The 264,532-nt window shown below is 40.7% G+C and overlaps 3 protein-coding genes across 9 annotated transcripts; 1 reads left to right on the top strand and 2 right to left on the bottom strand.

Annotated features, from left to right (window-relative positions):
- Nucleotides 1–32,042: 32,042 nt before the first annotated feature.
- Nucleotides 32,043–151,958, bottom strand: magi1b (membrane associated guanylate kinase, WW and PDZ domain containing 1b). Of its 6 annotated transcripts, none has more exons than XM_026306907.1 (24): nt 151,134–151,958; nt 97,672–97,788; nt 80,731–80,850; nt 76,143–76,385; nt 73,199–73,424; nt 72,478–72,560; nt 71,795–71,830; nt 68,644–68,701; nt 67,611–67,744; nt 66,286–66,405; nt 63,874–64,059; nt 63,041–63,700; nt 53,750–53,781; nt 53,240–53,284; nt 51,270–51,516; nt 47,715–47,806; nt 46,779–46,971; nt 44,878–45,243; nt 42,800–42,967; nt 39,751–39,844; nt 39,516–39,603; nt 38,514–38,657; nt 36,242–36,380; nt 32,043–33,463 (listed from the first exon to the last, which is right to left on the bottom strand). In XM_026306907.1, exons 1-24 carry the CDS (start codon nt 151,429–151,431, stop codon nt 32,229–32,231), a joined length of 5,124 nt encoding a protein of 1,707 aa, XP_026162692.1. In that variant the 5' UTR covers nt 151,432–151,958; the 3' UTR covers nt 32,043–32,228. The 6 variants fall into 6 exon arrangements, with proteins under 6 accessions (XP_026162692.1, XP_026162693.1, XP_026162694.1 ...); XM_026306908.1 differs by having other exon boundaries at nt 51,276–51,516; XM_026306909.1 differs by having other exon boundaries at nt 67,629–67,744.
- A 27,688-nt stretch (nt 151,959–179,646) lies between these two features.
- On the top strand, nt 179,647–227,223 carry slc25a26 (solute carrier family 25 member 26). 2 transcript variants are annotated; one of them, XM_026307839.1, is made up of 10 exons: nt 179,647–179,776; nt 182,001–182,157; nt 183,467–183,585; nt 189,979–190,083; nt 190,765–190,812; nt 210,735–210,779; nt 214,185–214,254; nt 217,730–217,794; nt 220,651–220,724; nt 226,777–227,223. In XM_026307839.1, exons 1-10 carry the CDS (start codon nt 179,738–179,740, stop codon nt 226,835–226,837), a joined length of 783 nt encoding a protein of 260 aa, XP_026163624.1. In that variant the 5' UTR covers nt 179,647–179,737; the 3' UTR covers nt 226,838–227,223. The 2 variants fall into 2 exon arrangements, with proteins under 2 accessions (XP_026163624.1, XP_026163623.1); XM_026307838.1 differs by having other exon boundaries at nt 226,766–227,223.
- Nucleotides 227,224–229,172: 1,949 nt separating this feature from the next.
- lrig1 (leucine-rich repeats and immunoglobulin-like domains 1) lies at nt 229,173–264,152 on the bottom strand. Its single transcript, XM_026306833.2, has 18 exons — nt 263,179–264,152; nt 252,612–252,683; nt 251,539–251,613; nt 245,087–245,224; nt 244,678–244,821; nt 243,925–244,068; nt 243,286–243,429; nt 241,455–241,598; nt 239,268–239,348; nt 237,400–237,471; nt 236,833–236,904; nt 236,419–236,582; nt 235,661–236,014; nt 234,521–234,802; nt 232,682–233,113; nt 232,098–232,232; nt 231,660–231,947; nt 229,173–231,113 (listed from the first exon to the last, which is right to left on the bottom strand). Exons 1-18 carry the CDS (start codon nt 263,379–263,381, stop codon nt 230,911–230,913), a joined length of 3,147 nt encoding a protein of 1,048 aa, XP_026162618.1. The 5' UTR covers nt 263,382–264,152; the 3' UTR covers nt 229,173–230,910.
- Nucleotides 264,153–264,532: the final 380 nt, after the last annotated feature.

The following is a 264,532-nucleotide window of genomic DNA, read 5'->3' as shown; positions in this document are numbered from 1 at the left end:
GGTGAAACATATTTTAAAGTGTTAGAACTGCTCTGTTGTCATAGTCTACCTCACAAGATTTACTTTTAAATGTATTAAAATTAATTATTTGAATTTCCCATAAGATTCTCAAAACAATTTTGCACAAAGCAGGTTGTTTCAAAAATTGTCTTCAAGTGTGTGTCAGTGAGCCCCAAAAGAAACTCAGATCTCACCCACAAAAATGTCAAAACTGGAATTAGAGGACTCTGACCTTTTTCACTGCATAAACATCACCAGCCTTTCTGTCCTGAGTTGTACTTAATTGGCCTCCATGTCGTCACTGCACTCAAGGCCATATCACTGCAGAGATCTGCGGATGTTTTCCGCCCCACAAGACCTTATGTGGTGATAAATGCTAACAGCTGGCAGCTCATTTGTTGTGTACATTCGACACACACTGCCATTAAAGATACTAACTTGGATTTGGATGCACACACTTAAAACTAAAGCCTCATATGAAATGCCTAAAAGGAGGATGATGTCTGCCCACAGGGTCCTTACTGAACAAAAACTGTCACTTCTGTCATTATGTTCACTACAGTTTCAAAAAATTTTACATCAACTCTCATAAACATGACTTTGGCTTTTGCAAAACTCGCATCATTTACTAAACATTCCTGGGCCACCCTGTACTTTGCAGCAGGTAGTACTTATTTTCCAGTATGCTGGAACAAATTAGGTATGATCTTACGGGTCAGAGAAGTATTAGCATTTGAGATCACTGGTTATAATGAGTTACAAACACTTTCATGTACTAGAAATAGCCCACGTAATCACTTACAATTCCTGAATCTGCTAATCTTTGCATAGAAGCAGGTTTTCTTCCTTTGTTTTTGTCATGTAATTTGGAAATTCTCATTTGAACTACACACTGAAACTACAACATGTGTAGCTGTAGGTCACAAGCCTCTTTCAATACAACCTTTTCATTCACTCACAGCTCTTTCTAAAACATTTTCTTCAATACAGCGATCAAAGGTAGGTACAGTTGAAGTTGTAGCAGTCTGAGTTTTGAGCTGCACTGAATAGGGCTTACTACTACTACACATTTCAAATTAATTTATTTTCAAGTAGTTCAGATTTCTCAGTGAATGACAGTTCATGAAGTCAGTGTCAGCCTATTGGCATGAGAATGCATTACAAAGCTACATCTCCAGCTTAATCCCCTGTGTGTGGCCATCATCTTCAGTGAAATGACCTTTCTTCGTGTTTCTCAATGGAACAGTCACTACAGCTGTGGGTGTGTGTATGTGTGTGTTCTCAATTGAGGTCACTGGAGTCACCCTTCCTGAGTTGTGCGCAGGCAGCATCATTCAGAGCAGCTATCAGCAGTGTAAACTTCACTTCCCCTTCACATCAGATAATACACCAACAGGCAGCTGAAAACTTGAATGAAGTAGCCAGGGCTGGCCTGGGATTTCAGAGAGATAGCCTGCACTTTAATTGTGGAGCTTTCAAAGTCTTGTTTTACTCTGGATCTCCCTCTGCCCCCGCCCTGACAAACTCTTTTGACCCAGTGAATTTGTCTTCATTACATGGATTGAAATGGAAAGAAAGCAGGTATTTTATAATGTAAAGACACTTGAAGCCATTTGTGCTTTGGTTATGTACAACATATAATAAATGATTGACATGATGAGAGAAAAATTTAATTCAATGAAGTGAAAACCAAAAGTCTCCTAATACATAATTGAAACAAGACGTATTTTAATAGCAAACAAGGGAGTACGTCTTTCTAAGAGGTAGCCTACAAGCTCTGTGAGTTTGTCTGAAGATACAGCAGTCCTTTGAGATAAATGATAATGCCAGTATGCTAACATGCTGAGCAGGTTTAATGACATTTTAGTTCAGTTTGTTATCATACAAACATTTTCTAATCAGCACAGTCCAACTCAGGAATATTGTCAGTTTTGACAGTTTTTGGTTATAAAGCACAGTGAACTTACTAGATGAAATTTCAACCTGATGATGGTCATGGGACAATTCATGCACTACATTTCATAGCAAGAAAGCCAATACCTGTTGAACCATTTCATACAAAACCACAAATCTAAATGAACATCATGGTGACCCATGGCTAAACCAAGAATCCCAGGATCATCAACATCAGTAGGACGCATTGTCCTCAGACTTTGGGTATCTGCAACATTTCATGGGGTATCAATTCATTTGCTGTTTTATTTTAGTCAGGACTGAAGTGGTGGCTCAACAGACTGACGTTATTTTAATTCTACTATGCCATGTGTTTTTCTTCACAAGCCATCCAAATTTCTGTCAACACAATGTTTTCTAGCATTAAAGATACATTTTGGCTTTCTGAATCTTTATTTCATGGGTATCGGCAACTTTTGTTTCTGATTTCTGAAAAGGGTTAAACCATCGTCTATTTGTTTTTAGTATAGGCAGAAGTTAAACAGCTGTCTGCTTTTTAATACTGTACAGTGATCAAGATTGTTTTATAATGTTCAGTCAGTGCTATTGGGGGAATCCTCATTTGTTGCCAAATGCTTCAGATGCTTGTGTCATTGTATCAAGTGAGCCCTGCAGCAAATGTTTCACTGGGAGACAAAGTAGATTTCTGTGGCTGCACACTTATTACGGCTTTCAGCATAGAACCACTTGGACTTCAAGCAGTAATTGTGTAAACATCCAGAAACACATGGCTGCCTAAGACCTACAGGCATACACGTCCAACCATACACCAACACATACAAAATGGCACAATGTTCAAACAGTATTTTCACACCCCCTCACTCTATAAGCTGTTGAAGCAGGCACTGAGAGTTTTACCTGGTTGGGCCAGGGGATGATTCTTTGGGATGGTCCTCGGCAAGTTTATGTTGGGTAAGAGCTGAGCGAAAACATTGCTTGACATCTGAGGTGCAATTAGGGGTCTGGGGGGAGCTTTCACAGACCACAAGATAGGAGTCTGGACTGTGCCCAAATAGTACAGCAGCTGTCAGCGGGTCCCTCCAAAATCAGGATGCTTCCCAGATTCTCTAGCTCTGTGTGGAATGGCAACAAAAGACTTCATGCTAGAGACAAAATTAATCAGACCCCAGTAAAAAGAGTGGAGGAGGTAGAAGTCAACATAGGTGTAATGCAGCATAGCCTTGGTACCATTGTGACAAGTCTTTTGTTTACAGAAGAGCAGGCTAAGTATGTCACGTTCCCTTCACTAAAACCTAATGGAAGAGCATGTGTTCTACCCTAACATTATGACATGGTGTGCACTCGGTGAAGGGCAGGGGCTGCAACTGATGGGGTAAGATCACACGTTGTACTGGTGTTTCTCTAAAGGTGTGTAGCCCACCGCTCCCAGATTGACTCACCAGGATAATGTTATTGTGAAATAATGATCTTGTTCCTCTGCCTCCTGATGGCATCAGTTTGCAGTTTCCAACCACAGCATGTTCCCCTGTCAGCTCACTCAGCATCCTGTGCTGAGCAAAAGGACAGCATGATGACCTAACCACATAGCTGCAAGAGAAAGTGAATAAAGATCAAAAGATATTATGATACCCTTTAGCCACCTGATTTTTTTTTTTGTAAGGACACAGCACAGCTGGGGGACAGAGTAGAACAAAAGGAGGAAAAGGGGGCTGCAAAGGGAGGAGTTAGATTATAAATTTCCCTCTGCTGAAAACACACATTTACTGTAATTAAAATTCCTCTTTAAATACAGCAGGCGTTATCCCTCGGTTCTTTCTCTCCAGCTGTTTCATAAAGAACCAAAAGGACGTTTAATAAGGTCAAGGGTAGTGTACGCATACAAGAGCACAGATCAATCCAAGGCACACTGATTTTTAAGCAGGTTTTAGGTTCCTTGTTTGAACATGAACATTTCTGACATATGTGAAAGTGACATTGTCTCTTACTGAATTAAGTCATAAGGTGAGAAGTAAAAAGTTTTAAAAATTTCATTGCCTATTAATACCCCCACACCCCTTTTTTTGTGGGGAAAAAACATTACAGCCTGACAGACACCTGATCTGAACACTGTAGGCACTGTGCCATAGTTTTAGTTCCACAGCTGGAATCTTTACATCCTCAACCCACACATCGCTGTACTGTATGACCTGTCTCTCCTCTGCTCCAACTAACCCTTTGTTATATTGGATATAGTTTAGTGTTCTGGGTCAAGGACTCTATTTTGTAGCTGTCAGGGATTGTAGAATAGGCTGGCCCGGGTCCTGCTGGCAGGGCCGCAGTGTAAATGGGTTGTCTGGGACCAAGAGGAGCCAGCGAGCTCACTATAGCTGACAGGCACACAGCAGTGTGCACCAGGATCCCAGCTGGATGTGGGGTGGGGGGATCTTTACTCCTGAGAAGACCTGCAGTAACACAAAAATGCTATGAATGAAAAAGGGAAAAAAGTGTTTTTTCTTATAGATTTCAATAAGGTCTGTCTCAGTCTAATCTTTCAGAAGCCACAGGGTTATAAATTAACAAAGCATTTATTTGTAACCAAATCAGATTTTATGAATCCATAATCGTATTATGGTTTTAATACAACAAGGTGAATGGCACCAAGTAACAGCTCTAAAGGCTTTGACTGACAGCATAGAGTGTGTGCTATGGAAAAATATTAAATATGTAGACACACACGTGCATGATTTAGATTCTCTGAAGTTGTCCCTTATACTAATGTAGGAAAATGAGAAATTAATGAATCTGGTGACCGGACCACCTATTTTAAACAATATGGAAGAACCACCAGTGCCTTGCTCTGAAGTTGCATGCAACACTGTAAATGATGAAACCCAGCCAAATGCCCAATAAAAATGCATATATAATCAAGAAATGCAGACTTTCAAATGTTGAATGTCAGTTAAGCATAAATATAAATATGAAGCAAGCACTTTGATGTTCGTTTTGTCTAGCCTCATCTTACTGACTCCATAAGCACATGCTCCTGTCAGTCACCTCCATAATCATTTCAGGCTTTTCTCAAATAGAGTTAAAAGCATATTTGCTAGATATCTACTAGCCTTCCATTATTGGAACAAAGTCATCAAAAACTATACTGTAATATATATGAATGTGCACAGATTATATATAAAATTTTATAAAATTTTACACAAATCATACGGTATTTCAGTTGAAGAGGTGTAATAGAGCTGTCATGTGTTAAATAGTGACCGATTTCTCATTGTGTACTGTGATTGTTTCAGAGCTCTCACACTTTTTTAAGATTTCATCTTCATTTTTTTTGTTTCCAAATTCCAAGCATGATTTTTTTAGCTGAATTGCAGTTGTTATCTATGCCATGCTATAATAAACAAGGATAAATCTCTTTATATGCTGCAACATTAACTTTGACAGTGAATCATTTTTAGCTGTATCAGGCCCCATTTTGTTTATATCCTGTTCTTACTGTTTGTACGGAATTGTGCTGAAAAAACTGTCAAGATAAGAGAAATGTGTCACACACTCCTTGCTGTTCATGAGCCTTTGGCAATTCAAACCATACCATGCTTCTTCTTCTGTGTACATTTTTGTTTAGGAATGGATGGTTTCAGAGTTACAGGAAATAACGCATGTCAGATGGCCAGGATTCCTTTAGATTACATCCCGAGGAAATAGTCATTCCTCAGTCAGATACAAAAGTAAAAACACCAGTCTATGAAGGAAATTAGGTGAGGTAGGTCGGATTGCTCTGCTGTAAGGATGTATGGAAGAAAGATAAGAAATTATTGATATATTTAAAATAACAATAAGTCAATATTTATTTTTACAGTGCCTTTTGATTGGTCAGTAGAGCTATTACTAGAAAATGACACCCATCAAATTTTGCAAAGAAATATATCATTGTATTTGTTTAATCTTTGATTTGGCCTGTGTAAGGCTGATGTCTATGCAGTTTAAGGAAAATGTCCATGCTCTGGCAATGATATCACTGAAGTTTCATGCTTCTTATTGCATGAGCCTGCAGGCACACAGAGGAAGGCAAGCAAACCAAAGAGATCAGCTTTACTCTGTCATGTTTTTCACATTTACTCCCACTTGGGTCACCCTGAGGTTCAGTTTCAATCCAGATTAAGCGTTGGTGTCCCATGGCTAAGGTCACATCATTACACATTAGTCTGAAGTTGGTTCTCACCTTATTTAAGTAGCCTGTGAGACTTTGAATCTCAGTCACACCTCAAGTCAAGTGTCTACTAGAGTAAAATCGATTCTAGACATTTTGAAATTGTGTGATTTCCACTTTGACTTCTATGCAGTATATTCACCCATGATGACATGAATTTGAACAAGAAATAAATCATCCTGATTTAACTCACCATGGGTCAAATTACAACATGTCAGACTTTAAAGGCTCCTAACACAAAAGCTAGCAGAGCATAGCATTTGGATCTTCATACATTAGAAGCAGCGAGTCCAAATGTACCATCACAACCCTTCCCTCTTGTGGCACCTCATTGTTAATCACATCCCACATCAAGCCAGGGCTGGAAAATAGCTGTACAGTAATGTTTTAATATTAGAGGAATGCCAACTTTGACATAAATGCAATGCTAAAAGTTAAAAGCAGCATGAGTTTCTGCTGAGTTAAGAGAGGCAGAAAGCTGCATTGCTGCCTGTGTGGGAGGAGAAGGGCTCTGTTTTTGCCATTAGTAAATGGCAATGGCAAATGACAGTGAAAGAGTTGAAATGAGTGCACAATGCATCACATGGGTTGGCTTTTAATCAGTGGGGAATGACAAGTCAACTAGTTGCACAGCTGGACTTTCACAATGTCCTGCTCACAGAAAGAAACAACTGGACTGGGTTGCTGGCAAAGCATGAGCAGTAATTTTGAGCCTACACAGTGTAATACAGATTTCACATGCAGCATTGCTGACAGAAACCAATTCATGGACAATTTAATGTGAATCCCTCTGAGAACAGAGGCATTTCAGATAGGCCTCCATAAAGACATAAGTTCAAAGAACCTGCGTGTTGACAGGAACCAGTTCACAAGTTAAAGTAAATTTGGTAAGTGAAAGATGAAGATACTCTGCCTGCCTTCACAAGCCAAAATGGCCATGTGCCCTACCTTTCATTTGTCTCAGAGGGTGAAGGATTTCAGCACTTGTCATTAACACTGTGCTTGTACTTAGCAGCTAATGGACCCTGTTCTCCTAACACAATACAGCATTTGATTTAAAACAGCTGACTGATCTATTATCAAAACTCATATCACATCAAATCAAGAGTGTCAACTTTGCCAATTGACAGGATAATTGAATTAGCTACTGTAAGATTGTATTCATGAATGCTGGCCTATTAATGCTAACGTCATAAGTTAGGTAAAACGCTGTTTCCCACTGACTCATTCAAATGGAATATACAGTATATCATATAAACATACATAAAAAATTCTAATTGCATTGACATAGCATCAAAACTAATACTGTACCTGTTAGTTAACCGTACCATAAAGTAGTAGGGCATTATCACGAATTAAAATGTTATTGCAAGGTCAACTATTCCTCTTTGCATAAAGAACTTTTAAAGCAGAAATGATTGGCGTTCGTAAAACAAATATATTATTTTCAATGATTCCCATTCATTATAGAGGAAGACTCAGCAGAAAGTGTGCCCCTCTCCTTCACATGTTGATTTCTGTACTGCTCTCTCCTCTGCCTGCTTGCAGTCTGTTGGACATCCTGCTGACACTATTTTAGCCCCTTTCACAAGGGTGTGCTGACCGCAGCCTAGCTTTGTAGTTTGTATACTAAATGCACAGCAGAGAGGGAGCTCTTTTGGGCCCGTGGTTTCCTGAAACAAGCCATCTGCAAATACTCCACTCACTACATGGCCTGAGGAAAGAGGACAGGCACATGGTAAAGTGGATTCATAAATGGTATGGCCCTCAACAAAGACTTCATTTGTTTTGTCACCGTGCTGTGGACAGTCAAGGCAGTTAATATCGCTGTTTTATGTCTAGGGAAATTCTTTTTCTTTTAAAGTCAGGATCTGTGTTTTTTTTTTTTTTGAAGGTATGGCATCTGAATTTGCTTCTCTTCACTCCTAATGAGCCATCATGGAGGGTTATGGGTGCTGATCCTGAGGGAATATGATAAGTATTTAATGTCAAGGAAGCTTCAATAGCAGCACCAGCTCTTAAGATTCAATTATCAAATGCTTCAGTAACTTACTGCCTGGATGCTGATGAGCTGCAGGACAATAGCCAACAAGGACATTCCTAATAAAGTGGTAGGAGGAGAAAGAGAGTAGAAGAAATCTGGCAGGAAATTTCTCTCCATTGATTTTAAACACAACAGAAATCCATCTTAAGACGTCAGCCCAGACTGCAACAACATAACAAATCTTTGCTTATACCTGGAAGAGTGGAGAAGAGATAATATTCACCAATAACTGCTAAATGTAAAGCCTGACCACTTGAAACAATAATATATAAAAATGCGTTAGTTAAAGTTTCCTCCATCTGTGCGACTGGCTCGGGCAGAAGCCCCAGGCAATGGCAATACTGTATCTACCGGCCAATTTATGTACATGCTTTACCATGACTCTTCCTCCTATTATTTTTAATGCATGACCATAAACATTTATAGCTTAAAGTTAATCATGGAAAAAATGAAAGGAAAATGCTACAGTAGTCCATGTTAAAGTAGAGTTTATGTGTTTTGTGTTGAACAAGAGCCCCACACAGCGAGGTATAAAATGTAGCCTCAGAACAGTTGTTGACACTGTTTTCTAACTAACCCATTAGGTTAAGGGGCATTTTGTTTATCATCTTCCCTGCATTGGCCCACAATTGTATTATGCATACATGTCTTAAACAGGCTAATGCTGTTTATGCTTCAAAAAATACACTCTCTAGTCCATTCATAAAAGTACATTTATTCTGGCAGAGTAGACAGCTGCTATGTGTCAATGAACCCTGGTGAACACTGAGAATTGACAGGAGCGTTTCAAAAAACAGCAGTCAACTTATCTACAGACCTGTCGCCACCCTCTATATAGCTGTCATAACAATTACATTACAACAGCAAAAGTAGAAACATGCAATCTCTTGTTCTACAGTTGGCTTTATATGAAGCCACTTTCATTAAAATATGCTATATGTTATTATTTCTGCTTTACTTGCCAAGTCAGGGGGTCTGGAAGAGTTTTGTTCTGAGGAGAAAACACACTGCTGTTAAATGTTATAGAGGACTCCAGTGTTTGTTCTGTCATTATCCTAAAGGTAACAGCTGTAATTCAAAGCCAAATAACAAACAATGAAGGTGACATAACATTAGTTTAAATTTGACACTGTAGCCCAGTCTGTTCCAGCATTTCCCCTCGCGCCAATGTCCACAAACTCCATTGCATACACCCCACAGAGCCCAGGAGGCCACAGGAGGACTGGCCATCAAATGAACAGCAGATGAACCCACTTACATAATTTCCATCTCATTAGTTTAAAGCCTAAACCTGATGATTCCTTTTTTTGTTTTTATCTGATAAGGCATCCACTGAGTGCCCTGCAGGGTAAAGGGCAGTTACAAACCAGCCCCGACATCCTCCCCTTAGATTACCCAGCTTGCCATGCTTCCCTTGGATATGAAGGCATCTGAAAAGAGCCAGTTAAATGAGCTTTTACGGATTTATTCTGATTTCATGTTTTATTGTCATAGCCTGAGTCAATCTGCTTGAGTTCTGCACAGAACAACACTTTGTATCATGAAACTGCTGTTACCACAGATAATGGTCTAATTACAGATTTCAAGTGTTCTTTTAAGGGCTCTTTCACAGATTTTCCCACACTTTTAATGGACCAGCTCTGGGACAGCTCTTATTGCGTGCTTTAAGTGGAGCCATCAAAAAAACATATGTTTTACTGCAAGTCTGTCTCTGTAGGAATTAATTCACTGTGGTTATCTTACAGAATGAAAAAAGTCTTATAAATGGCTTTTCATTTCTATTCTTTGATTACTGCACATACAATTTTTCACCTGGTAACAGCACAATCATTGTGTTTTTTTCCACTGATCTAACATTGCAAATATGAAAATCAATCATTAATTTTAAACAGGGAAATAATAGAAACCTAACTTTGCCAGAGGAAACCACACATCTGATACTTGTGTTACTGTGTGCCATAATGAGATCAGTGAAGCAGACCAAGTGTTTTTCACGGAGGCTCATGTGGGGTTGGAGATCCTGACACTGGTGTCCTTTTTTCCCCTCTATCTGGTTGTAATAAAACTGCTGAAAGCAACACAGCTTTGCGTCTCAGTTTCCTCACAAACAAAGAGACTTGGCATAGACATAGAATGAGAAGATAACAGTTTTGTTTCATTTTAGCTAAATGAAAAATGTATATAATCTCACATCAGAGCTAAAAACAGATTTATAAAGTGAAAATCAATCTATATTTTTTGGTTTAATTTCAAGTTAGGCTTCTCTTCCATGGCAATACTCCATCCAGCTGGGCCTTGTCAGTATGAGCTTTTAGCCAGGCAGCCATTTACAGTGCTTTAATCAGTGTTTATAAGAGAGTCTGCCTGACCCTGATATGGATTGGATATGGTAGCTCAGGGGAGCAGGCACCAGCACCCTCCCATCCTGACCACTAACTGGGAATCAAATGAGAGATAATATCTTCAAACACAACCAAGTATCATACTGCTAGATACCCAGATCCTAATGCCAGAGAAACTGTATACTCATATCATTTCACAGGAATCATCCACTGTCCCTCTCCCCCTACCCCAAAACCACCATCGCCACTCTGCTCACTTGCTGGTGAACAAATCATTTTCAGTTCAGGTCACATTTAGGATTTTTAATCAGAGGTAAGCCCAGATGTAATCATGAAAACCCTCTTGTCTTAGCATCTCTAGAAACAAAATTCAATAGGACTACATCTTGAACAAATGAACAAAACAGAAAGTGTGTAGACCTGCAGTCATACAAGAAGGTGATACTGTGTGTATTGCGTCACAGGATTTATTTTATCCTTGGAGTTGTACTCTCATGTGCTAAATGCCCTTTATAATTGCCCTTGATATTCTACAGATAACAGAACATCACTTCGACAGAAAGCCCTGCAAAAAGGCAAAATCAGTGTAGTAAAAACACTAAAGCAAACCATACCTATACTTAACCATATATAATATCACCCAATGTGGCTAAAAAGTTATTTTGTAAGTCTTCTAAAAGCAATAATACAAATCACTAATATGGTTTCCTGGGCTGTTATTTTGAGGGAGGTATTGTGTCTGTGTGTAAATAGGAGGGAAGTGTGTAAGTGAGAGAGAGAAGAAAGTACAAAATAAATAATCCCATGGCAGTGTTTCTAGGAAAGCTGTGAGTGGACCTAAGATGAGCTCATAAGTGGAGAAGAGCTGAGCCATGTGGTGTGAGACACTAAAACGAAATATCAGAGCCATTTAAAGTAACCAGGGGAATACAACTGTGCTAATACAGTAAGATGCACAATTTTTCATTATGATATACAGCTGACTCAGTATTTACAAGAATAGCAATACAATCACCAGTTTTTATTTTGGCTTTTCATCCAGTGCCATCATCACATAAGGTTTTTAAAGGGTCCAATAATTTCGTTTATGTCCAAACGCCTCCAAAACTAATGTCACTCCCACTTTTTGTGTCTAGCGATAATTAACAAATGTTAGCATGATAACATGCAGAACTATAATACCATGTTAGGATTGTCACTGTGAACATGTTGCTGTCATGGATGGATTATAAGACAATGAGCCCCTGGCCACAGAAATGTTAAAGGGCCCTCATCTCTGTAGGAGTAAGAATCATACATTAAGCAACCACATGATTTGTAATCAGCTTGTGTAGTCTTGTGGTTGTGTTGCATCTGTTTTTAGCCAATTTGGGTCCATTTTTCTTTCTTTGTAACACTTGGCATTGATCTAGCAGTTGTTTTTACTTGTTTTGTCTTTTTTTCAGTTGCTTTGTATCCAATTTTCTGTGGCTTTCCATAGTTGTTTTGTAGTATTTTGATTGACTTCCCATAGAAAGGTTAATTGCACATAATTTTCTAGTCTAGGAGCTCCCTGACCCCTTAGCCCCCTGGGCCTGTGCCCAGCCTTTTCAGTAATCTATCCAATGCTATGTTGGTGTTTAACTCAAAGCACTGCTGAGCCTAAGTACTGCCTCACAGAGCTGCAAACATGGTTGTGGATTTACAATCTACTGGTACTTGTCTGTGAATTTATTTGTAGTGTTTCTCTGTGAGTTCAAAGTCCTGTGGGCAAAACAATAGAAAACTCACTCTGCTCCTCTGACTTGCAGGAGAAACTCTACAGAAAACATAACCTGCAACTCAACTGTAGGTTTGTGCAATCCTGCACCAACTGATATACAATACACGGATTTACTGTGCAATTCCTTGACTTATTTACTGTGGCTTTTTGATGTATTTTGACTATGAAGATTTATGACAGCATATTGCTTATTTGTCTAAAACTGTTTATATGCAACTGCCTTCTTGTATTCCACTGGTTTGGATCTCAGTATAGTTGATGTGCCCAAAAGTTTGGGTTGCTGTACATATGTAAATATAATAAATAAGTTCAGTTGACAAGGAAATGGAGAAAATAGGCAGGAAATGGAAAGGATGGCAAACAGGAGGCAATTAAAGAAAATAAGAGGAAGACCAGGGAAATTTAAGAAAATAATTACACTCCACTGGTCCTTAGAAAGGAAATCGGGATGGATATGTGGGATATGACAGATGTCAGCATCAGTTTGGGGCAAACTCCAAATACATGATTCTCAAATGTGGGCCACATCTTTGCACCAACAGCTGAAGAGACAACATAGATGCATGCCATCTTAGATTTCTTACCGTACAGAGGTGCAAACAGAATTATTTTCTATGTGGAAGCATTTTTTGTTTAAAATCATATGAGGCCAGACAACAATGTTTAAAAAGATTTTATTCCAAAAAGCTGCCAAGGCAATAAAATCCTACAACACCCATGATCCATTATATGCAAACACACTGTAGTTACATTTAATGCTGCTGATCATTGACAACACTGTAGTCATCATGGTGCCCAAGTTGTAGTTTACACTTGAATTTCCCCTTTCTTCCATCATCAGTTAATTTTGATCACCTGTCTGCTATTGAACAAGGCTGATGGGTAACACTAGGCTTCTGTGTTCAGCATTGTCTTTATTCACACAGGATTTTTGTTTTGACCTGATTAGGCAAAACTTAAACGAAACCACTACACAAACACACACATATAATGTCTATAATACAATCCTTTAGCCAGTGCTGCCAGTAATGCTGTGGTTTCTGCAGCAGTGCTCAGTGTTATCAGTAAGTCCTTGGGAAGTTATGGAATAGACTAAATAGTCTACTTCTGTTTGATATACACTGGTGCTTCTTTTCCTGTTTCCCTTCCATTTGATATGTCTGGTCAATGGCCTCATGGCCAGGTGGACGATGAGACTACATGCTAATATTCATCTCTGCATCTGCCCTCATTTATCCAACCACAACTCCCCACACAATCTTGTAAAGTTACATGGAAACATTGCACATTATAGATTTACAGCTCTGGAAATAATCAGTTAAATACTATAATGAAGACAGTCTTGGAACAAGCTCAGTAAAATCTCCACCAATCACAACAGAAAGATGAATGCAAAGTGCTGAATGGGCATCATGGAGGAATCATGACTATGTTTGTCATCGCCTGGTACCAATCGACAGTCAACGTCTCAGACTGTGTAAACACAGTATAGTTTCTTTGGTACATGTGAGACATTTCATGGAGCTTTATGCATTTGCAACCTAAAATGACCTGCTATTCTGCATTAGCAAAGCATCTGTCAATCCTAAAAGTAACAGAGAAGTACAACTTCCACACAAATACTTCAATTCAAATTTGATCCAGGCATTGTTGAGACTGATTGTTGCGTGCATATATGATCAAAACCACAAGAAAGGTTCAAACGCTATTTCTCAAAATTCTCAGGAACTTGTGTTATGGGCTTGCTGACTGATTTAGAACGAACACTTTCAGGACAGTCATTAGTGCCAACAATTGTCCTCATGGGGAGGGGTTGTGTTGAACTCCATCATGTTTTCCGCAACTTCAGGACGGCTGCATCTAGTTTTGTAGTGAAGTTGTTTTAATTAGCCCTATCCTTTCATGTTTGGAGGAAACATGACCACAGTTGAGCCTTTCTCTGTACAAGCACAGAGGAGATACAGGATTTAAATCATGCCAGAGATGCTGTGGTTGGCCAACCACAAACCAGTGAAGCATTATATCTGTATCTCCAAAACTCAGCAGGGACATCCTCAGTAAGAACAAAAGGCAAAGCCAAACAAGGGCTTATCAACCTTTTCTTTGCCAGCATGTTTAAACATTACAGTAGCTTCAATTCTAGGATAACCTTAATTTACTGGCCTTTGTTGGTGGGCCATGTGAACAAATATGTCTGCATTTAGTGAGCCAGAGTGTGTAGAAAAGCACTTGAAGTCCTCTGACTGGAGTTGATAAATTAACCTGACTTAATTGAATAAACGGATGTGTTATGTGTAACGATATGACAAACTGGGCTGGGGCCTTTGTGTGGAGGATATGTTGCTAATTCTTCCTTCCTGGCCTCCTTTGGGGCTGCTGCATTGTGCTACAGCAATTTCCATCAGCAGAACCTATCATAGGTGGTGGCATATAACACACGCCTGAACTGAAGTTCAAGGTCAACCATGGAGGCTTGTGAAAGCCTGTATACTGGCCTCATTGTAAGGAAAAAGACCTTCATACATTTCATACAAACTACATCTAACCCTCCTTAGACAGCCATCACAGATATTTACTGTCTCCTTCACCAGGTCACTGTAGAGCAGAGGGAAGATAATGATTTGACATCCTTGACCATACATCCTTCATCATTACTCTAATAAATAATAACTTAAGTTGACTTTGAGGAACAAGCACAAGAATAACTGTACAAGCAATAAAACTGTCAGGGCTTGTTTTCAGAACACTATAAATATGGACATGACCGCAGAAAAAATAAATCAAGATTTCATTGTACTGTAAAATGAAACAGAGGGCGATGCATTACATTCACAAGCTGTCTCTCACTGCAGTCTCGTTACTGGGATTGTTCAATGTTCAGAGTGGTGAGGACTTCAATAATTCTGTAGTTTTTAAATTTATATTCACAAGTTCATGAGCCCTGCTCCCAACATTTCAACCCTACCTTTCAAACTTGTAGCGTACACCTTAAATATGTTGCACCTGTAGAGTTGCGTTAATGATCTGATGCCTACGTCTTATCTTTACCTCAGTTCATCTCAGTGATATTTGAGACTTTATTCTCCAAGTCTGTTGACAACTTGTCAGACAAATCAGCAACAAGGGGAGAAAAAAGTGTTCCTCTAGCAAGAGCTGGAATGAGGAGGGGGAAAAGATGGATAGAAGTGTGAGGGAGAGTAGACAGAGTAGGTTTATTTACAGCTTTGCTGGAGAGATGATGAGCTCACAGACCAGCTGCATATTGTGGGGAGTGTTAGAACAGGAGTAGAAATGAGGCAGGAGGGAGGGGAAAACAGAGGAGAGCTCATCTTTTGTTCCTCAGATTCAGCTTCAAAGTCCTGCAGAGGCAGCAGGGAGGTAAAGCCACAAATATAGCCTCAAAGCCACAGACAAACAACATGAATTTCTTCATGCATCTGCATGTACACACACATACACACGTGCTGATGCACACTCAAAACACTGTGAACATACAGACGCAGGTTGAGGACACAGACAGAAACAAACTGGACCTGCTGACTGTGAAATGAGCAGTGTGGGGAAGGACGTGAGGAGCGTGGAGAGACCGGGGTGAAGAGGAAGTCACTATCTAGGAGACTGTTTGTGTTATTAACTGATACACACTCAGACAAGCAGTAATTATCCTGCATTTCTGAATCTGTGAGAAAGTACCTGATGACAGCTCAGGTCTAACCATGCTGTGTTTCATCAATGACGTATTAAGCAGACATGGCTGACTGAAGTATAGTGACGAGAAGAGTGTGTCTTGTAATAGTACTACAAGTGTTTAACAGAGTGGGGTGTGAACAGAATATTTTATCAGGAGAAGGAACTGAGCCTTGGAATATATTGTACACACATTTTTAATGTTGAAAAGTGGCTCTACTGATCCCACCTGTCATCATACCTCCTTTCTCTACAAAACCTGATGACCAAAAAAGAAAAAGAAAAAAAAAAAAAAATCAGCAGTTCTCAACACTGGCAGGAAGCACACTGCAAAGCTCTTATTTCTAAACAGTCCTCCTCCTTTCTCAGCCCCCATGTAATATTCCCACAGTGCATTGTTGTTATTTCACATTCCACAAAGGTATTGTCCCATTTTTGTGCCGAGGTATACACCAGAGGTTTCCCAGTAAGTGGTGTAATGAGCAGGGGTTGACAGGGGTTGACAGAGGAGAATTAGTGCCTGCGGAGTGCCTCAGTCGGGGATAGATGAGGGCCAAAGCTGAGACCTTTTGTCTCCACCAGCAGGTCCCAATGACCGGTTCTAAGCACTAAGGCGAGCTTTTAAGTCCCAAACATCATCTGTACGCTCTGGGTTGCAGCGCCAGTGAAAAAGCCCCATTGATTCTCCCCTGTTCTCCTCACAAAGCCTGGTTTTAAATCCTTAGATTAGCCTTGTTTAAAATCTGGATCTCATCACTAAACATTTCCTTCTGAAACCCAGTGGGGAGTGTGAGCAAAATACCTGGGCTATCCTTGACCCTTTGTACAAACACAAACACACTGACAATATCCAAAAAGATGTGGAAATTTTTGTCAGGTAATTTGAGTTTTTCTGATCTTATAAAATAATTGCTTGAGGGTTGCAGTTAGAAATAACTATGAAGAAAATTGACCAAAACCTCAAACAACCTAAATATTCCAATATCAGATCATGTGACCAAATAACTACATCTAACCTCCACTCTCAGACATTGTTTTCAACCCAGATCTAAATGTCCACCCACAAAGATGAAAGATTATTTCACTAAACAGCATCATCCCCAGGGTGGGAGGCTAAACGAGAACCTGGTGGCATAGTAGAGGACCAGCGTGGCAGATGAAAAGCTCTGTAGGCTGATAAGGAAGCCAGGCAGACTGGATGATGAGACACCAGAAACCTGGCCTGTAATGGGGAATTGGCAATTTACTGGGTCTGTCTGTGTTCGACTGGTTGTGGTTGACAAGACAAGGCCACCTAGAGAGAGAAGAAGGAAGGGGACAGAGTCAGATGGTAGGGGATGTCTAGATAAGTCAGAACCTAAAAGACCTGCAGTTTGACCAAACTACTGTCTAATACAGTGTCTTCAAAACCATAACGTTAAAGAAATGGTCTACATTGCAAATAAAGCACATTCCCCAAAACTCTGAAAAATTCCTTAGAAATCCTTTTTGAAAATGGTACTGAAAACATATTTTATGGCCTTTTCCAAACAACTTGCACATCTTTGGGGAGTAACACCTGAGAGCCACTAGCCCATCCTATGACTGAACAGAATATAGACAAATCTAACACACTTTCAAGTTTCTCAGTAAGTGTTCACACAATATACCTGAGAAAAACAGCAAAGACAAAATGTAGTAGCAATTCTGATCCTGGAGAAACTATAATTCAGAAATACTGACATGCAGTTACATACACAGGAACACTGGGGAGAGAAATGAGAAGAAGGGGAGAAACTAAAAGAGAAAATAATCATGTTGTGGTGTATTTGCTGCAAATTCACCCAGAGTTCTAACTCTGATCACGGCTCTACCTTCCCCCTGCCGCTTCACTGCGCCTCTGTCTTCAATCTCACACGACTTCAAATCCCCCCACTCGCCCCCTGCAGCTCGTGCTCCTGGCCCCTTTTCACAAAACTGATAACTTCAACATTCAGGGAATGTGCCTTCATCAAAACACTCTCCCACCTCATGAACAGCCCAACAGCTGGATGGAAGAAAAAGGATGAGATTGTCTCTACACACTGAACTTCTATTATTTTTTAACAAATTCAACTTTTACACACACACATACACACAACAGAATTTACTGTCCACTACCAAAATTACATATGTGGCAACAAAGCAAAATTTATAGAAAATATATTGAAGCTGTGAATTGAATTCATAAAAGTTGCATTCGGGAGGAGATTAATACTAAAATTAAATACAATTTTAAAAAGTTTGGTTGATCGTTTGTGAAAATCCTTCTCTGGGGAGTTTACAACCTCAGTACTTTTAAAATCCTGTCTACAGCTCTGCCTCAGGCACAGGCAACTGGTATAAAACTGAAATATAGGAACCACTGCTGGGCAGGGGTAAAATTTAACACAGCTCCAAACAAAAGAAAATTCATTTTAATGGCAAGATCCAATCTCTGAGAGAGCCATATACTTTGAGTTTTTATGGCTTTAGGCTGGTCATGTTCAGGCCATAATTAGGTCATGTAATAAGAACTGATTCACCTCCATGACAACTGACTGAGCTCAGCTTGCAGATAAAGGATAATTTGGTAAATATCATTTGAAGAATATCTTAACTCAAGGGCTTCTTAGCTTTTTTGCCCCCTAAACTTTCATATTTGTCTCACAGCCTTCCTCAGCAGACACAGTTTCCTTATAATTGTATAACTTTATCATTTGAATATTTCTTGAAATACGACTTCTAGTTTCAGGACATAACAACTGTCCCATTCCTTCATTACAAAATGCATTTATTCCTTTTTTTTTTCACTGTCCATATGGGCCAATCCTTTTCAAAGTTATGATAAGCCATAATGCAAGATGGGAAAATCTGTTTATTGACACCTAATAGAGAAAAACTGAGCTTGTGGTGGGATAAGAAGATATGAATGAGAGCACGTAGTACCTTCACTGCTTCTGTACAGCTATAAGGGAAAAAACCCTTAAGGCTGTGCTTTTACTGTGTTTCTTTGATGTGTAAACTTTTCTCCAATGTTGTTCAATATCTTTCCAAATGAAATAATGCAGGATGAAGTATAATGCTGAAAAGGGAGAGCAAAAGACCTATAAATCCACTCTGCTTTTTTAGTGAAATGATATGTCCTAAACTTCAGAGACCCTGAGAAGCATAAACTTTCCCAAACCATACCACACTCATCCCCATAAGCTTTCTACATGTTTACCAAAACATCTGAGGACTCCTGGAAAATATCACTCTGCAGAGGCCTAGCTTAATGAAGTTACAGACCATTAAGGTCAAAGGTCAAATGTAAAAACCTTGTAGAGTATAAAGACTCCTATAGACTCACTGTGCGCGCACACACACATACAAATATCTGGGGTTAAGTCTAGAGACACTGAATCTGGAGCTCTGCTAGCGCTTCAGAGTGACTTCATCCCCCGTGTGTGTGTGTAAAGGGGGCTGCTGAGTCAGTTTGGAGTGGCTTATTTGATCACAGTCAGTCTGATGGGAGCGTTTAAACACTCAAGGCCCCAAAACTGCTCTGACAGCTGATTGTGATAAGCCCTCAGTGTCTGACATCATCACTGCCAGACAGAGGTCAGGCACAGGGGAGACTAACCCGAATATACAAAGCCAAGATGGATGTGTGTGTGCCAGTATGTGTGTGTGTATAGGAAACAATGGACTTTGACTGTGTTTGTCTGGTCACAGTTCCCAGGTTACTGCATGTTGTAGGGTTGGTCAGGATCATCAATTTGTGTTTAGTTTAGTTTACAGTGTGAATGACTGGGAAAAAATCTACAACTACATTAAAATCCTAAAATTTAAAAGATACAAGATACACAAGATACACAGTAGCTCCATGACCTAGCTAGTGGAAATGCAGTGGCATCTCACCGATGCTGCTGTTGTCTCAGACTCTGTACCAGAGGTAAAACCCAGATCACAGTCGTAAACTCCAGAGCTTGTCGTACGTCACAGAACTTAAGTGCCAGAGAGCCTTCGCAGGGCTGTTACGTCAGCAGGGCGAAGTAGCGGGAAGAGAAACCCTGAGTACATACAGTTTTGAGCACGTCTGTGGGTGAGCAGTGCAAATCTGGGATGCGTCAGTAAGAGTTTATATCCCTCCGTACAGAACTGTCTGAATGTTTGGTGCACACAGAGACACAGCACTGAACATAACGTATAAGCAACATTATTTACAGGTATTCATAGTTGTTACAAGAAAAGCTGCAACCAAGCATCTACATAGTCATGCCCTCAAAAAATGCTATTCAACACAATAAATTATGTATTTGACATTTGTAGAGAAAGGACTGTAGCTTTCACATAAAAAAAACTGTGTGAGAAAAGACAGAGAAAAGCAAACTAGAGACTGTGTGATTTTCTATTTTCTTCCTGCACAGCAAGCAAAGCAGTGGAGCGTCCTCTGGGGTCTCTCCCTGGAGAAGTCCCCACCAGACTGTTGAGAGACTGGTCAACAGGGGTCACTGAGCATGCTCACTGCTGGTTTCCCACAGAACTGGCATGGAGCATCTTTAGTCCTGCTGTGTGACCCTCTCTTACTACCTACTGTGTCATACTGCACAGGGAGCTGTCACTGCTGGTCAATCCTTCCCTATAGTTTCAGTCAAGGCACCAGCCAATTCAACTCTTTTATCATAACATGTATTTGCTTCAGTTTATCCTAAGAATATCACCAGAAGAATTCATGTCAGATTGTTAGTGGTGTATTTTTATTTTTGGAGTCAGGAGTCATAAATCTCCCCTTACTCTATTTAGTTTGCCGCCACCCCAGTCTTGTGTCTCCTTCCCGGATGTATTTCCCAGTCAGACCCCATGAGGAAGTGCACATCCAAGCTCACAGGCTTTTTACACAGCCCATCCGGTTGCTTCAGGTATGAGAAGGCCTATGTTCTATCCAGCCACAGCCCTGTCCTGTTAATCACCAGCCCATCACTGCTGCATTGTCCATACAGGGTGGGAGAGGGTGTTGGTGAATGGGGTGGGGGGGGGGGGGGGGGTCACCTTTCATCCCTCGGAGAGCAACTTAAGGAACACACCCTCTTTCACAATCTTCATTCAGCCCTTCAGTGTAAGACGTCACATCCTAGACACAGACGTGCTTACTCACATTTACCCTCAGAGGATGCAAAACGGAGCAGCGAAGAATTCATGGAAGGAACACAGGCACACACACACACATACACACACACATACACTCACAGGCAAAGTCCACCAGGCCTATTGACCTGGCTCAACACTTGGTACACGTTTGGTTCCTGTCCAATACCTACAGCTCAGTGCAGGTCCATGTCACCATCTGTTGAGTTAAGTTTTATTGCTCAAGAAGACATCCTGTGAATCAAAGTTTTTTGGCTCAAAATGCAAACTAGTAAACAGAAGCAGGAAACTCTACTTTTTGGTCTTCCTGTCTTTGTACATGTAGTTTTTAATATTTCCCAACTGAAAGAGATCAGTCACGATTTATGGTCAAAACTATCCCACCCTCCTTTTCCAGTTATCTTCCATCCCTTTAACACTAGTCAGTCTTCCTGTAGTGATAAAGACATAAAGGCACAAAAACAGATAAGGGTTCTGTATGCTCCCATGCACTGCACCAAACCAGTGTCAATGAAAGAGCATTTTCTCCAGCTCCATTGCTGTGTCCCTGTCTCCTCAATGTGTATGTTTTGATTGTGCCTTTACAACAACAGAACAAGATTAAGATTAAGGAGACCACAGAGACAGTTCTCACTTCATGGGGTCTGCGTACCCTGTCCAATTACAATTCAGCTTATAATGTAGCTCCTCAGTTTATCTAATACAATTAAGAAAGGGATAAACCCATAGGTCAGCTGGCCGTTGATCATCTTTGCCTGTGTTGCTCTCAGTGTGATAGATTGTTGCTCCAGTCATCAAACAACTAGAATGAAATACCTCACATCATGTAGTGAAGGATATTTGTCAAATAGATTGTGCTGTTAGTAACACTGGGCTCACAAATCACAGTGATGGAAGATTTTCTCAGTGGCTGCAAAGACAAGAAAGAAAGGGGAGATTAATGAGGAATGTCAGGTAACGGCAGTTTCACTTCATCTGATTCCCCTTGAGGAATCAAACCTGTCTTTCTCTGAAATTGAAACTAATATTAATTTATTTTGGTCCATAAATGCTATAAAAGAAGAATTATACACTTACTACCTGTAGGTGAAAGGTTACTGAAAGTAGTGTTGATGAAGGGTAACACAAAACTATAGATTTATTGCACTTTTGGTTAAAGGTTACACATACATTTAATAATGTAATAAATTTGGAATGGCTAAAATGGTAGCAAATAGTTGCCTATTTCCACGTCTAGCAGATATTCAAATAGTTTTGTGACATTTCATTTATGAATATCTATTTAGACAATCATCATACTGAAACACTGATTAGCATTAAATTGACAATATTTTAATATTCCACCACCAGTGAGATCAAAATAAAATATATTTAGATTTAGATTGAAATTTAATAATTGTGAAGGCCATAGTAGTACTGACATCATTTTCATAATCATCGCTCACACTCTGCATAAACATCTGAAGTTGTACCAGCCTGGGTCACTGGATAAAGCATATTGAAAAACTGAAGACTGAGGCCACAAATGATCTCGTATTTAACACAAAATCACTTAAGCATCAATAAACTTTTCCATTTGGAGCAGTCTGGGTTTCATTACTGGGTTTCAGTAATGACTGCCCTTGCATGCCCAACTAAAGTGGTTAGTTTCCTCTGGTGAGTATATCCACAGCAGTTCAGTGCACCCAGCAGGACATTTACAGTCACCACAGTCAACCCTAAGTGTGTCTTTCTTTGTTCTAGTGGCCAAACTGTCTTTGTTTTACTGTAACAAAGAAGAGGCCCTAAAACAGTGAGCACTGAATGAGTCTCAAGACTGTTTGGTGCCACACTATATAGGACTGAATATCATGGAGAAATCAAAAGTCTTACAAACTCTGGTTTTCCTCAGCTCAGGCCTGTTGACAATAATCAGGCCACACAACAAGCCATTGTTCATAGAAATGTTTATGTCAAACGAACCTTTCATTATTTCTATTTTGTTTTCTGCTACAGGCCAGTGGAGAGGTCAAAATGCAGATGTATATCTGATTTTGTGTTTTTCTTGGCTGACTGCAAGCTTATTAGCATGCTGTGGATCTCCTTGCATATTCCCCCAGTGGTGGAGAGTGACTATGTGTGTGTGCATTGTACACTACAAAAGCAATTCAGTTTGTGTACATTAGATAATGTCGGTGCTCTGTTATATATACCAAAGCCAATCAGTTAATTTCGACAATGGTCTTATGGTTTCTTGACTCTGCCTGGAGTGTACATAGCAACACAACTTTATTCTGTTAGACCTTAGGTCCTTCCTAACGGAAGCTGTCACTCAACACAAATCTTTGTTTGTGGGTATAGCTTGTGAAGTCACTACACTACGGTTATTACAGAGAAGCTGCTGTTAAAAGAGAAAGAAATCCTGAAAAGGGCCATAAGAAAACACTTAACTAGTGTTGGCTCATCAAATTTCAGTGCAGTGTTCTGCTGCTGACTCTGTGTCCAGCCCCTGCAGCCAGTCTTTAACTCCACCATGCTATAGATGAATTGGTACTTTGATGTAGTGATGCATAAAGGACTATGGAAAACGCACCATGCAGTAGTCAGGCAGTAACTCAGCTTGAAAGCAAAGCATGTGTTGTTTGTGTGCGTGTGTTTGTTGGACTGGCATGCAGTGTAGTAAACACAGAATCGGCCCACGCAGGGCCTCCCATCTTTTCTGTGTTTTTTCTACCAGACTTTTATATCACTCACTAAATCATGTCAGTCTCACTTCTGTCAAAAAAAGAAGGCTATACATGTTCATGTCCACTGATAAGAGTTATCTACTCCTCTTCAGTACAATGAGATACAGTCCTCGAAGGTTTAGTGCTTATTCAGCATTTCTAGCTGATCCACATTCTTTAAATGCAGGGCCACTGAAAAAAAGAAGCTTTTCTCATATCTGGATAAAAACTTTCAATTTAAATCTTGAATTAAAAATTTTAATTTTACCCCAGTGAAAAGTGCAGGGCATGCCATGAGTAAACTTCTTAAATCTGTTTCATCTGAGTAACAGTGAAGGGCATTTTAACTCATCAGTGTCACTAAGCCAATGTGTTACTGTGTGACATCAGTTCAGTCTGTGCGAGACCCAATCAATACCACAAACAAAGACGCTTCTGACTATCATCTCATCCTGACCCTGACGAATTCACGCAAGCCACACACATACACACACAAGAATTGATGTGACGTATTGATCTTTGTCGCTCTGTGACAGAATCCTTGTCCTGTGATGCTGAATATGTCGCACCCTTGCAGGAAATGCCCTTATTTATAATGGACAAGAGGGGCGGAAAGCGCAGATTGCTCTCATTTTAGAGCATCAGTCATGCTTGAGCTTGTGAGTTATGGTTCAGGAGGTGACAGCCATGGGAAACAGTCTGTTGACTCTGTGAACTATCTGCTCTCACAGCTTCAAGGCAATCAGGCCAGAGCAATGGTGACTGTGATCATTCAAGGGCTTGTGATGACTTACACTTGCCACAAGATGACACTAGAGTATCCAATCTCCATTTCAAATGACTCCATAATGTCGATGTTCTGTTATATATGCTAAAGCCACACACTTAGCTTTCTATAGGAGTGGATGCCTGCGTTGCTTAGGTTTGTCATAGTTAAAGATGACTTTTCAAAAATGGCTTGTGTTAAACACTTTAGCATTTCACCTCCAAAAATGAAAGGAGCTTGTAAGGTACAAACAGAAAAAAATAAATACTTGGTCAATATCGATGTGGCAGATGAAGATTGAAAAAAAAAAAGGATCAAACTACAAAAAAAAAAAAAAAAAAATACTTTTCTGAAAAAAACCCCAAAACAAACAAAAAAAATCTTTCAAACACTACACACTCAGTTTATACTAAAGACTCTCTCTTACAAATCAGATGTCCTGAAGCTCATGCTAAAATAATCCGGATGCCATCATAAGCGTTTATACTTTAGCTTAGGTTTGAGAAAGCGAGATTCCTATGACGAGAAAACTCACCGTCTTATATTAAAATCCATAAACTCAAAAAATATACCAAAACAGCCAAATAACACAAATTAAATTAGTAATTTCATTATTAACAATACATAATGTAGCAAATAAATTTGTCCATAGTGCATAGTAACTATGGCTCTTGCAACAGTAGTCACAGAGGAACACTTGGAAATCATTAAAAAGGGTGAAGAATATTGCTGTTTGTTGCTCCCAAGGTGCTTAGTTATACAATGGAAACCATAGCAACATTTCACATGCTATGACTTGTGATAGCGACATGTTAACATTTTGACAAATGTAGGATATTCCTCACAAGGACCAAGTCAATACAACAAATGTACTGATGACGTGTTTTTTTCACCAGTCAATTTCTGTCAGGCATTACCTTAAATTCATCTAATTTAGTTCACTGTCTAATATAGACTAAGTTACCGTACTGTCATTTCAAAATCTTGTATCTTCAGCTGTTTTTTCTTTTGCTCTTCTTTACTCCTAACTTGTATTTGAGATGTAACAGATGTATCCTGGGAGGTCGAATCAAACCTTTTCTGCCTTATCATAATGGAAAAAGTGAAGGTAAGTCTAGATTTCAATCACAGCACCATTTAAACCAGCTGCACTCAGTAAGAGCTCTTTTACTGAAAAGCCAGTAACTCAGGGAGATGGCTTCTTTAAAGCACGTCACATTTCTAGGACACCCAGTGGCCAAACAGTTGCCGCAGTTCAGCATCTATCAGAACTTATGGACTAAATATTTTATTACATCTCTGAGCAGCCTGCAGCAGCAGCTGTCATCTGCAGTGCTCACTCCTGTTTACAATCAACAGCCATTCCTCAAACACCTGTGAGCCAGTAAGACAGTGGTTTTGCCACAGTTTAACAGCTGCGAGCCAATGGTAGTGAATCCACTGCCGTCATAATTTCTATTTTTTCTAATAATAAATTAAAAGCTAAATCATTTTGTTTTCTGCTTAATTTTTACTATTTGGTTGAACGGCTGTGGCAGCATGGTGGTGTGGTGGTTAGCACTGTTGCCTCAAATGAAGAAGGTTCCTGGTTTGAAACCCAGCAGGGACCTTTCTGTGTGGAGTTTGCATGCTCTCCTTGTGCTTGTGTGGGTTCTCTCCAGGTACTCTGGTTTCCTCCCACAGTCCAAAAACATGTATGTCAGGTTGATGGGTGACTCTAAAATTGCCCATAGGAGTGAGTGTGAGTGTGTGAGGTTGTCTCTATGTGGCCCTCCAGCAGATCCCTGGGACCCTAAATAAGAATAAGCGGGTATAGATGATGGATGGATGGATGGTTAAAGGGGTGCCTGACTGAACAATTGGCAATGCAAACATCAGTAAGAATAACTACTATAGCAATAACTACCATCTTTACTGTTAATGGTTTTCTACACACAGTATAATCTCAATCATTTATAGTATCTTCACAACACGCCATGTATAATACCACAGTACACTGTGGTAATGATTTTCACAAAATGTATCTGATCCTCATTTGGTTTTGTCTGACTACTAACAAAATGCATTTGTTCAATTCATGCATAAAATCATTTAGCCTTGAGACATAGCCACAAACTGTGGTTGAACTTTATAATTTAAACTCAGAATGCTATTATCAAAGGTTACAAACTACTCTGGCTATGACTTATTACAACATTCATAGAATTAAATGCATAAGTAACGCTAGAACATCTTTAGCTGTATATGGAACCTGATGTAGTAAAGTAACAGACATTTCTCTTTCCCAAAATTGCACTGCCAATTAAAATCACCTCAACTCTCTTTTTGTATGTTGCCAAAGTAACACTGCCTCCCTCTCACTATGAGTACGACCTCTTTGAAGCAACTTCACAGCATCAATATTTAACCTGACATCATCAAACCTAAAAAAAGAAACAATGTTGAAAGGAAAGCTGAGCTTTGAAACATGTTTGCCAGTAGGGCTGCACTGAACACATGACTGATTTCCTCTGTGAATTTGATGACAACAGTGAGACACAGTGTTGGTCACACAGCTGTCATGCATGCGTAACAGTCATTTCTGATTATGCTATTGATTATACACAAACTCAGAGGAGAGAGCAGAAAAGGGATGGATAGCTGCAGCTCAGTATTACTTGTCACAGGTGCTTTTATATGTCCACATTTCATTTTCTGCTGACAGGATAGGACATTTAATCTACTGTAATCCTTCATAAAGCAACAGCAAGCAAGAGTTGCCATATGAAAAAAAATGAGTGGTCAAAGAAGGTCAAACAAAGGTGTGTCCAGCTGGCAAGAGCAGTGCAAAGAACCTGACCTTGCAGGTGTGACTGATGTGGTGCAGGACCCCCAGGAGCATTCACAGCATTATTTAGCTGAGTCTTGGGCTTTTCTGTAGTTTCTTTCCCCATTCATTTACTCAGTCTTTATGTGGGGAAAGAAGCAGGATGCTATGAACACCACTCAAGTATATTCTACCCAACCTGGGCATTGCTACTGGATCATAGAAGACCGTGACATTACAGAGGTGCTCTTATGGTACTCATCTGCTCTGTGCCACCTCTCATTGTATGATCCTGTTACCTTCACAAAGACACGCAGTCATCTTGTGGAACCTTTGGGATCTACATTTTTTCTTTGTCGATTTATCATCACTTGGTCTATTATATTTTTCTGCCATGGCTGTCTACCCTGTGCAGTCAAAAAGGCAGCAGCTGCTCAGCTGGAGATGACAGCCCAAATAGTCTTTTTATAATTAAATGGCAAAATATGCAATTTGTCCATGTCCTCCAAGACGACACAAAAATACATTTTGCAACTTGACACCCCTGGCAGCAAGACAACTTAATTTGTCTGTGTCTTCCAAGTTTGTTCTGAATCATCTGTAAAAATAAATGTTTCTTTTCTGACAACTTGGTAAGGTTTGGAGAAAGAGTCTTGTTTCAATTCATATACATGCATTGTTAATGTTAAATTAACACACTGAATTTGGGTTGAACTTTGAAGTTTGGGGAACATTTTTCATCACAATTACAATAGCATGCATTTGTTTAAAGTGCTGACAGTGCAGACTTTTAGTAGGAAACCCAAAATGTAGAGTGGTATTTTGTATCAAGTTACCATGTTTTCCACCTATCCACCCTAATCTAGTCCTTCTGTGGACTTCATCTAGGTTTCCAACAGACTTGAATGAAAACACTCATCGGGAGGTCAGGATAGAGTGTTTTTTTTTTTTTCCTGGAATAACTGTGACCAAACAGCCTCACACAAGCCACCCCAAGTTTGAAATAAATCATTTAAGACTGCGACAGGGAAGCTGACATTTCCACATACATTTCTTATGACAGCATAAGTATTTCATTGGATCGGTCTGACACAGCTTTCAGTGGACCATTTCTTTTCTAGGAGCTGATGAGTCGCTCTCAAAATTGCATTATTCTTACCATGAGGTGAACGATTCGCCTTCGATCAGGAGCATTGTATGCATAAAACGGGATGAGGGATTCAACTGTGAGACAAAGATGTGATGAGAAGAAAAACATTTGAATCTATGAACCACATGCAGCACAGGAGGAGTACAGCACATACATCTACACATTTCAGCAGGGGGTGACAGCAATAGCAACCCCACAGGGGGAGGCAAAAGGTTAGTGTCTTGACATTTCTAAAGGAGTAACAACAGTGGTCATTGCTTACTGCCACTGAAATACTGCTAAAAAATGCTGTTACTGACATATGCCTGAAATTAAATGTCCAGTTAAAATATTATATATTACAGCTCACCAAACTTCTCATTGTTTGGCTATCCACTTCTTTTCCCATAAAGCAAAGTATTCTACAGTGATCTCAAGAAAGCATAGGCACAATCACAAACTGTGATCAGATTATTATTACTCTTCCTAAACCCACATCAATGGGCCTTTTTAACAGAAAACAGTTTCATGTCACAGTGATGAAAGCATATGTGTAATTAGTAAAACTAATCATTTCGTATTAGGGTCCTGATTTAGTTAGACACTTGAACAGAACATAGTTTTGGTTAATGTTAGACTATTACTAGCACTTGCACTGCCTCAAACTGTTTAGGCCAACAAGTTGTAGACACAAAAGTGGGAACAATCTGGCTCTGTAGCTGCTAAATGATCCACTACGTTCACCAACTAGGTGCAAACCTCTGCCCGGTGGTGCAGAACAACTAGGTAGCAGCTGATTGTCACTAAAAACTGCTGTCTGCTTTGAGAACAAGAAACACTAAAGTCAATAAATATACAAACAAACACCAAAGTATTTGGTAAGATGCTACAGTCTGTTATCAACCTACTGATTGATTAGTGTGACAACTGCAGGAAGCTGTAACCATATTTCTTCTTAATAAACAATCCGCAATATGCTTGAGTGTTACGTGTAGATTCATCATATTCTATTGCGCACAGGTATTGTAACCATGATAAGAACACACACACACAGTGCACAGCATCCCTCCACCTCTCTCTGTGAGAAGGCGGATTTCCATGCACAGCCAAGCATGAGACAGATACAGTATTAGGACAAAGAGCAGCCAGTACATGACAGCACAGTGGATGTCCATAACATGACAGCAGTGGGAGCCACAACAGGCTTGTTATAAAGACCGCTGAGAAGAGTTACTTTAGAATTTAGAAACTTTCTTTCCTTTCAGTGAAAGCATCCTGAAAGCCTGTGAGCACAAAGATAAAAATAGCCTTGTACGATTGTTTTCTTTCCATTTACTTTTCTCCCTCAGCTCTGTTTCCACACCTGTAACTCTCGCCCGCTCCAGGCAGGTTGAGGAAACAGTGCGTTGCTATGGCAACAGAGGAGGAGCAGAGGCTCTCCAAGGTCACACAGAGAGCACTTGGAGCCAAGCTGATGCGAGAGTAGAGGCTTGACCCCACAGTCCATCACCACTCCGGTGCTGTAGTTATATTGTTATTGGACGTTTCTTTAACATCCCTCCCTCCTGCCTGACATTGACGTGATATTTCATTCTAGGATTGCACAAGTAATAAACTCGGGGTGCTGAATTTGATGAGAAGAAGTGGAATATATCCTAAAGAGGAGGAGAGAGATTTAAAAAGAGGGGAGGAGAGTGTTTTGGTGCTGAAAAGTGGATTACATCCATTATTTAGAAGCTGCTTTCCCATCACTAAGAGTGGAGAGAGAAAAAGCACAAGAGTTTGCAGGATACAATCATCTTTTTAGACTGCAGTAAATAAAACCCCATTCTTTCACAGGTAAACAAAATCATTCTAATTAGCACAAAACATAACATACAAAATTAAAATTATATAGAATTAGAAATATTAATTATAGTCAGGCATACTGTATAGGTTAAAAACATGAAACATAAAAACTTGTAACAAAATCCTTTCTGTGAGTTTCGGTGCATGTTTTTCATATCGTGAAGAACTTTCAGATCATTGCATCAAAAGGAGTGTGATGCATCGAGGCCCTGTTGAGTCGCAGAGAAGCTGGGCCAAAAAAAGCTGATATGTTGCTGTTTGATCATGATGCTTCATCTCTGCTTCCCATTTTCTCTTATGAGATACACAGATTGTGTCCACAGGGTAATCCTGAATGCACACTTTTGAACATATGGTATTAAGTACCATGGCATATGCTGATGTAAGCGCTGAAAACCCTCACAGTTCCCTAAATGTTTCAGCAGACATGCATGCAGTGTGTGTCGAAATGAGGAAGGTAAGCTAAACAGACCATATCATACAGTTAGCAGCCTCACATGGTACCATGAATTGAAGTACCAGTACCTTAATACAGAATGTCAGTAAATGCTGAAGAAAAAAAAATTATGTTTAAAGGATAGAAATGCACTTTTCTTGTGTGTATGGTTTCATACTGTGCCTCATCTTTCTGTATAACATCAGAATCATGCACTCCCCGGTGGAATATTTCATCTTTCTGCAGTAGCAGATCCCTGCTGGCATTCACAAGTCACCAGGGAGTGACCCCTCTGTTTTCTCGCTGTTTTTTTTTCTCCTCACTGTTTCCGGGATAGGAAAACCACAACGCAAACCTCCCTGGCATTGCCATCCACCTACTGCTGTCACTGTTCTGAAATAGTGATGCAGATTACACACTGTGTTCTTTATCAAAGAAAAAAATCTTTCAGCAAGGACAGCAGAAATGCTGTTGGATGAGGAAAAGGACATGAAAGTGAAAGTGAAAGAGTAGAGGACAAAGGAACAGACAAAGCACAAATTAAAGTAAGCGGTGAGAGGAATTGTGCAGGAAAATTTTTAACACTGCCCTGTTCTGGCTTTGATGCTATGAAAGGATGGATGCTTTTTGCACTACTTTTCTTTCCTCTTCAAAGCCATCTCTCTCACACACACACACACACACGCACACACGTGCACGCGCGCGCGCGCACACACACACACACACACACACACACACACACACACACACTTAGGCTTCTAAAGGTTAATAGTGGTGATAGTCAAAGAAACCAAACTAAACATTTGTTCATTTGTTGAATATATTATTTTATTTTAACATCATCATCATCATAGATTAACTTTTAATTTTCCCTTCATTTAAAATGATCACTTCTGAAATGTACACATACTGCAAACTGTCAAAAATATACAAACAAATGCAGGCTTGTGCTATAGTCTGGTCAAATGTCTAAAAAACAGTGGCACTGGGGAGAGAAAGAGAAAGACAGAAGGAGAGAGAGAAAGAGAAAGAGAGAAAGAGACACTGAAACCGGTAAAGACATGCACAGCATCATTATGAGCACCGGTTACACAGATCCAGGTGCACGGTCCTTCCATGGAATCCTTGTGGAAAAGTACATACATTTCATTGTCTGACAGTGCGGCACAAAATTCCTGCCACAAATCAAATTTAAAAAAAAAAAAATGTTGTTTGTTAATGGAACTGTTAGGCACATCATTGTTTTTTTATGGTTTTACATTTTCTGAAAAAGTTGGAGTTACTGTAAATGCAAAACCCAAAAACAAGAACAAAGAAAAATCAAAGGGAAAATAAAGTTTTTTTAAATTATGTGTATATGTGTGTGTACACAACTAGGTGCATTTCTGTAGAACCAGGTGGTGATGGGAGGGAGTTCCTGTTGGCATTTTGAGGGTGCTTGCTGACTGGCTGACAGCCATCCAATCAGATGCTCAGGTCTTTGGGGTTATCCTTGTAGGTCTTCTTAGGTTCAGGGAGCGCGGGTTTATACGAGCGACTAGTGTTGGTCTTCAGGGTGTTGTAGTACTCTGTCACCTTTGGCACTAAGAAATTGTCATCATCCTCCTCGTCCTCTGAGTCGTCCCTCCTGTAGCTCCCGACAGGGGAGATGTCTTGTCCAAGGCTGCGGGATCGGTATTGCAGCTCGGGGGAGCTGCCTCGGCTGGCGTAGCGCCCATCCTTCTCTGTCCTCTCAGTGGAGCGGCCCCTCAGCAGTGAGCTGTATCGCTTGAAGGCGGAATCTGAATCCGGGGTACGTACTCTGGCCAGGGTGGTGTCTCTGAAGGCATCTCCCTGACTTCGGAATGCCATGTCCCTCAGCAGGCTGTCCCCCCTGTATGCTGGGTCCATGGTGGAGGCTCTCATCAGCAGGCTTTCCTCCCTTGGGCGCTCCTCTCTGCGCACTGGTGCAAGCTTGGCCTCCCTGTTCAGGCGTTCCAGGGCTGGGGGCTCGTGGAGAATGCTGTCCTCAAGAGGGAGGCTTGGTTCAGGAGTCTTGGGCTCCTTCAAAACAGCCTCACCCCTGTTGGGTTTATTGTTGCTGCGGTTCAGGCGGTAGGGCTCCGGAGAGTAGGCATGATGTTTGGGCGGGGAGCGATGCCGTGGGCGGTATGGTGACCTGTGGCGGTGAGGAGAGCGGTAGGGTGACCTGTGGCGGTGAGGAGAGCGGTAGGGTGACCTGTGGCGGCGAGGAGAGCGGTAGGGTGACCTGTGGCGGTGGTGAGAGGAGTGGTGGCGTCTGTCAGGAGAGCGACCGTGACGGTGTCCACCATGACGGCCATCCAGGGTGTTTTCAGCACTGCGTGATCGGCCATGCCTTCTATCAGGTGACCGGTGTCGGCTACGATGGTGCCCACTGGAATGGCGGTGATGGCCATCACTTCCCCTGTCACCTTTCTTGAATGGGTCCCTCCTCCCCTTCTGTTTTCCCTTCCCCTCGGTTTTCTTGTGGGGAGAGCGGTGGCGTTGATTGGAATGTTGGTGCTTGCCTGTGCCGATGGAGTTGTGGTTTGGCTCCTTCTTACTCTGGGATGGTTGGTGGGGTTCTGGTGCGTAGCTTAAATCCAGTGGCTCATTGTTGGGGGAGGGGGTGCTCACTTCCTCAGCGTTTTGTAACCCTGAGGCTGGGTTGACTGCGCCGCTGTCGTTGATGATGCCGTCTGCAACACAGTGTGACATACAGACGAGGGCAGGGGATCAAACATGCATTTAAACTCTTAAAAGCTCCTACCCTTGTCCATCAACATTACAACCATGCTGCGTCACTCAGACATGAAGCCGAGAGCATTTCCAATGAAAGCCATTCTGATGTTAATGCCAGCAAAGATGGCAAGTTGTTAGATGACAAAGCAACAGCCAATGACAACACGTTAGTGTAGCTTATAGAAGGCACTGACATGGTTGTGAATCAGCCATTGCTGGAAGAGACTTGTTACCTACAACAAACCTGACCCCAGGTCTGTCTGGGGTCACCTCTGAGACAGAAGACCGGATGGGCGACTGGCCTGGCAACTGGTTTGGCAGTGCCAACGTGCTGCATGTTGATGATACTGCTTGTTTGTACTTATTAGCCATGCTCTCTCATGCACTGACATGATGCCTTAAACAATTTGTAAACATTTAAAGCAAATAAAATGCTCACAGTAAGATCCCAAAGCTATTTGTATCACAGACCTAGTGCAGTTTAGGTGGCATTTTACTGACAAGAAGAATTAAATGTTCTGCATAATTTTACATGTATTATGAAAGCTAAAGGGATTTCTAGACCTTCTATATAAGCAGCCACCACAGTGTTTATCGCACAATTTTTTTTGTTATCAGATTCTTGACATTATACCATAGATCTTAAGGAAAGACTAGAAAATTCAGAACTAAAAGCATGATCTCTGGTCGTCAAAAGCAGTGTGAATATTTAAACCAAATATCAAGATCAAACTACTATTGGACTTGTTGCTGAGAGGTTAAATGCAAATGTAGCAGTATGACGTATCCATGACAGCAGCAACGGCAACACTGGCAATACATTTTGGGTAAATGGATTTGTATGCATGGAGTAGAGCATGGACACACCACACACATCAGGATGGACAAAGAGAGAGAGAACGACAGGAAGTGGGAGGGAGAGCCAGACGACAGGGGAGGACAGTTACAAACCGTGGTCTGATTTTGGAGGACAGAGGCCTCCCCCATCTTGTCATTTCTCATACATGCAGTGAGATGGGGAGCGACCATCCCTGAAGGAAGACAAGAGCCCAGCACAATATGGGAAGAAGGGAAGATACACAAAAACAGAAAAAAAGAGAAGAGCACAGTAGTTTAGATTGCTTGACACCAACTTGAAGGAAGAAAAGGAGATTAATTTGTAGATTTTTCAATAAAAAAATGTGTTTATTTGATCATTAAGCCATTCAGAATATAGAGACAGTCCAGGAAATCACCCAAAAACCCCTCAGTTACAGAGAAAAGTCCTGGAAACAAGCACGCACCCACCCACCCAACACACACAGACACCCACACACACCCAAACACCCACACACACCTTAAGATGTTGACAGAGAAGCAGCAGAAATCCAGACCCAAAAAAAAGTGGTGAGACTCACACACCCACAACAACAGCGTATGAAGCAGTTTTACATTGCTGACAAAAATCAAAAGAAATACTGGCAAGACTGTCAAAGGTTGTGCCAACTAAAAAGTACAAACAATGATCCAAAAATATACAAGTTCACATGATGTCATATCGGTGCAGGTTAGGACAGCACATTCTTAGCGCAAATAAAATTACATTGATGAACTTCTCAACACAGGCAAATGTATCTCCACTCAAAAAATAAAAATGTAACAAAAAAGGAAATAAAAACATTTATGATGACTCGTGAATATCAATCAAAACTGGTCAGTACAATAAAAAAAAGAAATGTTCCATAAATATTATGGAAAATAGACAGTAGAAGGAAAAAAAAAAATCCAATTTGAACTTCATGCAGCAATAGACTTTTATGCATTAATATGTGGCTTCGATTCATGGCTCTGTACACGGAACAAAAATACTTGTAAAAATGCATCTGTTTTTTTCATCACTGTACAAAACGTCTATATAATTGGAACGACTTTTTCCTTTTGAACGGGGGATGGGTGCAGTTCTATAGTCACAGCTTCTCAATGACATTAACAGTGGGTGCAAATAAAATCCATGGATTAGTGAGTAATGTCAAGCACAGTATAGTGTGATTTTATCGCTGAAGTGGCAAAAAAAAAAAACAAAAAAAAAAAACAGCATCAGACTGTCTTTTCTTCTCAACACAAGTCTCACTTACAACCCATAAGAGTTCAGTAGCTTACATTCACCTTCAATAAATATCATAAATATGTCACGTCCAAACCAGAGCTATGAGTCCCATTTTATCATGGGATTCAATTGATCAAGTTTTCTCTTCCTTTCAATGCTAAACTAATGTTTAATGAGGATTTGGAGCCATCGAGATAGTTCTTACCTACAAGACACATTGATTTTTCACTACTACGTCATTCGAACCCTGTAAACAGTTTGTATTTTCATGTAGCACTGAAGTCAGACCCACCACCTTTCTGCAAAGTCCAAGCAGAGTGCTTTTGCTTAGTGGCCAGAAGGTGAAAAGTGACAGCGGGATGACATGGACTGAGAGCAGGTGACAGCAGGAGGGGGCAACAGCACCCACAGGAGCAAGCTCCACCCCTGCTCCCCCTCTAAAATCCCAAAGCCCCAGGGTGACCTCCACCAGAAAGAGACTCAAAAAGGAGACTCCACTCCCCCTCCCTGATGGATTTGTCCCAGGGATGGGTGAAGGGTGCTGGGAGGGTGATTTAGTTCTTTCCCCCTTCAGCCCACCACCATCCACTGGGCGTCCCTCAGGGTGTGAAGATGGGGGAGAATGGAATGTTTTCGTAGATTGACCCACCATATTCAGGCACTGAGCCGTCACCCCTCTTGAGCACCAGATGGACACGTCTGCCTCCACTCTTGATGAGCTCGATGGCTCGCGCGTGCTTCATGCCCTTGGTGCTCTCGCCATTGATCTCTAAGATTTCATCACCGACCTGAGAAGAGGCAGAATGAAGAGAGAGAAGGAGGGAAGAGAAGGATGGAGCCAGAGGGGAAAAGAGTCAATGACAGTTGAAGATGGAAGGGAGAAGAGGAAAATCAGAGGGTAAAAGACGAAACAAGAAGAGGCAGAAAAAAAAGAGAAGAGAAACAATGAGGAAAACAAGTGACAGGTGGGAAGAAAGGACATGGAGGAAAGAGGAGAGGCATGAAGGTTCAAAGGGACATGGTGACACAGGAAGTGAAGGAAAGGAAGGACAGATTGAAGAGAAGTTACAAACTGAATCCTCTAAACAGTGAGGTACACAACTGCATCATTTTTTTTTTCTAAATCAGTAGTTTCCAGAAACTGGAAAGCAGCAATTGTAAGTCTGAGAGAGGAAAATGAGAGAGGGCAAAATACAGAAGCCAGAAGAAACATTTTTTTGCTTCCCGATTCTTTGCCTTTACGCCTCAAGTTATCTGTCAGTGCTGTTTGTGTCAAAGGAATTCCCCCCTGACAGAGTGTGGATCTCTCACTGACACCTCTGTCTGCTTCAAAGGGCTGCTACTATTAATATCTCTGCTAATAATGTCCACACACACAAACACATGTATTCAAATTTACACAGGAAAATGTGTTAATATATGCATTCCTACACTACCATACATAATCTAACAGTAGCATAGCACAAACCCCCTTATAGGTCACATCCATATAGCATCTGCCAACAGGCTTTCTGCATACGCCTCACATGCAGACACACGGAAAAATCCTTTAACCTCACACTTTACATTCAAATCAAGCAGCCCAGGGGAATTGCTACTGGTTTATACAACGAATCAAAATAAAGGTCAAATGCAGGTTGTTTCCTGACAACCTCTGTGCATGCATGAATGTCACCTTATAAGCTCCTAGATGGACATGAATTAATTAAAATGTACATTTTCTGTCAGTGGGGATGCTCCATGACTGTGCAGCATGTGAGCTTAGTGTTTTGAACTTCTTACATGGCCAAGCCTGAAGGCAACCTGGTTTATATTCAGTGAAGCATAGCTTGCAGTAATTGGAAGGCCTATTATGCACAGGCAATTATATTGATAGATAATATTATTCTGAGGGCTGTGAAGTCTATGAGGCACTATAATCAACCCCATAATCAGAACACTTAACTGCACCTGAAAGCAGGAAATTATCATATCGCAATCTGTACATAACAATGGTCAAAACCAACAACTGTATATTTATTATACAGATTTTAGTTGTAAGTGCATAAATGGGCAGCACTGTCCAGTGAAAACCACTCTTTCAAATTAACAGAAGTGGTTCTTTATAGGTTGACAAAATTCTACATAAAAAAAAAAAAATTCTAAGTAAAATAAACCATTTAAACCTAGTGGAGTAGCTGAAAAGAGCACTGTTACATGAAACCCATTTTGGAGAGAATATATATGCAAATACACACACAGTGTAGCTCTATAATTGCTAATTGTCTTCTTAGTGTTTCATAACATTTACAGTGATGAAACTGCTGCTCTCAGGTGTGTTTTCAACACCTGTTGAGGTATATTTAAAACAAAAAAGCTGCACAGTCAAAACTAGTCATGGAAAGGCCAAAACAAACACCATAACAAGCCAAAACAGTCCAAATGGACACACTGGACTCAAGGGAATTCTTTGGGTGATGCCAAAAATACTGCTGTTATAATGTATTTGAAATTAGTCCAGTTACTGAATGCTACAGTTGCACAGTCGCATATAACCTTTAACAAATTAAGCCCCATTGAGACTAAGATGTCATTTCACTGGAACCTAGAATTCCAAAATGTACCTTAAAGAATTACAAACTCCACAGCCTCTGCTCATAAATCAGACTTTCTGGCATAAATGTCTAGTCACCAAAATAATCCAACATCACTAGTGGTTATTTAATCAAACTTGTATAAGACATCATACATGGGTGGAGCAGGACTAAAACAAGTAAACCGACCATCGCATATTAAACTGTGGAATGACCATTTATCAACAAAACTCTTCTACTTTTCAAGTTTCTGATACAAAAAACAAACCAAGTCTGTGGCCTTTCCCATGTGTGTAAATGTTTAATGATTTGTGGTATCTGAATGCTGGCAGTACTTTGTGTCCATACCCTCATCTTTCCGTTGCGTACGGCTGCTCCTTCCTCAGCTAGCCTCAGCACATAAAGGTCCATGTTGTATTCTCTGCCTCCTCGCAGGCTGAAGCCAAAGCCTTTGTTGTCTCGCTCCAGGTCCACTGAGTAGAACTCAGCATCCTGATGGAGACAGAACACACGCACACACGCACACACGCACACACACGCACACACGCACACACGCACACACGCACACACGCACACACACACACACACACACACACACACACACACACACACACACACACACAGAAACAGAGGAAGGAAGAAAGACACATTTGTATCAAGGTCACTTTTGTGATTCAGATTGTGTTTGAGTGTGAGTGTGCCTGCGTGTGTGTCCTTTGGGACAAATGCCACCTTCAGCAAAGTCACACCTATTTAATAGGTGTGCCAAACTATGTGTGTGTGTGTACACATGCATATGCGCAGGTGTAAGGATGCTGAATTATGGATGCCTTGGGCTGTATGTGGACAAGAGAGAGAGGGCATCGACAGAGAAAGAGGGGTCAGGCATGGCAAGGACAGGCAGACAGCCAGGAGCTCCTTTCTTCACGCCTTCCTAATCTCTTCTGCTGAAGGATCAATGCTATCAGCGAGAGCCATCTCCACACCGTCAGATTAATTCAGCAGTGAACACGGTGAACTGAGGGGTTACTTTGAAAGCAAACAGGCTTTCCTTAATGCACAGACTGCAATAACTCCGGCAGGTAGAAGTAAAGAGACAAATACATAAAGATGCACCTTGCCTGTCCTTGGGAAGGTGGGTGCGTGGACTGGTTGATACATGAAGGGACTGAGGATAAATGGGTCTGTAGGTGCTTTAACAGCTGGATACATATATGAAAAAACAAATGGGGGTAGGATGCTGATGGGATGGAGTGTACATCACTGTAGTAATTGTGAGAGATGTGAGATGGATGAACAGATGATGCATGAAGTGACAGGTAACTGGATGACTGGGATGTCCTTCCTTACCTGAGTTGAGACCTGTGTTGGAGGCTGGGGAGGAGGGGCTTGTGGGGCTTTAAAATCAAATGATTCCTGTTTTGGTTTTGTGTTGCTCCTGAGGTAGAAAGATAGTAGTCAATTTGAAATATTAATGACTAAATCGATCAAAGCCTGAAATCATTAAAATGTTAAATGACAGGCTGTGTGTGTGCCTGTCCATACTTTTTACAGGACAACACATTTTGTCCCATGTATTCCTCACCTGGCCTCAGGTGCAGCCTGTTGCTGAGCAGTGTGAGTGGTCGTTATAGTGGCAATCTTCTCCGCATTGGTCAGCAAGGATGCATTTGATGACTCTGGAAAGGGTGCAGAACAGTTCTCATATTTCCACCAATAACTTTTCAGCAAATTTTTAAAAAGGAAGTTGAAGCAAAGTACCAGCGAATCCAACACATTTTTGACAAGAGGCAACAAACTTTATGCCCAATAAACAAAAACTTTCTGGTTACACTAGGTAAGGTTCACTGACATTTGCTTTATCATACAAGTTTTAATTCACCATATTTAAACTAAAAACACTCCTTGAATAAATCTGTCTAATGTCCTAGACAAATATAAATGACGGAGTTGAATCCATGTTTCTCAGGAGGAACATGTTCATTTTTCAATGTGTAGATTAAGCAGCTGCCAGCTACAAGCAGGCGGATCTACGGGGATCACCACCTGCTCTGCCGTCATTCTCCAGGCTTCCTCTACCACCTAGTCAAGATCCAGGACGCTGGACTAGCACAGCAGTTTACATTTGTGCTATCAGTCATTTTGTTAAGGCACTTATCAAATTGTGTACATCTTTGGTGCACATCTCACTTTGGACTTAACCTCTTCATGTCTTCTTGTGAATTGTCTGTTAAGAAACACACGCACTTGCAGTCTCTAGGAACATAAAAGCTCATTATTGTGTCTTTTGTCTTGTTGATGGTTCAATCATTTTGTGTTATCAATAAATCATGCTGCGCACTAACAATAAAAACAGGCCATGATTACACTATTGTTGCTACATAAAGAATCCTTTCTTCTTCTGAACAACCTCATTATTCTTGTCTATCTACAGGTATCCTTTGTTTGATTACAACTCTCCACTCCCATCTCATAAGTTCTTCACTCGTTATTCCTCTCACGGTCAATTCCCCTCTCAGCTATTCATCTGCACCTCCACTAGTCCCTTCAGAGCCCATCGGCTTAACCCTTTGGCTCTACATCGCCCATGAGGTACAATGAATCAACCAATCAAGCTACAGCATGGGTGGGGCAAGCTTAATTTTGGACCATGGTGGGGAGAATCTTCTAGTTCTGTAAGTCTATGATGAATGTTTCCCGCCCAAACATTTTTTGTGTTATATTGTCACACCTTTTCTGTTGCTTATTTGTCACTTTTGTGCTGACACATTTGTCTCCGTAAACCTTGTTCGTCCATCTCTCTGCTCATTTACATAACTCAAACACTCCATTCTGCCGCCTCTCTACATTTATCACTCCACCAATTGTTTTCTGTATGGACATGAATCTAATAAGCTCGGTTTCCCTTATGTCTTTCTATTATGCTTGTGACCACGGCTCCTTTTTAGTAATGGCACACAGAAAAGAGAGAAAGAAAGGGACAGGAGATGGAAGAAGTGGGTAACCTGGTCTGCACAATATAAACCACGTTGTACTAAATAAAAAAGGCACATTATATAACCTCAGGCACATCTGTCTCCCTTTTCTCAAACAAAAGGAAGCAATGAGGTGTGATTGGTCTGTGCCTCGGGTCTATGCTGCAGAGACATAAGCTTTGATGAGGGCATTAGCTATTTTGTGAATGCATTACTGTGCACCAGCAGGAAGGCAGCCATGCCCACTTTCCTTGTTATTTCAGGAGTGTTGAGCATCAGTCAGAACGCAAATGCATCAGTGTTGCCACACAGGAGAGAGATGAGATCAGTTGAAAGGAGCTAAACCTGACTTCACCTTGGAAGAACCTCTTGCAGTGGTATTTACTCATGTCAGAAAGTTTAGACAGGATTCATCCACACAAAAATAGGCAGACTCAGTCATGTGTAAACAGAAGAAGAGAACAGTCACTCAGACACAACTTAGAAACAAGCCACAATCTTTCCCTGTCATTCTCTCTGTCTCCATGTCAGACAGCGTCTGTTTGCTCGACACATGCACATAAACACAAACCGGGACTTTTTGATAAAGCATATCCAGTTATTTCTCTCTGACACCTTTTCTCTTGTGTGTTCTTGGCAGAGCAATTTCAGCTCACTGTTCTCATCAACTGCTCTGCAAGAAAAAAAAACCTCTTGATCCATAAGAAGTGAGCTGGAAAGCAATGAGCAGCGGACAAATAGCTCCAATTTCTGCAGGTTGACAGGGAGTGCTGCCTTTCTTGCCTGCACACAAACACACACACTTAATTAAACAGTATATGTGAAGCATATGAGGGTGATCTGTCAGCAGAAAGTAGCCAGAGCTCTCAGCTGCACAACCTCGGCAGAAAAGACCCACCCAAATACATACAAGATGTCTCCAGTTTTCTCTCTCTCTCTCTCTCTCTCTCTCTCTCTCTCACACACACACACACACACACACACACACACACACACACACACACACACACACACACACACACGCACGCACGCGCGCGCACACACGCACACTAACATACAGGCATCTAAATTACTATTGCATGCTTTTAAAGTGTGGACATGCTGAAGGCAGAAATGCAAAGGCTGGAAATAGTCTCAAATATTCCCAAAGAATCAGTTCTGTCAACACTTCAGGGGTGTTTCAGTTACTTTTGAAAGCAGGTGAAGAAACTGAAAGCCTTAGACAAACATTGCAGACACATATAAGCACTCAGGAAAGTGATGAATAGACCTGCTCCACAAATATATTCAGACTATATAATAATATTACTACTATTACTACCACTACCATTTGATGATTGTACTGTCTAAGCCCCATTACCACTTGTGAAAATGTTTTCTATTACTTGGACAACCTTTGAGGAATGAACTCCTGCTGAGTAGATGGACTAAATTTGAATTTGTCTTGTGCTGAAGACTACCAACTGAATGGTATATTATTACCAGAATTTGGTAAGGAAGATTATATCATATTACTAAGAAATGCAAAGGCCCTTTTTGGACCTTGGAAAGTGCTGGGTGCTAACAGTTGATCAAGGGACTATGAAGTATAAGACAAATAAAATCACATATAATGTTAAACCAGCTGGGAAAGAGTGTAACTCATCATTTGTTACTCACCATCTCCAGGAATGATGCGCAGTGTGACGGTATTCCCGGCCTCCTTGATGAGGTTGACGATGTCGGAGTGGGACTTGTTGGTAATGGAGCAACCATTAACAGCCAGGATGCGGTCGCCAACTTTCAGCTTCCCACAGCGGTCTGCTGGACTTCCCTCAATGATGCGTCCTATTTTGTGGGGCATGGCCACACATGCATTGCCAGCTATGGTCACCATTGAAATGTTGAAATGTGCGATACAGTGTTTGTGTGTGTGCATGTGCGTGTATTGTGTTTGGACAGACAAGGAAAAAGAAGGAAAAGGGGGAAAAAGAGAAAAGGGAGAGAAAGAGGATCAGAATGTTAAGGGTTAATTCACCAACAGCCAATAGCCAGCCAAGCCAAAGTCACTGAGAGAAGCTGATCAGAAACACAGCAGACCAAAATGCAAGCGTTGGCAAAGACGACAGGCAAATTTAAATGTGCTCCGCAAAGAAATAAGAAAATCTGTCAAATTGTAATTCTTAGTACTTTTCCCGTGAATAGTTTTAAATAATCATTTGAGAAACTGAGCTTAACTCCATATCCAATGTGTTCAAAGCCGCTCCAGGACCACTCTAAAATGGGCATTATTATGTTTACATGAGAGTCTCTCAGCAGCTAAAAGCTAATAATGAAAAAAAAACTGTTTTGTCATCTGCATCCCAAATACCTGCACCTGCAGAAGGTTGCAGATGACAAACTTGCATCAGAGCTGACATCTTACCAACTACCCTGAGGTCTCAATGTTTCTCTCTCTGCAGTCTGACATCAGTCACTGCAGAGGAAAAAAGCGTACAATCACTACTCTTTTTCTCCATCTAACTTTCCATTGTTTTTCATTTATCCCTTACACTACCTTCCACTCTTTCATTCTACTACAATTTTGTCTAACCATGACCTCCCTCCTGTCTTTTTACCTGGAGTCTGGTGATTTTGAGCTTAAAAATGTTGAGCGTACACTGAATGAAAAGGAAAAATGAAAAAATGTTGTATTTTTGAACAAAATGAAGTGCTGCTCAAAACATCAACAGTATGGGTGGATTCATTTCTGACTGCATTACTGAAAAGAAATGATTCGGTTTCAAACATTCATGTCATCACTAGGTGTTCATTGGATTTTAAGTCAGGTCAAATCAAGTAACGCTCATCTGTGGGCTGGTGCCTTCTACTTTGGGCATTAAAGAGCATGAGGTAAGCCTGTAAAGTTGAGCATTTCCAGGCCTTTTCAGTCCACCCACACTGACGGAGATAAGAGCACAGAGAACAGGGGAATACCACAGTGGTGTAGGCAGAAGCCACGGTAATAGTGCAAAGAGTCCGCTGCACAGAAAAGACACTGCTGATATGTAAACAACAATGTATAGTCAATTTAAACTAAAATTAATCAACTAAAATTGACAAAACACTGCAAGGTAAAGAAAAAAATGTCATATGAAAAATAACCTAAAAAAATATCATAAGGTGATTTTCAGTGAGTGTGTGTTTCTCTGATACTATAAGATAAATAAATATTTTTCATACAGATGACTTCCCCCCATTTATCCTGCTTGCAGCACTTATTCTCATTAAGCTGTCATTAGGCTTTTAGTACCAACATGCTCGGCATCAGCCATTTAAGTTGAGCTGAATAATACAAGTGTCTTATGTAAGACCCACTTCACTTGTGATCAATTATGAAAGTCTTGTGTGAGTATAGCAGCAGCTGCAGGCGAAGAAAGGGTTTCAGTGTCTTAGTTTGACAGACCCGGACAAAAATGTGAAAGAAGAACCACTTCTTTGAAGAGTGTTGGTATTGATCTGTAGGGACTGTAAATAGCCAGGATCTGTGCTGGCTGTCAGGCTATTTTAGTGTTCAGTGCTTTTATAGATGATGCAAAGCCAGCCCATGGAGAAGATAGGAAGATAAAAGGCTCCAGTGATGAGGAAAAGCTACAGAGTGTGTTTCATGTTTTGTAGAGTGGAACTGATTCTTGTAATATTTGAATGTACAATCAACAACCTGAAGATATTTTGTAACTTTCAGAACACTCCAAACAGAAAAGTGTGACATCTCTTACCGAAGGTGGTGCCAGCTTCAGGCCGTGACACAGATGAGACGATGACAAAACCAAATCCTTCGTTCTCACCCCGGCGGATCTCTACATCATAGGGCTGCAAGGCGGAGGAGGAAGTGACATTGGGGGGTTGAGAGGAGGTGGTGGCAGCTGCAGCAGAGACCACAGCATTACTGTTGCCCACAACCCCTCCGCCTCCTCCTCCGCTGCCAATGCCAGAGGTGGAGCCACTGCCAGAGCTGACCGTGTTGAGGGAGTTCTGGCTGCCCTGCAGGGTGCGCTTCCCCATCTCCTCTGTCAGGCTGGGTGCCTGTGTGCTGCTGTGGTGGGAGGACGCTGGCGATGGAGGCACATCTCCCTCTGCTTTAACTAGAGATGGCAGAGGAGGGATAAAGTGAGAGCTGGACAGGAAATAGTGTGAAGAATGACTGTGAAGAAAAAAAATTTATGGAAGAAGTGAAGAGGTGAGACAGAACTGATACAGAATATGGCACCAAAAGATCGAGAGAATAAAGACAAACATAAGAACTAGGTCATCCAGTGTTATGCAAGTCAAGAAGAGAATGTAGGAGAAAAAGCAGAGTAGGAAAATGGTGCATAATAAGTGTAGAAAACGTTAAAACAAAACTGTTAAGATATGATAACACACCTAAATGTCAAATCATCTGTACAACCTAAAATTTAAAAAAAGATTGGAAATACAGATATTTTTCTCTCCTAACACAGCGACTTTATGTTGATATGATTGAAGACACACTGGTAAGACCCCCTCAAACAATCAATTTTCTGATCTGTTTCGAACAAAAGATGAACTAAAGACGTAGCCGGCCTGTTGTATCTGGACATTTCATTCCACATTTCATTTCCTGTACAGCTGCTCGAGGAAGGAGCCTCATATTCTGGACGCTCTGAGGCAGACGGAGTGCAGCAATACACTAATGTCTGGCCGGTGTCATCGGACTAAGGGTTGACTACCCTCTCCATCATATTTATAGGACTTTTTTTTTTTTTAAATTGCTTGCTGAGGAGCAGAGTAGCAGAAAGACAGTTATGTTGTGGGGGTAGGGGATCTAGGCCCATGCACGCAGCACTGTTACACACCCAGACTATTAGAGAGGGAGGAGAGGGGGAAACCCCTGCACACAGCAGGCAGGTCCCCAGGCTCCTGATGGAACTGCAATAAAAAAGGGGGGACCTTGGCAGTGCAGAGTACCTTTCAGAGTACTGTTATACTGTAACAGCAGAGGCTCTAGTGACATAATGAAATCAGATACAAATGAAGTCTGATTTTGTTCACCAAATAAATTCATTATTTAACAAAACATAGTGTATGACACAAAACATTATTACTGACATGTTCAAATATATGTAGAATCTCACTGCTTGAATATACATATGGAAGGGAACAATAAGAGTAATTTTAAGGCTGTAAAGTTATAATCTTGTAATAGTCTTATAATAACTTATAAGTTATATGAGTTACAGGCCACAGGTTGCACACCAACTTCTCAGCAAGGTAAATTTTAATTAAAGCAGAGTGAGTGTGTTTTGATGTACTGGAAACAGATATATCAGATGCTCTTCTCTTGCCTTTCCTCAGCTACTTGTCATATTTCCTGCCTCCAGAATTCTGGGAGCCATGGTGTTGAACTTGCTGTTACCACAGTAACCACGGGTATCTTATGTCATTTAACAACCAGGGTTTTTTTTTTTTTTTCCCATGCACCTTGTGTGTCTAATCAATTTGCCATACGTCATGGAAGCCTTGAACAAGGTTTTAAACCTCAGCTGGCAAAATAAAATGAACTGCCACTGGAGGGGTTGAAGATTGATTTTTATAAACCTGTCAGGAGGGCTGTAATAGGCAAGGCTGTGTTCACATCTTGATCCCTCTTGCTTCTTACCACCATAGCTGGTTTTGCGTCGCACAGTAAGGTTGACGTGGCCCTGCTTGGCTGCCTGCTGCATTAGTTGCACCACCAGTTGATGCGACTTGCCCACCACTGCCGTCCCGTCCACGCATATCAGTTCATCACCAGACCGCAGGCGTCCATCCTCGTCTGCAGCACCATATTTCACTATGTGGCCAATATAGATCTATGACACACAGCATCCACAGACTGGATTAGATTAGATGAATAGGTAGAGACGACTACGACTACTACTACTACTACTACTACTACTACTACCACGACTACTACTACTACCACGACTACTACTACTACTACCACTACTACTACTACTACTACTACTACTACTACTACTACGACTACTACTACTACTACTACTACTACTACTAATAGGAATTACAGAGCTCCTATTCCTCACAACAGCTATGAAGCTTAAATGTAGTACAGGTCTGCTACAAGTTAAACCTCACCATTACATTTTGGTTCTTCTTCTCATCCTGCTACAGCAAAGCTCTAAAGTAATGCTGTGCAAGCCAGTGAACAAGAACAAACAACTTTGCCTCTTTAAAAAGGGAAGATAAAAGTAATGTGCATATGTTAGAGAGTGAGTTTTTATTTTTTGACTGATTGAGGCTACATTTGCCAGATCAAAGAAAAAGTGTGTTGAAGACACCGCTGCTATGAATTTCTCCAACACAGAAGCTCACAACTACATAGTGGAGAAAAATAAATTGAGAAACACGTGGTGTAAAGCCCTATAGATGCTGCTCACAGCAGTGCTGGGAATATGGCATCTTTTCTGTTACTAACGTTACCAAATACTGTCAGTTGTAGTTTATCCATTTCACACAAATTTAAACTAAAAACAGAGGAAACTGAAGCGTGAACTGGAGACATTCAATCAGCTATGAGAGAAGAAAGATTCTCTACCGGCTCTCCTGGTTCGTTGCCTCCGAGGATCCTGAAGCCGAACCCTGTGTCCTTCCTCCACAGGAAAATGTCCTGCTCCTGGAAGTCTGGAACTGTAAAAATCAACAACCCACTATTAACATTTCTGCATTAAAACCATCTGCAAGCCCAGGGGACATTCAGTGTCTGCACCACTATAAGAAAGATCCAGAGCCAGCATGCCATTAGACATTTAGTTTAATTCCCTCAGCCAAACTTTGCCATAAAGAGGACTGCCGGCAATGGTATGGCCATTATACAGGTACCCATTGCTCTCAGGGACTCAAACCATCCACAAGCTTATGTCAACATAAAAATAACTGCCCTCTCAACTGTTCTAAGCTTTGTCACCAAGATAGCACTGTCTGTAAAGAACAAACAACAGATCCATCAAAAGATAAAAAGGATCTATTTTGGGTAAAGAGCATAGATACAGAGTTTAAATAAACTATCAAACAGCAGTTAGAATAGCTAAAAATAAATAAAATCACAGCACCCTCATTTATTGGTCCCATAAAATTCCCATCTGGTGTCTGAAGTAGCACTGTAGCATTTTTTTTTAGTCTATTAAAGCATGTGCCCACAGAATAGGCATTACTATTTAAATGGGCTACACTGTTTCTTTTATGAAGTGATGTGACATACAACTATTTCCATTCTTGCCTACATCTGAGAGCACTTCCCACCTGACAGAGGTGCTAAAACACTATATAGGCTATATATTATTGAGCAGAGAGCCTGGGTAGAGCCAGTTTACAGTCCACTTCTATCAACCAGAGAAAAAAATAAATGTGTGTGTGTGTGTGTGTGTGTGTTCGTGCGCTGGTCACTAGTAAGGTGCTGTGCTATAAAAGAAGCATTGCACTGCAACAACTGACAGCTCATGGTTCATATAGCAGTGGAGATGAAGGGAGCCTCAGGGGAGCTACTGGGAGCCAGGGGGGAGAAGGAGCAAGTGTGCATGTGTGTGATCCCAGTGCACACACGAGCATCTTTGCTTTAAGCATGTGGGTATTTATTCACATATACATGTATTCGTTGGGTCGCAGCTGTGTTTTATGGGCTGACAAACATGCACTCTACACAAACTCCCAGGGAGATTTCCTTTTCACCAGCACAGGCCACATCTGCCAAGGCCACTAAAGCCACTAAGAGGAGGCAGGGTAGCAGAGGGTATAAGCAGCCTGTTTCCAATCTGTTCCTTCAGTCAACAGTTAGAATCCCTGCAGGGTGTAGCTATCTCTTCCAATCTATCACAGAGCAACTGTGGAGTAACTGGGATAGGGAGAGTCAAAAGCTAACTGTCTCAAACTGCACCTGCACTCAAGGGTCAACTCCAGAGTTACACCCTACTGATGTGATTAATATATACGTGATGCCCACAGTGAGGCAACTGGATGTGACTGGATCAATACTTTACAAAGATGGACAGACCTGTGACACCTGTGCCGAGCTATGACTGAGGATTGCAAATAGTGTAGTGGGTTTTCCAAAGTGTGAAGAAATTGAACTGGGAGCATTTGAAAACCAGACAACAGTGAAAATGAAGGCCAACAAAATACAAGTGAGGCTCCTATCCTCTCTGGCCTTGGCTTTTAAGAGCAGGTTAATACCGTGTGAGTTTTTCAGGGGATTTTTTCCTGCAAATGGAAATTGTTTACCACTTTGTGCGTTTTAAGACCTTGATCTCAGCAGAACATTTCATTACAGTGAATGTTGTATAGAGAAATGTCTCTGCCATAGCCAAGGACTGAGCCCTATGGGGTGCATACTGCAGGATTATTGGATGAGCGCTCAATGCAGCATGACGAGGTAAAGGACTTATGTCTGATGTTACAGGTCAGCTCTCCTGTCATTCAGTGTGTTAATCTTTACTTTTCTATACCTCAGCATCTCTTGATCTCCCAGTGCTTGACCTTTATCTATCCATTAGCTTTGCCTATACGTCTTTTACATTTCATTTATGTGTTTTATGCATGTTTTCACATTTGTACGGAACAAACTGGCTTAGGAAATTTAGAAAATCTTAAAACAAATATGTAGAAATAATTCCCCCTTGATCGTGTTTTTTTTTTTTTTTTTGTCTTCATAACTATTTTTTTCTTTTTAAATAAAACAATATTGTCTTCTCAGCCCTTCATGGCAGCTTGTCAACAGGCGTCTAAACTACTAGCCCACGCTCTTTCCACATTCTTCTCCATAGGCACCTAAATAATGAAAATTCTTGACAAGTGGCGCTTGGGAAAGCGATTCGATGTTGAGGTTTCTCAGCCATTGCAGGCTTCTTTTTCTCCTTCTCTCCTGTTTTTTAATTGGTGCTATCCCCTTGCTTTGACAAGACTAGACAAGGAGGAGGGGGTATGCAATCCACCGACATCCACTCCACTATTGCTGCTAATTATACAGCTGTGTTTCTCTTAAGGGAAGCCCAAAGTAAAACTGTGTCAGTGGTGCCAGTGTCCACATTTGGACCAAAGTAGCATCTAGCAGCTTTTATAGAACTTATAGGGGTATTATACTTTTAATGTTGGCAATAAAACCAATAATAATATTGTATGTTTGAGGAACTGACTTAAAAGAACTTGACCTTTCATGAAATGTGCTGGTTCATATTCTTGCTGTGAGTTAAATGAGAAGACTAACAGCACCCTCATGTCTGTATGCAATTAGCTTAGCACCAATACTGCAAGCAAGGGGAAACATCTAGCCTGACTACCACCTTAAAAGATATATTTTACTAATTAACATATTTTCTTGTATGTTTCCTTTCTAGACAAACAGAAATGCAAAAACTACTCGAAAGAAAGCTGTTGTTGTTGTAGTTGTTCCCCCTACTTTCTATGTGAGCTGAGTGAAGCTAAACTAATTTCCTGCTGCCTCTTAGGCACACAGATAATTGAGTGGTATCGATCTCCCCAAGACAGTGAATAAACACACTTTAAAAATGCTGAACATTAAAAAAATACATTGAAATTGACTTTAGCAAACATTCTATAATAAAATTTCCATCCTTAGTTGCTAAGGGAATTGGTTCAGATCATTTTCATGTTTGTAGTACTCCAAAACAATCCGCTTGATGTTTGTTAGGTGCACCCAGTTAAAACTAATTCAGTCTGTTATAAATGTCTTCTATATGCACTATTTAAGTTATCTTCATTGATATAAATGGGGTGAACAAAACAGTGACATGGACTACAAGCTTACAATGGAACAAAAACATATAAATATTATAAATTTAATGAAGCTAAGATTCATCAGCAGACGGTTGTATTAGCTAGGTGACCCAAGTAAACTGGCAACAGGAACACATAAACACCCTTAAGACCAAAAGGAGCTCAGATCTCTTTTCAAAAGCAAGCATACAAATAGTTGTTGCTTTTGTTTGAGAATTAAAACCCAGTTACTTAGACAACCAAGACCCTTCCCAAGCCCTTTTCCAGAAAGCACAGCACCATTTAAACACACAAAGGATATCCACCGAGCCAACAGCCCCATGCATCCCTCCATCCAGCTGCCACCGATAATGTATATACTTACGCCTACTTTCATACATGCTCCTGGACTGGGCCCAGATCTTAAAGGGATCGGGTTTTCTCTGAATGGTCCCGTCTGCCGAGGAATCCTGGGGCGGCAGGCCTGGCAGGGGTTGAGATGGTGCTGGGGGTGCAGCGCTCTCGTTGAGAGGGGGCACCAGAGACGGGTGCACGGGTGAGTCTGTGTGGGTGCTCCTGTGGCTGGAAACACTATGCTGGGAGCTGTTCTGACTGTCCTTCCTGGACAATTGCTGTTGGAGAAGCAGATCAGTTGAAAGTCAGCATTTCAGGAGCATAGAATCAGAAGTGACAGAGAGATACACACAAAAAACAAAGGTTATCAAAAGCTCTGCAGTGGAACCTGTGCTGTGGTTGTGAGAGGAGAAACAGGGCTGTAGATAAGAGTACAGAATAATTTTGGATTAGAGCTCAAGAAGATTAAAGATTGCTGCTACTTCCTGGAAAAAGGAAACAACTTCATCACTTTGTTGCCACCTTACTAAACACAAAGAAACTGTTTTATCCAGAGAATTATTTTAGCAAGCAAAAGGAGGAAGAAAAGTACTCAATAGTTTCTCATGATTAAATCACTCAGCTGTAGGAGAAAAAAAAAAACTTACAAGGGTATTCCTTTTGTTTAACAGAGTGAAGTGTATTAACAAAGAACTGCATCCCCTGCTGCATATGGAGAGATATTCACAGTGAATAAAACACTCGTGGGGTTTGAAATGAAGCGAGGATTTCACTGGTGAAGTCAGAAATGTAAAACTCCTCATAAACCGCCACTGGCCACTCAATAACATGGGCACTTAAGCACCTGCTCAAGGATTTAAGAGGGATGGTGCTTGAGCAGGGTAAAGCACAAAGTACTTGAGCTCAGGATTTTAAGTACAAGTAAAAATCCTTTCCAGGATTTCTTGTAATGGTATATTTCTTTATAGTCACATCTTCATTAGTTTGTAAAATTTGAAAAATAGGGCAGACAGCATGAGAAAGAAAGGCATATATTTTAAGACAGTAAGAGAAAATGGCAGCAGTTCAGTCTCTTTAAATCACGTGACCTCCCAGTACTTGGGATGTGGTGGCCAAAAATACTCAGAGGAAGGCTGCAGGGGCAAGTGGCTCATCTGTTCCCAAATTATCAGTGTTTGTCCTTCAAAGTGCAGTCATGTCTTCACAACTTCAGACTCATTGCACCCTAAATCAGCCTCCTACACCTCTGCAATTCATGTTTATATTCATCATCCTTGTTAGAGAAGAAGTTTGATGCTTTGGAAAATCAAATCAGAGCTGTGGCTGCAGTTAAAATCCATACTCTACCATGTTGAGTTGAGCCTCAGTGGATTGTGTGGTAAAGAAAATAAATAAATAAATAAATCAATCAATGAAGTCATGTAATTAGTCACAATTGCTGGGCTTGTTTGGTGCTAAAATGAGACCTCAGGACTGCTACGCCTGACCGCAAAATGATTTTTTGGTCACTTTCATTCCATCAAAACCAATAGTGCCTCCATTAGTCAAAGAAGCCACATTTTCTCTTGTCTGTCTCTTAATTTCATGCACAGAAAGTTCAAATCCTATTCTCCTTTCAAATGGAGACAAATCTCTTGTTCTTGATGTATCTATTAGTTTTGACCTTCTGCAGTCATTGTATTCTCCCTCTGTGCTCAGGGATCGGTCTAATACATTGGTTTCTCCTTCTCCAATAACATATTAAGGAGACAGAAGATGGGAAGGAGAGGAGGAGGGAGGGGGATGGGGCAATGAAAACAAATCCTTACTGCTTCCTCAGACTCAGCTCAGTCCTGGCCCAAGTTAACTGCCTTGATGCATCTCGGCAATAGGAGTCAACTTCAGTTTTGTTTCAAGGTAAAGCAACATGCACTGACACACCATTGTCTATACCATCATCTACCCATCACCAACAGACCACACCTCATTCCCCAAAACTTTCATCGAAATGACATCACATACCATCCTAGTGTAATCTCTGTATGGGGGAGCCAGTTCAAAACCATCCTGCAAAATGAAATTAACAAACACACATTCAGTTGTAAACAGTCAACAGGGTCCCTCCATTAATACAGCAGATATCACAGGATGAGGCTGTGTTTCACCTGTGATCATACATTCAACTATCACACTGCAAGCTTAGCATTCAGCGCGATGCGATCATCAGCATGTTAGCAACCCAGCTCACGCCGTGCATCAAAGCCCTCATCCCAGCCCCTGCCAGAGGAGGGGAGGGGGCTGATGTGAAGCTACAGGGATCCACCCCCACACAGCACAGCCTCCCATGTCTACAAACAGACCCACAACATCAATGCAAGTTAACACCTCAGAGGGGAGACAGAGATGAGGTAGGAAAGGAGAGGCAGAGAGGAGAGTGAGCCAAATACCCCTCAGAAAGATGCACACATGTAGACGGAGGAGAGAAAAGTGACTGACAGATGAGTAAAAATAAAGGGATAAACAAGTACTTACCAGTTTCGGGCTCTTCTTAGCAGGTGCCACCCCTGTAAAGCCAGACAGAAAGAAAAAAGGGAGAAGGTTACAAATGGAGTTATAGTATATAGTCCACCTTCATAAAAAGAGAGAATTCAAGAAAAAAAAAAAAGAAGGGAGCGAAAAAAATCTGATAACACAGACTCCAACAGCTCTCATCTAGCCCTCATCTCCTTCTCCCTCTTTTCCTCTCTTTCCCTGCTTTGGTTCCGTTGCTCGCCCATCCACGGCTGGTGTTTGAGGAGGAAGGGAGGGGAGGGGAGGGGGGCAGGCAGCGCGATCTATCTGCATCACTGCCGCGGCCAGCGCTCGGCTTGACTGGTGCAGCGGAAGAGTGGGGCCAGCCTAAAGGGCTAACCCAGTGCTCACTAGACCCTGGCTACCCGATGGCAGTGCAGGCATGTCAGTGAGTGTGTGTGTGTTTGAGGGTAGAAAGTGAGAGTTAAGTAGAAAGGACAGAATCCTGGAGAGCAACTAAACCAAAGAATAGAGAGAGGAGTAGAGAGGAAAAAGGCGAGCTGTGCTCTGGAGTTCCTGGCCGTAGCATTACCCATGGAGAAGGAGTCCAAGATACTGAACATTAAATTATAGGCAACCGTCAGTTCCCCTCTTACTGAGACCATCTTCCTGTGTCCGCTGAGCTCCACGCTCCGCTCTCGAAGGCTCCAGCATCTATAAGCAGTTGCCGCGTCTTCCCTGTCTCTCTTTTTCTTGCTGCCTTTTCCTTTTTTTCCCCCCTTTCTCTCTCACCTCACTGCACACTGTCCTCCCTCCCTTTTCTTCCCTTAGCATCATCACCTCCCTCCCTCTTCTTTCTCTCCCCTCTCCATCTCAGCCCCCTCCCACTCTCATATGCTGGTAAACATCCATGCAGCTGCGTACACACACACACACACACACACACACACCCTCACACACACACACACACACACACACACACACGTGTTTGTGTTGGGGTTTCTGTGTGAGTGAGCTGTGACCAGAGATATCATTGCAGAAATATCATTATCACAGACAACAGCACAAAGAAAGAGTGATGGATGACTAAAATATTAACACCGCCTGCACTGAGAAAATCTGCTCCTTAAGCACACCGCTGTCCTCTCCCTCTCCCCAGCTCTGCGCGAAATAAACAGTTGTATGAAGTTATGGAAATGATATCAAGAAAAAACAAAAGGAAAACGCAAGACTTGCTGTGTGTATTTACCTAAATATTTAAAACTCAACAATGACAAGAGTATTCGCCACACGCACCTTCGACATATAACTGGAGTGTGTAACACATGTAAAAGCATAACTGAGACTAGGTGGTGTCTGATCTAAGAAAATGGGCCACCATTGTGTGTCAACCCTTTAGGGAAACTGAGAGGGGAAGATCTTACACACACATGCGCCTCGTCTTTATCTCTCAGACATCTGGCTTCATTCACAACTGACAGCTCCAACTGTGCCGTGTCTGAAGCTTTTTTCTTACATCCTTCCTCCCCTTTGCCTTCCTCATTCTCCTCATTCCACTGCCCTTTTTACCTTTTCCCCCCCAATCAATGGCAATCATTCATTCTAGAGCACACAGCCATCCCCTAAATCAGACACACACACCATCAATCCCAATATATCCTCTCTGGGCTACGAATGCTGCCAGTCAAAGTGCCACGTTGATGTTTGATCGTTTATCTATCCACTGCAACTGAACCGCCGCTGCCGTCCATCACTGCCTCTCGGTACGCTCTTTCCTTTGCTTTTCGATCCGACACACAGATACACTTAACAGAAACGCCCAAGCATGAAAAACAAACATACTCCAATAGAGGTTGATTCAGGTCTTCCTAAAGTAAAGTATGTTTCCATTTCCCTTTAAATTTTGATTGACTGAAACTAAAAGCAATGTTTTTTCACAGTAATTTAAATAATATTTCAAGTGAAGTGTTGTGTTTGCTTACTTTTTTTGTTTTGTGGGGTAAATAGTGAATGAATTTTGGGTTTTGCAGTATGACGATGTCACTTTGGGCACCGAGAACTTGAGATGGGCTTTCCCCCTTACCGTGCAATGTTTTATGGACTAAATCTAATAATTAAAAAAACAAATGGATAAATTGATAATAGAAAATAATTATCAGTTGCAAGCTTAAACAAAAGCAGAGAACCCAGCTGTACAAATGTCAACATTACACTGGTAGGCAGATGTAGTTCTGTGGGTTTGTGTGTGTGTGTTTGTGTGTGAAGCATCACAGTGTTTGAAGCTCCCAGATCAAAAGGTATTGTGGATGTTTGGGCCAACCGCCAGACCTCCAGTCCTAATGACATACAAGAGGGAGGACAGAGCAGTTTTGGACAGGTGGGCAATCGGGCCTGGCCTCCACACCATCAACCTGAGTGAGAGAGTACTTACTAAATCCTCACCTCTGAAAATAATGGAGCCAGATCACTGTGGTGCACATCCCCCAGCTAACTGTATTCTGTTTAATAAATTGTAATGCATTTTCTGCCACAAAAAAAACTGTGAATAATGAGGAACTTTTCAAACCACTGTGCACTATATTCGTATATTTTTTTTAATGACATTTCGGCATATTACAATTTTCTATGAAAATCTAAATAATCAAAGTATCCAGTGTATTTAAGGATTGCTGTGAATTTTTATTGAGGCTGACAGAGTTGACATCATTTTGTTACAATGCCTGAGGAAAAATTTCATGAATTTCAGCAGCTTATTTTTCTCTGTGACAGCCCTGGCAGCAAACACAAGAAATAAGGTGTGGTGGAACAAATGCAATTATACATTTGAAAGCAGTGACACAGTTAAAATTTGTGCACTGGAAAGATAAATTAAGCAAAAAACTGCTACCAAAGGACCTATGCTTTGGATTAATTGTATTCTGCTGAACAGGGTACATGCTGACGGGCAGCACTACACCTTCAGCTGAACATGTTGTACAGTCTCCTTCAACAGACAGGAACTGTTGCACCAACCTGTCGGCACAGCAGACACTAAGCGGAACCATTACTAAGCAGATTATGTTGTCTGTCCACCATGCGCATGAGTGTGTTTGGTGGATCTCAGCAAGGAGTGATGGCTTCTAACAGGCAGGTCCATCTGTCGCCGTGGCGACAGTGCCTGGTGACCGTGGGGAACTGACAGACGGTCTCCAAGCAACAGTTGTTGTGGTGAGCTGCTCTATGCTGTACAGTGCAGGAGTGAAAGGTTCACATGAGCTGTGTACTTCAGCAGCCTGGATGTGACAGCCCCACAGAGTGCAGCTGTATTTAGCTTCCTCAGTGTGAGTTTGTTTGTAAACAATGAAATTAAATGTGACAGGGAAGCATAACAATGTGACTAAATAGGTAAAGATGACCAGGGACACACACAGGCCAAGATTTAAAAAAAAAAAAAAAAAAAAAGATTAACTGAATATAACAGCTTTCCGTGAAATTAATCCCATGTAGCTTTATTATGTAAAATACATCTTAACCTACAACTGTTTTCCCCTTGTATTGCCCATTTCATGGTTTAAAAAAAAAAAAAAAAAAACACAAGGGTGAAATCCCCACCTCCCACACATCCACCCAGAGAAGACCCAAGCGTATATTATCTGCTGAGTATTGTCATGGAAACAAAAGATGGTGCAATGTTGGAGATTTATGACTTGCCCAATAGCCATAGAGGCGTGAAGACAAGGGAGATTGGGGGGGGGGTGAATAAGGGAGAGAGTCCCTGTGCAACAAGCAGTGATTCACCAGCTCAAGCCTCCAGCAAGCCAAAAATGAGCAGAGGTGAACTGTGGGTACCCAGCAGGCAGGCCGCTCCCCCATCAATGCTTTTCAAGACTGCAATGCTGTTCATTATAGTGCCATTGGAACGTGCAGTCAGCAGAATTTTTAATGCGAAGTGGGCAAAAATACGACGCTTCCTGCCCATACAGTGAATTGATTTCCTGCTTTGGTCTGTGCAGGGAGCCATCATCAACGTTTATCTCTTTCTAATGGGTGTGTGCAAGATTGTCCACATTATACAAGCTTTATGAACACACATGCCAAGGGGTGCGAGTTTGTTTACATGGGTTATTTAAGTTCACAGAATTGTGTTTGTACCCGTCTGTGTGTCCTTGATGCTGCTCTATGGAGTGCTTTTTTGACAAGCTCTTGGTGCACTTGACCACCATTATGCCTATAAGAACTACTAGTGTGGCAATGATCCACTTGTGTTTTTACCCTCTTTAATCTGCCTGTCAAACAAAAACAAAGCAAAACACACATTTCAACCTTCTGTCTATCTTCAAGGGTACAATAAATCACCTTCTAACCGCACTTAAGAGCAATGAGGGGATACACAAACAAATGTAAACAAGAGGAAAGACACCCTCTTGTGCTTTAACACTTGATGCTTTGTAGATGATTGTTCTTACGTCTTCCAAGTAGAGACCTCAAATAGGTTGGGTAGTTATCTTCCTATGTCGTCAACAGAGATATGGAAAGTGACTGTGCAATGCAGGGGTTCATCAGAATACAATAACACACAGCTCTTGTGTGTTAGTCGAGCCACGTGCCATTTGCCTGTCTACTGGCTCCGTGGGAGGAGAGAAGTCCATCTCTCACTGTAAGAGTAGCGTGAGGCCTGATTGTCCAGTAGGGACTGACGTGTCACCGTTGATGGAGGAATAATGACATGGGGACAGAGCGAGAGGAAAAGAGAACGAGAGAGTATAGTGGGGATTTCTGCATTGCTCTTTCATCATCTCTGATCATCTGACATTCTTCCATCCACCCTTCATCCATTATCTACATTATCTAGTTATAAATCATTCTATATCATGCAAATGGCTATAAGCATTTGCTGCAGCCAAGAACAAATTGTGTTGCATTCATTGCAGCACCTGTCTGGCCTTACAGTAGACAAATGGGGTTCATTTTTTTAGCTGAGTAATGACATAAGATGCTGGACTACTGAGATGCTGTGCTTCAGAAATTCTACACCCAAACAAGATTTTGCTGACAAAAGGCTGTACAGCAGGTGTATGCATCGCTGTGGACTCCATAACATGTGCACCTTTTTAATGGGAACAGGGGAGGGAGTATTAGCATCTGTGCTACAGCAAGACATCAGGGGCCAAAATGAATTATGTCAGTGCATCAGTGGGGGCAGGAGAAGACAGGCAGGGGAAATGAGCACATTAGAGCTGTGTAATTAGACAAATGAAAGAACAATGTATCATGAAATACAGACCTGATTGAAGTAATAAATCAATCTCATGTGCTTATAGACAGTATATCTCAGAGTACAATGTCTGAGATCACTGTGTCTTGTGTATTTAACCTATGAAATGATGTCTTACAGCCAGACTCTTTGCTCTGTGAATAGTTGTTTGGTTTCTCACTAAGAGATTAACTGGAGGAAAAGGTTAAAAAAAAAAAAAAAAAAATAGTAGTACACTATGTGGATTTCAGCCACTTTGACAGGTTAAAATTTGTCTTCTCAAAAGGTATCTGCAATAATAAACTGATTACAATCTGACAGCATGACACTGCTTTACTCTCATGAGCACTATTTGCACACAGCTCATGAGCTGCTTTTATTTTGTATTTCGTGCCCCTCTGTAATTACATGTATGTGTGTGGAATTTGTGTTGCATCAGCAAATCTCAAGAAGCAGGTGAAGTGGATCTCAGCTCAACACACTATCTCCCCAAAATTTTGCAATCTGGGTATAAACATAATTATGGAAAAAAGTGTACATGTCAAAAATCTACTCTTAATCTTTTATGAAAAACTATATCCATAAATTGCAGAGATTTTTTTCTTCTGTCGATTGTAGTATTTAGTGCTATTTTTTAATAAGTATTTAAACAGACAGTACTTCCCTTGCTAGATATTTTGTTTAGTTTTTATATTTTCAAATAATCTAAACCCCTACATCATATCTATTGTATGCAATAAGAAGCTATTGTTAATGTGTTTTAATAGACTATGTTTTTACAAAACAAAAAAAGATTTAAAAAGATTTACTCTAAATATTTAATAATTATCAGTAGTATTATACATATAGTGTAGTCTTGATTTGGGTGTGTACAGTGGTCATTCACATTTCAAAGGCTTGGGACTTTAGTTCACCAAGCCATAGTCAACTTTAATCATAAAAACTTAATTGGCTGGTGAACAAAAAGACATTGTCATGCCCTTACTGTAGGTGCAGTGGAATCAAACCACAAGTTCACATCTGACATGCAACTGACCTGTGCACACTGTTCCACAATTAGTGGGCATGTTCACGCTATAGTCCTTAGTCACTGGCTCAGATCTTCATGTGTGTGAGTGGGTGTGACTCAACAAACTGGCACATGAGGAAGAAAAAAAGAAAAAGGGGATGCAAAGGTAGATTGCTACCAAATGACGCTATGCCAGAGTCTGTTTGTCTGGAGTCTAAATTGGATGTATGATTGTTGATGAATGAGATTGACTCAGTGTCTATATGCGTGGGTGTACAAGCACAAGCAGTGTCTTCTCAGGGAAGAAGAGATTTTAGATGGATGGAAGGAGAATGGGAGTACAACAGAGCATGAAAGAAAAAGATGTATGTGTACGATAAGCAAAACTGACATCAGGACCCCAATTAGAGGCTAGTGTGCTTTGCTGTGAGAGCAGTGGAGAGAGTAAGGATGGGGCAGTAATTAAGGCAGAATATGTAGAATCTAGTGTCTTGGTTTATGTTCTCATGAAAGTGACTGTGTGAATGCGTACATTAGCAATACATACAATGTGGATGATGAGGTGTGAGTGGGACAATAACACAAAAATTTTGAAAAGAAGTATACAAATTCACCATTCAACATGGGGCAATCTGAAGGACAGGGAATGCTTGGGAATTCAGTGAGAGGATGAAATACACACACACACACCATCAATAAAGCTTTGATGGGGCCATGGTATCTTTTTTTGTTATTTATTCACTTGCAGGGAACATCTAAAATGATTTATTTCTGTCTATTCTTCAAAATGACATATACGGGCTACCTGTCTTTTTATTTGCCCACGCTCTACATCGTATTGGCACTTCAACTGAGTTCAAATTAGTTAGGTTGTTGTGATGGCTCAATTTTAGGTTATTGGCTGGAAAAACAAGACATATGAAGGAATCATCCCTGGGGGTGTTTTCACTTTTACAGATGAAAAAAAATTGACCAACAGATTAATCAGTAATAGAAATGACTAAATGCACTAAATAGTTGCAGTCCTAGATCATTGTTAAATATTGTTAATATCTACAACAAAAAAAAAGATTCCCACACATGCTCTCCTGATGTTCAGATGATAGGCTAAGCTGGGTATTATTCAAAATATTTTAAATACTACTTTCAATATAATAGAGCTTTGATATTGATACCAAAACAATTTTTAATACCTGTGCTATGGACACATTTCAGTTTGTAGAAGAAATATGGTGGTCTGATACTGAGCCAGAGAAAACTAAAATTAAGTCACACACTGTACTACTCCAATTTGTACACTGGCTCTGTAATTGCTTGTGTCGTGATCAGGCTCTTCTGCAGAAGAGTTCTTTGAACATAAATGCAGTAGCCAGTACTTGGTACTTCAATGTGCAAATGGGAGACATGCAGTGAGCAGACTTTCATTCTGTTATTAATCTGCAAGAAGAACCAGATAAGTTGGTCCTGATATAACTCTGTAAATGGCATATTTCTTATATCTTCATGGGTCTGTATTTGTGCCTGATGACTATCAAAACCTACATATGATAAAGCCAACCAAGACAATGCTGGCTCAATTGAAATGTCCCATACATGTTATTCACATCCACACATTTGTGTTTTAGCTCCCCTATCAAGGTCATAGAGTGCCTGTATGTCTGTGCAATGCATTACAGGAGCATTTACAGAAGCCCAGGCCTTCTGTTTTATTGACAGCCCATTAAGCGCCTGAGGCCGTATCAATTTATGGGCTTGCGTACAGTGGCATCATGAAGAAATGCAGCTCATTAGCAAAAAACAGAGAGGAGGGGTATGGAATGATTTAGTCTGTGTATCTCTGGAGTGTGGGAGTGTGTCAAGAAGTGAAACAAAAAGTGTGACAGCTCAAACCAAGCTCGGAGATACAAGCTGAGACAAAGTCACATATAAAGGAAAAATACGACCAGAAACATACAGACTCAAAGTGAAAGTACAACGCGACTTGGCTGCCATACATCTGACCAATTTCCCTCGACACTTCTACTCACTTAACCCTACAGAGACAGCTGCATGGGTGCATACGCATATGCAAAAACCTTTTAGTTACTTGAATTAATAAGCACAAAAGCAAGCTATGAACAGTCTGACAGAGAAAATCTTCCAATTACTTGTATCTCACAGTGCGTTTACAGCACTGGAGTCTAATGGGGATTGGAGGAAAATACTGAAATTCAATCACTTCAGTTTTATTCTCCATTCACAGTTGCTTTGTTTCCATTTAACGTGTCTGAGACAGTGATTTTCAATCAGAAGCCTTAACAAAAGTCGGGTGGTGTAAGTTATCAGCATTCACATCCCAGTATACTGTTTTTGCACCAACTAACACAGAAAATGTATGTAACAGCAAAATGTCACAGACTTCTGCTCACAGAAAGTCAGAGGCCAGCAAAATTGGTGGCATCTTTAAAGCAACCTTAGCGCTGGAGAACACTAAAAGCCCAAAATAAATTAAGACATGTTTTCAAACAAATAAACAAAAGCACACAAAAACAGAAAGGAATACATACGAACTAAGGGAGAGAAAGAAGCTGAGTACAAGACAAACTAAAAAAAAAAAAAAAAAAAAAAGAGGAAAAATATTTAGTCAATAACTAAACCTGTGTTTCTCTTCTGTGTTTACCCTTCTTTTCATAGTTTGCTCCAGATTTCAAGTTTCCTTCTCTGTGCATTGTTTCCATTTCAGGACAGCATTATTGTTCCATCAAAGCCATTCAGGAAAAAAAAAATGCCTCACTAGCTCTTCCCACCTCACTTACAGCCATGTCCTTAAAAATTATTACATCTCTCTCTCTCTGAGGTTACTTCTATTTACATGAATAAATAAATGAGTGCCAATAAAATGACTCTGAGTGGGAAGAGCCTGTAAGACATGAGCCTATTATGTTTTGTCAACAGCATCAAGTTAATTCATGGCAAAGGTTTGCTGTGTACGGGCACAAAAATCATACTTCCAAATAACCAGACGTCATCCTCTAAACTTCATCATCATGATCTGCTCTCATAAGTTAAAATACAAATGACACCCACTCACCTCTCTGCACCAGCATGGTGACCTCGCTGCCTTTGGGACACTTGCTGAGCAGGTCGACCACCTGGTTGTGAGACATGCTCTGCACGTTTCTCTTGTTCACCTCCACAATTATGTCACCCTCCTTGAGGCCTCTGCAACGAGGGTAGTCCACGATCTGCTTCACTCTCTGCCCTCCACCACCAGGACTGTCGGCAATAGTGAACCCAAACCCTTTGTCTCCTTTCTCCATGTGTACAGTGATGAGCTCTGGTTGTGTGGCAATGGATGAGGCAAGGGTGACCACATCACTAGGGTAGGCGTGCTGTGAAGAGGTATCAGAAGCCACCTCAGCAGAGGGGCTGTGTGGTCGGGGGAGACCGTTGATGGGTGCCCCGCCATTAGTCGAGCCATTATTGTTGTTTTGACTGCCGTGGCTGGATGGCGAGTCGTAGCTGTTGGGGGCCTCCTGGCCATTGACAATGATGGGATCTTTGCTGTCAAGAATGGCCACTGAGGTAACCAGGCTGGTGTTGGGGTCATCAGGATCAAAGGGCAGTGGATAGCCACGACACAGCTCCAAGTTAACCATGGAGCCAATGGGGATCGTCTGGAAGATCTTCACAACTTGGGCATGGGTGTAGCCTAGCACACATGTGTCATTGACACTTACGATCACATCACCTTAAAGGTGGGGAAGAAGAAGATCTTAGTATACCTTCGTAAAGTAAAGCGTTCTTTGCAAATGTTCGACTAAGTGGACATAAGTCACAGCTATTTATACATATTGCAAGAATCAGCGGTCAGAAAATCAGATTACAGCAGCATTAATTCCATGATAAATTCAGTACACCAACCTGTCTCCATCTTGCCATCAAGGGCTGCAGGTCCATCTAGGACAAGGCTCTTTATCTGCAGGAACTCATCTGGCTCATCACCTCCAACAACAGTGAAGCCGAACCCACGATGACTCTTTTTCAGCTTGGTATTGATGAAAGTCCCCTTCAGCTCAGATCGGTTCCGAGTAAAGAAAGGCTTTCCTCCTGGAAACAAAAACACAGATAATACATTTTTAAGCCATTCTGATAGACAATTGATGAGGTACAGTAACACCACAAACAGAATTAAGCAGCTCCAGGGCTGGTGTGCATTAAACTGTTCTGGGTCTTGTGAAGTGACTCACAAAGGTATTTTCACTGGTGTGAAAACAGCTCAACACAACAATTTAACACTTATCACGAATCCACAAACACAAGCAATCTTTACTCTCTATAAGGTGCTGGCAGTTGCAGCCAAGAAAAATAAGTGGAGTGGATATAGGTCAACATTTGCATATCACCCAGAAACACATTGATCAGAATGGCGAGATTACTATAGTTGGGGATTAATTGGGTTAAAAGGGAATCTAAAACACAAGTGAGATTGTATACAAAATTGGAGTAAGCCCCAGAGTAAACTCCCCATCAATAGCAACCCAACCCAGGCAAAAGCGTAGTCCAAAACTATGCTCGAAAGGAATTCAGACAATGAGCAGGTAAGTCGTCAGTACTCCAAAAATGAAGGTGAAGCAGTTCGGACGATAAGAAAAAGTTTTAACATAGCTCAAATTAAAACAGCTTCTCAGCTTCTCAATTGGCTTATACATAGAGTGCTTTTTTATTACAATAGGAAGGTCTGAATTTAAATGTGTAACAGATTTTAAAGTTATGACATCAAATACATGTACCAGTGGCATCCCTGCTACACAGCAAAGATGGATAACAGGGTTCTGTCTTAATGAGCAGCTACAGAAAGAACAACCTCATCTTCCCAGAAGACATCTCTTTTATTCACTACCGGTTATGAAGATTTAATTAACACAGTTATCTCCATGAATCCTATTTCACAATGATCTTAAGTGATAGGAACTGCCCAAATGCTGCAATATATATCCAATTAATCAGTTGCCTATTTTTTTTCTCTAGTTCCTTCACTGTCTTTCTTTCTCAACCTCATTATCTGACATTAAAGATAAAATGAAAAACGATATGAGATGAAATCAGTTTAAACCAAAAAATGGAGGGAAGTATTTATCATCTTTGCTGTCGAGAAAGTGAGAAAGAGGGAACAGCAGCTGAATACAAGGGCAGTCTTGGTTCTAATTGTCTACTAATAGTGAAAATGAAAGCCTCATTAGTTGACATATTTCAGCTGAATGAATAAGGTTATGTTGGTAGAGGTGAATGAAAAGCAACCACATAACCAGTGGATGAATAGGGTACATATGGAGAACGGACTGTAGAGGAATGTGTTTTTAGTGACCAGCAGTACTACATCAGGTCATGGCAGTGCTACAGCTTATGTATTAAATGAAAAATGCATGACCATTGGTGTTTGTGGAGTTTTACGTTGTGTGTATGTTTGTGTACGTTTGTGTACAATGCCTTGACATAACATTTTTTTTTGGAGCATCTGTAACAAAACTGTGAGCTGAGATGGTGGCTTTATCCACAAGGGACCCAGAGATGTAAGATCAAACTAGGAAACAGGAGAAACATGAAAGAAGAGTTAGATAAAGAGATTTCACATGATGCTTTTCTCTGGAGGAATGTCAAGGCCTAGGACAGTATAAAATAAAATCAGAGAGGGCGGGAGGCAGGGAGAAACACAGACAGAACCAACAAATGAACCAAAGCAGAGAGTGGTGAAAAACGAGACAAGCCAGCGAGACGCCCAATGTAAGCGATACAATAAAGAGATCAATGAGGAAAAAGGAAAAGGTGGCTGACAGAGCAGCAAGGGAGAGTCAGAGGGGGAGAGAGGGTGAGGTAGTTAATTCTCTGCCATGGCTGTGCTAATTAGACAAACTGCTGGTGGGAGGCTGGTATAAAAAGGAGCTGGCAACCGTGAGAAGGAAGACACACAGTAATGGCTAGACACTGTGTCTGTAGGTGTGTGCATTGCTAAATGATGGGTGAAATCAGACCATTATTTGATCCAGAAAATAGAACAACATGACAGAGTTTCCATGAGAATCAGCATGTGGCCACAGTAAACACTGAGGGAACATATACATTAGATTAAACTATACTTGGCAGAAGCACATTCGGTGTGCCTTCATAAAAACACAGCCACTGGTGCTCTTGGAAAAATATGTATCAAAGGAGCTGACATTTATCTTACTTATAAGGAATATGTGATGAAGCTGACAAAGAAAGCTGCTTTAGGTGGTCAATTCATAACCCTTTCTCCATCATTAAACTCCTGTTTTCATGAGGTTTTACACTTACGTTTTTGTCCCATCGCGTTGGGCACTGTAGGTCCTGTCTGAGGGTCTCTGTAGGTTTCCTGGTGGTTGGCAGCATAGCTAGCTAGCGGGGCCCCTGCCAACGCTGAGTCCTCAATCCATTCTGCAACAGCAAGAGGCACAAATTCTCTAGATGGGGTCTATACAGATGCATAGCTTCCTTATTTGTGGGAGAAAAAAGGGCTCCAGGACAACATGGCCTACTGCGCTTAGTGTTTGGGACAAAGCCAGTTGGGTTCAGAAGAGGAATGTAAGTGAATAACGGCTAAAAATTCTATGTGAAAATAACATTTCCTGTTATGGAACCTGAAACTTCCCACAAGTGAATGAAAGTGGTTTAAAAACTATTAAACCTACAATATACTTTCACATCTCCCTATCGAGCAATAATGACATAATGTGTAAACCTAGGTTGAATTTGTTTCACACGCAATTAACTTTTTTTCATGAAGCTTTTAAAGCGGTTTTTCATCACACTACTGAATAAAAATGGGGGTGTGTGAAAACAGAGTGAGATATTTCTTCATAATGGCTAACTTCTTTGATTAATAGCCTCATTACAGCATCACAGTGCCAATAAGACTACAACCTTCATTAATATTCCTAACAGTCAAATGGAATCAATGCAGAGGTGAAAAATAAAAACAGGTAAAACCCCACCTGAAGTTATTGAACTTTTTGAGATCGATTGTGTTTTCAAAAGGGAGAAGGTAATTCAATGGAATTGAGTGATTTTTGTGGAATAAACTAAAAAAGGAGTGAGATAGGAGAGCTCCCATATGGGCTGGCCTGTGTTTACAATAAATCTCTCTGTGGAGTGCCCTCTGCACACATAAGGCTTAGATGGGAAGCAGCTAACAACAACTTACTGTAGCCTGAGTTTGGGCAGCTGTGTGAGAAGACATTTTGAAGAATGTTACATTGCTAGCCTTATTTTTGCTACTAAGTGACACAATTAGGAAGCGGTCTTGCTTTAGCTGGCAACTTCATTTGAAGCCAAACTTACCTGTCTTCACCTGGGTGAAAAGTTATTATCATTAACAACTGACAACTGAAGGCAATACACAAAACAGAAACTGACTTCAAAAGGCTGTGTGGTACAGCCGCAAATCATAGTTATGCCTTAATGGAAGGGCACTTAGCAAATCATAAGGCAGTAGCAGGCAACATCAAGTACAATTGCAGCAGCAATTTGTATAAAGACACACAATCTCACATGCACATATAGGCATGTATGCAGACAACTCATTCACTCACATGAATAGAAAGAAAGTAAATGATGCCCTTGGTCGGGGCTTGTGAACGAACCTCGGATGTAGCGCTCACCTTCAGGTGGCTGCTGGCTTTGGGGCTGAGGCTGCTGAGGCTGCTGCTGTTCCAGCTGCCTGCGCCTCTTAGCCTCCAGCACTGGATTCTCATACTGGGTCTTCCTGTTGATATGACTATGGGAGGATGAAAGGAGTGGATGGCAGTGAGGAGAGATGGACAGGGGGTATAAATAACAGGAAACAGAAAATAAGAATAGAAAACATGTAGGACAAGGAGTAATTATAAGCAGGAAAGTGAAGCACAACAGGGAGGGAAGTCAGACAGTGGAGTGGAAAAGGGTAATAGAGAGAGAGAGGTACAGTGAAAAAAGAGAGGGGAGAGGGAGGGAGGTGATACGCTTTGATTATACACAGTGACAGAATACACTTACAAGCATCCATACTTACAGAGGAAATGCTGTGCATGACACACATATCACTTACATCAGATAAATTCACAGAAACTGCACATTTTCACATCACAAACCAACCCTGGGATGTTTCCTACATTCCTAGCAACACTGAAAAATTACACCTCCAGCAAATGAAGAAAAAACATCAATAATGTAGATTAAAAAAATACTGCAGAGACAAAGCCACAGTCATGAGCACCCAGGTGCTGCTTTGAACAACAGGCATGAAATATATCTGCATTAATGCTTGGGCCCAGGGACTTTACAAATGATGAGATGCACACATTGACACACACAAGCAAACTTGCTGCATGTTCTCCCCAAATTGCAATGACACACACACACACACACACACACAGAATGTCCTACATTTTCCCTTCCATAAAACACCAAAATAGCTGAGTTCTGAATTCTGGCTATGAAGTCTGACAGCAGAACTGTACAAACAAAAGATCAGCTCCTGTTAACAGTGAGGTCAAGAGTTTCTTTTTGTTAGAAAGAAACCATTTCTATTTATGTGCAAGAAGAAAAATGCAAGAAGGTAATTTTTTTCCTGTTTCTGGATGTCTGTGTGCTGTGGCTTTGCATTTGCATGAGTGTTATATACCGTACGTCACTTACTCAACATAGTACACCCCATACACTGGATCGTCTATTTTCTCCCATCCTGGTGGAAGTTCTACAGAAAGAAAAAAAAAAAAGAGAGTGAGACAGAGGAAACAAGGAAAACTAAAAGCTGTGAAGTTTCTGGAGGCCATGTATTGAGCCATTACAGGCAAGACTAGTAGAGAGCTTTTGCCCTCTTTGTGTCTGCCTGCCAGTCACTCTGCAGGGCCAGAGTGATTCAATAGCTTCACAGGCTGTCTGGATGTCCCCCTCCCCTCTGTCCCCCTCGCACTACTAACATTTCCACACATCAGATAAGAACAGAGCAAGAGTCCCTTGGGCAGAGATGGATGGATGAAAGGAGGTGAAAGAAAGGAGTGGTGAAAGGGTCAGAGAGATGGAAAACAGGAAGGACAGAAAGTAAGAAAAAAGTAAAGGAGACTATATGAAAGTACACAAAAATGCTTGGTTTGAAAGGTTCTGAGTCCAACATTATGCAGGGAAATGTGAGAAAATTACAATGTTTTTTTGAAATGTTATGACCTACAACATTTTTTCTTTTCAAAGAATACAACACACACACATTTCTTATTAATTTAATCGTTAATTTTGTGAAAAGATACCTGTCCTTGGCCATACACACAAAGGTACTGCAGCTGTTTCTGTAAAGTGTCCTTCATTTTTTCTTTTTCTTTTTTTAAAAATATAAGTCAGTGTGGTTTCTGTGACTTTTCTGATTTAATGCAACCTGTACCACATCCTGCTTTGTAGACTTGACTGAAAATCTATTTAATTGAACTAAAAGCAGCTGTTAACTCAACGATGAAAGCACACAGGCACTTCTACAGAAATTAGAATTACTGTAATCAACGCTGATTTGGAAAAGTACAAGTATGACTGGACAAACTTCAGCAGCGTATAATTGCCCAATGGTGCAATTACTTTCTACAGTGTTTGCCAGAAAGAGTGACACCATTATCTCCAACTGGGCCATCTGATTCATTCTATAGTGTGATTTCTACAGCACTGATCACTGGCTGGCCTCCACATAGATAATGTCAGAAGCTTCTAATTGGCTACAGACACAGATGCGCCAATAACCATCTTGTGCGGATCAGTTTTACATATTATTACCCTCAGCCAATTATCAGCTTGTAGATGGTAATTACAATTACCAAACTTGGAGAGCCTCCCTCTGCTTTGCAATTAGGAAGTCCTTTCACTGGAGTGGAGTCAGCAGCAGATGCCACAAAAATATTAGATGAAAATGTTTAAATTGTCTGTATATGATACACACCTTACTACAGCGGATACTGTCGTTTGCAATACTGTCAGGGCAGGGAAAGTGATTTAGAGCAACCAGAGACAAATCTATAAGCACAGTTAAAAATGTAATGCCAGTAAACATCTTAAGCTACTATTATTTCATGTATGTCACCTGCTAAGGGCAGCTAATACAAAAGGCAATTGAGGCAAAAAAAAGAAGGGAGACAGACATGGTGATTTAGCGTTCATATAGTTTGAACTAATGCAAAATTAATAACAGCCCACCTCACCACAGGCAAATTTTTCATCACCTACTTGATTCCACACTGCACTAGATATGCTCCTTGAGGAGCACCTGTCTGTGTATTGAATCATGAGTGTGTGTATGAGGGGTCACTGAAAGGTTGTTTGGTGCTGCAACAATCTTAAGAGTATGTTCTATGTTTCAGTGTGTGGAAATGCAAACAAGACAGAAAGAGAGAAACCCATCAGTCATTACAACAGTCTTCCTGTTTGCACACCCTGCCTCAAAAATAGAACTTTTTTTTTTTGGTTCACCTGTATTGGTTCAATCTCATCAATAATTGTTATCGATCAGTACAATAATTATATCTCTGGTGTTCATTTAGTTGAGGGCTGATGATTATATCACAGCAACTATTTAAGGTTTAATAAAAAGAAATGCTGAAAAGATTGAAGCCTGATAGATGCCAAGTTACCTTCACATGATTTTTTTTCTGCATATATTTACTCTGTTTTTACACAGATTGCCTGTCTGGAGCTGGAATGTAGAGTGATATTTCTCTGTAGATGACCCTTTCACAGTACATTTGGTCATTTTACTCTGTTGTTATAATACATATTGATTACTGAAGCTTTAGCAGAAAATGAAAAATATACCTAATTGTAATACTTAACACTTTCTGTTGAGCACTTGATATAAACACAAGGGTATAATGAATTGATCAAACTCCCTAAACCTTTGGCTACTGAAAGCCTTTAAGATCTAATTTTAGAAACTAGAAAGTGACTACAAATCCTGCTAACAGAAGCAGCTTTTCATTTCAAATTTTACAAATGGATGAAAGAATAAATGCATGCATGCATTTATTCCTTCCACCCTGCATTTCAAAGCATTTTCAGGTCATGTCAAACCATGTTCATCATAAGGACTTGTACAATCAATCAGTTGTCTTGTCTGACAGAATGACATCATTCATTACCAGTGCATAACGGTGTAGAGCACAGTCTCTAGACATCATTTATCTGGCACAAGTGGCTGCTCTGCAGCATTTGATAGGCTAGTTAGTGCGCTGATGGGCCTCAGGAAAAGAGCCCTGTTGCTGTCTGGCTCAGACAGACACCCATTAAGAAATCATCATTATAATAATCTTCCTTGGATCAGCCCTCGTCTCTTATGTATGAAATGATGTTCTGGTGATGTGGGAATAATTTGTCTGTGTGTGGTATGTCTGTTTGGTTAGTGGCATGTGGGTAAGTTGACAGCTGTGTGTGAGACCGGTTTTCTGATCACATGAAGTATGGATTTGTCAGAGCCACTTACTGGGGGTCAGCAAGATAAAAGTCAAGACTCTGATAACATAAAGTCTCATTTCTTGATGATTAGAGTCAATGTCGATGGTATGAGCCACTGGTGATGGTGCTGTGCATGTGATTTGGTAGATATGAACTATTAACTGTTCATATTTTCACACAAAACATGACCACAATCATTTACCTCCTCATTTGAATCCCGGCTGAAATTCAGCTGAAATGATTTGTATTTCAACAGTGTGTTACCTTAAATATGTGCTAAACCAAGGCTACACTGTGCTAGGATGATGATGAAAATGTCGGTTTGAGAGATCAAATAGGGTGATGTAAACAACAAGGTACCAACCTAGGTCGTTGTCCAGCTCCTCTGTATGTACCCCTTCTGCTCAAAAGGACAGACAGCACAACATTGTTAAGGGGGAAAGAAAAGTGAAAGGTCACATATTTGTGATTATTAAATGTAATAATCTTGCCCCTGGGTGGCAAGAGTTACTCAAAGCCAGTTTTATCCAAACTGAATGCTAAGCTAGCAAAGAAACCATTTTGAATTGAAATGCTTTGATTATTGAATTTACGATTTCTTGTTATGCAGGTGTTTGCACGCCTTACTAGAGAATTATAAATATAACTGCTCAAATGAAATGATATCCTTATAAGAGCACTATGTATGTACGTGTGTCTTTATCCTGCACTGCAGTAGTCGTCAGGAAGGGCATTACTTATTTGCGCTAAGAGATGCGAATGATTCAGCCAGTTCATTGAAGCTGTGGGTCATGCTGTTCTGATAAACAAAGCAGAGCAGTGCCACAATTTTCTGTGACCGAACAGTGACACCTAAGGGCTTCTGGAAGAACTGCGACTTTGGCATACACACTTCAATTATGAAACACTAAATTTTCAGCCTGTACAGGGCTTGAGATTTAAGCTGCCTGATAAAATAATAATAATAATATTAAAAAGGGACATAATGTTTGTACATTTGTACAATGTTTGTAATGAATAGGTAATCATGCTCAAATATGGAAATACCATCGTCTTCACATTCTTCCAGGGGTTTCTGAGGCTTGTCCAGGCACCGAGGGTCTATCCAAGAAGTGGTCTTTGTATTGTGGCTAAACAGAACATGCAAACAACAAAAATCATCCACAGGTAATAGAAGTATGAAAAAGTCTGTATCTCCTCAAATCTAGCATGAAGAAAGAATGATTTGTACAATATAAGATATGTAGTACAATAATTAAATAAATATTTTATAATTTATCACAAACAGAGTGAGTGAACCTGAACAACCCAGAATAACAAAAATGGTGACACACTACAGACTTGACTCATTCAGTATTACAAATCTAGTAAAATACTGCTGCTATAAAATGTGCTGATTTATATCCCTAATGTTCTTTTTTTACTTCTATAAACTTTAGAACCTGTATGTAAAGTAACTGATCTTACTCTATCTTGAGTAATATTTTATTGATATAGGATTCCCTCATGTCTTTCAAAACTGTAACTACAACCTGCAGATGATAAAGTCAGGAAATGTTTGCTTCGCTTCTGCAGTAAGCTGAAACCTGATAATTCCACATCCAGATATTCATAGATATAAAGCATAAGCAGCTATGCATGTACTGTATATGGTGTATACAAAGGCATGTAAAAGACAGAAAATCCCCTCTATGAAACAGAAGAAACTAAACTAAAATGTGAACACCAACAAATTCTGTTGTGAGTGTATATATCCCAGGGTACTTACTCTATAAAATAGACCTCTCCGTTCTCGGTGTAGGCCATCTCCCAGTTGTCAGGCAGAGGTCCCAGTGGGTCCTCTGGGGGAGGATGGCTCAGGTGAGAGTGTGTCTGCTGAGTGCTCTCCGTGGTGGCCGGTGGTGAGGGGGTTGTCCCAATGTAGGACAGGTCACTCTGGCGGGGGGCAAAGGGGCGCACTGAGTGTTGAATTTCGTCTAATTCACTAGAATCTCCTGAAGGACCAAAAACAAACATAGCTTGTTGAAAAGGACAGCTGGTAATTCTTTAGAGAACAAAAAATTACTATGAAAGGAAGTGCCACAAGAGCAACTTCAAAACAAAACCAAAAATGGCTATTGCACAGAGAGCTCCCTGGATAATTTGAGTCTATTGTCAGTGAGCATAACATTGTCAAGAGTGGAATTCCACTGGACAGTGCACAAGATGTAGCCTGATTTCTCACATCAGGCAGGACTGTAGGAAGAAAAACATTCATGAGAAAAAGATGAAACAGAAGGTGCCAAGAAATTCAATTTTGATTTCTTTGTATTCTCTAAAATGTTTCAGAGTCTATATTAGTAAAAAAATAATTTCTACCTGTGCAGTCCAAATACTTCCAAGATAAGAGTAGTTCAAGAGTTTTTAGATAGCTTCATCAGGACACATTGAACCAAGGACTTCCAAGGACTCTCCAAAGCCTTGACCAAATCACACTACTTGAGACTTTACCCATTTATACTGAACTACTTCCAATAGAGTATTTACTTCAGTTAAGACTGCTGAGTGGGCAGTTCACACCTAGAACCATGGCCTCTGAAGTGCTATCACCTACCTTCCTGTTATCTCATTTTTCACACCCACGCTTGACTGGCACCCTCACAGTTCACACAATCCCAGACAGCAAATAAACAACTTTTGGTCCCACCTTCTAAAAACACAAGGCAGAAACAGCTTTAGGGCTGAGTCAACCTCTTCACAATGTCTACTGACCTACTAACACACTAGACTCTATCTACCTTGACTGTATCTGCCTGTGTCCATGCATCACAAGAGGAAATATCAAAAAATGAGCGAGAACAGTAAGTCATAAAACTGATAATCGTTACTAACAGATACTCTATAAAAAGCAGGGGTATCAGCATTATGAGTCCAATTCTTTGAAATTAATTAAATATTTTTATGTGAGTCACAAACATAAATACACTGAAAGGTACTGCTCACATCAATAAAAAGTACTTCAAATATGGAGGTTGTTCAGTCATTGATCCTCTACTTCTTGCAGCCAGATGGCACCATTTTACATTTTTGGATACATGGACACAGGCAGATGCAGTCAAACCCAGAGAGCCCTTACTCACCAATCAAAGAAGCATTTGTATTATGCAGTTCTCGCCCAACTGCTCTCTTTATCGCTCTGTCCACATCCTTTGTGCTTACTCCTGCTTCATCATTTTTAGAGCTTATCCTTTTTCACAAAATAAAAACACCACTGATGACTACCTCTCTCTCTGTCAGTCCTTTTCAGACTCGCCCACTTTCTCCCTCACAGCCACTCCCCTCTTTGTGTTTAATTTCCTTCTACCATCTCTCCACTTCCATATGCTCCCACTTCACCATCGCTGCTCACGTTCTCTTTTCTCTCCTTCCAAAAAGAGCTGCAGAAAATAGGATGTCATTCTAGTGTTATGTTACAAGCATGGACTCAGGTTGCTGTCAAAGACAGCTCTGCAAACAGAGGCTTGTATAATCACTGATTTCACGTCTATTTGTTTATAAGGTGTCCTCACGAGGAAGGTGCGAGTCCTGATGTCAGTTCCTCAAAACTAGGAGTCACATAGAACTACACTAGCAAAGGAGAAACCAAGTGTCCTGCAGATGGAGAAGGTAAAGCTAGCTGGCCTGCACACTGTGTGCATCACTGTCAAATGGGGTACTTTCATTTGGGTGCTGAATGTGCAAAGATGTTGCAAAAATGCACTGAATTTGATTTGGAGTATACTGACAGCCTTAGGCCCTGTTCTGGTCTACTGTTTTATATTGAAGCTAATTTAAATTGTGTTTTAATCAGTTTGAAACAGACTGTTATTTATACCTGGCTTCAGAATGCACTTCAACTGTGTCTTGAGTGACCACTTGTTATTGGATTTTATCTCCCCACTCTCTGAAACTGCTGAACTGAAAAAAGTGCATATCTGTATTCATCCAAACTGCTAGATGAGAGGCATGTGCAGTGTGTTTGGTGCTCTGACTTGTGCCACAAATCATCCAAGTGTTCAAGTTGACAGGATAATCAATTATCATTCACATTTCATTATACTGTTGCATAATCTAAGTGATCAATTCATATTGTATCTTCAGTGTACTTTGGATGCATTCACACATGTATTCACTTCATCAGGAATAATGAAGCCTATGAAGTCTATAGCCTCCATTGCTTTTTTTTTTTTTTTTGGTACCTGAGGGTATTTACATTAGAGGGATAAAATGTAGCTACTTAGAATTTCAGCTGCAAATGGGAGATCTGGGAGACACAGATCCTCACTATAGTCCCATATTTGTCAAAACCACAAAACACTGGGCCATATATTTCATGTAATGCAACTGTGTAGTGTCTTTTATTAGATCCTCTCAGACTCGTTAGAGTTTATGCCTTTAAAACTTTGTAAAAGCCGTTTTATGAGAACCTCCACAGACAAGCAGTTTTATAATACAAGATTGCTGTTACAGTTGAAAAGGAAAACATTACATGCTACAAGAGATGCAAGGAACAGAAAAGTTCATAGGATATCAATTTTTTGAGAGAGCAATCTCACATTTGCTTTCAAACTATTTACATTATATTAAAACCACATTACGGGAGAAACTGCCCAACAACCGAATGTGAATTCCTCACAGCATCGGCAAAGTCTCAACCTTCAAAGAGAACTTTTGCTAGTGACCCCAGTACATACCTGTAAAGCTACTGTTCATGTCAGGGAGGTCCTCGTCGTCCTCCTGCTGCTGTTCTCCAGGCACTATTCCAGCATTGTGCATGTCATTGTAGGACTTGGTGCGTAGGGGAGTGGAGTGCTGTGAGCCCGGCAGGCTACCACTGAGCCTGTCTGGCAGTGGGGCATCACCGCCGTTACCGCTACTGCTAATCACTTTCCCACCGGGGGGCTGCACCGGTGGCTTGGGTGTTCCATAATAGTTACCTAGGCAACAAAGAAGAAGGTAGGGAGGAGGAGATTTAAAAAATGCAGAGAAAAGAAGGGTATTTTAGTAGGAGAACAAGAGAGGAGAGGTCAAAGAGGGTTTTTTTTGTGTTTTAGTGGGTGTTTAGTCCTAGGCTTTGTATAGAAATAGGCTGGATTTGTCTTCATGTGAATCGCTGAAGCAAAACTAAAGCTCTGGCTTGCATGGCCCAAATAATGTTCAGAAACTTTGCCACTTTAACTTGCTTAAAACTAATGAATATTTTACTCCATAATATTTCTTGCATTACTTGACACCATTTACCGAAGGAATTTGCAGCCAAATTTCTTTTCAGTGCCCATTCCACATTTCAGCCAAACTAACCATTTCAAAGGAAAAAAAAAAAACCAAGCATGCTAAACTAATTTGTTTTTCCACATATCTGAGTTATTTTTTCATAAGTAAGACAGGACAAGCCTGCAGAGGTGGTGAAAGCCAGAACACACAGTCAACATCTTAATAAGGCAGAATACATTACACAATTATAAAAGAGAACAAATATTTCACTCTATGTGGCAAAACCATGATTAAAAAAGATACACCAGCAAAGCAATCTGTAATTTACATTTGACATTAGCAGATGCCAAAATCAGTCGGAATGTTCAGCATAGTTCCTATAATCTCATCTAGCCTAAATGTTTTAACAGGGAGAGTTTAAGAGTTTTAACACCACAGAAGAATGTTATACCAAGCTGGTATGACATTCTGTATCATCTCAACTAATTTAAAATTTCTAATTGTTGTTGTGAGCTATAATTGAAATACCAACCATTTGTCTTTTAGACAGGTGAGTCAGACCCCTTCTTTCCCACTATTTGTTGTTTTAGTGAACATACACAATAGGAAGCCAATGCTGCACTTGGTTGCTGCAGAATATATTGAAATTGTAAGATGAGTGTGATTTTCTGATCTAACAAAATTAGAAATACAACAGTCAGCCTAGCTTCTCCTGTTTTACATGTTAAAAATGTTACTTTGTTTTCAGCTTTGTTGTTGTGCAGCTTGGTATGACCTCCCTCCTATAACAGCAGCTTTTCACACCATCTTCAAGTTTTGTTGGCTAGAAACTTGGCAGTTGCTAATTAAAACATGCACATGTGAAGGTCTGATTTTTGTGTCTTCACTGGATTGCTAGTTACCAGTTGAAGTCCATTAGCATTGTTTGCTTGCCCTGGGTTGCAAAATCTATTGTTATGGAACAGTGACCAAGCTGAGCGGACACTGCAGCCATTTAATTAAACCTTATCTGCCTAAATGGACATACTAATAGTGGTAATGTCCTACTAACTAATAGCAGTAGGACTCTATGAGTACTGTCATATACTGAAGTCTTCATGAGTCTGCATTTGTATGATGTGTCAAAGAGGGACAGGACAGAAGGACAGAGACGTGTGGGAACAAACAAATGCTCTTCAGTGTGGCCAAGATCAAGGAGATGGTTTTTGACTCCAGGAGCCTAGGCTAAACACAATTCTCATTCTCAGAGAAGAGGTGGAGGTGTTGGAGAACTACAGATACCTTGGAGTCCACCTTGACAACATACTGGACCAAAAAAGTAATTGAGACTGTCTACAGAAGGGGCAGAGCACATTGTAGTTCTTGGAAAAAGCTCAGGTCATTTAATGAGTGCAGAAAGATTTTCAATTTACCAGTCTGCTGTGGTCAATACAATATTCTTGGCTGCTATCAGCTGGATCAGCAGCGTCACAGCCGGGGACAGCAACAAACTGAACAAACTAATCAGGAAGGAATCAGGAAGGCTAGCTCTGTGCTGTGGATTTCTCTGGAGCCTCTGGAGGTTGTGGTGAGGAGGATGCTTAAAAATGGATAGACATGAAAAATCTTGCATCCCTTCCATTACCAACTAGTCAAAACAGTGGAGCACCTTCAGTCAGAGACTTCTACAGCTTCATCGCAACAAAGGACACCTCCAGAAACCTATCCCGCTGCCTGCCAGCCTGTGTTGTGACAGGAATTTCCTATAGCAATATTGGGGCTGTCAAAATTAACGCGTTAATGCAAACTCATTTTAACGGCACTAATTTTATGAACACGCGATTAACACAGCGTGCATTTCCTGTTTGACCTGTGGCATAGCCTGTAGTAGGAGAAATCAAAAATGCAGCCATAGGCAGTAAAGAGTGCAGCAGCAAACAGAAATGGAGAAAGAAAAAGGTCTTCTGAACAGTCTGACGGTTCTGTCGACAAGACAAAAGTTGTTACGTTTATTGTCAATGTGAATTAAGTTGGCTTGTCTATTTGAGCAACTGGCTCAGTGCAAAGAAAGAGAAATATGGGAACTTGTGTTTTTTCTATGTTCTTTTTTTCCATGTGTTTAATAGACATGAACAAGTTCTTTGAAAAACATCTGCAACATCTACCGTCTTTGAAACATGTCTATGTTCTATATGCTGAGAGTTTATGGTGGTTTCACTAATAATAAAATCACTAATAATAAAACACACATTTGCATAAAGCATCCATGTTAATTAGAGTATTAAAAACTTAAAGTATCCATTTAAGGTACATTTAGAACAGCTAAACATGTGTGATTAAGTTGTGATTCTCACGAGTTAATCATAATCACAATTAAATATTTTAATCAATTGACAGCCCTAAGCAATATATTTATTATAGTGTAACATTGTATATTGGTTATTTACAGTATGGATTAGTCCAAGTCTATTTTAAGTTTCTTAATTTATGTTTTTAAATTTATGTTTTACTTTATAGTCCAGTTTATAATTTAGCCTGTAATTGTAATTGCATATACCTTATTTTTGGTTCTGTGAATTTTTGAAGTGGCTGCCTTGGGGATAATAAAATACTCTCTCGTCAAGTCAAATCAAACAGTATTTACTATGTTAAATTCAAAGTAAATTACAGACTAAAGAAAATGAGGACGAAAATTTTTATGTCAAACAATAAAATGAAATTAATTTGACCAAAAATTAGATCAAATAAATAGGATATACTGGATGAAACATGTAAGAATAAATGACATAGAATAATAATAATAATACAGAATAACTAACAATAATAGAGTAAATAATGTTTTAATGAAAAGCCAAAGGAAAGAAAGTTTAGGTTTAACACTTTCAGCTGCTCTCATGGGCAGACTGGTCAAACATTTTGGAGCAGGAAAAATAGAAGCTGCCCAATAAAAGTTTTTCTCCTGCACTGTGGAACAACTAAAACATTAGTGCCAGAGGCTGTAATGTTCATACACTGGAAACATTTCAGATAAGTAGGCTGGTGAAAGACCAGGAAGTGTTTTAAAACCCAGTTGAAGACATTAAAATCAATACAGAAACTGAAATGTAATGACTTTCAAGAGGTGTAATATCCTGGTCAGTAGTCAGGCAGCTGTAACTGATTTAGAACTGTTTTTGGTGGAACAAAAAGGATGGCATTACAATGGTCCAGTCTGCTGGATATAAAAGTATTAATCTCTCTGTGTCACTCTCTCACTCTGTCTCTATCTGTTCTGGTTCGGGCGTGCCACCTGCAGAATTGTTGTGCACTGTATGTGACACACACTTTATGCCACACACCACGAGGTGGATGGGAAGATCTCTCAGGCTGTCACTCCAAACTTTGTTTCAGCCGCTGAAGTCTGCAGTGTAGCTTTCTTTTCATTTTTCACTTTTCACTTGTGTTACACTAGGAGTTATAGTTTAGTGTGAACATAAATGTTCGTACTTTTTCAGTGGTACAAAATTGTCTTCAACTGAGTCAAGAGTGCCATTTAAAGCTAGCGACTACTCAACAAAATGACTAAATATACGCATATAAGTCGCAGGACAAGCCAGAGGAGTAAAAAAAAGTGTGACTTATAGTCCAGAAAATATTGTACTTTTTCAACAATCCCCTGAGAAAGGAGGTAAATATGTAACTGTGGGCTATCTGACCTACATTTAGGGTGAACAGATTGAGGGCAAATGTAGTGGCAAATCCAAAGAGCAGGAGAGTATGAGCATTCCCCGTTTGAGAAAAATCTATAAGTACAACTGCGATCTTTCTCACTGGATTCTGATATATTGAGTGGATCATCTGTTGAGACATTTAGTGCAATACTAAGTGCAGTAATACCAAATACTGACATTTCATGGTCGAAGCTCACACATAAGAAAGCAAGAAACAGCAGACTAGACAGACACATTGGGCTAATTCAACCACAGATGATTCCTCCATATCTCCAGGTATGAGACAATCTGTAGGGGTCTGTTCTCTTTAGTTCACAATGTCCAGTAAGTAAAATTAGACTACAATAAGTACTTTTTTGTGTGTTTGTTTTTAATTTACCTTCATATGTTCCTATTTCCAACAGGGTCCCACTCTTCTCTAATTCCAGGAAGTCTTCCACTGAGAGGAAGTTGTAGTCCACACCAGGAACTTCTCCTTCACGTGGGGCACGGGTTGTACCTGGACACCAAAGACAAAGTGAGATTTGTTAAAGTCTCAAAGTTGTTTGTTATAAAACACTGTCTGAAAACCGGTTTAGCAGCCATTTTCTTCTTATATAATTTAACAAGCCTTTCCAAATGTCAAGGTTTTAATATAAATATGACAGGGGATGTACAGTGTCTGGTAGAAAGTTTTTACAGTGATAGATGTAGTATTGGTAGATAAAAATCACACATAACTTGATATAAACATTGCTGAACAACAGTCACTCTACTGTGATAGCAGATGCCAAAAGGGAGATGATTGTTTGCGATGATCTTCCTTCACACTGAGGTAGAGTGTGAGATATCACAATAGCACCTTAGTGGGATCCTACCATATGTGGGGAGAGTGGGGGGAGTGGTGGTAGTGTGTGTGCGTGTGTGTGTGTGTGTGTGTGCGTGTGTGTGTGTGTGTGTGTGTTGTTTGGCATTTAGCCGGTGAGATTTGAGCACTCCTTGTTAATGGCTGCTGACAGTTGGCCAGTGTGGCCTCAATGTTAAACTGCTTACAGCTGAGACAATAGTGAGATGGCACCACTGCAAACTGAGTGTAAAAGTCACACTACTGACTAGTTGCTAGTTGTCTCCTCTACTTCACACTAAGCAACTACAAACAGACAACTTTAAAACTGAAAACAGGTGGACTGCATTCATGGAAAAATAAATTTCTGTTTGGCTTGTCCTGACAGGCGTCTGTTGGGCAGAGGTCTTCTTTGCTTCCACCTCTCACCTTCCCACTTTTGATCTGTTTGTCTTATCTCCTGATCATTCTTTTTCCGCTGGTTTGGTAAGCAATAAGCTGGTAAAAATAGATGTGTGGATAGAGGTAGAGACACCCACTGCAGCCACATTCACTGACACTGGTGATACATCACAGATGTGAGGATCCTAAATCAAGGAAGCATGCATTACACACATGCAGGAATAAAATAGCCTGCATGTAGAGAGACGAGCATGTTATCTATTTCTGCCAACCAACAAACTCTTACACAAGACATTCTTGACATGTATCTGTTTGATTACCCAGCTGTCACAACTGAGGCATGTTATCTTTCTTAAGGGTGACTGTAGGGGAAGCACTCAAAAGGGGGAACTCTTCCTGTGCACCACTAGCTTTCATAGCTCACACTTCCAAAACACCACTATTTGTGACTGTAGTCTCAAGGAGCAACAGAAATTGACTTAAATTCAAACTGCTGATGTCTATCAAACAAGCTGCAGCAGTTCACATCTTTTTTTTTTTTTTTTTTTAAAAACAGAACGTCAACTTTAGTGAGAGTCCTCAGACGAGTCACAGCGTTCAGCCAACTGTCAGTTCATTTCCCATACAAAAATGGCCATTGATTCGACTCCAGTTAGACACTGCTGCTCTTAGAAAACCAAATAGGAAGTGGAATTGTGACCAGAGTTTCAAATGGGGCAGAGAAGCAGAGCATTGGCTTAGGCCCAGGGAAAGGCATGGTCATTGCTATAGGCCTAATTAATGCAATACCCCCTCCTTACAAAAGCTCCATTGACCAAGCTGTGAAATAGAGTGACAAGGAAAGATAGGTTTGGACTGAGAGCCATACATACAGATTCCTGACTGAGTTGGGATTGGATGAGTCGAATGCCAACTTTTCCAGATGCTGACCTCCGAATGTAGAAAAAGATAGAAAGAAGTGAGACTACTAAAGTAGAGGTAGCATACTCTACCTATTGGAACATACAACGATGCCTTCGAATTTTGCTGTGAGGATGTTCTGGTGCTGGCTGGATTGTGGTTTAACGGGTGAGGAATTATCATTAGCATTTCAAGAAGCTGATCAAGGAAAGCAAGTGCTGAGATATTGATAGTTGTGCTGTAGCATGGGGAGCTCAGAACCACTACTGCTGCATAAAAATACATGAACGAGAATAAAACAAAGGAAAGGAAAGAAAAAGTATTTTCTGTGGTTTGATTTGAGGTGTGCCAGGGACAATGCAGGAAGGAAAGGAAAGAGCGAGACAGAAATGCAAGTAAGCTTCTTGAGTAAATTTGTGTCAAGGATTGCATTGTCATTAGTGGACAATCTCCTGTGGCTTCATAACTCCCTCATTAATGCCATAACAGAAATGTGAAGTATTAGAGAGGTGTGGATGCATGTGAAAAAATCTGGGTGTGGGACAGATGTCGACAGTAAAGAGAAATGGAGAAAAATGAAAGAGAGAGAGAAACAGACAGACATTAAAAATGGCCACACTTAGAGATACTGCTATGATCTTGACACTAATCCTAAGATGAACCAAGCACAGTAAATTAAAGTAAGCTCAGTAAACTCAATGCTCATTCCTGTATGATACAAGGCAGAACCAGAACAATGGCTGACATTGCTTCCCTGATAGATCAGACTGTTGAAGTTTCCCATGATTATTTAAAATCAATCTTTATGGCTAACTTTGTGTATGTTCTGCAAAAAAACAAAAAGCATTCTTCTCACAACTGTCATCTTTTTCTATTACAAACATGTAGAGCATATCGTCAAGACTTGTGACTTCATGTGTCACAAAACATGAAAAATTAAATTTGAAAACAATGAGTTGCAATAAGCTTGCAAAGTGGCTAAACTCATGGCCATGAGAGGTTAATTAATCATTATAGATTTAAAGACTGCTAAACTAAATGTATGATAACATTTCTCCTTTTTCTTAAATCACAGTGCATTTCTCAACAATCTCACCATGAAACCAATCCATCCATACATCATCCACACTGCTAATCCTGCAGAGGGTGTCAAAGGGGCCAGAATTAATCCCAGCTGACACTGGGCAAGGGGTGGGGTACATCTCAGACAGATCCCCAGTCTATCAGAGGGCTGACAAACAGGAGGAAGCTGGAGTACAAAATCCATACAGACAGGGAGAAAATGCAAACTCCACTAGGAAAGGCCCCAAATGGCTTCAGGCTCAAACCCAGAACCTTCTTGCTCTGTGGCAACAACACTAACTACTGCTGGACTATGCCACATCCACAACAACAATATTGCACTAAAAGCAGCAAAACCTCAATGAAAAACAAACAAATGACAAATGTAGTTCTTGTGGGAAGGTTTTATATTGTTATTGTTTGTATTAGATCACATTGTACCATCCAGATGTTCATGTTATTGAGCAGTTGTGCAAATGATTGCTACTAAACAATTAGCCTAATAGTACTCTCTATTGAGGAGCTGTGTGTTAGGGTGCATAACATTTACTTGATCTGAGCACTTAAAATTTGGGGTGTGATGAAGCAGGTGCCTATATCACAGACCAGAGGACTGTTAGGTTGAACGCTCAAAATACCAGAACACTACAAGAGACACATCAACATTAGTTCTAAGTCTGCATTTATTCTCAAGAATTATTTATATGAACATAAAGCCTGGTGCTGCTTCTTAAGTGCATGGATGGCTTACAAAATTTCCTATGATACAAAATTTTCGATGATGCTGAATGAAATTTGTGCGTTTGTGTTTTCATGTTTGCCCTGTCCCTCTCTCTCTATATCTATTTTTGTATAGTCCCTTCACATAGACGAGAAAGGGCACAATTCTGAGCCACCATTTCCCTCTGGCAATCCAGCAGAGTGTTGACTCAAGATACCAGCAGTCATGGATGAGTCTTATGGTTTGTGTGTGTGTGTGTGTGTGTGTGTGTGTGTGTGTGTGTGTGTGTGTGTGTGTGTGTGTGTGTGTGTGTGTGTGTGTGTGTGTGAATGCCAAAAGGCCCTTGCAGACTTTCTTTGGCTTATATGGTACAAAGGGCTGAAAAGGAAATGCCTCTTGTTACAATCAGCATCTGTTCCTCCCCTACCATCCAGCACCCACATGTGAACACACAAGCACACACACTTGGTCACTGACAGTCGGGAGGAGGTACATGGCCACCAAATGGCTCGGTCTGGGGCTAAGCAGGAGCTGTGGGTGGAGGTAATCACTTAATGGAGTTTTATGCACCCGTCTCATCTGCAATACGCACACAGCCACATTTTCATTACCATAACAGCCACAGTGGGAGCATTGTTCTGTCTAGGCTGTGAACCACCTATGGTGCCCAGATTAGACCCCCACAATGAGGACAGCAAGTCAGAGTTCACTGTATCTACAGTTATTCAGCTCGGAGTAACCTTGTTATAGTCAGCCCTGTGCCAACTGGCAACACACTGGGTATTTTCACACAGTAGTATCGCAAAATAACTCAAAGTGCTGCGTTGTTTTGGGTGTGTTGCTGCAGGGAACAAGTAAAAATAAATATCAACCAGGAAGTTCAGTTTGAAGGCTTACCAAGGCAGCAATCCCTTTCTCCTCGGTACAATGCTACAAGTGCTATACATGCTTCAGGATATTTTACCTGTAACTGGTATTTAAATATCTAGAATGTTATCAAGCACATTTCCTGAATGGTAAACACAGTGCACCATAGTAGTGGCAGCACCAACCTTCGATACTGCCCTAGCCTATATTTGTTGCCAGACTGCCATCCACATCCTCAAATGAGTTAAGGCACCTACTGGACTATGCATAACTAGTCCAAGTATAGATTGAGAACATTCCTAGTACGATGCACCAATTGTCAAGTGTCTTGACAGACATTTTTAATATTGTTTATTACTATGTCAAAGCTACTGTTATCCTATACTCCTGAGCTAAAGCAGATAACAGGATTGGAGCCCCAGTGATTCCTGCTTTGTGCCTCTCACAGTAGGTATAATGAACTGCTTGAAGGAACAGAACAGGAACAGATACAGTATTGACCTCACCTCAGTCTTGCTAGGTCTCTCTGTTTTTCTTCCCATACCAGTTTGTCCATTAAATTTGAGGTTTTATAAAGTGTCGCAACAGTGACTATGGTGATTGTGGATGTATACACATCCAAGCATACATAGAGAACATATTCCAAGCAGCTACTAAATAAGATGGCTAATAATATAACATCTTCTCAAAAATCTATAACTAGGTCTCCTAGAAAGGCACAGACAATTTCCTTTTGAGTGTACATTGTATTTATGGGTCACCTCTTTAGCTAATGTTGAACAAGAATGAGCCTCTTACTCTCCCTTTAAGGGAATTGAGATAAAACAAAACAGTCACATGCAGAGTCTGACAGAGCCATGACTTAAATACTGTAAAACTAAATGGATTGCTTTAATGTACTTAGTACAGAGAAGAGCTTCACCTCTTCTCAACAAACGCTCACTGGCAGGCAAATGCAACCACCTCATCTATATTTAATCCATAGAGTATTTTAAGGGAGCATCTGCCCTTCTAGTGGCATGATAGACTAAGGCTGCTGACATTTGTGAAGACAGAGGAAGGCCCTTAATATTCGGTCTGAGAGTACAATGATATGAGAAATACCAAAATGACTAGATTATTCAATTATGCGTCACTGAAACATCTTAACATCTTCCTCAGTGGGAAGGTAAATTATGATCACTTTAACCTCATTGGGTTATGCCGGGGGGGGGGGGGCAGAAATGCAAGCAGGGTAAATGAAAATAACTTCACTTAACAGAACAAATGGAAAGTTTAGCTTTTTAAAAAAAACAAAAAAACAGTAGCATCAAAAATACATTTAGGAGGCTGTAGAGGCATGCCACAACCCAGCTTCTATAAATAACCTTATGTGAAAAATTTGTTTATTTGCTATACTTGCGTTGCCCCAGAGCAAAAGAGCATGGGTCCACATATCCCCCAGGCCTGGCTTGTATTTTAGCTGTGACCTACATTTAATTTCCTCCACAAGGATAATGATGGGCTTGACTCCTTCAAAAACATTGGGTTCACGGCTGGGAGCTGGGGAGGGATCTTGCCTGACATCATTGTAACATCCAATTTGGTTATGTAGTATAGTGTTTTTCATCAGTCTGTCTTCATCTTGTTTCAATCTCTCCACTTTCTTGAGCTCCAAAAATGCAAGGGAACCAGACTGATATACCTCTTTCATATTAGTACCAGGTTTTCTTCTCTTTCTACAAACTCCAAAACACCCACAAAGCCTCAGAGAAAATAGAGTGAACATGACTTTACGCTGGTGCAACCAAATAAAATGGGCATCCAGGTAAATGTGTCCAAATATCCTTGAATGACACTCTTCAAATTGTAAAAATTAGCTCCAGAATGACACACTGCTGCAGAAAAATATTAGCAAAGACTCTTCCTCTTGGAATAAATTATTAGATTAAAAGATATAATGATTAAAGCCATCCAAATTGCTTTCTATAAAACAACAAAAATGTTATGTAGCATAACAGTACCAGAGCACTGCGTGGTAAAAACACAAAAACATTTGCAGCCTTTCATTTGCTGTACAAACTAGGAGGAGGACCTTGTCCTGACCCCCAAGGCTCCTACAGGCAAGTAGAGAAGATAGATTCCTCCACCCAAAACAGTACTCTAAATATCCACAAGAAAAGCAATAGTAGACAGACAGACAAATGTGCTGATTTGCCTATGCAGCTTGGATGAGGCCCTGAGGGAGTACTGAAGTGAGAAGAGGACCCACACTGAAATGTAAAGCTGAAATAACCCAATATGTGCACTAGGTTTTTGCAGTATGGATGTATAGTTGTTTTTAATATTTATGACCACTTACATGTTCCCACAAAATCCTTTAGGAAACCATTTCAAATGATTATTTTGGAATCTAAGCAAAACTATAATGATAAGATACTTTGTGCTTTGTCAACCAGTCAATTTAACCTGAATCTACTTAACAAGGGGAAGGAAAGCAAACTGACAAAACAAGTTAGTCAGGCTCACCTATCCAGAGAGTATGGCACACAGGATCATTTCTACCGAAGCTGAAATTCGTAAGACAGTGTATATTGTCATTTCCACCACACACAGACAAATAATTGAACTCTGAACTCAAACATCAAATACCAATTCTTTTCCATCACAAGCCAACCCTGCATTTGAGGCAGGCCTTCAGCGTATGCCCACACTACACCAACAGATAAACAGATGACCTAGAAACAAAGAAACAATATACACAGTAAGAGAGAAAACACCTTTAATTCAGAGCTTTGTCGGTTAATTTCTTAGCCAATTCAAAATGTAGGAACAGAACTCGCACAGACAAAATACAGAAAAAAAAAAAAGTCTTAACATGTTCCTGATGGTGAACAGATAAGTGCCATTTGTGAAAAGTAGGCCATCATAAATGTGTTTGGCAATGATTCATTATCATAATTGTTCTATTAATAGACCAACTATTCTTATTCGGCTTCTGTGCTGGCATTCAGGTCATTCAGGACAGGAGTTATTTGAAAGAGTGCATTTTAAGTAGTTTGTGACTGACATGGACACAATGGCAGTACTCTCAAATTCCGAGAATATTTTAGGGAAATTGTTATTCCTACAAAGGATAAGGCACATAAACCATTAACAAAAACATTATGTGCAGAGTTAAAGGCTTGGTTAGCGAAGAAGCTGTTATCTGCAAAGCTTGATTAAAATTTTCATGAGTGTGACCCAGTAGATAGCACAGGAGACTTCTCGTACTCACTCTGTGCTGCCTTCTCCTATACTGTTCCTTTCTGCTTTGACTCCACTCCTTCCTTTCTGTCCATGTTTTGTTTGTTTTCCTCTTTCTCTGGTCTTCTCATGTGCTCCAGTTTTACAAATTTGGAACCTGTGCAACTTGCTCTTTTTAATCATAAAAGCCACTATTTATCTACACGTCCTTTGATATGAAATATTAAGAAAGTTAATACCACAGACTCTGGTCTGCTCATTTGTGATTCCTCTGTCTCCACTCAACATTTGGCAGTTGTGATAGCTGACTGTGTGGCCAGGCAAAATGATTTCCTCTTTTGGGTTTGACTGGAGGACAACTGTGGTTCTTTCTCAAGATGCCACAAAGTCCTGCCAAAAGCCCAAATGTCAGTTTGCCTCTCCGATGTTGATGATGTCATAAATCCACAAAATAACTTCTACATCCTTCTTCTATGATATCACACTTCGATGTGACCAGAGGTACTAAAATCCATATATGAAGGCTAACAAAGACTCATTAACATTTTGCGAACAATGAAATCTGAAGCAGTGGTTTTGTGTTGGGCAAAAGGTGACTAGGAAGATTAATACTCAAAATATACTATTTTAGTATATTTTAGTATTAATTAAATGTGTGCTATCAAATGCTGATCAGCCACAAGAACCCCTAAAGGCCACATTGATACATCTATTTACATTTAAAAAGTGCACTCTACTGATTTGGCCATGCACCCGTGACATTACCCACAATACAATTCAATGGTCAACAGCTTGGTCACAAAATCAGATGTGCTGTGCTAGTAGTGGCTAATCTAAGCCTTCAGCCAAGATGAAGCGCTGGTGACAAGGTCTGGTAAGCTTTTTTCTTTTTTAGGCTCTTAAACATACAGTCTTCAGACCCAACCGGTGTGCAGCTCTGGAGGCACAAAAGTTTTTATACAACTTTTTCACATGTGCAGCAGAATTCCTCAAGACCTAAACAATGACAGTGCAAACCAATCAACTCAACTGCAACTGCAACTAGTGCAAATGTGAAACAAAATAAAATACCTATCCTAAAGAGCAACATTGCTAAACATGCTGTAGTTTGGATTATTGTGTTTTGGCATAACTCCACATGCATGCTTCCACTGTCCATAGTCTGTGCATGTCTCACATGAGAAAGTAAAGCTAAAAGGTGAAGCACTGGGACAACGTAATATGAATGCTAACAGCATTCCTTTTGCCTTAACATATAACATGTAATTGCTTTCATTTGCTTGTATTATCTGAAACAGATGCACGGAATCACGCTGCTTTAAAATGAAATGTGATGAGTACGCCAAAGGCCGCCCTAGTAGTGGTTTGAACAGGCCTGCTATATATCATTCAAGGAGTTCATTCATTTCACTTTGAAGTCAAATACATTGGACATTGTGCTTGCCTACAGAGCACTATACAATCGGCAAAAACATGATATTTCGTATCTTTTCAGAAATTCTTACAATCCATCAAGCACTTTATTATGCAAGGTAACTATGGTTACCTTAAACAGCAGGACAGTAACGCATGGAACAAATTAAGATGTGGGTGAATATCATACAATCATATCTGCGCTAGTCTGGCAGACATCATTTTCAAACTGACCACAATGAGTTGATGATGTTGGGTTATTGTAGCGTCTGTCTTGCTGAAATAAGTTCCCATATAGAAAATACTGTATGTAGCTGGTGAATGATCAGAATGTGGATAATAGCCTTGCAGTGGAAATTTGGCAACCGTCATAGGCCCAACTGTTGTGCAGAAGCTATTACAGAAGCATTTGTCTAAATCTCCACAATAAACATGCTCTCATGTCAAGCTAGCCAGCTAGTCCACATTTTCCAAGAAGATATTGAGGCATGTCCTCATGGATCATTTTCAAGACACACACTACTGCATGCACATGCACACAGACACAAACACAAGGGGAGGGCAAGAAGGCTGCCATCATATTCCAAATCATATTCCAAAACCAAAAACCAAAACAGATCCATCCACCATCTTAGCCAGAACTAGAGTGCCAGTGCTTTTGTTTTTTTTTTTTGTTTTGTTTTTTATGGGGTAAATACACTTCCACACACACACACACACACATATGCAGAAAGGGTGATGAGCTGACTGTCAGCTCGGCAGGGGGATGGAGCCATCTGTCCCAGTAAAGGGTTAATCCAACCAAACGCATGTACCACAGATTCCAGCATTTTCCAGTCCTTGAATTCCTGGCTACATTTTTGTTTTGCTTTTTAGTTTAGTAAGAAGGTGGGGTTACAGTCCATCATCCAGCCTAACAGGCAACACAGGAATCCCACCTGATTCTCCAAACTCCCAAACCCTAGAGTTCTCCCATGTGGTTGTTGAAAGGATTTAAATATTGAAAGGGGCTGTTATTTGTTATGGTTTTTCAACAATTGGCATGGATGGAGTGTCTTGAGTCGGGGAGGGTGTTTTCACTGCTACGGCTGGATGAAAGAGGCTCACAATGAAGAGACGAGGCACAAACACACACATGCATACACATACACACACACACCACACCACAATGAGATCAAAACAGGCCTTTCTCTAGACCTGTGACGTGTTCCATTTTTTCCCTTCATAAGCAATGCTTTCAGCTCAAAATGATTTCCATACAGAAGGGTGTGGGGTGGTGGTGGTTAAGGACCGGGGGAAGGGATGAGGGAGAGAGATTAGAATAAGAAACAAAAAAGCTGAAGGGCCAGTAGTGTAATGTGAAGCCAAATCAGCCAGAAACCTGCCTGAAAATTGCCCCCCCCCCACAGCCGGCCTTTGTCTTTTCATTCCACCCAGAAAAAAAGCACCATAGGCTAGCATTTACCTACAGCAACATGGAAATGGAAAAGAAAAGCTTTAAAGTGATCCATTTAGAGGGGTGGGGAGGGAGTGGGGATGGGGGGACAGAGATGGGGAGGGTCAACCAGACATGAGATGGATCGAGAAAGGAGAAAAAGACGGAGGGAGGATGAAGGAGAGGTAGAAGCTAACCTTAGCATTTTGGAAGCTCCATACAGACAGACAGAGACATATGGCAGTTTGCTGCTGAAGGTAACGGCTTCCAATAGGATCAAGGATGTCAACAGATCACAAAGCTTTAATACAGCCATTGAAGAGCTGGAGTGCTTCCACCAGAAACACACTGTGCATACACACACGGAAGTGACACTTTGCACACACAGTCAGGCATCTAGCCGGGGCACAAACACACACACACACACACACACACACACACACACGCAGTCGCACACATACCTGAGACAGACAGACAGACACAGACACACACAGCTTCCGTTAGACCACAACACATCAGCCTCCATTATTGCCAGCGATGTGCCTCTGACTCTCTCGCTCTGCTCCTGATGCCTTCCGCCTGATGCACAGCCATCCTCGCCGCCTGGCTCTCCATCTCCCTCTATCCCAACCCCCAACAATGAAATCACAGCAATCCTCAGCACCCCTTCTTCAAAGGGAAAACAAAAACAAAATACCTCAAACAGGCAGCCTGTAAGGGGGCTTCTTCTCCTTCTCCTACAGTCCACAGAACAACACCACATCGACAGGAGACACAAGGAAGAAAAAAAAATCCAATCAGGTGTGGATGAGGAAGAAAAGCCAGTGCAGATTCTCAGTTTCTTCTCCTGTTCACCTTCCCCTTCCTCCTCCCATGCGTCTGTCCTCTGTCCAGCTTTGGCTTTGTGATGCTAAGCTAGTGGGCGCTAAGCTAAGCAGCATCCACACATTGGTTCATAATGCGCTCCGTCTCATACCCACACACACACACACACACACACACCAATGCTAGGCTTCTGTCTCTCTCTCCGTCTCTCTCTCTCACTGACTGAGCCCCACTGTCTCCTGTCTCGCAGGCACCCACATGCACCCTCCCACCTCCCCTTCTCCCGCTCTCTCTCACAGTCACATTCCCTCCCCTTCCCATGGCTCTTCACCCCTATTCTTTCTTTTCTAAAAGACCCCAGCAGTTTTTTTCCTTCTGCCCTACACCTCTGTTTCTTTTCTCTTCCCCAGACACTGGGTACACACATACACTTTGCTCTGGGTGTTAACTGGGAATTGGAAAGATGGGACAATCTGGGTGCGGTGGCAAGGACTCGGGTGAGTGGCTAGACCTGCTTAAATTTACACGCCAAACACAAGACAATAAGTTCAAAAGTTGCACGCAATTCCTACATTGCCATGTTACAGGTGTTACAACTGCAGCCAATAAAAAGCATGCAAGTGATTGTAACACAAAGCTACCAAGATGTCAAAAGATGAGTATGAGCAAAATATGTAGGAACCTCAGAGCACATCAAATCCTCTCTCGAGCTTCAAGCTAAAATATAGAAAGTGTGAACCGCACAAAAAGATTCTGCTGAGAGAAACTGGAGTGTGCACGACTCATTGTTTACTCTATGGTCAGAGGAGAGGGTTGGGAATAAATGTAATGTGAGTGAATGTAAAGGGGAGTGATTCTTTGAGAGATACCTCCTAAAATGTGTCTAAAATCCATACTACATAATATAAGAACACCAAAGAGGTATTCACAAAGATAAAAAGGCAAGTACAGCTCCCGTGATGTTAGAATGCATACCAAAGTTCCTGTGAAACAGAAGAGCAGAACTCACTGCTGGAAAAAATGTGATTGTGGGCAGTGGTGAGACCATTTCTGAAATATCTGGGAGTAAAAATATTAACTGTCAAATCTTAAATGAAATTGAACATTTTTCTTTGTCATTTTCCAATTTTGACATCAGCAGCAGAAAGTCATAATGTAACTGACTTCCTCCAGTCAATACCATGTCTGGTATGACTTCTTTGTTAAAAAAAATGGCATGTCCCACCACTTTGCATAATAACTACCAAAGCCATATATTTCAGTATATGTTTTATTTGGGGAAAATGCTCTTTTCATGGTGGGGTAAAACTGACATCCTATGGCTTTATTGTTCTCATTCTCAGTGTTTGCAATATCAGGGTTCATATAAGTCCTCAGCCTCTCAACATGCTTCAGCCAGAAGCTATACTAGCAGTTTAGCTAGAACCTTTCTTGGCAATCCATAAAATCCTACACACCCAGTTCCCAGTTAACTGGTGAGGTGTGGCTATTAAAATAATAAATATTAGAAGCATCTCCAAGCATAAAAGAATATAAACTGAGACAACATTACAAACTTGTTGGTTTTAGTTTGGTGTGTTCGATAAACCGATATAGTACTCAATATGTACTATACTATATATGAATTGATATCAATATTATCAATTCTACTCAAAATGCTTTCATTTTACCCCAACCTCACTTCACAGCAGGAAAAGTATTAAGTTCATAATTTATTTTACTTCTTCATAGGTAAAACTATATATAAGATTTTACACAGTTAATTGCACCAATGTCAGCCTGGAAGGCATCATCATCTGACAATTCCTATCGCAGAATGGGAAACACAATGTGAGCTGCCATTTCTGCAAATGGAAGTGAACTATTTCCAATATGTCAAAACAGACTCAGACACAGAGAAGCACAAATAAGCATCCACATTTGGATATGCATCCTACACTGTCTGTACTGGTGCAAAGACATAATTTGCTAAAATTACCTCCATGCCTCCATCCTGCCTGTGTGTGCAACAATGTCATTGATTGAGTGTGCACATACAATAAATGTGCAAGAGTCTATGCATGTGGGTGTGACAGCTGGGGGCTATGACTCTGGGGGACTCCTCCTATCATTCATTCTCTGACAACATTCCTTTGACTCCTGCTAATGGTGTTACTGATTCAAAAAAAAAAAAACTTCCCCTAAAGCATTTCAGCTTCTATTGTTTATTTCGTAATATCTGTCTGATCTACCTGCAGCATTCTGGGAGCCCCTATTTCAAATACAAAAAAAAAAAAAAGATATGGTATTGTGCTATTTTTTTTATTTATTTTTAACCTTTTTTGAGTGGACCACTTCCTGCTGTTTAGGAATGGTAAAGTCATTCTCACATTCTTGCTGCATTTCTTTTGTTCTGGTAACAGTGAGATTGCATCTGTGGATGCAATATCTAACCTCACTAAACCATTATCAGAGAGGCTGCTCATGTACACACTGTAGACGCGAGCAGGCACATGCACATCAGACCACACATTGAGGTATGAATCACAAGATACGTACAACATCCTACAACCACAACTCTTTATGCGTACATATGTCTATCTTAACTTGACTGGCTGGCTATTAGCAGCACTGATGTGAGTATTTTTGCATCTCTTCATCCCATCTCTCTCCCCTTCTCCTCTCCGCCCATCCCCCTTCTTGTCCCCCTCCCACACCCAAACTCCACCCCACCCCCATCCCTGCAGCTTCAGCCCCCACCTCCCTCCAAGCCGTCCTCTTAGCCTATATATGGGTCGTCCAATCATCTGTGCTGCTAGCCCCGCAATTCACTCACACACACACAGATACACGTGAACACAAGCCTCTGCCAACTACGCTCACTTGAGAAGCAAACAGCAAGCCGTCATCACAACAACCACAGCAGAATTTACTGCTACCTGCCTTGATGCAGGGGAGACCAGAGCTCCCTGCTCTAGACTTGCAGACACTGAATGCTGAGCTTTAAAAGGAGGTTTAAACCAAACAGAGCAATCATCCCTTCTTTTTCAAGCAACTGCTCCAATCCAGTGAGAAAATAAGAGAGGAAGAGCAATAAAAACAGAGAAAGGGAGCCTCAGTGGCCGCAAGAGGCACCGGTGTCATGAGTTGGTGGGGATCTGGACTGAGAACAGGATTGGGGGGTTGGCCAGGATAATGGGAGATTGGGAATGTTGATCATGTGGATGGGGTGACCACAAGGGAAGCGACGGACGCCTTAGCAGATGGGGAGAATGGCTGTGGCTTCACATTTTAACAGGGTTATGTGAACAACTGGGTTTTTGAAAATGTGAGTGAAGAAACAAGTTTATTTTTATAACCACCTTCATGAAACTTGTGCATTTCAAGAGAAGTATTGGAAGATGGACAGGTCTGGTCAACTTCAACTGTCAGATACATTGATTCACCAGTGTGGTTTTCTTTCATTTTGTAGCATTGTTAGCTACGAAAAAATATTTCTGCTTAAATATACAGTACCAGGCAAAGGTTTGGACACACTGCTCTTTCAATTCAATGCTAAAGTGTGTCCAAACTTTTGACTGGTAGTGTAATTTCTCATTGGAACTATTTCTTGTAATAATTGAATATCTTCAATAAGGTGCTTCTCTAAAAAGGTTGCCCCACAAGTTTGATCTAAAACAGAATTGAATGTTGCAAAACAACAATCTCTGTGGTTACTTGCTGTAGTTCAAATGGTTCTCTACTCTAACACAGGTGGCAGTAGGTGGGAAACCAATGAGCCCTTATACCAAGCCCTTATCGCTTCACTTGTGACGGCTGTACCATAAACCTCCACAACTACTAGTGAAGCTCACAGTGGTACACACGACACCCAGGCCAACACGCTGAAATATCAGGCTGTATATTACATATGCTAATTGTATCATTTTAATAATTGTGCCATTTTTTTTAAAGTGAATTTGGCTCATTCATATAGTCAAAAATAGAAACGTAATAGTCAGATGTTGTGAAAAGAAATATATGAATTTACAGAAATGCTGGATAAGCCAAATTATTTCACCTAATTTAGAGGTGGAAGAAGCCCCTATGTCTCCTTCTCCATCTGTTTCTCCACCCACTTGGTGTAAATTGAATACACCTGAGCCTACACCTTCACATGCACTCTGAACAATATTTGACCTTAAGTCAATATGGACACACACTGAACTCTCCTAATCACAGCAAAAAAAACAGGCCAATTACATTTGCATATGCTTTCCTATACAATTAATATACTTGCATTATTCTGTGAGTATAAAGGGCATAAGGGAGTATTTATTCATGGATTGTGCTCATTGTATCATGCCCTCTGATAATACAAAGAAAAAAAAATAAACTGTGACAAAGGATTTATAAATTTAATTTACCAGCGAGAGTCTCACATTGCTCTACGAGTGCATGACAACAAAACTTTACAGTCCTATAAAACATATGGCCTGGGAAGCATCTTCATGCTTTGTTTACTGCTAACAACACCAAGAATTTTACTGGTGTGCTATAGACCACTCAGTAATTAAATTGGCCTTTATTGCCAGGCCCCCACCCTCCAACAGTGTCTGGCTGACATATGGCAGTGGAGGTAATGCAGATAAAGTCCCTTAATCAAACCTCCTGAACGCATAGAGTAATTTGCGTGAGAGGGCCATGAATAAACTAATTGGGGGGAAAAAAAACAAAAAAGATGAGAGACTTGTGAACAAGGTGCTGAAACTGAAAAAAAAGCTTTGGTAAATATATGATGAGGGTTGAAATAAAAAGTAATTAGCAAGAAATACCTTGCTGACTGTTGTGATCAATGAATACTCCAAATTAAATTGCAGGAATTCCAGGATTGTCTTTAAGGTAGAAAGTGACCAAATCATGACAAGAAACAAACACAACAAAAAAAATTGTTTTTCTTTTAATATTGAATTACTTGTGTATGGCATGCAAAATGTCAAGCAAAACACTGGAGAGTTTCAGAACTAGCTGATTTTAAACTGGATTGTCTTGGGTTCTCCACTGTTTGATGCCTTAGAAAGGGAGCTCCCCTGCTGGCCATTCATTGTGGAATCACCAGACTTTCACTCAAACTGATTTGATAATATCAGTAGGGCAAACAGTGTGCTGAATTAATAGATGGAAGGTGGCTGCCTTTATAGTAGTTTACTACTACATATCATCTTGGGAAGAAGGTGGGAAAGTCCATTTTGGGATTGTGGGGGATGATAAGTGATAATGTTGATCAAACCATAGTGCGTGGTGAGTTCCAAGGTGGATATGAAGTATTTAGCCTTCCTCACTGCACGGTAAATGTTGGTCAAAAGGTAAGTGGAACCATGCTCAGATTAGACTGAAACAATCAGGCTTAATTAAACAAGCATACAAAGTGTCTGTGTGAGGCAGCTATGTTAATCTAAAACTGATCTTGCCTGGAGCTAAGACAATAAGTCTTATAATCTGACTTAACGCAAAGGTTGGTTTTTTTTGTGTATCATGTTAATGCACACAAAATGAATAATTGTTTGACCTGTCATTTTAAAGACAAAGTGTTTAAAGGCAGCATTTCTTCAGCATTTGGAGGGACATCATGAGAAACATGAGGAGAACATGTGGAAACAAGAAATCACAAGAAATGTATGTTACTCACAAGGCACAGCGTGACGGTAGAGGTTGTCTCGGATGGTCTGCTGCAATTCGTGGTCAGGCGAGGACTTCTGGAAGCGCTGGCTCAGGTAGTGCTTCAAGTCCTTGTTCAGCTTGCTTCCTGTGATCGGGGACACAAACAGGAAAACATGGTAACTACATCAGAACATCTAAGAGTTAAAACGGCACCATTACAATTAACAGTCAAGTGTTAAATGGTCACACAGTTTGGGTGCTACAAAAAGAAGTAGACAAGTTCACCCTGCCATCACAACAAACCTAAATGCTGAGTGCCTAGCTGTGAATTGTACACTTGCCATTTTCACTCAGAGGGTTAGCTGGCTGCAGGCTCCCCCTCTCCAACCAGCCAGAGCTATCCAAAACTAAGACTGCTAGCACTATGGCTAGCACTATGTATCAGCCCTCCTACCGCTACACCATCTGGCCCTCAGACACACATTAGGCTACTGAAGGGCAGCATGGCTGGAAAGTGTCCGAATGTGTGTTTCTGAATGTGTGCCTGTGTGTGTAGCCACTGCACTGAGTGTCGGTATTATAGCCACATGCAAACAACACAAACAGTACGACTACATGAGTAACAGAGAGGAGATGTAAAACACATCCTGTATGCTGTCACATGAAGGAAACTATCTGATCATTTATCTAATGACAATGACAATGCCTCAATCTAAATTCAACAATAATACTGCTTCATGAAACAACAAACATCTTATGTTCTATATTGTTACATGCCCCATTATTTATAATACAAATGATTTATCTCTCATCTTTGCATGGCTGCCGAGACCATTTTTGGTTGTCTTGGGCAAACAACCAGTCATAAAGGGCCCTGGATCCTGTTTCCATGGAAACTGTGTATGTGTGCATGTGTCTGTGTGTGTGTGTGTGTGTGTTTAATAAGATGATTGAGATTGTTAGCATAGTACTGAAGAGTATTCTGCAATGTTTGGCAGAATGATTGTAGGTTCATATGATAAAAATACAATTGAAGCTCAACTGGCACATCCCACAGATATGATATGACTGATTCATGACCATATACAGTGGGTACGGAAAGTATTCAGACCCCTTTAAATTTTTCACTCTTTGTGTCATTGCAGCCATTTGCCAAAATCAAAAAACTTCATTTTATTTCTCATTAATGTACACTCAGCACCCCATCTTGACAGAAAAAACCAGAAATATAGAAATTTTTGCAAATTTATTAAAAAAGAAAAACTGAAATATCACATGGTCATAAATATTCAGACCCTTTGCAGTGACACTCATATTTAACTCACATGCTGTCCATTTCTTCTGATCCTCCTTGAGATGGTTCTGCTCCTTCATTGGAGTCCAGCTGTGTTTAATTAAACTGATTGGACTTGATTAGGAAAGGCACACACCTGTCTATATAAGACCTTACAGCTCACAGTGCATGTCAGAGCAAATGAGAATCATGAGGTCGAAGGAACTGCCCAAGGAGCTCAGAGACAGAATTGTGGCAAGGCACAGATCTGGCCAAGGTTACAAAAGAATTTCTGCAGCACTCAAGGTTCCTAAGAGCACAGTGGCCTCCATAATCCTCAAATGGAAAAAGTTTGGGACGACCAGAACTCTTCCTGGACCTGGCCGTCCAGCCAAACTGAGCAATCGTGGGAGAAGAGCCTTGGTGAGAGAGATAAAGAAGAACCCAAAGATCACTGTGGCTGAGCTCCAGAGATGCAGTAGGGAGATGGGAGAAAGTTCCACAAAGTCAACTATCACTGCAGCCCTCCACCAGTCGGGGCTTTATGGCAGAGTGGCCCGACGGAAGCCTCTCCTCGGTGCAAGACACATGAAAGCCCGCATAGAGTTTGCCAAAAAACACATGAAGGACTCCAAGACTATGAGAAATAAGATTCTCTGGTCTGATGAGACCAAGATTGAACTTTTTGGCGTTAATTCTAAGCGGTATGTGTGGAGAAAACCAGGCACTGCTCATCACCTGCCCAATACAATCCCTACAGTGAAACATGGTGGTGGGAGCATCATGTTGTGGGGGTGTTTTTCAACTGCAGGGACAGGACGACTGGTTGCAATTGAAGGAAAAATGAATGCGGCCAAGTACAGAGATATCCTCGAAGAAAACCTCTTCCAAGAGTGCTCAGGACCTCAGACTGGGCTGAAGGTTCACCTTTCAGCAGGACAATGACCCTAAGCACACAGCTAAAATAACAAAGGAGTGGCTTTGGAACAACTCTGTGACCGTTCTTGACTGGCCCAGCCAGAGCCCTGACCTAAACCCAATTGAGCATCTCTGGAGAGACCTGAAAATGGCTGTCCACCAACGTTGACCATCCAACCTGACAGAACTGGAGAGGATCTGCAAGGAAGAATGGCAGAGGATCCCCAAATCCAGGTGTGAAAAACTTGTTGCATCTTTCCCAAGACGACTCATGGCTGTACTAGCTCAAAAGGGTGCTTCTACTCAATACTGAGCACAGGGTCTGAATACTTATGACCATGTGATATTTCAGTTTTTCTTTTTTAATAAATTTGTAAAAATTTCTACATTTCTGTTTTTTTCTGTCAAGATGGGGTGCTGAGTGTACATTAATGAGAAATAAAATGAACTTTTTTGATTTTGGCAAATGGCTGCAATGACACAAAGAGTGAAAAATTTAAAGGGGTCTGAATACTTTCCGTACCCACTGTATATGACAAAGACGATGCTATAACTTTAATTGTGGTTGCATTGTTTCTGTTTGATTTTTAAGCTGTCAGGTTTACACTTGAAGTAAAATATTAGTACATGAACCAAGTACAAATCCACACAAATAAATTGCATTGCCTCAAGAGGTCAATTCTCTAAGATATGCTTTGTATCTCTAAAGAAAAATTATGACGTACAATTTGAGTATGAGGAGTTTTCCCAGACATGATATCTGCATCTTTTAATGTACTTTTACTTAGTTATTACATTAGTAATCACTGTTGGGTTCAGTTGGCTTCTTAGAAACGTCCCTAAATTTATTTAGGTTCCAAATCCTTGAAGCAATTAACAATGAATTCAAATGATCTTTGACCATGTCCATTTGACTAAGCATAAGTAGCATAAGTAAAGATATGTGGTCATCTCATGTGAAACTGTCCCTGCCTGGTCCCAAACAGACATATCAATGGGTTGTAATCCTCACAACAAACCAACACCCAGGCCAACAGAGAGCTAAAAACAAAGAGCTAAAAACTCATGTCTTCTTGTACATGCCATTTATTGAACAGAAATAGCATTTCTCACTACCAGACTGCGTGCCCTTAACTGAGGTTTGGGTCTGGTAACATGGCAACACTCTTTCTAAGTGGTTGGACAGTATTGCCCTTTCAGTAAAGCATAGGCCAAGACATTCAGTACTTTATACTGTTTTAAGGCTCATACCAAGCTCCAAACATGGTGGATCCTACAATTCAGATATGTTTCCTGTTCAATCTACCTTCCTACATAACCATGTTTTTCAGACATTGCATACATTATTAGAATTTATACATTATTTTGTTTGGTAAAAAGTTCTTGGAGGGATCAGCTTCAACTGACCCTCTACAAGAAAATCAAAAGAATGGGTGAAAGATCTACAAAACGTTCAAAAAAGAAATAATGAAAGAGTTCAGCTTGAACAGTGGACAGTTCGAAGTGTGCTTAAGAAACCTTACGCAGGCCTCCTGTTGGGTTGTCACTGACATACATGCAACAGCATCTTGAGAAGCTATTATATAATCCTCAAATCAGGTATAGAGACCTGTCCTCAGTCTCTTTGTGTATGCTTACCTTGATAAAACAATGCTTTAATAAAACTGAGTAGATATCCTTCAAAGGCAGAACTGTGATTGTTGAAGAATTACGTACTTAAGGATCCATCAAAAAAGTACATAGCAAATATCTGTCCTCACTCTATTTCTGGGTACTGTGCAGTCGTCACAATGAATTGGTATTAGTGTGAATTTACTGTATTGGTGCAATCCTATCCAAAAATTTAGATCCAAAACCCAATACTAATATGGACCAGGCTGTTAGCCTTCCAGGCTAACTGGCTGCTAGTAAAAGGAGGGCTGAATTAGACAAAGTAAAAAGCAGTTTGGCCAATATGGAATATGTAAATAATTTTGCCTTTAGGTCAGTCAACAAGGAACATTTAAAGCGTGTAACCAATACCTCTCTTTTCTTGCCTGCAAATTGTGATTTCTTACCCCTTTTGCTTTTTATAAATGCATGCAGATGCAAAAAAAACACACAATCATCTTATTAAACACACACACACACACACGTATGCATTAGCTCTAGGAGTTAACCCATTTTGCAGCTACCCTATATAATGTGTTGCTTCTTGTCTGAGGTCAAGCACCATTCCACCGCATTTCCTTTCCCTTTTCTCATTCCTGTCCACAGCATAAGACAACAGCCGACTACTTTTAAACCACTCTCCTTAAGTGCACCCACAATATGTGGGGTTCAGTCTGTCGGTTGGCTCAAATTTGGACAGAGACTGGTCCAACTGCTTTCCCAATACAGTCAACTGGTTCATATTGTGCCTTGGTACTGTGTATATAGATGCAAGGCTTTGATGTAGACAGGTGATTATACCAACCAAAAATACAATATAGATCTGAGATGTTTGAAAGCTCTGTAGCATCAATTGGGTAATTTTGATTCTAGCGATTTCTAAAGGTTTCATTACTTCTTTTATTTGGTGTCGACATTATTCAAATAATAAATAGTACGTGTCTGAGAAAAACCTGGTGAACGTCAGGGTCGTAGTAAATTGTTGAATTGATCAATTACCTGCTTTCAATTTGACTCACAGGGAAAAAATTGCAGACATTGGGCAGCAGGGCTGCACTAGGGGAATATTTGGCCCAGTGGCCACCCACCCAATCCCTCTGCAAACAGATAATTAGAAAAGACAGATCCTTCAAACACAGCCCACCTGTTATAGATTTTCCATAAGCCCCCTAAATCGAGCAAGATTTCTGGAAGGAGACGCGCAATCCATGACAGAAGGAAAGTGGGGGTGAAGGGGTTTATGCAAGAGTAAGAAGGAAGGAGACACAGGGAGTCTGTCACACAAAAAGACATCAGAGTAAGCCAGACAAAACATCAAAAGAGTTTTAGACATAGCTAAAATGTGAAAAGCTCTACCACTTTGCAGACATCTTCCAATGAACACACGTCTGCACCCCTCAACTCTGATCCATCAGCCAAGGCCCTACTCAGACATGCAGAGCCAGACGTGGCACCAGCCAGACCCTCCGCTGGCAGCTGACATCTGCATTCACAGCATGGAAAAACTAAATTTCACTGAAACTCGATCCTCCAGCTCAGTAGGCCATCATAGTGGGAAAGGAAAGTTTTAACTGATTTCTGCAGATTTGGAAATAGCAGGAGTAACAGGCCCTTCATGCTCCAGATGAACCATGTCATTACATAGTGGAAAGCCACGGTAACTTACTCAATATTCAAAACCTACAGCTACTTTTATGTAACATAGATGTCTTTGTATGACTTGACTGCCATTCCTCAAATTAATCTCACTTGTATGTACTGTTGAAAAGCAGCTGGATGGAGCCCCGTACCGAGATTTAGATGATGTGTAATTTCAGAGGAACAATCTGAAAACTGCAGTTTCCTTATATTTCCAGTTCTTGCTAACTGCTAGTGAGATTTTTTGGTGTATCTCAACAAGTAATCAGTGGAGTTTCATTAAACTTTGAGCCAATATTCATGATCCATCCATTCATGATTCATGCTCATGTTAACCATGAGCATGACATTTGTATTTGTGAAAGAAATTTCTCCACATCTACTGATTGTATTACCATGAAACTGTATGCTTATAGTACATCGAATGACCGTTTGCAAATCTGGTGATTCTTTAACTATTAATTAGACATTATCAGGTCAGAATTTTAATTTGGCCAAACAGTAATGACATTTCCATCAGCCTCAGCTATACCTTGTGTTTAGTGGAAGCAAATACTTGCATTCAGAAACACAAACTTTAAGGTGAACATAGTTGCTCAAAACTGTATGGCAGCAGCACTGTTGTGAGCATTTTAACATGCTGACTTTAGCATTTTGCTCAAAACACCAGTGTGGCTAAGTAAACCCTCACAGAACCACTGGTATGTCTCAAATGTGGACAAGTACTACTGGATAAAATTTCAATATATGGCTTGGCTAGACATGAACAAGCCTATGTGAAAAGGTCATTGTGCTGAGGCACCTAAGAGAGGTTACTGTAACTTCAATCAGCAGACTGGGCAATGATAAACACAATCACCCTCCTAACACAAAGCAACAGTCTAAGTGAGAGTAGAAAACAGTCATATGCCAGGGTGCCAGCCTGTTTAACACTTAGCCAAGTCAGATTTGGCAGCGCCACCATGTTTGGCTGGGCACTGAGTGTTGTATCGATGTGGAACACACAAACAGTCTGGCATACAAGGTAACAACTTTTCCTCTCCTCCCTTCAATTGTCTTTTTAACATCAAGGGACACGTTTCGAGACAGAAGCTATGATTAGTTTTTAGTGGGCTGTTTACTGTTAAAATTAGTTCCTCCAAGTGGGACATAGTAAAGAAAGTGGGCTTTAAATTCCAATGGATTTGTGCCATTAAACCTGACTCACTACAAGTTAAATTTAGCAATGCAACATAAACAGGCTGTCCAAAGTCATATCTTAAGTATTCAACTCTTAAGTGAGCAGTCAATGATGCTAGTTAATCAAATAATCAGGGCTTGTCTCCATCTCATTAATTCTACCAGCAGCAGCTATATACAGTTAATATTCGTTGTCACTACTGATCAGCCATTAACCATGTCAGTAAGAGCAGACAGACAGAGCTCTATCTCTTAAAGTCTTTAACCGTGAATGCTGAGCTTTTTCTGTATCCAGTTAAAGTACAGGTCCAGTAGTCAGATTGTGTATAATGACTGACCCACACAGCAGTCAGCTGAAGGTGATTCTAGACAAAACACAGATGACAAGGATAGTATTGCTTTTAAGGTCTTAATTCAGCATCTGACCAAATAATACAGTAAGTAACTCTTTAAATACTGCACAGATGTAAAAATCAGTCTTCACATTCAAAGAGGAGAGAGGCTCCTCAGCACACTCCTCAGCTCAGCACTATCCTCTATGTTCTTCTAGTAGATGTGGCTTGCATCACAGCAATGGCCGGGCTATGTATCCATAGCAACAGCTGCCAGATGAGTACTGACTGTGGTGAAGGTGGTGATGGTCACAGGCAGGAATAGTCTGCTGCCCCTCTCTGGACTAACAGGGAATTACAAAAACAAAGGGCTGATCTCACAAAATATTAGGAGTCACAAATTATTTACAGTTTTCTGTAATTATGCCATTCTCTGGGGAATACAATACTTTACAGCTAGAATCACAGACAAGAACACAATATTTAAATGGAACACAATACCTGGAATATCAAATAAAGGTTAACTAATTTACACAACAAAGGCTAAATATACACAAGAATACAACAACTAGCCTTTGTTAGTTGTCTTTGGTTTCAAAACCATGTACAGCATCTGCAAAATATTTACATGCGAACTACAGTGATTTTGGCACCTGAATTTTACATGTATGACTTTTATAAAGAGTAGTAGTTTGATTTGGTGAGCTTATAGCATTATCTGCCAACACTGAATAATGCTTATACATTAATCTGCTGATCCTAAATTGAATAACCATGTGCATTAATGAATACAGGCTAACAACAGCTAAACCCATACTAAAACCCTTAAGGCTGTCAGACTCACAGTACAACTAATTTGATTTATTTGTTTGTATGAATACAACAGATTACTATTTCTATTATTTAATCAAATCTAAATCTATTTTTTTATATACCAAGTGAAAGGTTCAGAGATTGCCTTTGGCATTCTGAGATCTGAGTTCAAGTATGTTTTCACTAATGCTAATGCTGGTAAATGCATTTTCTTCTAGCCTCTTATGACAGGGCCAATCAGTGCTTATATAAGCTAGTGACACTTCATATTGAGTAGAAAATGGAGTCACATTGAAATAATGGAACTGGATAATGCTTTTATGAGATGAGACAAAACTGCCTATTTTCTCAATAGGGTCTATTATGACCAACAATGCTGTTTCCTTCAGTAAAGCAAATAAAATCCTTAAGGCCTATCATGAGCCACATCCTGTCCTCATATCATAAACAGACCATACGCACTCTTAAGTTTCAGCCTTTTGTGGAACTGTTACAGAAATTGCCTGTAAGTTTTTATCCATTAAAAGAGATAGGAAAAACAAAAAGAATGCAGCATCTCAGCTATTCAATAATGTGTTACTTTAAACTCCCCAAACTACTGGTTTATATGGGTGAGTCTCACACTATGCGAGTAAGTAATGGCCATCACTATGGTCCAATTTGCAACCAAGAAGGAGAAAACAAACCAGGGACTGATACAGTCTAGTCAGGATGGCTTTGAAACAACAACTCATTTACAATCTTTGACATCAGCCTGTGTGAGTGGAGAGTGGAGTGGAGATAGAACAAGGTCAAACCTAAGATGGTCAGGGTTAAATCTTTGACATGTTTCAATCCTGTCTATATGGTTGTGAGTCCTGCTTGCCTGTTTACAATGTTCCAGATTGCTTTCATTGATTTTAGTCCTACACAAAGGGAAACAAAATCCTCCAAGGACTCATTTCATCATGTAGAACAGCAAAAAGAGCCTGCAGTAGAGGCTTGCTGCATTTTGACAACTGATTTAGAAAAAAAAAAACAATTGTGATTTTTATGGGACTAACAATGTGTGTAGCGTACAGTGTTGTGTGTATAACACAGAGCTAGAATTTACCATATATTTCTCTTTGTGGATGATAAAATGCAGAGGCCATTATTTACACAACACGAGCGCCTGTCTAATACAACAAACATCAGCATCTACTAGCCAAGGACTCAAACACTATAAACATTAATACGGTGCCTGCATCTTGATTTATGTGGGTGCTGAATGCAATCCTCTAACGTCTATGCTATTAACATTCTTTAGATGATACCTACATAAAGTATGAGTCTCTGCAATTGAAGCTCCCTCCTGAAAGGCTTATGAATGAGAAGATCCATCATCCCCTGATGCAGAGGATGGCTTGGCATTTATTGTAATCAAGTATTGGAGAACTGCAAATGTGGCTTTCACCTCTAAAAGTCTAAAAACATGAAATCCAAACTGTGAAATCCAACCACCATTAAGTCCTTCATATACAGCTATAGCCTCTCCACAGAGCATGAAAAAGCAAAGTGAACCATGATTAACACAAACTCTTGCTGCAAACTTTCTCTAATGCCAAGCTTTGCCGAGCCAGTGATGTGATTATTGACTGACTGATTCATACGTCAATTAATTACCTCTGCATCATGACCTGGGACACTACAAACTGAAAACTTCACACACTTCAAATGCCATTTAACAAAGTGCTCTTTGCATTCAGAGAAGGAATCAGGTGTCCACAAAAAGAACAACCAGTCTAACAAAATCTACTACATATAAAAGCACCAAGGCAGTGCTCATCTATAAATCTAAATGCATTAGATGTATTACTGGAGGGAAGTACTGTATTAATAAATACCATGAAAAATAATGTAAGAAACCAAAACAGCAGAGACCAAGATATTCTGACTTTGGGTCTCTAGTAGAACAAAGTGCAATTCAGCCGTCTCTTTTATTAAAGTGTCCATGCTGCTTAAATAACTGCTTCATTCAAACTTCACACCTCCAGTTTGTTTGACAGGATTTCTGTCAAAACCCTTCAGTCTCATCCCAATTCAAGGTAACACCGATTACATCAAGAATCTGCATTATATTATGCAACTGTTTTCAAAGGGTAAATAATATTCGTTGTAAGTTGATCTTAATGTGTAAAATTTGAGAAGTTCAAATTTAACATGATTTCTTAATCTAAATGTCAAATGGTAATTTTAAAAATGCATGTTTATGAAACAGGGCAGCAAAGACACAGGCGCCATCTACAGAAGCTCAAAGAAACATATCTCAGTAAACCAAGCCAATTGAAAGTAAAGCTGCAAAACAAAGCTATCTAAAGCAACAATGACCATCAGAAATTTACTACCAAAGCCACAAATACACAAAGACTGACTACACAAATTTATGACAATACTGAAAATTTAGGTTTATTAGGCCTGTACACCACTGCCATAATATCTTCTGGCCTCTCTCCCACCCTATTCTATTTCAGAACAAGATAAATGGACCTCTGTTGGGGTGTAATAAGAGGCAGTGTGCTAAGTAACTGCAGGCCCACAGTGGGTGAACACTGTACCAACAGACCAACCACTGGTCACAGGGTGGGTGGGTGAATAACAGGAAGAAAGATGCAGAAATTAGGGTTAGGTGAGGTGGGTATGGTCAAAACAAGAGTGTCTAAATATAAATAAATAAATAAATAAATAGTTAAAAGATGATGGAAAAGCAGGAAAGGCAGGATGACAGAAGGCAATAAGGCAATAAAGAACAAGAAATAATAAAAGGGAGAAAGCAAATCAAAAACTGAGGGAAGTTTCGTTAAAGCATATGTAGATTCAAGGAAGAGACCTGTTCCTCCCGTCTACAACTGTATAACCAGCTGTTTGAGCTTACCTTCTAATTGGTCACATGGGGAAGAGAGAGTTATTCTGTATTTTTGACTGGAGGGTCAACAACAGCCCACCTCCACTAGGGGGCAGATGACACTCAGGATCATTAAGTGTGGGACAGCATGTACTGTGTATGTTTATGTGTGATTACTATATACTGATTATCTGGTGAAGTTGATGTCTGTGTTTGGGTGTGTGGCTTTGATTGCCAAAAGCTGCCTTGACAGATTCATAAACACAGTAATATATGAGTTGATCTGAGCTAGGGGCATACTGACCTCTCAGAATAAAAAAGCAACTTCAATGAAATGTTTTTAAAACCCACTTCCCTATTCAGCTGAAATGAATGGTTTAGCCTATAAAATGTTTCATACAAGAGTGATGAGATGAGCTATCCATTTCCCACAGCCCAAAATATCATGTTCAAATTCCTTGTTTCTAGAAACTACCTTTAAATAATGGGTTATTCACTTATTTCAGTGTTAACAGTAATTGTATAAATGTCAATATTTTTCATGATGTTAGGTTGTAATAGTGTTTTGAAAGTGTTAACCTACTAACTGCTGTCTTAATAAGTAATACATCATTTATTTATTTATTTTTTTGTTTACCACTGGTGTTCTTTGCAGCTTCCAACTTTATCTATTTCACAGCATTTTTTGCTGTCCTCATTTTCATCCAAAGGTCAGTCTGGCTTTTTCTCTCTCTCTCATCCTTTTATTTTTGCCTCTTCCCTTCTTATGTAATTCCTTACTTAGCCCCCGTTCCATCCTTGAAATCTTTATATCCTTCCCTCAGACACACTGTTGGAGCCGCTAACATCCACCTCTAGTTATCTTCAGTCTGTTCGTCCATCCATCTCCTTCGTGCCTAGAAAGGGCATGACTGACCCACTTCCCTGCCCGTGTCACCCTGTCACACTGCTGACTCAAGATGCTGTGTAAATCCATAAATACAGATATACAGCCTTGCTCAAGCGGACGAATACATTTGATGACATGCATACAAAGCGGACACTCAAAAACACCACATCTGGTCACTGATCTAGTTTTAGAAACAGGATGGGAACAGAGATTTAAAGATAAGAGACTATAAACAGAAATAGACAGGAAAACACTTAAAAGGTGCATTTTTTTCCTTATGTGTGACAGAAGAATTAACTGAAAATGCACACAAGCACATGACTTTTTGTTACCAGTCGTGTGTCATTCTCGCCACCGTAACAATCTTTTATCAGGATGCAACATAAAACAAAAATTTAAATAAAGAAAACAAACCAGAAATTCAAATTTACAGTTACACATGCACATTTTAAAGCTTTGTGTGTCTAAGAGTTGAGAGTTAATGGAGCAGCAGTCACAGCTGGTTATGTCTACAGCTGTTTCTGGGTCAGCGTCAGGGAATGCTCATCAAGCATTGCATCCCTTAACAGCTGACTCCTGGTCAGACATGGAGGCAGGCAGGCGGACACGCACATACACACGCACACACAAACAATAAATCTTGAAACAGCCTGAGTGTCCACATAGATAGGATCTCATGCATCAGTTGCTCATCACTAAAATTCTATCTTCGCATACATATTTGTAAGTATATTCTTTTGTGGCCATATGCATGTACTGTTTCCCTGTATTGTCTGTGTGTGTGGGTATCTGCTGGCCATGAAAAGAATCACACATCTAAATATTATTCATAGTCATTTGTCAGTCATAGTTATATTCTTGCAGTGTCCTAATAACACCACAGCAAGATGAGCTTGATGAAGCCCAGTGAACCATGAGGAGAGTTTTGTGTGAGTTAGAGGGGAATCATTTTGTGTGTAACTAGGTTGCCCAGCATGCTCTGAAAAAGTCATCACAAGTGAACAACCACACACACACAAACAAGAGAATGTGCAAAATCTGCTTGAACACATGCTCACACACATACATGTTCAACACCAGTGCATTATGAAAGAGGCTCACGCTGGAGCGGGCCCAGGTCTAAGGACTAGGCCTTAATCCACTATGCAGTCTACTTCCAAACCATGGGGATGATGTTGATGGAGAGACACGTCTCCCTCTCACAGCTTCTGCTCTGACTGTGTCAAAGGAAACAACTGACACAGAGAAGATCAGCAGCCCTCTCACTCCTTTATGTGTCCCATACATATGAAACTCAGCTAGCCTAGATTAGCACAAAGAATGGAAACTTGGGCCTAAACAGGTTCCCTCTCATTTCTGGTTTTGCTAGGCATAAGGGATGGTTACATTTGTATTTCCCTGTTATTTCTCTTAAAGAAGCAATAACAAAAAAAACTGATTTAACATATATTTGGGGTGAATCATACATATACTAAACTCAGCTTAGTATTAATGGAGTACAGAGTAGCACAGGACAGACTACCAGTGAGCCATGGGAGAATCTGATCCAAAGATGAGGATAAGGCTGGGAGTGGAGCAGGCCAGGCCTACACTACAGTCATACAGACAGAGGGGATCAACTGGCCTATGGAACCAACAGCCAGTAATCACTGTCAGCAGCTCATATTGTACACTAGATCCTGAATGTAGCCACACACATTACACAAACTCCTAAACATGCAGCTGAAACCCCAGATCTTGTACTTATCATTAAGGACAAACCCACACACAGACATGGACCAAAAAGTCTTTCAACTTTTTATTTCTTTGTTCTTTTGACTATTAAACACACAATGAATAAGTGCCACCAGCTGCAGGACAACAGAACCAATTCTCCATGTAGGCAGTCTATTACAGTTTTTGTGCAAGCGTGTGAATGGGAGTATGTGTGACAGTTGCAAGTGATAACAGAGATCAAATCTGAAATCTGACTATGTTTCTCTGCCTCTACAAACCTTTACAACAGTTCCTGAGTCACACTTGCAACACAATTTCAATTTATTCTTCAAGACTACAAATCAGCTTGCTTCCAGAACAGTTTCAGCAAAGGCAAACTACTACTACATTTAATAAGGCTCCCAACCTACATGTTTAGGAGTCTTATTAAATACTGTTGCTTAGGTATCATTGAAATATAGAAGGAAATATGGCTCATAGAGGTTAAAGGTCGTGCCTTGTTGTAATGGGATGTGATTTCCAGTGTCCAAATCCTAATCTGCCAACTACTCTCCACTTCTAATGTGCTAAGAGCACATGTTAAAATACTGATGGCATCAGTCTATGAGGCAGCTATTTTTCTCTATTGTTCTTAAATCATGTGAAGATAATTTGGTAAATGCTAGGTACTGTAGAAAAAGGCATGGAGCATAAAGGCCTAGCCCTCAGGTCTGATTTTCCTCAATGGTAATTAGTGTAAGGACTTTTTTAGTGGCGTTTCAAAAGCTGGGCCTATGGGCGTCTTTGTCCATGAGACATCTCATGAGGCAAAAGAGCTCAGGTGGAGGTGGATAGAGGCAGGTGGGAGTGACAAGAAAAGAAGGAAAAGGCAAGGCCACTAACAAATGTAAAATGAGAATTGCTGTAGAAACACAAAATTAAGGAATTGATATTGTATATTATTATGTTCAGCATGACAACTGAGTAGAATCTAATACAACAGCCCTACCATAACACCTAGCAGCTCATAGCGTGTCGAAGTTTTGGTCACAATGTCTGAAATTTATCATGTTTGATCCCGCAAGCTTTGTTATTACAAACAGCAGGTGTGTGGTCTTCGGGTCTTGTTGAATTATATAGTGTGTGCGTTCAGAGGGTTATAATATTAAAATTGATTGAAACTGTCAATATCTAGTGTGTCCCCAGCCGAAGACAAAAGATGAAAAGGAGAAAGCAGAGGCAGCAGAAAGCAAAATAAGAACAGCCAGAAAAGAGGGGAGGTACAAGCTAATAAAGAGGAAGAGGGAAGTGGGAAGTAAAGGAGGAGGAAGGTATGGAGGCCTGGCATGGTGCCAGGGCAGGGAGTGTGCCACAGATGTGCCCCCAGCACCTAAGGGGGAAGTGCTGAGTGGACAGAAACGTCCTCCTCACACATACATGCAGTACATGCAAAATCTACACCAGGTTTCATTTAGCTAGAGTCATTATAAATTGAAGGATTTTTCCTTTTTTATTGGATTGCATAAAAATGGCATTGTTTAACATTCATCTGTGCTTTCACCTGTTGCTCCTCTGGAGTCAAAGAGGTTAAATCCAGAAAAGAACCACGCACCTCGATCTGTATCCTCTTGACACTGAAGAGTTTAACAATTGTTAAGTTAAAAAGCCTGTGGATGTCTATGGGTAGATATGACAGGTGGCTCACCAGACATTCACACACACTTAAGGATATGCTACGTGTGGATATATGTGTAGCAGTTTTGGTGAAGACTGCATCACAGACCTGGGGTTTTCCTGTAGAAGACCTCTCTGTGACAGTTTTCACATTAGCTTTATCCAGGGTTCTGAGGTGAACTGAACACTGGATCCCAACCATTGTTCAGGATTTTTGGTAGATCAGAGTAACTGAATAAAAAAAAAATAATAAAATAAAAAGTACTAGATAGCCAGTATTAGTCACACAGTGAGTAAGTGGATGGGGCTTGAGAAATTTCCAGTCAGTATTTAGGGTATGACACTAAAGACTCTCCACTGGTCCACCTTGTATCACTGCTGATCTTCAGAAGAACTGCAGCAGGTTCTCCAAGGTGCTGCAAAGTACCAGGAGAAACTGAACAGAACTGCTGCTGGTTTAAGGGCAAAGAGAAGTGCTGCAAATACCGAATAGATTTAAGTTGGGTTCCTTTGACTGCATTTGGATGAAGTTACTTGATTTAAAAAAAAAAAAAAAAATTAATGTAATTTTTATTGTGCTATCTGTATTTTTACTGCCTAATTTTTTTGCACAGTACTGTATGTGTACCAAATGCATAGCAGAGCAGTATTTTTCTTACCTGACAGAGTGATCAAAAAGGAGGCATCATCATGGTCAAGCAACATCGAGGAAACCAGAACCATGGAAGAGAGAGAGAGAGAGAAAAAGGAATGGAAAGAAAACCAGTGTTAGAAACACTTCAGTCAAGATCAGCTCAGTTTACATAAAAATAAAATCAGAGTGGATATGTCAGGTGTTTCTATTTGACATAAATAGTCTATAAGCATGCTGGCATTAGCTGTGCATTGAGGGAAATCCTAACAAACTTGCTTACAATGACAATGGGTATATTAGGATGATGTCAGAAAGGTGTCCAGGTAAAAAAAAAACAAAACAAAAAACTGCTGAACAAGATACAATTAGTTAAGAAATTTGGGATATGTCCGATGTTATAATGCTAGTGTTCAGCAGTACACCATCTTAGTATTTATTACTTTTATTAATTGGCATTTGCTAATTGGCATGAAACACAAAGTATATCTGAGACTGGAATATTAGCTTTGCAGTTATTTGCACCTCTAGTCATAAGGCTACACTTCTACAATGCCTAATATACAGTGTTTTTCACCAACTCTAACTTTTCCATGTAAAAATATTTTAAGCCACATGGGGAATAAAATACACTGCCCAAGAGCAGACCAAGAAAGGGACCAATGTGGACCTTAGACCAAGAGAAAATGAGATTAGTTTGAGTTTCAGGATCAATACACTGCACCTTTTACATGCATTTACCAAACACACCACATTCTGCAACTGACTGATGTGCTGACTCTGATACTCAGCACCCAATAATTGCTTTCACAGGCAGCACATTGACTCAAGACTGCTTCCATCTCCATAAGCTCTAGTAAAATCCATAGAAAAGGCCAACTTCAGCAAAACTGCTAAAGTAAACAAAGGCTACACCGACAGCCATAAACTGAGATGACACACATGGGCACAACTAAACGTTTCCCTGTGTTGTAGTGCAACACAGCAGACAGTGTCAGCACAATTTCTGAAAAGCTGAGTTTAAAAGGTGGAACAGGTGATTAAGCTCCCATTACAAATGCTCTCGACGTAAGAGAACCTAGCCTAGGTAACCCAAGACAAATACTCTACAGGTTCTGTGTTAAACATCAGTACAAGCCATCACAGCAGGTTCTGGCAAGCCTGAGGAATCACATAAGAAAATGTGGGTCGTGGTGGAAATTGACTGTTTTAATTAGGTGGTGGGGGCTTATGGTGTTGATGTTAGCACTCATTCTAAATCCTAGGGACAGTCAGAAGCCTTAGCATTAACTTAAGCAATGTGCGGGAGCCAGACCCAAAGCTAACATTACACAGAGCTCAGGCTGCGGAGGCTTTCAGATGTGTTTGCTTTGGAGGCTGGCTCAGCAAAGGAGAGATGTAACTCAGTAATACTTCAAAATCAAAAAAGCAAAAGGAAAGACACTAAGACTCACCAGCACAAACAAAAAAACACAGCAGCGCACACCTTGACACGGGCATGTGCACGTAAAGCTCGCATCAAAAAAAGAGAGAGAAAGGACATTGAGGTATGCGTGTATGTGCGTGTACAGCATAGGCACATCACACATACAAATACTAGCTGCCATATGTTTAGTGCACAACAGAGTAGATAAAGCAATCTTCCTTTCTTACATAACTCACTAATTGAATAACCATGCCTAAAGTCACAGTCGGAAATAAAACAATTATTCTGAGCTTTACTGAGGTCATGCCATGTTTTTCAGGTGTAGGTTCAGTGTAGTTCTACAGTCTGTTTGGATAAGAGGAGAAGATTGTGAGTACTTCCCCCCCCCCCCCCCCGACTCCACTGGATAATATAGATGATAAATGCTGTGTGGCAAGAAAAATAATGTGAAGAAATGGAGCCATAACCAGAAACTGAAGACATGACCATGGTATTGACAAATTATCAACTTATAAAGTTAAAATGTTAAACCTCTTAAAAAAAAAAAAAAAAAAAAACCTATTGAAACACTGCCCTTAAAAACCTTACTATTGCTTGTTCTGTATGTGTCAGTCCTTAAACAACTGTTTTAATGACAGCCATAGCAATGTATCTGAAGTTTTGTAGCGGGAAGCACTTTGTGCGTGTGTGTGTGCGTGCGTGCGTGCGTGCGTGCGTGCGTGCGTGCGTGCGTGCGTGCGTGCGTGCGTGCGTGCGTGCGTGCGTGCGAAGTGCTCTGCTTTTACTCCAGGCAGAGTGGGAGTGTTAACTGTTTATTCTCATGCGTCTTTCTGTGGGCTGCAGGCTGATTTCATTATTTTACTTATGCAGCCAACAGTCAGGCCAAGCCCATGGACACTGCAAAGCCCATCTGTAAAAGATGCTTCAAACCTCCACAAACCAATGAAGCCAACACGTCCGACTTGGCAAAACACCTCAGACTTGCTTACTTATAAATAATTTAAAGTGTAAGGATATTGATTAGTGAATGTGATAAGTAACATAACTACACCATGAAATGCCAAGTTAAAAGGAATGTGATTTATTTTGTGACAAGCAAACTTTTTTCACCATCAGAGTTTGACAAAGAAATTAAGGGTAAGTGTCTAATTTCACTTGATTTTTTTTTAGCTGTTAACTTACCACTGTGACATAATTCACTCATGTTGTTTTATGGCTTCTTTTCACATTCTTCAAGGCATTAACACTGTTTTTTTTTTTTTTCTTTGTTTTGGTGTTTAAGGTCCATCATCTATTATTTCATTACTTTTCCTGATGGTTTACTTTTTTGCTGTGGTATCATTTCAGTGTTGGTATCATAACCAATATAAGAGGGGCAGGAATAAACCACGAAGACGCTGTTTTATAAAAGGTTTGCTTCATCCATAGGACATAAATATGGCTTGGTTTTAAAAGCGTCGGTCAGTGAGAAGAACGTATCTATATACTGCAAAGTCACGAGTTGTTACTAAAACTATACAGGCATTTGTTTGTCCAGTTACCTTAAAATGAAGCATGTCTGCAAGTGTATACTTGTGCTTTTTAACAGCAGGCTCAATACACTGAACAAGCAGCCAGCTGACACTTCATACATATCACATCCTGTTAGAAAGACTAAATTAAAAAGAGGAGGAGGGGAGAAACATTTAATAGGGAAGGGTAAGAACCTTGCTGATCAGAAGATGTAATGAGTGTTTGTGAGTGAAAGCTAGTTGATGCAATTAATATTCTTCAAATCTGGGGTGTGCTTGGCATTTCTGCCTACTCTGAAATAGTGCATCATTAATCATGATTTTGGAGGGGAAAGCATTCTCCCACTGTAAGAAAACTAAATCCTCCAGCAACTATGAGTAGGTACACTGACATAGTGATGCTGACTTGTAATGAGAAAGAGGAGATGGAAGAGCAGGATGGAGAAGCAGAGATGGCAGGGGGTACATGGAGAGCCTGAGGAAGCAAAATTTAAAAAAAATTAGAGCTATTCAGAAACAGAGAGGTCACGTTAATATTTCAAACCTCATATATTATCAAATGCTGCAGTAGTGAAGGTGTTACCTCAGACAACAATGAAATTACTGGCCTAAAATCATTACTATACAGATTCAACAAAACAAAATACACAGACAGGTCAGCGCTCCACTCACGGGGAGCTATCAGAGCCCAAGAATAACATCACCTCTTGCTTTCTCTTTCACACAGGCTGTGTTGGGAGAGAGGCTCTATGGTTAGGACCAGTGTCAGCTCCAGATGCTAAGTGACAGGACGAGGCTGAGTGAGCGGTCAGCCATTGAGCAGCACCACCAGATCCTGAGGTCCCTCCCTCTATTCTTCTTATTTACACTTTTGTTTTTAAGCGAATTAATATGTTAACATGCTTGTCAACTTAACGTCCATCAACAACAACAAAACTTTCCCTTACTTTATCGAACCCTTACCCAAACATCCTAATATACCATAGGTTCTACAGTGTTAAAAGAGGAAGGTATGGGAAAGGTATTTGCTGTAGCTCAAAACAATAAAGCTTTTGAATCATCTGAAATCTCTTGTCTCTTAAAATAGCTGACACACATGTGGTGATGGTTTATGAGTTCAATGAGTTAAAAAAAAAAAACACACACACAAAATGTTTTAGTTAAATAACCACATGGCAAAACAACTACTGTAATAAGTAATGTAATGAAAATAGTTCATACACTGTTTACAAGAAACTGAACAAAAGCTGTTTGGATGAGGACAGACAAAAAAAGACCTAGAGGATATTGGGTTAGGGACAAGAGGAGGAAACAGGGAGAAGGAATGCAGGGAGGATATGAGTCAGAGAGGAGAAAGAGGATGTCAGAAAAAGGGGGAGAGGCGGGGCAGAGGGTGAGAGGAGAGGTTCATCTGCTTGCCAAAGTCTGATTGTTCTTCCCCTTTACCAGCCTCCTCCACTCCCTTTTGCTCTTAATAGACGGATCAGTGATAAGAGGTCCACTGTGGACACTGTCTAGAGCGAGCATAAGAGAGATCCATCTGTCCTGAAATTAGATCTTTACTGTGTACTCTGGAAGACAGAGCAAGAGAGAGAAAGACAGAAACACACAGAAAGAGACAGGGGATGAAAAGAGAGTATGGCACACCGGCATGGCCTGCCTGGACTCCTTCCATTACTGCAATAACAATGTCTGCTCTATCAGATGTAGACAAAGACACAACACATCATTCCCAAGCACTTCTCAAAGTTTATATAGCAAAAAAAAAATAAAATAAGTAAAATAAAATTTTGCTAAGGCTGTTTTCTTTTGTGTTGAAGTCTTTCAACCAAGCCCAGTTAAGGAGGAGAGAATTAGTTGTCAATTTATATGCAAATGAGCTTCAATAAGTGACAGCTCAGTGAAGGGGCTGAATGCAGCGAGGTGTGGCTAACCCCTACATTTTATTTTATTTTTTCTATGAAGGGCATGAATGACTGAAATGTGGGTACGTGAAGCAGAGAGCATGGTGAGGGAGTGTGGTCCCTCTCATTAAGAAGGAATAGTCGATCCAGGCCAACTTGGTTCTGCAGCCCTCTGATGATGAACCAGTATGAGATTGACACAAAACTGTAGCCAAACATGATAATTAAGAGAATGCAGGGTCAGTAGGGTTTAGGTACATGAAGGATTGATCAGTATTGCCTTGGTGGTGTCGTCTGTGCATCCATCTCCAGGCAGGGAACTTTTATAATAATAATTTACAGTTAACTCATTTGCCAGAGACACTCAGTAATGGCAGAATTACTGTAATTAACTCTCTTCAGGTTCTGTTAGTGATTATTGGGTGATGCTCCTGCTGCTCAACTTGTTAAAGATATTTCATGGCAATTAACAATGCATCATTCAAGGCTATAAATATTGATAGAGTGAATAAAAATGGATACAGTTTTGGGGAGTATATCTGTAATTTTTGTAAAAATCACAGCGAGCCAACCATTTCACAACAAAGTAAATTCTCGATCTGACAACTTGCACCCACCTTAAACAGTCCGAACTCTATGACGTGAAAATAAGACGCACTGTGGATTTTGACATGCACTGGTATAACATGAAACTAACTGTGATGAGACACACAAAAATGAGCATCATTCAATTGGATTCCAGTTCCAACATGGTTATGGATCTAATTAATATGACTAAATCACCTCTGTAATGTATACAGAAATGTATCAATTTGAAAAACCAGTTGCATGATAAAACACTTTCAGTCTATTACAACAGTAGTGCAGAGGACATACTTTACTATATGTAATAGAGATACCGTGTTCTTTCAACCTAATATATTGTCAGATATTCATGGAAATATAAAACTACAAACAAAGAGCCCAGGAGAGACTCCACCTCCCTAACCAGTAAAAAGGTTCTCCCCATTTCTTTTTAGTGAGCCATACAGGACCATGGGACACTCAGAGGATTTCATACCGTCACAGCTTGCAATCCCCCTCATTACAGTAAACCAGAGCTGAAATCAACAGCAGCACTTTACAGTGGAAGACTGCAGGGAAGGCTGAAGGGAAATCGTTCCTGATCACATAAATGTTGGAAAAACAAACAATGAGAGGGAGTATAAACTTAACGATTTGAGTTTGTCTCCCTAGGGAGGTAAAAAAGGTGTGTGTGTGTGAGAGAGAGAGAGAGAGAGAGAGAGAGAGAGAGAGAGAGAGAGAGAGAGAGAGAGAGAGAGAGAGAGAGAGAGAGAGAGAGAGAGAGAGAGAGAGAGAGAGACTGAATCAGTCCTTCTGCAGCGCTCATTTGTGCATGCGTGCATGATGAACTGTGCATTCCAGACGACTGAGGAGAGAAGCACTCTGAGGCAAGCTGATGCAGAATGACAGAGATGGAGCAAGTGAGAGTCGTGCACCGTTAGGCCATATTACAACAATTACTCAACTCCAGCCCCCCTCCGTTATACCCCCTCCCTTCACTGTTCTCACTCCCCCTGCAGCAGCGTCTGTACACAAGGCTGCTGAACTAGAAACAGCTCTCCAAACAACTGAATGACAAAACAACCAGATTAAGCTCTCATCCATAAACGTAGTGGGGGGAAATACATAATTGGAAAAAAAACAGCTGCAAAAAAAAAAAAGGTGAAATAATACATTATTATTGTAATCAAGATTCCACAACAATCTTGGCTTTTTGTTATATTTTACATGGTTTTACTTCTTTGAACCTCTAAAGCTATTCAAATCTTCAACTGAAAGAGTCTAAGAACTGATCACACTTCATAGACATTCAACGTGATGGTTCATATTGAGGGGCCAAGAATAAGAAAAGACTGGGATCCCCGGTCCAAACGGGCTCTCACAAAGACATAATTCAAAAGAAATAAAGACATTTGATGACCAACAAAAATCTGTTCAGCACTTTGAGTTAAGGAGATGTTCATGTAATATGAGTAAGTGTTACCTGGCACAGCTGAGAAATATTTCTAACTACAGCATTAAGAGGAGTGATATTTGCTTGACTTTGTCCTACTGACATTGACAAACCATTGAAAGGCAGTGATCAATCTACAGTCAAATTAACAGCTATAGTCAGCTCTTAACACATAGCTAAAAGTGGAGTGGTGGGTATGTTCATGGAAGCAGGGTAAATGGGGTAAATAAGACAGTCTGCCTGAGGGAAGGCAAAGGTCATAGGATTACAAGACAGAAAAAGTGAGCCATTAGAAGGCGACGGTGTTTGGGTGTCATCTTTTTTTTTTTGAGTTCCCCTACATTACTTCATTCAAACATTAATCTGTGACCAACTAGATCACCAAGAAGGCTAGACCAAGCTGCACTTTCTTTAATATCGCCAGATCTACAGTTAAACTGATTAAATTGTCTCTTTGAGCTGGAGATCATTTAATCACCTCTAAAAATGTCTCATAAGGGCACAAAATAAGAACAGGGACACTTTGTATTAAACTGGCAATCTATCAAATACTTTCAAGGGTCAAGGAACAAGGATTCACTTCAAAGAGAATGCTACAAAGTACTGCAGTAAAATTACTAATAAAATAGAAGTTCTTTTATAATGCCACATAGCTTTAAAGTGGCATAACAGTTTAATTGTGAGGTTTACTTAATGTTGTAAAATGACCCAAACTATGGTGTTATAAAGGAACAGTGGAGTATATTAGACGGTTAACAAAAGAAGAGTTAAAGATATAAAGAATGGGGAGAGTTTTTCATATGTCCAATAATAAGCTTTCAAGTTGTATTCACTCTACCTTAGTATGATTCCTTCCTCTCAGTAAGTATTCATACATCTTAATAAGACTTGAAGAAGATTGGGTCTACTCTGTACTTAAAGTTTAATATCATTCAAAAAGTAACATGAAAAGACATATGTTGTAATTCAAGAGCTGTACACAACTGCTTTTAATTAAAGAGTGGGTAAAAGTAAAACCATGTAACATATATAACAGAAGGTTAGAGCATGTGCTCATGATTTGCATGAATATAATCACATAATGCATACCAACAGAGCTACGTTTTACACTTTCTCTGCCTTTATTTCCGTCACCAAAATCGATAACCTTATGATATCAACAAATGGCAATGAATAGGTTTGTAAATTTAAGTAGGTTTCCTATTTCCTTTTAAGGAAAGTGGTCTTAAATGTTTATAAAGATATCCACTAAACTGAACGCCAAATTATTTTAATTTCACAAAAATAGCTGCCAGAGTAATTCTTGCAATCTAAAGCACATTTTCTAGAAAAGACTTATGAAATTTTAATCAATAAATACAAAGATTGTCATTATCTGTGTGGACATTGAATCATTACACTGCCGTCAGACACACAGGAACCATTCTCTGTGAAAAAACTTAAAATAGCTAATGTAAGTGTATTTTTCCCAAGATTAATTTAGTGGGTTTTTCACTTAAAAAGTAAAAAATTAAAACCAGGGGTCCTATGAACTCCATCAGTGCTCCACTGCAAAGAAAAAAGGCACCACACAGGTCTTAATGTTAGTCATCAGTCAGCCAGCTCCATTAGACCGACAGCCCCATACTTGGCTAGCCGATCTATGCTAACAATGTAGCTGTGGGGGCCTCACTGAGGTAAAAAGGTCATCAGAAAATATAAATTAAGCTGGAACCAACAGATGTGTAGTGGAAAAAAGAAGCAATGACTAATTGTGATGTATAAGCAGAGAAGGTGCAGTGTAAGAGGTCAGGGGAGCATACTGTGGGGAAGATGATATGAAAAGAGATGACATAAGTCAGAGGATGGTAAAAGAATAAATTATAAAGTCAAAGAAAGCATATTTAAACATGAGGCCTTCAGGAAGACTATGAGTATAAGTATCCAGGGTCTTTGTCATGGGTAGTGAAGTGAAGAAAGCCAAAGAAAAGACAGCATGAAGGACATTTTGAACTTGAATGAATGGCATGTTAAGATGTTGCTGGTGCTTTCTCAAAAAGACCTGGCAGGCCATTTAGTGGCAGTATATGTAAATCATGAGAAACCTCAAAGACAACATTGGTTTTCAACCTTGTCATGTTGGTATTCGCATATCAAAGCAAATTAAAATGGTATATCACATCTATTCTATATTCTCAGCTCTGAGACTCAGTCAGGAATGGCCTACACTACCCCTAGAATTAAAAGCTAGTGAGTAAGATGAAAAATAATAGGCCGTGGAGCCAATGCAAACTATTTACCTTTATTCTTAAATTGATGCTGGCTGGCACTGATACATCACAGCAAGGGATGGACCAACGTGTGCAGAAAAAAGTATTTATGGGCAGGCTCAGAGCAACTTTCTGGGTCTGTTCCCATTACATGTCAGCTCCAAAACACCCAAACAAGAAGTCTGGGCAAAAAGAGAAAAGGAACAAATCTTTTTGGTAAATGTTTTCATGGGTTTCTTGGCCACCTGTGGCCCTCCAAGCTCCAGCAAGTTAAATATGGCGTCTTTGTGATACAAACACAGTAACGGTTCACTGTAAAGTTATTTAATTTCAGAACTTGGACAAATGTGGAAAGACTGAGAACCCTGAACAATTTAATTAGTATTCTCAACTCGCTATCGGTGATATCACACCCTATTATTTGGGATGTTCAAAGAGGTCAGCCAAGGTAAACCAGTGTCGTGCGCAATTAAGGAAACAATAATGACAAAGACAACGATAACGTTTCCATTACAGTCAGTGCCGGGGGAAACTGTGTGCTGATAACCTCCATTTGATTGGACACTTTAATCAAAATGACCAAATGTCTGTGTTCCAATGTCATTATGCACAACAGCAGAGGAGAACACAGTATTGAATTGGCTTTAAAATCAGCCTGGAGCCTTCAAGCCCTTGTGCAACATTCTACTTGCATCTGCACAACACTGCTTCCTGATTGTTAGTAATAATATCTAGTGTAAAAGGGAAGGAGACTAAGCTACATCTGGAAAACTTAAGTTGCACTTTTTGTCTGTGGTCACTCAGTTTCTTTTTCACCTTTCTTCCCATCCACGTCCAAACATTTTTCCTCTTTTATGTCTCCTACTTTTGACTGACCCACCTCAACACTCGGATGACCATGTAGTCTAAAATGAGTTTTGAGTCCATAAAATTGTAAAAAGCTGCATTTCCTCAGGAGCAAAATCGGGTTATAAAACATGAGCCATAATTGTTGACGTCTGTGTGCTGGTGTTACCATAAAAAACACCTCAAGGCATCTGGAACACTGCAGTCATAAACACAAAACTGATTGAAACCTGGGGCAGAGAAATCACTTTGAGGACCAAAAAAAAAAAAAAAAAAAAAATTTGCTGTCAAAGTTGGAGAGCTGGGAACTAAATTAAGTTAGCTTTGATTTCTGCCCATGAAGCCAAGAGACTGAACTGTGAACTAAAAAGTTGAAAAATCAATAGAAGTTGAGTTCCAACTCAGGTGGTCTGGCTCTGAATATGTTCTACAGCTAATAAGAATTGAGAATCAAAGACAAACACACACAGGGTCTCCATATGAAAAAGATAACGTACTGACAGAACTGTTTGTATTCCTGTTTACTCTGTGAGAAAAATAATTCACCCATTGGTGAGGGAGGCAGGCAATTGACCAGTGTATGGCCACAGGGCAACACAACAGCCCAGGGCAACACCATTCAGCATGTGTCTTCATCACTGCTCTGTGACCTCAGGTTAAGCTCAAAATTTGATACAGAAGTATTGCTTTTGCAATGTACTGAAGACAGTCTTATTACTTGGTCTGAAATATAATTGTCTCATATCATAGTACACAAGAAGGGCTACTGATATTGTGGAACCAATATAGCAAACAGCATGTGTAACAGTTTTAATTCAATGGACTTCAATTTTTAACAATAGGGCATATTATTATAGTATCAAGTCAATTAGAATACAGTTTATGTGAACAGATTAGGTCCTATAAACAAATCATTATGCTAACAGTGATGTGCGAAGTTGCTTCCTTGTCTGTAATCTCAACAAAATCTAAATATATTGAGGTCACAGCAGGACAGGCAGCCAAATCAGCTGAGCTGAATAGTCTCATCATCTAAAGAAAAAGAGCAAAGAAAAAGCAGACAGACACTGAGGGAGATCAAGATTGTGCAAAAAAAAAAAAAAAAAAAACACCAAGCAATGACGTTAATAAAAAGGACCAAGACACATCAAGCTTGTCTGATGTTCACACTCAGTGGGCAAAATTCAAGTTTGCTGTTTCAAGATTGCAAGAAGAATTGTAGCTCATACATAAGTGTAGGTAAACACGAACTTGCAAACTCACAAACATAAATATTCAAGTATTTCCCTTTTGTGGCGTCTGTGCCTAAAAATGAGCCTGCTGCTGACTGCAGAGCCCTCCACATCAGCTGCTGACATGTTCATTGGCCTCTATGCAAACCCCTCACATTCCACAAATGAGTGGAGCACTCTGCTTTGGGGCAGATGACTAGGGCTGCACCATCTCTGCCCTGCAGACAATCAGCCCCAGCCCTTGCCCTTCTAATGAGGCCCTTTAATTATTCGTTAAACATGTGGTCCTGCGAGCGCTTTTCTGCTTCTCGCTCTCTCTGATCAATAGCCATGACATTTCTGTTCTTGACTCCTCTAATTACATTTTGGGGGTAGAAGAGAGAGTTTTCACTGCTGCATTAGCTACAGTATTACACATGAGAACAAACTGCGTAAAAACCAAAATCTTGGCTCATCCCTAATTTGTAATGGCCTTGTATTAGATTGCATTACGCTGAAATGTATATCTCGTATTTTTTCCATCAACCACTTAGAAACATGGGACATGCAACAAACCCTTTCAAAACAAGTCAACCAAACACAGCAATACCAGAGACCAGATCTTAAATGTCAAAGGAGTCTAAAATTTGTACAATCAATTCTGGTCACTGAATGTATGCATGCATACATAGACACAAAGACAAAACTGGACATGGATGTTGGTGAAAGAGAAAGGTTAGCTATTGATTTGTGTTTGTGTTGCAGCATCCTTTCTAATACAGCTCCCCATGTGATCAATCAAACAAGATCTGTAAAATCCATCCTGGCCCAACCTCTACATCTCTGACAGAGTAGCATAGCAACCAGGACTCTGAGAGGCACAGCTGTGGGGCAGGTCTCTGGCCTTATGGCATAGTCGCACAGGTGGGGGTAGATGATCCATATGGGCTCATCACCTCATTCATTACATGTATAGACGTACCCATTTAGTACCTCACAAATGAGACATGAGCTTAAATGCACACAATGGCACAATCAACCTTCATAATGAACAATTTCTTTAAGCATTACATCACTGCACTCATGAGCCTCTGAAGTAATCACTCTCTATAAAGCAAAGAGGCCTGGAATTTGTGCAATGGGATCAATTACTGTATCGTCTTACACTGAGCCACACATCACACCACCTCTTGAGTTTTAGACATAGTAGTAGTAACCCACTCCTGACCTCAGTCTGACTAAATGTACAAAGCTGCTGCCAGCACTGCAGCTACAGTACAGCTGGAATAATAAGCCATGCACTGCCAATGACACAGTCATCATAAGAGTTCAATACTTGGTGATAAAAAAAATATGCATAAAGGTTGCGTTTATGGCCTTCTTCACTGTGGGTTCAAACTACGAGTTGGAAAATCTTCCATAACATAAATTGGAATTGACTGAAACATTACACAAACGTGTCCACCGACTTTTTCTCATCAGACCTCACATTCATTTTTCCACCCATCCTCATCTCTTCCACTGCTTTACTGATTTGGAAAAGGCTGAGGCACCATATGGCTGCATGCTGCTGCTGCTGCTGCTGCTGCTGCAGCTACCACTGGGACCAAACAGCTGGCCAGGCTCTGCTGCCTGTCACCTTCACCACACACAAAAAAAAAAGCACAGCAAAAAAAAAAAAAAAGAAATTTCTTCTATCTTCTAAACATAGCAATAAAACTGTTTGGTTTAGAAAAAGAACCAAGTGCATAAGTGAGTGGACTGGCAACTTGTGCTAACCAACTCTACTGACCTTGAAGTGCACTTTATATTCTGTGATTCCAGCTAGAAGTTTCTGGAAAAGAAAACTGTTGGTCCCATGCGAGCAAGCACATTTACACCTAATTGGACTGGTCCAATCTGGCACGGATACTGTACAATTTAATAAATCAGTTAATAGCCATGATGTGACAGATACACATTATTAGAAATACAGCTTCTTAATTGATTTCAATATCAAACCCAGTCTTTGTGCAGTTAACCTTAATTTACTGAGGCTGCCAATTTTAATTCTGGAAAAAGAAGGACATCAACAAAAATCAACAAGGAGATTTTAGACCCAAGGAAACTGTACAGCCATCAGTCTCACAGGTAAGATGCCTAACCTCGACCCATCACCAGAGAGAAAAACTGCATCAAACTCCAAGCCAGAGACAGAGAGAAGATTGGCTCACATAACTCCTATGACTGAAGAATGACAAAATTAGTAATGCTAGTGCACTGCATATACTGGAAAGAATGCGGCCAGGCATGGCTGACAATGCCACTTTTCCCGTTGACGCATCAACATTCTGCACAGAGACTGAAAAAAAAAACAAAAAAAACACAGCCTGTCAAAGAAGTACATCTTATGTCATAAATATGTGGCCACCACAGCTCGCCTCCCTGCATGAGCTGCAGCATTTCAGTGCCAGGCAGCGGCAAATCGCAGTAGTGAGGAGGTAGAAATGAAAATGAAATTCAACATTACATCCAGTGTTGCAAACAAGCTGCCTTTAGTTCACATAATATTAATGCCTTACGAAGCAGCATGCTTGCTAAGCAGAGGTACAGGAACAGCTCCTAATACACCAGCATTAAGAAAAAATATCACCAACTTTCTCATCATAAATATAGGGAAGCAAAAAGTTTCTCTGCCTTTCAGCACTTTCATAACTCACTTCAACAATTAAATCAACTCTCGCAATACAATTAGTAGTAAAGCTCTCACAAAGAATATGCTAAAGTGGAGCCTTTTTTCCTAAGCATTCTCACCTCTTTTTGAATGATGTAATAATCATAAATTGAAAAGATACTGTAGATCTTTTCCACAGTAGTGCTCCAGAATAAGCATCTGAAGTAAAAACATACCCTACCTGAGGCCAGCTTTTAAATCTCTGTTCAGGGATGACAAACATTATGAGCTAAGAAGGCGTTTTCTGGGGTTGAAAAAGCCAAAGCTCAGAGCTTACCTTCACCTGTTCTTGTCCAAAAGAAGATTATATCTGTGCCAAGTTAGGCAGAAATCAGACGATTTTTGTCTTTTCAGCAAGTCTGCTGTGACCGTGAACCGGTATGGGGCACTTGTTGGTGGCTGCCGTGTGTTCAAGTATGCATGCACATAAACTCATGCTCATTTGTCACAGTATCACACAGTTCACTGTGGGAAGGGCTTATGCATGATCATATCACTGCCATTAAAAATAAACAAAACAAAAAAACTAAACTAAAGCAGCAGTCTGGGATGGGATTTTCAACACATCTATACAAGAAGGGGGTCAATGTTAGGATACCTCCTTTGTAAAGTTATGTCAAGGGGCTTGGAACATGCCATTCTTTGAAAATGGAAGTGGAGGTCGAGGATCAGTGCACACATCTGTTGTTTGTACAGCTATTTTTTTTCCCCCAGAGTTGTGAGGAGTGGAAGAGAAACAGAGGCCTTGAAAACACTCTCCAAGTGCCTTAACAGTATGTGATGGGAGATCAAAGAATAAGCAGATAGAGAATCGAAACATGTGTACTGAAACTGGAGCTGCGCTCTGCAGCGTGAAGGCAGAAACTGGCTGCATGTGTGAATAATGACATCAGACCACCCATGATCCAACAGAGCAGGTCCAACCACATACGTTGCATACAGTGTTTCTCTCCGCAGATGCACATTCTTGTTTTTCTCTTCATCTCTTCTATTTCACAACCTCAATTACCATCAAACATAATCAAACTGTTCCTTGTTCTATTTCCAAGAATCAATAGCCTACATGTCTCAGGTCAAACACATCTTCTAAAGTAGTCAAACAGATAAGAACAGAGTACATTTGGGCATCTGTAGCAAAACAAAACCCAAGGTATTGATAGGAGAAAAAAAAAATCATGTTTGTCAAATCATTCAGCAGTGGTGATAAATGCAAAGCTGTTACCCCTGTAAAAGCAATCCATCACAGGCTCCAAAGACAAAGCAGGGGAAAAGTGTGAAATGTCAGACAGACATGAGTGATGGAGTGGACAACAGGGAAAGTAGGTTAGATAAGAAGAGAGAGGATGGGAAAGAGGAAAGAGGGGGAGAGTGATTATGCATAAGACACAGGTAGTGTCAACTGAGACAAACACACACCAAGTCACCATCTGCCTGCCGCATGAGTGTGTTGCGCTGTGTCCTCAGATAACCTCCCTCTGTAATTGAGCTAGGAAGTAGGGCCTTATGTGGCAGCAATTTATCAACCCCATATAAAACAACACAATAGGTTATTTCCACAGTCAATGAGTCACATTACAAAGGGCTTAATATCAGGAGGTTTCCTTTCTCTAGAGACATACCAAGGATGGCCAAGGATGTCCACTGTATTACTCTGTAATGCATAAAAAGAAGTGCAACTCTGAAAATGAGGCTGTCTCAAGGCAACTGTATTAGGGCATGAAGTGTTTTTTCTACTACTGGACAGATCTTATAAAATGCTGTACATACATGTATGGCATCCATTGTAAATACTACTGACCTGGGTAATCGCTGACCTAGTATCTAGTACCAGAGAACCTCACTCCAGAGGAATGTTAAGAGTAATACCGGAAGAGATGTGAAGATGATCTGGCACAAATTTTATCACAAAAATTCACATTTGCAAAAAGCTGACTCATGAACTCTGATGTACCAAAACCTGAAATCCTAATGACATTCCAACAGCATCCGCTGTAATTTTCACTTAAAACTAAGCAGAAAGGTTATCATGCTAAGACTCTGAGCTGTCGAAAATGGAAAAGCATTGTCATTATCAATGAGGGTATGTCAGCCTTTAGCTAAAACGTTTCTGTCAACCTGACAAATCCCAGTTGTTCATTTTATGTCAACTCTGAAATACGACAGGATATTTATTTTGGTTTTAAGAAATTTTGATCTGCTGTTCTGCTTTTAGTGAGTCTTTATCACAGTACCTAATTCTATACCTATAATCTCAATGAAAACAGGAGGAATGATACAATAAAAAAAACGCCTTGCCAAAAAAATAAAGCCATTCTTAAAAGAATTATGTAATTTCTAAGTAATGTAGAGAGTATAGATAATAACCCATTTCCTTCCAGCATATGAGATGGGGGTTAAATGTCTTGCTCAAGGGCACCATGACTATAATAGGATTTGGCAGAGTGCAATATTCTTGATTTTTTTCCTGTAGCTGCAACAGTGTGACCACAAGTCTATTTGTACAACTACTAGATTCATGCCTCCTCAGGTGTGATATGAACTCCACTCAAATATATTTCTATGCATTCTGCTGATATAAAGCGTTTCAGCCGACAAATCAACAAGCTCACTAACAGAGTGGCTGTCATATTACTGGCTGACTGTAGGCAGGACCGTGGTCCGAGTCCCGGTGGGGTGGGGTGGAGGAATGCAAGGCATATGGTTGAGATTAAAACAGGAGCAGCAGAGCACAGCATTTACATTAGCATGCTACCTAGGGGTCTGTAGTCCTTTATGAAGGTTAGTGCCAGTCATGGTGCTCAGCCTGCCATGCTCAGAGTTTACACAAGCAGAACTGAAAGTTGTGATGTGCATTTTCCTACTGGTCTGCTGTATCTCGCAGGTTTGCAATGACATAGTTCAAATTTAAATACTCAGAGTATTGTTGTCTCCTTTTTATTAGATCTCAGTAGAATTACATGTGAGGGCCAAGAGAAATGATTTCATGACAAGACACAGGGAACTATAAGTTCACATGAAAAAGAAAACGTTCTCTATGATGTGTCCTTTTGTTCACGTGTGTCTCCATCTAGCATTTGAAGAAAGATCTGGCTTTTAAACTGATGCCATTAATTTAGGATTGTTTACATACAGTTCAGCTTAGCAGAATTATTTTAAAGTCAGTACTCTTACCACAAGTATTTAAAAATAATGGTTCAGGCTTTAGTCTACTGATTGCTTAAAATGCAACACAAAATAAAGTAATCAATAATGCTGAGCCCATTACTGCAGAAGAGTCAAATATTATATAGAAGGATGCAACATTACAGGTTAATGTAAGGGCTCTGACAGAAAGCAGACCTTGGAGAGAGATCAATGATGGAGCAGAGTGGGGGAAGGGAGGAGGAAGGTTTGTTTGAGTACCTTTCCACTCCTCCTCTTTGAACAGTGGGAGGAAATCATTATTACAGATGATCACTTGCATCTGACACAACTGAGCATGCAGTGTACAATTGTGCTTGTGAGGACTCCCACTAACATAATGCATCATCTTCTTGTCTAAACCAAAACAGCTAAGTGCCTAACCCCAAGCCTTACCCTAACCTAACCTAATTTTAACCTGGACCCTAAAACCAAATCTTAACCCTTAAACAGGGGTGGGAGAAAGTAAAGACCAGCCAAAACTCACTCCTCGCTCCCATAGGCCTATATTCAAACTGCTTCTTACAAAGACAGAAGTACAAGTATACACACTCAAACGAATGTACACTCAAAGGATTACAGCAAAAATCCTACCTCAGACAGTAACTCATACTATAAATCATCAATCTGCGTCCTCACTGCTTTCCAAGAGTTTTTTTTTTCTTCTTCTTTTGATGAAGTTTTACATTTCCAGCAACCCACCACATGCACTTATACTTGAGTTGGGCAGAAAAGAGCTGCTCAGGTGTGTGTAATGGCTTTATATGGGCAAAAGAAGGACTATGTTGTGGTGAAGAGCCACACCCCTTAATGCACAACATAGTGGCTGTTGTTGGTGGACAAACATTTATTCTACAATGGATTGTCTACTAATGCCAGTGCTAAACATGAACTAAAATAAATTCCTGCTCTCAAATACTGATAATGTGACACCCAAACATGACATTTAAAGTGAGTTTTATTTTATCCTTTGAGCTACGGTGGCCCTGTGATGCAAAACACAAACACAGCAAAAGAGAAAACACAATCATTTCACAAAACTCTGAATTGACTTGGGATCTGTCCCTTTTCCATAACTTCAAAATGTCATGTTTAGCGTGTTGTTGTACTGCACCTACAAGCCATTTAATACCAAACACTTTCTTCCCCTACAATCTAGCATATCAAACAGTACTATATTAAAAATCTATGAATTGAAGCCAATCCAATTTAGATGTTTGACAGCTGAACAGCCCCGTAAAGAAAAAGCAGTGGTGTGGAGCTCCAGTCTATAACTGTTTTGGCAGGAGGAGAATTTGTACTCCATCTTATTATCCCTAGTATGTACGAAATTTCAAGTGCACTTTTCAACCAACAGCTAAAGTTTAGAGGCACAATACACCTGCAAAATGTTGCCTGGAACTATTTTATTAACCCAAAGAAACGCTGAATATCTGCTGAAACTCTTGTGCCACCCCACAGCTGAATTAGATGCAAAGCTATGCATTAAGAAACAGTTGCAGTGTATTAACACAGTACTACGAGTGTTTCTGACAGATGGTATGCTGAAATTAAAATTGCTTACACTAAGCAATTGCTTGAAATTGGACCAGCCATTAAAATGCACATATCAATTCAGTAAAAATTGCCTTGATCAGCACCCTTACCAACACCCACTCAGGACAACTCTGTTGTAACTTAAAGTTTCTGTGTACTCATCTTTAACCACTTGTCCATAATGTCAGAAATTACAGAAGCATAACTCAGAAGAGATGCAGCCATGTAATGCATGTACATCACTATTTGTACAGCCTTTTCTTGTTAATCTATGTGCACTTGATAAAGGGAAATTACATATCAACATCACACATGCACACAGTACCCCAAGAATGCAAAAAGTCAGTTCCTGCTCTGCACCTATCCATTATTATCATACTGACACAACCCAGAAAGGATGCAGCAGATTGAGAGGCATGGTGGGAAAAAGAAAGAAACAACAGTAACAACACATCTCTCACCCCAGAACCTAAAATGACTGATCTGTACTATAGTCCACTTTGGGCTGATTAGACAGAGGGATTGATGGGACATGTCAGTTTCACCTGACAAGAAATATGGTGGTAAAATCTGATGCCGTCTGTTAGAGGATCCTAACAGCTTAACAACCTAGCCAGCAATGTCTGACAAACACACACAAAGACACAAACACAGAAAAAAAAACCCACCCAATCCACACACACATTGCTGGTGTCAAATAAAAATAATCACAACAATTTTAGTATCTTATGTATGTTAAGTTTAAGTGAATTTATGGTATTATTTTTGCGTGACAAATTCAAATTACAGACAATTTTTTAAATTTTCAAGGTCCAAACACATGCATGCCTGACAGACTGGAGTTTTTCTAAATGTGACTGGAAACACTAGAAGAAGCCTTTGCTAGCTGATTCTTTGATAAACAGATATTCCAAGCACTAAATCCAGTCAATAAAAACACCATGCTGTCAGCCGGCTCAGCATAGAAGCAAATCATTACAATAATTTATGTAAGAGACTGAATACCAAATTTTTGAAATGTAATCACTTCTGAATATTTAGTGTTGAAATTCAAATACCACTGAATTTATTGTTCAATTTCAAAAACTGCTATTCAGCCATAATTTATGGTAATGATTTGCTTCCATAATCAACCCACCACCTCCAACAACACTGCTCCCATCATTCACCCATGGACTTGCTCTGGCCTTGTACTCATTCATGGTTCACCTGCTGTGTGCCAGAAAAACACGATAACATCACTAGAACAGTGTCAACACAGCCACTGTTTAGTGTGGGAAGGTAAAGAAAGCCAGGCACCCATGGCCCAGAGAAGAGGGCCCAAGAGGTGACACTGCCCTAGTACAGAGTAATACACCTAGAGGCAAATACCCAGGCAGTGCGGAATTTTCCTTTGGAGAGAATAAGCAAGAAGAAGAAATGAGTTTTTAAGAAGGAAAGGAGTGAAGAACGTGTTACACAGATTATTTTTTCATGTAATGTAATTGGATTCATGGCAATATGTGCTTGAGGAAAAGGATGGAGGACAGAAGGATTTGACTGAAAGGAAAGAGAATAAAAGCAATGAGAGGAGGAGGGGTCCAGAGCAACGGGGGGAGGATTGATTTCAGTTTGAACGGTGGAATGAGACTCAAGGGAGGAGAGGGAAGGGGGCTTGGTTGGTGAAAAGGCACCCCCCCCCCGCCCCAGCTTGTCAGAGCCGCTGCAGCTCCGTAAGGCAGAGTGAGGTCAACCACAGCCAACTGTTGACGCCCAGATTTTATGACCCACAACATATTCCATTCAATCAGTAAAGAAGAAAGCGAGATCCCCAGAGAGAGCAAAAGCGACTAAAATTAAGATGGGTGTGAGCTAAAATGCTAATGATATCTTTCCTTGTTTCGTTGTCTTTCCCATGACTCAAGATGCATGAACTGCATAACCTTAGCTTGTAATTTTATTTCATAAAACATTCAAATCTGTAACTTTACTTTCATTTGAAACAGAAGGACAGACTGCTAGTGTCAAACTAATTGTTGGACTGGTTTCTGCAACTGTAGCCAAGCATGAAAACTCAGGCAATGACTTGCTCAGCATTTTTATGTGTATGCGATCTTAAAATCCTTGTTATAGTACGATCAGTGGCATTCGTCATGTCATATTAACGACAATAGATGTCAGTTTGAAGTTGGAACAACTGAAGAAAGCCATGACCATGAAAGTGTTCCTTCCATATGTTATACACCAATCCATTTGTCTTTAAAGGACTTTGCCAAAAACAAGGATCAAATTTCAAAGAGCTCCCTCTTTAACTAAATAACTTGTGATATTAAAGATACTGTATCTCACTGATAAACATGAACATAATCTCATTTTATGCCTCAATAAGACCTACATTGTCCTCTGCCTGTCATTTATTTTACTATAAATAGAGTGATGGGCTCTGCGTTTGACCTAGGCTGTGGTGCTGAGCGTCAAATAGACTGAAATACCTCTCTGCACAGCTGGTCCTTAGCAAGGCAGACAAGTCAGAGAAATAGACCAGACGAGCAGGTACACTCTCAGAAACACTTCCATGTTTAAAAACACAGATCTAGCTTCTCTTCCTGTGTCTGCCCTAATTCATATGAGTGTCAGGCAGATGGGAAATGTGTAGTTTGGGTGATGAATATGTGTGTGTGTGTGTGTGTGTGTGTGCGCATGCGCGCACATGCATGTGCATTTGCGCCTTCTAGCTGCCAAAAAAGTGAGTGGGACTTAAGCCAGGAACACAGTTTGGATGAGTGATTCCCTCCACATTTACTGGGCTACATTTAGTTGCACAGCACTTTTAGACAAAAGTTGGTTGTATTTGTACTTTGCAGAGGTTAGTCACTCTATGCAGTGAGACCGGAACTGAAAAGACACCTAGTTACTTCAAGTTGGCTAACATTACTAAATCATGGATAATAAAAATCTCCCAGTGACATAAAGTCAGGGCACATGGGTTGATGTCAGAAATATGGCCTAGGGTTGACATTTCATCAGCAAACAGTAGCTGAACACAGATCCACTGGTAAGTCACATTCAACAAAGACCCAATCGCCTCTGGAAACTGGTATCAAAATATAGAGTTAGTCTATGTTTAGAGCATCAAAACAAAGTCACTTTTATGACCTTGTTTGTGCCTTTTGGCACAAAATGATTTGGGCAACAGTAAAGAGCTGTATTTAGACCACACACATGCATGTGTCCCAGTGCACAGTTACCAGTACATACACACACACATGCACACGCACACAGGGGCTGTGGTCAAGACTCTGGATACTTGGAGAACAAAGCAACACATTTTTCCTCTGCTCTTACAATGGAGAGCAAAGTATGACATCATCTGTTTAAAACTGCACTCAAATATAACTACCTTCCCACCAACAGCTTTCCTGTGGAAATAGCATGTGCTACATACTTTGAGTAGGCTTTGTTTCTTACATTTGCCTTTGTTTTTTCCATCTTCATGAAAGCAGCTTCAATGATACAACACATTCCTAAAGTTTATTCAAATACATCCCCACATGTATAATGACTAAAGTAAGTCATCCTCTGACAATCGGTCTGTTTATTAAATCCCTTGGCCTTCCTTCTTCTGCGTGCTATAGATTGGTAGAAGCTGGGCCAGAGGAGCTGTAGCTTATCTGGGAGGGCAAGCCTGTGGGGAAGAAAAGTGCAGGGGAACACTAATGTTCTCACAATGCTCACTGTTAAAACGCCACATTTCTATTCAGCACAGAGCAGTGGAAGGGGGCTCTAACTCCCCTAAAGATATGTGAAGTGACATGCCTGCATGTTGTTAGCGCTACTTGCTGCTAGCTTTCAACTTTCTTCAGTGCAATACTGTTTGTTAGAAGTCTCATTTTATGTACACAAGGTATAACGGAATGAGAGATATGAGATGGTTCAATAGTTCATATGCTGGTGAATGAAAGAGAAAGAGATGATACTCTAATGTACTTTATTAAGCCCAAAATGATTAATAAAGGAATACAGCAGCCACTTTACATAAATCCCATAAGCAATTAAAGAGTAAATTACAAAAAAAAAAGCTAAATAGTGAACAATGTATAAAATTATAAACCAGTAGAAAAACATTAAAATTAGCCCTGCAACTATCATTTTCATTATTAATCTTTTTTTCTCAATTTAGTGTAAAAAAGAGGGAGAGTGCAAAGATCCAACTAGACATGTACAAAATAAGGCTCTCTGTGCAGAAGCATGGCAGGAATGTGGTCTGTCCATACTCAGACAGCTAAACAAAGTTATCTGCCTGTAACATCATGAGGCTAAAAGCTTCTCCTCTCCCCACCAGTGTTTATCTATCGCTTTCCAAGTCTGTGTGTGCGTGTGTGTGCGTGCGCGTGTGTCTGTCCATGATTTAGTAATCGGCCAAGCCCCTGGAAATGACGAGCGCCTTAAGATTTAGGACCCCGTTGCCATGGGAACCAAAAGGTCACCTGACACCAATCACCTCAAATGTTATGTTTGCCCACTCCAGATGAACAAAGCAGAAAGCAGTAGAGGGACAGTAAGTATTCTAGGGTGGTATTTAACCAGGGTAAAGACATCAGCCCAAAGTGTGTTAGATAACCAATCCCCTTTAAGAGTTTAGACACTTCAAACTGGGTAAGACAATTCAAATATTGTGTGTGAAGAGGTTTATCTGCCTCTGAAGAATTTGCATTCTCCAGTGAGGTAACAAGAGTGCAGTAAAAACAGGAATGTATCTGGGTGTGGTCACATTTTCAGGAAGTGCAGCACCCTCTGATCTCTAATCTTCATCCCGCCCTCATGATGCGTTCTGCCAGCAAGCACTTCCCACTGTGTCAGCTAACAGGTGCACAAGAGGTATGCCGCAGTTTCATCCCAACCTGTCTGACCAGCTCAGCAATGGGCAGAGGTGCACGCACGCATGCAAACACATTACTCAGAGCACAGAACTGTGTCCTCATAAGATTATTTCTCAGGTATCAATTGCTGAGTAACGGCATACCTATTATATAATACAACATTTTGTCATTTAAAGTCCACACCTACAAATCAAGAAATGCTGGTTTGCCCTTCAGAGTACATCTGTACGCTCCTGTAGCTGAAATCAATCACAATTGAAGGCAATTTAACTTAATACATTCATATTTTGTTTTCCAAATGTCCCACTTCTGTTTTAAATTACTCACAAAGAAAGGCTGGCTTTGGTGTGTCCTTGTGCTGTTAACTAACAGCAAGCCACCTGTCTTGACACTGTAATGATAAAGAGAACAACAGCCCCAACTGGCTATACAGCATTCCAGCTGTTCCTATCTACCTAGCTGGCAACATGGGTGCAGTCTTTATATGTTACTATTTGTTTCACCTGACAAAATGGAAAATTGAAGCCCCCAGATTATTCTAGTAAGAACAAATGATATGTTGCAAAGCAGTATTACATCAGATCCAAGTTTTATAGAGTGTAACGGTATTATACATTATAAGCTTTACTAATGTCAAAAAACACTATTATATTTTGCAACTCCTATCATTATTATTCTCTCACTTACATCACTGATGATTATGACAGTTACCCAACCAATGAATCTCAATCTTTGTTTTAGTGGTACAGAAGGGCATGGCAAACATGAATAATAAAGCAAACAAATTTATGACTCATCTTATTATCTACAAACAAAGTCACAGAATGAGTCAGGTTTTCGAGGATGACCATTTTTATTTGAACACTAAGAATGAAAAACACCCCATCAAACATTTTGTTCCTCTGAGACCGGTCTGTTTGCTCAGTGTCCCAACCATGTGCTTTCTCTTCCCTGCTACAGGAAATGTCAAGCGTATTTCTGAATATCAACCAAAATAAACAGCATGGTGGACAGAGGTAATGATGGATGTAGGAAGTGACAAACAGGAAGTAGAGTGGGAGCAACAGAGAGCAGAGATTCTGAAAATGCAGCCAAAGAAAGCTGAACGACAACAAAAATGTCCCGTAAAAGGGAGACAAGAACTCAACGGCAGAGCCCGTTAACACATGACAACGCTGAAAATAACTCTGCTTATCAGAGCCATTCCCCCTCTGCTGTTCCAGCTGTTTTCTGTGATAACATTGTTCAAAAGTGAATGGTGTTTTCTGTGAGCCTCAAGAAACCTGGGACCAACACAACTGAGCACTTGTAAACTCCCTCTCACAACAGCAGTATCTCCATCCATGACGACATGATGCCAAACAGTCCTGTTATGTGCACTGCTAAAAAACTCCAGAGTCAGTGTGACAACAAGAGAGTACTACTTGTCCACAGTGACTCAGCAGGCAACTAGGCCAGAATCCAGTTCCAACTGTCCCCTTATCAGCCCATTTACATCACGAAGAATAAAAATCAACTGCCCCTGAAAAGAAACAGTGTGTCTGTGAGCACTTGGAGCTTAAGAGCCCCACAGGGAAATTAGATTTCTTGTCTAATTTATGAGCTTTGGAGCCCAGTAGAGCTTGAGGACATAGAGGGACGTGTGTGTGTTTGCCAGCAATCTTCTACCTATTTGCGCCAATGAGTTTTTAAGAAAATTGATGATTTTCTATGTGTTAAATAGATTGGTGCAATACATCACTGGTATAGGAACTGTCATTTCACACCAAGGTACATTGAGGGGAACATCAAAGTGAGAGATGGTGTGGGTTGGAGGGGAGGTCTCAATGAGAGATTGTATAAAAGTGCATGCTGATGCTGCACATTGCTTAGGTTTGGGTTAAGGATCTCTATCAAGAGCAGGTTTGTTCAAAAAGAGCACGCAATCTACTTTGATTCTGACTTGAATCTGCAGGAATACAAGGGTTGTATGAACAAGCCCAATCTTATCTCTACCTCTGACAGTGTCACATGGGTAAGAATCAGGTTGGAAAAGTCAAGAGCATATGCACTGAGGATATGCCTTCATCCCTCTGGCAACATTTAAGACAAATTACAGACCAGGTAAAAATTTCTATACTTTTTTCAGTAGAGCCCACAACTTATCTACATTGTTTCTGTTATAAATCACATTAATTCTGAAATGTATTTCAGTAATTGAGCTAAACCTCCCAAGAGTCTCTGGGTCATTGTGTCCTTCTATAAATCCAACAGACAGGTGAGAGTTGTAGGCAAGGTACAGCACAATTGGCTGGAGTATGAGGCATACTGGGACCTATAAAATTAACTGTCAGTGACACACAGCAGACACCTGAGAGACTAAAATACCGATCTGGGCCAGCCCCAACTATGTAAACACAGCATTCTTGCACAGAACAAAGTGCAGAGAAACAGTGGTGAATGTGTGTATGAGTGAAAGAGTTACACACAGCATCCCCGCATACAAATTCAGGGGACAATATCTGCATGTACTGAGCTTACATGTTTATCCCTATGGTATCAGTCTTGGATTTCACTCATATTTCATGGTAAAATACATGTGTAAATCTAAATGTGCAGTGATAGTGTGAGAGGAAATCCAACTCAGCAACACTTTTAACCCAAATCATGACTAAAAAAAAAAAAACAAAACAAACAAAAAAAACAAGTATCAACAACATACAATCTGTGGTACACCTCAGTTTCATAAAGCCTTCAAGACTGGCAACAGTCAGTCAGTCATTGCTGAGGAGTCATTACATAAACAAAGTACAGGCAAGGTTGAGACATAATCCTGCTGCATGGCACTATTTCCTTATAGGTATCAGATTATGCTCGTGACAGTGGCCACTACTTGCAGTGAAGTGCATTTCACAAGCCTACACCAGTGTACATTAGCCCACACAGTTTATATGTCAAAACTCCACTAGTGGCTTCATAAACATAGATTTTAAGTTTGGGAAATATGATTTCAGATCCCAACACGGAAATATTATAATTTGCAATCTACATTTAGCCTATAAAACCAAAATCCTCTTTCTCATAACATTTGTCAACTACAGCCAAAAAATGGAAAACAATTTAAATGAAATATTTTGTGCCGACAGGTCTGTCTAGAACAATGAAGAAAAAAAAAAAAAAACAGTGGTAGAATATGCTATCAAAAATATCTTTACTGCATAAAATACATTTTAGACGATTAACTCAATAAAACTATAAACACATAAATAAACCCAAAGTATCAAACTGTCAAGACTGACATAATAATTAGTATTAATTTCATAATGTATATTCTCAACAGATAACCCATAAATGTAAAATGACACATTCTTCATAGTTTTTACAACTACAAGGCACATAGACTGATTGTGTACAGCCTAGTGTTACATAAGTTTGGTTGGTAAGACATATACTCTACAAAGTCCCCAAATTGTAGAAGCAAATCTATTCTCACTCACATTATGTTTTCTTGTAAGCTTAGCTTTCATCAGAAAACTACATTATACATTTCTATGCTGTTTGAAAGAGTGTAAATCTAAAGTCGATTTATGTTGGTGTCAAATTCATTCAGGAAGGAAGGGTACATGGAAAAAAATATGAAAAAAGTCATTTTGAAGATTTAAACTGTCTTGCTCTTAAAGGAAGAGGATTATCATAATCGTGAAAATGTGAAGTCAAGGTGTGAAAATTTACATCAATTTACATAAATGCCATCACACAAGTTTTTACTTCCAAGAGCCATCATCAGATAAATTGTCAGTTCAGATAAGATGGGAGCATATACAGTGATCCAATCAAAGGTTTCACTGTCCCACCAATCAAGATGTCAAAGGGACTTTAAAGTCAAGCATTTTAGTTTATATTGCACAAATGTCTGTGGGTTCCATTTAAGGAGTATCAGACTTTAGAAAAGAGTCTGGCTCTACTGCTGACAGTCAGATCCAGAAAGTGGTGGCGGTGTCACTTAGACATCACTTCAAGACATAAAACTTGCCAAATCAATCATGCGGATCAATTGATCTGAGTGGAGACCCTTAATGGGAGCAGCTGGGAAATAAATAAATAAATAAATAAATCTTTGACTGATGCTAGCAGTGTGGAGAGAAGCTGGACACCACTGACCTCTTAATTAAGACACAGCCTTTTTCCTGTCTTTACTAATTAGTCTCTGCCCATCTAATTAAGATTCTATCAGTAAGCTGTCACATTTTACTCACTGCACTGAGTTAATAAAGCCGGTACTGTACAGTGATGTGTGTATAAGTGGCTCAGATGTTTGTGGAAACCAAAGATAAAAGTTTCTGTATTGTATTTTTTATATATGATGTTTACTAAACTTTAAGTGCTCAAATGCATACTGACCTTTACTTTCTGCTCTCAGACACACAGCCCCACACAGGGAGACAGCGTAACTTTATGCTGCCATTGTATTTAGTGTTACCATGTCCAACCCAAACTGTGCTTACAAAGTTGAGGCATTTGCAAATAATTTTATCTTTTCAACATTTAAACATCACATCGTGCTGTGTACCCAAACCTTGTTACTATGAATGAAGGAGAATAATAAATCATGCTGGCAATCATCAAGAAAGTGTTGACAACGTATAAGGCCTGCCTCCTTTGCCTCGGTGTTTTGAACCCAACAGCCCGAAATAATCATGATCACAAATGCTCAAAAGTCACTGGAAATTTTACCTTGTAATATTTTTGTACTTGTTTTCTAGCTGGCAGATTACAGACTGTAGTTCACAAGTGAAAATTATACTCTTACAAAAATTTATTTACCTTAACCATAAACTGGGCTGTGTGCAGACAAAATGTCCATATCAAAACCAACTTCACAAGCAGCTTTATCTAAAACTAAAGAATTCTGGGAATAGTCGAAAGAGCTCATAATGCATTTGAATTGAAACCATGTGGAATGCATAAATCATTCCTCCTTATCTAGCTGGATTTCAACCACAGTCATTTAAAAACTAACGACATGTTTTGCATTTCAAATGACTAGACTAGATAATAACTAGATCATATCTTTTGTGTGTTGTCCCTGGGAGAAATTAAATCATTTGGCATGTGTTTTATTAAGTGTAACTGGCATGAAACTACTGGAAACAACAGTTTAATGTGAGTGGTTAGATTGGTCACTGAGTCATGCAGTGAGTCCTTACCTTTAAAGGACACACAAGCACAGCTGATGCAGTCATTACACAGTGCCACACAGTCCGACAAAGGGATATCAGAGAGTTGGGATAACCACTGTACACACTGTGTCATCTGGCCCTTAATTGGTAACCATTTACAGTGGGTACGGAAAGTATTCAGACCCCTTTAAATTTTTCACTCTTTGTGTCATTGCAGCCATTTGCCAAAATCAAAAAAGTTCATTTTATTTCTCATTAATGTACACTCAGCACCCCATCTTGACAGAAAAAAACAGAAATGTAGAAATTTTTGCAAATTTATTAAAAAAGAAAAACTGAAATATCACATGGTCATAAGTATTCAGACCCTTTGCAGTGACACTCATATTTAACTCACATGCTGTCCATTTCTTCTGATCCTCCTAGAGATGGTTCTGCTCCTTCATTGCAGTCCAGCTGTGTTTAATTAAACTGATTGGACTCGATTAGGAAAGGCACACACCTGTCTATATAAGACCTTACAGCTCACAGTGCATGTCAGAGCAAATGAGAATCCTGAGGTTGAAGGAACTGCCCAAGGAGCTCAGAGACAGAATTGTGGCAAGGCACAGATCTGGCCAAGGTTACAAAAGAATTTCTGCAGCACTCAAGGTTCCTAAGAGCACAGTGGCCTCTATAATCCTCAAATGGAAAAAGTTTGGGACGACCAGAACTCTTCCTAGACCTGGCCGTCCAGCCAAACTGAGCAATCGTGGGAGAAGAGCCTTGGTGAGAGAGATAAAGAAGAACCCAAAGATCACTGTGGCTGAGCTCCAGAGATGCAGTAGGGAGATGGGAGAAAGTTCCACAAAGTCAACTATCACTGCAGCCCTCCACCAGTCGGGGCTTTATGGCAGAGCGGCCCGATGGAAGCCTCTCCTCAGTGCAAGACACATGAAAGCCTGCATAGAGTTTGCCAAAGAACACATGAAGGACTCCCAGACTATGAGAAATAAGATTCTCTGGTCTGATGAGACCAAGATTGAACTTTTTGGCGTTAATTCTAAGCGGTATGTGTGGAGAAAACCAGGCACTGCTCGTCACCTGCCCAATACAATCCCTACAGTGAAACATGGTGGTGGGAGCATCATGTTGTGGGGGTGTTTTTCAGCTGCAGGGACAGGACGACTGGTTGCAATTGAAGGAAAGATGAATGTGGCCAAGTACAGAGATATCCTGGAAGAAAACCTCTTCCAGAGTGCTCAGGACCTCAGACTGGGCTGAAGGTTCACCTTTCAACAGGACAATGACCCTAAGCACACAGCTAAAATAACAAAGGAGTGGCTTCGGAACAACTCTGTGACCGTTCTTGACTGGCCCAGCCAGAGCCCTGACCTAAACCCAATTGAGCATCTCTGGAGAGACCTGAAAATGGCTGTCCACCAACGTTCACCATCCAACCTGACAGAACTGGAGAGGATCTGCGAGGAACAATGGCAGAGGATCCCCAAATCCAGGTGTGAAAAACTTGTTGCATCATTCCCAAGAAGACTCATGGCTGTACTAGCTCAAAAGGGTGCTTCTACTCAATACTGAGCACAGGGTCTGAATACTTATGACCATGTGATATTTCAGTTTTTCTTTTTTAATAAATTTGCAAAAATTTCTACATTTCTGTTTTTTTCTGTCAAGATGGGGTGCTGAGTGTACATTAATGAGAAATAAAATGAAGTTTTTTGATTTTGGCAAATGGCTGCAATGACACAAAGAGTGAAAAATTGTCTGAATACTTTCCGTACCCACTGTATGTGCTGTGAGGCCACCTGTGTAGCTGATGACATAACCATATCTCCCCTGCCACCATGGAAGATTAACAAAACCATTTGTTGTTCTGTAGACTTCCAGCTAACCACACACACTTTCTCAGTAAAGGCCTAAGGTCACCATCACACTGGCAGGGAGAACTACAGGCAAGGTATCTGCTCAAGCCACACACACAAAAAAAAAAAAAAAAAAAAAGCTGCGGTGTCATTACAAACAAATGATTTTGAGGATTTTAAAAACATTTCTGTCCATGTAATTTTTGTTGATGCAATTTCCTAAATTAATGACAATCTCAGACACATTACTGTCACTTCCCAGCTAGACAAGTTGAAACAATGCCTGATATGTATGCAACAGCTGACAGTTCAAACATTTAACCCCTAAAAAGCGATGGTCCAAACAAAGCTTAGCGACCATAACTTGGCACGGCTGTCCTGTCAACCTCTGGGTGGTGTCCTATGTAAGGAATGGATTAAACACTCAGTTTGTTTGCCCTATAAATCTAGCAAACTATAAAAGTTAGCATGCCCAGTTCTCTGCCTAGCCCAGTATTATTTCTGAGGTGCAGAAGCATACTGTTATACTTCATGACATTGTGGAGCTACAGACTATATAAGAAAAGCTTTGCTTAGAATAGCCCATACTCTGCAAAATATTTCCCAACTGTGTGGAAACAGGTCCTGACTACTGCGATTTTAAAATGGAACTGATGCTCTAAGATTACCTAAGACTTTAGGTCTTACAGGCACATTAGAGAGGCCTCATTATAAAAAAAAAATCCCTTTCCCTTTAACACTAGAACTAACACCTGCTGTTTGAAAATGTGAACAATGAAGCAAAAAATAAATAAATCATGCTTTGTCTTGCTGTTCCAAATATCTACTGTAAGCTAAACAGCAGCATGCTGTTACTTTCAAACAAGTCTTAACTTCTTTCTCTATCATAGCTTTCTGTCGTGCTTCTTCACCACATTATAACAGCAATGCTGTTTCTTTATTTTGCATGTCTTCTACATAAGGATCCTGACTTGCTGCCCATAATCCACCACTCTCTCACTTCACAGCTACTGCAAGCCACATAAAACTGTCTTCATTGTTTTACCACACAGTCATCCATTAATGCCATGAAGTGACCTGTTGGGCAACACTTTTTATGATGAGACTTCAGAAGGAAGGACAGGGTGAGAAACTAAGAGCCCTCACAATTCCCATACCCAGACAACAATGAGAGAATAGATGAAGACTGGAGGGGGGAGAGTCAGACAGTAAACAAGGCAGACAGCAGGAAAAATGTAGAGGGGAAGAAATAAGGCAGTGTGGCTCAGCAAGGCATGATTATGTGCCTCATAACTGCCACTGCTGTGAGCCCTGGGAGTTTGGGGCTCAACTGTGTACATGTGTATGTGTGGCTATTTGGTGTTACTGCAGCGGACAAACGAGCAGACTTGTGTCTAAATCCTCTTAATCAGGGCTTGACCATTCTCTAAACCTGTAGATACTCCCTTTGTTTTGTCTGTGTGCACACACTAATATGCGTGAGTAAGTTTGCCAAACACTTTAAAATAATGGGATTTGTGTGAACAGACCCCAAAGTCTCAACCAGAACATAATTAAAAGGTAAAGATAAAAAGAAAACAGACTGGGGAAGAAGGGCTTTTATATATCAGGAAGCCTGAGACAAAGTACAGATTTTCTAGATGCAGCTAGAAAGGACACAGGCTGATAATTACTTTGATGACAAATTACCTCCATGTAAGCTTCTAAATGTCTATTTATATTCTCACTGTATATCCTGGGAAGTCAAATATGAGGTACAATAATATAAGAGAAACATGAGGAGAACTAAGTTTCTTTGTGCTGAAGTACAGTTCTTGCTGACTTAAAAGATAATTTTGCAAGAGACCAGCAACATTTTTCTTGTGCGCATCCACTTGCTGCTGGGTCTAGCCTCTGCCATATTATTAATGCCCACAGCCACTAACAATCCCATCATTTTGCTTCCTAGTCGTGCCCACTGCAGGCATAACCACATTTCATCTGCGATTAAACAGCAGCAGACTTGACAGAAAAACTTGGCTATGTCAGCCTGTCTGGCACACATAAATGCACATATACTGCTTCTGTGCTTTAACATTTTAAGGCCTCTTGTGCACAGTGACGGCTGACTTAGACAGAGCGTCAACTACTTCTGATGTGACTCCGGGTTGATGTCTTGATACATTATTTCACTGCAGAGCTACTGACTTCACATTTGCCACATTTATCATTCAAAATTTAATTGCTATCTTAGGTTAGCAAAGCTTTAGGAGAGGCAATGGAGAGTGACAGAATTAGGAAGGCACCCATACACTGAATTTGTCATTGACTTTACAAAATTGAGTGTTCCCACTAACAGTTTCATTTATTCAGGCTGATGAATAAATACTTTGGGTGGGTAATGCAATTTCCCCACTGTGGGACTAAAAAGGATAAATAACTTAACTAATGTGATATGAATAAGGGGTAGGAAGCTAAAAATATGTGGCAAACAATAACACTGATCAACACCATAAACTATGAACATACTAATATTAACAGTAGCAGTACTAAGAGGGGACTAAATGAGTGGAAAATATTTTATCTTGCATTGTACAATATAGAAGAGTAATAGGACAGTACAAAAGTACAAATAACATATGTGTACTGTCTGGCACACATAAATGCACAACACACACAATGTACAACCTTGAAAATTAGTAGAGTCACTTTAGGCAACTGAAACAACAAATTTTAATGCTCAATGTCCCACAAAAAAATCCTTTAACTAAGACATTACTCTGGGGTTGCAGGCTAATTTCACTAAAACAGAGCATCCTCCTACCTTCCAGCTCAAGGGATTATGCTAACCAGACAGTAAAAATGGCTGTGGGGGAATAACTGAAGGTGTTTTGAGTAGATTTGTCAACTCGTCCTCCACTTTGGCTAGGTTAGCTGCAACTTTAGGTACTGAACTAAAGCAGCTGCCTGATATTAAGCTTAGGACTTTGATTTTCCTGTGTGTTCTGACACACATAAGGGACTCGTCATTCCATGGTCTGACAGATCGGAAAAAAAAGCAGTGTGGTAAAATGCTACAAATCCTCAACAACTGACCATTAAAAAAAAAGTGAGTGCTGACAGATTTCCTTATATCTGGTTCAGAATGAGCCTGAAAAGGTCTCATGGGGAAACTATCAATGATCTTTTCACCTGCTTCTGTAGTAATAGTTTCAAAAGCGGCTCCCTCTAGAAACAATCTAAAGGATGTGATTTATAGTGAGCAGCACAGTAAAGGTAATTTTTAAAAGCATGTCATAATGTCATGTCATCATCTCACATCTAAAAACCTTAAACCTGAGGTTTGTTCATATTGAAGGCTCTTTTCTGAAAATGTGTTTGAATATTGTAATACTTCTCGAAAATACACAGTGTGCACATATACAAACACTGCATAAGAGCAGTCTTCAAAAGAAAGAGCAGGAACAGTCTCAGTGCCTTCCCTGTCTTGCTATTGTAACTTGGTTTGCCTTTATCGTCCATGACAGTGTGTGTAACTGTGACTGCCAAGTGTGACCAATTTCCATTCACACTCAATACAACAGCCGACACTTGAGCTAATTAGGAAAAGAAAGACGATTCTCTAGCAAACAAGAGGAAAGGCTGGGCACATGTGCATACATACCTCTTTAGAAGGATTACAAAAAGTGCTGCATTAGTTAGACAGCATTTCATGGTTTATTTAGTTGGTAACAGTGTCCCCTCTAGTGTATTTAAATGCAGAGCTTCAACTGTGCACCAACTCACACAAACAAACAATAAATTCAGCTCAAAGTAGACAAGATGCTTATACTGTACCCATGTGACTATTATCCCCCCCCCCCATGTCCATACATTCTCATAAATATAAACACACACTAAAACTGGAGCCAGAGGTCTTTCCTAAAGCCATGCTACAGGAAGGTTCTACCACTGTCAGAGAAAATAAAGGTGGAAGAACAGTTGAGGCGAGGTGGGGTGTCCAACTTCCTGCTGAGAGCAAGGAAATAAACACTTCCATATGCATTCTCTGCCAGAAACACTTGCACATACAGACGCCTGAAGTTAAAGCACAAACAGTGTTGGAAATTAGTGCAGGAGGGGCCTAGTTAGCAACTCATACATCTATATGAACGGGAGAATATACTCTGCTGCCAGAAATTTATAGGTAGTAAGGCCTTGATCATAACACCAGCTCTATACTACAATGCAGCACGTAGAGAAATACTCTGAAGCTGGAGAACCGAGATTCCCGATTGGTCTGGGACAGCAATAGTTGGTTTTACATGAAGAGGATCTAAACTTTACTCTATGTGACAGATCACAAGCAGCATATCCTGTTGACTAAAGTGACCCACAAGCAGCATACCTCCCGCCTGGGGAAACCCATGAACTCTGGTCCTCTGCTATTGTTCATGGCCAGAAAACACAAACACATTTAAAATGCTTTTGGCTACAAGCCCTTACAATCTTAACATACATCTTAACAATTTAGACTGTAAACTTAGACTAATATTCACCATCTGTCTAACCAAAGTCTATATGAAAAATACAGCAGAAACACAAACATATATGCATGGTATCATAGACTGATTAACACACTGAACATATGTCCTGACCAGAGTGAGCAAGCATGACACTAATCAGCTCTAGTTTCACACACCATATGTATGCTACCCATAGAGTTACCCAGTGGGTGTTTTGCATACGTGGGGCAGTAGGTTATCTCCTTATGAAGATTATCCATAAAGATGTTCAAGGGGCTTATGAGATTGACAGGTCTTATGTCGGTTTGTTTGCAAACACAGCATATTGTGTTTATCGTTACAACACGTCAGTTGGAGTATTTAATAATATAGTGCATTACTATGGGCTGCTTGTTTAAAAGGGTAAAGAGTGAGAGCACATGTCTGTGTCTGCATGCATCGTGCTTCATTACATAATCCAATGATTTTCCCACAGCTTCTTCCCAATCAGAACACGGTGAAATGGACAGCAGTGGTATACAGGCCGTCTGCTGTGTAAATGCTTGTGTTTTTTTTTTTTTTTTTCCCCTAACACTGACACCCAAAGCAAACACTGCAATCTCCACAGTAGAACTGGTCGGAGTCTCTTATCATCTCAGACTAGAAATACAACCCTGCTAACAGGTCTGAAAAAAAAAAAAAAAAAAAAAAAGGGCTGAAGGTCCTGACTAACAACTTCTCTCAACAGTTCTCTCTTTAGGCTGATGGCAGCAAAGCACAGGCCATGGCTGCTTAAATAACAGAGAGCTAAGACTTTACAGTGGTACCTCTCCTCACATCTCACATCGTGATTCAAGTGATTCAAGTGAAAATGGCACAAGCTTTGGGTAAAAATAGGTCACTTACATTTTACAGATGGCCCTTGTTGCCAAGCATATTTTCCCAATTAAGACTGATTAGGGAAGGAAATTCCCAGACAGCGTGAATTATTAAAAACTTGAAATGGAATCTGATCATGTGACAGTGTATCGCTGTGACATCCAACATCCCCAGATGGGTGCCGATAAAAAGAGTAGAGGTTGAAAGGAGGAATTTCCTCCAATTGTTTAAAGGTTTTACAGACTGAAGAGATGCTCCACTAACCAACTAAATTCGCAGTGGTTCCCTTGAAAAGATTCACCGAAGTGCTAAATAAATGCCTAAACACCAAAATTAGACAGTTTTCATAGCCACCACAGGAAAAATAAAAGACCAGCACTCTGATTTGCTTTTCTTCTTGCAACAAGAGCTCTATCAGAAAACACTCCCCCTGCAGTTACTGAATGAGACCAGGAGAGCTTCCAGTAGCAATTTAGATCACCTGGGAGCAAGTAAACAATTCTTAACTCAAGTGCAACAGCTTGAACTAAACTATAGATATTTCTGTAAGTAACAAAACCATTTTTTTTTTAATCTAAACTTAAATGTGAGACAAAGTCATCATTATTAAAACCTGTTTTTCCTGCTGCTTTTCCAGTGACACCACCAGCATAGCTCCACCCACTGTCAACCTGAGCAGAGGGCTAATCAGCCAGTAAGCGAAAACACCTGTGTGCAGAACCATTACATTTCTTTAATTTGCTCCATTTGTGCTTATACTTCATCAGGGCTCTTACAAATGCAAAGAGTTTCTCATTAAGCTGTTCTACAGAAGATTTTTTTTTTTTTTTTTTTTTTAAGATTTTTCTTCCAGGCTTTTAAAACATCACATTGACTTTTAGTCAAAACTACCGCAGGTGATTTGACTGGTTAATATAAACCAGTCACTGACGTCTGCTGGTGTAATGTTTGTTTAGAAAGAAACGGCAGCAGTTTTAGAACTTCTGAACACACAATTTCTCAGCACTGCTGTAAACAAATAAGGCCAAAGTAGTGAAAAGTAGTGATGGCCTCTGATTTAGTTAGAACTGAAGCACAATTTCCATTAGACATCTTTCTTTGATGTTAAGTTCAGTGTAACAACTTTATAAAGCCCGATGTCACTCCTGAACAGCCCAGGCCAACAGCCTAAAGCTGCCAGTGTTCACAGGTTATAAATATGTGAAATTTTCCTTGAGGAGTTGCTGCTCCTTTGCCAGTCGCTGAAGGAAGTCGGTGTGGCCCCGGCTGACTCCGAGCATCCCTTCAGCAGTGTGCTTTGCCACGCTGGGAGCCTGTCAGACTGGCTCAGTGTCAAAGTGTGTGGCCCTGCTGAGTCAAGCTGACCGTGAACTACCCAAACCAGGCACACTGGCCTGATGCTCCCATTCATGTTAGGTGCTAGAAAAATGTTGCCAGTCAAGTGTGTTTGAAGAGTCTGCAGTTAGAGTACAAACCTAACGAAGAGCCACACAAGACCCAGGTCAACTCAGACTCCTACCTGCCTCACCTCTTTTTTTTTTTCTTTTTTTTTTTAATTTCAAGTTATGTATATGACTTCATTCAAATTGAAAGTAAACTGAGCCACTCCTGTGCTGTTGTATGTAATCGCTGTTATTCATATAGGCCACCTACACAGAATCAAAGTTGAATTGATTTTAAAGTGATGGAAGGAGTGACACCTGTGAGTGTGGCTGTAAATCGACGTATTACTTGGAAGGGTTTCCATTTGGGCCATTTCACAGGGTGGATGAGAACACAGAGCAAAAACAAAAGCAAAGCTGAATAAACAGTGTGTGTGAGCTTGTTATTTCCATCTCGCTAGGCCCGACAGGTGGCATTTTCTCTAGTAGGTTAAAACAACAACAACAAAAGAAGAAAAAACACGCGTCAGATTTTTTTGTCACTTTTTGTGTTTAACCTCCAGAAAACCTTTATTTCGCCTGGCTGAACTTATTTAAACCTCTTCCAACAGTAACTACACAACTCATCCCTGGTGGCAAATCCAACTGAAATAGTTTGCGTTTGATTAACTTCCAGTTTATTTATGTCGAACTAAAAGTATAAAAAGCTTTGCATGTCGTGCTTCCTCTTTTAGTTCTTACCTTGCCTGACCGTTTTCAACCTGACGGGACCTTTGCAGTTCTTAATGACGGTCTGTACGTCGTACAGGGGTAATCCCGAAATCGCGAGGTTCTCCACCTCCAGCAGCAGTTCCCCGTCATTTAATTTTCCACTTTTGTAAGCCACCACATCTTGGTTAACCTCCCCGATATAGGCGAACTCTCCGTTCTCCGCGCCGCCGCGCAGTGGCACATTCACTTCTCCACGGGCATCTTTGGACACGGAGCACTCGTTCACTCTGAAAGTCCAGTGGTTCTTCTTTAGCACGGGATTGGACATTGTGAACAGTTCCGAGCCGACACCAAAACAGGTGGGCCCTGCCACTGGCGATAAGAAAGTCACAGGAGCAGGAACGCCTCAAAGAAAGTAGACTTGTGTTGGAGCGCAACAAACTTTATTTCGCTTCAGCAGAAACATGAGCGCCTCTGACAGTATGATCCCACCGCTCTCCCGAGCTGAGAAATCAAGCCATTCTTCTTTGCTCCTTAATGTGTGCTAATGGTTTTCTTAATTTTCATTTTTTTCCCTGAACTTTAACCTTCCTTTATCGATGTCATCTTAACGGCACATCTGCCACCGTCCCACACGCGTCTCGGGTCCTCTTATTAAATCCCAAATGTTCTTTTAAACTCACTTTACACGGTGTTTCCTTGTGTGCTCGAGTTAACAGCGACTGTACACTTTTCCCTCCTTGCCAAACCTTTGACTTTATGGGCAGTTGTTAGCGTCGCCTCCGGCTCCTTTAACCAGGTACGGCGCTCCCCGTGCGCTGAGCCGAGTTCGTCCCTGATCTGGGCTCCGCTGTGGCGCTGGGAATGTGTCGGTGTTCGTGCTGCGTTCAGGAGCGGTTGGAAATATTACATTCACGACGAGGGGGCGGGGAGGTCGGTGTCACATGATTTCCCATTGCCAGATAAATATTAATACATTGTGTAAGCGAACAATTTTTGTAATCTCTTAAATTTCGAAATTCGGATTTTAGGGTAAGGTATTGCAGGACTGCATAAAAAGTTATTGTTTCTGGTGTTTATAAAAGGCAGTTTTGTTAGTCATTTTCTTTTAGATTTAACGTATAAACACTACATCTATTTAACATATACTAATACATAGCTCTTTTAAACCAAAAGTCTACTAGGGCCTGCCTTTGCATGTATTTAGTAATATCTTTTTTATCAATCCTACAGATTTGTATTTACTTCAGGAAATGCAACACTGGCATTATAAAACATGTTCATTGTAAAGCATCAGTGCATTATACTTAATTGGAACACGCTGAGATTCTTACATTTTAAAGCTGTTAGAAAACGAGTTTATAAAGAGCACTTGAAGGCAGCAAAAGTACAATGAGCGCATGCGTACCAGTCAGAGCAGAAAGGGCTGTCTTATGTGCCTTTTGTAAGAAAAAGGCCTGGGCTTTAATAAATTAGAGACTGATATAATATTGTGTTTATTTCAGTTCATTTTAGATCTTAACAACAACACACCCAATAAATGCTAAATATAATCTAATATCTTTGTTGATGATGAAAGTGCTCATTTGATAATGAACTAGTCATTCAGCTTGAAAGTATTCCTGCATTTCAGGTTAGACTGGTGGTACATTGTGTTTACATGTGTGGTTGTGTAACCTCCCCTCTGCTCTGGCACTCCTAAGCATGTTTGTGTGTACGCATGTGTTTACCCCAACACAGAAAATGTCAACAGAAGTTGTTGTATCGCTTACATCATGCTCATAGTATGTGAATCAAACAAACCACCAAAGGGTGAGGGAAAATGACAAGTCTGAGACAGCTGATAAATACATTGCTTGATGGTATCAGATGGGCCAGGCCCACCACCTAGGGAACCGCAGCTTTTCCCAACCTAAAAATAACAGTGAAAGCACTCTTGGCCCCATGGGAAACAAAACTGTTTGCCTGGATGGAAAAGAGTAAAAGCACTTTTAAGCTCAAACCTTCAAATCTTCATCCGTTATCAGCTGCATGTAGTGAAATGCATCTTTAATAGTTTTTCAGTTCACTGCAGTGAAGGAAAGTACTTAAAACAACACAAGGTGTGTGTCAATTATGTACAGAGCACCACCAAGCTGAACGTTGCAAACCATTCATCTGTAGTTATTCTAATTAGTATAGGGTACAAAAGCACAGTATGAATCATCAGACAAGGGAAAACAACTTAGAGTAGGGGAAGGGGGCGATGAACACATCTACATGATCCTGGGAGGACGTAAGCCCATTGACTGTGGTGACCGATTTTTCCTGTATTACCACCATAAGGTTGACATTCATGGTTTTCAGTCAGATTTCTAAACAGTTAGATCAGTTACCATGAAAGGTGACACTGTAATTCATGTTTTAATCAAGATGAAATGTAACGACTGCAAATCTTTACATCAGGTTAAAGCCATTTGCTTTGTTCTATACTTAAGTTTATGATAGAACACCTGCAAAACTATGATATTCCCATCAGCCTCAGCTGTGCCATGGGTTTAGTGCTAATTTGCAAATCATCAAGCACGTTAACTCTAAGAAAATGCAGTAAACATTACACTTATAAGCTTTCTAATGTTAGCATTTAGCATTTTAGCATTTTCTTAGCCAAGAATCACTCATACGGATCTAAGAAGCACTATGTTGGTCTGATTCACCAGTCAGCCTAATTAGCCTTTGTCAGTCTTTGATTTAATAAAGAGGCTTAGTGTGAGGAGTTAACACCAGCATTATTAGACCAGTCTGCTTTCCACTTTTTAGTGACTTTCTGGATGGCAAGAAGCAGGATGATAGAGTAGGTTTATAGTGTTTGGAGACTGGGTTTAGTGTGCATATGTGTCTACATGTTTATATGTGCCAGTCAATTTCACTGTGACCTCCAGTGTGGGCAGCTTCCCTGCCAGCTTCTTGTCAGACAGTGTCACCCAAATCAGATCGACAGTGGGAGACACACAGCCCTGGGTCCAAAATTTCCCATTCCCTTTCCACCTATCCATCAGTCTGTATGTGTCAACTTCATCATGCTGGATTTTGCTGCTGCTCGAGATTCCACCATCATGTTCTGTCTGTCTGTCTTTTACTCCCTTGTTGCATGCAAACAGTGAATATATACACAGTTGTAGCTACATGTAGTGTTGTCTACATGAATCAAACCACAGTCACTGAATTATATGTAGCATACTCTCCGTAATATGCATGCATGGACCACAACCATTATTGCATGTGGTGGGTGTTGACATTACAGTCACAATCCAGTGTTTTTACAACCTTGTGTTATAGGTTATATAATACATCCAGTGTCATATCCCTAAAATGCTATGGCACTTGGGGATTTGCACGTTTAACTAACCCCCACAGAATATGTAATGAATGTCAGTGTTGATCTTGAGGATTTATGTAAAAAAAAAAAAAAAAAAAAAAAAGTCAGGACCTTGTCATGGAAGGATCTCATTAATGCTATGCTTTCACATCATCACGTTCTGCCATTGTGCAGCTGTTATGACAGTGTACACTACGTAATGAAGAAAACCTGGATGAGAATGGTTTGTTTATCATAAACTATTGTTAGCCACCATTTCCGTTTACTCTCCCTGCTGTGCCTGGTGGAACCTTTGACAAGTAGTGACAGATTGAACTTAATGGCCTTCAGTAATAATGTTGCCTACAAATCTGACAGCTGCACTCAGATGACTTTCGCACTACACTCTGGCAGTCCTCCACCATCAAAAGCTTTTATGATGTAGGCCTACACAGTGATTGACCCACTAATCACAAATTGTGTAATGTTGCACAAGCATCACTATGCATACCTGTGCCATTTACAAAAGCAGTCAAATGCTTACTTAATAAGACATATGTTTACCAGTGCATTAGTGGGTGCATTTAAGGAGCTGAGGAAGATTGTATGTAGAGTTATCGTGCAGAATTAACAATAAAATATCACAGATGGGCGTCAAGATACTGCATTGGTTAGCACTTTCACCTCTCGGTAAGACGGAGCCTTTCGGTGTGGAATTTGCATGTTCTTTCTGTGTGTGCGTGGGTTTTCTCTGGGTACTTCGGCTTCCTCCCACAGTCCAAAGACGTGCACTTTGATTTGGTTAATTGGTGATTCTGAATTCCCTATAGGTGTGAATGTGAGTGTGAGTGTTTGTCTCTATGTGTCAGCCTGGTGATAGACTGGTGATCTGTCCTCACACAGGGTCACAGCTTGGATTGGATTAAGCAGTATAGATAATGGATGGATCGATATCACAGATTTTAAATTTTAAGTGATATCCACCTTTGGAGGTTCTACACAAATTACAAAGTCTTAGAATTAGTAAAGTAGCTTATATATGCTCTTATACACCAGCAAGTGGAGTACTGTGGCAGAGTAGACCTGATAAATTATGGGATATGTTTTGATTTGAACACCACTCTGTAGAGGCATTAGGGTGCATCAACTTTCTCTCTGTATCACTCAGATCTTTTATAAATAATAGAATAAAAGAATGTCACTTATATTCGAAGAAAGCACATAAAAACAAAAAAGTTGATGGACAAAGATAAGAAAAGCAAGTGGGTAAAAGGAAGAAAGAAAGTGAGGCAGTGCATTTCTTAGACGTAGAAACAGGGACTGTATAATGTGATGTGGCCTGACATCTGACCTTTTAAGAAATCCATCTTTGAAGGAACTGCTCTTCTCATAACTCAAAGCTTCCTTCTGTTCTGAAACTGCTTTCCCCCTGACATTTGGCGTCTCAATCTTTAATAATTTTGCTATCTTTGCAGACATTTTGTATATCAAATGACATGATGTGAACTTTAAATAAATATTTAACTGAACTCCAAATTTCTTTTTTATTCCTGGGAACTCTAACTGCTTAATGTCTGTAAAGGTTTTTCAGGACATGTCCATCCCAGCTCACGCAATTATGAATGAACTCAGACTGTACATCCTTTACATCAACAGACACAAAATGTGTTTTGATGGAAAAACCTGACAGTGCTGTGTACATGTGTGTGAAATCCTATCTAGCCTGCAGACTACTGATAACCTAATGTTATCTGTGGTGGGGCATCCATTTTACACAGCTGAAAGGAAGTGTAAGTCATAAGTCATTAAACTATATAAGCCATTATTTCTGAGACCTATATCAGAGCATAACTCTCCATGAGTGGCCCCTCCACTATATAACAAACAACTTTTGCTCAAGTCGTGTTCAGTGACACATAACTTATCAGTGCTCATCGCTTAAAACAGGCTCTGTAAATGAAGAGGGTCATTTTTCTGCTTTAGATGTCGGTTTAATCTACTTTACTTCTGTGCCCTGATAATACCTCATTCATCATAATATCCACACAGTGGGAAAGAAGGAGAGAATAGAAAACAGATAGTGAATGAGAGCGAGAGAGAGTGAGGGAGGGATTGAAGAAGAGTGAAATCCTTCTTTTAACTAAAGTGGTGCTGCAAAGCTCAGAGTTGCCCTGGAAGATTAAGGATGAATGGCTCAGCACAAAAAGGCCATCAGATTATGTGACTGGGCTGCACAGAGCTGTCATATCACAGTCAGTGATGGGAGGTGTTTCATAACAGGAACTAATGATGTTTTTCATATAGAGAATATATTTTATTGTAAGCTCTACTGTACCTGCTGTACTAAAATATCCTCTAAATAGGACTCTGGTTTTTAATTTGGTTCAGGGGTAAGAAATAGAGCTCTATAACTTATGGCCAGGACAGGAGTGGGACATTGAGTGAATTATGCACATTATTCAGTGTATTTAACTGCAGAAATTCATGTCAGCACATTCTCAAAGCTGGCTGTGATCCCAAGCAGTAAAACATCAGCTGAAAATGAACTGAGCTGAACGATGCAAACGCTTGTCCTCTCCTTAATTGTAATATAACATAGAACAGACACAATGTCCAATCTTCTTTTTCTCTTGGCTTTGGTACGATGAACATTGGTAGATTATTTAAGATGTGACGAGATGTGCCATCTTCATATGTACTTGTAGACAGGGATATTTCTAAATGCTGTGAACATTTATAATACATGTAATTCAGTAAAATGATGTATTCTGCTTTGTGGCTTTAACATGTTCTACACATTTGAGAAATTTCAACAAATTAACATCTTCTTCTAAAGGAGTGCTCTGAATTGCCCTCCAAAGCTCTTCCTCTCAGTGGGAACTGTCAGGATCATCTCCTTTTTTGGACTGGCAGCTGAGCAGAGTATCATTTTTATTTTTGTTTTTAGAGAGGGAAGGGATTGACTGTATTTAGATGATGACATGGTCAACATGTGTCCATTCACATAAAAAGTTTTCCTTGTTTCCCTGGTCAAAGACCGAATCATTCACACACTTAACAGTCTTCTACAGTCTGAGTATAGTTTTATTTCGCACTCTATCTACTTTTCTGAGTACCAAGCATAGAAAATACAAGTCAAAAATATTTACATCTCAGTTTCACTTTAAAATACTACATTAGGGCTTAATGTGGTCTATTCCTAGTTTAGCGCGACTCTATACTCTGACATTATACAAACCCCTCACTTCCAAAATGGGCTATACTGATTAGTGCTTTCATCTCCCGCTTTGAATTTGAAAATCTTACTCAATAAGAAGCTAGAAAGGAGGAAAGAAGATTCAAGTAAAGAGCTAAAAGACAAGGAGGATGATGATGATATATGATGATTAGCTGGGTATGACTGTGTTAGGTCACATGTGCCATGTTAAAGCAGAACTGAATAATTCAAAGTAACACAACTCAATGTTTGCACAGAGCGGGGTTTTTCTTAGTGCTCCACTACAGACGCCCACAGCAGATCCAGAACCATAGTGCCTGGAATAAAACAGCAGCAAGTCAAGTGGACATTTTAGGGTTGCTGCCTAGCTGTACAAGTAGATGGTGTTCTCCACTTAACATTTTCCATGTTCTAATATGTTCTAATTGATCATATATGAGGAACAACCTCTAAAGTAGCTACCATATGGTCACTGTCTTCTCTTTAGTCCTCAGTACTTTTGATTTGAGATCGTCTCTTGTAAGAGTATGTTCTATACACAATAAAAGACACCACAGGAGGCATGAATTAATAAAAAGACAAAATGAAGGGAGTACATGAAATAAATAGTTTGCTCTATTGCCAGATGGATTTATACCGGAACCAGCTTTCCAAGGTAAGAAGATGATAGAGAAAACATGTTTTATGGCTTGAGCTGCCTTTTTGATTTTGCTCATCTCCAGTGGTAGTCAACGTACTGTAAATGATGCAGAAGTGTATTTGAGGTAGTTTTAGTAATTGCTGACATCATTGTTAGGTGTGGTTACAGGTTCAGCAGAGTAACACCTCTGAACGCATCCCTCATCACTTTTAAGTGTGGTCAGCAGCCGGGGTAAAGGTATTCTCAGCTCTTATATAGGCTGTGAGCCAGGACTGACAGACTGCAGAGTAAAATCACAGTGAGCACTACCAGTGTCTGCAACTTCAAAGCACCTCTTCTCTGCCTGCTCTCAGCCTTGAAACACCTGGCGTGCTGTTACACAGTGACAAACAAAGCAGCTTTTGTGTCCAGGTACTCCTTTGTTTGCTTGACCTAGCTGGGCTGCCTGGCATGACGAAAGACCAAAGCACACAACTGGGGAAGATGGGCAGGAGAGTACTGCTTTGGCATCATGCATGATGCTGTCACACATGATGATTCAGTGGGAAACCTACCTCAGTGTCTCAGGATTATATTGACTGACATTTTTAAATGTATTATGATCTCTGTATGCTGCCCTTTTTGCGGTGGTCTCTGCTGATTTTACATTTAACACTGCGGTGTTTGGGCTATATTTGACTACCAGTATTTTTTCAAAATATAACTGATATCTTGGTAGATGTATTGATTTTTTTAAAATTTAATACAGCTGTAACTATTACTGCTCTTGAATGGGCGTTTCTTCATCTATGTATTTTTTGTGTCACTGTAAGAAATAAAAAAAGAAAAATGCATTTTGTTTTTCTCACATTTGCATAACACCAAGAAAAACATACAAAAATATGTTACTCATATTTTTTGTTAATATAATATAATATAATATAATATAATATAATATAATATAATATAATATAATATAATATAATATAATATAATATAATATATTTCATATAAGATCTCATATTATTAGTTACATTAATGCATGTGATTTGCATTATAGTCTTTCTCCATGTGTCTTCATATTGAAATGATAATCACATATTAAAAGCTGTTTTAATTAAATGTACCCATTTGTTGTTGGCTTTTTCAGATATATATTGTATATTATATTGCCATGGAACAAACACCTGTTCCTTGGGGTCGCTGTCATTTCCACCACATGTAGAAAATAAAAATAATGAACATTGTTTTAGGGTTAATGTATTTGAGACACCTCAAAATAGTAATACATGATGTCATAGACATGAGCATAGATGGTAGCAAAGAGAGGAAGAAATCAAGGTAAATATGAACTAATTAGACAATACGTTAACTGGGTGTCATTTCCAAACAGCATATATTGTTAGAGTTAAAAAAAAAATTCCAGACAGAAATGGACCACAGTTGTAGAAATACTGTATCCTTTACTGTGTCACTCAACACACACATACACACAGTGTTTTGCAGGGTCTCTGCCAAAACACACCAGGAAACCAATGGAATCTGGATTGGACCCAAAACACACTAAAAAGACTAGTTTCTACATTTTCTTCATGTGGTAGGTTGTTAATTTCCTATGGTTTCACATCATAATTACTGTATTGTATTCTAAGACATGCAACAATCATTTGGATGTCAACTGTAAAAATGCATAGGCCCTATATTTTTGCATTTAGTTTACAAATCAATTGGCTACACCAAAAGGGTCACAAAAGATAATATTTCTTCTGCTGTATGAGGATTCTAATCAGGCAGGATTTCAGCCAGGGCACAAGTTTGCCTGAGTGCATTTTAAACTCTGGAGGAAGCATATGGGGCCTTTTGTCAGATTGCAGGTTTACCTCTCACTAACTCAAACAGAATGGACCTGGTCCATCAAACAGCCAACAAAGACCTTTGTTTCACAGCAGTGGAAAATGATACAGCACAGCTACATCTGTTCTGTGCACCACAAAAACCACAAGGTTTATGATTTATCAAATGTTCTCCAGGTTGGAGGGTTTGGTCTGAGTGACACTGATACTTTGTGTGCGCTTGATGACTATTTGCATAAAATACATTCTGAGAGCTATATGTGCATGCTGAAAAGTGATGAAACATCACCATAGGACTTGTGGAAGCTTGTAAATTAAAGGGATGTGATAACTCTAAACATGCATACACACTTTTTGTTTTGCTGCTGACATCAAACTGAAATAGCTCAGTTGGTATAGAAGAAGAAGAAGAAGTATTTTATTAATCCCCAAGGGGAAATTCAATTGTTACAGAAGTTTTTCTAATTTAAAGTTATTAAATTTAATATTATTTAAATTATATTAATTAATAGTAATTCATAAAGTAATTAATAAAGTATTAGACAGAAGATCTAAAGCTTCGTCCTCTGCCGAAACCCAGGGTGAACCCAGGGTGAACCCTGGGTTTCGGCAGAGGACCCTAGTTTTCAGGGTTTGCTATGGTAAGAAGATAGAACTGGTTGGTTGTCAGTTGAAGAGTTGGAGGCTTGATCCCTGGTTGGTCCAACCACCAACTCCAAGTTGTCGTTGGTGGTTGTTCATGTGTGTGTGCGCATGTGTATGTATGCATGTGTGTGTGTGTGTGTGTGTGTGTGTGTGTGCTTTGAGTGCACAGTGTAGAAAAGTTCTATACAGGTATAAGACAATTTACCGTATTGTAATTAAATCATGTCATTTCTCATCTTTGTTAATGAAAACAGGACATTTTGCTTAAACAAGTAGTATACTAACACACATATACAAAAACACCCACACACTCAACAGGGTAAGAGACAATAACAACAGAAACAGGCAAACACCAACAGACTTGAAATCAAAAATACAAATAGTGAGGCAGGCATATGAACAGGATTGTATGCACATGACCTTAGCTTCACCCACAATCAGCTGACCTCCCTGTAGCAGTGTGTGACACTAACCATCCCCAGTCTACATCGAAGCACAGAGCGAGGCTTTGTGCCTGTACCCAATGCTGATTAGAAGAAGGTGGAGTCACCATGAGAAAAAACAAAAAACAAAAACTGGTGCCATGACTTCACTGTCTGGGGCATTGTGATGTACACTGGTATATCACCATTCAAAGTGGATATAGCCAACATGTTAGCAGCCTGTTTTCTATGTACAGATTCTGAAGACACAAGGCAACACAGCTTTTATTCATGTCAGGTTTCTCCTGAAGAAAAAATACCTCTCCAAGCTGTGGCTACTAATGCGCTACCACCTAGTTGCTAACTTTTTTGTGTGTCAATTGGTGCTAGGCGTGTAGTATTAAGTGGATTTATAACTTTTTTCTGAAAACAGATGCTATATCTGAAAACAATGTTAATGAGATTGGAGAAAGCTTTACAAAAATATAAAGTTGCAGACAATAAAACAATAAAGCACTGACAATCAGAGCTGATGAGAGCCGCAGAGTCAGTTTGGGATTCAATTTTCACATTAAACAGTCATTTAACTTGTTTTACATATAAAAATATTCATTAAGGCATTGTTAAATTGATACAACACATTTTGCAGTTATTGCCTACAACTTCGCCTCTTCTATGTGGATTTAAATCAGTACATTTGTTTTTAATCTATACTGCATCTAAGGAGAGATAATGTTCTCATCTGGGCTTTCCATAATGTTAAAACTTTGCTTTTTCTGGTCTTCATGTGTTGAATGAAGCCTTGGCAGAAATCCAGAAGATGCAGGGGAAGATTGAATGAGTTTTCCCCTTGAGACAGTGGCTGTGGGCTGGTAGGGCGAGGGCCACAGGACCTGGGAGTGCCTGGTTGTTACTGTGCTTGAGTTATGCATGTCAGAGCTGTATATAAAGTTTCACATGGATAGACAGGGAACTAGCCTGGGAGAATATTCAGCTCCGGGGAAGTGAGCGGTCAGGAAGTGAACAATAATTCAAAGCAGAGCTGCAAAAAAGTGGGCCTTCAAATGTTGTTGACTTTAAAAGAATATCATTTATCCATATATCCCTGTGGAAAATATACATAGGCACAAAAAATATAAAAAAAGGTCCTGTCTCATGTTTGAGATGGAAACATTTTGAAATGTTTGTATGCACAATTTAATACATTTTTACAGAATCTAATGATTTTTTATGCATGCAATACCTACTGATCCTCACACATCCAGGTTTGAATGAGAGGTGGGTACACCATGGACAGATCACTCTATCACAGTTCGACAAACCCAGCAGGGGCCTCTCCAGGTACTCTGGTTTCCTCCCACAGAAAAATATGTGTCAGGTTGACTGGTGACTCTAAATTGTCCATAGGAGTGCGTGTGAATGTGTGTGGTTGTCTGTCCATATGTGGCCTTGTGATAGACTGGTGACCTGTCCAGGATGTAATAGAGTTGGGATAGGCTCCAGCAGATCCCCATGACCCTAAATAGGAATAAGTAGGTATAGATAATGGATGGACAGACCTTTCTGGACATATGTCAGGGTAATAGATCCATGTTTTCCTGTCCACAAGATAACTGTAAAAACCAGTGCATCTCTCTGCTTGTGTGTTCCCTTGAGCATATAAGCAGAACCTTCTGGTTATACTGTCTGTATAACTCTGGGAACCAACGGTTCAATGAACAGCAAAGCTTTGTGGGTTGGAAAACTTGGTTGTTCTCCTCGCTGAGCAGGATCATCTGCTTTGACACTCTGTGCTGTGTTGCATTTACTGTCTTCAGAAAGAGGCTGCCTCTCTGCCACGGGCTTCAAAACTTTAATTCTTCATTGGCTTTTCACAGTGATCCAATGTGGCACATCTGCACTGAAGCAGTGCGGGTGTGTATGTGTGTGTGTGTGCCTGTGCATTCATATTTAAGTAGAGGATGGTATGTAAACTATTACATATGCTGGGTAAGAATTTGTTATGGGTTGTGTGTCTCTGTGTGTACTTGAACATGAATATGCACAGACTGGATGTGTGCACTGAAGCCGTGTATGTGTGTGTGTGTGTGTGTGTGTGTGTGTGTGTGTGTGTGTGTGTGTGCGTGTGCGTGTGTGTGTTCGTGCGTGCGTGTGTGCGTGCGTGTGCGTGTGTGGGTGTGTGTGTGTGTGTGTATGTGTATGTAGTGTAGTGTCCTCATATATGTGTGCAAGTTGTTTAGGTCAAGGTTTGTCACCATGATAATATAAGAGACTGTATTATCGCTGTCAGGCAAGCTGTCACGACTCTACTGTTTCTTGGAGGAATGCCACTGTCATTATCAGTTGTGAGATCCCTTGGGAAGAAATCTATGCAGACTGGTGCAGCAGTTAGCGCACTGGCTAAGGAAACAGTGTAGATCCTGAATATTTCATCCAGCCTTACCCAGTGTTTTTCCCCCTGTGTGATTGTTCTTGTCCATATGCTAGAAAATTCATGACAATAATACATGATGGAAATGTTGTACAGTACCTGCATGTTTTTTTCTTTCGCAGCACACTAATGCATATATATGCACATCAATGAGAAAAAAAGTAATTTTCTTCAAAGCTCCCGTGATCTTTATTTTTATATTAATGATAAATCAAATAACTAAATGTAATATGAAACATGTTTCTAAAATAGACAAGTTTTTTTTGTTAAAAAGTATTGGCTGAAAATAACAGTCCCTCACCACTACAGCTTACATATCGATCTCCACGAACATGCTCATAAACTACCTTTATCACCTCTCAGCCCTGAAGCTTACATAGTCTAAGTGGTTTATTCAATAACCTCTTGGCAGCATCTTTCCCACCCTTCTATTCTGGCTAAGTGGTCAGTAGTTACTTCCCTAAAGTGTCTCTTACCTGATTTGCTACTCCAGTTTTTCTCTCTTTTCTCCCATGATCACTATTAATGTGGCATTTTGTGGCCATTATTGATATTATTCCCTCTTACAGTCCGTCTCTCCTTCTCTCACACACACACAGACACGCTAATGCCACTCCACCATTAAATGAACAAGGTAGGGTGGAGGCAGCAGAAGTCAAACAACAGATATGTAATTGATGTGTCTTTTCATTACATTGTTGCTAGTAGGGGGCGGCATGGTGTCTGAGTGGTTAGCACTGTTGCCTCACAGCAAGATTCGTAACCCGGCTTTTCTGTGTGGAGTTTGCATGTTCTCCCTGTGCTTGCGTGGGTTTTCTCCAGGTACTCTGGTTTCCTCCCACAGTCCAAAAACATGTATTGCAGGTTGATTGGTGACTCTAAATTGACCATAGGAGTGAGTGTGAGTGTGTGAGGTTGTGTGTCTATATGTGGCCCTGTGATGGACTGGTGACCTGTCCAGGGTGTACCCTGTGACCCTGGTTAGGGAATAAGCGAGTATAGATAATGGATGGATGTTGCTACTAGGTGAAATTGTCTGTGTGTGTGTGTGTGTGTGTGTGTGTGTGTGTATTTGCTGGCTTGATGGCCACTGTGGATAGTCGTTTAATGTCCTTCTGTAAATGTATGCACCTGCTTTTATGTCTGTAGTTTTCATTCATCAATGTGCCCGGTCTTTACTTAAAAACAACTTTAAAAAAACAAGCAAAAGAAAAAACAAGAATCTCCCCACCATTCACCAAGGAAGGCCTTCCAGCCCAGATATGACCTAACTGGTTAAATAAGTAAACAGTGCTGGTTTGTTCACTCCATTCTGTTGTTTCATAGACACTGGACAGCAGGTACTGTATACTTAAGGTAGATATATATGTATACGTAAGGCAGATGACAGAAAGGCGAGTAAGAGTTAGTGAAAATTCCAGAGAAGGAGAGTAAATTAGATCCCAGAGGACTGAATGTGCTGTGAAACATCTTTTTGGTTATGCACACAATAAAGCAATTCTTCTACTGAAACATACACTGACTCTTCATGTATGTGAATATGATATATATATATATATATGCATGAAGACATATAGTATGTACATATGCAAAATGTGCATCCTATATGTCTTCATGAATGCAGTAATAAAGCAGTCATACAAAGGACTGACACATTAAAAGGGTTAATTTTGGAAGTTATGTTACAGTGTGTGATGCTTCATAGACTTCAGAGCATATTAACATAACCAATATACACTACAAAATTATCACTTAATGATGTGGTCCTATCTGTATTAATGTGTACTGTTATCTGTTCTTAAATCCAGGTGATACTAGAGAAAAAATAAAACTTTATGAATCCTTCAAATTAAAGTGCTGCCATCTGGTGCCACATATTTCACAGTGGAACCACAGTTTCCCAAAGAAATCAGCTTTCTGGCTGGATAACTCTCAAATGAATGGTCATTATGTTGCTTTATTTTGAAGACGATATCCCAGTCAACACTCTCTCAAGTGGAAATAAATAGGAGTGGATCTGTCTAGGACAAAGCAACTTGACAGACTGGGGAAAGAGAACCACATTTTCCTTTTTTGTCCCTAGCCTTTTGATAAGATTACAATGAGAACCAGTCATGGAAGGATCACTGCTTACATTTACTATAGAATTAGCCTAATAAGATGAGCCTCATTCTGTGCTATTGGTCTCAGACGTAAAGCTTTACTGACTCATTCTTTGTAAAAATGTGATTAACCACTGATGAAGTCTTAACAAGCCAAAGGCCTTGAAATGAAAGGAGTGAACCATATGGCAAGAGAGCATGAGAAAGTTTTCACTGAATCATTTCACTGAATTTTGAATATTCAAATGAGTGTTTGGAGCATGCAGAAATGGATGGCCTCTGCAATGAGCTGCTGTATCTGCTGTAAGGAATGTTTCCACAAGACAGAAAAACTACTACAGGACGCTGCTTCATGTCGGGTTTAGAAATCTTCTCAGTCATACTACTGACATGGCCCCAGGGGTGGTAATATCAGTCTGCTGGTTGGACCACTTTAGCCAAGAAATACTCAATATATTATAGTCATTATAATCAGTCATTATAATCATTATCATCAGTTTGCTGATCTTCTAACTTTTCACATTTTCATCATCAGGTCAAACTTTCTATTGGGCCAACACTTTCATTTATACCAACCTCAACTGCACTTGCTAATTAGCAAATGTTAGCATGCCAACACACTAAACTGAGGTGAACATTATAAATTATACAGGTCACCTACCAAGCATTGGTGTTAGGCCTCAAAGAGCTGAAGGCATGGCTGTAGACTCTAGTTTCAGGGATTGTCCAGTATATGTTTTAAAAACTGTGATTTAGCATAACAATCCTGGCTTCTTTTTCTTATCAAAAGAACAAAGATACAAAATACAGCGTAACTATAAATATTTTATAAGTATAGATCATTTCCACTGCGAGAAAATCCTCAAAGGAAAGTAAATTAAATATAATGATTAATCTTCTCATACACTGAAATGTTTGGCTGAACCTATTTATTATTGTTATGCAGAAAGAGGGCACCTTTATCTTATTTCATAGAGCTTCAGTCAACCCTCCAGCTCCTACTGCAAATAAAGCTTGAAAAAGTTACTATTGGGGGGAGAACAGTTATTCTGCAGCAAGAGAGTATCATGGCTTTCAGACTTCATTTCAGCATGTGAACGTTTAAACTGACTCTCAAACTCAGGAGCAGGATGGTAACGACTCAGTCATACCATTAAAAAGATCAGCTTTGGGCATATCCATTCATCTCCCCCTCTCTCTGTCTCTCTCTCACTCTCTTTTTTTGAATATTTTTTTCTGTGTCTCTGGGCAGGTAAAAAATAATCCTTATATCCAGCCCATTAGTCACAGAGGATTAGACCCCTTGCAGAGACGAGCAGAAATGGGAGCTGAGCAGGGAAAGAGGGACAGATTAAATGCCTTCAGTATTTTGAGTTATGGCTCAGAGGCTCCAAGGAAAAGTGTCTTCTGTATTTAGATCCAAAGATTAATTCTGCTGAATGAGAATACTCCAAACATGATGTTCAGTTCCTTGCTCCACATGCAGAGTACTGGGTTACAGCACATCAAGGCATAATGTTCATTTTGCATGACAGCACTTCAGGACTTTGTATCCATGTGTGTGCAAGACAGTGAATGCATGTTGTTTGTAAACAAATCAATCCCAGTCTTGTACAGACTCACTGATGAATTGCGGACTCTGGCCAACTTTATTAACGGCATGGATAGAGATCTCTCCACCTCCAATCCTTTCAGAAACTCATTTGAAAGTCAAGACTCATTCATCACCTTTTGATCTAATTAAACAACCCGGAGCTGAGATGAAAGCAGGGAGCAGCTATTATCTGACTCCATTAGCCACAGGCACAGCATGAAAAATCAGTCCCCATCCTTCACAACTTAAACCCAACTTTCACTCAGCTGTTAAGTAATTTGATCTTGTTTTCATCTCACCTTTTATTGCTTTGCCACAAGCCTCCATTTCTCAGTGTTGCCCTTCCATCCCTTTATTCTTTTCTTGTCATGATTGTTTACTTGTTTATCTTTGTAATTCCTGGTTGGCTATAAATCTTAGCTCTGGTTTGGTCCTCTTAACTTGTTCTAACCTGTGTGTGTGTTTGTGTCAGAGACTCCTCTCCTCAACCACAAAACTAGATCTTCCTTTCTAAAACTCCACCAGGGTTTTCAAGGTCCAATGATTTATGACTGGCTTGACTAGAGAAGATCAACATGCTTGAAACTAATTAATGAATTGAAAATGTTCTCCAGTTCCAAAAATCATTATTTTCCATACATGAGCACTTGTGATTTAAGAGTAGTGCACTGGATTGATCTTCCAGCTTGTGTGTAATGAGGGCTTTATAATTTGATAAAAACATGTATTCATGTAGCGTGAGGTCAAACATATGCTTTTTCAGCTCGCAAAGTTTTACACTGGAACTGAATGACATGTGCGCACTCTGCTGATGACTCTAGGTATTGCATCTCATAAGCAGAGTTGGGGGGTCGGTGCTTACACCTTGAACATAAAGGATTAAACATGATGAAGACAATTCATCAAATTCAAATAAGGGAATGTACAAAACTGTTTTCCTAAAAAACTCATATGCAAACATGTACACTATTGTAGACCTTAATGAGGTTACCAAATAACCTGATTAATTTGTTATCATTACTATGCCCATTTACTCTATCACCTGCAATTTGTAGTCTATATGTGTGTGGGGAGGCATGTGTTGTGTGAGTGCCTATATTCAGAAACAACTGAACATATAGCCAGAGCCATTTTCAATAGGCCTGCAGGCGCCTGGAAACATTATCGTTGGGAAAACAAGGTGGCAGCAGATTTCTGAGATGAGCGATGATGAGACCAATTACGATGGAAAGACACATGACAGTCCCTCAGTGAAAAAAGGTAACATTGGAGGAAATGCACTGATGGAGTCTAATTAACCATGTTTATTGTTCAAGCTATTAACACTAATTTGTAATGCTTGGAAACAAGCTGTTTAAGGTAATGGGGCCTTTTTCTGCTCAGTAGCGTTGATAATTCTACTGCTGTGTAATTATATGCTCAATTCAACAAAGTGAATCAACACCTGACATCATGGTTTCATTTTGTAGGAATCAATCAGCAGAAATGGAAAGAAATAGGCCTGTAATGATAATTCATCACTAGTCGGTTTGACATCGTAGGGTGCAGTGCTGACTAAAAGCACCAATGAAAACTTTAATATTACATGTAAAAGTCCTGCATTTCAAAATTGACTCAAGCTACAGATGTTATGCATGACTTGAGTTACAGATGCATTAAATGTACAACAGTCCCAAAAAGTAAAAGTACCTGAGTAAATAAAGCAATTCTATGTAATTCTAAGCAGATTACACAATTGGTAAAGAAATCTTTACAAGAAGTCTTCTTCTTTTCCTTTCAGCTGCTCCCTTCAGGGGTCGCCACAGTGAATCATCTGCCTCCATTTAACCCTATCCTCTGTATCCTCCTCACCCACACCAACTATCCTCATGTCCTCCTTCACTACATCCAAGAACCTCCTCTTTGGTCTTCCTCTAGGCCTCCTTCCTGGCAGCTCTAACCTCAGCATCCTTTTAGCAATATATTCACTGTCCCTCCTCTGAACATGTCCAAACCATCTCAATCTGTCTTCCCTGGCTTTTTCTCCAAAACATCTAACATGAGCTGCCCCTCTGATGTACTCATTCCTGATCCTATCCATCCTCATCACTCCCAGAGAGAACCTCAACATCTTCAGCTCTGCTACCTCCAGCTCTGCCTCCTGTCTTTTTCTCAGTGCCACTGTCTCTAAACCAGACAACATTGCTGGTCTCACCACTGTCTTGTCCACCTTTCCTTTCATTCTTGCTGACACTCTTTTGTCACACATCACACCTGACACTTTCCTCCACCCGTTCCAACCTGCTGCACACATCTCTTCACTTCTTTTCCACACTCTCCATTGCTCGGGACTGTTGACCCTAGGTACTTAAAATCCTCCACCTTCTTCACCTCTACTCCCTGTAACCTCACCGTTCTACTTGAGTCCCTCTCATTTACACACATGTACTGTGTTTTAATGTGGCTAACCTTCATTCCTCTCCTTTCCAGAGCAAACCTCTACCTCTCTAGATTTTCCTCCACCTGCTCTCACTACAGATGACAATGTCATCTGCAAACATCATGGTCCATGGAGATTCCTGTCTAACCTCATCTGTCAGCCTGTCCATCACCACAGCAAACAAGAAGCTCTCATACATGTCCTGCACCACTCGAACATACTTCTCTGCCACTCCAGACTTCCTCATACAAAACCACAGCTCCTCTCTCGGCAGCCTGTCATACGCTTTTTCCAAATCTACAAAGACACAATGCAGCTCCTTCTGTCCTTCTCTGTACTTCTCCATCAGCATTCTCAAAGCAAATATTGCATCTTCTCTTTCTTGGCATGAAACCGTACTGCTGCTCACAAATGCTCACTAGTGGTGGTGCCTTTCTTCTCTCCATTATATCAGCCAACTCTCTAGTTTTCCATGACAAAGTCCCTACATTTAAAGTCCCTACTCTAAGTCCTACACTCCTGCCCTTCCTCTTCTCTCTTTGCCCAGTAACACGTCCTCCTCCTCTCCTTCTTCGACAACAGTAGTCCAATTTCCACTGGCACCCTGTAAGTCAACAGCACCAGTGGCGGTCGTTATTAACCTGGGCCACAACCCTTCCTGACACAACCCTCTGCATTCACCCGGACTTGGGACTGACACATGAAGACACTGGATTGTGCCCCCCTGTGGTTGCATTACGCAATTTATACAAAAGTATAAATCTTTGACTTTTATTGGCTTTTACTTACCTGCATAACTGCCTATTTATATCTAGTGAGATACTGTTGTGTTGATTGCTCTTGAGTTGATTGCTCTTGATTTGATATACTTTCATCAACAACATCATTAGATTGTCAGCTGAATATAGATGCAGGCAGGCTATGTCTCTCAGACTGAGACTGGATGGTTGGATACATGGAGAGCTTCCCTTTTATTATTATATTTATTGTATTTCTTTCCTTAAAGGATTTAAAGTGTAGTGTGCATGATGACATAAGCATGTTCATTGACACTGTAACATGTTATTAGTATACACACACACCAAAAATGTAATGTCTAATATTTTAAAAACCGAAGCAGCACAAACAAAAATTTTTACAGCACAAACCAGCACAAACGGAGCACAAACGATTGAGACTATTTTTGCGAAATTTTGCGTTGGGTGGGGTGCCAACTTCACGGAGGTTAATAAAGCTCACCATAATGCTCTGGAGGTCAAAGAGCATTGTAAAAAACAACCATGATTACTGATTCTTATGAGCTAACAGGTTGTGTCATGAACCTGGAGAAGAAGGTCATGTAAACAGGAAAACAGGGTGGCAGAGGACAGCCAGACATCCGTGCTGGTCACAGCCATCAGTAGGATTTCAGTTCAGCTCCAGAATGGGTCTCAGAGGGATTATTGGGTATATCGTGATGGTATTTGTCATTAAATCTGTTGCGTTTACGAGGCTCAGACTGTACAGAATGGAGATGTTAAATCTCCACTGCAATGCTTTCAAGATTGTGGGTATCCACATACGTTGTGTTGTGTTGCTCCTACCCTCTGCCACCCACTGCTAATCACAGTGGGCATTATGTTCTACATATGAGGACTGTACTGTCTCAGTTTTTATTAATGGAGGCAATTATTGCAGAGATGAATTGTAAAATTAGCATGTTAATGGGTTATTATCACACAATCAAGTACTTTGGTCCCAAAAGGCTGTAGCTTGATGGTAATATTCCCATGTGTTCAAGTAGAAGAGGCACAATATATAAGCCTGTACCCCACATGAATTATACATGCAGAATTAATGAAGGCAGGTGATATTTTGACTGTTCAGGAGAGGCTCAATCCGACTAAGCAGGTTAACTGTAAATTATTATTGTGGTATTGTCCTCTTTTTTTGTGGCTTCATTACATTTTCTTCCAAAATGAGAACTGCAATGTATATTTGAGGGTGTAAAATCATCACCAACTGCAGATTATTCCTATTCATACTGCCTCATAAATGATGATCACAGATGATATACAAAATCCAATCTCAATGTAGCATTTGACCACTAGGTGGCACCCTGATACTGCAGTAAAGCAGCTCAAGCTGTCCAGATGTTATTCAAACCTAAAGGTTAGCTTCTCCCTCAGTGCTTGCTCCTTTCTATTTGAAAGGTCATCATTTGCAAGCAGAGAACAATCTGATGTAACATTTAAGTTGCTGAATCATAATCATCCTCTGCAACAGGGCGTAGAGTTGATCGCTATCACAGTTTGGATGATACTCTAATTTTCAGACCCTCAAAAAGTTGAATGTGGTCAGAAGAGCGAGACAACGATAATGTTTACAAGGCAGTCTTTTCTCTGTGTTTCCCAGCAGCATGACAATATTTTTCGCATTCATGGTAAGAATTTGTCAGAGAGCTCCTCTGACTAAAGCATCACAAAGTGTCAGTGTGTCACACTGATGCCAGATTGGGGCCAGTGTATCATCTCATGAAAGGATGAATCAAATGTCAGTGTGACAAAGAGCGTATAAGAGCAGATCCATATTTCTATTAGGCTCCACAGACAGGACAGATAGGGCTTGCTTGCCAAGCATGTTTGTGCATATTTTATTGTAATGCAGCTCCTCCATCTTCACTGACCTACAGAGGAGGTGATACAGATCTCTCCATGGAATTAACACATATATGGAGAGGCATACACACGTCCTTATGCAACGCACACTACCTCCATCCCATTCAATGTGCATGTTGTAAATTGATCCATACAAAGCAAATATGTCCGTACATTTGTTGCCACAAGTCACTCCAAGACTTCTCATTCTGACTGAGACAGGTGGCTGGTGTTATTGATCCATCTACAGCTGCCTGAAGGGATGGATTGTCAGAGAAGATGAAATCTACTTGTTCACAGCTGGTCCCTCTTCTGCAGAGGCCTTTAGCACGGTGCAAGCTATTGGCAGGCCACACATCAACTGTTGCCTCTCCGACCCAGACACTGGTTGATATTGAGCTGTGCAGTGTGATGTATAGCAGTGGAAACTACTGGCAGGGCACCACAGGTGACGTTTTAGCTCTGAAAAATGATCAGTGGACAAAGACTCTTAGAGTAAAATGTTCCCATTTTTCTCTTAGTTTCCTTTATCTTCAGCTGGATAGTCCAGGCAGGAAAAATAGGTTGAATAATAACTAGATGAATCACAGTTATGAACACAATATTGACATAATGACTTTTTAACTTGATATTGCAAACATGCTACTAACAATATATTTGAACATATGATGCACCACATGAATGTACAGCACAAATGCTACCATACCCCTCACCCCCACAATGACATTCTGGGGGTCACTGTTGCCCCTTGCGACTGGTAGAGGAAACATTAAAACACATTAAACAGCTCTACTTGCAGAGGATATTTTCTGTCCCCAAGTCTCACAGGGCAGTATTACAACTTGATGTATCAGAATGTGTCAAAAAAATAGACTGCACTCAAAAGTTGGCTCAGCAACAGAGCGGGGTCACCGCTCCTCTGTTGAGGAGCACATGGGAGTGTCCCAGGAGATCAAATCTGAACTGAATTTACTGTCCCATGTGATTCCACTATATTTAAAAAAGTTCTACTTGCTCAACTGCAGCAAGTCTTTAATGTCAATCATCAACATAGCCTGAATAGTTTTAGTACATGCGTGCATCTGTGTGTAAGAAAGAGTTAGATGGAGGCTTAAAAGTCATGCATGAGAAAAGCCGTGCACTGTTGCACAAGGCTCTGCAGAGCGTTAAAGCTGCAATGACGCGTCAGCCACTAGAGGACAATCAGGCTTGTCAGGGAAATCTGTCAGTGCAGCCACAAAGACCGAACAGCATTAGTGGAGTCAACGAGGTGTGTGTCACCTCAAAAATATTCTCTAATGAAGAAGGAACATATTATACTATGCAAAAGAGAGAAATGGTTAAAGAAAAAATTGATCTCAGTGTCTGAGTTGCTTTATTTGTGTTTTAGTTTTTGTTGGCTACCGTTGTTGTTTGACTGTGTGTAACCCAATCCTTAGGGGAGAAAAGTGACTTTTTAATAGAAAATGCAAAAGAAGCTAGAGGGTGCATAATAAATACATGAGACTTGGTAAAGTGATTTATCAATGGGCACAGGATGCTGCAAACAAAGCACCCATGATTCATTTTGCATCTCTTTGTGAAGCATTGGTGTTTGGGTGCTCTCACCTTCTCTTCTTCAGCATTTAGGCCATGACAAATGCAAGTGTCACTTGTGACTAGGAACCAAAGCAGCAAAAGGCCAGTCAGTTAATACCAGCGGAGGGAGGAAGTCAGCAGCACTAGTTGTGATGAATAGATACCATATCTCCTTTAAGATAATTTTGCATAAGCTGCTTTTATTCTTGCATTTTCCTGCTTTTTTCAACAGTCAGCATATCCTTTCTTCCAAGAGGTTTCAACTTCTAGTCTTGTTTCTCACCATTGCTCTCCGACACATTTATAGTGATACACAGCAATAAATTACAAATATCCTTAAAACATAGTTATATTAAGCAAGAACATAAACATTAAGGATTAGTTTTCCATATTTGAGACTTATATTTATACTAGAGTCTATATTATTATTATATTATAATAATATAATATTAATATTAACTATAGATAGTCATGTTTTGAGCAAAAGGCTAACATCTGCATGCTAACCTACTCCCTATGAGAATCCTATCTTTGGTGTAATTATTAAGTGTAATAATGTTGAGTGACTAGTGTTTTACTCTAGAGTTGGAAATGTCAGGATTAAAAATACCTCACTTGTTAAACATAGCACTGTATCAGTTACATTTCAGATTTTAATTATATTTAGACCAAGTCAGTTGTATTAAAGCTTTCAGAAAAATTGCACTTTCTCAGACTTAATGTAAGTTTCACTTGGATGTTTATTCAAATGCTATTTATACATGGGAATAATTAGTGATAATTATGGTATTTCTAATGCAGCATTAATATGGCATAAGCAGGTGTAATCTTTGTTATATTCAACATCTTAGTTTAGTGACGCATGCTAACTTGAACTAGCACTGCTAATTGGCACTAGACAGATCGAGGTGATCAAGGACAGGGATGGAAATGTGTTGACAGGTGCCACAAGTGTGATGGAAAGATGGAAGGAATACTTTGAAGAGTTGATGAATGAGGAAAATGTCAGCGAGCACAGAGTAGAAGAGGTGACTGTTGTGGAGCAGGAAGTAGCAAAGATCAGTAAGGATGAAGTGAGGAAGGCGTTGAAGAGGATGAAGAGTGGAAAGGCAGTTGGTCCTGACGACATACCTGTGGAGGTATGGAAGTGTTTAGGAGAGGTGGCAGTAGAGTTTTTGACTGGGCTACTTAACAAGATCTTAGAGAGTGAGATGATGCCTGAGGAATGGAGGAGAAGTGTACTGGTGCCCATCTTTAAGAACAAGGGAGACATGCAGAGATGTGGAAACTACAGAAGAATAAAGCTGCTGAGTCACACAATGAAGTTATGGGAAAGAGTAGTGGAGGCTAGGCTGAGGTCAGCAGTGAGCATTTGTGAGCAGCAGTATGGTTTCATGCCAAGAAAGAGAACCACAGATGCAATATTTGCTTTGAGAATGCTGATGGAGAAGTACAGAGAAGGCCAGAAGGAGCTGCATTGTGTCTTTGTAGATTTGGAAAAAGCATATGACAGGGTGCCCAGCTGTGGTTTTGTATGAAGAAGTCTGGAGTGGCAGAGAAGTATGTTCGAGTGGTGCAGGACATGTATGGGAACTGTAAGACAGTGGTGAGGTGTGCTGTAGGGGTGATAGAGGAGTTCAAGGTGGAGGTGGGACTGCACCAAGGATCGGCTTTGAGCCCCTTCTTGTTTGCTGTGGTGATGGACAGGCTGACAGATGAGGTTAGACAGGAATCTCTGTGGACCAGGTTGTTTGCAGATGACATTGTCATCTGTAGTGAGAGCAGGGAGCAGGTGGAGATTTGCTCTGCAAAGGAGAGGAATGAAGGTTAGCCACATTAAAACAGAGTACATGTGTGTAAATGAGAGGGGCTCAAGTAGGCACTGAGAGAAAGACATTAGTAAAAGGATGCTGAGGTTAGAGCTGCCAGGAAGGAGGCCTAGGGGAAGAACAAAGAGGAGGTTCTTGGATGTAGTGAAGGAGGACATGAGGATAGTTGGTGTGGGTGAGGAGGATACAGAGGATACAGTTAAATGGAGTCAGATGATTCGCTGTGGCGGATCATCTGCAGCCGAAAGGAAAGCCGAAAGGAAAAGAAGACGAAGAATGCATAATGTGGCAACATCAGTGTTTAACCTGCAGTATAATAATATACTTTGCTTTTGCTTCATCTCACCTACATAACTCTCCACAGTGTGATGACAGGTGATACCTGCACTGTCGCCACTGGACAACTATAACACAGGGGTGATTACACACATCCTGACCAGTCCAAGGCTATCACACTCTGAATTGTGTGACAGCCCATTCTCCCAGCTCACCTGCTCTTACTGAGACAAGAACAACTGGAGCACTAAATCCATCAGTTGCCATTGTGGTGAAATTGATCACAGCAATCAATAGCAACTAGTGAAGACATTGGCACTGCTGCTGCTGCAAAGGAGGAGACATCAGAAGTGCTTTGCCTTGTCTGTGATCTATCTTTTTAGGCAGGAGCTAGGCATGGGATCAATATACTACAGACTGCTCATATTTCACTGGTGGCCTAGTGGGGATGAGAGGGTGGAAAGGGAGAAAGGGGAAGATGGGATGATGACATCCCTTTGCAAGGTTCTCAGGGGTCAACATGGAGAGCAAATGGTGTGGAGCAAAGCAGGTGATGTGGATGGATCAAAAGGTGAGAAAGTGAGAAAAAAGCTTTGGGTGTGACAAAGGAGTCAATAGTGCAGCAGAGGCTTATATGCTACATGGACAGCAGCATGGCCTGGCAGCTTGTCGATTCAGTGAATTTATAATGAATGTTCTTTTATTCTCCTCTTACTCTCTCTAACCTTTGTCTTCTCCTTTACACCTTTTGTCTCACAACGCTCCTTCCCCCCCTCACTTTCACACCCCCCTCTTCTTTTGGAGCATCATTCCCACCCTCCCTTCCTCCCTGTCACATACTCATGTAGCCTATCATCCTGAGAGTAAAAACAGAGAGTTATATGAAAGGCGCTTAGTCTCATTTCTTCCTACCCCTGCTGTTGTGGTGTCCTAATGATGCAAATGTTAGGCCGGCTAATGAGCAGGAGTTATGTTTCAGCTGAAGTTAACCACACTGTTCGACCACCCTGTCTCATGAATAATACCACTGTGTCAGAGTCAAGATGCGTGTTCCTCTCAGCTCACAAATAATGACCATTACAGATGGTGCTTTCTCAAATTACATACAAGAAAGAAAAAAATGACAATTGTTGGTCTGCAACAGCGTTCAAAAGAACAACTGGGCCTCTTAAAGTAAGATAATGAAAATTCATGATAAAGAATCCCTGGACAGAAGCCCTGTCTGTGTATGCACACACACACACAAACAGAGGAGCAGGCAGAAGAAGTGTCTGAAAACTTCAGGGGGAACTCTGAACACACTTTCACCTGTGCGAGTTACATAACCTTTTGACTCAGAGTTCATTGCAGCTGTCACCAAACACACATGCCTCTAAAGAAGAGCAAACCTGATAGATGTTGGCTTTGTGTTATTACAATAACTTTTATAGCGGCATGCATTTCTCTCCCTCCCTACCTCTTGGCTTAATCCTCAGTGCTTTTGCCCTTCAGTTTTTCAAAGACAGCCTGCAGGCTAGAATTGCCCTTTGCTGACTCGTAGCTGACAGTGAATAAGTTCCTCTCTCGTCTCCTCCCTTTTATCTCTGAGATCATACTCTGAGTGGGTCAAGATCAATGGTGCTCCCTGCAAATCTGCCCAGACACTAGGTGCTTCTCATTGACCTTATACAGGGGTAACTGAGCACTCCTACTCTCATCCACCCAGCTTTCACATTTACTTCTATGGATAAATTCACCTACTAGTTGAAGGGCTTTCATCAAAAAGTCATGGACCACCAACTTATTCTGGTTTATTTGAGTTGTTCTAAGCTGTGTACCCAACAGTATCTGCTTGATATCATTCAGGAACACATTAAGTGAAACCAACAAGAAGCCTGTAGGTGTCAAAAGGTAAAAGGTGAAAATTTAATCACTACTAAAGAAATAAATAAACATTTCAGAAGCAAGAAAAAAATCCAACATAGTTAAGCTCCACAAGAATCTTTCACAAACACTAACCCCTGACTTATTGCAAAACTGATTGTCTGTGGTTGAGTCTCATTTAAAAAAAGCTTCTATGATTCATGCATTTTTAACAGCACCTTAAGGTCTGCTAACAGTCCATTGAGACTTGCAGGAATACAGCATTTGGAGCAAAAATGACAAAAATCCCAATAACCAGTGACGTGTTGTGACAGGATGATAAATGGCTTAACATGATGGAAGAGACAGCACTGTGGACACTGCAAACTTCTCGACAACAACCACAAGAAAAAAAAAAATCAATTTCAGGTGTGGCATAGAATTAATGTGCTGTATTGACTGAGCTCAGGGACAACAAAATAAGTCTGTCTTAGGGATGGGCTATACAATGACAGTGTCACAATAAATACCCATTGCATTGGTTCATCAGAGTAAAACACGACTAAAGAAGACAAAGAAAGGAGACACCAGCAACAAAGAAATCCGTACACATTTGTCCTCTAAACTCTGTTTTCTGAAGTGCTGCATCAAGACAATAAAAGTGTGAGAAGCAGAGTGTAAGTGATGCTATTGCCGTCCTCAGGCCTAATGCACATCAAGCCAGTAGAGACAACAGCCCAGTCCAGATCCAGCTGGGGCTCACATCCAACGGGATCCCTGTGAGACCCTCCTCAACAAGATGGATGATGAGGACCGAGCTTCAAACTGGGCGGACTCAGCCCAGAGATCATTGGGTCCAGGCTGAATAAAGCGGTGTTGGCCTCTCACCTGCTCTTCCCTAATAGAAGGCGCTGTCTGGCTGACAGCAGCATATAAATAACCCAGTCAGCGTGTCACTGAGAAAGAACACAGTCACCTGAGCACACTCACCAAACAGCATCACGAGGGAGAGTGGGATGCAAGACAGGCCTACAGTTATGGGACAGAAACTGAAGTGTGTGTGAAGGTAGGTCACAGAAGCACATATTAATATGTCTAATATGTATGTTTAATATTACTGAAGATTTGTTAGATGAATCAGAAATTTCATAGTTGTTGTCAGATAACAGAAAAAGAACAATTTTCACACCAAGTTAGATTCAATTAAAATTTTACTGATACTGTTTAAATACCTCCCCAGACCTGCTTCTCTTCACTCCTCTTGCTTTGTCACAGGTGGGACCAAAAGTAGTCTGGCCCTCACTCATGGTTGCACAAGACTGGGAGGAACTGAACAAGAGACTAGTGCAAGTGTTGCTGCCCTTTCATGAAATAAACTGGTATTTCTATGATCGGTCTGCCTGAAACACCTGTGAACCAAATGAAGTGGACCAACCTTACTTTCATTTGTCATGAGCCCATAAAGTGGAAATGAACAAGTTTTGTTATATCGTACCAATTTAGTATTAAACAACGATATTTGTCATCAAATTATTTACTGCAAAAAAAGTCAGAGACTGTTGTAGGAAAAATATGTCTTCAGCTTTAATCTACGAACAGTGCACAATACACCATACACACAAAACACACGCTGCACCCGCTTTTGTAGTAATTTCCTTGATGCCGAATATACCTGATATATAATATACTCTTTTATTGTGAAAGAACACTCACGTGGTCACCGACGAGCAGATGCGTCATGATGTGACGCGGAAGTCTGCCAAGATGGCAGCGTCCTTGACAGGCATGTTTTGTTTTGAGTGCAGGGTCCAACGTGCAAAGTAGAGCCAAGTCTATGAACATGGAGAGACGAGAGCTGGTGGCTTCTTTGGTGGTAAGGTGTTCATTCTCTACCGAGGCTCATAATGCCTGTTTTTGTACCTGTAAATGCTAAACCAACACTGGCGGTTTGTTACGTTAGTTTCCGACCAGAGACAAAAACCTACGAAAGACACGTACGGATGTATTTACTCTGCGCTCTTGACTCACATAAGTTACTGCTGCCATCGTCTTTTTAATCATCACTGTTAATGATTAACAGAGTGTCTGTCAGTGTTTTCACTTTGTATAATGGGAGGCGTTTGTGTCTATACACTGAAAACTGGCTATAAAAGAAAAACGCTGAAGGTAAAATCACATTAACTGCAATGTAGCTTCCTCCAGTTTTCAGATCAGGTGCCAGTCCATTATATGCAAAAAGACTGAGGTGAGAGGTGAAAGATGTGTGATATAGCTAATGCTAAGACAGCCCCCTTTTCTTTGCTTTTCTTTGTTAGGGTAATGTGCAGTGGTAAAAGACATTAAAGACATTAGACAGGTGCAAAACCAATTTACAGGTATGAGGCACTTTATTTATTTATTTTAGTTAACCTTTATTTAACCAGGCAGGTCAATTGAGAAACAATTTTCATTTACAATGATGGCCAGCCAAGAGGCAACATAAACAGGCAGTACAAAAGAGAGAAAAAACATCTACAACAAATACACATTCATCCAGGATCATACATTTAATTAATAATTCATTTAATAAGTCAATACGTAAACCATAAATAATGACATATGCTAAAAAGCTAAGTGGCTAAAAGCAGGTGCAAATATTTTGGACTATTGTTTGTGGTGTATTTTTAAAAGTGGAATGAATGAATGAATGAATGAGCTATGTTTTAGTGATTGTTGTAACTGCTTCCAGTCACTTGAACAGGCAAACTGTAAGGAGAAGTAACCAAAGAAGGAATGGTCTTTAGGGATGACCAAATTAATGAAAATGCTAGAACGTAAACTACAATTTGAATTATGGATATTTAGTAATGAGAAGATATGATGGTGTTTTACTAACAAGGGTTTTATAAATGACCAGAAACCAGTGTGTGTCTGTGGGAGTGGAGTGAGGGCCAGTTCACCAGAGAATACAGGCTGCAGTGGTGTTAAAGGGAGCTCCAGTCACAAAAGAGATGGCAGCACGGTAAAGATGTCTGGTTTGTGAAGGAGGGTTTTTTTAAGCAGACCTATAGACTACATTGCCATAAACTAAAATGTGAAGAACTATCATTTTGACCAGTAGTTGTTTTGCAGAGTAGGTTAGTGAAGATTTATTACGCTAAAGGAAACCTGTTCACAGAACCATCCAGGGAGGAATTTTTTATAGGACACTAAATTTGTGGTAGAGTTCTACTGAATAGCATGCATTTTATTTTATTTGTGTTTAGTACTAGATGAAGACTTAGGGCATGTTGAATGCTATTGAAGCTGGTTTGCTGAGAAGACAAGACAGTGTTCCGCAAGGGACTGGATGTACAGATAATGGTATCATCAGCATACAGACAAATATGAGAACTTAATGAAACCTGCGGGATATGCACAGTCTATGTGATTATTAAACAATGTTTTCCTTGACCATCGGCAACTGGAAACATTATTGCATTAGTATAAAAACAATAAAAGAGGTCATTGTGAATAATTAATACTGTAATTTTTTAATACATATGTACATTTTCCACAAAATATATATATATTCTTCTCATCGTGGTGCAGTCACATTAACTTAAAGCACTTCATTGGTTTTGTTGTACAGTCCATATCTGTACTGTTTTGGTAAAGTTGACAGTACAGAAGTAATAATATGCTCTTTGACCACTCTAATCATCCATCCGTTTTTTGTTTCTCATAAACTTGCTGATTGCTGCCCGTCCAGCACTAAATGGAAGATGTCAGCATATAGTGGCTAAAAAAGAGACATAGGGGTTGGTTGAAACCATGGATACCAAAACAAAGCTAAAAGAAGATTGAATAAGTCAACAACAGACCGAAATATGACTCTAAAAAGTCTGATGTTCTGTGTGTTTGCTGGATGCATAATTTGACACCTTTTTACCACAGTAACGGTGATATGGTAGTGTTGTGTTTAGAGCTTTTTGTGCTGTTGCTAAGTGGCCAAAAAATGAATAATTACAGGTTTAAGTAAAAGATCTTAATACTTCCTCCAACAGTGTTGTTGAAAATTTTGTATTGCAGCCCTGTGTCTGACAAAGTGATCTCAAAGTGATACTAATCTTCCACAGGCAGGAGGCTGTGCAGGGATGAGCGTGGATCTGACCCTCTTCCCCCTGGACACCATTAAGACCAGACTGCAGAGTCAGCAGGGCTTCTACAAGGCTGGGGGCTTCAGGGGCATCTACGCTGGGGTTCCATCCGCTGCTGTCGGCTCCTTCCCCAATGGTAAGATGCTTATTGTGATCACTGGGTATATGATCTGATGAAGGTTCACTGTTCAGTAGAATTTGTTCAATATAATTTGTGTCAGAAATCCATAACACAAGTTTCCCTTAAGTGTGGGGTCATTTCATACAAACTTACACTGCTGATCATCATATCCTCAAAGTAACTATTTGAGTTCAGGGTTCAGAGCTTCTTTTTAGTTTTTACACTCATTTATTTGGTTTTCTTGTCATTCCTGAAATCATACTTTTAACTCATCATGATGAGTTAAAGTGCATCTTTGTAAACTTGTTTTCTTGATTTATGGCAGTGGGTTGCCCAGATCTCTTTAGTTGACAGTCAAACTCAGTCAAATTAGTTTTTATCCCTTTTTTTTTAGGCCGTAGTACTGTCAGGCACTCACCCCGCATCCTCATTAAACCATTGTAAGAGGATTCTTTTTGAGATCCTCCTCTTAAACTCTTCTGTCTAGCTTATGAGAAAACTAACCTATGGTATAGTTTGATTTAAAGCCAAAACAATTAATAGATTCATCTACTAAGTGTTGCTAATTGTCATTTAAATAAAAAAGAGCTGGATTTTAAAGTTTTAAAGTTGACCTTTTGAAAAGATCGTTTTATTACTGTCAAACCAGTATTAATGACCCGAACCTTAAAGTGACTGATGCTCTGATGCCCTTTCTTTAAATCATTTAAAAAAGGGCATCTTTGCCTAATCATTTTTTTTTTAAAGTTTATTGCTATTTGTGTTTTTAGTGTTTACCAGATCATTTTTTATTTGTTATTGTCATGTTTTGTCACAAAACACTGTCAATCACAGTTGAGCATTTTAGTTATGTGCTGTCTTTTCAACACAGACCCTTGAGACAGAGGAATAAAACTACAAAAGTACCTACAGGAAACAGTTTGGATTGAGTCTACTGTTTGGGTACTGCAAATAAAAGCCCTGGTATTTCATAAGTGCATAAATCTGTTTGACTGTTGAAATAGTGAGCTGGCTAAGGGTAATCCATTTTGAGAAGCAGTAAACTTAAAAGGAGTCATATGTTGCTGGTTTAAATATACATCTGATGTTGCTTAATAATGAATTCAAACTTTTTGGAGGGTTAATTTATTTAAATAACGGGAGTAAATGTAGAACTCTTTCCACATGAGATAGTTTAAACTTTTAGCTTTTACCTCTGTTGCACATGCAGACCACACACACAAATACCTGTGTGCCTCCCTTGTCAGTGGTGGTGAGGGATATTAATTGCTGTATGCTGGTTGACTAATGGGCCTTAAATGGCTGTGGTTCTGCTTGGTTTCAGCTGCCGCTTTCTTTGTCACCTACGAATGCACAAAGTCCCTCCTCAGCACTGGGGGAGCACTAGCCGCTCCACACATGGCACCTGTCACTCATATGCTGGCCGCCTCCCTGGGGGAAATAGTAAGTCTTTCTCATTCTCCCAACTTTTGCCTCCTCTCATATGGACCTGCAGTTCTGTGTCACTCTGCTTATAAACTTTTTGATTATGTTTATTTATGTTTGCTTAAATAATTCTCAGTCATTCCATCTTTAAAACCCCAGCTGTCTTACTCATTTGTTATTGCTCTTCCCTTGTTGTTTCTTTCCCACAACTGCAACTCCCAGATGAACACCACTGGCATGTCTAACATTATTGCCTTTCAGATTTCATAGACCACTATACAAGGGGGTAGCAGGGGAAGGGGTGGAAGGTGGGTATGTGGTTTTGGCTGTCGGCCTTGGGGTCCAGCTGGGTGAGTTAAGGGGGCTTCCTCAGGACCGTTGCAGTGTTTCCCCACCAGCTGGGTAAATAACATCTCATTACTGCCTATTGACTCATCTACTTTCCCAGCTCAGGCCTCCAGACTCTGCCAATTCAGTCTGGGGAATTTGGGCTTGAAACTAACAAGGTGCAGAGCAGTTTCCTCAGTCCATCCTCTCCCATTCACTTACAGTGCATCATGGAATCTAAGACATATAGGGGACACAGATATTCACATTTGCATGAAAGGAGGGTTAGAGGGACAGGAGTTATGGAAAGAGGGTTGCCCCCTACTATACCATCACAGCTTCCTGCAAAATGCTAGGCTTTTAGTATTCATGGATTTTGGATGGATGTAATTTAGCCAAGTTTTGCATGTTTATGAAGTGGAATTATTCCACATGGGATGGTGTTCACTGTGTTTCTTCTTTGTGTCTCATACTATTGAGAGGACATGCTTCTCTTACATTAGCTCAAATTCAGTGAGAGTTTCATTTGTTTTCTATCCTCTGATGGTCACAATCACTCTTATTGCAAATAAGAATCTGTGAGTTTTTCAACTTTTCATCTGTGGCACAGTAAAGATAAGTGTGAAAGGTGAGCTTGAGGTTGCAGTCACCTTTAACCCCTTTCCTGCTGTTCTGGATTTGAGCACATCAAAGGCACAAATCTTCAGAGTTGAGCCGAGCAGAGCTGGGGCGGCATCCCACTGCATTTTGGCAACTGGATACATCTTGTTCAAAGAGAGTAATCTTCAGGCTTAGGCATGAAAGGCCTGCTCTAGTGCTGCCCTGAGTTGTATGCAAGGCCTAAACGCCTTTGCTATGATGCAATTATTGGTACATATGATTCTGTCTCCTCAGTCAGTGTCTGCTAATTTAATTAAAAGTTGTTCCACCGAAGGCCTAACAGAAGTGGTGGTAGCTGGTCTTGCTTAGGAATAGAGATTTGTTACGTCTGGTGCTGAAATAATAGGTCGAGGTAATCAAATAGCAGATTAAAGGAAAATGAATTCAATCACTTTTGATAATCAAAGTAGTTTGTCAAGTATATACACAAGTTTGCATGTTCTGGCATCTTAAACTTGATGTTTGGCAGCTTTTGGTTTTGAGCTGTCTGAGACAATAAAAACAATATGAAGATGCCACTTTTTGGCTCTGAGAAACAGATTTTTTTTTTTGTAACCTTTTTTTGTTCAATTTTACAAAATAAAGCCTCACTGATTCAACTGATTCACAAATATTGTAATTGGTATCTCTTTTCATCACACATTTTGTGTCCTTAGCTTTAATTCTGTTTTTTTTTTTTTTTGCATGCTACACTATTTCAGCATTTTCTTTTATAATTGTTTACTTGTTCAGTCTAGGTGAGTGCTATCAAAATCCTGAAAAACCTTTATGGAAATGCTTTAATGCATTTTCTCACCCTAGTCTCTGTCTGATGTGCAGTTCAGTGTGTCTTCTAGCTTTAAGTTACCATTAATTATTTTAGCTCTATTTCATACACAAAGCAGCCATCTGTCTTTATGATTTGTTTAGATGTTATGTATTTTAGTATAGAATGCCAAAGTCATATTAGCAGTTGAAATCGTCCCCTCTCCTATCTCACTGCAGATGGGCAGATCTTTATTAAATACAAACGCATTGATGTCAACACTGAGCTCAAACTGTGATATATTTGCATTTGCGTTTCATCTTCCACTCTGCGTTATAGTCCTGTTCTGCCAGTATAAGACAAGGCCACGTGTTTTCAGTGTGTTTATCTGTTGCGTTTCCCCTCTCTTGTTCTTCTCTTGCTGGGAGCAGCTGGGTGCAGACAGGCTTTGACACAGGAACTTAAGGAAGAACTAAAAGCAACTTATTATTTGGTCCTTCTCTGGTTTTCTCTACTTCACCCCTTCATCAGCTCAAGATCCTTTCCCCAGGAGTCAATTTAGTTGTGTTTTACCAACTGTTTCTGTGTCACAACATTCACAGCTGAAGTTTTATGGGAGTTATTGCTTTTCTGAACTCATTCCCAAGCCTCTCTTTACGGATGATGTGCTCGACTTGGCACTAAAATACTCCATGTGGACTCCATTCACATTATATTGTGATTGTACCACAGGGTATTGTAACTGAGAATTTATTCTGCATATCCGATGAGTATGAGTCTGATCTGGGAATTTAAAGAAAGAAAGGAGGGCACTTACATACACTTAAATCGAAACAAATTTTATCTTTCTAGTCAAGCCTTTGGTTTTGCTCATCAGATGTTCATTGAGGGGAGGAGGAATAGTTAAGCCTATACAGCTATAACATGCCTCAATGTCGTAATCACCACATTCGGAATACCTGTGAGAGTTATGAAGTACAGGAAGAATTTTTTTTATTTTTTTTGTATTAAATTGAAGGTTCAAGCTCTAAATAAGTACCTTCATTAGAATTATTGGGATGATTGTTTTTTATGTGGCAGAAATTTACCAGAGGATGATGGTCCTCATATGTCACATTTAATGCTGTTTTTATAATAACCTCCTTAAACCTGTAAACAAAAGCAGGACAGACTGAGACAAAGAGGAGGACACTCATAATTTGTAGAGAGAAATAACTAGAAAGGGTCAACGTAATGATAGAAATCCCCCCGCCAGAAGTGTCCTGGTGTTTGTGTGGCTGTGGTGGCAGGATGCTCCCATAAAGAATGTGTAAGCTGATGGCGTCTGTCAGGCTCTAGCAGGCTGTTATCCAGCCATTAGATCAGATTGATCTTCATTCCCATTCGCTCGACGTCTAGCCTGAAAGCTCATTTGTCAAGGCCAGGCGGCAGGCTTCTCTCGCATTTATACCCCTCCCTCCTCCAACCACCACCACCACTACCACACATCTGTAGGAGGATGTACTGGAAAATACAGTGTGACATGACAAGATAGGGGGACAGTGAGAAGGAGGGAGCATAAGGGAGGAGTTTTTGTGGGGGAGAAACTGGCAGCCACTTAACTTGGCACTGAGAAATAATCCATGCATCGCCTTCGAGCAGCACCACGCTCTGTGATTTATTGGCTGTTGTTTCAAAGTTGGAGACATGCAGTGTGCTCATCTCTTGTCTTTTTCTTCATGACGTTTTTTCTTCATTCCCTTTCTTGCTTCTTCCTTTGTCGCCCCCTATTTCAGTTTTTCTTGGTGATATGACGCATTTCCAGCAGGAATGAATTTATAGATTGGTTGTGGACATTGGTAAAGTTAAGCTGAAGTTAGGGACAGTTTCAGAAAATAAGCTACTTTCTACTCAGTTGTTTTCTCAATAAAATCACCCTTTTCCCCTCAATTGTTTGTTCTGTAGCTTCTTTATATGTGCGACAGCAGCAGCTCCTCATTGGAAGCTTCTCTTTTTTTGGAGATGAATGAAATTCAGCTAATTGAGGGGCCAAAAGTTACTGCAACCTGTATGTTTTTTTTCACCTGTTGTCTCTATAGTGCCAAATGGTAATTGTGGTCCTGATTGACTGACCACTGGGTCCTGCCATGAGTGGTGAAAAAGGGATGGAGTGAAGGAGTCTTGGTTGGAGGAATGTAATGACTCAATCTGCTGATTGATTCACTGGCTATGCTGATAATGTGCTGTGACTGCTAATTTCCTATTCCTTACTGTGGTTCGCCAGTGATTGAGCTTGGGCTTCTTACCTTGTTGTTTGGCCAGTGCTGGAAATTGAAAACACGCTCCGTCATTTGGAGTAACAGCAGCAGACCAAGGGAAACAGAAAGGCTCCGATCACAGGCAGGCAGCCTCCCAATTAACGCTGCTTGACTAATCCAACAGCTTTTAAATAAAGATGAATGGTTGCAGTAATTTAAAAGACTGCCAGTGGCTTTATAATAAGTTTACAAGCAGGAGAAAAGCAGTGAGAACGAAGGGCAAGCAAAGAAGGTGAAGAATGGACGTCTGTCTTCCCGACAGCCTCTAAACGTGAAGCAGTAAGACGGACTTGTAATGTGGGACATCTACCGCAATTGTTCATTCTGTCTTTCTTTCACTCTTTCTAGCTTGTGATGGCATAGCGCCTCTATATCTCCACAAAGGATATGGTTCTGTTTACCAGACCTTCTGGGCCCTAGCCCTATTTAATCGTACTCTCATTCATTACCACTGTTTCCTCCATTTGCTGCTGTTTTCAGACATCTAAAATGGCCTTGGGGGCTGCACACTTTATCTTCTATCCACTCAACATCCTTCTCCCCACCCCTTGGCGTGCAAATTACTCCCCAAATAAACAATGTCCCTAATTTATTTGGTATAATCTCTGGCTCATTCTCCCTTCCCCTGTGTGGTGACAGGAGAGGAAAGGCCGTCTCAACTCCAAGAACCCCATCCAATTACGTCAGTAATTACTTGTCATAGCCACTTTCTTTCTGTTTAGCTCCCTTATTCTGGTCCTTTGGAGAATTGGTTTGGGGAAAACATGATGTACAATGTATTATAAATGGTAACTTGAACAAAGGGAGGGCAAATGAGATCTCTGAGATGGATGCAACCAGCTCAGTTATCACACTGGAGGTGATGCAGTTGCAGGTTTGGCCACTTGGTGGTACTGTTGTGCCATGGTTAGGTTGCAGCTAGAGTATGGTCTTACCTGAAATACCAGGAATTGTGTGGAGTTCTTCATAGATCTTTCAAGTCTGTTGTTTTTGCTCTTATGTACAGAGAATGAGGTTCTCAGTGTGTTTTTAAAACAGGAAGACCTTGCTTTGACCTACAGCCAAGGTAATATACCAAAGGTCAAAACAAAAATGGGAAACGGACCAAATCGATACAGTTTTTAAGGATACAAAAAAACTCCAAAACACTTAGCCCATTCAGGTTTACACATTATGAACATAAAGTTTTGTGTGATTTCACTTGACTTCCAGCACTGCTGCTTTATTCTGTCTGCTTTGTTCTCCACATATAGTTGTGTTCTTGCTTATAAGGTGTCCTTGGTGTCATCTTCTACAACAGAGAAGATGAGTGGCTGATGGAAGTGGGCCTAGTGGAAGTGAGAGTAGACTATTTCTCTTTGCAGAATACAATAGAGCCTTACTCTCCAGGGTCCATCACCTTTAAAACTTCTACTGGGGCTCTAAAAGCTAAATGAATATGGATAGCTAAATGGAAAAGGAGCAAAGCAAGAAACTGAATGTTTCATCTTTATTCCAGTGCCTTCATCACTCTTTCTCGCTGTCCTCCTCTCCTGCTCCATGTTGCTGTGGTGAGGGTGGCACCAGCAAACTGGCATCTGTATGACTGAGGGGAGTCACAGCAGGGGGGTGGCTCACCAATAGCTCTGTAAGATTGCCTGCCGTTAGCTGGTATTTCCGCTCCGATGCGAGATAAATGGGAAATCAAGTCGCCAGGTGGGCAGCTTTGCCTGCCTGCCTTTAGGGCAATGGGAGTTATGAAGCATAAATATTCATGTCTGTCTTCACTAGCTGTTGGCTGTCCATATTTTTGTTGACATACGGTGGATGGGTTGGAACCTGTAGTGGGGAGTGTGGTTACTGAGGTGTGTATGAATCTATCAGTGTGTTTGCTGGAAGCCAATGTTGTTTGGACACAGATGGACAGTAAACCTGATGACCCCTTTACCTGTTGCTCAGGTGCCATGTATTCTATGTGTACTGGTTTGTTAATTGGGCAAGTGGCACACTAACTAAAGCACTTGTTAGACTGCCAGCTCAATGTAATTGCTCTCCTCAGGCTTTGCTCTGTTGCTCTGTCATGGCCATCTGCCACATAGGAAAAACACATGAAAACTTCTTTATGTACAGCAGAAGTATACCTGAGGTGCTTGTGTGTGTGTGTGTGTGTGTGTGTGTGTGTGTGTGTGTGTGTGTGTGTGTGTGTGTGTGTGTGTGTGTGTGTGCGTGTGTGCGTGCGTGCGCGTGCGGCGGAGAGGAGTCTTTATGTGCACACACCCACCTGCTGCTGCATGTCTATATAATAATGTCTATATAAAAGCCCTTTAGAAGGAAATAAGATATTGTAGATTGAAAATATAGATGTGGTTTGTGGGGTTACCTCCTGCTCTTTCCATCTTGTAGGTGGCGTGTCTGATTCGGGTGCCCACAGAAGTGGTCAAACAAAGGGCCCAGGCTTCTCCCTCATGCAGCACCTATCACATACTTCTGTCTACACTCAGAGAAGAGGTAAATAGCAAACAAAACACTTTCTTTAAGGAAAAAAGTGTGTTTTTATGTTTCTTTTAGTTGTTTTGTAATAACAAAACTGTGCTGAGACCAGGGAACCTAGTGACAAGAAAAAAAAAAAAGTCATTTGTGGCAAAAAAGGCAAGTGACCAGATAATCACACAGAGTAACCTAAACGCATCCACGAAATACTGAAGGCTGAGAGTATGCCTCTGTTCTTCTCACTGTTCTTGAAGGTCACACTCAAGGGCATGGAAAGATTAAACTTTCAGATAATCCTACTGTAAAATACAATTATGTTTTTCTCTTAGTTGTACAAATTAAAGGACTGGTTAAAAGAATATAAAGGAAAAAAGATCAGCTCTCTCAGAAATGTGTTCACAGTAGATACAAAAACCAGAATGAAGAAAATTTCAAGTTCTAATACCCAGAGTTATTCTTTACTCTTTTATTTTGCTTTCACTTATCAATTATACAACCTTTCATCTGGTCATTAGTTCTGAATTATTGAACTTTTCAACTTATTCAATAATTATTTTTAATACTTTGTGTGCTATCCATTAAATATGAGTATTTTCTTCAGTCAAAATATTTCTGTGTATTGAATTTGTCAGACTATTTTAAATCACTGGCATGTGATAAAAGTGTGTTTTGTTAAAGTTTCTGTTTTTCCCTGAGCAGGGGGTTCGAGGCTTGTACAGAGGATATGGAAGTACAGTTCTCAGAGAGGTAGGACTAATTCAAATGTTTTGTTTGACTCACTCACTTCTTTCTGTCTGCCGTTCACGAAATATCACAAACCACAACCAATAATGACTGTTCCAAAAAGGATAACACACTTGTTATGTCTGTTTTCAGTAAAGTTTAGTTTCAAGCAGTTGTGAAGCACCTCTTACAGATTCTGTTGAAATCAATTTCAAGAGTTTATAGTGAAGACAATTACTTGACTCCTTGAAGTCTGTGTAGTGAATTCTTTTTGATAGGTTGGACGAATATTGAGGCTTTCCACTCTTCTGACTGAAGACATTTTAATTTCTCTTGGGATTTATTGAGGTTGGAAATATTGATTTACAGTTTTTTTTCCCCCTCACTTCCATCTCATTCCATTACTTGTTCGAGACGCTCGCCCTCCTATTGGAAGTACATCTGATTAATTAATGCAATTAGTTGTGTTATAAAGGCAAAACAAAACAAGGATAAATGAGCAGTGGGCTCCACTCCCTTGATGGCTGCTCACCTTTTTGTAATGAGAAAGCCGCTCTAGTTCTTTGATTCATGATCTTCTGTTTAATTGCACCTGCAGTGCATGATAACACGGAATAATTATAGTGAAGGCTTTTAGCACCCCCCACCTGCTACATTTCTATAGAACTGGAAAAGAAAAAGAGTAAGGCTGACGGAGAGGGAGAAAGAAGTATATGAAGGTGACACTTGTCTTTCCATCCTGTTTTTAGGGAGGTGGGTGAGGGCGTAATCTAGTCCCCTCCGCTGTGCTAGCCTGTACTTATTTTCTGCCTCACTAAACTGATGTTATTCACGCAAATTCCATCTGGACAGCCGGGGAAAAAAAGGACAACAAGACACTGTGATTTCTCTGAGGGGTTCTGAATAAATGAATACATTTGGAGGCTGGTGCACGGCCTGTGTGCATACTAACACTGGCAGATGAAACGCAACGGTGGCGGCAGGGATTTGGGGTGCAGGGACGGCAAGGGATGCTCCGCCGTGATTGGCTTTGACGTGTGTCAGGAAGGTAATTCATTTTCTCTCGGCCTTCTTCGCTATCTACCTATCTCCCTCTTTTGGCCAAGCGACCCTGTCAAGATAAGTTTGTTTATGTGGTATGGCATTGCTCCTCCCTCCCCTAGCTGGCCCACTAATTGGGGTCCTCTCTGTGCTATATATTCATTAAGCAGCCTTCAAAAGGTATTTCTGATGGGCATTATATTACATTAGTGCAGAAGGTGAGAAGACCTATCACAGGGGGGTGGGCAGATTTTGGGGGGGGGGGGGGGGGGGGGGGGCTGGACTGGATTTGAATGGTGGAGTTGAAGTATGACTGATTTAGTGAACTGGAGCACAAGCCACCTATCTGCACAAGTTTTACATTGAGCAATGGATTTTACGCAGCACACCTCAAAAGCACCCTAACTTTGATTTAAAACTATAAGTGGGCTATTGACTAATTGGCATTAACTTCTTTTTTACTTTTGCACCACATTAATCTTTACTGTGGTCTACCCTCTCCTTAAAAGAAACTGTCAACTTGTCTGCTGAGTCGGCACCTTTTAGGTTCCAGCTGAATAGAGCATGAAATCAGGGAGATTCAGATTGTGGTCGCTGAAGTTGTGCTGTGAAAAATGACTTATTCTCCACTGAAAACACAAGGGCGCATTAATTGACATTAGCAAGTCTTTAAGGACATTTAAGGACATCCCAGATATATGCTATTCGTTTTTTTCTGGGTATCAATTTGTATTTATTGTAATAGCAATTTCAATATGTTTTTTGTTAAACAAGACAAGTTATATTTTATCATTATTGATGGTCATACTTTCAAGATCTCCAACTTCAAGCTCTATCTGGACAACTGCAATTTTTTTGGGGGGGGGGGTTATTCCACCTCTCACCACTAGATGGCATGCTAAGATTAGTACTGCCTTAGATGTGTATGCCTGACTTTATCTAATTTCATTCTCCTTCCGCATTGCTCTCTCTCTCTCTCTGCTCTTCCATCACACCAATCCAGCTTTATGACATTTATGAGCAGTAGTCAGTGCAGTGAAAATTATAGCTTTTTTTTTTTATAGTGAGCCCTATATTTTTCAGATCTAAAATGCTGTGAGATGATCTTGGATTTGATCTAAACTGCTCCAATTTAAGTTTGAGTAATGAATCTGAGATGGGTTATTAGATGGCAATTTAGTAATGTGGTGGTATGAGGGCTGTGGAGGGATAGGTGTAAATGAAGCTGACAGTCTGATACACTCGACTCAGGCACCTAGAACATCATCTGATTGACTGTAGCATGCTCTACATACATCTCTTACTTACGCTCTTTTGCCTATCAAGCTATTTTATCAGAATCTCTTTTTTTTCCTCACACATTTAAGTTGAGAAGCACACAGACAAAATCCATCTATCCTTCGTCTGCTTATCAGGGGACGGGTCCCAGGGGCAGTAGCCTAAGCAGGGTTGAGAACCATAGCCTCGGACTTAGAGGTGCTGATTCTCACCACAGCCGCTTCACACACACACGGTTGCAAACTGCCCCATTGCATGCTGAAGACCCTGGCTCGATGGAGCCGACAGGACAACATCATCTGCACAAAGCAGAGATGAAATCCTTCGGTCCCCAAATTGGACTCCCTCTGGCCACTAGCTGCGCCTAAATATTCTATCCATAAAAATAATGAACAGAATTGGTGACAAAGGGCAGCCCTGCCGGAGTCCGACATGCACTGGGAACAGGTCTGACGTACTGCCGGCAATGTGAACCAAGCTCCTGTTCCGGTTGTACAGAGACCGGATAGCCCTTAGTAAAGGGCCCCAGACCCCATACTCCCAGAGCACCTCCCACAGGATGTCATGAGGGATGCGGTCGAATGCCTTCTCCAACTCCACAAAGCACATGTGAACTGGTTGGGCAAACTCCCATGAACCCTCGAGCAGCCTGGAGAGGGTATATATATCCAAGGTTCTCCCATCCGATATATGGTCACCTACAGAAAAGTTGCCGTGTCTTTTTTTTTTTTTACAGATGATGTTCCTCACGTGGTGTTTTGATGATGGTGGCTGAGGATAAGATTGATATTATTTTGAGTTACAACAAATGATAATTTTCATAATCCAATTATCTCTTGATTGTTTTAATTGATTAGTTAATATATGCAGCTCAGTTTTTTTTATATTATCTCTTTATTATTTTTCATTCATTCATTGCTACTTAATTTTTAGATTTAAAAAAATAGTGAAAAATGGAAAAAGAAAAGTTGCTGATCCTCACATTTAAGACGCTGTAACTGAAATATTTTTGCGTTTTGGCTTTAAACACACACAAAAAACCACAGTTCAAATTAGTTTCCGGTTCTGTTGGTTGTCTAATCAATTAATCAGCTAATCATTTTAGCACAAACCAATCCCTCATCAGATTCTCTTACTTTCATTCTTTGGCACTCCACTGTAGTCTTTTGTTTACTTTCCTGATTAGCCTCAGTCACACTGGGTTCAGCATTTAGAAAGTGACATTGTGTATGTCTGCATGTTTGTGTTAATAATTACTACTTGTGTGCATTGAGGTATTGTTGTTGGGGCCCATGCAAAGCAGTAAATATGTTCAGCTTTCTGTGCACGGATGCAGCAGGTGAAAACCAGCAGGAATGTAGGAGAGCAGAACTGCATATCCCATCTTTTGGAAAGGTGCTGCTTTTCACTGTCTGAGGCAGGTTTGAATGGGGAAAGTCAAGGGAATAACTATCATATCCTGTCTCTCTGTGTGCTGATCCACAGAAGCTAATGTTTATGCATCCTCATATGACAGGGCAGAGAGACAGAGCAGAAAGAGTGATGAATAACAGGGTAGGGGAAGATGTTTATTTTCCTCTACATATGTAAAAGCAGGATTTGTGGGACACGTGTGAAGGAGTGGAGGCTTCCTCTTGCTTTGTGTTGAGAGCTGGACCTCATCAGAACAGCTGTCATTAGTCAGGCAGCAAAGTAATTTTTTAAAATGACTTCAACACCTTAAGAAGGTTAATAAAGGTAAACAAAATGAAAAATGTCACAAGATTGCCCTGGAAATCAGATATTACACCAAGGAAAATATTATACTATTGGGTGAAAGTGAAATATAATACTTTCCAGCAGGTTGGCTGTGTTCACTTACAGTATGTTGTGTCATTTCTGTTTTCACTTAGGACTGTTTGTAAGAGCCATTTTCAATTTGTAGCTGTTTACAACAGTAAACAATCATAGATTTAGATTTTTATCAGCCTCTGCACGCCAATAGAATAACTGCCTATGAAATTGATTTTGGCTCGATTTGTTTCGAATATGGAAGTGGGTGTTTTCAAGAATGTAAGCAACTGCTGCTACCTTATGTTTGCACTGTGACCAATGAGTAGCATGAGAGGGCTGAGAAGACCTGTTGACCTCAGTTGATTTGAACCTTGACATGACCTGTAGATATGTGTGTTAATTATATGAAATGGAGAAACAGTGTAATAGTCAGTGATCTAGGTGTTGTTAATTTATGTTTGCCTCGCATTTTGTCCAGGAAATGTGGTTAGAGACTCTTAGTGAAAATAGGGTTTCATACATCATGCAGGCATATGCCTTCCTAAGATATTCTTGTTCCATGAATTGCGCTACTTTTGGCAGTTGCAGAACCTTTAACATTCAGAAATGTTCTTATATCTGGTCGTAAATCATACACTGAGTGACAGGTTGGCTTTGGGATATGTAGCTGGGACTTTTTTGTCTGTTGCAGGAGTACTACCGCTAATCCCCATAAATCTTAATAATAAATAAATGTGCTTTGTGTTATAAAAACAACAGGCAGTTGGCTCTTTATTGACAAGGCTGTGGTCATTCGGTGCCTGTGTGAAGTAAAATAGTGAGAATTGCAGGAAAGAACATGATCCTTTAATACACCTGTACTGTGATTTCATTGATAAAACCCACCTAGTGCCAGTCAGCCAAAAAGATAGATTCATATTATCAGTCTATCTTGATAATATGAATCTTCCACTGAATCGTAGAGATGTTTGAGATATTTTCACAGGAAAAGGCAGACAACAATATCTCCAGGGAGGCTGATGTGTTGAGTTGTAATAATGTTCATTCAAATTTGTGACAAATTTCTATCTGCCTCTTGCTTGAGTTATTTTTGATTGCCTCCCCATTCTGAGTTGTTTGCAGGTCAGGCCGCCCCTTGTAAGAAGAGTGATGGCCTCTGTATGTTAAAAAGAAAGACTCCTCTTACTGGATGATCTTTATCACTTTACCACACATGTCACTGTGGGGATTAATGGTTTACTTGAACCGTCCCTTCCTGATGATGAATGAATGGGCTTCTGTTCAGTATCTTGGCTGCACTTGTCATTCACATTAATGTAGCTGTGTGAAAACAACTGTATCTTCATTTTTTTCCTCCTCTTCTGCACCTCATCATACATCCATGCTGGCCTGTGTATCTAGAGAATTGCATTCCCCTCATGTGGCAATCCTCTTGGGGTGCACACTGGTATGATGGCTTTTGCTGCAAAACTACCAAAACCTCAATAACCTTTTTTGGGTCAACGCATGGCCTTATTGATGAGTTCTACAGGGGAGTGAGTTACCAAGCTGTCAGACCCCCACATATGCTTTCTCAGTGCAGGTTGGCCAGGGGACAGTGCAGGGCTCTCTGTGCTTCCCTGTTGAGGATGATGCATTGGAAGCCTGTGCCATTGAGACCCATGGATCACACGCTTATGTTAAGTACGTTTGTCCCTGCTGAGCTCTTCATGTTACACTCAAAAATCCATCATTGTGGATATAATTCATAATGCAGGAATATGCTGTCAATTTCAGTTTTAGTATGGGGATTTATAACCATTATCTACTGCCAGACATTTCCCAGGAAAAAAGACGGAGTTGTTTTTAACAGCTAGTGTTTTTATTTCTTGCGTGTGTGAGTGCTGTGGACATGACCACGGTGACCATATTCATGTGTGTGGTTCTCCAAGTCTTGGGGCTATGTTTGCTTCCTGCAACTTTATGCAGATTTGTCTCTATCCAAACAGAAAAACCTTGGTGCTCCACATGTGTTTCTACTAACACACACCCCCATCGGCCTAACAAGGGACTTAAGGTGGGGGTGAGAGCGTGTTTAATGGAAGGGGCAGGGGGAGTAAGTCTGGAATGGAGGGGAAAAGGACAGCGGTGGTTTGGATGTCATGTGAAAGGAAAGTGTTGAGACTCCTGTAGGTTGGAATCTAGTGCCAGTACACAAGATTGAGCGTGATGCATTAGTCCCCTGACAGCAATACTTACAATTAACATTTTTAGACACCTGTTATACTCAGGTTTAGCTGATATTTATATAAGATACCATCCTGACTACCTAAAACCTGCAATAACACATATCTCAGTCAGTAAACCAATTATACTGTCTGTGGCATAGGCATGAGTTAACCCTTCAATCATATTATCCCTAAATACCAGTAACATGTTATTAACATGTTACTTTCTCTTGGAGTGACAGGACAGTGAAAGTTAGGGGAGTGGAAGGAGGATAAATCAGTGCTGCACAATAGCCAGACATGGGGAAGCACCCAGTAATTAGAGGTTAACCTAACTCTTTTTTACAGCACCACGACTCTTTCATGGGAAGCAATTGTGCATGTCCTTCTGCCTCTCGTTTCCAAAACCAGTCTCATCTCTGAGTTCTGTGGATTTACAGTAATGTTCAATTCAAAAAGTAAAATACGACTCCTGGTGAATTCATTTGGCTTTTAGAATTCATAGTTTTCAGCTCTGAGAAAGCTGCGCTATTCAGTCACATTACAATTTGCAGGACTGTTTTGCAATTTCTTTTTGTTGCATAAGTGCTCCTTTTTTCCCCAGACAGTCATATGAGGCTCTCCAGAAGCAGCACCTGCTCCCCAACCCCCACCCCATCCAGCCAGCCATATGCCTGCCCGTTTCCTCAGCCACATCCATATACTTGCAAGCAGCAGTGCTTGGTTACAACCCAAAAGCACCTGGAGCAAGCACCTGGAGCAACCACCTGAAAGTCAGGGGTCATTCTGTGATGTCACTGCTTAATGTCCAATGGGAAAAATGAAATATAAAGTGTCACTTGCACCACAAGCATCTACCTCACTCAATCCTGTCAGGGGTTAAGAGTTCAAAGCAATTCATAATTCAACACTTGTCTACATTCGTGGTAAACAGAAATCGTTCTTCATGTGAGCCAGGTGTTAGTTTTATATTTGTGCTTAATATGCCACATTGCTCTCTCAAACAATGTCAGATTCATAAAATCAGACTATTGTTGATTTAACTACTATGGTACTCTTCAAAATGTTTGTGAATAGCTCAGGTATGATAATGTTAATTAGTCTCAACAGCAACAGTTGAAAGGATTGCTGTGAAGTATTTACAGTGTGTGCGTGTGTGGTGTTCATAGGATGAGACCTGCTGATGTTGAATGAAATATTTGAGTGGAAATTTATGAAAGAACCACTGAATCTAAAGATCATGCTAGTTTTATCTGTGTGTGTGTGTGAGCGCGCGCGCGTGTAAACTACGTGTCACTGCCAGTATGCACTTTTCTCACTATAGAGATTGTTATTTCCAGCTGTGCTGTTGCTATGCTTATCTGATTCCCAGCTGATAAGATGTGTTCTTGTGTGAGTGTGTTTGTGAGAAACAAGGAGAGAAACATTTCGGTTGGCCCTCAGGCAGTAGTTTGTTAGCTGAAATGACTGTGTTTTATTGCTGTGGGCATCACTCCCAGAGAACATTGTGTGTGTGTGTGTGTGTCTGTGTGTGTGTGTCTGTGTGTGTGTCTGTGTGTGTGTCTGTGTGTGTGTCTGTGTGTGTGTCAGCCATATGTGTTTTCACACAGCCGTATGTCTGCGTGCCAGCCTGGAGATATCAAAGCGAGCAGCATTATTCTGCACCTTCTTGCCCTTCTTTACTTTAGTTTTCTCTCTTTCCTTTAAAGGGAAATTCTCATGTCAGCCTAGTGACTATTTAAGTCTTACATGTTACCTGCATTTTTCAAATATTATTCCAGTGAAATACAACTATTTTGGCTTTTTGCAGCTGTTCATATAATGTCCAGTATTCCCAGCAAACTCTGCACTTCCTTGATGATGTGTACTTAACAGTAAATTGCTGTTAGAATGCAAATGTTTTTGCAACCAGTTTTGCATATTGAGTAATAGTCATATTGCATATTTTGATATTGAGATTGAGATGGTTTGGACATGTTCAGAGGAGGGACAGTGAATACATTGGTCAAAGGATGCTGAGGTTAGAGCTGCCAGGAAGGAGGTCTAGAGGAAGACCAAAGAGGAGGTTCTTGGATGTAGTGAAGGAGGACATGAGGATAGTTGGTGTGGGTGAGGAGGGTACAGAGGATAGGGTTAAATGGAGGCAGATGATTCACTGTGGCGACCCCTGAAGGGAGCAGCCGAAAGGAAAAGAAGAAGTTTTGCATATTGAACAACTGACCCTGATCTACGGTGCTGCTTTTATAAAACATAGAAATGTCTGACCCAGTGATGAATTTATTAGCGCTGCTAAATTGCTGCCATTAGCAGCTAACAGTGTTAGCAGCTATAAAAGCTTAGAATTACTTTGTGCTGCCCTTTGCAATGAAACCTGACAGAAATATGCAGATTGTTTTCATTGCACCATAATGTATGGGTTCTGTTAATTCGAGCTGCATGTTCTATTTTGCTTAAGATATTCTAGTTTGTTTGTTTTGGTGCTAGCCCTGTCAGTTTTTATCATTGCAGGTATGCACACCAGCCAGAGCTTTATATTGGTTCCTCAATGTCTGCAGCTTGTATAAATATCCATTTGTCTGCTGTTTCTTTCAGTTTGCCTTAGAACAGAGATTAAAGTGTCAATCTTGCACCTTTTCAGAAGTCTGTTTGCACAGACTTTGACAATAAATGATATGTGCTGAAACTCCTTCTGTACTGTTGTCTAGCATTGTTGGCACTATTCACCTGAATGTCTTCTGTGAAAAGGTAAGGTTTTTGTAAGCACAATTGGGGGGAAAAAAAACAAAAAACAATGTCTGCCCATTGTGGGTTTTTGCATCAACTGACTCCATACAGATTTATTGTGGAAAACTGCTCTGGCCTTTTTAATGATGCCGAGCTTTCCTATCAGTGCATCAACCGTTTGCTGGTAAGAAACCAAGAACTGTGCTGCTCAGTAGCCTTTCCCATTGTCACCCAGTGGTGTTGTTAGGCTAACTCTGCAGAATCACCACCATCCTCTTCTGTGCTATGCCCCTTAGCACAAATGCACTGACTCTCAGCTCACTTTCCCATGTTTGATTTGTAGCCCCAGCCAGATCCTCAGGCAGCCATACATCTCTCTTTCTGTCAGCAGCTAATTGGTTGACCTTCAGGGCATCCTGTGTCACACTGCACCACCATTCATTGGCTAATATGCACTCTGCCATTGAAGTCATCTGTCAGAGTATGACAGATCCAAACTGTCGTGTCTCTAACATTAATAGATGAAGAATTATAACAGCATATTTGTCTCCTGCAAATATCCTGTGCACATATCCACCTTTAGCATGCAGAGAAACACACAATAGATGGTAAACATGTGCCATTGCTTTCATGGTAGCTTTACATCTGCTGTTTGCCTGTGTTTTTGCATTTCTACGTTTTTACATGACATCCAAATTGGTTCCTGCTTCAGCTCCCTCTGCTAAAAGTGGATGACACAGAGAGGCATCAGGTGCATGTTGATAAAAGAGCTTGTGTGCTGCCCCTCTCTGCTTTCGCCTGTTCTGCATCACATGTTCAAGTTTAAGCAACGAGCTGCACACAGGTGGGAAGACGAAAAAATCGCCAGCACAATGTACATATTATTCCGTTTCTGGGAAGCATTTCTCTCATGTCGATGGAATTGCTCTCTTGAACCTTTGCCAGCACACTGTTTCTCCCCCTCCACCACCACTTTTCCTTTGCTCCCTCCCTCCCTCTCTCCCTCTTCCTCCCCCTCCACATCAGAACAAGTCTTAATTTGTCAGGAATATTACCGCCCTGTGCCGACATTCACTGGGCTGTGGCGGCTTATGGGAACCGGGGCCAGCTCGGATTTGATTGGCTCATGGGTGAAGTGCCAGTGCTCAAACCTTTCCCCAGTCTGGCTTGTTTAAACATACACACACACTTGACGCTGCCCTTGGCATTCAAAACTGTCAGGTGGAATTCTTCAGCAAGTGCAGTCAACTCATATTAGAGGTGGATTCTAGGTTGGGATGAGTGATTTGTAATCGCTTAAGGCAGAGCTCCTCTTGCACTGTATAGGCCTCAAAGGGACACATGCTCGTGCTGCAGGATGCACAAAGCTGCACAGCCTCGATCACTCCCTAATCTTTGACAAATTTAGGTTTAGAGGAACTGCGCTGAGGACAGTAGGAGTTATACATCATCTGTGTTGTTGATTTCAGTTTAGATAAGAATATGATCTCTGTGAAGTTGGGTATAAAAACAGGTGTGTATGTCTGTGTGTGCGCACGCTTGTGTGTTTGTGTGTGTACGTATTTCTACATTTGTTGGGACCATTTTGACCATAACTGCATCTGAATGAGGACCTTTTGGCAACGTTAGCACATTTACCTAATCCTCACTTTTTTAGACTCCTGTTTGAAGGTTGAGTCTTAGGTTTAGGGTTAGGGTTAGAATTAGGTTTAGATTAGGGTAAGGGTTGAGGTTAGGCATTTAGTTAGGGTAAGGGTCTAGGAAATGCATTATATCTGAGTGTCCTAATAAAAATAGAAAGATAACAAGAGAGAGTGTGTGAGTGTGTGTCTGTGTGCTGGCAGCATGTAGGGGTCTGTTTTCTGTAATAGGGAGAGCAGGCTTTGGTTCCCACTAACCGGTAGTATACAACCACCCAGACCGAAGTAATCCAACCTCTCTCTCTCTCTCTCTCTCTCTCTCTCTCTCTCTCTCTCTCTCTCTCTCTCTCTGTCTCCCCTCACCATTCTGTCTCCCCCCTTCCTTCCTCTCCTGCCTCCCCCTCTCTCCCCCAGGCCTCTCTTATGAAGTGAGAATACCAAACACAGGACCAGAGTGCTGGATCAGGCTCCTTCTATTGATTGACTTTATTTATGTGTTTGTTTATTTATTTAAAAGGCCATGAACCCCTCTGTCCCTGAGGTGTACTTAGGTGCCCCACACACACACGTACACACGCACACACACACACACACACACACACACACACACACACACACACACACACAGTGCCTTTCTCACTGATCTGTACACATAGAATTCCTTCTGTGCTCCTATGTTTAGCCAAGGTTTTTGCAGCATCACTGCCAGGTGTAGCATGTGTCATCACTGCAGTAACAAGGTGTGACATTAGCTCATATGTGCATGCACAACTTGGGTTCAGTGTTCAGTAACATAACATAGAGCTAGCTGTCTGTCACTGGAAAATAATCAACAGCCTGTTTTTGGTTAAACCAGGAACAATAATGGAAAGTTGTCTAGGCTAGTACAGCCTAAAATTAGCCAGTTCTGAGATTACATCAGTGCACTACTTAAGTATTGTTTGGATGGTATCATGGTTGGATGATAAGTTGCCATTATCATTTCCAGTTCATTCATAACAATGAATAATGATTTGATGAATATCTGATTAACAGTTTTTGAAGTGTTTTTTTTTTTTTTTAATCAACATGAAAATCATTTATTTTCCATAACAAAAATATGTGAAAGACAACACATTATAGAAACAGGAAATATAATAAAGACAATACTAATAGTAAAATTAAATAAAATAAAGCTTAAAACTTCACATTACTTTTTTAACACTTGCAATAACATAACTCTTAGAGCTTTCTGTTCCGAATATAAAATGACAACTCTTACTCTGACACCTTAAATCTGTCAACAGACTTTCAGTAAAATTACAGCTACAGTGATGTGGGAGTCCTTTGTGCCATTTCTACAAAAGGTACAACTGATGTCAACAGTGAACACTGAAATTTAGTGTTTTGTAAGTGTATTGTGTATGGTATATATGTGTGCTACAATCCATAACTGAGGAACAGTTAATTAAGCATAAATTAGTGTATTGTGTACATTTGTCATATCATGTTGTCTTTTCTTTCTTTTCTTTTTTTTCAAAGCCAGTCTAGTTGAAGTCATTTAAGGGAAATAATTGCTGTCCCCCCACTCAAGATTTACTCAGAGTTCAGGATATTGCAACATGCATCGTTTTTGTTCAGCTGTCGCACTTCGTTACAATAGAACAAACCAGCAACGTGTGTGCGTTGGTGTGAGTGTGTTTGTGTATTTGCTTGTGCCTACTGGTATGTACTCGCATGTGCGTTTTTTTTTTAATGCCTGCTTTTGTATTTGTGTTTGTGCACAAAGCGCATATTGTGTTCATATATTCACCCATGTTGTTCCTTAACTGACAGACAAACAGGTCTGGCCTCTTCTCCCTCAGTGACTTTCAAAGACTCAGCTTCAACACTTGGCACAGTGACGTATGGAGGTGTCTAACACCACCTGCTTCTCTGACATGATTTATGACTTTATCAACTTTCAACATATTAAAATCTGATCTCTGTCTGTTTGTTATCAGTGTGTCACCACAGTCAGTTCCTCATCATACTTTCGTGACACGCAGCAGATGGAATGTAGGCGCATCTGAATGCTGACATGTCTGTCTGAGATGTGTATGTGTGTGTGCTTGTATGACTTGTGACCGTGTGTGTGTGTGTGTGTGTGTGCGTGTACATGTGTACATACATGGGTTGGGTTAGGATAGAGAATGGGGGTGCAGCATTTAGTTGTGATGATAAAGATTATGGTAAAAGGTCAGACACTGCATTATGTCAAAAAGTTCTCACAACTATAGAAAACCAGCATAGCGGTGTGTGTGTCTTCTTATGGCCCATAGTGATTCCTTTGAATTAGCCTGCCATCTGACTCCCATCTGTTTTGTCTTTAAAGGTGCTCTCAATTCTCTTTCTTTTCCTCTTGTCTTCCCTTCACCCTCCTCTTCCTTCCTGCTTCTCTCACATAGACCCTCTGCATCTAGATCTCTGTTGACCGGCTTGACCAGCTGTTGTTCTTCCTCCCATAAAGAGTAAAAATAAAGCTTTATTTATTCTTATTTTCTTATCTGATTGTCAGCCAATCAGTGTTGGACAAACAGTGTTCAGGTCTTCATGCTGTACTACTACAAAACAGTGTAACAGTCCAAGGGAAATGCTGAGACTGAGTAGCAAGACAGTTAAACTGTTACTCTAATCTCAACCTGAACTCTTTAGTGACTTCAGTTTTTAAAAAAAATGAGTACATAAACATTTGAAAGGAACTAGTGTTAATTTTTATTTTGCATGTAAATTGAATTTGGGAGAGCACATATGGTCTCATTTGAAATGGTACATTTGGTAAATTCCAAATCCACGGGTTTAGGAGGTTTTGCCAAATAAATTTGACTTGGTCATTCAGTATCAATTACTAACAGGATCCAGCAGACATCTTTGGCTCATGAATCATTTGCTCTTTTACTCATTTGGTCCACATCTGGTGGCAAGAACAGAGCAGAATGTGTGCTGAAGTTGTTGGGTTCAAGATTGCACCACAGTGTCTTGATTGAGTTAGAGTGTGAGTAGTGGTTTTCAAGACAGTGTTATTTGTCTCTGAGATTTCATAATTTACCAATGAAATCTGGGAAGCTGTCCTTTGCAGTCACTGTAGCACTAAACAGTGTCATCAAGGCCATATAATATTAGTTTTGACAAGGTTTTAGTAAGGTGGGATCTTTCACATGTGGGAGGAAACTGTTCTGTAGTTTCCACCAGAATTACATATCAACTGGGATAAGACTGACTGAAAACTACTCTTGTGATCTGTAAAGCTTTTCAGTGCCACAAAAAGAATTAGCCGAGAACTAAATTATGTGTGCTTATCTAAAGCCAGGATACATCAGAGTTTTTTTTTTTTTTTTAATATTCACTTACCACAGCTAAAGGAAGTCTGTGTTCGGATCCGAATCTATTGTAACCACATTAGCAGCGCGGCTTTAGGAGAGGCAGTGTCAGTCTAGCTGTCCACCACTTGGGTCTGGACTGAACCATATGAGCAATTATTGGATGGATTGCCAGGAAATTAGGAACAGATAGCCAGTGGGGAGATGTTAGCATTTAGATCCTAATGGTACTTTATGTATGCCAAATGTCAGACACGCAGGGACATTTTGTTGGAAAGCATCAGAATTTCAGTTTCCAGTAAAGTTTGTTTTGAAAAGCTGTTTCACAGTAGCATTAGATTGACATTTAGAAGTAGGAAAACTCTGAAAATTGAGGGATGAAGTACTTTTTTCTTTTTCTTGGAAGGGAATGTGTTAAAGGATGAATAATGTCTTTCATCTGTTGCTTTGGCCATGTATATATTTGTATGCTTGTCGTTCGATCTTAATATCCGTCTTATTACGTCTTCTCTCTCCTTCTAAATACTCATCAGTATGCACAGGCTGCATCATGACCTATTAAAAGTCATTTGTCAAATTGCAGCACTGGCTTGCCTGCATTCAGACTCAATGCGAATATATTTTGACATGTGTTTTTTCTGCCCTCTGCTGAATGCCTAAGGGCCTGTGACAGCCCAGAGCCTCAGTGAATACTAATAAATGTAGTACTAATACAGTTGGCAAGGATGCACATTCACCAACACACACAAACTCGAGCACTGTCAGCAGAATGACACAACAGACAGAATCTCCATATTCGTATATTATAGTACCTGCCAGTCAAAGCAAATGGCACTGTCACCTTTGATCATTTGCAAAATCTGTCAGCCAACAAAGATATAATACTGCTTGTCCGACACACATACACACACCTCAGCTGAAATGCGATTAAGCACGCTAACACATTCATACAAAAATGCATGAAACACACATGCCAGATAGCAGGTCTGTGCAAAAGCAGGTCATGCGTTTCCCAGCAGTGGAATTCTGTCTCTCGAGGGTGGATGACACAGATGTTTGTGGGATTTGGGAGCAGATGCTGCTGAGCTCCTGGAACACAGTTTTTACCCTGGGACCAACTCGCACAGCCAGAGTGTGACATGATTTTTACCAAAAAATATGTAATATATTTGTGACTGTATATAGTTGTGGTCAGATGTATTTGTATGTTGGTGTAGAGCAGGGGTCTCCAACTCCAGTCCTTGAGGGCCGCTGTCCTGCTTGTTTTCCAACTATCCTGTCCAACCCACTACTGATTACCTGGATCAGGTGTGTTCAGCCAGTCAGGAACTGCAAGGGCAGGGATAGCTGGAAAAGAAGCAGCTATCCCCCCCCCCCCCGGGGTTGATTGAGGTTTGATGTAGACAGGGAAGAGAAAGATATCATATGGACTGCCATATTTGTATTACAAAGCCAGCAGTTCAGCAATGCTTTAATCCAGAAGAAATAGTGATTCATGCTAAAATAATAACATACCTGAGTTCTTGAAAAAATATTTTTTATTGGTAATTCCTTTCATTCTGAGCCACAAATGTACACTACACATGCACTTTCTCGTTGTCTCATACACTGGTAGTGTATGCTGGTGGAGAAAAAGTCAACGGGATCACAGACTTCATCAGCATCCATCCTATGCGGATTCTAAATGCCTGTACCAAATTTCCTCAAAATCTATCAAACAATTGTTTTGATATTTCAGTGTAGGCCAAAGTGGCCAAAGACCAACTGAATCCTGTTACTTAGCGGCCCTGGGCTGTGTGCCAGTCTGCCATGATATAGGTCCAAATGTGCCCTCAGCGCTTGTAGCAGACCTCTTTGTAACTCTAAATGATCAAAACCTTGCGGTGTGCCCCCTGTCCCAACAGTTTGAGGTGTCCCCTCTTGACTTTAGCTTAAGCACCTGCAACCAGTTACAAGGTGGGTCCTCACAGTGTCCTGGAGAAATATACTGAGCCCAGATCACTGTCGCACAGCTGGAAATAACTGTGGATCCGGTCTGTGTAGTACACCAGTACCATTGTTATCATCACAGTTAATCTGACTGGTGGTTTCTCTTGAAGTTTACAGCCAAAATCTGAAGCTGTAGCCTGCAGTTTTTGGTCATTTTTGATTCAATGATTAGGTCACAGTACACTTTAATATGTGTGTTATTGCAAATCACACTGTAATTATTAGTAGTTTTATTCATCCAGTCACCACTTGAGATGATTTCAGTTGCTAAAATAGTCATCTCTAAAGTGAAATCAGATAATACGAATGTTAAGCATGTTGGGTTTGTCTCTCTTTTCTTACCGGTTCATGAAGCTTTAACTGCATTTTATGCAAAATACAGAGTTTTCCCATGAAAGGTAGATGAAATTTGTTGCACAACTGTTTTCTTCGATTTAAAATTGTGTGAAGTGTGCATTATAAGCTAAATTTTAAACACATTTCCCTGGTTATAAAACTGTGGACCAAGGATTTATTTTCCTTGGCAAATGCAAAATCGCTAAAACAAGGCACATCTGTATCTTTTAGGCCTACATGTGTAAAACGTTTGAGCAAATATAATAAAAACTACTTACAAGGGTGTAATCAATGCACATATTTTAAACAAATAAATCTGCGCAGTAACTTTGAGACTACAGCTAAATAAAGCACTTTAATTATCTTTTTAAGCAAAAAAATGCAAAAAAAAGACTTTTTTTTTCCTCTTGCCCAGAACCTTTTATCAGGTTCTTAAATGGAGATTGTGTTTAGGTTTGGAGACAGATGTGGTTAAAATGGTCTTTTTTTTACTCAGACATAGATTCAAACAAAGGACAGCGTCTGACACCGTCTGCCAGGTGCAAAAGTGAATGTTCATGTTTCTCAAATCTTACTCCACCTCAAGAACTAAAGCAAAACCCATAAAAAAAATCTAGCTGTTCCCCTGGGCGGTTTTGAGCAATATTGCTTGTGTTTTCATGGCAAGTCAGAGCTGTAAAACAAGGTGGTGTATTATATGTATTCTCCACCATGTGTTGTGTATTTGAACACACAGCTGAATCTTCCAAGTGTGTGTGTGCATCACTGATTTTATATACTTGTAATGACCAATACACATTTCTGCAGTACAGGAGCCAGCTAACATTATGGGGACTTGCCTTCCAATCAGTGATATGCATGGTGCCATTTAGTTTATGGTTAGGGTTAGAGTCGGTCTTCAACAAATGAATGAAGGTCAATTTAAAGATCCACTAAGTGACAAAAACAAGGGTGCGTGTGTGTGTTTCGTTCTCTCTTAGCTATAAATGGCTTATCAATTTCCATCACACCACATGTGGTTTTCAGACGTTCCATCTCTGCCACGTAACACACACACACCACATGCACAGTGTGCCAGGGGTGTCAAACCAAGTCATAAATCATTGGTAGATCAGTCTTTCCACATACTTTACAGAATCCATCTGTCTCTCTCCCCATTCGTCGCATGGCTTCAAACATAAAATCAATATTATACTTTTATTTTTAGAGTTGCGATTCTGTAGCCTTTTTTTTTACCTATTCCTGTCATTTTAAACTATTATAAGCTAACTTTGATATATATTGTGAAACATTTCTTAAAGAGAAAACACAAAGAAAAGCACCACAAACCTTAAAATGATTCACTTAATACCCTGAAAGACTCTACAGTTTCTTTTAAATTTAATTTGATGTATCAGACCTTTCTTTGAGATTATATTGAGATCAAAGTTCCTAAAATATGAATATGAAATATGTCAAGACATATGTTTACTTACTCCCATTTTCAATTTACTAGCACCTACACTAGTACAATATGTTCACATTACATCAACTATTATTTTCACACCCCCTCCTCTCTCTCTCTGTCTATTCGTTTTTGAAATCTCTCATCTCACAGTTGGAAAACAAAAGCATTCTTACTCTTCATCAAATAACACTCAGCCTTCAATGCGGAGGATGCCTGACCTAGAGTATGTCAAGTAAAGTTTTTAGATCATCTCTAAGAACTGACAGAATTCTTTTCTGTCTGTATGGATGAAGAGTTTCCATTGGAACATTTCTGTTTGGTCCACATATGACCAAGCAATGACCAAGTGTGTTAATGGGCTTTACCTAAGATGAGCACACACACCATTTATTATATTTCTTTACATCATGGCCACTGAGAATTCTGGATTCTGATTGGTTGGTTGAACCAATGGGAGCGCCAAACCAGATAATGCAATTTGCGTCACTGTTATTGCCGTGTGAGTGAATAAATGAACCTATTCACATATATATTAATGAATTGACCGCTCAAAGTAACAAACCGTTCATATAGCGGCATTTTTGATGTCATTATTTGTAAAAACAAAGTTTACCTAAAGTTTATTTATTAAGGGACACGATGTTTCAACTACAAACAGAATTACCTCAAGTTTGCTGCTACCTACCATTTGAGAACGCAGGTCTAAACGTGTCACGGATTAATGACATACAACTCTGGTCTTCTTGTGTGCGTCCGTTTTATGCCTGGACTGTCGTACAGTCTGATATTATAATAATTCAGATCCTACATGGAGATCATGTTTGTATAATCGTGAAGGACTGTGTATGCCCAGGTTTAGTTTTCTATCATTATGTTCCCACAGACAAAATGGCCTTTAATAAAACCTGAGGTCATTATAAAGACGTGAAAAAGTTCAATATTCAGCTCTGAGCAGATGCAGCAGATACCCTTTAGGTTAATCTACTTCAGAGTGTTTATATGAGGTCACTTCATTTGGTCTTAGAGCTTAATAAGCTCATTAAGTGGCATAAACACAGTTCATGTAAAGTCTTTGTGCTCCGTCTGACTCAGGGTTGGATGAGTCCAGTTTTTACTGATGGAAAATGTTGGATGAGGTGACACAAATGAATGAATGATCCTCTTGTTACTGTGATCAAAGACTGATGACACAACTCACTGTCACTTTATTTTTTTCTCTTTGACTTTGTTTTTGTTCCCTCTTTTCCTTCCTTTCCTGCTCCATCGTTCCTGCAGCACTGGATGCCAGGATTTGTGTGTGTGTGTGTCTGATGTGTGTCTCTGAATAAGAAAGTCTATATATCTTAGTACGTGTTTGTGTATCTCTCTTTATCTGTTTATATAAAGTATGCCCATTCCTGTACATGTGTCTGCATGCTCTGGTCTGTGTGTGTGTGTGTGTGCATGTACTTGCTTTTCTACCTTTGTTAGGACCAATCTGAGCATAAATGCATCAAAATGAGGACCTTTTGGCAAAGTTAGGACATTTGGCTGGTCCTCCCTTTTTCAGACTCCTGTTTGAGGTTTTGGGTTAGAATTAGGTTTAGGTTAGGGTAAGGGTTGGGGTTAGGCTATTAGTTGTGATGATTAGGGTTAGGTGTAGGATCAAGTTTAGGTTAGAGTGAGTTGGGCATTTAGTTGTGATGGTAAAGGTTACAGTAAGGAGCTAGAGAATGCTTTATGTCAATTAGTGTCCTGTCAAACATAGACGTCTGTGTGTCGGTGGGTGGTCAGACGGTGCGTCCTTTGCCCCTTGCCTTGGCACTGCCATTGATTTCCTCTCTCTGTAGCTTGTTGGCCGAGCCAATACAGTGTTTCTAGTGGCAAAACTCCCGCTCCATCCACCACTCCTGACCCTCCCTCCATCCCTCTATTCCTTTTTCCAAGTTTGTGCTATCCATCCATCCATCTATCCATTCAGAATTGCCAGACCACAACCTGTCTCATTCATTAATCATCAGCAGTGAGAAGGAACAAGGGAGCAGTCAGTCGAGTGAGTGGAAACAGAGGAAGGTGGCAGGAATGACAAGTGCAGGAGATTGGAGGTTAAAGGCGAAACTTGAACTGCTAGAAAATCAAAAGCTGTAGCTGACATAATCCTAATTATTAAACCTTTGTCTGCCATATTTTTCAGATCCCGTTTTCACTGGTGCAGTTTCCTCTTTGGGAATATTTAAAGGTAGGTATTATTTCTGTGGGTGTTTCTCTTGTTTGTTTTTATTCCCCTTGCCTTTATTCTACCATATCCTTCTTCATCTCTCTGTCCACTATTTCACACTGCTGCCATTTTGGTAATTATCCTCAGTGGTAAATCTGTAGTAAAGTTATAGTAGTGTGCTTACTCAGTGACACATTTACGGCAGGCTCACCCATTGCATTCCCCTGTATCATTGTGGCAGGCGAAAATGGGACTTTACGCCTCAGTTTAATGGGTTGTCACGACTACCATCAAACTGGGCTGCAATTTATCAAGCATTTTCAGTCCTTTATGTTTCTTTCTTGCCTTTTTTAAATCTCTCTTAATCCCTTTTTCTTAACGTCTTTCTCTCTCCCGTGTCTCCCTTCTCTCTCCTTGCCCTCTCTCTCTTTTCATTGTATGGCCCCAAAGACATAAAAAGCTGTTTCTCTTTGAAAATGCGGCGTTTAGTTGGAGTGACATCATGTCTCAAGGGCGCGAGAGGCGGACAGTCAAACATTCCATCAATGTTGGGAGCTAACAGCCGAGCTAAGGCGAACAATACGCCGCACAGCTGTGTGCACATATATGTATGTGCGTGTCTGTGCTATTGAGAGTGTTAGATGTTGTCGTTCACAAGTGTCTCTTTGTCCCTCAGTCAAAAGGCCCTCTCTCTCTCTGGGCCATCTGGACACGTCCGTTGGCGGAGAGCTGAACTGCTGGAATCTGGACCTCTCCTCTCCTCCTCTCTTCTTTCTCAGATACACACTCCAATTATCTTCTTTATTAACACATTGCTCTGAATAACCGGTGATGCATTTACTCGCTTACAGTGGCAGATGCTAACTAAGGGAAGAAAAGGAAAACCTAACTACTCACAACCAAATATGGTTTTACTGCCATTCCCTTAGACTGACCACCAAGATGTTCAGAGGCTTTCATTAACAAGAATAGCGTGATTTGGGTCAAAATATGGCTGACTGGAGGAATTTGAGAGAGTGAATGTGTGTGGCACAATTTCCCATCTGCTCTGTGGGATATTAATGTGCTGCGTTATGGCCTTCTTCTTTCTTTTTTTACACCAAGCCAGCACAGCTGTCAGTGAGAGAAACAAAGAGAGAAAAACCAACCAACTGCTGCAGGCTGATGGGGAGGTTTGTTTCAGGCAGGGAAAGTCTGCAAAATGGCTAAATCAAATGAGCAGGTCACAAGATAGAGAATTTGACACCCTGGTCACTGGATAAAGATTTGATACCTTTTCAAACCAGTCTTCAATATCCATGTGAATAATTCTTACTCTTCTTTAACACATTAGTTTCACAATGTTGTGGTTTTCACTCAGATCCACTCACAGTTGTTTTTCCCAGCAGCAACTGTGCATTTTACCCCATCTGTTCTGACCTCAAAAACAACATTAGCAAAACAGGAGGGTGTAACAGTTTTAGGTTATGATCGAACACCAAGAAAGAGCCACAGAAAATTCAGAGAATTCTGCTTCTCAGCCCTGATGGGAAGTCAGATTAAACTGATGACATGCAAGTGAATGTAGGCTCTCTACATTCTCTACGCATACGTGCACACAAAAAATACAAATACACGTGACGGATTGACACACACACACAGACCCACTGCCTTTTTCCTGTGGGAAGCCTTCCAGGTGCAAAGTCTGCCCCTGACCCTGACAGGGTTCACAGGTCAAAAAGTTTGTTTTCCCAGGTTTGCTCCTTATTATCGATTCATGAAATGGAGAGAAGCGAGAGAGAGACTCAGAGAGACAGAGAGGAATCCCCCAGTGCGATGCCTTTGATGTGGAAAACACAATCTTCGTATTAATCTGCTATCTAATGGAGTACACATGACACATCCTGATCTCGTACACACTCTCAGCCAGTCCTTTCTTTGTTTTACTGTTCTACGTGTTTACCTGTTTGTGTTTGGATGCACATACATGCACATTCCTTTTTTCTTTTTTTTTGTGATGTCCACATGTGTGAGATATAGGTGGTTGAGATAACATGCAAGAGATTAAACTTGAGCTTGGGGGGGGGGGGGGGGGTGAATGGACAAAGAAAATATTAGTAATCGCTCCATGCTGTTGCTCAATTGCTCTCCCTGAGAAGTAATCATACCTTGCAGCGCCCGAGGCAGCCCAGCTGTCCACATGCATTTTACACAAAGACTAACCGTGCATAGTCTGCCTCCTCATCACTTTGCTGAAATTACTGGGGGGGATAGCCTGCCTCCCCATTCTGAGTTCACTCTCAAAACAAAAATATCAGGTGGTTTCACTCAGTAGCTGGTTGTATTTGGGCAAGCAGCTCTGTCATGTTTAGGGTTCTCAGACACTGACATAATCTGAAAAATACATTTGTCCAGTTTGACATTCATTACCATTACATTTTAGTTTTCTATAAATCAGTAAAATTCTGTACCATTAGTGTTGAGTTAAACCTCTTCACTGGCATTTGACCTGTAAGTTTTTTAGTATAATCATTTAGTACTTTGGTACTTTGGTTTCACTCATTGAAATCTGAGTCATCAAATTAAATATATACACACATCAGACATGTTGTACATGGTGCAATGTCAGCACAAAGAATGCATGCCAGTATTTCTTTCAGTACATTGCCATTATTTGTTTATGTTATTGTTACAACATGCGATACATAAATTTAAATATTGTCAAAGTTTGGCTGATGTTTGTGATGATGCTGTTGCTGGCTGCAAACACTGATTACAGAGCAGTAAAGTATAGCCATCGTGCTTGAAGATATTTTTTGTGATGTTATTTTGTTAGTTTGTGAAGGTCCACCCAGTGAACTGGCAACTCTGTGCATAGTGTTTTTATTTTCCTTATGTGGATTGAAGACACTTTTAAAGTTTATTTATTTTGTATCCAGCGCCTGTGTCACTCCTGCTTATTCTATAACATTTTTCTTAGCCAGTAAAGCTCATTAAAAGAACAAATATATCGCTCATAAATCCATCTTTATTGTTCACTCATGTTTTGTTTTCTGCACAGTAAAGGAACTCCATGGAAAAGAGGAATAAAATACTGTATATCTATATAGCAAAATATTTAGCATGGTAGAATGTTGCAGCATATTCTCTTGCCTCCCTTTTGCCCTGTCCAGTTCTTGGGAAACAAGTAGCATGACATCACTGGGGAGAAAAAGCAACACAAAAATAGCCGGACAAGCCGTTTCCCAGCCGTGGGCCTGGACCCCAGACCAGACCAAGGTTCACAATGTGTTTTCACTGTGTCTGATTTCTCCACTAACTACAATCTTTTCTCTCCCTCTCTTTGTCCCCCCTCCCCTTTTTTTTCTCTTTTTCTTACTCTTTCATCATCCTCCTCTATCGACAATCCTCTCCTTCCCTCTCAACATTTCCCTGTCTTTCTCCCAGACTCTGTGGTCATGGAGGCAAGGTCACACGCTCTACTCTTGGCAAGCTGCTGTGTGCGGAGCATTTGCAGGTGCAGGGGATTATATGCTGCTTTGGGAAAGAGGCAGAGAGGGAGGGCTGGGGTTGTTTGGGGGAGGTGGGCAGTGGATGGGGGGGGCTAAAAGGATGGATAGGTGAATAGATGGATAGGTGGGCAGGACAAGTTTACCCAAAGCCACATTCTTGTAGGATTCCACAAAGGTGAGCTGCGCTAAGAGGAGGGAGGTGAATAGAAGAACAGACATTTATTATTTTATATTAGACAGATAATTCTTAATATAGTGATTCTTCATTATTATCTCTATAAACATCTCATTATTGGAGTTTGCAAATCTTTTGGCCAATTAAAATCATAACATAGCAGACTTTATTTTTTGTCTTAGCCTGGGTTTGTATCAGGGGAGAGACAGAGCCAGAAGGGATGAGAGGGGCCAGTTCCTGGGTACAGGCCCCTGCAGCTGCGTGGCCTCCTGAGCACTGGGGCCTGAAGTAGTTTAAGAGAAAGCAAGTGAGAAAGGCACAGCATAGGAGGGAAAGGGAGAGGACTGAAAACAAGATGAACAGAGGAAAGGAAAAGTTGTAGACAACAGAAACCATGAGAAATAACTAGAGATTTAACCAAAACTATCGAGCTTGCAAAAGTCAAATGTTGGATAAAGGTTAGAAACCTGAGTGACAGAAGGCCGGTCATAATCAAATTTTAATTTCTAAGTCTATAATACTGTGCTGAGTTTAATATTTTATTACGAGTTCATCTCAAGAGTCACTGTCCAGTTTTACTCATGGGTAAGGATGTTGTAAAATTGAACATTATCAAAAATAATAAAGTGTGTTTGGAATCAAGCATTAATAGTTCTTCCAACAAAGTCCAGTAAAAATAATAAATTCTGTTGATTCTACATTAGTTAGTTTGTTCAATCTAAAATTTGGTGTGATTTACGTAGTCTGATAAATAAAACCAAGTTCCCTCCTGACTCATTTTTTCTGGTAATAGCCTTTAAAAAGAAGAGAGTGAGAAGGTAAAGGTCAGGACAGCTGTAACACAAAAAACACCCAGTTTAATCCTTCAGTGCCCTGATCACCCAACTCACTCAATAAAGGTTTGGCCTGCTGTATCTAGGCTGCCACTGTAGATGAACAAAAAGAGAAAAAAACAGTACTGAGTCTACGTTATACATTTTGTTATTGAAAGCTCAACTTTCATTAAGCCAGTGATAATGTGCATTTGTGTAAAAGCCCTTTATTCTCCATTGAACTACCCTGAAACCCTTTGTCTGCAAAGCGTCTGCATACGTGCGCGTCTCTTACATTGAGTCTAATGGCATCACGTAATTCCCAGCATAGCTCCTCCCTTCTTCAGAAAGAATAATTGAATATACACCAGTGTGGGTGTGCAGGGCTTTTTTCTCACTTGTTAGATCTGTTGTATACATAGCAATCATGTGAGTAGTTGTTATGTGAAATTGTGTATGGTTTCTGTTGCTTGTGCTTTGTGTGCTTTTTTTTAACACCTTCAGGAACAATAAGTTCACTTGGATAGAGAAAAAAAGTGGTTATCATCCATTTTCAGTGCTGCGAAACAGCTTAGATGGAAGAACAAACAAAATCTCAGGTGCATTTTGCAAAACACATTGATGGGCACATTACTTGTTCTCTGTACAGTATCAGTGTAAGCACAAAGAGTAATATAGGCATTTATATAGCAGCATAGCTTTGTAGCTCTGAATAAATAATGTTCCACATCATCTTTCCACCTTTTTTAAGATGAAGAAGCAAAACTAGAATCAAAATGCACATTTCATATGAACAGGCCAATGTGTGGAGCCTCTTATTAAATGGTTATAGCTTCCACGTCATAACTCTTCCAATCCGACAACGTGCCAGGCAGGACAGGAAGATCGAGGTTAGCTGCTCACAGATATGGAGATAGAGGTGAAGTAGACAGGACAGGATGAGAACACAGCCTGAAAGACTTATGAGATAAAGAGCAGAGTGGAGTGTATGTCAGTTTAAAAGTGTGGGTTGTCAGGCTGTGTTTTTTTTTTTTTTTTTTTTTTTCAGCACACGTTATAAAGGTTGAATCTTTTGTAAAGCTAGTGGAGATAAATGTATGTGTGGGATCTCAATTACATACTGTATGTCCTGCATACTGACAAGATTAGGATGAATAGGAAAAGGGGTTTAGAAGTGTGTAATTGAGAGAATAAAGATAATCTGAGCCAAAAGGAGAAGAAGAAGGGGAAAAGGGGGGTGGTGGGCTGGGAATGGGGGAGTACGGGGGCATGGGTCCAGGGTAGGAGTCAAGTTCATGTCCTTCTGCGACCAAGCCGCTGTCCAAGAGGGATCCTCAAGTTTCTATCACTTCCCCTTAGTGTGCTTCACACTCTCACTTTCACTCATACATAATCTGCTTGACACTGGAAATGCTCACACAGGCACGTTTAATCATCCAAAATATCTCCACCAGTACCCTGCTCTGACTTACGATGGGCTTGACCCCGTTTGAACCATCTAGAGAAAACTGCCTAGCCTGAGACGGGATTACATCACAGACTCTTCCTGTCTAACCTTCAGCACTTCACATGGCATTTCCAGCCAAATGTAGATCCTCCAATTCAGCTGTCCGCGTGTAAGATTTATTGGGATAATGCATCCTTTTACTGCTGCCTCAGAATATTACAAAACAGCCTGCAGTGAGAGGAATCTTTTTTTTTTTTTTTTATAATCTTTGCTTGAGTTTAATTTTTCTACAACCAGGCAGGAGACAAAGATGGATAAATGTATTCTTATAATTGAGCAGAATGAACAGATACTGTAAAATGTGACGGTGTTACACCAAATTGATCCTAATGTTTTCCTGTAACCTCCACCAACTTAATGTCACATCGCTCTTTGGTGGCCCATATGGATATGTTTACTGAAAACAGTTGCTATGTTTGTGGCACAGGGACATGCACGCACACACACACACACACACACATTCTTACTTATACACACACTGTGACTCAGTGGGGACACCTCTGGATTGTGCAACCTATCCAGCTTCCAACTTGGAGTGCTGGAGAAAAGCTGTGTTGTAACTGCTCTATAAAACTATTCAGCAGGAGTGTGTACATGTATTTGTGTACATCTGAATGTATTCAATGTGTCATTTTTCAATGCTTGTGCATACAGGCATGTATGTGTGTTTGTGTGCAGCTCATAGGAAGGTGTGGGTTTGGATGAGGCACAAGGGGGGAGGTGGTGGGAATAGAAATGTGTCTGGTTTTGTGGTCTAATAACAGGGAAGTTCTCGTATGGGGAATCTTATAATTTTTATTAACTTTCTGGAGCGGAGAGCCAGGAGATCCGCTGTTTATTGCTGAATTAATATGTTACTGTAACTGCGGAGTAAGTAATTGGACTTTTTTATGGGTTTATTCTTAATATTTAAAGACTGTTTTGAGAGCATAAAGAGGGCCTTTTATGTTTGCACTTTACTAAATGTGTGTATGTGTCTTTTGTAGGTGCGGTAGCAGCATTTGTTACCACTCCTCTTGACGTGGCAAAGACCAGGATCATGCTCGCAAAGGTATACACACTCAAATACACACAGCGAACACACCAGCTCCTCTGGCAGCAACTTTTAAACACTGCTGTCAGGTGATACCTCGCAGGCAGAGAGCTGCGCGGGCCTGCAGCCTGAGCAAATTTCAACAGTGTCAGCACACAGGATGGAGCAGGCCGAGGTAGCAGCGGGACAGTAGGGAGACACGTACACACATCTATCATCTGATCTGGACTGTGGACAGTGTCGGGAAGACATGTTTGTGTGCATGGTTAGTGTTAGAGTGAGGTCTCCAGAGAAATTTCCATCTCAAGGCTGAGGTGAACCAGAAGGCCAGTGTCCCTGCTATTAACTCTTCTACTCTGTCTGCCCCCCCACCTCCCACCCCCACCCCCAACATACTGGAATCCCTCCTCTTCCTCCCTCTCTCCTCTCTCCTCCTTTTTCATTTCTGGCTCACACTAACAGTATGTCTGGCTTCCCTCACAATGTACTCTGTGTGTGCGTGTGCGTGTGCGCACACTCTTGTGCACTTGTGTAAAGGGTAGTGAGTTCAGCATTACCCCAATCAGCCCCCCCACAAACACTGACTGTCCTTGAAGAAGACAGAGTGTTCCATTCCTGCCCCCCACCCCAACTCCCCACCACCACCACCACCACCAATCCTAACTAATGAGATACTGGAATTAAGTCAGTCAGTCTTGATCTCTTGCGAGAAGCCATTGGCTGTAGGTGGAACAGTACAAAAGCTTCCTGTAAACATTATTTGAAATGCAGCTGCTATAATTTACCACCAGCAAAGGACTTGGCCTGTGCTGCCTCACTGAGGTTCAGTTATAACTTTATAAGGCCAAGATTTTGATTCACTTTAGGCACAACAGGTGAGCTGGAAAAAAGGCTCCAGTTCATTCAGTGAGAACAACACTAACCAAGAGTCAGGAGAATACACTGTTTTATGATTTAAACCGCCTTCCACCATCAGACTGCCGGTGTTTTATGTAGGCTTTTATCAGTAGGGTTTTTAATATAGCTGGTAACATCCAAACTATAAACTGGTCATTACTTTTTTTAAGAATAAAAATTCAAATAACATTTCATTAAGTAAAGATATTCACCATCCTCAACAAGAACCCAGTGGCATTGAGGCTTTATTTCTTTTAAATTGTGGCATTTCTACTTGAAAAGTTAGCAATCAATTATCAAAACAGCTGCTAATTATGGTCAGAACATTGCAAAAGGTATTTTGTGTAGGTTAAGAGGCAGAAAACAACATTCTACCTTACACTTTTAACTTATTTTCACCGGCAATGGTTCACTTTTTTTTTTTTTTTTTTTCCGGATCATGTTCGAATAAATTTGGGTTCAATCCTGTAAACTCTCCCATAGCAAAGCATGACAAGTCCAGGCAGGATAGTGAAAGAGAGACAGAGCAGAGCTCGTGTTGACGGGTATGGATGGTTTGGATCGGATGACGGAGAGGAAATGTGGGCGTTGGAACTTGTCACATTAGTTTCCTTCCTCCAACAGCAGAGAAGGTTCCCTTCTTTTCTATCACAGGCAGAATGAAAGAGTGGTGTTGTACAGTTGGCAGTCTGAAGCAGACAAGCCCAAAGCAGGCGGACATCCAGTGCTCAGCTGGACGTGTAAAGCCCCTCCAGGGCAGGAGTCCTGCCACACCACCCTGCCTGCAGCAGTGGCAACAGGCCTGGAACACCACACTGCTGCTGCGTGCTTCCTACGCTGCTACTGCACAGCACTGCTCTTCTCCTCAGACTGGCATGATTCCTGCCAGTGCACAACACTGCTGCCATCAATGTCATGTTCACCAGCCCGCTGTGGCAAACACAGGGGTCAGTGTTGAGTGTTGAGGTTTCACACCTTGTATAATAGCCGTTGCTGTCGTTCATTTCATGACATGAAGCGATGTAGATGCTAGAGAATGTGAATTTGTTGATGTGATTGATGAAGGATTTCAGATCAAGCAAGCCTGAATGAGCCAGAGAAAACATGTAGCCTGAGCTGCATCAAGCTATTCTTGTTAAACAGGGACTGTGTTTTGTGTGTGTATGCGTGTGCGTATGTGTGTGTGTGTGTTTTGGACACCATTTCCCCTAGTCCACCATTCCACAGCGGTAAAGGAAAAGAAATCTTGTCAGACGAAGAGGGGGGAGTCATTTTTCAGCCACCTGTCTCCAACAGAAACATCAGAAGTAGGGACCCACCCCGGCACATAAAGAAAAATGTGAATCTTCCTCTTGTTCCACCAGATCTATGACTCACAATTTACAGCAAATGCCACAAACTGTTTCCTACATGCTCAGTGAGCTGTAGAATGGACTGGCGTGCTTGACATAAACACACACACACACACACACACACATTCCCACCGCCGCCTCGTCCACTTCATTTTAGTCTGCCATCCACTGACTCTTTCCTTTTCTTTGTCCTCTCTGCTGCTACCACCCACCCTCAGTTAACCCTGACTGGCCCTGTACTGCAGCTCTCATACCCTTCTGGCCCTCTGCAGTGATGGATTAAAAACTCTCTGGCCAGCTAAGCCTTATTGTGTAAATAAAAGTACTAAACTGACTGGTGTGGAGGAAGACAAGGACAGTTTGTTGAATGTGCTTTCGGGTGGGCAAATGGCTGGGCGTGTTTCCTTGTGAGTGCCTGGGTGGGTGTTGGAGGTGTCACCTGTGCTGACACAGCTGTCAATGGAGGTAAAGAGTAAGGAATAAAAGGAGCAAGGGTGGGGGTCAAAGGAAGCTCGGCTCAGAAAGACTAAACAGGGCGTCTTGTCTGTGGAGCAGGAAGTGAAGGAGATGATCCATCCGTCATCACACCTCTATTTGCTCTCTTTCTCTCTCTTTCTCTTTCCAGGCCGGGTCGACCACAGCCAGCGGCAACATCCCACTAGTGCTCTACGATGTGTGGAAGAGCCGAGGCCTTAAAGGGTGAGCATGTGTCTTCATTTTGGAGAAATATTCAAAGGCTAGTCTTGGTTGTTTAAAACCAAATGGATTTTTACACAAACAGTTTTATCCCAGCCCATTTAAAAACCTCTTATTTTACATGATTTGATTTAACATGGCCTGATCCCTCACATAATCAAATTTGATGATAGAGCTGCTACTCCTGCAGGGATGTGAATTTACAACCACAGCTGAAAAATTAGATGAAAAAAAAAAAGCTTTTCGTGCCGACTTCCTGTACCTTCCTATTGATTAAGGTGTTACAGGGCCTGAGTGGAAGGGTTTATTTGAGTGTTCTGATGTGTTTATGAAGCCCACCACACAAAAGGCCAGGTCTAAAGGGACCACAGAGGGCTTCCAGTACTAAATCAAACTCTTAGCCACGGTGAATAATAGATGTGCGTGTTTACAAGCCCCTATCATTTAGTTAGGATGCACCCCGGTTTAATGCTCATAACAGATTTGGTTTGGTATTGGGCCAAACACAGTGGGTTCACCCCCTCTGTCTCAAAAACGCATTCTTACAAGCCACTGTATCATTGCAGGCTCCAGTGCTGGAATCTAATCAGAGAGAAATTACATTTCTGCTCAGTGTTTAATATGAGCCAAGGGTGATTCCCTACAAGCTGCTTTCAAACATCACTAATAGCCTGCTCTTCATTTTTAATAAAGATCATGTTTGAGAGAATGCTGCACATTCTCAGTGAGGTGATAGTTGGCGAGCCCGTACGGAAAAGCCCTGACTACAAATCCCTGCCTCCCAGCAGCAACAGTTACTAAGTGGTAATGGGCAGGGGAGCTCTTTGATGCCAGTCCCCACCTCTGCACCATACCCCAACCTTTGATGTTTTTTTTTTTTTCTCTCCTCTATCTGCTCCAACTATCTGCCTGGGCTCAGCTCAGCTGTATCTCTATTATATACACACACTGTAAACTCTACAACAAGACAAACTTGTGAAACTCCTTCTCCTTTCTGATATTGATGTAACCAGAGAAGGTTGAGATTGAGAAGAAAGAGATCAACTAAGAGCGTGAGGGTGTGAGGTGAGGGAATGAAATGCAGAGACAAAAGGAGGGTGTGTAGAAAGTAAAAGGGGGAGGCCTGTTGTTCCGCAGGGCCAAAGGCCTGGTGGTTGCGCTGGTGCATGCCTTATACAAATTGCTGGGGCTTTAAAGCTGTAATTATGGTAATAGGCCCAATTGCAGTGTAGTGAAGCTCTAAAGTGCTTCCATGTGTGTACCATGCCCCAGAGACCCTGGGTTAGTGGAGAGCAGCGGAGCTCTCACCAGCTCCCCCAGAACCTGCAAAAAAAAAAGAGCAAAAAACCCCAAACTGCACCAGAATAAATGTCAAAACAAAGACTAATAGGCATGTCCCCCAGGCTGTGTCTGCTTTGAGCCTTATGTAAACCAAAATGGAAGAAAAGTAAACAAATGACATGTTTGTACTGCATACACACAACAAAGCAGAGTGTCTGGAAGTCTTGTGGTAAACCTTAATTGTACTTTTATGGCATTTGGAGTCTTTGTTTTTTTTTAGCATAAGTGATTCTGAGCACTTTTCACTATACCCAATTCAAATTCACATTACTTTATACACTGTAAGTGGGATTGTATTAACAGAGTCATGTGGAGCAGAGATTTCAAACTAAAATTCATTCCGTCTTAACATTTTACTAAATGGGTTTTATGGATTTTTAGACATCAAAAATAGGCCAGGACTTAATTTTAACCAGAAACTTAAAGCTGGTTTACAAAGATTTTTATTATTGTATCATTTCCCATGAAAAGTCCAAAACAAATGATGGATTAGTCCAATTCTCAATTGGACTAATCCATAGCTTGTGGCCCCAAGCCTGTCAGTTCTTACTAAAGATATAAACCTTTAAAAACAGGTCACAAATATAGACTTAGATTTTTAGGAAAGGCTAAATAATCTAAAACAGCTGGGCACTGTAGTTTTTAGCAAACGCTACTCGTTAAATTAACTACTTCCCACCACGAATTTGGTAACGTAATGACTATTTACAGCAACGGGTGTGTGTGATATTGAGTCAAGATAAACTACATTTCCCCCATCCACCCTAATAAAGGAACACGTCACTCAGTGTAACAGTGTCACTAGCTAAGTTTATTAAGAGGAATAAGGACCAGACAGTAGAATAAACATAGAACCTTATGAGTTATGTTTTAAGCAAATGATATGAAGAAAGACTGGGACAAATACAGCTGAGGAAAGGTGGAAACAATGTCTGTTTTTGACTTTAGTTGTTATCATTCACCTTTTTATCCAAGGAATTCTGCTGAACTCACCCCCACTGAAGGATATATGAGGTATAAAATATCAAACAGCATCGTCGTCAGCTTAGATCAAGATCCACACAGGTTAGAACTGATCTCTTTCTTTTAGTTTATCCTATGAAAACCATAACTAATGAAGGCAGTTTATAATCTGCAGTATTATTCCTGCTCCTACACATGAGCCAGAGATATCCAACCAACATTTTTCTAAACTGCAGCCAAAACATTGTCTTTGAGTTCACAATTGCTCATCCATACGCTCCTGTCAAGGCTTGAAACTATGTTTAGTTCGATTCCTCAGGAGAAGCGATTGGCCGACAGTAAGAGGATGACGGCTCTGTGGTTGTGATGTCAGAGTGAGTCAGGGCGCCCGGGGGAGCCGAGAGGAATATTTGAGCTCTGGCTCAACTCAGAGTCCACAGGTGGGGCTGATACCAGACAGAAAATGTAACGCCTAGTCCACAGCTGAGACAAAACAAGAGTGTTGAGTTTAAAATTAGTCCATTCCTCACACCACTGACAATAGGCCACCATATGAGAAGGTTTAAGGCAATATGTCAGGACTTGTTGTGTCTGTCTTGTATTTTAGCTCTCCAGCTGTCCAGCAGAAAAGAAAAGTTTTCCTCTCTTCAGGTCTCTTTCTCGTGGATTTTGATTAGCTTTTGGATCATATTTAATACTGATGTGTAAGTAATGCTAAGTACGTGCCTGGAGCAGGCCTGTGGCTTGTGTTTCAGCAGATGGTGATAGATAGCTGTGTTGAGATGGAAAGAGCACAGCGAAGGGCAGGACAACAACGTCTGACTGATGTCTCCATGTTTATTTGGAGCATTTACACCTGCCCATGCTTACACAAACTCACTAGGATTCTCTTTCGTACATACACATTCCTAAGCCTTTGCTGGCCATCATTTAGAAACATCAAATCTGGGGGGGTCTGAAAGATGAAGCTGTGTGAATGGTTAGGCTGTTTGGGAGATTCCTGACATGTCTGGCATATAATGTACAGCCTTGCAGTTTGACCCAAATCTTACATTTCCAGTGGTAGCGCTGCAGTGAAACAGTGTACTTGCTGAAATGAAAAGATCTTTTGTCATGATGAACTGCATGCCTTTGGTTTACCATAGATTGAATGAAAAAAGCTGTAAGAAGAGCTGAGTTATTGCTTATTCCACAAAGAGCTGCTAAAATGGCCTGAGCAAAGTTATTGATTACCCTTAGAAGTGGTGGTTTGTAGTGATTTAAATTTGAAGCAGTCATTCAGTCTGTGTTACTAGATTCCCTGCTGTGCTGTTTAGTATCATGTGTGCACTGCACTGAAAATGGACAAGACAGAATAGAGATGTCTGACTAGATGAGGAAGAAAATAATTGCCAGGCAACTGTGAAAGGACCGTTTCGAAACAGCCTGATGTTCCTGTAACCACAGTTGCTAATAATATTAAGAAGTTTTTATGTCCATGGGACTGTAGCCAACCTCCTTTGACATGGCCACTGAGCACAGGCTGAACAGAAGGATAGTTTGAATTGTGGGAAAAGAACTGAGGAAAGCTTCAAAACAGATACGACCTGAGCTCCAAAATCGAGGTACAACAGTATCCAGGCACACCACATGTTGCTTTCTGAAAGAGAAGAAGACCTAGGAAAGGTGGTTGTTGAGATACCAATGTCCCTTCCCTGGAGCCCTGCTGCTAGAGTGGCTAGAAACCCAACATGCTTCCTGGAATTTGATAGGTAGCTTGACAAGTGGCTTTGGAAAGACATTTTTGGGTGTAGTATCAACAAACTTTGGAATCTGCAGATTTTATCTCAGTGGACAACATCTGAGAATAAGCTGGGGAATTTCTGAAATGTCTCAATAATCTGTACATCTCAAATGTATGAAGTATTTGCATTCAGTAAACGTTACAGCTGATGAAAACCAAATTTTGTGATAGTTTGAAAACTTTGGACAAATGAAATGGACAGAAACACAAGTGCTAACACGGAGGATGAATGCAGACAGACATTTTGTGTGTGTGCGTGTGTGTGTGTAGACAGTTTTATGCACTTTCTCTTCACTCACACCCACACAGGCACACAGCCACAAACACAATACACTTCATCCATTACATCTGGCTTGGATTGGTCCAGACCATGTGAGTGTGGGGGCGTATTGGCAGAAGGAAGGTGTTGGTAGGCGAATACACGGCGAGAAAGACAGACAGAGAAATGGGAAAATAAAAGGAAAGCGAGAGAGAGAGGCACAAAAATGTAGATGAACAGACGAGGAAAATTGAGCACGTGTCTGAGAAGTGGATGACGCAGCAAGAAAAAGGAGACAGAGGAGAAATCCCCGAACAACTGAGCCAGCTGAGGGGGGGCGTCGCTGGACAGGGAGCCAGAGAGAACTGGATGGATGGACAGCAGAGGGACATGTGTGGATGTCATCTGGCTATCAGTCATGCACAGACAGATAGAAAAAGAGTGGGTGGGGGTGGGTTGAGTGCTCCAGGGAGGCCCTAGGGTGGGGGCTTGAAGCCTAATCCCAAAAACAGCTGTGCGTAGCAGGGAGGGTGGGGAAGTCGGGGAGAGATTCTTGGGAAGATGGGTGCTCTCTCATGGCCCATCACATCCTCTGACCTTCGCAACGTCAAAAGCTTCTTCTTGGGCCGTTGTCGATCTAACTCAGGGCCCCGCTCACTCAAGGCCTCATGTTTGACCCGCTCCCATGGACCCTCTATACCGGACCACAATGCCGTGCTTCCACGAAGAAGGTGTAAATCACTCACAGATATCAGTGATCAGGAGAGACAGATGATACAGTGTGAGGTGCCCTCAGCTCTGTTCAGCAGGATGACTGTGGAGAAATGTGCCTTGGCGCTTTCTTGAAATGACGTTCAGGTGTGTGCATGCGGCAAAGCAAAAACCAATTTCCAACATATCACAGAATATGTAATGCTGCATTACAATTTGATTAACTAGTACTTTAGAGGAAGAGGAAGGTCGTGCTGTGGGAAATATAATAATGCTTCTATGTGAAGGTTTATTCTTGCCATACTATCCATTTTCCTTCATGTCACCTCTTCTTTGGACATATTTGTTTATTCTCTTTTCTCTGTGCTTAGTATGGACTAGACCAAGTTATGTCTGACTGGAAGTAGCACTCCTCTGTGCACAGAGCCTTTTCTGCTTGTTTTTAAACCGGTAGTGAAAATAAACGTAGTTAATATTCTTGGCTTTAGCATGTAGATTTTTAGAGGTTTTTTTACTCTTAAACTACCAGATGCCGTGCTGTGATTTTTGACTCAGCTATATGTTCTGACCTCGGTGAGTGGGCCCCTGTTAAGTGGATTTTTTTCAAACTAGTTTTAGGGGAATTCTGCCTTTATATTGGTAGTGGACAGTTGACAGAAAACAAGGGCAGATGTCAATCAACAAAGATCCATAGCCAGTGGTATGCTTTCCAGGTTTTCCTTGATATTTTTTTTGTCTCATGAAGTCATAACTTGGGTTTCCATAACCTGTTTATAAAAAAAAAAATTCAGCAGAAATGAAAATGAAAACATGTTTATAAAAGCAAAATGTGACAAGTACAATGTAAAGATACTTGGTTTGACTACAAGATCGTTTTCTGCAGTTCTTGCAGTGAACTACTGTAGAGCTAGTCTGGTAAAATTAGAAGTTGCTGTGCTATTTTTCATATATTTTAAAGGCGTTGCTCTTTCTCTGATTTTTCTGCAGTCTGTTTGCGGGCAGCATACCGAGGATGACTTTCATCAGTGTGGGTGGGTTCATCTTCCTGGGAGCCTATGATAAGGTTCGTCATATTTTGCTATAGCAACACAGCATCACTGAAGGTTCTGAGCCCCGACCTGGCAGAGAAACACCAGGGAAAGGAACTCTGAAAGTAGCACCCTCATCTCCTGGAGGGCCCTTGTGCCTCTATGCTTGTGGGCCTCAAGATGCAAAAGTTCTTGCAGGGAGTCGTGCACAGACCCAAGGACATTACCCAGGATGCTGCACTTCTGCTCATCACTGAAGTGCAGATTGAGTTTCCAGCCTCAGTTCCAAAACAGCTCTGTTGGTTTGGTGAAGTAAATCCACGTCATCTCACACAATCCAAGCAATGACACATTGTTACTGTTTAATGTATGTACGAATGAATGAGCAATGATATTAAAAACTCTTTTTTAAACTTTCAGGGAGGTTGACTCATTCTCTTAGTTCCAAAGCTTCTTCTGCATCTCATTTCATGATTAATGCAAAGTGTTTTGCCATATTCTTTCCTTTTTTTTTTTTTTTTTTACCTTAGTTTATGTAAGTAATATCTCACCATTGTTTAGTTTCCGCTGGAGCACAACTGAGCTCATGTACGTTTAAAAGCTCTTGTTTCAGACTTGTCTCCAATAGCAGATCATTACAAGTTCACATGGCTCTAGTTTTATTAAGAGATGTCTTGTACAAGCCTTTGTATTACTGTTTGGTAAATATGTAATAAGTATTAATTCATTAATCATACACCTTTAAAAGTATAGTCCCATTGTAAACTCAATCCAAACCAGCCATTTTTAAGTTGAAGGCACAAATAAAGCAACTGTTTAAATAAATTTTATGTAGTTATATGGATATTTTTATTGTTGATGGCTGATCAAGAACCACATGTAACAATTAATATTAATTATAGATGAATAAAATGACTAGCCTGCTGTCAGTCACATGATGACCTTTCCCCTTAAGATCGTCAGTCTCGCTAACAGAGTTGCAGATACCCGGATGCTGCAGAGATACAGGAAAGAAGATTTCTCCACTTTAATAAAAAAGGGTGAAGGTCAGATATGGGTAAGTGGGTTTGCAGTGTTACTGTGTGCTTGATGTTCAGTGTATTTTAAGTGCACGTCTGTGTGTATTTCACAGTAGTAACAGGCTGCGTGGTTCCCGTGTGTCTGTTTAGCCTGCTTTATTTTGTCAAGGTTATAATCTTATGTGTCTTTAATAGGTTGCATTAATATTTACGTAGTTTTACTTGAGTGTCTCTTATTATTTTCATGTGTATCTTATTAATTATGATGTTTTGTTCAGAGGTGTGTTGTCCTGCGAGAGGAGCAGCAGCTTCTTGGGGCGTAAGGGCAGTGGACCTTTGGCACAAGAGCACAACAGGTAAAGTAACAAGCTCTAACATACATGTGAGATTTATGTTGCATTCTGGTTGAACATGTTGTGCTATAAGTTACGTTGGTGTACACAGTTATAAGATCTTATGCCCCTTTTTTAACTGGCAGTGGCCTTCTGAAGGTCTGTACGTGGTCCTGCTTGCAGTGAAACGGGATATCTCGTTGAATGTGTGGATTTCAGAGGGATTCATTTATTAGCTCTAAGAGGATGTGTTCTCTTGTGCAGCAAGAGTAAAACGATGATCCCCACTTTCCATGCGAGTTTTTTCTAAAATAAGTTTTCCGGAATAACTCACACAAATGACAAATCACTCATCGACTTACGATGAAAGGATTTTCTAAATGCTATATGCAGGGACAGTGAGTATCAGTGTTTCTTTTTCCTTCTTGCTGTCAGTGGACTCACTCAGTGTTGTCCTGCAGCAGTCAGTATGGATGTAAGACTGAGGTCTTGGTAAATCCTGGCAAGGGAAGAGGGAGACGGATGGCCTCACAGGTGGGAGTGTTTGTCATGCTGCTTGTCACTGGGCTGTTGGACAACAATGGTCGGCGTGTGATTGGTGGAGGACACGGACGGGGGCATGTCAATCGTCCGGTGACAAACATACATGTGGAATGCACATTCTGGACAGCTACTGACCCTTAGTCAGCCCTGACTTAGTAGCAAATATTTTAAACAACCCACAGAAGGAAAAAAAAATATGCCTGCTGTCTTTGATGCTTCAGGAGCAAGGAGACATTCCTAGTTGGAAGATTAGCTTTGTGTGTTTGTGGTCCAGGCACAAGCTACTTGTGCTTTGAAGATCAAGGTTTCTGGGTTTCATGTCTAGTGCATGCTCGATTTGAATTGATAGCTTCTCCATAACCACTGTGACATGTGAGCAGTGCTAAATGCTAACTCAGCTGTTTGCGGTATTAGTAATCACAAAAACATCCCCTTGTTTCTACAGACAAGAAAATAAAAAAAACCCTTGAAATAATAGCAAAATGTGATTTTTATTAGACACTTCAATGCCATGTTAGACACTTCACTGTTTTTGACATTGGTACAATGGTTTCAGACTGTTTGTTTTAATAAATTACTCAGAACATGAACTGCACCTCTTGTCCGTTTTACCTGCTACACTGGGACTGGTTTTCTGACAGGGTTCTCTGATTGATCTTGCTGGTAAATCATCTTTGATAGGTGCTAATGGGTGTAACCAGAGGAGCGTCTCCTCCAGCTTACAGGTCACAGGAAACAGAACAAGGGCTCACTGGGGTGCACATGCACATGTTTGACCATTTAACTGACTGTTTTCTGGCCTAATGTATCTAGGACCTGTGACAGTTCAGGGAGCATCTGACTGCATTGTTTGGTTAAAGCACATTTCACAATTGTTCCAGCTGTTTACAGCATGAAGCTGCACCTTTAGTTACCCCAAACATCAAACACCATCAGACTGAAGGGATGAAGGAGTTAGTCAAAATGTGATGATGTGACAGAGGCAAAATACTGGCCAGTGGTGGATGTGGAGGCACATTACAGCAGTAATATAATGACAATGCAACGTCATTCTCCCTGATTCTCCTGGTTTTTTTTTTCTTTTGTTTGTTTTTTTTTTTTTCAAAGCACAAGAATAATAATTGAGCCTTTGTCCAATACATGTCACTGCTTGAGTAATGACAACTGAGGATTTACTCAGGTTTGACCATATTTGGTTGCAAACTTGTGACAAAGTCAGGGACAGATAGTCTTAACTTGAGTGAAAGAACAATCTTTCCTCCCAACAAGATCAGAGCAGCTTTGCAGTAACGTAATGTTGTACAACAGATGCAAGAGCCTTAATGGTACAGTTGGCTTCACCACATCAGCTTATGTGGAATGTCTCCTCACACAGGAGGAGGTTCCTGTTTTCCTATTGGCAAATATCATGTACACAACCTGCTTGTTTATGAAGTGAGTATAAAAAGTGCTTCAACTGACTTTCCCACAAATATCCCACTTCAAACCATCTGACATACCAAATTAGCTGACATCTTCCTTCATTTGGTAACAGTGAGTGTGAAATGTGTTTCTGTAAGGCCATGGTTAGCAATGTTTGACAAAAAAAAAAAAAAACAACATTCAAGTGCTATCGTGTTTTGTTTGCTATGAAGTGTACCAGTATCGCTCTCTTGATAAATGCTATTACAAGTTGAGTTTTCTTTGATCATGCAATAAGGCACTGCAGCTGAATGTTGGTAAATGCTGAAAAAGGCAGTTTTTTTTTTTGTTTTTTTTGAAGAAAGATAAAAATACCATCACTCCTTTCTTTGTCATGCACATAAATTCAAATACTTTTGTAAAAGTTTTATAATATATAAGAAAACTCTTATGTACAGTCAAATGTCCAAATGTATATTTCTCTTTCTGCACATACATACACTATACAAGATTCCCTACACTTACATGCTTCAAATGCAAGTCACATTTTTAGAGGAGAATTGTTATTAGTCACCTCCCAACAGAAGGTTTTTAACTATGTACAGCTGATACGCTCAAATGGGACGCCACCCACACAAGCTCCACCTTCAAACCCCGGATGCCCCCTGCCTTTTCCCTTCCTGGCGATTATCAGTCCATGAGGCTCAGGACTGTTCGCCTTGATATGAGGTAGCAGTTTATTTTCCAGTGCAAAATATTCAATTCCTCTCAGCTACTGAGTCCCTGGTTAGGGCTGGATGAGTTGCCTGCTAGTCGCTGGCCCTCCTTATGGGTGCGCTCTCATTCTGAGAGGCTCTGAGGGTGTGTCCGTTGGACAGCAAAGTCTGCCTAAGCTCAGGCTCACAGTCACTGTCACGGCAGCCGTGGCTCGTCATGCCAACCAGTTTTACTGGCTTGTGGAAGGACTCTTCTTGTGATGCAGAGCAAGCTGGCATCTGTCCCACCCTGCTCACTGACAAATAAAGAAGAGAAAGGAAATGGAATGAAAAACAGGCAATGATGTGACAATGATACATATGTAGACAAATATGCTTTAATCTTTAGGATACATAGGCATTGGAATGTGTGAATCAGGCTGCGTTGACATGAGAAAGTGAGATTTGGTATTCGGAGGCCCATTCCTCTGGTTTCACCCCTGGCTAAAGAAGCTGAATCCCAGAACAGGCCTAGACGTGCAACTTCAGGAGTTTGACAGCAGAGAGAAGTAAATGCTGCTTTGCATTGCTTTAAGAGAGATATCCTTAGGAGCTCCGGGCACGTGATTATGATGCGCACTCAGGTGCCGGTAGGAACAATGTTGCAATTTAATGGAACGTGCCTTGACAAAGGTTCCTGAATTGCTGATAGTTTCTCATGGTATCACTTGACATAAATAATATTCCAGGGATTGTTTGGGGCTGTAAGAAGCCTGCTGGATTTATTACTGTAATATTGCATCTGCTCTGCTCAAAAGGACAAAACATTCTTCATTTATTTAAATTCACTCTGATCATCTTACCTTTTCTATCATGCTGGTTCAGTTGTAACGTATTGTGGTTTTTTGGATGAGTAGGTTCCTGAATGTCCTTCCGGATCCCGTTGGGTGTCCCGTTGCAGAGCAGGGCTGTGTGTGGCACTGTGTCATACTGCTCCCCTTGGTTATGGGCAGAGTGAGGTGTGGGAACACACTGCTGCTGATACTCCATGCCTCCAGCAGGGCCGAACCCATGGGACAGGTAATCGGGATCGCTTGAGTAGCTGTTGTCATTCTCCATACAATCTGCACACACTACTGCGCCATCAAAACCTGCAGGCAGGAGGGGAGAACATACATGATTTGGTGAAAATGAACTCCTGTATGTCAGCCCTGTGGTGAGCGTATCTGCTGTAATTAGTTCTGATGCTGAACATGCCTTCACAAGACTGTGGTACGAGCACAGTTTCAAATAACAGCTACCTGTGGTCTCTACGACGTGTCCATTGAACTGAGGTCCACCGCCAGCCTCGATGCGAATACACACATCCTGCCGCTCAGACAGAGTGCCCTGGGAGGAGAGGTAGCTGGGCACATCAGGAGGAACTATTGTCTCATCTGGGAGAGAGACAAAGACAAAAAGACTTTAAAACAAGATGTAAGAATCGGGTCTGTGGATATTTTAACACTACAAACTGAAACAGTAATTTTTAATAACTATTTTGATATTTTAGTGATCATTTAGATCATTTTTAAAAGAAAAGAAAACTGCCTCCACCATTTCAAATGGTTAGAAAAAAACCCTGGAATATTACTTTTGGCTTACTATATAATTTTTAAAGTCTAAACCGTATACAAGAAAAAACAGACATTCATAAGTTATCCTCTGTGACATTTTTTCAACTTTTTTCAAACTTTAATCTCATATTTACATATTTGAGAATAAATCATACTGGACATAATTTTCTAATATAAAGTTTCTTTTTTTGGTTGTGTTTTTTTTTTTTTATCCCAATGTATTGCCTAAAAAAAGCATAATGTAACAGGATGGAAAGACATAAGCTCACCTGTGTTGGTAACACTGCACTCTTCACTCTTCTTCCTGGTCTGGTAAATGATGCACACCCACACCAGTGATGTCAGCACAATACTTGTCACCACAGCAATGACAATGATCCCTATGGTGACGGTGTTCGGGCCTGATTGGGTGCAGGGGCTTCTGCGCTGTGTCACCACCAGTTGGCTGTGTGCACGCTCCGTGCCCAGCGTGTTGGACATGAGGCAGGTGTAGCGGCCGGCATCCTCCAGCGAGGCAGAGCCGATGACCAGCAGCTGGTTCCCTGGGGTGAAGTGGTGTCTGTCAGACGGGCGGAGCGGCTGATCGTTGCGCAGCCAGGTAATACGTGGGGGCGGGCTGCCCAGAGCCTTACACTGCAGAGCCACTGTGTCCCCGACTACCACACTGCGATCTTCCAAGTCCTGGGCCAGGTGGGGTGTTTCTGTGGAGGATAGGCATGAGAGGGCTCCCATCAAAAGCTTAGACATGGGCTGATTTCTAAGGTCAGTGTTTCTGTTGGTATTGGTATTATATGGTGGCAATGTTTTAGGGTGCTGCTATCAGGCTTGTGCTTTGGCTCTGTGTGTTCACAGTATCCATTACGGACTGTGAGATCCTAGTGATTCAGCTGGTAGAATGAGCACAGTGTAATGCTCTGATACAACCACTGAAGGCTTATCTCATGATGGCAGTCTTACAGATTGTAAAATCTAAAATCTGTTAACTTTGCACATTTTCATTATGACTCACAAAACATTTCTCTCAGAACCGAATCATTCTCAGAACAATGTTTTCATTGTTTTGCCAGCAACTTCACCATCTGCTGAATGGAGCACGCTGACTTAAGTGTGTGTGTGTGTTTAGGTAGGCCTTTCCTCTCAGCACTTCCTCTCACTGTGGGACATACACAGATTAAGAGATCTCACTTAACCCACTTCAGATGGCTCTCTCTCTTCTATCAATACTTTCTCCCTCGCCACTCTACCACCCTCCTCCACGCTTTCTTTTTTCTAAGTCCCACTTGCCTACCTTCCCCCACATACTCCAACTATTCCAGTTCTTCTTAGGTTCCCATTTTTCACCCCTGCCACTCTTTTCCAGACAAGGGCCCCTCAACAACAGCAACGTCCCCCTGATCTCTCCTTCCCCTCTATCTCTTAAACCCAAACATCACAATGTAGAGTCATGGTCACCTGCTTCAATATTTTTACATTATTGAGGGGATTAGTACTTGAACTGCAGTCATAAGTTGCACATTATATAAATGTCACTAAAATACCAACTACATCAGTCTGACCACATAAAATATTTAAACTGTGCTTTAGGGGAAATTTAAGATTGGTACCAAAGCAAAGAAAGCTTTAAGGTATTAACTTACTACTAGTTCAAGGGACAAAGGTGATCTATGTTTTGAGATGATTATAGTACCCTGACTCAGTCTGTTTGATTTAACAGTGTAAAACAGCCAATAAACTGCGAGCACTGAGGCCTGCAGTGAAGCAGCCATGACTGTGTCTCCGAGCTAGAGGGAAGAATGAGGGTGGGAATGCCTAACAAACACCCCTCTGTGAGTCCTCCTTGCTCACCCACCATCCCCTTTGACCCCCAACTGCAACCTCTGGCCCCTGACCTGTAGCAAGGCCACAGCTGCTGAGAAAAGAAAAATATAAAGCCTTTCATTCTGCAGCCTTGGGCAATCCCAACTGAGCACTAAGCTATTTACAAGTGCCCGTTTTTGGACATGTGGGAATATGATCAACAATGTGTTAAACTGAAGTCAACCTAAAAGCAGGTCTATATTAGTGCAAGTAAATTACAAGCGAGAATGGCAGAAATAGGCAGCACTTACCCAGCACGGTGAGGGTAGCATTAGCAGAGATTGTGCCCGCTGTGTTTTTGGCAGTGCAGCTGTACACTCCCATGTCCTCTGGTTTGACATCCATGATGAAGAAAACATCATCATCTGGCATGACATGCATTCTGCGCTCACGGGCAGCAGGGAAATCTGTGCCACCATCCTTCTGCCAGGCGATCTGAGGAGCTGGGTGGCCCTCTGCAGCGCACTCCAGCCTGGCCGTATGGCCTGTACGGATTGTGCTGTCTCTGGGAGTCTTCAAGAAAGATGGGAGAACTGTAGATAAAAAAAAAAAGATACCAATACCATGAGTATGGGCTGACCAAAAACAGCATGACCTTCATTATGCATTGTGAGAAACATCAATGTCTATTTCCATCATTCATGGTCATAAAGTTCTACCCTCTCACATCTGCCGACTGATGATCAGCTCAGTTGCAGCAGTCTTGGACTGCATTCAGCAGTTGTTGGGGATTACAGCACATTACTCATCCAGTTGTTCTAACCACATTTTCACAGCTGGTGTTGGCATTCAAATCAGAAAATTTCCGGTCAAAATCCCACAACTCAAACCTATACATGAAACTTTGCCCCTTTGGCAGATTTAGGTTCTTTACACCCATCTGAATGAAAAGTCACCATGAAGGAAAAGAATTCAGTCAGAATTGAAAGTAAAGAAGAAAGTAGGGGTCAGATGCAGACTCAGGGAGTGAACCAACTCTACATAAACACTTTCTATTTGAAGAAAGTTAGAAAGACAGAGCACAGAAAAGATGTCCCACATTAGTGCTGACATGCAGATAAATCAATTTGTTCCAAATACCATCCTGAGAGTGATGAAGGGTGACCGAGAATGAAAAAGAGAGACGAGGCTTCATTCAAGTGATAGCGAATAACTCATCAGTCTACACAGTTGCTCCTGAAACTCTAAGTGCAATGTAAACAAACATTTTCATTTGGTGGAACTTATGTAATTGCACACATCAAAGATACAGAAGTGATATGTTTTTTTCTGACTGAATTAGAAAGGCATATTCTTAGATTTTTCCCCCCATCATTTTTGCTACGACGACATAGTCCTATGCTGAACATCTGGTTGACAATATTCAGCCAAGATCTCAAGAAATGACTTACCATTGACGATGAGGCGGGCCTTGCTAGAGTAGGTGGAGCCAAAGTGGTTGGTGATGATGCACTGGTAACGGCCCTCGTGTGCAAAGGTGACATGCCGCAGATGCAGTATAGTGGTGTACTCCATCACACCTCCACCTGCACCCGGTGCATCAGAAGTCGTGCCTTGGTGATGAGCACGCAAATGGGCATAGTTCTCAGTCTCGGCATGCCGAAGCAGCTCCTGGTCCTTGCGCCATGTGAACGTCATGGGGGAAGAGCTGCTGCTTGCAGCTGTACACGTAAGACGCACATCACTACCAAGGACTGTCACTGTAGTTTCGGGCTGCACGGTGATCTGGGGCTTGGGAAGGTCATCTGAAGGTGGTGAGTGATAAAGAGCAAAAAGAGGAGACAGAAAGAATAGGTAATATAAGGAAATGAAAGAAATTGAGCCCAGAGTATTCACAGAAAGGGAAACACAAAAAGAACAGACAGTGAGTTTAAAAAGGAAAAAAAAGTCATCACATTTGGTTCATTGTCAAACATCGCAAATGACCCTCAGTAGGTGTTTGCTTATGTATAAATATATGTGAGAGAGGGAGATAAAACACACATAAGGATTCATTAGCATGTCTGAGTGCAAATGCAGAGCTAAACAAAACACATTACACAAACAAATGTACAAGTATGTAAATAAAACACTGCCAAGCTGTCAATCTGGCCTCTTGTTCAACAGTCCTGCTCACATGCACCCAGAATATGAACACATTCAAACTCACCACACACAAAGCTGCTAGAGGGGGCCTGGAAAATGCTGATGCCCTTAAGGCTCTCTGGATGGGCACAGGTAGCATTAACACTGGCCTGCAAACCATGTGCCACCAACCATTCAGGCAGCCAGTGGAGCTGGCAGTCACACAGGAAACTGTCGCTCTGAATGAGACTGTAGAGGAGAGGAAGTGAAGAGACAAAGGGAGAGAATAGCAAAGGAAAGAGGGGCTGTAAGTCCATGAGGTACACATTACATGTACTGCATCAGTAATTGAATATACGTTTCTGAGAATGTGTTCAGATGCCTTAAGCACAGTGACGGTGTGTTTCACACTCAGTGCATGTCTCGGTGTGCATCTGCTGCTGACTTCTTCTGTATGTGTCAGCCTGTACCCAAATGATGTCTGTTTTTAATAACTCACAGGGTTTTGAGGTTCTTCATTTTACTGAAGGCATCGGGCTGGATGGAACGAATAGCATTCTCTCCCAAGTTCCTGTTGGGACATCACATTGCATCACTCAGCAATTGTATACACATTTGAGCAACACCTACAGTTTCTCTTTCATTAGCACAGCTCTTACTTTTTAATCAAGGTGCTAATATCCAGATCTGAAAATACAAAGATTTCGTATGTATGAGGAAAAGTATGTTTTATGTCACTCCCTGCCGCCCTTTAACAAAGGCCTGTGAAAGAGCTTATAGGAATCCCATTACTTCTACAGAGCTCTCCATATGGTCAATAACTTGGTTCCTGCACAGAGGCAGGAAAAAAAAGGCCAAAGTTGAGATCAGGCTAACGAGAGAGGAGCAGCTGGGCACTCGCAAAAGCCCCTGTCTTCTCCTTTTACAAAGACGCTATTAAATTGCTAGCAGTCCCCTCTCTGCCAGCTACTTTTGGCAATTTCCTCCCTCATACTCCACCCACTTTCCTTCCCTCTCTACCTCACTGGCTGGGAGGAGGGGCATCTGAGCATTGTGCGATACTCACAGGTGTTCCAGACTCTCCAGACCGGAGAAGGCTTTCTTGGCCACTGACTTGATCTTGTTTCCAAACAAAGTCCTGTCGTTTCCAAACATGAAGGGTGTCGATAGATGAAGAGAGAGAGAGAGGGTGGATGGGAAGATGGGGGTGAAAAGAGAGGCAAGACAGGGAGAGAAGCACAATTAGTAAGGCTGAATCTGATAAGAGTGCAGGGATTGGGGTATTGGAAATCTGAACTGTGTGGAGATTAGCCAGGAGGAAGGGTGAGGGAGATTGGATGGGGTTGAGGGGATGGGGCACCTGAGCACTGCATTGTTCTTCAAAGACCACTTTTATCCTTATTAGAATTTAATAGTAATGGCCAAGTAACACAGTGTGTGTATGTGTGCAGTGTTTTTTTTTTTTTTTTTCACTCTACAGTACTTGTAAGGACATATGTGCAGCCATGCAAGTGTGTGTCTCTGCTTGACAAACTTGCTTTCAGAAGTGAGTTGCTATTCCCTCTGATTTGGGGTCCTAATCCCTTCACCCACCTTCTGTGCAATGACACCCCACCTCACCCTTGTTCCTATCCTGTCCTAATTTTCACTTCACATGAAGAGAAGACACAGCTGGCTACTGAAGACAGTGTGTTCAAACTCATCCACTATTGTACACAAACAAATGGTTGGCTTGTTATGGGGATGACGAGGGCTACTTTGTCATTCTTGTAACATGTATTTTGCAGGAATTTGATTAGACTATTAAGACAAACAAAGACAGAATAACTGCATCACACCATGTTCCTTGGCCTCTGTGTAACATTCTCTTCCATCTCATGTGGAAGCTTTCAGTAGCTGCTTTTAGTGAACCCAGTGTGTGTGTGGTGTACACTTTGGTGTCTGATCTCTCTCTTTTCTGCATCTTTTTCCCATGGTTTGCTTTGCCAGCACTGGGATGCAGCAGGATGCTTCCGCCAATGCCATGACAAAAGGGGCAGGGTCAGAGGGCGGGGCATGTGAGGCGTTTGATGTTGATGATTGAATGCAGTCCTCAATTTCACCCTCTCTCAGTTCCTAACAACAAGGACTGGGAATGAGGGGACAAGAGGAGCGCAGGCATGGAGGAGATATAGAAATAAGCCTATTGGTGAGCGAACCCCTGCCAGCTTAAAGAAAAGCCCTTTCTCTCCCTCTTTCTCATGTTCTTTCTCTTTCAGCAGTATTCACACTGGGAACCATCTTGGCTGGACATCATCTTTTCATTCTGCAGGTTGATGATTGCTGCTCAATGCCAGCAACCCCGTCCATTGAAATTTCTCAACTTGCAAACTTTTGACACTGAACTTTTTCAGCAGCTGCACTGATGAAAACATTGATAATAATGAAAAACAGATCGAAAACATTTCACTGAACCATGAACCATGAGCAGCAAAGAGAACCCAGTTTGGCCATAAAGCTACAGTGAACCAATGAAATCTTTAGATGAAAAAGTCAGATTGAACTGAAGAAAAACTGGCTCAGACTTTCACAATTATTTTCAATGTTACATGACTGAGCTTTGTATATTCAGAACAGGGGCGCTATAAGTCACTGTCCTGCCTGAACACAACCCTTCGAAGTGAAGTGGCATCCTTGGGGGACAGATATCGCAAACTCTGTGGCCTTAAATTGGACTGGCTGAACTTAGCAGGCAACAGAGGTTGATGTGGGATTTTGGAAGTGAACTTTTGGATGGGAGAAAAATGAGAAAGCTCACTATTGTTTAGTTGATTTTCTGTTTTTGAAGAACAGCACAGAGAATCCCAGAATAAGTGAGGGGCCAGGACAGAGTCATGAAAAAGAGAGGTTGATAAAGAAGGAGAGGTGGAGGCAATAGAAAAAAGAGACACTCACAACTTGTTGAGGCTGTCCAGTCCAGAGAAGGCCCCGTTGGTGTCCTCTATTGTGCCTGAGATGTCGTTATGGTCCAGCTCCCTGTGGAGAAGGAGAGAAAAGAGGGGCATAAGAGGGAGGGAAGGAGGTGAACATGGATGGGGTCTGCCAGGGCCAAAGCATTTCACAACCCTGGCAGAGGCTGGTTTGGAAGTCACGGGTTACCCCTCACCCACACTCCCTCCCTTTATCATCCTCCTCTCCCCTCTGCACCTGGCTTTGAGAGCCCCTCTCCTGCTTTGCTCTGCCAACCAAGTGCATTCTTTCCTTGGAGTGGTCGAAAAGGAGTGTGCATGTGAGTGTATTCTTTGGTGTGTTCAGGCAGGCCCCAGCGCAGGGAAACACATGTATAATTCATGACGGCATAGGGGACTGGTGGGAACACAGTGCCTGTGAGAGGCCTAATGTTTGGGTCTGTTTTACTGATTGTGGCAGTCATGGCACAGCCAGAAAGAAAGCCAAGAGTTTTAATGAGGTTAAGGACCAAGCTTGGCAGTGACCAGGAAAAGACAGAATGGATTCAGTGAAAGCAAGAAAATAGAAAACAAAGCTTCTTTTGGAGCATCTGGGGGTTTCCAAACATTGCTGACTACACCTCATTTCAAAGTCTAAAGAACAACCTCTGTAGGTAGAGAGATAGCTGCAACGATGCCAACACTGCATGATAATTGAATAAAAACAGACTTGATGGTCTCCTCTGAAACATTAAAACACTTCCTTTCAAACTTGAGAAAGGCCTTTGAGGTTGATGGTAAGCCACACCCTCCACCATCTCCCCAAATGGCACCTTCCATTTCTCTTCCCCCTCTGGTTCTTTTCAGTCTTCTTTGGCTGTTGTCTTAGTTGGACGGGACTGGGGCTGCCAATTTCCCACTCTTTCTGGCTGGCTGGATGTGAATGGCCATTGCCTTGTTAAAGCAAGGCCAGTGGTGGGGGCTGTGCATTAGAGAGACTGGGCACAGAAAAGTGGGGCCCCAATAAGCCAACAACCCCTGTGGCCGAATTAGAGGGCAACCTGGCTTGTTTGGAGCTTTCACACCCCAATGCAGGCTCCAACTCATGCTAGCATGGCCAACAGCAGAGGTCCAATTAAAGCTCCCCCAGCTCCTTTTCATGGTTGGGCCAATGCCTGTTCTTCCCTCTAGTGATTAGATTAGGCCTGCCTCAAAGACACGGATCGTGGCAGTGGAGAGAAGACAAGGAGAAATAAAGTGTATTGGGCCGGATAACCAGAATGCCTTTATGGTAACACAGGGATGAAATTGGCAAAATATACTTTTATACTTTGAAACGGCAAAGCTAAGTGAAACAAAGTATCCAATTAAAGACAAGAAAAATAGAAATGAGAAATGAGCTAAGATATGGCAGTCACAAGCTGAGCTGCTGATCCCACCCTCTATTTCGCTCTGTAGCTAGTTATCTAGCACCCAGTGTGCCAGCAGAGATGCCTTATGTACCTTGGCTTGCCACCCTGCTGTGAGAGAGAGCTTGTCTAGTGAGCACTGGCTCCCTTCTCTGGCTCTATCAATGAGAAGAGGCACAGCCAAGCAGATCTTGGTTAAGAACCAAGACCCTCAAGTCTTCCTCCCCTCTTGGATTTATCCCCTGACTTCTCCCTTTCATTCCCTTCTTTTCTTTCCTTAGGCCTGTTTAGGATTTGTGTGCGTCTTTATTCATGGCTTCTAGAAGGAAGGATGGATCTTGAGGGAGGTGAGCAACATAAACGCTTTTAGATCCAAGTTTGTTGGGAACCAGTGGAGACAAAACAAAAACCCCAAAACAAAACCAGACAAAAGGAACAAAGTGAGAAAAGAAAAAAGCAAACAAAAAAGAAGTTGCTACAGAAACCATGATAATAGTGATGCATGAACACCTTGTAAAAGTTCAACTCATGAATAGACATGAACGGGAATGAGATCAACCCCATGTTGAAAACTAAACAACCCCTGCTTTTAAAGTCAACTTTAGGGACCATGTAAGTTTAAGTATCAAATATCAACCAGGCAAAACCAATTTTAAACATCTCAGCTTTCACTGGTCCCTAGTGGCACATCCTGGCCCTATTGTCCACAAGGGCAAAACCATAGTGAGCGGGTTTGTTGGGGGTCACTTGGGGCTTGGTAAAGGCAGTAGAGTGAGTATACTTACAGGATGCGTACGGCCTTGAGACCTCTGAAGGCTCCCTCAGTGATGTGGCTTATGGCGTTGTGGCCAAGACGCAGGGTGTGGAGATCCCCCAGCACGGCCAGGCTGCCTTCATCCAGACGACTCAAGTTATTGTAGGACAGATTCCTGGAGGGGGAGAGAGAGGGAAAACCAAAAAGATGACAGGGGCAGACACAGAGATGGAAAGAGAAAAAGAGGAAAAAAGGAGTAAGAGAAGAGTATTCTGTGTGAGGTCTTGAAGGAGATGACAGGTTGGCAGAACACTGTGGCAGCCCGTGCCATCACTACACTTAAATTTCATGGCTGATTCAATGTCTATTTGCTACTAGGATGTTTTCCATTGCGCTTTTTCATTGCTACCAGACATTAACAGAGAACGGGTTGAGCAAACCTCTCAGCTAAAGTGAGGTCCTAACTAAGCCTGGAGCCTAACTAGTTGGCAAAACTTTTTGTTGAAACTTTGCATGTCTACAAATTTCATTTATTAAGCCTAGAGCAGGTGGTAAGCATAAGGAGGAATATCCTATCACTTAAATGCTTCTTATTTTCACATCCAGCCTACAAATCCAAACAGTATGAATACACAATTCCAAAGCAGATCCTGTTGTGTTTAGAGAAAAGGAATATGCCTCTAGTATTTACTAGAAACTTTGGGCTGATTTACTTGAGAAAAATAGACTCAGAAGTGGATAATAAATACTTAAAACTTTTAAATAATGTCATTGTATTTATATATTACCACTTAAATCACAAATATACATTACAATAAATCCCACAAAGGTCATTTTAAAACTGTGGTGAACAGAAGTATTGTGCATTTTATTGCCCTCTCTGTGGTCAGGCTTAAGGTTTGCTTGACCAGTCATGTGTGCAGAGATTCTCCATGATGACCAGCTCAACCTGGCTCACTGGGAATGTAATAACAGATTCCTCATAAAGACAAATCACTCTCTTGTATCAACCATCATGATCATTATAATCATTTAACTGCTGACTAGGGTAACCCGGGAGGATGATTTAGGGATGGTGTTAGGAGCAATCTTTCATTCAAAAGACATGCACACAGGAAACGGCATTGAGATACACCAAGCAAACTAACCTCTTTATCCTTTCTGGTACATATAAACAAACATAGGCGCCACAGATACTCCAGGCTATCTCGCAGTTAGCAACGCCTCAGCTGAGCAAAGCTCTTTACAGCAGTAATACAGCAGTCATGTCAACAGAACAAGAAAGACTCTCAGATAATAACTCCTCAGTTGGTAGACAAAGGACATGGAGGTGATCTTTCAGTGAAATTAACACAACAAAACCAGTCGAAGATTATTTGCTGGTCTGACAAAAACTTGCACTTCAGAACTAAGTACAAAAACTCTTGTTGAAGAGCTTTGAATGCTGTTGAGCCCAGTTCTAATTATGGGATAAACAGGCTTATCCTGAGAATAGCGTAACGCATTGAGTGTTAAAGCACAATGTCATTTAAGCCGTAGGAAGGTAGATGGATGACACAGGTGGGAGTGGGGAGTGCTGGATTCTCAGGCTTTAGGAGAAGGGGGTTTAGATTCCCAGAGACGCACAAAAAGGTAAAAGAATTTGAATTGGAATGTAATTCTGCAGCTGGTGTTGGTACGAAGGATTAAATATACAACTTTCATTTTTAAATTGAACAAAGTGCCTTAATTCTGTAATCATCCACTGTAATTTCAGCCCAGTTTTTGGTGCTGCAGCTATACTGTCTGCTAAAGGTTTTTTTCATGGGGACGTCTGGCAAGAGAGTTCGGGTGTTCAGGATAATTTAAGCGGTGGTACTCACAGTTCTCTCAACTTCTGGCAGAACTTCCATCCATCCGGATTGATGCGGGCAATAGAGTTGTTACTCAGGAACAGTTGCTGAAGGGAAGTCAGACCGTACAGGGAGCCACTGTTCACCTCTGTCAGGCTGTTATAGTCCAGGTGCCTGCATGGGACAAAACTTACTACTTCAGGTATTCATGGATCTCTAAACAGTGGTTTGCAGGCAATATGATGTCAGGAGTTGAGTTACACCCAAAATTTACTAAATTTCCAGCAGGATGTCTAAAAAACAGCATTGCAATTTGTGACAATTACAGTGTTATTTTGAATGGAAATTAAGTAATATATAAAAATTGCATGTTGGCTGCAAAAGATGTTAATTGTAGTGATTGTGACAAAGTTTCCAGTAAGAGCACAAAAAGATCTTTTTCTCATAATGATTGGTTGGTGAGTGTTCCTGTAATAGTCACTAACTGGTGCAAAAAAGATTAGCTTATCAGGTAGTGCTTGTTCCAAGCTGTGTACTTCACCCAAGCTCCATAAATCAAATGGTCAAATGTTTTATAATGTTGATGTGAAATATTTTTGCAAAAGTACACTGTGAAAACGACAATGTCAATTTCTAATTTTTTCTGGTAATATGTCCTCTTTTACATACAGAACTTTCATCTTTGCCAGGTCCCAGAAGGCCCCATCAGTCAGTTTGCTGATGTTATTTCTTTGCAGCTTAAGCACCTCCAGGCTGGACAGACCCTGGAAGGTTAGACCCTCCACCTGACGGATCCGGTTCCTGTTCAACTCACTGCAGGGTGGACAGAAAAACGCAGAGACTTCAATAGCTACCCTTGTGAGAAAACTTTCCCCTAAACTTTGAAAACTCTTCAAAATGATTCCCCACAGTTCAAAGCTCCTGCATATAGAGACAACTTTGCATGCAACAGTAATTTTGTACCAGGTATGTGGGTGAAGCTGGTAAAAGCCCTCAGGTTGAAAATGATAAATATCCACACAGGTTCTTTTGTGTCATCACCATTAGAAAATACAGATAGTGTCACAAGACCACCTCTCCAACAAAACACACCTGGGAAAATTTCTGGAGCCACAATGGGGAATACTCCCTTCACTCTCCAGAATGGAGATGTCGATCTACAAATGTGAATCTCACTGTGACGCTAGAGGGAATTTTGGCAAAGTCAAAGCCTTTGAGGATATGGAAGAAGCCAATAAATCATCAATAAGGTGGCTCTGATGTTTACCAAATCAGACCTTATCCACCCCCAGAGGTATAGCTCTCTGTAATAGCATTCAAAATGCTATACACACAGAGCACGATCAACTACTACAAATTCCTACACAGCCTTATCAGTGCACTAACCATGTTGTTAAACTAACGAAATCCAGTGGTACTCACAGCTGGGTGAGCCTCGGGAGCTGGAAGGCCTTCACAGGGATTTGGCTGATGCGGTTTCGACTCAGTCTCAGCACCTGTAGGGTTGAGCCCAGATGGTCCAGAGCCCTAGGCTCCAAAATGCTGATTTTGTTGTTGCTCAGGTACCTGAACGCAGACGCATGCACAATGTGTCATACTAGATTTACAACAAGCCTCAAATATGTTTGAGAATGACCCTGCTTCTGTCTTCTTTGAGCTTTTTGCATATTTGTTATACTGTGTAGAAGTCCCCCTCCAACACACACTTTTAATGACATTTCCACAGGACCAGTTTCATCTTAATTATTTTATATATTTTTACATATCACTACAAACATTTCTAAACATTTGTTTGTTACGTACCACATTAATATTGTGCTATCGTACTTACAGGTCTCGGATTTGGAGGCTGGCAGGAAAGCAGTGCCCTCGTAGCTCAGTTATGTCATTATTGCTTAGGTCCAAAGTTTCCACAGAAACTAGGTCTCTGGTCCTCCTCCCGTCAATACTGCGGATCTTATTATGATGTCTAGAAAATAATTTTTAAAACACATTAAAAGCCATTAGTTGTGGTTGAAAATCCCTCTCACAAACATACAAATCTGATAGTTGCCATCACACAAGGAGAGAAGACGGTCCAAATCCCCTGGCTATTCTAAGCCCACTCAGGCCCAAAGAGAAAAAGTGCACAGAACACTGGCCTTCACCCACCACAAAATGTGTACTTTAAGGGCTTTAAAACAGAGGCTGGCCCTCTTTAAACAATTCCAAGGAGGCCTGTGCTTCTCCACAGAGCCTAATCACAAAATCTATTAGATTGATGGTGCCTCTGTGATCAACCAGTGCCACTTGAAGGAGGATTTTGGACTCATTCAGTGTGTGATGGAGTGGAGAGGTAACTGTGTGATTCTCACGGAGGACTACCCACTCTCAAGATCCTAATCTACCCAGAACATGGGAACAGGAACAACTGGCGAGATAGCACAAAAACAAAATCATTTTAAAAAGATGTGAAAACAAACACTTCTTTTTTCTGGAAAATCTGAACAAAGTGGCCCATTGAAATGCCTGAACCAAACGTGGATCAACAGCATTGCCTAATCTTGAAACATTACATCAAGAGGCCTCTGTTCTGTTTTGTCCATGACAGATTTCAGCTTTTATTTTGGCCCTGTGCAGAGGTCTTGTGTGGAATGAAGGGTCACCCACTCCACCCTATTCTGTACTCCTCAACATCTGTGCTGGGTTATTTTGGGGACCATTCTACCCAGAGAAGAGGGGGGAGGGGGAGCAGAAATTTAAAAGACACTGTCCCAATCATCACTTTGAAAAAGAAAACTGAGAAACACTGCTGACAGCTAAAGTGACAGACACTCACTCAGAAGAAAATCAGGAATGCACACAGAAGGCCACAGGAGACCCAAGAAAACAGAAAACTGTTCTTGAAATACAGCCGTACTCTACTGCAAATACACACAAAAACAAATTATACAGCAGGTTCATAATATGCAAAGCTGAAAGACAGGTGAACACAGAACACACAAGGATCCATCTTGCTATGCCAGCAGATGGTAAGCGAACAAATATGTGTGTGCTATGACGTCGAAGGCTCATGCTATCTGAACATACATGAAAGACTTGGCTGGGTGTTACATTTGACATATGCCTGGATGCATAGCACTAAATTTACTTTAGTATCACAAAAGCAAATCCATTAGTAAGAAAAAAAATAATGTGCATTTATTTGGTACTTAGCAGGTAACCCAGCACAGGGAAATTGCCAAGCTTTGTATATAGGGAAATCTTCCTTTTATATTTAAGTGGCATCATTGTGCATTACAGATAATAGCTTGCCTACCTTTAACCTTCCTGTTGTCTTTGGGTCAATTTGACCCATTTTCAAAAGTTAATATGTGATAACTTTGGTTTTCATCCATATAATTAACTAAAAATGACATGGATGGTTCCCTACTATAAGTGTAAAATATATGGTAATATGTTGGAAACAAGTTCACTAAAACGGTGATACTAAAAAATTGGTGATCATTTTATACCTCATGCTTTATAAGCAGTCAAAATCGAATGGGTAAATTCGATCTACGAGGACATAAGGTGTGTAGTAAATTTGAAGACAATATGACCAAACCAAAGTTATCACATATTAACTTGTGAAAATGGGTCAAATTGACCCGAAGACAACAGGAGGTTGAAGTGAAACATTTCAGCTTGGATAACTTTTTTCTTCATGAACATGTTTGATGACTGCATTTACGTGACAAGTTCGTTAAAAAACTATCACTATCCTATCAGTGGTATATTCAGCTCATCTAATGACAAAAGGAATATGCATATTTACCAAAAAGTCAACCCATATTTTTTAACAGCACTTTCCTTAAACTTTCCAGTTAATGTTAATGACTCATTCAACTGTCTTCTCTCTCAAGAGATCTAACAGGCATTTCATCATGTCACCCTCTTCTCTGAGGTTGTCCAGCAGGAACTTCTTATCACAGCTTAGAACACATCTCCACAAATGGAAACTTCAACTAAACTGCAACACAAATGTAAATGACTCAATATGATACTATTAGAAAAAAAAATATACATTTTTAGTTAAACTGATTAGCCATTTAGATCACCTACTGAAGTTGGTGTGTGTGGATGTGTTTGACAGAAAGAGCAACATTAAGAGCAGGTGTTCGACCAGTCTGACTTGTCAAAACAAGGTCAGTCCCTCCTTTATTTCTAGCCTTCAGCCAGCAGATGGACACACACACACACACATACACACACAGTCATTTATAGGTGTCTAAGAGGAGGAGGGGTCACACCACAGTGGTCCACCTGAATAAACAGTGGCAAAAATGGTTAAGGATGAGTTGTGCAAGCATGTCTGTGCAAACACACACACAGACACACACACAACACAACACAACACAAACATCTAATGCACACATGGGACAGAGCAACTGACAGTGGCTACAGTGAGCATGAGTGAAGGAGGGAGGGAAGAAGAGGGGAAACAGAAAGGGAGGGAGGAGAATGAAGGGCTGAGGTGGGGTCACCAGCTGTTGACCTTTGATGGGAAAAAACAGATCAGTCTCAAACTGGTGGGAGAGGTTGACCTCTCTCACTCTTTCTCTCGCCCCGTTCTTCTTCCAGCCACTATAACCATATTCCCTCTTCTCTTTCCCTCCCACAGCCAGAGCCCAGCTGTGTATGAGAGATAGATAAAGCCTCGGTACTCAGCGTGTTTGAAGTCCACACATACAATAGTAGCGTTTATAAAAACTGATTATCATACGGCCAGTGACATTTCTGATAAAGAGGAGCTTGGTTCACTCTTGTTCTCTTTGATGTCCGGGGCCTTATTCGCTTTTGATTCCAGTTAATTCCAAATCTCATTACCCTGCCCCACTGACCATCTGATTATCATGAGTGCATCTCACTTTGACACTTCTTTTGATGTATGGAAAGTGCATCTGGGATTTACACTAGCATGCTCATTCTCCCGTTTCCAGTGTCATCTTTGGGGGCGATTGTTTGGCCCGTCCCTTCCTGTTTGAAGCTGGTGCTCAGGACAAAAGGAGACTTATTTCAAAATCAGATCATCCAGCGGGCCATATGATTTCTATCCAGTGCTGTTTTAAAAGGGCCCCTTTGATGTTGACTAGAGAGGCGATGAGCACAATGGGAAAGTTTGTGCTGCTCTGCTGTCACTCTGACACTGTTTTTCAAACTTTTTGCTGCTTCTCTTTTTTGCAATCCTGCTGCGGCATTCTGGGAGTCTGCAGGATGTCAGTGGGCTCGCCAAGTACATTGTTGGACTATGGGAGCCTGGCATATGGTCTTTGGTTCGTTGCATTAGAAGCTTCCTCTTAGTTTGAAACTATGCTCTTGAAAGGATGTGACCAAACAGTCAGGCTTTCAGTGCTTTATGAATTCCACAAGAACTGCAGCAATAAAAAAGAGCAGGCAGTGAGTGGAAAGAGCAAAAAGACAATAGGAAGAGGGCTATAGTAAGTGGGGAAAAGGGCAAAAGAAAAAGACTTGCCTATCAAACAAGCAGGAAAATGTCAAAGAAAAAAAATGAGGAAAACCCTAGCTCATTCACCAATCACGTATTCTACCTACTCCTTTTAATTTTAGATACTAAACTACGTATTTTCCTTAGACCTTTGAATATTGTGCTCCCACTGAAATAGGTCATCAAGTACTTTAAAAGTGAAACTTTGGCTGATAAAGACAATAAAGTCTGATAATTGTCTTGAAGTTAATCATCAACATCTTCCAGCAGTAATAACAGTACTTTAGTTGATTAAAAATGTTTTAACATGTATTTCTTAAATGTACAAAGTCTAACCATCTCTATAACTAACAATAGCATGCTAATAAATATGTTTTTTGTGTCTTTGCTGAAAGCCATTGCTCTCCCCATCTCACTATATGTTAAATGCTGTGCAACTATTACCATGCTGCTTTATTCCACCCAGTGTGTGGCATAAGAGAAGAGTGATGGTAAAAAAAATTTGATGCATACTAGAAATGTTTCCTTTTTAATTAATGTCCTTTCTCATTTTAGTTTTCAGAAAGCCACACATTGTGGGAACTTGCATGTTACTAGCTCTTAAATGTATTAAATACTACAAACACTAATCATTGTTATTCTATTAGAGAGCAAGCCTTGTCAGCAACTAGCTAACTGATACACTCAAGAACCCAGAGGCTGCCAGACAGTAGCAACCACATATAGATATCTCAGCCCTTCAGACAGTGAAAGACTGAAGACAGATTCTCTGTCCAATTGGTTGTGTGTGTTTGTGTGTGTGGATGTTTCACACAGACTTGTAGTCAGACGACATTCCAGACTACCTCCAACCAGTGGCACATGAATGCTACCCTGTCGTCTGTACTGCTGCTTCTGCCAGGGAGTGCACACATAAGCTCTCTCACTCCAGAGGGCTGGGTGGTTGACAAGTGTATTGATTTACTTTTGGGAAGAACCCTGATTTTGAGTTTGCCTCTTGCTTCCTTGTTTCACTCCTCATGCCCTCCTACTGCCTCCTCCACTACTTCTCTTTAACCATTCCTCTTTTGACATGTGATGATGTCACCCTGGTCTGACATATTCACATCGCCCAGCCCTTCCTCCCTGTTTTCTCATCCTTCCTCCCCTGCTCACTGTCACCCACTTTACTGTAAGCCATGTGACTGACAGCTGCAGCTGTAAGTGCTTCAGCGGGCCTTCACTTCAGCTGTGTGGCTTTGTAAAGATCTGACCCTCCCTTCAGCTTCCACTCCCATCAGGCCTGCAGGCCTTCCCCCTAGTAACAGGCTTCAAGTCAGGCCAAAAAAAGACACCCTGATCATTTGGAGGGGCTGCAACTTGGCACAGTTTGTGCAAGTAAAGGTTAACATGCTCCGATCTGTTTTGTATCAAAAACAAAGTAAGCAGGAGTTTGTGCTGAACCCCATAGCTCTAGACAAATAGAAAACAAAACAACATAATATTAGCGTAAACTTTCTGGAAACATGACACATTTTAACCATCGGCTGTCATAATTGCTTAATCAGACCTAAACTCCCCTGTTAATAATTATCCACAATATACAGAAATATTCTGACCATATTATTCATCATGATAAATTCCGAGAAGCAGGCAGATGACACATAGGGAAGGTCTGACTCCCACTACTGATAATGATGACCAGCGATACAGGACCAGTGGATGTGTGCTTTTCTACCAGGTAGTTGGCCAGCATACTAGCAAGGTATGAAAGAAAATACACACTAGAATAGGTTGGGTGGTGGGTTAACTTTCTAGTTTCAGGTTGAGTGAGATATAAGAATGTTCCCTGGTTACATATGGAGAAAAAAAATGGTGGCACGTTGGAAAACACTCCTCTCAAGGTAGAAAAAAAAACATACCAAGAAGCACCACCTTCTGTCAGCTTTAGCCTTTTTAATTTTGTATCATATTTAGGTCCAACCTTAGAAAACCTGTTACTGTACTATGTTTGTTTTGTACAAAATTCCTTCAGACATTCTTGAGCTTCACATTAACACAGAAAATAGTTATATACACTGAAGTTTTAAAAGTGTTGAATGAATAAGGAAGCCTGGTTCATATATACATTTCTTAAGTACAAGTAGCATTTTTAGATTTTTATATAAAATTTAACTTTTACGTTCTAAGTATTAGATAGTATGTAGTATCTGTGCATTTTCCTCAAACGCTGCATTTGCTGGATACCAAATGGCAGCAAGTTACCAAACTATTACTTATTACTTACTTAAGTACTTATTTTACTATGAGTTTCCTTCAACTCCATTTAAATAAGACTGTTGATGGGCTACCATGCTCATGTTTGTGTCATACACAAGCGCACACACCCTTCCCAAATAGGGCAGTAAATCTCCAGTGAGATGCCAGTGGAGGCGGTCCCCACAGACAGTTTCACAACTGGAAGCAACCAAGTAGGAACTATATACGACCTGACACTTCAAGCAGCCAGCATTGCTTGCTTGTAGACAAGACCACATAGCCAGCTAATAAGACTAGTCAGTTACTTGACCGCATTCTAATTGCTCAAGACAGAACTCCATATTTATGCCAACAGAGCTCAAGTGGAGAGAGGATTTTGTTTTATGTCATCAAGCTACATTAATTGCTAACTTCACTTTAATGCAGTATTACCTCAGATGCAAAAGAAAATGATTTCTCAACAAATTTTAAGAAACTATTTCAAGAGCATTTCAAAGATTCCACTGACCTAAGAATATGGTAACAGAGAGCCAGATAATTCTGCTGCAATGCTCAGCAGTAAATAGGGCAGTACTCACAGGTAGAGCGATGCAATCTTGGCTGCAGCCCGTCCTAAATCTGGTATGGATGTCAGCTCATTGTGATCCAGCCGCCTGAAAGTGACAAACACAATGTAGTAGATTAGAGAACAAAACTGCACCCTGGAGAAAAGTACAATGACATGCAGAAGAGTGATATGAGATTAGAGGACTTTATATGGGCTTTTTTTTTTTTCAAGAAACACATTTATCACAAGACTTGATCCTTAAAAAAATAATAAAATCTGGTCCAGAGGCAAGGCCTCCCTGGTGAAGCTAAACAAAAATGTAAATTCTTATTTTAAATTTAGACAAATAGAGCCTGTGTCAAATAAAGCAATACTCAATCTTCTTGTTTTTCTTTTTCTTTACCCACTGACACAATGTTGTTGGGGCTATAGCACATGCTCCATCACTTGAGGCTAAAATCAGTCAAACCTTGTATAAATCAAAAGATGCCAAACACGACTTGTCACGTCTGCCGCAGAGCAAGTAGCAAGTCATCCTTTTAAGAACCAAAAATAACATAGGAGTAAAACAGATGTCGAGAAGCATATGACCGACAAGCTGGCCTGCCAAAGGTGTCACCAGTGTATATATCCAGTTAGCCTGTGTATTTGTGTGTGTCTTGTGTACTGGCACTGAGTGACACAGAGCCAAACCCTCTCTCACCATATAAAATATTTACAAGGCCAGCGTTGGCCACAGTATCGGGTGGTGGAGGGAAGGCTTAATATAGAAAAACCACCACTTTATTCTCAATTGGACTTAGTTCAAGGCAACACATACGCTGAAGCAGAGCGGCAACCATGGACATCAGTCACAGTAAAGCCATTGATTTTTTAAAAAAAAAAAAAAAAAAAAAAAAAAAGCATCACACAAGAGAGCAATAGAAATCAAATTTAAACGCTAAGCTGCATTCCCATTTTGACACAGCAGAGAAAGACAGACCAAGAGGGCCAAATACAACCAGAGGGCAGTCCATTAGGAAGTGTTTGACTGGGACAGGGGCTTGCTGTCAACTGCTTCACTGGACATGGGTATATGTGTGTATATGTAATCTGATTACTTACAGTTCTTTCAAGTTGGGAAGGTTGTCAAAATCTTTAACACTGATGGCAGTCAGCTTGTTGTGGCCAAGATTTCTGTAACAACAAAAAAAAAATCAAATGTAAACAGAAAATAGCTTCTTTTTTTAAAAAATATTTTTTCTCTAATAGCAGACAATAGAGAAGGATTAAAATACCAGCTATGCAACAATATTTTCATAACTTCTATTGTATTATCACTGGTGTTTTTCAGTAATTCAGATAAGGATCCTGATCAGTTATGACAATTATTCTTACCATTTGACAAACTGCCTCAACATCCACATTAAGTATGTTTGAAAACACTGCAGTACATCAATTCAGCAGGCCTTCAGGGCCCAGATCAATACTATCGATACAGAGTGTCTCTCTTGCTCTCCTGGCTCACTTTCCAGCCATAACCCACAGGCCATTCATCTGCAGCAGTCAATTTGCACTTTAAGCTAACACTGTATTTAATAGCTGGCACTCGACTTGTACAGAGGCTTATTGAAGAGTGAGATGTCCAGTGCTATTGCATTACTGCTGTCAGAGAGTGGGTAAAGAGAAGGCGGTATGTGTGCGCACCTAACACACATCTGCATTTCAGATTGAGCTCCCCACACCATATGAATCAAATTTATTTCACGCATTAACAAGTACTATCTCTGTCACACACATACACCTCCTGCCTGGCTGGCATGCAGCCTGCCTCCTGGCAGAGGGGAGGCTGTAGTGAGAGCAGTGTTTGTGTGATGGGGTTAGGATAGGCGAAACAAAAGGAGCCCACAGCTCCGACCCGCCTGCCTCCCACCGCTCCATCCCTCTGTCCAGACGTGAGAGACGGCCCAGGAATGTTTCAGAGGCCTGCTGAGAGATGGCCGCTTGTTCCCAGACACTAAGCACATTTACCTGATGCAACACATTCCTCATCCTCTTGTCCCACTGTGGCCTTAAAATCCTGCTGCAAGAAGAAGTTGGGATTTGAGGCTGAACTCTGCAGCACAAGCTGTTAATTAACATCTATGGTGCTTAATTTTTGAGAAGCTGAGAATATATATGAAGAAAGCTAATGTGAGAGATGATTGGTACTGTACCATAAACACTCCACTTCTTAATACCATTTAATGCCTATCAATCTCAATCTTTGTCTCACTTGACAGACTTCCCTTACTTGTGTTTTGTGCTTGATTGCAGATAATGACAGCCTCCCTCCCCAGTCCTTCCTCCCAGTGTGTGTGTGACAAGATAATAGCAGAGCATGTGTCTGCCCTTCAGGCACAGGCCTGACAGGGAGGTGTGCACATGTGTCTGTGTTATGATCATTTACTGGAGCACCTCCCATTGTGGCCAAGATCACAAAATTGCCATCCCCTGCAACAGGAGGCAATTACCTTGTTATGGTGAAGCTAAATGAAAAATCTCACGGCTTTCCTATGGTCCGCCTCTGCCTGGAGGTACGTATATGCAGCCAATACACAAACACACACGCACATGCACACACATTTCAGACAGGATTAACTTAGGATAGTGCTGTCATCTGGAACACTAATCAGTGTTTTTTAATCAACCAATTAAAATCAACCTGCTTTTGGACAAAACCAAGTCAGAAAATTTTATAGTGAACCTTGAATTACAAGCAAATGATGATTAATCTAAGAACATGCAAGGAAAGTTTTTAGCATTTAAAGGTGGGGGAAATTGGCTTCACAGGCATGAAACATAAATGCACAAGTTAAAGAACAGAACAAAATCTAACAAAGGAATGACTAAGAAAAAAATGTTTGAGAGCTAAACCTGCAGTATTAGTGCTAAAGGCCTCAGCTGCAAACAAAATTGGTCCTCTGAGTGTGTACATAAGCATGTATGTACCTCGTTCTATGTCACTTATGGTATTTGCACAACTGAGCCTTTTTCTCGCCATCTCAATCAGCCAGGTTTATTTTCTGGCCTATCAGATGAGATAAGTTTCACTGTGTTTTAACACCTACTGTATGAGGTGATGGTGATAACACAGGTTTCCCTACATCACTTGCTCCCACCATCCGTGGGAAACCAAGAGGTGGGGTTTGGAGGGGTACTGCAGCACTAAGTGTGGTTAATGCTTTCCAGAAAGTGACCTTAAAATCATTCTGTTTCTGGAGGAATTTGCCAAACTGAGATCACAAGCTAAAAAGTCATTAGTTTTTGACTTATTCAGGGAGAGGGGGAGGACACAAATACAAGACCAGCAGAAACAAATATTCTGAGAAAAATGAGACCAATCCAAACAACCTGTCAAACTCAAGAATCGGTGCACAGGCCATAACTTTGCATTACATAACCAAACCAGTCGGAAAAGGATGTGTAGTTGAGATAGGAACAGGCACTGTGATTAAACTTGGCAAACACTACAAAGATACTTGGTTCTCAAAGCCATGAATGCCTCAAACACTGCATTCTTTTGTATAGCACAACTAATTTATACAAATGGGTAGGACTGTTTGACATTAGTCAGCAGGATTAAAATCAAAAGCACTCACAGCCAGGTACTTAAGCAAAGAAAAGTGTTTGATAATGTAAGACTAAATGTTGAGCCAAATACCAGTTTACCCACTGAGTTCAAGCTGCTGTGACTGGTCTGGTGCACTCCTGGCTCCTTTTCTTCATTTCATTAAACTGCTTAATTCTAAAAACATTCACAGCTATAAAAACTGACCACATTTAATATTCACTGTCTATTCTAAACAGAACCAGCCAACATTTCAGCTGTGTTCTTGCAAACTGCTGGCCACCAGTGATCACATAGGTCAGCATAACCTCTCATCTGTCAGCAGAACTGAAGAGGCACGAAACGAGAGGGCAGCTGGAGTGAGGGGTTGGTCTGGGCTAAAGAGGCGCAATACTCTCCCACCTCTAAATCCCACCCAGCCAGCACAACCCAAATACCCCCCACACAAACACTGAGAGAGACTGTTACATATCAGGAGGAAGAAGGTTCTCTATGGGACACAGCATAACTTTAAAAACACAACGCTCCAACACAAAAATACCACAAAGAAGATAAACAAGCAATCAAATGCCTGTTGCCATGAATCAATCAAATCAATACAAAATTATATTAACAATGGTGGATTAAGTATTTAAAAATTTATTTTCTAATATTTTCTCGCATTTTCTAATTTTTATATTTCAAACATAACTTCTTATCTTCAGGAGAGTACAAAACTGTGTTTTTGGCAAATGTGGCCTGAAGGGCATTTATCATCATTATTATTAATTTTACTTTTTATAGGCTAAATAAATGTAATTGCTCTATAAACTAATAATCTTCCAACTGCTGGAAAGAAACATTAGCTTCAATTTTAGCCTACCCAGAAAAGAAATTTACAAAAGACAATTGGATGAACTCATAAAAGGTCTGCCTGAATAAACAACTGTGTTGGGCAGAAAATAGGACAAAGAGCTTGCAGTAGACTGTCATCACTGGACCATGCAGCTGATCTGACATATAAAACTCATTAAAAGGCTTTAAAAAATAGCTATGTTATGGGTGCTGTGGGAGTACAGGAAAACTGGGAGTACAGGAGTGATGTCATAGCATATGACACTATGCTTGTAAGTCAGTGCAAAGTCTGTGTGTGGGAGAGCGCAGATATGGGGAGGGAGGAAGACAGCAGGGACTTACACACACAGAGATACATCATCATTATCTTCCCCATTTCTATTGTAGATAAATGCAGTGTGAACTTTGCTCACTGAAAGTGTGAAGTGATGTCAGTGATGAGCCTTCTGTAGACAAAGACCCTTTAATGTGGTCGATTTTCAGAGCATCATAAAACTAGTCAAATAATAACCTGTGTGTCAGAAAGGCAGAGGCACACACACATAACACTCTTCCTGTCATTAAAGGCCGGTTTATAGCCAGGCAACTGCAGCGAGAGTGTGCGCAAGGCTAACACCAGCTCCAGGCCACCATTTTACACACCAGTCAAACAGAGGAAGGAGACTGGCTGAAAGCAGCCAGTATCTTATCAAGTTTGACAAGGTTAAAAGCATAAGTTGGCAAGCAAGATTTACTTTACTAATAAAATTGTGTGTTTGATATCTGGATGGCGAACACTACTTAGGTGCAACATGTAGCCCTGATGTGATCAGCACATTTCACCATTTGTATTACAGCTTTCCCTCAGCTTCCCACCAGCTCAAAGAAGCTGCTGCATCCTTTGAAATCAGTCAGGCTAGAAGCGTGACTCAGTTTTCTAAAGTTTTCCGAGACATACAGGCAGGTCACATCTTGGGACCATGTGTGCCACCGTTGTCAGAGCTGCTGGTTTGGGGCTGAAGGAAGCAATAGACTGGGGCTCTCCAAACAAACAAGGCAAGGTTTGAGAAAAGGTACTGCATAACTGGTAACCCATGGCCAGGCCTTATGACGCCAGCTTGGACAGTCCACCACACTACTGCTGATGCTGTTCACAGCACACATATGTATGTGCAAACATCATCCCGATACACACAGGATCACACTCCTGCATTAAACACTGGATTCTAGTATGATAACATTGTAATTTGTTACAAATGGCGCATTCCACTTTATTATGAGTACAAGGAAATGAGCTTCTCAAATTAATCTGAAAGAATAACATGAATTTGTGTGTCTTTTTAGTGTGGCTAGTACTGTGCAGACAGCTGACCTTATGCTCCCAACTTCAAAGTGAAGAAAAAGACAGAACATTAGTCCGTTGTCCTCTACTTATTGTTTGTTATACTAGCAAAGCAATAATTACACCCCAGCCAGTGGAGAAGGGAAATGTCTAAATAGTCGACCATGCTATCTTTACAATCTAATTGCATGTCAGTGTGTGGCTCTGATGCTCCTTTGTACTAGGAAAGCACAGAGGCTAATGCTGTGGGGTGTTTAAAAAATGTCTAGCCAAATTCAGAACTCCCAGCTCAACTCAAATGTTGAAGGACAGCCTGTTTTCTGGGGAGACGTTGCTTCACTTGCACAGCACCTCTCAATCTCTGTCCAAGTCACGCTTTTTTTCTAACATCTTCTCCAGAGTTTCAAACTCTTACCAGATGTAGAGAATTCACAGATGATTCATCGATCAAGCCCACTTTGTAGACACCGACTGTAGGGGAGAGGGAAAGGGGGGGGGGGGACTTGGCACCCTAAAGTGTCTTCACAAAATGGTAATCTATTCTGCTGACTGGATTCCTGCAGAATGACTTGTGGCAGCAGCTGTTTGATTGTCATTAAAGCCGGTGCAAGGCCATGAGCTCATTCCATATCTCCATGTTAATGTCAGACTTTATCTGTTGTTATTAGAAAAGGGGCTCAATCTCAGCTCTTTCCTGATTTGTTCACAGCTAACATTCTGCATGACTCTTTCTCAACCAGTTAAAAGACAATCAATTACAGTAAATATATATATATGTGTGTATATAACTGTTTTTTACTTGTCCATATAGAAACTCCTTGTACATTTACTATCTACTTTGACACCAACCAGAAAAGAAAAAGTGAATGGTAGCTGATAAAAATCAGCACCATTGACAATATCATCCTAAACCCATCCAATTGCTCACACTGTGACACTAAAATATCTGCCAGTGGACATGCAAGTCACAAGGCTAGGGAAACTATGACAATAAACAAACTTGGTGTAATCACTCCAAAACCACAAGATTACAAGGCTGCAAAGCAAGAAATGCCCTAAAAACCACAAAGGGCTCTGTCCTGCTGCGTGCTGCTGCTGCATCTCTGCCTCAACTGGTGAAAGGTTTATCTGTTTAACAAAGAAAAGGAAAATTTCTGTAGTTTTATATTCATGTGTCAGTCCTTACATCAAGTACAAACTTACTACACATAAGTAGCAGTAAAGATGGCCAAGATAGAAACGCTGAACCAAGCCGAAGAATAGTTCTGTGGCAAACTGTCATGCTTATTAAATAGATTAGATGCAGTACAAAAGTTGAAAAACTACCTATTGATTAGGGAGGTGTGTCTGACAGTATATGATATATAAGCAGACTGTCCTGTAATGTGTCATTTCCTCTGGCCTGTGACACTAGCTGAGATTTCTGACTAGATACTGCCTTCATACTGGATCCACTAGATCTAGCAGCAGACCATGACATTGACAAAGCACTTCCATTCAGTGGGTGGAAAATGCCCCCCCACCTCCCTTCGTATCGCCCCAGGCCAGGTGATCTGCCGCTCCACCCTCTGTAGACCAGTACACAACCAGCCAACTGTGCTCCCAGGCCATCAGGAAACCACTAACATAAACCCATTTCCTGAGGGCAGAAGCCAAAACCAACTGTTGGGGTAGTGTTTACCAATAAGGCCATACTGTGAGGTTTAAGGCAATGGGGCTGGGTCACAACAGAACATTTGGTAGACATTAGGTATTATGGCCAACAGATTAGAGAACCACCAGGGAAATGCTGGGTTACAAACCAGGATTTTTCATGCTTCTCAGAAGAGCTGCTGCAAGGTGGTGATGCAAGGACTGAATGCTGACAAATGAAAATACAGACAAACTCCATAAAAACCTATAGCTTTCTGTACCAGTGAAACCAAAAAGGATTCTACAGTCTCACATAAGACGAGATGGAGAGAGTCTGGCAAACAGACCATGAATCTGCTTTATCTCTATCCAACCACAGCAATCACAGACAAAATTAGTAATGCCCATGCTTTTATTTACTTGCAAAATCCCATTATGCTGGTGGCAGTGTGGCCTAAAATGCTTTTTATACACATTACTGTGGCTGCAAATAAGATAAGGCACCACTCCTGAGAGGAAATATGTGGCTGTGTGAGAGCAAACTTGCTTTGAATGTTATTAGGCTATTCATCAATCAGAAGCAATGGACACACATCTGAGACTGGTGGTCAGTTTGCTAAATGTTAGAAGCATTGATGTAAAACAGCAAAGGATAGGTTTGACAAAAGAAATTTATGACTGCAGAGGCTTAAAAAGCCCTTTAACCTCAAGTGCTGATCCAGGAAACCCGTGTGGGTGAATACAAGAGTGCGACACTTAATTGATAAATAAGAGGATCAGTGTCCTTGCAATACATTATCAATTCACTGATATTGCTTTAATTGAATACACTGACAGACTTTTTTCTTTGAAAATGTTGCATACCTAGTCAATCAAACATCTGCCCCATGACTCAGGTAACACTCAGTCCCTTCATCATCTCTCCTTGTTAATTCAGTGTGCTTTGCTGGATGTGCCAACAGTTTTGTTTCCCCACAAATCCTCATCAAGGCCAATTTCACACAAGGGACCATTAGGGTCCTGGAAGGGGATTATTTTAACATGTTCAAGTATTGGGTGTTTTTTTTTTTTCTTCACATAGAGCCATAGGACTACTGTGACTGCTATCAATAGATAGCAACCAACATGCACCCTCTAAACACCTATCTTCTCGGAACATATATTCAATATGGTGTCCGAAATTACAGTGTAGAAAGTGTGTAACGCGATGCAGTCTTAAAGCTGAGGGAAGTTACAGGCCAGTCCCAATAACATTACAAATGGGGGAAAAAAAAAAAAAAAGAAAGAAAAACACAGAGCCAATTTGAGAGCAACAGATACACATGCAACCCAGAGTTTAACCTAGGACTGTATACTATGGATAGGCCAGGGCTCCTTATTTGTTTTTGTGCATATATTAGCCTACATGACAAGTTAAATTGGTTACAGTTATTATTTAGGCAACAAAGGGCCAGTGGTCCTTTTTCTCAGGCTGTATGTGGCTGTGCCTTGTGCACACACACAATTCATTTGCAACAATGAAGATTAAGCATAATTGCTTCAGTGGTAATGACTCAGTTGGAATATGTTCTCATCTATGCTCAAAGCAATAATTATTATGGGAACTGTTCATAATACTGACAAATCCCAGAAAGCCACAAATCTTTTTTTAAAATCACATTTAGTGGGTGTGAGGTATTTTCTTGTTGATAAACACTGAACTGCAAGACCATCGTTTCTGTGGAGGAGACACTCTGACACAGTAATGCATCTCAGACAAATTCACTGAAAGAAGAGGCTTGTTGTAAAGTTTTGCAGACCGTTGTACCACCTGCCCAAAATTCCCAAAAAGTCATCTTCTGGTGGAGAAAGGACTGTCCTGAAGAACTATTCCCCCCTGTGAGCTACTGTATAAATGCAAGTCCTGAGGTACTACAGCACTGTTCATTACTGTAATCCCAATTTAAGAGGCTGTATCAAGATAATTGCTAAAGCTACATGACAGTGCAATCACTCTTCACCCACACATAAGGGTGGGAAATCTCATTTATTTAAGATGGATTTACCCTCTTTGCTTGAACCATGCTTCATTGTATTGACAGCAAAGCAGAACACAAAGGACTTTTACATAGCACATGAAAATGTTGCCAGGCTTCTTGTTGATTAACAACTGCAGTGACACATTTACATAGCTATTTCCCAATTTACATAACTGACAAACCCTTCAGGTGTTTCAGGTTGCAGAGATTTTCCATCAAGCGTTATTTGTGAATTATGTAACAGAGATGGGAGGTGGGGTGATTTGTGTTTATTGACACCCCCAGTAATGTTCGCCATACTGCTGCCGCTGTTGTTGTTCCATCTCTAGGATAAACATAACAGAGACAGTTGATTTGACACTGATTTCAGTTGGCTGAGATGCCTGAAGGTAGACATGCACAAATGCACTCTGTTTAAAACCAAAGCATTTTGCTGATACTCTCAGTAAGCTGCACTGACAAGATAAGCTATTAGTGTTGCACTATAGTGTAACTCTGGATTAATCAACTTGTCATTTGCAATGATATTTCCCTCTGTGAATAACGTAAACCAACAGGCAGCACACACGCATATTCTTGTATCAAGGCAGCAACAAAGGCAGCCAAAAGAAGACTTTTCAAATCACTACACAAAAATAAGTCATCCACTCAGGTGGACAGGATTTGCCACACTGAGCCACAAGTGAAATTGTCCATTCTTGTCTCTTTGGGTTTACAGTAATCATCCACTAATCTGGCTTGTTTACAGACCTCTGAGGACTAGAGCTGGTTCCCTTTCCTTTGAGTTACCTGCCAACATAATGTGACTATCTCAAGTGGTGTGGAAATATGCAACCAAGGTGTATGAAAAGATAATCCAAAGCCATAAAGCGATTCTCTTTGAAGGCAACAAACACTGCAGGTCCTTAAATCTTGACCGATAAGTTTTGGCCAAGCTAAAAGGAGTAGACGCAGGACCCTATCTTTACACAAACCAAAAGGTCTTAGCACACCTGTTTCAGCGTGGACATTTGTCCCACAGTAGTTGCCCAGTGTTCATGAAGATGGTGTGGGTGTGTGGGTGTGTGTGCATACATGCATGATAAACATCATCTGCACTTGAACTTGTCTAAAATGTGCTTCAGGGGATTCAGTCTACCTGTGCTGCAAATTATGTTTTTAGAGGACTTTTTAAAAGTTGCATTCTTAAACTCCCAGGGGAAGAGAACACACATGAACCTGGGAGCCAGAATTGTCTTTGGTCTTTAACACAGTGTTTCCAGAAAACCATACAAGCAGATGCTGAAAACTCTGCAACAAAACACCTAATTGTCACTGAGGATTCACTATTACTGCTGAACACTGTGGTTGCAGTATCCTGCCGTGAGAGCCGAAATGTTGATTGCGAGGACAAAGAGTAGTGTTGTCTGTAAATAAATTGTGTCATTGAGTTTGATAAGTGATAAACTTCCCTAAACATTGTAGGATGTTGCATAAAAAAAAATGTCCCAAATTAGTTAATTTCCTAAATGAGCTGGCAGACAAGCTTTTAGCTGTTTTAGCCATTACTTCTGGGAACCAGTACTTCATTTACAAGAAATCTAATTTGTGAACTATGGGTTGCAACACAGAAAGAGGAATTAGGATATTACCTGTGACAAATTTGACTTAATAATGCAGAGGGTCATTTGTTATGAAACATTCGGGTCTATCTGTTTACCATTTGTTTAAGTTTAAGAAATGTATGTGCATGTCCCTCTTCTCTGCAGTTATTAGATGCCAGCCACACTTCTGTAAATGAGAACCTAATTAAAATAGCAACACTGAAATAGACAATGATTTCTAGAAAACTACACACTACAACATGTTTAAACTGCGGGAACACAGACATATAATGGTGCTGTGTTTTTGAGCGGGGTTCAGGGGCCTCAGGGAGACTTTAATGGGGGTAACAGGGGGTCCCCTAGCAAAATAAGGAATGGTTCAACTTTATTCCTCAAGTACTTGCTCTCTTCAGTACTCGCTCAAAGTGACTAGAAGAATAAGGAATAAAAATGAGTATACTGACAGCTGCCCCTACTCTCCCTCTTAACAGCTGACAGAAAATTAACTTACACAACCACAAAATCTTTTCCGCTGGGATTCCTGGAGAGAAAACACTAGCAACTGATGCCCACTGCATAACAGCTATTTATACGTGTCTTTGACAAAAGTTTCCATGTTATTATGAAGTTTACTTCTCTTTCCAAATATCGTTAGCCCGTTATGGTGTGGTCAATAAATAAGCGCTTTACTTACAAGGAAACAGTCCCGACAGGAAGGTCCGGAGGCGCAGCTGTCAGCTCCAGACTGCTACAGTCCACTGAATCTCCGCTGCAGGTACAGTTCTGGGCACACGGCACCTCCGAGCCGGAGCCATAACTCTTCAACAGTTCGGCCGCTAAAATTAGATAAAAAACGTACACAGAAACATATCCAAATCGTCCCGGGGATGCCGCCATTTTGTATCCAGTTTTAATATCGCGACCGGCTGAGGTCTCTCCAAGTATCCACAAACTGGAATATTAACGTGGAAATGCTGAATTCATTTATGGCACATTAACTGTCTTCCTAATATACAGAGGTTACTGTAGACAGCTGCACAGTAAACCGCTTTCCATCCCATTAACAGTCATTCAGGACTCAAGTTGCCCGGTCCCAACTTTCTCCTCTGGTGTCGGACGCGGGCTGAAAATCAAAGGTGATTCCCAGATTAGCCGGCAGAAGTAGGCTACGGCGAATTTATGTCACCCAGGACTTAAATTTAAGTTGCAAGCGTGTGTCCATAAAAGGCTAAAATGCCGTCCTCGGTGGGACCGCTGCTTTCGGTAACATGTTTGAAAACATGCAAACATTAAAGGACACCGTGCGCTCGTGCTGCTATCAAATCAATTACCGATCAACGGAACAGCAGCAAAACCATGTCAAACTTAGCGAAACGGGTCACACGGTGACTGATGGTGATGTTATATCATCCTCTTTGCAAAATTGGACATGTAGTAAATAAGTTAAGACCCGCGGGAAAAGCGCCGAAAACTCCAGCCTTTGGTCTCTCAAGCCGAGAGCTGCATGTCGGTCACATCCCAGCAGCAGCGAATAACGCAAACTTTGAATTTGGCCACTCAGTCCGCTCCTCAAGTCTCAACCAGCAGCTTATCAGGTGCAGTTTGTGGTCACAAAATCTCGACGATCCGATTAATAGCAAAACAGAGTCCCCCCCCCCCTCCTTCCGACCGTGCACCACCACCACCATGAGTTTTTTCCTATCTTGAGTTAGCGTTACTTTTCTTTTTTCTGGGCTATCGCTCCGTAGTCCCACGTTGGATGCACAACAGCGATCCCAGGGTCCGCCCCCGGCTCGTCGCGATTGGCTGGTGCGTTTGACAAGCGGGTTAAGCCCTAATCCCATTGGTCGATGCGGGTTGTCGGTGCCTCGAGGACTCGGAGAGCTTTTGAGCGGCTGTCAGTCAGTGGTTGCTTGCCCCGCCTATGTTTCCCACCCCGGGGTGTGAAACCGCACCACCTCCTTTCACTCTCACTGCTTCTTAAAGAGACAATCACCGAGATCAAGCTCTGTAATCGCATTATAACAAGCCATAATAACATAATTGGT

The sequence above is a fragment of the Mastacembelus armatus genome, chromosome 5 (assembly GCF_900324485.2).
Source record: "Mastacembelus armatus chromosome 5, fMasArm1.2, whole genome shotgun sequence".
Lineage (NCBI taxonomy): Eukaryota > Metazoa > Chordata > Actinopteri > Synbranchiformes > Mastacembelidae > Mastacembelus > Mastacembelus armatus.
Note: the sequence above shows the minus strand (reverse complement) of the source record. Positions and strands in the feature narration are given on the sequence as shown.

Coding starts and splice junctions, on each gene's coding strand:
- magi1b (XM_026306907.1), bottom strand. CDS start 151,431: ATGTCCAATCCCGTGCTAAAGAAGAACCACTGGACTTTCAGAGTGAAC. Junction 67,745..68,643: donor TATGGGGTGTACTATGTTGA/GTAAGTGACGTA, acceptor ATCCTCCCATAG/TCATATCAACAGGAAGACCC. Junction 53,782..63,040: donor CACCATGCTGGTGCAGAGAG/GTGAGTGGGTGT, acceptor CTGGCTTTACAG/GGGTGGCACCTGCTAAGAAG.
- slc25a26 (XM_026307838.1), top strand. CDS start 179,738: ATGAACATGGAGAGACGAGAGCTGGTGGCTTCTTTGGTG. Junction 210,780..214,184: donor CTCTTTGGGAATATTTAAAG/GTAGGTATTATT, acceptor TCTTTCTCCCAG/ACTCTGTGGTCATGGAGGCA. Junction 214,255..217,729: donor TGTGTGCGGAGCATTTGCAG/GTGCAGGGGATT, acceptor TGTCTTTTGTAG/GTGCGGTAGCAGCATTTGTT.
- lrig1 (XM_026306833.2), bottom strand. CDS start 263,381: ATGGCGGCATCCCCGGGACGATTTGGATATGTTTCTGTGTACGTTTTT. Junction 251,614..252,611: donor CTTCCCAACTTGAAAGAACT/GTAAGTAATCAG, acceptor TGTCACTTTCAG/GCGGCTGGATCACAATGAGC. Junction 244,069..244,677: donor CTCCCGAGGCTCACCCAGCT/GTGAGTACCACT, acceptor TCCACCCTGCAG/TGAGTTGAACAGGAACCGGA.